The following is a 274,978-nucleotide window of genomic DNA, read 5'->3' as shown; positions in this document are numbered from 1 at the left end:
TTTAATCTTCTCCGAAACTTTATCACCCAAAAAGGTGAAATTGGGAATTTAAGTTTCTATATAAGTTTACATTTTTTCAAAGTTTGAAATATGGGAATCGGCACTTAGGCTTCTATTTATGAATCAGAGAAAGCCGTTATAGCGAATATTAAATTCATCACCCTCAGTCCTGGGTTTCAACCCAGGACTGAGTGTGATGTCCAGTTCGTATGGAAAGGTCGTCATTTTTGAAGTTTAAATTGGTGCTCAGGCTTCTGTTTATCAGTAAATGACCAACGATACGGTGTTTTCCGATTGAATATCGCATCAGCTAAACGGTCAGTATATACAACAAATAATATATTAAATTAAATTAACCGACACTTTTTTACTTTTAATTACTAATAAAAATATTTTTTAAACCATATTTAACGCAGTTAAAACCGCAAGGCGCATCTAATAATATTATTTTTTATTAATTACCAAACGCTTACGTAGCCAGGAACAAAGGTTTGTGAAACACCTCCTTTAAACACTGGTGCCACTTAGCCTCTAGACCTAGAGTATATTATGACTTTGTAGGATTCAGGTCAACAATAAAATAGAGCAATAGGAAAGATGTTAGTTATGGGCGAAAATGTTCATAAAGATTACGAAATATCAATATATTATACATTAAAAAAAGTAGTAAAAACATTAAATAATAATTGATGCGCATAAATGCATTATTACAATAGATCAATTGATGAAGTTCTTTTATAAATTTTCATTCGCCATTACCTTTTAGTTTTTTAAAGCATTAAATGAAAGAGGTAACTTTAGAAACAAAACATGATTAATAACTTTTACTTTTACTGACAGGCGTTTTATCATCTCTTTGACTAACGCTTTAAAAATGCTTAGTTGGAATCTGACTCAAATGCTTTACAATGGTCTATTTTGAGCACACTACGACTATTATAATACTTTTGAACATTAGTTATATATGTGCAAATTTGGAAGTAGAAAATGATGAAAATATAAAGCATAATGATGTTATAAAAAGTGCTGTAGAAATCGCTAATAAGAATTTTGAATACCGAATATCTACCGTGATAATATCACACGATGTAGAAGAATCAATTTTAAATCAATTCATTAAGTTCTATCGTGGAACAGTTACTTTGGAGAGGAATGATAAGGTACCAACGAAACAGGTAGTAATTTTAATCGAATCATATTTGTCGCTTATAAGAATACTCGGAAAATTGAAACCAGATCTAAAAGGGAAGACCATGCTCCACAGCGATGCGTATTACATAATAGTTGTTCTCTCCTATCCACATAGGCTACGGCGTATATATAGCCTTCTTTGGGGTTACTATGCTACTAATGTGGTAACTGTGGTCACTAATAAAGACAAACGAATAGCATTGTTTACTTATTACCCGTACAAAAATCATTTAAACTGCCAAAATTTGGAACCTACTCTCATTGGCTTTTGGGGCGACGGTGAAGTAATGGAAAAAGATTTATTTCCAGATAAGATGATTAACATGAACGGTTGTCCTCTTTACATATCAACCAATAAACTATATCATCCAGCAACAGAGCAGAAAATTCCTTTAGAAATAATTAAAAGAGCTATAATACGGTACCTCAGGGACATCATGAATTTCACGCCCATTCTTTCAAGCAGAGATTTTCTCAGCATCGACTCGGATGGAGCCAAGAATTGGTCTGAAACTTTAGATGACATCTTAACGGGTAGCGCTAATATCTCAACTTGTAGCATTGCACCTGGAATGGATAGAGTGGGCATATTAGACTACTCGGTACCATATTTTAGAATCAGTTTAGCATGGCTAGCACCGCCTCTAGCCCCAGGACCAATTTGGTGGCGTCTATTTTCACCATTAAACGGATATTTATGGCTCATACTTTTACTCGTTATACTCTTTGTTAAATCAATACCGTTCACTTTGAACTTTAAACGTATTAAGATGTTTTGCTTTAAGAATTTTAAACATGCGGATAAATTGCACGGTGTAGTTATAAGAATTTGGGCTGTTTTAATGGGTCAGCCAATTAGGGTTGAGCCGAAGCGTTTTAGAGATTTCTATATCCTGAGTCTTTGGATATGGTTTACATTTGTAGTAAGAAGTGCCTACCAAAGTGTCCTCATCGGAGCTCTGAAATCGGATGTTATAGTTGGTAATTTTATTGATTTGAAAGATGCTTGCAATAATGGATACAAGTTTGGAGGCAGAGCGGGCGTATTAGCTCATTTTGAACATGATACCTTTATACGTGAAAACTTTGAAGTTGTACCTGAGAGGGAGTTCGAAAATGTTTTCCAAGAAGTTTTAGGAGGCAAGAAAAAGTTCATTATTGCCCTGTCACTCGAATACGTAAAGGCGTATTGCATGTCTCAAGGGATAAATGAAAACGAATGTGGCTATATCCTTCCCGATTCTATCATGAAAATTCCCTTAGTAATATGGATGGGTAAAAATTCAGCTTTTATGAGGCCACTATCTCTGTGGCTCATACGTCTTTTGGAAAGTGGCTTGTTAGAAAAAGATACTGTAAAGATGTCTAGCAAAACTACCATGAAAGTACTCGAACCAAGTGCTTTGAATAATAAACAAGTATTTAGTTGCATTTTGTGTCTTTTACTTGGATATTTAGTATCAGGAATAGTATTCATATTTGAGATCATTAAATTTAAAAGTGATAAGACCGGTATATTGAAGGAGTCGAAGAAAATAATGGTTATAAAATATCAGAAACATAAAATACAATTTTCCAAATAAATTACAAAATATTAAATAAAAATAACTAGACGACGTATTTTATCATTAGTTATTTATCGACGTGTTTTCGACACCTGCACTTTACAATAATGAGAATGATAGTCTTTCTAAAACATTTCACATTCCTCGACAAATAGCTATATACTATAATAACTAATTTGATTATAATAAAAGGGTTACATGGATTTTTTTTTATTATTAAGAACTTAATCTCTGTGTAGTACTTGTGCGATTTGTGTTTAAAAATAAAAATGCACATTGCTACTACTAAAATTTTATTTGTAACTTATGCGAATAAAATTTGACTAGGTTTTGAGATCTAACGAAACAAAATATATTATTAGGTACTCCAATAACATTAACAGTTTATCTACTCCTAATTACATAGTTCTTTGTTAGTAAATAAGCACTAATAGCTATACTTTATTATACTATATAAAAAATAGATTTACATTTCAATATTATTCGTATCTGTTTTTTAAGTTATAATTTTATATTTAAAAGTCTGAAACGCATCTTACTGGCGATTCCTTTGTTGTAAATTTTAAATACAATTACAAAAATATTGTATATCTATTCGATTATTTAAATGTAATAATATCAAGGGTACAACAAATATCAAAATTAGTTTATCATTTCTATACCAAAATTTGTCTTACACTACTTTCCGTTATTTGTTACAAATGAAACAAAAAAATTATTTATTCCTCGCCGGTAATAAATTAACGAGTTTATCAGTCATAAAAATAAAAGGTTAGCCTTTTATTTAGGAAATATTATTTGTTGTAAAATGTTTTAAAATGATCACTAGAAGTTTCATTTGCAAGCAATAAACTTTTGATGTATTACAATTGCTTCAATAATGTTTAAAAATTTAAATAATTTACAAAATATAACGAGCTTTCAGCTTGAGAAAACATAAAAACATTTTAACATATTATAATAAGTATGTCTCATGCAATTGTAATACAGTGTATTATATAGATATGATATTCAAAAACAAATTTATTGTATGCATAAAATTTTCTCTAGCTTATGTGTTTAGCTCTAGTTGCATTTGAGAAATCACCTGTGTTTACAAACAAAACATCACATGAAAATTAGATTATATGTACAGAGTAGGTAAAAACAATAGGTTTACAATACTAAAACATATATACCTAAGCTACTTATAAAATAAATTGAATTAAAAAAATAAACAATCTTTTATTTAATACAAGTACGAAAATAAATAAAATGAAGTGTACTAGATTGATAGATTGCCTTTTACTAGCACCAATTGTTTGTGCGATATTTCAGCGCAATCGGTTCGGTAAAACTGGTTTAAATTTCAGCAGTGCGATCCTGTAATAATTGCTATCGTATATCACTCGTGTAACGTTGACAAGCGATGTACAGCGATTCGCCATTTTGATACGTGCATCATGTAAATTTTCTAATTATTGTAGTGAATATCGCATCCTGACATTTCACGCTCGAGTTCTGCGGTAAAGTTCGATATTTTTTTTACAGAATACGTCTACAGTTCGACACACACCAAAAGATACTATGTAGTAATAGATTAACTTCTGAAAAAAATAAGTTATAAACGTATTTATAGTTTCTCGTGTATTATTATTTTACTTATGAAATTCTTTCTACGGTTATCCACTTATTATTTCATAAAACTGGTAAGCTAATACTGAAATTGCGTGGTTATACACGTAAACGATATTTTCGCTGAATTTTTTTATCCTTTTTTATCTAAGCCGAAAGTTTAGTAATTTATATTTAATACACGTAAGCGAAAAAATGATGCGTTGATTTATTATTAAAATCTTTTACACTTACTGTTTTTTTTTACAAAAAAATATATTTGCTGTTACTAAATATCGCCAAATTAATATTATATATATATATGTTTGTATAATAAAATTATTTTATGAATATTACATTACATCATTTTTAATCGAATCTATATAATAATATTGATCATTATTCAATATTTAAGGAAAACATATATAAAAATTTCCAGATTTCAACATGACTTTTGCTATTCATATTTCAATTTTTTTTAATTAATATCACTAAAACTAAGAAAAACAAAATCGGTTGACAAACAGAGAAGACGAGAAATGAAACTGCCATCGTTGTCTTTGTGTAGTAATAACAGATTATGTAATAATAATTGATTGATTAACGAACATTTATTGATGTCGTCTCTACATTCCTTTACTCCATTAACGCTTATACGTAAACTAATTGAATATAATATCACGGTGTATCGATGTATTTTTATGAACAATCAATTATTTAATAGATTGCATTTTAATCAAATGCCTGAATCATCAAAAACAATATTTTTGTTTAAGCCTTTTTTCGTTATGGCGTCTCTACATTAACTATTAATGGTCTCTAGTCTATTAGATTGTAATTAGTGCAATATTCGTGTTCACAGACTGTAAATGTAAACTTTATCGCTGAGTCTAACTAACTAGCTCTCTTATATCAGATCACGAGCAATGTCGTTAGGTTTTTAATTAACGTAGCCTTAACGCGCATTGCAGAACGTCCTTGACTTTTTTTTAATCACAAATGAACTTGTTTAAATTAAACCATATTATCTTTTCTTTTTTAAGATTTACACAATGTCCGTGTACAGTGGATAACGATATACAGTTTTGTTTCTGAATGGTGAGGTCACATAGCAGGATGGCAATAGCATAAAATCTTTTTAAAATAATTTACAAATAGTAATAAACTTGTATCTAAATAAAAATAGCTTAAAACTATTTAGAGAAAGATGGTACTGCTATATTATTTTGGTAAGTATTTATAATGGTCAATAAATTTTCAGATATAAATTTATTAGTACAACATTTGACATTCGAATGAAATGGAAAATATCAATCTTAATTTGTTCCAATTTTTTCTACGATATTTTTACATATTAAGCAGCCAATGTTGGCGTATCGACTACCAAATACGGTGTGTGTAATATCGGTGCCTGAGGGAGCGTTGGGAATAGAATAGGGTACTGCGGTGGAGGTTGAGGCCCTTGAGCTACCAACCGAGCTTCCTGTTCAGAGCAATGTAGCAGCCAATGTGTCAACATTCGACCCCTTCCTTTGAGTTCGACCTCTCCCCGTCTCTCAACTACAAATGTTCCCCATTGGTCCAAGAGAATTCTCGTATTCTCGCTTAAATGAATTCGTAATGCTACAAACAAAGTAAAACGAATATGTTTATTATATTTACATATAAATATGTTTAGTATTTATTTTTTTAATTAAAAATACAATTGAGCACTCACGCTGGCCAGTGGACTCCATACGGCTGGCCGTGTTGACGGTGTCTCCGAACAGACAGTAGTGCGGCATCTTAACGCCCACGACGCCCGCGCACACCGGCCCCGAGTGCACGCCCACGCGCACCTCCACACGCACGCAGACAGTAATAAGACTTACACTTTTAAGGATTGATTGAGATAAAACGTTTTCCTTTTTTATTTAAGAAAAAATCGTCATTTATTGTAAAAAATCATGATTAGTATTAAAAATATTTTCCAGCTTCAAAGTATAATTAACATTTAATAACTATGCTCAAAATATAATCACTAAATAAACAGCACACCATGATAATGAAATAATAATTCTCAAGATTATTTAAAAACGACGATACCAAATTGATTTAAGAAAAATTAAATTGAAAAATAACCTTTATAGTTCAAAATATTATAACTGGGGATTGCAATCCGGAAAAACGGATCCGGTAATCCGGCGGATCCGGCATCATTATACGTCTACCAGTTCCGGTACCAATATACCGGATCCGGGGACCGGATCCGGTGTTAGAAATATTGGCAAAATGATAGAACTTTGCATGAGTAGACACTTTAAATGCGCTTAATTGTTAAACTCTTTAATATAGGCTTGATTCAATTACATCGTTAATGTACTGCAGAACATACTATCAACGCTGCTTAAAAAACTTCAGTTTTGATACTGAACTGATATTATTGGCATGAGCAAGAGTCATGGTCAATGTAGGTAAGCTTATGAATTGTTATGAACAACTGTGCTGCGCACATTAGCTATGATTAGCATTGGTCGATATTTTATATAAAAATAATGAAGAGAAGGCAGATGACCGCCTGGCAACAACGCCAACAACATCAAATGAATCAGATACAGATGACGAAGACACAACGAATGATGATGAACAAGGAGTTACAGTTACAATAACTGATCCTCGTCATCCTTATCTTTCTAAGGCAGAAGTAATTCTTAGTTACAATGAGTTTCTTCAATAAGTGCGAAAAACGGTAAAGCTTTTGAAAAGATTGTCTACTAAAAACGATATGTAACTGCAAACGTATGTGACAGGCAGGTCAAAGAATAACGCCTTACTTTGGATTACCGCTGAAAACCTAATAATTTATTTTTTACCGTAAGTTGTTGAAACTATTTTTTTATTATTTATAATACAAACTCATTACTGTAGTAATTATGCCACTCATTAGACAGATTTATCAAATAGTATTTAACTGAACCGATCCGAGGATCGATGGGAATCCGGTCGAATCCGGCCGGACTGAAAATCACGCCGGATTGCAATCCCTAATTATAGCATAATAGAGACTTAATTTAGCAGCAAATTAAAATCCATAAATCTTTACCTCCAACCGATGCGCCGGTCGATGTCTTACTACAAAAGTGCGCACAGCCTCTACAACTGCCAACGCCATCAAACAAATTTCCCTTGCATGCAAATCCCCATTTCTTTCTGGTAGACCAGATACCACCATGTATGCGTCACCAATTGTTTCCACCTTAATCAAAACGTTTTGTCAAATATTGCACAATGTAACTGAATTAATCGGCCGCGACGGATTCGGTTCAACAAGAGCATTAGAGCTACTACAGGTTACTAAATATAATGCAAGAAATACCTTGTAAACATCATAAAAACCGATGATCCTATCGAAGGTGCTGTAAAGGTCATTCAGCAGATCGACGACCTGCATGGGCGTGGAGGCGGCGCAGAGTTCAGTGAAGCCGACGATGTCACTGAAATACACCGTCACACTTTCGAAGCTCTCGGGCTGCACCACCTCGCCCGCCATCAACTGTTGCGCCACCGGCCTATACGAGTATACCGGTATACAAGAAAAAAAGTGTTTACGACAGTTTTTAAAATAAGATTGACTCTAAAATATTGCAAAAAAAAGATTTAAGCTTAAATTAATTTAAAAATAAAATAATAATATAGTTTAAAATTATATTATATCAAACACAGTACATATTAAAATGAGTATTGGGCAACCTCTTTTAATAACAATTGCTTATGTACTAACAATACAGTATAGATTTTTTTTAATTGTCATTATCGTTGATACGGAAAATATACTGCGATTTGTAAATTTTGATAAAACCGACTAAGTTAGTCATAGGAGAAAAATCAACGAGGTATAACTGCGGTGAAAAATTAAAAAAAGTTAGGGATAAAAAACTGCGTTTTTATTTACGTTATATGTTAAGTTTGAAAGGAATCCGACAAAAACATTAGATTATATGTTACCTTGGCAGAACTTGATACAATAGTTCCTCTGATCGTTTCTTTTCCAAAGACAACTGTTCCGTTTTTTCTTCGACGAGCGATTCGAGATTGTTTGCGTACTGTTCCATACGTCGCAACAAGTCGTCCATCAAATTGTCGCAGTAGCCCCTAATAAGTATGATTTTAATTTATTTAAGCTGTAGAATTGCTACTGTGGAAGAACTCACTTCCAGTCACTTTCGTATCGAAATGTTTCGAATTACCTTTAAAATTATTTTTATAGTCAGTCTCGCATATCTTTACATTCTAACCTTCGTGACTGTGTTTTGTGTTTTCAAGTATGTTCTTACAGAATAGTTCTACAGATATATTTTGCAAATAATAATTAAATTATGCAAATATATTTAAATAAACATTATAGCTTGTTTTGGCAACATGGCTTATAGAATATACATTAGTTACTTTAACAAAGGCTTTTTGTATATTTGTATTTAAATGGAATAAATAATAAATTGTATAATTTTAAACGTCCCTTTTTGCATGTATAATATACAAAAATCTGATATTACGAATATTACGACTTCTAATTCGATTGATTTGTAACTTATTATCACATATTATCTAGGTTGAATGATATCTTAAAATAATCAGATCGATTAAAGATACTCGAAGAGGTATACTTATTATCATTAAAACACACCCTTATTTCCTTTATGGGTTTCACATACGGAATATATTGCTGATGTTATGTCTTCCAAGTACTAAGTTAATACTTATACGAAACAAAAGTAGTGTGGTGTAGCCTGACCCGACATCGCTGCTATGTTCATGTATATAGGAAAACATATATTACATACACGTATGTATATAGAGTCCACTAACTTAATATAGTTGGCGTTGATGGTGTCGAAGGAGGGTCGGTCGTCGGGCCCGTCGGCCCAGCAGCGCGCTGCCAGCTCCAGCAGCTCGGCCGCCGCGCCGCCCGCCGACCCCACTTCACCCACCACGACCGCCGGCCGGAACGGGGGCGACTCGTGCGCGCTCACGCGAGACACTATCTCTGACATGAGTAGCAATAGACATTACAAACATAATGTATAAGGTGACACGTTTGGGAAGCGGCTAAGTGTTGATCTATTGTCTTAATTATGAAATTTAATTTTTTTTAATTGTTGTCTAAATTCAACTCACAAGCAGAATAATTCTGGAAGAAAGTCACTTTAATTTGTATGTTGCGCTAATGTACATTTGACGTGTGTTTTTATCATTTTATGTTAAATGTGTACACTTAAGCTGTACCCAATATCTATGAAATAATATCTTCTATACAGTTGGCTTAACTGTTACATTAACCAATATGACTGAAATTTGGTCAAGAGGATGACATCATAGTAAAATTCCGTAAATGTCTATAGCCATTCCTCCTCTTATGGTTTTCAGCTTATTCCCCACGTTGCCTACTGCGGGATGTACATATGTACAAGTAGAAGGTTTAAAACCAATGCGTGCAGGTTTGCTCAATATATTTTTATTAGCAACGACATTCATTAGGAACTTATATCTTCTATACTTATAAAATAACATGTCCCGACTGACTGATTCATCATCGCCGAGCGTAAACTATTAAAGTTAGGGTGAAAACCATGAAATTTGGTGAGTAGGATCGTTTTATTCAGTAGACACCACTAAGGTAGGGGCGTCTGGATATTGTACCCCTAAGGTGGTGAAATAAGGGTTGCAAGTTTGTATGGAAGTCCGTCATTTTTTAAGTTATAAAAAAGTAAATTTATTTTTGGAATACTGGTTTAAAAAGAGTAGATACGTATTGAAGCGTTTCTGGATATTCTACCCTAAGGGGTAAAATACACACCAAAGTGGTATACAAAGAGGTCTTAAATTAACGTAATATTTTAAGTTAATCTGTAAATATATTCAACTTCAATGCGAGCAACGCCCTGGAAAACTGTAAGTCATTTATAATTTGTTTAATTTATTGTCCTTAGTTTCAGTGAAAGCGTTTTTATATTTAAAGATGTTTATAGATTTCATTATAAGATAATCAACATTGGATTACGTAACTTGGTTGACGTACCTTTGTTAGTCATAGAATCAGTGTAGTGGTGAAAGGGTCCAGCGCGTAGGACAATCTCCTCGAGAATGATACCGAAGCTGTAGACGTCGCCCTTCTGAGATGCGACAACACCAGGATACACACTACCCGCTACCAGCTCGGGCGCCGTCCAAAGCAACTCTAAATGTGATATAACACTTTGATGTGCTTATTTATTGAAACGTAAGTATCGTACAAATATTTCGTTTTACGATAAACAAACAAGTGATGACTAAAGCTCGAATCAATTTTTATATAAATTAAAAAGGCATACAGATGAAGTTATTGATTTAATTAAAACATCATTTTATTAAAATATTTAATTTAACATAAAGGAAATCTCTGTCACTATTAAAAAATAATCTGAGCCCACGATTTATTTGTATTTATATTAAATAATTTTTTAATTTTAGAAATACAATAGATTTGAATGCGTCGCAAACATTGGCTACATTATTTAAAACGAAGAAATGTAAAAATATAAATAATAAAGTTAAATAAAATACTAATTATTTATTTTACACGCAGTTTTTATGAATTGAGTTTGAGTTACAATATGAACTACGACGAGTCTACGAGTGCTACGAGGGCTACGAGAGCTACTACCCGATGCAATACCTTACGTCAAATTCAATTTCCGTTAAGTAAGTTTGAATAGTTCTTGAACTTTGTCACGGTTGTACTCGAAGGTGAAATATAGAAATATTAAACAAAATGTTATGATGCATGTTTAAAAGTTTTCTTGTACTAAATAATAATTATAATATTGTTATCGTGTAAGTTAACAGTAAGTGTCTAACAGTTTGACATCCTACGTCAGATAAAATGAACCGACATCATCACTGCGCCTCAAAGTATATAATAATATAAGCAAGTACATTTATTTATCATTTAACAAAGTTCAGACTTTTCCTTCATCTCACAGGATTCGTCATTCAGTAGCAATTTCACTATTTAGATCTTATGTTTCATCGTCAAGCTCATCTCATTATCATCATCATTAAATAAAAATAGGAACAAATAAATACATACTATAATAGTAGGCGTCGTCCTTGATCAAGTCGGTAGGGGTGCACAGCGTGTTAAGGCCATAGTCGGATATCTTGAGCACGAAGCGTCCATCGATGAGGCAGTTGGAGGATCGAAGCTTACCGTGCGCGCCCAACCCGCTGTGTAGGTAACACATTCCCTACGTGACAAATGACGAAGCACTTATCAAATCATAAAATTTCTAACGAGATTGTAAATGAAGAGGTATTCCACTACTAGTTATAGCTTACTTAATAAGTACTATTATAACTTCATAAAATAATTATTTTCATATAATTTAAGTAACGGTAAAAATCCACAAGGCATAAGCACGTAAAAATATATTATTTGTTACTGTAAGTAGGTAGGTCACAAGAAATAATCAGAACTATAATATATTTATAAACACCAAATTTAATAAAAACCTTAATAATTATCTTTCATTTGAAATACGTCTTTATATTGGGATTCCCGATTTGAAATTAAATTATGCTATCTGCACAATACAATTTGCTTGATAGTAGGGCTTTGTGGAAGCCCGTCTGGGTAGGTACAACCCACTCATCAGATATGCCGCCGACAAACAGCGATACATAGTATTTTAATGTTCCGGTTAGCAGAATGAGTAAGTCAGTGTAACTACAGGCACCAGGGACATTACATCTTAGTTCCAAAGGTTGCTGGCGCATTAGCGATGTAAATAATGGTTAATATATATATATTAACCATTCCGGTTGCGGAAATGACCACTTAACATCAGGTGGCCCATTTGCCAGTTCGCCTATTTATTACATAAAAAAATGCATTCACTTGTTTTCTTGCATAGTATTATTTTAAAAACGTAAAAAAGATCAAATTGATTTCTTTTTATTAAATAAAACGTAAACATTTTATATATAACCGATGACAATCTACCGTAAAAAATCATCAACAATTCACTAGATCGCAACGAACAAATGTGGTTTACGAATAAATCCAATCCGATATCATAAAAAACAATCTAAAACAAATCTGATGAATCCCAAGTCTGTTGTATAAAATATAGATACATGCTCATAGCGATGGTCGGATCAAACCGGATAACGGGAATTACGGCAAAGGTCACGGATGCGTCGGATTATAGAGATACTACGGAACTTTGCGGATCCCACTCTGACGACGACGTTTAGTTAGTAATAGTTCGTGTCTCGAAGTAAAATACAAGTATACTAAGTAGTAATAAGGAGTCTTCATTTTTTTTTATCAATTATTTACTTTATCGCTCCTTATATATAGTATTAAGTAAATTGATGTACAAAGCTAATAAATAATTAAAACAGACCAATCAGGTGTTATTTTTTAATTTATCTTTTAATGTTTGTAGGGGGCATACATAATAAGTACAGAGCAGATTTCAAATTCATTGAATTTTCAAGCAAAAGTTAAAACAATCAAATACAAATCCTGTCTGCCTGCCGGAAAATCATCGTATTTTATCATCTCTGTAATATTGTGTTGAATAATTTTATATAAAATTCCTTCCATTTTTTAAAATTCTTTCTTAAATTTCCAATGTCTGACTTTGCCCCCTTCTCCATCTGGAGCTTATTCCTCCAGGCTTATGACGGTGTGTGCAATGCGGGTTAGAGAATAAACATGTGGCAGATATTTTCCCTTATTGGCCATGAAAATTTAATGGAGCTTGACTTTACTTTGAATCCACAATTATCGTTTCAGATGTTCATGTTCTTACCACAGGGCTATCTTTGTTGTGTAATATGGCTTATTTATTAGTGATTTTTTATCAAAATATTTAAATGTATTCATAGGCAAAACTAATATAAAAAATAGCTCAGTAATATGATAGCTCAAAGCAAACTGACACTCAGTTGATTTGAATTCGATACTTAATTTTAAAACCGTTACTTACAATAACTAACGTTCTTAATTTAAAAATATATTCTGTCAACAATCAAATTGTATAAAACATGTTACTAAAATCAGCAATCCATTAATCCTATCTACGACAATATTATTACCGTATTATGTAATAAATTTTCACAAGATTAAACTTCGAGTTAGCAGTTAAACTTGCTCAGATTATAAGACAAAGTCATAAAATTTCACCCTTGGTTTATTGTTACAACAGACAGGCAAGTACGAGCCGTTCTTATCGGTGGACTGGCTATTTCATAGCTAGTTATGTTTGATATTGTGTTCGTTGTTTAACAATACTTGACGTGTTCGACGTTAATATATGAACTTGATTTATTCTGAGATTTTCAATTTATATGCGACTTTATTTCAATCTTTTGTAGGTAATGAATATGGAATAGTTTACTTTGTTAAGTACATCATTAATTTCATTTATTTTTTACAATTCATCAATAATTTAATCTCACAGGACTCGTCTTTAAAAAGATTATAATATATCCTAAAAGTATTTATTCAATATTCACGTTGAAAGTTGACTCAACCTACCATTCCATGACCGAAAGTGATTATCTTAACGTAGAAACAATAAAATAGACACTTAATTATTCACTTACTTGAACGATATCATGCACCAAAGAAGTCCTGAAGTTCCAATCCAATTGCAGTTCTTCATTAGCGAGAACATCTTTTAGAGAACCCTTTGGACAGTACTCCGTCAGGATGAAGACCAGAGGACAATCGACGCAAGCGCCGATGAAACGTGCAGTATTCTCATGAGAGACGTTACGGGCCTTGGTATAAAGAAGAAAAGGAATAACTATTCTGTTCATTTAATAATCTAATGTGGGTTAACCATTCGAGAAACTAAAGAACGTTATATGGGCTAAGTGTGTAAGGTACATACAATAAAGTGGGCTCTGATGCACACGTGGTTCGAATCTAATTTCGAATTTTCACTACTTAAATTATATACACATAGTATTTATATAAAATTAATAGTTTAAAATAGTCTAAAATTATTACTTGGTGAAAGGACTTTATGCTAGCCCGTCTGGGTAGGAACAAACAGCAGTACCCAGTATTGTTGTGCTCCGGTTTGAAGGGCGAGTGAGCCAGTTTAACTATAGACACAAGGGACATAACATCTTGGTTCCCAGGGTTAATGGCACATTGGCGATGTAGGGATTGTTTGATTTTTCTTATAGCGCCATTGTCTATAGGCGGTGGTAGTCACTTACTCGATCAGGTGGCCTATTTGCTCGTCCGTATATCATAAAAAAGATATATAATATATAGTAAATAATATGTAATTATTTTTCATATTTAAATAAAAAATTAACAAATAAGTAAGTTACTTGTTTGATCTCCCATAGTAGCTTTTTGTTCAAGTCCAGTTTTTTTCTATGAATTTTCTTAACTGCTACACGGTTTCCTTTGTAAAGACCGACTGTGAACGACGACAACGTTAGAGCCGGACCCACGCCCGTTGTTGAATTACTTCGAGTACTCCAGCCAAGAGATAACTAAAGGAAAAAATCCTTGTTTACATACATATTTTTGATTACCTTTTATCCAAATGTAAGAATGAATGAAAGTTAAATAATGTATTAATTATTACAATTAAGAGATTTTTTTAAAAAACCTATAAAAAACAAGTATTAGTATATATAATAGGAGTATTAGTACATTTGTTATACCTATTGTTAGTGGACAAGAAGTACTGAAGCGCCAAACTTTTGGGAAATTAAATTTATGAACTTAACTTTAAGCCTCTTTTATCACATGTACCATTTTGGCGCTTCAGTTTTTCTTGACTACCCACCCCCTTAAGTCTTCCTTTTTTTCCACTAACGATACAATTTCACATTTCGGAATGAACTAGATAAAGATGTAAATAAGTCAGTGTAATCAAAGCTATCTTCGATCCAGAGCTTGGTTTACATTGATTAAACGAGGACAAATAGTTTACGGTTCCTGTATTGTGATCGTGTCTATAAGTAAAGGTAACGCAGTCAGTATATATACTTGTATATGAAACATTAACATATTTTCCTGTATGTTTCTGCTAAGAAACACTTCAATAATTTTAACTATGTTATAATATTCTAGTAAATAAATTTAGTTCGCGTTCGAAAATATATCGATCAGATTTTAAGCCAATAAAATTATACATTATAAAATATACCTAACTTCAATTGTTGTTTGAGAATCACTCACATAATAGTGTTAAATGAAAAATAACTTTTCCCTTCGATTTATTGAAGCCTGTTGACTTTAATTGATACGTAAATGGAACCATGAATAATACAACATAACGCCAAACTGGAAAATGAAACAATTACGCTAGTTACTGAATACAATGATTACATAAAATTAATTAGCAATGTTTCGAAGGCTATTTGCGAGTGAAGTATAAAGGTATTTCATTATCAAAAGCTATTGTTATTTATTCTGGGTAGACAAATAAAAGTTAATTGATTTTGGATGTAACAAATGTAACAATTAAATTGTTACCAGAATAATAATTATCCTTGTACTTTTTCATTTCGTAATTACAAATTTGAATAAATATGTATATATAACTTATATCAATTTTATTAAACTTATAGGAACACTAAAAACGAGACAATGGAAGCGGAGCGTAAAACGTCCTGCGAGCCAATGACGTCGTCAAAGTTGGCTCGAATTTAACCAGATTGGCGCTGGATTGAGACTGTACAATAGGCCTAGGCTTGCGGAGACTTACAATAGCGGAGTTTGTACAATAGTAGGATAAAGAAACTTGGAAGATGATGACGATGATGATTTCTATGCAGCTTCACTTTATTCCCTAACACGAAAATGTTACGATACGGTGATCATACCGAGTACTAAATAATGCGCTCCGTAATCCATACAATATTCTGCAGTTGAACGTGTGTCTAACTGTGAGACTACTTCGAGTAAGGGAAATTAATTATCCAATTTTTGTTATTCCTAATGTTATATCTATTTTTTATTTTACAAAATTAAAATATTTATTTTGGATATTAATTTAGAAGTTATTTAAATTAAATATATTTAATTTTTTTTTTTTGTGTTGATTGAACAATTGCTATTAAAAAATACGATCTTTAAACCACAACTTAGAGCACAAGCCATATCAAAGAATATAGAACTACATACTATTATAATTAATATTACCTTAAGCACTTCGTTAATGCTGTGCAACGCAGGGCTTGAACCTAGACCTGTTCCGACTTCCACTAGTACTTCCTCGGGCCGAACTCGCCACGCCGTGTTGTTCAGCTCCGCGTCTATACGCACTTGCCTACCACATATCGGTAATTATTATAATTTTTTATCGAGCGTTCGATTGTAGATGACAGATTACAAATTATGAAGTTAAAAAAAAAACCTTTTAAAAACAAGATTAATTAAACATTGTGAGAAGGTCTCACAGCAACATTTATTAAATGTAGTTTTGACCGACAAAATTTAGTTAAAAGCCCTTCTGACATTGGACATTATTTTGGGTCGGTTTCTTTTATTTCTGCGTACCTAACTGTATCTAAATGTGTGTATTGTATATATGTTTATAAATACACGGACCAGGTCATGTATCATGTCAGGTCATTTGCGATATAACAAAGAAAAACAAACTCTGTCTTACCATTAGGCAAAAGCTATGTCTAGTTCTTGCTGTAACATATTATAAACAATACGCATAGAGTAAAAAGTAAGAGCAAGCTGTTATTTAATTAAATATTCCTCTGCTATTGAAAGGCTTCATTCCCTTTCAGGATACGGTTAGAAGCTTATATCACCACATTTCTTTAATACCATCATGAGGAAACCTGCCCTGTAGGTTTCCTCATGATGGTATACTTCACCGCGAAGCACGAAATAAATTATAAAAACAAATTAGGCAAAGGAAAATTTTATGATGTTTAATCACCTTTGAACGTTAAGATTCAAATTAATTGATACAATGTTTTTGTTAAAATTTAAGAGAAATAACAAGTAAAAAAAATAGCTGACTCTTTAGAAGGATTTCATATTTTTCTGTTCGAAAAATTTATTATTATTAACAAAAATTTTAAAGGAGATTTATATGTCAAAAGATTATTATGTATTCTATTTTTCGGGGAAGACAAACAAAGGTGATGCCGTCTAAAAGATTCTTAGATATCCAATTATATTAGAGCTTACTTTTCAGTAATACAAGTAACAAAATAATAATGAAAACGACAAATGAAATAATGTTTATTTGGTATATATATAGGTAATTATTTTTATTATTTTTACATATTAAACTTATTCACGTTTTCTTTAAATATGCGTAAGTTAAATATATAAAAACAATAGCGTGTAAATGTCTCTCTCCTTTTGAGGAGAAGCTTTGGAACTAAGTCCACCATGCGGCTCCAAAGCAAGTTCGTTCGGCATGTGAGCGATATGTATCCGACTCATGCTGATTTCTTTAAATTTTCCTTTACCACAGAGCTCGAGATAAACAAATATCGGTATTAATTCTTATTTTTAAAAACTGTATAGATTTATATTTTGTTCGAGAGCATTAATACATTTAAAGTTTAACTTATAAATAATGTTTATATAACTATTTTTTTTAAATTGCGATTATGTGTAATCTTGGTCAGGATTATATAGCTCTTGAACTATATATATGTCTTACCTATTAACTGAAACAATCTGTGAAATTTTGCCATATTAAATAAAAAAATAATTAAATTAAATATCATTCCGATAATTATTAAAAGTACCTATAATACTTTTTCCTTTATAAAATCAAAAAAATCTAAATCAAAATATGCTTTATACAAGTAGGCTTTAAGCACTTTTGAATCATCATTTAACAAACTATATTAAGTAAAGCTACCACCGGTTCGGAATGTAGATTCTACCGAGAAGAACCGGCAAGAAACTCAGTAGTTACTCTTTTTAAACATAAGCACAGACTATTGGTTAAAATATTTAATAAAATCTCTTGTTAGCTACACGATACTTACTTGTAGGCCACGCAAGCGGCTGTTACCGCGAGAGTCAAGAAAACGGCCAGGCCAATGAAGCAATATATCAAAACGGCCTGGGCCTCTGAGCAGCGTGAAAATGAGCGATAAATTACAATTTGCCGCGTCTGAACCACTCCACATAGCTACTTTTTACGCGTTATAAAATTTGGCGTAAAGTAAATTTACGTCAAAAATATTATATTATAAATTATACTTTCCTCTTTTTATACCAAAATGAAAATGTAATATGAATGAGATAGAGTTCCTTTGAATGTGCTTTATCATAATAAGCAGTAATTTTATAAATAATATAATATTTGTACATTTACCTCTACAGTTAAAGCTGTACCAAACTTTAAAACCGGATTCTGTTTTTTGATTGACAATTCAAATTTTATGTTAGTATAATAAAATGAGATACGCTCAGATAAAGAAAGAGGGAATTCCATCTCTAATCATCATCAAAAATTCAGTTCCCTATAAATTTGGAACCGTGAATTACTCCCAGGCTTCTCAAACATTTCTAGATGCTCACCACGATATCACGACCAGCAAATACTACACAACGATAATGTCAATAGTCTCACCGCCCTGACACACGGGGTCAGTCCCGAGGAACCCACACCGCGGCTTGTCTGGCGGCGGCGCACGGCGACCTCCCGGCCAATGAATGGCTTTCCCAGCTACCGGCTTATAGCTGCTGTTCAGACCGTGATAGAACGCGACAACCTTGGGATAAATGTAACACTAAATTGTGTAAGAGGTTGATAGATGTGTTCGATAAAATGACCACGAAGAAGTTGCAAATTATTTAAGTTCTTCTTCTATTAAAAAAATATATTATTAGTACTAAAAATATATTATTAGTAGTACTTAGGTTGATTTTTATCCAATCAATTAAAAACCAATCAAAGGCGTTATCTTGTCAAATGTCATAGTTGATGCTGGGTGGATAACGGCAGGAACTTTGGTTTGAGCATACAAAGAGGACCCAACTCATAAAGTGTAATAATATATTTTAATTGACAAAAGTTATTACAGTGTTTATTACGACTGACCTAATATCGATTCCTTTACTAGAGTACAGTATTTATTACATCGATACATATAAAATTTTTGTGTATTAACAATGGAAGAATCCCTAATGACTTGCTATTATTAATAACTAACGATGCTTACGTACATACGTCTATTACAACCACTAATGAATTAGATATGTAAATTTAATATGGATTTTCTTTGTAGAAAAAATAATGTATTTTTTAATTCCCGTGCGATTAATATCACTAAAGAGCAATAAATAATTAAAAAGAACACATATACATACCTCAAATTTTCCAGTAACAGGATCGAGATCCAGTATGGCGTAATCAGCATCCCTATCGCCTACAGCATCAATACGCACGTGACCTGTGATTCCTAAGCAAAATAAATAGTTTATATTAATTATATGTGTTTAAATCTTCACTTATATTAATAAATATGAGTGTTAATACATTTATCATTAAACAACGGATGTAAATCTTATTTGATTAAGACTAAATGTAAATGCTCAGACACATTCCGCAATATCTTAAGTATGACATAAATATATTTACCGTGAAAATCTCTGCCCCACATTCTACGTGTGATGTTCCTTCCGTCTCTGATGTTTCCACTCTCCGTCAGTGTTTCGTTCAACGCCATACCCAGCAAGTACACTCCGTCATAAAACGCGCCTATGAAGAAGTTCACCTGCTGACAGTATCATGTATAAAATACAATTGTACAGATTAGACAGTAATAGAAAGACAGTAGAGACAATAAATATACATTAAGTAAATTGCAACAGACTTTATATTCAAAAATATCGGCCTTACTTATAAACACTGTTTAGTAAGTGTTTACTTAAACTAATTTATCTCTTTCTGTAATTATTGTTTTGACATTTGAAAGAATATGATGTGTCGTGCTTTGTTTCAGTAATCACCACTGAAACAATATTTAACCAGTAATCTCGACCTTTTTATCTCCATCGCATTGACATGACATTAGCGAAATAATCTGTGCTTTCCCTGCACAAGTAACGATACAAAGAATTGCATAAAAATAAAACATTTTATTTATATTTATTAAATCTCGATATATTTGATATACAGACCTCTTCACCATCGGAAAAAGTATAGTTATAGTGCAGCTTAGCGCGCGCGCGCACCGTGTCCGCGAACTCATCGAATCGGTCGCCTGTAGGAAGTTTAAGCGACACGCGAAGCAGAGCTTCGTACGCTGCGCGCGCGGCCGCATCCCGTTCGTCGCCTGCTGCCCACCCAGTTTCTCCCCAATACCCGCCCTTATAAAGAAGCAGTTCAATTGATAAATAGCTCGAAAGCACAAACTTCGTCCAATTAATAGCAACATTTAACATCAACAAAAATGTCTAATTTTAAACTTGAGGGTAGACCAGACAGCATTTATCGATAAAATATTATGTTCAAATCAAACCATTTTATGCCGTAAAAAAAAACATAATTTTATGAAAAATATAGAGAAAGTATCACACCTGAAATATTTCAACGTCCAAAAAGGCCCAGTCTCCCCTCGTCATGCCCAGCGAATGAGCAGCCAGCAGGAACTCACGCACCAAAGAGCCACGGACACTCAGGATTACCACTATCAGTGGAAGAAATCCATTACATTCGAGAATATACACATGGCAGAATATTATTCGACAGAAACACCATTCTTTACGACATATTCTTTAACCGCTGAGCAAAATAATTTTACTAAACGGAAATTAAACACATGAAAATCGTAACGCGTTTAAATTAACCCATTTTCGGTTAACATAATACGTTCGGTACTCATTCGGTTCACTTTGTAAATCCTAAAAAAAGTATAAAAATATTTTCTTACATTGCATGTAGAACCTTCTTAAATAAAATTTAAGTCGTAGAAACATTTTGCATGAAACTGATGTAATATGATCTATGATTTCTAAAAATAAGAAATATACAAACTAATGGCGTAAGAATAACTAAATAAGAAACACGTTTGTTACGATTTATTAATAATTATATTATTATAATACGAACTGCCCATCCGATTTCGTACGGGTAAAATAAGGATTTAATCTTGTGGTATATTTCAATCAATGCAATCACACTGACATCAACAATTGAATTAATAAATGTAAGTGTTTGTAATTATTTATTTTATTTTAACTTGTCTACTTATTTAGGTCTGAGGACTTAAATATTATTTGTATAAATATTGATATTTATATAAGGCTGGGCTAGCTTAACGTTTTATTTATCTAATCATGTTAAATGCCTATTGAAAATGTTTTTCGTATAATTTTGACTTTTTATAAGAGTGTCTACTGAGAATAAAGTATATCTTGACTTTTTTCGATGCATTCTAGTATAAACAAAAATATTCAATACTACGTAAGTAAATAATGTAAGTACAACGTCAAATACGTACGCACGTTTTTAAATTAGAGCAGCACATTGAATTTAAGAATAATAATATAGCAAAATACTATAGATATTATTCGATTATATTAGATTTTTATATTAATTAATTATTTAAAAATATGTATAATATGTCCGTCTTATCCTATTATTTCGTTCGTTTTGAATTCTCAAATGTAATATGTTTAAGTAGATCGTAGCCGAAGGCTTGAATCCGGCCTAGCACCGCTTAATTTAACGAAACTAAGTTTTTCATTATAATGGACCACGCAAACAATTTGTAGCTTTGTCCCAATATTTACATTTACATTGGCTTAACGGTCGCATAATTTTGGTGATTTTAACTTTATCAGTTAAGATCATAGCAAGACCGAGATCCGAATGAAATAAAATAGCACAGACGGTAACACAGCCCAGGTAAACGCCATATTATTTGTAAGTGACGGTAGCAAGTCGTGCATAATTAACTTCTATGACCTTGCCAAAATATTGAATCCACTATTTACTGTCTCTTATATTAGAGCGTCCAATTGTGGCAAAGTGGCCAGAGTTGGTCACTAGAAAAGACATTGTCTTTCATAAAGACAATAGTATACTAAATGACTAATTGCTTAAGAAAAAATTTCGACAACTTGTATGAGAAGTTTTAATGTATCCACATTATAGCCCACCGACATTATACTTAGCAATTATTATTAAAAAAAAAAACACTTTTAATGTTAAAAATCCTTTCAATATTATAATATATAATAAGAGTTATTTTAAAATATAAGAATAATAGTTTTTTGAAATTTGGTAGATAACGCTATTAACTTTCCTTTTCTTGACCCGAAAACAAAAAATAAATCCAAATAAAACAAAAAATAACGGATGATACAATAGTTGGTCATACATATTTTATCTGAGATATACATATATTTCAAAATACTGCGTTTGTCATTAAATGCGATTAAAAAAAAAATGATAGCTTTTTTTAACTAGAATTAACTATAATTAACGATATAAACTAATCAAGTCTTCTTACCTCTTGCGTACATACTGACATCCTTAAGAAGCGCCTCGCAGGACTCCCTCTCATTTCCATCCAACTCCCTCACAGCCTTAAGCACGCCTTCTTTCCTTAAGCCCCACTCTAAACTCTTCCCTGTACCACATTAATAACAATAAACAAAATCCTTGCCTGCTGTAATACTTGTTTCTAAGAGACCAGAAACAAAGAAAGCCCTCGTTATATTGTCTCATTTGAACCCAATAAATATTAATACAGAAATGAGCAGCTTATAATAATTACTCCTATTATTAGTAGTCGCGACTTAGATTAACTTATTTGCCAATATATTTTAACCTGCTTGAGTGCTTAGTGCATACCAGTAAAATTACGGTCTAAAAGACAGCAATTAATAAACACAAAATAAAAAAGTACGATACATATTTTCTTTAATATTCGTAGGGCTAAATAGGTATTTTAGAGTCAGTTTAAAAGAGAAGATTAAGCAGAGAAGAGAAGATGGTTGAGCAAGTTATTTGCCTATATTTAAAAAGTCTATAAATGTATATTAACATTATACTTACCAACGGTTAGTGAAAATAAATCTGATTTATCAAGCAATAGAGCGACGTGAGTCCAGCCAAACCGCTCAAAAACGCTCGTGAAGACGCGCGGCAAGCGACATTGGCAATACGACATGCGAGTCAGAGTCGGGTACTTGCCCTTATCATTAAACAATGTTTGAGGCTGCAAATGTTAATCAGAAATAAATATTGGTAATAAATAAATTAAGATCTTTAAAGATTACGGCTGAGCATGGTGTTAATAATCATAATCTGTGAACTTATTTGACAGGACTATTGAAATTCTTCCTGCTTTTATCATTTAAGAAAGAAAAAGGATAGCAATATATTTCAGAATAGATGTGAAAGCATTGAATACTTACCCTGGTACCTTTGCGTAAGTTTCTAAGTCTGTGCATACGACTAACGACACTGGCTGGTGCTGCTAATTCTCCCTCAGATGGAGGCTAGAAAGATTAATGAATGTCAAAATATTCGCATTTTAAAATCACCGGGATTTGTTTCTGTATTTTAAGCTCAATTAGTAAAGATAATATTACCTAATTAGTTAAATCACTGTAATTTGTTTATGCTTTCAGAATGTATATGTGTGTAGGTAGTAATTGAATTTGCAATTTTCATAAAAAATACAATAAACCTACGTGAAATATGTCCTAAATGACGAAATTACGTGTAGCATAAATAAGACAATAACTTAATAGTGACAATAACACGGTAACTAGTCACTATCCCATAAACAACGGAAAATACATTAATGATATTTTTATTGGTGTTAAAGTTCAATTTTATCGTCGACTATTTGTTTTGGAATCACTTTAATCACTAAAACCGATATACTATTTGTTCCTAATACCTTAGAGAGGTGTTCTCCTGCCCCATTACATTTCAATCCAATCCCATTACCTGTCACCTCAATGCCAAGTTCGCGGACAACATTCCTGTCCTCGGTGGCTCTCACACTGATTTGTTTGTACCCTTGACCACAAGGGATTAGTAGAATCGAGTCGAAACGAGTAGGTAACTGAGGCCGAGAAAAAAAAATTCTCTGAAAAACTATTGAATCGTTTCGTTTAATATATTTTAGCTTCATTTGTTATGCTATAATATATTATTTATATACGGTGTGTTTATGTAACTGGGACAAAACATTTTAAAATATGGCAAATACAGGATAACTGTTAAGCATTTTTATACAAACAATTTAGTCATGCTAAATAGTTTGTAGTCAAGCCAGAGTTGTTCATAAAAGTAAACAAAATATTATGACAAACAGATATTAAAATAACTAATAAATGCTAAATGCTATTAACAGCCGATTTAATAACATTAAATATAAAATCTCTATAATCTTAAAATTTTAATTTTATCCAAATATGCAGTTAACAATAATCAATAGAAGGATTGAATATTTGGCAACAATACATATGTACATATATTTGAAACGATGGCAGATCTCAGTTTTGAGATTGCGTGTAAAAAGTACCATTGTATCGTGCTTGTTGGTCTATCAGTCGATTTTGACGACTTTTGAAAGTAGTCTGGATGTCTCCATCTCGAGATTTGTTAATTCTCAGCAATTAGTTCAATAGATTGAATAAGAAGATTGGTTCATCTCTAAGCGCAATTAAAATTTTGGATAGTAGACATAATATAAATTTCTATCAATAACGCAATTAAAGCAATACTAAATTTTACTTAAACAAATATACAAGATGCTTACTTATTTTTGTTTCGTTGGTACAATTATCCACGCGTCTTAAGTTACCGCTTGACCTTTACAAAACGTAGTTAAGTGATTAGTGAAAGCTGGAAGATTGAGCCTTATCAACTCAGGATTTAAACCACGGGGACCTATTTAAGTAGACTTTGGGGTTTCATTATACCTAACGATAAGAACATCTTTATTTAACGTAAGAACTTTTTTTAAAAGACCGCTCATCATTATGTCAGACAATTAGAGGTGATTACGTTAATTTGGAAGACAATCTCTCAAATCAGAACGTTTATAATTTGGAAAACGACTGAATTTATTTCAACAGAAATATAAAGGCACGTACTGCACGCGTATCTAACAAATATTATAATAGAGATATGATTTGTTTGTTTGTGAATTTGCAAAAGCTATTAATCCGATTGGTATGGAATTTAAATTTTGCTATAGTTTATATGGATATAGCCATAGATATGAACGATATATATATATTAAAATAGTTTATTGTGTCAACGTAAACGGATAAAAAAATTTTTGAACGCTTTCGAAGCGAATCCTGCAAAAATATAATAAAATACATGAAAACTTTCTATGAAAGATTTGTATATAGAGATAAGACAAATCTTTTGTAATGTTATTGTGGAGATTATGTCTGACATATTAAAATTTTATATTATTGATAAGACACTGTTAAATATGATAAAATAAATATATCTTATTATGCACAGGGATGACGTACGACTGCGTCATTAATATCATGAATCTATTCTCTTTGTCTGTATATAATTCTATTTAACATCGTTATACCGAAAATTTATTTTCACAGCCAACTTAAATAACATAGTTGAAAGGTGTCTGATTTTTTTATGTCATAGGTAGGCTTACTTGCAAATGGGCCACCTGATGATAAGTGGTCAATCCTGCATATAGACATTGGCACCATAAAATTAATTATTCCCTACATCGCTTATAACGATATACCCAGACGGACTCGTCCAATGTCATATTGATAGATCCTTATTATTTAGTTAAGGTACGTAAAATGTAAAACATACAAGTACTGATTTAATATAAAACCCACTTTTATATCTTCAATAAACAGTGTATGTTGAGCAACTTACAAAGTTTGTATAAAATTATACTATATATATATCGTTATCTTCACAACATCAACTAAGTCTCCATCCTTCATCCGATGATGACAAGATAGATTTGCAATTACTTATAGGATACTGATCGGCAATTTATGTCAATTGAAGGCTTAATAAATTAATCCTTCAAAGCTGATTGCTTTTATCGTTATTAATTAATAACATTTTCTTCGTTAACAATAATTATTTTTATATTTTTCCGGATTGTAATCTTCTACATACATTTATTCAAACGTATGCAGTAAGACCTACGTCTTTGTGTCATACATTTATTTCAGCATCTTGTAATATTTCAAGACCAAAAAAACATTGCGAGTTAATGTTTATGAAACGGATAAAGAAAATAATAAATAATACAATAGAAAAGACAAAGGAGTGGAATAATTAATTTTTCCAAATGTTGCTGAAACTACTAGACTAATTATGTGAAAGCTACATATATCCACGATTGTTGCTATTCAATAGTCGTTGTATTTGTGTATTCAACAGAAGGATATATATAATATAAAATCGGAAATAAAGGGCCCTATTTAAAATACATCATACATTACACACATATGACAATTATGAATCATGCACACGTGCTGCTTATGGCATTATACACAAGACTGTTTATATTGTAGAGTGCGCTGTACGCTGGTATTAAATATAACATTACTTGATCTCCCATTCCAGTAATGATGGGTGTGTTCCAGTAGGCAGCCAACCGGGCAACTGGCTCTAATGCGAATGCACAGGCGGGACCAACGAAGGCTATAACGTCGTCCTTAAAGTGCATGTCCGCAGCCAGACCAGGGGCGACCGCACCGGAACAAGACGGGTAGCTGGTAAGATTTTTTTTTACTTTAAATATGAAAAACGTTTTACTATAAGTATAAAATTGTTTTAATAAAAAGTAACGTAAAGTACAAAAAGAAGTTATTTGAATTTTTTATCTAACACTATTTTTTCATCAAACATTAACGGAAACGATAAATTTTTAACTGTTATTATTTCCCGGGAAACAAACAAACTAAAGATTGACTTATTATTTCAAACTAGTAGTATTCTAGTAGTATCTGGCTTGCAAGTTCTAATAATACGAAGAATCAGTGTTGTCTATACATTAATATTCATCACAATATTTTTAATGTCCGTATTTTAGTTCGCAAACAACGTGTTTTCAAATAATACGACATGTTTTAAACATAGAGCAAGTTCAACCGTGAGAGGAATAATAAGTGAAAATCTTTTATAGTGAACATTTTATAGTGTCATGGAGACTCAGGCTTTTATTAAAAATAATGTATTAAAAGCGATCTTTTCGCTCAGAAAACGATCTGCTCCAAAGAACCTTCGGATAACGGACATAAAATTATGTAAGTCCCCAAGTAAATAATTCATTTAATATTATGCAAAAGAATATGCCTGTACAGCCTATGTAGGCTGAAAAATTGAAGATCATCGTTTTGTAATGTAGAGGCGTACCAAGAAATTATTGTTCGGAATTTTGATTTGAAGGGTGGCGCTTCAATTTGCACCTTCATCTAATCGACCCATCATTTCAGAATTCCTTATTTTCAGCTCACCAAAACCAATAGGTATGGTCATTTATGGATTGAACAAACGTGCTCCGCCAAAAACTTACTTGAATATTGATGTATATACAACACGTTTCTTTACAATTAACTTTTAAATATACCTTAAATATACAAGTGCAGTACAAACGTTAATTAATTTCATCACTGTAACGGCACCGCTAAGTATGTATATACATACAACAGGTATATATACACATACCTGTATATACCTGTTCCGAGAGAACACGGTAAAGCTGTATAATGTATATGTATATGTTATTGATATTTGATTTAAACACATACAATGTTAAAAATATTTCCTAATCCAACAATTTTAAAGAAATTATATTTTACTCGCTTTGAGTATTTCTTAGTCTAGTAATCGATATTATTGATCATGAAAGGCTTAAGGCAGATTACACTGAAGTTCAAACGGATCAAGATGCAATCTCATGAAATAGCTAGAAACAAAACAAAATTTTAAGGTTTTCTGCAACAATTACTCTTAAATTTTATAATAAGTTTATCGTATTATTTATATAAAAGCTATAGATTGATATTTCTTTTTCATCATTAATCGAAAAACGTCTTCTACAATAATTGATTTAATATTTGATAGTAATACTCTACGCGTGGAAAAATAAGTGTCCATTAATTATATACAACATAATATAACTACTAAATAATCACATCTATATTCATTAATACATTAGATTATAATGTTCTGACTGACAAGAACCATCCAATTAACAAACACATAACTTACCTGCCCTGTACTTTTTGTAGTTCCACATTATGATGGGCCAGAAACTTCTCGTTAACTTTATCCAGAGCTAGGTCGACAGCCGGACCACAACGTTCCAAATCAAACGGCGAATCTAGTCTCGAGGCCATCAATACTCCTACTTTATACACTGTACGATCGGACAGACATAATGACAACATTTGTTGCATTAGTAACAGACGAGACAATTTTATAAAATGCATCTCTTTAATTTAATACGAATATACAAAACACGTTTCAACGTAGATATTTAAATAAGGCAATAAGTTTTAAATTAAATGTTATGTATGAAGTCAAAACGGTTCAGAGCGACATATTTGTAAACTTGCAGTTTGGCGCCTGAATGCTGAAATGGCGGAAGCGTGCGATTTCCTGAGAGACGAGTGATAAACTGACGCTGGTTTTTGATACAGCAACTTGTGAGAGTGACGCAACAGGTCGCGTTTCCCGCCATTCCCCTCCATTAACCCTTGATGAGAGATCATGAAATTAATGCTCTCGGACCCATTACAACTTGAATACGTTTTAAGCTTTGTCCCTCCATAAACAATTAGTTACAGATTATGTGAAATAATATGATCCCGGCGATTGAAAGATAATTTGGTAAAATACATTCATTAAAACTTAAAAATATATATATACTAAAACTTTTTAAACCTTGATTTAAACATAAATTTCAAATTTCGTTAGGAATGATAGATTAATAAAAAATAAAAACCACTCTTAAAAGGCTTTAAGGGTAAAGGGTTTTCATTATACATTTATTTTACATCTATGCCTACTATTTGAATGTAAAGTTTTTATAATTTGTATCTTATTAAATATTACAGAAGTCATCACACTTCTGTATTTTTGTACAAAAATGACAATAATCAGTTTTAGCAAGCCTTAATGAAAAAGAAGTTGTGTACAAAGTCGCGGACAGCTTGTAGTGTATTTATGTAATTTATATGTATACAGTATAAGCTGTAAGGTTAGCCACAAAGCTTCGAGATGCCGGCTGTCGTCATTAAATGCAAGTTTACGACCTGTATTGTTAGTGCGAAATATTATGAGGATAATGGCTGTTATAACTTCAACACAACATTGTGAATGCATTTTATATCAATATATTTTCAGAAAATAAACGTTATTATCTTTTATTACAACAGTAATCTATTATTACTCTCGTAGTAAAATCTTATCGTTAAAATGAAAAATGGAAGATCAACATATTAAAAAATAAAAATTATTTATTTGATATAAAACTATCTAAATATTAGTAAACGAGTTTTAATAATAGAGTATTATACATTTAACTCATAGTAATTGTTCAACTTGTTATAATAAATTATAAAGCCGCAGATCCCGAATTCCGGGGTTATTCTATCAATAAATGTATATTAGTCACTATTATATATAATAAAACTATTCTCCATTATATAAATGAATTTAACCGAGAATTTAACAATCAAGAAAACGCCAATTCTTATAAAGCGTTTGTTAGTCTTATTCTTTGTAATTTCAAATGATGTCGATGATAGGAATAAAGAAATTACAGTGTTATTTTCCCGTCATATACACAAAGATTAGTAGTAAGGGGGCTAACAGTAGGGCGGGCATCAAAACCCATTTTTTGCAATTTCAGACAAGCAACTGTCTCTGTTGACTAATGGTAAAACCACACTCATTATCACAATCATATTCAAATATAAAGAGATTTTGATTTCGAGAACATGCAATGAGTGGAATTGTGTCCATGATTTTTCGGTCACCCACATATTTCAATTATCGAATGTATATCAGGAACTAGTAGTACTATGTACTGTTGAGCGTATCAATCATTAAACACACACGTTTTTATAATTATACTACACACTTGTTCGATGTACCTACTTTTTGATTTTCCTGTCGCTTTCCTGCAATATGTGGTTTCGTTAAAAGGGAAATAAGTGTGTAACAGGAAACCGAAAATGCGCGCCCTATTTGATTTGGCCAATAAGAGCAACCGGTGCTAGAGTTGGCCGTCTAATCGTAGCAACCCATTTACTGCAGATATAATGTAAGTGTTGCTTATTACCAAGGTTCTCACCGTCAGATGTTACGTATCATATACGACTTACTATATAGCTAAATTGCTACTAGAAACCGTTACGATTCCGCACGCCACTAATTATATATTTTATTAAATAAAGTGATATTATTAGATAAAATACAATACGCCATACAATTTCCGACTTATCGTACATCCAAAAGGTTTTTCGAACGCGGTATTTCAAACTTGTAATATTTCCAAGCTTCCCAAATGGCAACAAATTACGAATTTGTTTTATTTGATTAATATTAAAAGATATTTAATTTTAAAACTAACTCCGTTACAAAAACTCTTTAAATATTCTTGTACTAAATTATCTGCACTGACATCCCATTGTACTATGCTAGTAACTAACACACATAAGCCATCAAAATGAATTTTATGAAAGATGAAAGAGAGACTTAACTTACTGGATTGACCACCACGGAAAATACGTGCCCCAATCAAACAACAACTTATATCCTTATGATTAGACTTTTTAGGTCAATACCACTTATGCGGTGCGGCATATGCGGCCGATGTTATCCGTAAGGGTGCAAATCCTCGAGGCCTGTCGAGTTGCCCTTGGTCTTTTAAGAAGGATAATTGCAAGAGCCAATCACGACGAATAGAACATAAACAAAAACAAATATTTTTTTTAATATTCAAGAATGATAGAAATAACAACAGGTATAAATTATTTTAAACATGACATTTATTCAACAAAACCTCTACACACTGCTTACATTTTCGCGTATTACTAATATTAAAAGGTACTATTTGGTGTTATAAATAATTACAAATAACAAAATAGGCATACTTATAAAGGTTATATAAGAAAAAATACAACGACTTTAACATCTAGACATTAAATTGAAGGTTAATTTCATTATTTAACGGTTGAATAATACAATACAATATAATAAAATCTCTATGAAATATAACTCAATAAGGAATACATTTATTTTTATAAATATCTCAAAGCGTAACTTTTAAATGCGCTTGTCTTTGCATTTGGTATCAATATACAAATAACAAAGTAAATGACATCAAAATTATAAGAATATTATACTATCATATATATATTACAAATCAGTCAAATTTGGTACAATTCTTCAAAAATATAAAAAAAAAATGTTACCTTCTTTATTTGGTCGTATCATATTTGTAATGTTTTATGAATTTAATATCCTATAAATACTTGCCGAATATAATTAATCCAACAACATAAGAAAATTATATTTAGTTTAGTCCTGAACTAAACTATTTATGTATACAGTATGGCCGATAAATGCAAATAAAACCATGAAAGCCGATTTCAGTTTCTCGGCCGATATCTCATCATAGATCCAAGTTGTCGCAGATAAAAGACATTTTTCAAGAAAAACTGATAAGGTAATATTAGTCGAATGTATGAATTTTAATTTTTAAGCCATCATTAACAACAATCTGCTTTCTCAATTCATTTGCATTTTTAAATATATACTGACTCGATGAAAAGGCTCATTGAGAAAGTACAGAGTTTGACGAAAAGTTAAAGAAATGTACCATAATTCTCTTGATTTACATGATTTATTAAACATTTCTTGTCTCTAAAGACTAGACTACACAACCGAATCCTAGAACATTGAAATACATATTACAAAAAAAATCCCACATATAGAAACGGATAAGTAAACGCAGTAAAAACATTCGCATGTAACGTTAACAGAAAAATGAGCATGTAACGTCAACACAAAAATTGCATTACGCGCACCTATAATGTTAAAACTTTAAGCATTTGAGTGGTAATTTCAGACAAGTATTTGTAATATAGCATTGCCAGAATAACCGAAACAATTTGAAACAAACCAGGACTAGCTGAGGTATAGCTAGCATATATTAATTAACTTCAATTATTACACCCGCATTTTGAATGTAATACTCTAAGCAGAAATGCTCCAATCAGTACCATGGTATAATGTAGTATTATCATCATCTAAAATGTATCTGTTATGATGAATGTTCGCGAATGTTTTACTGAGTACTCTCCGTATAAGGCATAAGAGAACAACTTAAGTCATTTATATTTAAGAAAATATGAAGCCGCCTTTTTATATACTTTATATAAGATTAGCTATTATTACATAATTGTATAAATTTAGGTTTATTTTATTAGGCATATAAATAGTTTTAGTTACATCTGTAAATTTATTTCATCATATCAATCTGGGTCCCTGAAAAAACTGTTTCAGATGATACATTAAATATGTTTTAAAAACTTTATGACGCATTTATTACCGTAAAGATATTTTGTTTATATATATATATATATATTATGAAAACAAAAAATAAATAGAATTCAAAAATCAAACGACAACTAATTAACATAATAATAATAATATTTTTATTTTAATAAGCAAGTTAATAAATTACTTGATTAACAAATACATTTTATTTTCAATACCGTACCATAAAAAAATACTGGTCTAGAGTGGGTTCCTTTTAAGGTAGGGCTCTATAAGTCATGAGATTAATCTACATTAAACATTTGTTTATTTTTTACAGAAAAGATTAAATTCCAGCAACAATAATCAAGTTCTTATCTGTCGTCATGTGCGAGTGTTATAAGATAAATAATTAAATCTACTTAAAAAACCTTTATTTAATATTTATTGGATGTTGTAAATAGAACCCATCTTTGAAAGTAACGCACTCCAAATATGAATACCATATATATCAAAATAATTCCCTTTTAAAATAACCACCATGATTTAATGTAATCTAGTAAATAACGAGGACTGTTCCATGTAAGGGTGACTTACTAATAATATAAACTAGTAAAAGAAATCTTAATGTAATACTGACAAATCCAGACAACATACAATAAACATGCTACTGATATTTATAGAAAACAAATATGTAATATTTTGTTTTTCTTTTGAATAATTCAAAAAGGTAGCGAAGATAATTGGTGCTATGCCATTTAATTGATAAGAATATTTATTAAAATCGGTAAAAAAGATTAATTGGTGGAAATACTATCTAGTTGATGAAAAAAAAAACAAGTTTTCAAAAAGAAAAAAAATTGTCTTTTTTTAAAACAGAAACTAGATTTTCTGAATGATACCAACTTTATACTAACTGTCATCATCATATGTACATACATGAGGGGTGTCCAATTTTGAGTAGCGCCTAAATTTTGACAGCTTTTAGCTTCGTTTAAAATTGTCCCAGGAAAGAGTAATTTAGTCTAAATGCGAAATCTAGAGACAAATCCTCGAGCGTAATATTATAGTATGATATCCCCCTATCGTCTAGGTAGTAATCTAACTTAAATCCACTTCAGCATAAACACTGCTCAACCAAACAGTGTATATGTACCCATAGATTTCTTTTACTAGTTTGGTCAGGTATAACAATATTCTACCTAAATTAATAATGACTAGATAAAACTATTGGTGAATTCTTCTAAACAATATTGTATAACGGATCTTTGTACTTGAATACAATTAATATCTGATTTATGGCATCATTCTATAAACTAAGGAGTATATATGTGTATACATTATAGACGAAAAAACAACATGTTGGTCGTTCAAAATGCTTTGATATATTATAAAATTGTATTTCATAATAAAAATTGATTGACCCTAAATAGATCACAACTAATTATCCAACATTAAATATAATCAAAAAAAAATATCAACAACCAATTCATATAGAGAAAGTTACCCTAATCAAAGGGGTTATATGGCTTCAAATGCCAGAAAGCTCATATTACTTAATAATAACATTACCTAATAATCTAGTTTGACACCTTGCTATTGAGGGAACTAATCCAACCGTATAGACTTTCATACCAAGAGCAGAAGATTGTTTGCTTTTCAATACTGCCCACAAACGATATTATACTGACATATTTAATTTGAGTGAGCTATTTGTATAGTCACTGTAAATTTTTATATGTCAAAAATGCAACAAGTCTTCTTCCCCTGGTGCAATCCACAAACATCCCATCTTCGCTTTAACAGCTACTCTAAAATTTGTGCGTATCATCCTATTTTTATAATAAAATATCAACGTCTGCTCACAACACTAAAATCACACACACGAAATAAATTAATTATCATATAAATATATTTTTCTTCACTTTACTCCTTATTGCTGTCTCCGTCGAGGAGATTATAATGACACAGTGGTCTTATATTTACTTAAATTGTACTTTAGGGTCAAATCTAAACAAATAAATAAAAACATTGCAATCATTACAACACTTATAAAATAAAGGTTTAAGACCAATTCTTACACTAGTGTGCCGTTTTAATTATTGATAATTTAATAATTTTCTGTCTTAAAATAAATGTTCCTAAACCAGTCTGGAAGGAATGGGGCATGAACTGGATACACTGGGCGGATTCTAATACGAACTACGATATATTAGTTTTATTCTTATTCATGAGAATAGAGGACGATATTGGTTTATCTTTTATAATAAACTTATTCAATTCCAGGGCGATTTAATACTATAATTTTAACATACATTTTTTTTTCGAATAGATTTTGCATAATCTGTTTTGAATTTAACAAAACTATCGTTAAGTCAAGCTTTATATATTTAATTTATACACCAAAAAAACCAATTCCTAATGTAGCCTTTAAATTGGTTTGATCATAAACAAAACTATTTTATTATGACATGAATGTTGCCAAGACTATTAATTCTACAAAATATTAACGATTAAACAAAGAAACTTTAAAATTTTATATTTCAAATAAATAAACTTTTACCGCAATATTTCCTCAATATTTTTCTTATAATATAGTGACGATGTAAACACTTCTCTACAGGGATTTGGGGTACAATACAACATTTAATAGCTACTCTGTTACTTAAATAACATTATAGTTCAAGTCAAATGAGCTGTCTAATATTAATCTATTCAAAAATGATTTGCATTCATTAAAAAAATATAATTTTATATTAGACTTTAAATACTGGCAACCCTGTTATTTTATTCAAATTAGATCAAGTTCAATAAACGGATAAAGGATATAAGTATATTCAATCGTGTTAATAATATCAGGAAACAAAGGCAATTGGTTTTCATATAACCAGCGGTTATGAGTCGGATCATTTGACTTGACAAAATGTAAATATTATCTAAACACTGAACTATCGAACTTCGATGACACAATACTACATTTTTAAATTATTGCTCTTTTGGGTTCCATTGCGGAAGACATCCATTACTTGAGGCCAGTTTTTAATAGGCATTATAATTCAATAATTTGAATATTGAATGTTAAATATTATTCACTACAGATTTCGAATATAGTCAAAGAAAACTATGTCGTTTAAGCAATAGAAGCGCAAAAATTACTACGCGCCTTCGCCGTTTATCTCACCTTTTAAGAGAAAACGTCATTTAGTCAGTTAAAGTGTACCAAACAATTTAAAATTTAAAAAAAAAACTGTAACTAAACATCATGTCATATTCATGAAGACTGAAGCAAACCGCAGAATACAAGTTAGACAAGTTGTGACGTAGTAAAGTATCTCAAAAACAAATTTAAGTACCGTCAACAGAACATATACCTACTATACTTAGATAGGCCTATACATTTTAATTGGTATAATAAAAATTTACATCCTATGACAACTAAAGGTTCTATTATATTTGTATATATTTATGGCTTAATCGAGGAACGTCGATTGAACAATTCAATAGTGTAAGACAGAGGTAGAATCACATCTTAGAATAAAATCTGGCACGTTTCATATCAATATTAAGCTTCTCAAGATTTTCGAAGTATGGAATAATTTAGTTAAGCTATAAACAAGATATATTAGTTAACCATAATAGAGAACGTGGCCACTAATCGATACAGACACGAGTAACTAATAACAAAAAGCATTTGAGGTAGTGGAAGATTAAACACCTGACCCTAAACTATCTATTTCGTCAGTTAAAGGTTTTCCGATCTCTCCCTACGGTATCCCCCGAATGAGTCTCGACCGTTTAAATACAACGACCCTCAGAATATAATTTATTTCTGACATATGTATAATTTAGCTCCACAATCGTTCGTCCGGTAGCTACGATTACGTTTTTTCATTATATCGGATCGTTTTTCGGTTTACGGCAGCTTTGTCCGCAGTAAATAAAAGGAGAGACCTATCTCGTCGCATCTCAGGGCGTGGCGTGTCGGCGTCGGCGCCGGAACACGAGCGCGAAGATGCTGCGCAGGCGCCGCCAGCGCCGCCGCCCGCGCCCGCCGCCCTCCAGCAGCGACGACTGCAAGGCACCACACGGTCAGAGCATCCCATCATACCATGCCGACGTACTTATAAATATTATCCTTACAAGTATTTATAATACTTACTATTTAAGATTAAATACTGATTTTTTTTTAATGATATACGTAGACGGATGAGAAAATAGGCCAGTTGATGGTAAGTGGTCACCACCGCTCATAGACAATGGCACTTTAAGAAATATTAACGATTCCTTACATCGACATTGCGCTGCCAACATTGGGATCTGAGATGTTATGTATGTCTGTTGTGCCTTTAGTTACACTGAGTGCCGCTGTTGCGATAAAATATCTGATGAGCGGGTGGTACCTTACAGACGGGCTTCCACAAAGCCCTACAAAGGAGTGGAAGGAAGTATTGGTTATTGTCTTTGTAAATATTTTATTCTATTTGCATTTTGTTATTAATTGGATCGAAAGATAGATAAACATTATAAATAATAATGTTAAAATATCATAAATACACTAGGCGAGCCGTAGATATCTACGGTAAATTGCAGTTTACTTTTACCGCGTTTTTTTAATTCTAAAAATTATTTTTTACCTGTCTCTGTCTCTCGAGGCGGCGTATTTCCCGGACAAGCCCGTGGAAGGCATCGTCCACGAAGTGACGGAGAGCTGCCGATGTCTCGTAGAATGGACAGCCCAGCTGCGTGGCCAGAGCTTGGCCTTCCTCTGTTGTTACCTTTGAAACAGGACAACATTAAGTAAATTTTTTTGCAGATACATAATACTATAATATCAAGAGATTTTTAGATAAACTTTCGAATAGCGAAAACCAAATTTCACAGATTGGCAAAGGTATTCCATTCGACTATCATTAAATTTTTGGCAATTCACAATATTCGTTTTTCTTGCAGAGCTGAGTGTATTTGTATAGTAATAACGTTTTTCTCGAATATCTAACATCTCCGCTTATTTTGCTAATGTATATAGATACATTCGTAGTATTGACACGCGCATAAGTAACAAAACCTTGTGTTCGTCACGTTTGAATACCATCAATTGAACAAGAATAAGTATTCCAATTCCAATTTTTTAACGAAATATTTCATCACTGTTAATTTTTTTTAATGATTTCAAATCTATTGAAATGCTTTTCTAGGAGTAAACTATTGACATAATATGATATGATAAGTAGGTTAAATACTTTAAACAATCTGAAAAGTAGATGCTGTAATTATGAGTACTAAATGAATATTCCAAGGTGAAGAGGCTATACATATGTAGATAAAAGAACCAGAATTAATACAACTTGTTACTATTAAATAATAAAAATACAAGCTGTTTAAAATACCTGCTCACTTCTCATAAAATAAAAAGGAAGAAGAATTAATTTGAATTTATAAAATTAATAGTCTATAACTAACGTGAAAATGATTCCGAGTTGATTGGTCAGTCGCATGCCAATAGACTTATTAGTTTTCACATGGTTAACAAAGATATATATCACATATATATGTAATAATAATAATTACTCAACAGGTCAATATTAAATGCTGGTAAAATTACTAAAATTGATAATGCACTCACTTGTCTAAACCTCGGCGCCAAGTCCAACTTGTTTCCCACCAACACGAGCGGCAGTCGCTCTGAAGGGCGAGCCTGAGCCAACAACCGTTTGTACTCGGCCGCGGCACGGAAGGACCGCCGGTCGGTCACTGAATAACAAAGCATGAAGCCTTCCCCGCACCGCATGTATTGTTCCCTCATCGCAGTGAATTCCACCTAGTAAATAAATGCAACTCTTCAAAAATTATACTTGCAAGCTATATCTCTTTAATTAAAAATAAGCAGACTAGCAAATTTGCCCCAAGATTGCAAGTGGTCACCGCCACCAATAGTTATTGGAACTGTAAGAAGTATTAACCATCCCTTACATCGCCAGCGTACCACCAACCTTGGAAACAATGATGTTATTGCCCTTATGCCTGTAGTTACACTATCTCTCTTCAAACAGAAACGCTATGATTTTTTTTATTTATTGTTTACTTTTGAATCGAAACAAGCATTTTCACTTTATTTAATATGCACCAATTAGTGTCGTAAGGCTCGTTTTACGTAGTATTGTGTTTCGAAACGACTAAGAGTATAACTTCAATTTCAATTTAAAACAAACTTAACGTTCTATTGCATTTTTGTGTAGTCCTGTTGATGGGTCCTGAAGATAGGGTTCCACTTCGAGTCAAACACGATAAGTAATCTCATAATACCAAAACACTTCAAGTACAGTAAAAGTACAAGGGCAACAACTTTGAAATGCAAAAATAAATTTATATTGAAATTATAAGCGGGTAACCTACTCGTAACTGCATACATTTGCAACCTACTCGCAACGTCTACAGGATACCTTTATTTTTCCATAAAATATGACAGCAGATGACGAAAGCTAAACAAATGCCAAACATACTGATAATGTTGTGAGTAAATTCAATCGGCATCAATGAGCGTCTATAGTGCTGTCAAGACGCATTATCTCATCGGGAAAGTGGCACCTAAATAGTGCGTATTTAAAAATGTAATATGCATTATTGTTGATTTTTGGTTTGTAGGATGAGTGAACCAGAGTAACTTCAGAAACAAGGGACATAAAATCTTTTTTTTTTTATGGCATTGGTTGGCGGACTAGCATATGGGCCACCTGATGGTAAGTGGTCACCACCGCCCATAGACAAAGGCGCTGTAAGAAATATTAACCATTCCTTACATCACCTATGCGCCACCAACCTTGGGAACTAAAATGTTATGTCCCTTGTGCCTGTGATTACACTGGCTCACTCACCCTTCTAACCGGAACACAACAATACAGTGTATTGTTATTTGGCGGTAGAATATCTGATGAGTGGGTGGTACCTACCCAGACGGGCTTGCACAAAGCCCTTAATCATAATCTCCCAAAGTTAGGTTATTATTCATTAGGTTATTCATTCACTAACCCAGGTTAGTGGACAATGTTGACAATGTGAGGGACATATTTTTTTTTAACAGAGCCATTGTCTAAAGGTAGTAGTAACCACTAACCATCACATGTGCCAGTATTTATAACTATACAAAACAAAATATTTCAATACCATTTATACTATAAACAATATAACTATAAACAATATCAAAACAAACACAGTTTAGGCTTTAAAAAATAATTTGCAAAGAATATAAATAATTAGTAGCAACATAAAACACCTTTATAAAACCTTATTCTTTTATTTAGAAAAAGAATATAGAAAAAAAATCTTTAACTTTTTTTATCTACTATGTAAAATTTGAAGTATACACTCTAGTGTACTAAACTGATTGTGCATAAAAATATATTTAAAAAATGTAGTATGTTTATGTCATTGACAAAATAGACTAAAGCTTCTATGTATGTAATATAAACAGAAAAAGGATTTCTTATTACAATATATACACACCTGCCCAGCTGTATCTAATATATCCAACAATGCAGGCTCGCCATCAATTACTGCCTGTTGCTGATATGAGTCCTCTGAAAAAATACAAATAGATATCATGAACAAACAAAGAGATGTTTAACCATGACATACATAACATGAAGTGAAACATCTCTTTTGTGAGTGTTAATATAATTATAAATATAAATTAAAAATATAAATATTATATATTTACAACATTTTTAGGATTCATAGCTAATTTATTGTTTAACTAGTGGATGTGGGCTGGATATCAAACACTAAACTGTATATAATTAGCATATAAAGGCAGCTAGTCCTGTTTATTTGCTTTTTAAGAAATTGTCAAAATTAGCTATACATACATAATGAGATAATTCATTTATATATATAAATATAATTAGTTATAAAAACAACATAAAACATATAACCAATATGTAAATGTTTTTTTAAATAATTAATTGTCTGATATAATAAGTAACTTTCTTAAAATAAATTGGACTAAAACTAGTGGAAAAATAGCCTCTTTTGTGTCTGGCATTTTTCAGCTCAAAAAATAAATAAGTGTGTATTTGTGTATTTTTTATTTAACACATTCTTATGAATTTATCATTAAGAGTTTTCATTGTTTTGCTCAAAAATGAAATATACATAAAATATTTCTTGAAATTAAAATAAACATTTGTTAAGTTTTCTTCCATATGACCACAAATATATTCCAGGTTACATCAAATAAATATAGGCTATAACTAGAAGCGGTACCTATTGTGGGATCGTGATAGTCCAGAAAACTGTGGCTAACAAATTGCAGTGTGACCGCGGACTTGCCCACCCCCCCGTCGCCTAGTACTACAATCTTGTAGACGCGGAGGCCACGCGACGTGCCTGCAGCCTCCGCCATACCACTGCATGCCTGCGCGACCGGGGGCCCAGGTGAGCCGCGCCCGCCGCGGTCACTCGCACCACTTGCTCCTCGCGCTCGCCATCCGCATAAACCGACCCCCAGCACTACCACGGTGCTGGTTTAATTAATAAATATCTTGTACTTCATGCCATATATCACATATTTTAGATATATATTATTTAAAAAAATACGCGAATATTATAAATCGACAGCTGATTGAAGGCAATTTCGATTGACAATTTGACATTTCAATTTTTTTATGCTGGGTGTTGACGAAACATGTACATGTAAAGTTTAAAAATGTCTATTTACGTATAAAATTAACTAACATTATCGAAACAAAGCAAATTAGTACTATATTAAATTAAAGATTCATTAAAATAAAATAATTATGATTTTATTTTCATTACTTATTTATGATTCGGTACCATCGAATGCGTTCATTTGATAGTTGCCTAGCTCCATGTAATTTCATGTTTGGCATCAGCTGTCAAATAATCTGATTCTATATAAATAAAAACAAAGATAAAGCAGTCAAGAACACAAAAATAAATTTAACAAATACAAAATAAAATATAATATGGCACATATTCAGTTAATTGATGAATTAGTTCGTGAATACTTACTCTTCAGAGGATTTACTACAGCTGTAAAAGCGTTCGATAACGACTTAAAATCAGATAAAGACAAGGGGTTCAGAGTTGATAAAATAGTAGAACAAATCATACATTATATAAATGTCTCAGACCTCGGAGGACTTAAAGAATACTGGTCACATTTAGACAGCCTAATATTCTCTAAGTTAGAAATTCATGTACAACCCGGTAAGTCCAAATAATTTAACTACATCATTTACATTTCTAGAAGCTGAGAGCTCCTACATAAATGACATTATACATATTAACAATCAATATTTTTCTAGCTGTCCGTAAGATAGAATACAGTTTATACAAGCTATATCTAGTAACTGCATCGCAAAATGCTGGAAGTGTCAGAAATGATAAAGTAGCAGAATTCCTTTCTAAAATGCTACCAGAACTGCAAGGTCAAAGTGAATGGAGAGATTGGTTCAGTAAGTATTTCATAAACTGTTAATGGGATATACTTTAGTAAAAGTAATATTTTTGGCTGTAAAAGTTCTACTGCTGGGCTAAGGCCTCCTCTACTTTTAGAGGAGAAGGTCAGGAGCTTATTCTACTAGGCTGCTCCAATGCGTTTTGGTGGATACTCGTGTGGCAGAGTGGCAGATTTTCATCAAAAAATATGCAGTTTTTCTCAAATTGAATATTCACATGTTCTAGCTACTGGGCCATCTTGGCTCATTAGTATTAATATGTATGAAATGCAAACTGTTTTATTAAAATATACTATAATTCTTTCAGTGTTACCTTATGTACAAAAACCTGAGGAGAATCCATCATTTAGCCTCTACTTTACAAGAACATGGCAAGACAGTGTACTGGTGTCTCTGCATAATTTACTGGCCACAGTTTTTCAATGTATGCCACAACCAACACTAACAAGTTATGAAAACGATGCAGCACTAGTGAAACGATTGCAAGACGAAATTGCTACATTAAAAGGCAAAGTTAGGAAAAGTTTTACTTTTACCCACTAAACCAATGTACACATCTGCAATGCACCACATATATAAGCCTTTTAATTTTATAAAAGCAAAATTAAAAAAAAGTATATGTGTCAGTTAGTCAAACAGCTTGTTTGTTGTCCTAATAATACAAATAAAAGCTTTCCTTTAAATAAAATTTACCATAATTTGTATAGAACAGAATTATAAAATTATTAATTTGATGTTTAATGTCCACAGTCACAACAATCAACTGAGAAGACATCACCAATTGGCCACCAATCTCGGCTTGCCCAATATTCTGAACGTCTTACTGGGCCTCTTCCATTAGTTGATGATTTCTCTGCAATACCTTCAGAACAATTTGAAGGAGGAATCAGAGAAGCACGAGGTTTAAGAGGGTTGTTACGACAAATGGGTGGTAGTCCCTTTATGGGCAGAAAACCTGGTAGATCTCAAAGTCAAAATTAAGGCGTCATTTATTATTATACTAATGTAACTTATAATAAAATAATAAAAAAACATCCTGAATAACTATATTTTGTTAAACCTATTATTTTTTCCCAAGTCTTTAGTTTCTACTTCATTAGTGTAATCCTATATTGTTAATTTTTATATATACATATTACTTTACATCACAATCTGCAATATTACTATCCTCAATTATGCTTATTTATTTCACCAGATTGATTTTTTAACCTTTTTTCAGTTCTAAGTATTTTTTATCTATGAAAGTAAGCGTTCGTACTTGTCAACCGGTGTTACATTACAGTCGGCATCGGGAGTAAATGTCAAACACTAAACACTGATTGCTTAGCCGGTTTAAGCTATCATTTTTGTCGTTTTACCTACTCTTAACTCTACAAATTAAATGGTATGGCAATAAGTAATAGTTCTTTTTTCCTATAATATTGATCATTAAACATTGAAAACGAACTATTTAAATATATTAAAGAAGAGCAGCTTTGTTATCCACGAGTAGAAATTGCCCTCCAAAATGTCGGGGTAAGTTTGCAAAATACTTGTTACAATAATAAAATAAATTTAGCGTATACGTATAACACATCAAAACTGCTGAAGTTTATACATTTTATTTTATCCTTAAAAAAGTGTTAGCATTATAAGTGATGGACCGCTTTGTTTTTGTTACGTCTTATCAAGTGCAATCATTTATCGAAATATTTTATTCCTTTCAGAAAAGCATATACAATGAAGGAAATGAAAACTATAGTAGAATATTTAACGGAGCACAAAGCCTTTGGTGAAATTAAAGGCAGGAAAATGTGGAAGGACTTAGCAGATTCAAAGGTATGTATTTATTTATTTTTACTACTTTTTAATTTATGAGCTATTCTGAATGTTTAGTGAATTATTGTTTGTGTATATCGCTTGCAGATTTGTTAAACATCTAAAATACTTCTTAAATTTATAAATATACTATATATAAAATGGTATTAGTATATTTATAAATTATATATGAAGGCACATACTTATCAAACATTTAAAAATTCAGTTATAATGATGCATATACAACTGAGAATTGAACTTAAAATATTAGAATTTCATATTGGTTTAAAGTTTTAGACTTTAAATATAATAAATGAAATGAAATATAATATGGTTTTATTTTTTTATTATTGGTTTTGTAGGTTACAAGTAGAACATGGCAAAGCTTAAAGGAGACATTTCTTAAAAGAATATTACCTGATATTCATAATCCTTACTACAAGTTATCTAACTATGAAATAGCAAGTTTTAAACAAGGGTGAGTTAACTTTTGATAGTGCGTTAAATGCAAATGGTTACTAATTTTATAATTATTCAAATAATTTAATGTTTACTTTTAGACATGATGTAGAAGCAAGACTAAACAACAAGCTTCAAATTAGATCAACTAGTCGAGATTCAACCACAGAAAGTATGTATCAACTTATTATATAAAAAAAATAAAATAAAATATACTGGATTTTATAAGATACAATCATTTTTAGGTGAAGGCATAATAAATGAAGAACCTGACAACGGTAAAGACAAGAATGAAACAAATACTGCAGGTGAGCTTCTTAAACAGTCAGAAACAGATATAAGGGCTTCCACAGAAACACTTGTACTAGATGATTGTTATGAGAATTCTGAAGATAAAGATCAATCTCCGAAAAAGTCTCTTAGAGAACTAATAACATATTCTGAACCCTTAACACCCATGTTACAAGCAGTTCTTGATGATTTTGCTACAGATGATGGTGAAGGATCAAATGATGAACCTAAAATGCAAATAGTTGAGATTCCAGACACAGAATTTAATGGTGACGAAGTTAAAGACACAACGGAGGTGTCTGCAGAAAATGTGGAATCCAACAATGCTTCGGAAGAAAAAAGTACTCATGAACCAGGCAAAACAATTAATGGGTCACCTCAAAAACCAGAATCAGAGGTTCCATTATCAAAGAATGACACTTTGAATGTAAAAGACAAAAATGAAGAAATCTCCATTGTACTAAGTGATGACGATAACACTACTAAAAGTAACAGAAACTCAACTGAAGTAAATCTTACTGATGTAAAGAAACCAAAAACCTCAATTGAAACTACGCAAAATTCTAACACAACAACTGATACTCTTTTACCTGATAATCAAGAAGGATTTAAAGAAAACTCTCAAACATTGCTATTAAAAATAAATAATAAAACAATAGATAAGAATAAAGATATAAAACGTGCTAAGAAAAGAGCTAACTCTCAAGAAAATCCATCTTCAGCCATTAGTAAAAAGAGACTGGAAAAAGACAAACTATCCATATCAGATACAGACACATTAATCAAAAACAAAAATAAACCATCAACTAGATCTAGCCCACTCACATTGAAACAAAAAATCCCTGAAGAAGTTGAGGAGCCAGTCTTAGTGGGAAATTCAAAAGGTGACCAAGTAATGGAAGATGCACCTCCACAAAAAGAACAAGATGACAAAAAGACTGAAAACTTAAAAGATAATGAAAATAATTCAGAAGAGCTTGAGAACCCATGTTTAAAAAGTGTAAGTTTGTATGCTGAACAATTTTCAAACTCCAAGTACACCGATTCTGAAACAAGTAATATTGAAGATAATACCAAAAATGATAAACAAAACAAAAAGGAAGAAGTCTCTGAAACTAAGAAGGACCAAAAGATAAAAGTTACAAACAATTTTGGTGTCAAATACACCAAAGCAAGTACTGATGTTAAGAAAACACCAGTCGAAGTAAAAAAACCAAATACTAATGCAGCAAAAGAGGTTGTGATACTAAAGTCTCATTCCGATTCCATTAGTGATAGTGGTAAGGAACAACAGAAAAAAGTTGTCGAGTCTTCAGTAAAACAAAATAGAGACAAAGCCTTGGCAAATATGTTTGGATTTTCAAGTGGTAAGTTTAAGCATGGCGATAAAATGTGATCTATAAATATTATGGGGCTTGCATGTTGCAAGGTTGTTCCTATTGGCATATTTATGTGGTTGTAATATGGTCATCTCTTTGAATATAATTAATATAAGAATTTTAAATAAGTAAATTTTATGGGAGATGGTAAAGATTATATAATGGCCTTTTTTGCTGAATAACCAAAGCACAATTTGTTCTGATGATCTTGATAATAAGGTTTTAAATTTATTGTTGTATGTTTAACATTACACTATTGTTGTAATAAATGAAACAAGGATCTTGAACTGAGTAAAATTCTTGTGTAATGATTTGATACAAAATTCCATATCGCTTTTCTTGGGTCACGCTCAATATGATTGTCCAAAGAAGTGCGAACTATCGGAAACGGGAAACACTTTTCTATTCTAATTTCTATCTATGCATGCATGAAGAAATGAAGAATTGACATATTTGAGGCTCGCTTTATTTATTTATTTATTTATTTACAATTCATCAAATTTTATAAATCCAAATTAGTGTTTGATAATTTTATATATCAACATTATAAGAAAAGAAACCCACACTACTTAAAATTGGAAGCTAAGTGCTATTGTAACTATTCGTCGCTCATGTCGTGTTATATTAAAAAAACTGTTTAGTATATTTAAAACTGTTTAGTACATTTTTACCTTTTAAAATTAATAACATTCAAATATAAAGCATTAGTAAAATAAAAAACGAACATGAAAAAAATAAGTAAAAGACAGTCATCAGCATCTAAATATTTTTAACTCAACCGGTTGGGTGGATTTAGAGTGACTGATCCATCACCAATGATTAAAAAACTTTATCTGTATTTAGTATTACACATATAAGAATCATAAATAAATTAATTTAATATTACATTAAAAATTTTAGAAAATATTAACACATCATTTGCACTTAATGGGCTTTAATTTAATAATTTATAAGACTAATATTTTTATTTATTGTCTTGTGGTGGTTTCTTATTTCTTTCTTTTAATATATATTACGTAACAAGTATCTTTACAGGTGGAGTAACTAGAAGTCGCAAAAGTAGTCACAAGTATAGGAAACAAACATCTCGTAAACAAAAACAGTAAGTTTAGAAAAATCTATTATTATACAATTAGGTACATTAAAATAGGCGGTGTTTCAGAACGTTCCTACTATTTTAGATATAATCACATTTGGAAACGTAAATGTGCCACCTGATGATAAATGGCCACTGGCATGATGAAAATTGCCCAGGGGTCCACTGAAAAAAATTAATCATTCCTTACATTGTTAATGCACCACCAATCTTGGGAACTGAGATGTTAATTTCGTTTTTGTCCCTGTAGTTACAATGTCTAACTTACCCTTGAAACCGGATCACAACAATACTTAGTATAGCTGATTGGTGGTAGTATATATATGATGTCCGGGTGGTACGTCCCCATAAAGCCATATCACCAAGTAAAGTTATTTTGAATAATGGTACTAAGTAAAAAAAGTAATTTAAAAATATGCCAATTTAACGAATTAATTATATCAATACAAATCCAATTCAGAGATTCTAGAGCTTTAACTATCAGATTTATTATTTGAGGTCTTATAATAATCAGGCTCACGATAAAAAATGGTAAAATCCATGGTAAATTTATTTCGACGATAAAATTAAATCCCTTTTACGAAATAACAGAGTTTTGTAATTTTAATAATTATTATAAAAATTACTTCTTCTAGCAATATCAGCTCTGACTCAACTGATTGGACTTCGGATACCGGATCGGAATACATTTCTCCACCGCGAGGTCGAAAGAATAGACAGACTCGGAAATATTTGTAAGTATTAAAAAATATTTAAAATAGTTCGAAAATCAATTTAAATTTTAAACTTAATTAGTTTTATTGAACACGAAATCATAATGTCGCCAGTAGGATACTAAAATATCTCAATGGCTAAATTGAAATTTATAGAAATAATATAGTCTTGGCAATAAATAATTGTTTTATTATCACTAAGTAGTTATTCAGTTTAATTACTAATAACACTTATATATTACTTAGAACCTCTATCATAGTCTTCTGGAATACTGACATATGACAATGAGGTTTAGATATAGACAAATTAACTATTTTTTTGCTGATTGTTATATTCTTATGAAGAATTACCCGTAAGCTTAGAAGCTTCAATTGAAAATATATAGCCTTAAAATACATTTCATAACTTGGGAACGAGAAAAGGGTTTTAAAATAATAAAATAAATCCTATTCTCAATTATAATATTAATGAAATCATATATTATTTATTACATTAAGAAGAGAACCTACTAGTAATTCAGTTGCTATTATTCATCAATATAGATTATTTTATTCATTTAATATTTACAATTTAAAAAGAGAATATTGTTTATTTAAATTTTATTTTATTTCTTATTTTTAAAAATTACAATATTTAAAAGCGTTTATTAAATACTTTTAATATCTTTAATAGTTTTAATAATAGAGATATCTCCTACTACTACCACCTACCTTATCATGAATTTTTTATTTTCTTAGAAAACCTAAATCAGCCCGAATATTGTCATTGGAGGAAGAAGGCGGTCTGTTCGTTATGTACGGCAAGAAAATATATCCAATTGTGAAGGACGGCAAAATAATTAAAAACTACGTCAACTTGGCACCAGACAGTAAGTCGAAAAATCTTAGCCGTAAGACTAATGCATCTTCGAATTATTAATCTACTTATTTTATTTTAATATTTTTTTGGTATTCCGTCCAACAATTCGATGATTATAATAATAAAACTACAAATAAATATCGATATAACATAGTTAAGAAATACTTTATAAAATAAAAACATTTATATTTGCATTTAATTTAGTATACATTGTACTTACTTGGTAAGTATTTGACAAATCCTGTCAATATACTTTCTTAAGGTCAGTGATCTCTAAGAATATTCAGTCGAAATATCCCCTGTGTTAACATGTACATCATGAAATAATGACTTAGACTGAAATAACCCAGGCAAACATGGCAATCACCAGTGAATTTTCACGATGACGATGAAGCAAAACACCATGAGGAAACTTGTGTGTCAGAACTTTGTCAGAATTTTGTGTGACACATGTATCTCTTCCAACCTGCATTGGAGCAGTATGTTTGAATAAGCTCTCTAAACGAGAGGAGGTCTTAGCCCAGAAGTTAGATATTTACAGGTTATTGTTACTTTAACAATACTGTAACCGATACAAAAACTGTATGTTTTTACAATTAAAACTAACATGTATTCTGTTTAATTTCAGATGATAATGAACGAGAAGAATCGTTTTGGAAATTAAAATATGTGGAGGAAAAGAAGAGAACTGCTGAATTAACAAAGTAAATAGTAACATTAATTTTCATTAGCAAACAACTAATATTGCATAGAAATAATTTAGTATTATTTAAAGTAAACCCTAAAACTGCGATTATTCTATTGAATAAGTTGATATAAACTATAGTATAAGCGTAAACAAGGTCCACGTCTTGCCATCAAATAGGTAATTTTCCTATCTGCATTACTAACAGGATCTCAATTATACAAAGTTTTCTATTCATATTTATGTTGATAAAACAGTTACTTTATTTTGTTGTTAATAGATGGCGTTAATAGTTCTTTAAACCGCGCTATAATCGCGCTATTGCTATTTTTTTTTTTTAATATATCGTCATTCAACATAGAAATTGAATTACATTTAGGATTTTTGAACAAGATCTTATAAATATGTTAAATTGAGAATAAGGGAAATTTATATTTTAGGTAATTTAATACCCATTTTAAAAGGCTGACGCCACAACAATCGGCACTATCACATGTATCCCCATACTGCGTTACATATTATAGGAATCCTAAAACAGCAGGAGCCTCGCTATTAATACATTTGAAGTATTTTATATTATGTTTTTTATTGTTATTACAGTCTTACATATTAATAAATAATCATAGCAAATATTTAAATAAATAAATCGTTAGCGGATCTAGTATGAAATTTAATTTAAAAATCCTTATAAAATGCTGCTCTTACAGCAGTAAAAAATAAATATTATAGTTTTAAAAGTTACAATAATTATAATAATCTGATAAGGTTTTGCTATATAGCATTATTTATTTTCAGATTGTTGAATCAAGTCAAGGAGCAAAATGAGCAAGAAGAAATTAGCAGACTTCCTGCACTGGCAACAACTTCCAGGTAAATAATTTGAAACTCGCATATTCATCAGACCGAAACGAAATGAGTAGTGTTTGACTTGCCTTAATGTAAGTTTTAAATAATGTAGAAATGACTAGAAATCACTTTAGGACTCTAAACTTAATTCTCATTTATCCTCCTTTATACATAACTGGGCTTTGCAGTATAATCAGTTACAGTTACCCATAATCATATGTTAACTAATAACTAACTAATTATTAGTGAGTTATTAGTAACTAATTATATTCATATGGCTTCATAAGGATATTTCAGTTATTTTCAATATTATTATATCAAAAGAGTTGTCCAGTCTAATTATAATCTCAGGAGTTCCTTCGTGATTTATTTCGGAGTAGGAATGTTAGTAACATATGTTTGTTTACATATATATAAAATAATGTAGATCATTTTGTTTTATTTTGCGACCTAAATAGAATTCAATTTTATAAACCCAAATAATTGCACAAGAGCTAGTGAAAAGATTAATAAATAATAAATGTTCCTTTTTTCAGAAATCAGTTCTGGGATGACAATCCGAAGAAAGTTAATGAAGTAGCCACAGGTAAAAAAAATTCGAATATCGCTCAAATACATTAATAATATTAATACTATTGCAAATTTATATATTGTCTGTTTAATGTTCACAGATAAAAAATTGCCCACTGATAAAGATGTTGCTGAGCCAATAGCTGTACATACACAAGGAGAGAAAACAGTTAAAATTAAGTTTACCAAAAACAATGAGGTATGATTTATTTATAAACGTTTTGAGTTACATTTTGTATAAATAGAAAGAAAAAAGAAAATAAACGAAAGTACTCGTATATATATTAATCATATATATATATACTTATTGTAGGAAGTGCAATTGGAGGGCCACTGGACACACGTCAACCCAGTCTTAGCGCAGGTGATGCAGCTGTTTCAGAAAGAACCAGAAATTATAATCAAGGAGACAACAAAAGTTAAAGAGCTACCAGCCACTGGGCCACAGCAGCTTAGTGGAAAATCGACACCTATACTTGAAATGATCGTCGACGAAGGTTTGTTGTATTATAATAAAATAAAAATTTATATAACACTGTTTTTGCTACTAGCTAACTAAATGTGTATAAAGTGACAAAATAATTACACCTATAGTGATTAATATTGATTTGAAGCGATGTCATTGGTCGAGTTTGTGTATAATCTATAATATTTAAAAAAAAATGGCGTTTTTAATGTTGGCGACAATGAAGTAAATATAAATAGTGAAGTGGAATACTGTTGCATTATATCTAAAGATATATAACCAGAGCTATGAGAAAATTGCAAAGAATATGTAAATGTAAGGTGTTTTTTATCTTTAATCATTCTATGATTTGAATAGTATATTCTATGAGTGTATAGGGCTACTGCTTAAAGTCACCATGTCATGTTTTGCTCTTATATCAACGAATCTTAATTATTTTACTTGGTAGAAGGTTAGTGTCACAAAATTTAAAGTCATAAATTCTCTAATCTTCAACAGTATATAACATCGCTTGCATAAAAATAATATCTTGTATAAATGTGAATCCCGTTTAAGTCATTCCATTTCTATATATTTTTTATTGATATCTAAGCATTCTTTATACTGATGATAAATTAAATTATAATTTAATTTATCGTAATATTTCTAATCTGGATGTAAGTAATTCATAAAATACAAGTTGATTGCTATTTTTATATAATTAATTTATAGAGGTACAAGAAAAGGTTGACCAAATAGAAGGTGAAATCTTTAAAGAAATAGAAGAGAGAGAAAAGGAAAAATCACCCACACCTAAACAAGAGATACAAAAAACGGAGAACAATATCACAAAAAGGTAAATTAAAACACTCTTTTTTACGTATATTTTAATATAAAACATTCTTTAGATAAAAAAAAATTGTACATTTTATTTTTCTAAGCCTTTTTTCGTTAAATCTACCGAATTAAATAATATTAACATTATAACAGTACTTTAAGATTACAAAAAAATATTAAATTACAGAAGAGGACGACCAAAAAAATCGCAAACTAGTGCTACTGAACAAAGCCCAGCAAAGAAACCAAGAGTTGAAGAAACTGAAGCTAAACCAGACGAAGTAGGCACTCCAACAGTACCAAATTCTGTTGCAACCAAAAAATCTACTAGGAATCCAAAGAAGATTTCAACAGGTTTTTCAATTTAAAATGTTACCTAAATAAATACTAGTTTTTTCTTATAATATTATAATACCGTATGTATTATAATATTATAAGAAAAAACTAGTATTAGTTATGTCCCCCCATGGTTAAGTTATTATCAACACATTTAATTAAGAATCGTTTGTAGTGCATAATATTGTATCATTGGCAATAATAATATTATAAATTCGAAAGTAACTCTTGTCTGTCTGTCTATCTATATATTATTTTACAACTTAACTACTGAACTGAATTTGATTAAATTTGATATGAAGCAGCCTGAACAAGGAAAGATATAGCTACTTTTTTGTGCCTAACACCTGACCACCGATCCCTAAAACGCGACCGAAACCGCTAGGGATAATATTCTTTAGATATGCCTTTTTATTATCTATAGAATTAAATGTCAAATAATAGACAAATGATATAAAACTTCAACCATAGTATATTTAAGTAGAATTTTCTATCAAACTATCTCTTTTCACAGATTCTACTGACGTAACTGAAGATAATTTTATTAAAACAAGACAAACTGCTAAAAAATCGTTAGTAGACACAACAAAGGATTCAGAGCCTCAAGACGAAGACGTTAGGTACAAGTTCCCATCACGTTCCCCAGCGACTAGAAAATCGTATTCCAACAACAGATCACAGAAAGTAACAAAAAATACAAGACAGAGAAAATCTAGCAGGTAGTGGATGTAACTTTAAATAAACTTAAGATTTGTAAAATTTGCAGGGAACCCGTTGACACACAAGTAAACAAAACTATTCATTATAACTTCCCATCATTTGAGCAAATGCAATTCCTTTAGATAAACAGTTTGACCTGGACTTATTAACATAATACTAAACCTTTTTAGAAGTACAATATGTTGTAAATATATTAAACTTTTTATTATATTTTAAACCCATATTGAGTGGTCCACTTTTTTATAATTACAAGATCAAAATTGTCTGTATATGTATATAATAAGATAAAAAATTAATAAGCTTGATACTTTGAGCTACCAATGACTCTGATTCAAAACATTAAAATCACGTTTTCACTTAAGTTGTCAATTATTTCATCAAGTTTTTTATGAAACTAAAATGTAATGACTATTTTAACTATTAATATAATGCATGAACACAAATAACTAATAAAACATACACTTTTAAATATATATATATAAACACAAGTTATAGTTTTTAATTAACATTAACAATTATATTTTTTATATAAATGAATTATTATGTTAACATATCTTTGTAAAATCATATATTTATATTATGTGTTATTTAATAGCTGAAAAACAATATATTTTTAAATAAATTTATTTTGTGAATAAAATAAAAACTTATATGTTAAGATGACCTCGGCTTAAGAAAATTCGTCTATTGTTTATTGAATTCTTTTTAGTCATTTCTACTTATAAAGTATAAATTGGTATCTCATTGTAGTCAAATATTAGGTTAAGATTAGTATTAGGACATTTACACTAATGAGAACTTATGTTTTAACTGATCTTATATCATGGAATTACATTACATTTGTCGTATCTTTCTTCTTATTATTAAAAGATAGTATTTTCGAAAAGAGGAATTTCAAAATTTTGTAATATTAATTTAAGCAGTAGTTAAAGGAGCTAGACAGATAAAAACGATTCCATTAAATAAATGGGAGCAGGTAATATAAATAAATATATAGATTTCATATTGTTTTTCATTTAACAGACACTAAATCGATTTTACTTTTTTTTTTTAATTAAATAGCAATTCAAAAGCATATCAGTGTTATATTTAATATTTAAATTTATTATTTTTTGATAAATCGGTCATAAAGATTTTATTCATTGAAAACACTCCCTTTTACATGTATTTGTGTTTTTGCACGAGTTCGTCTTGTAAACCTGCTTCCATTAGTGTTGCATGTCGCCGCATTTGCTGTTTTTGTTGCACTTTAGCTTCTGCATACATTTACATATTTGCATGTCATTGCTACAAGCTTTTATATTTCTTCCTACAGTTCGGTGAACTTCAAAATATATTCCTCGCCAGAGAACCTTTCCCTTAATTCTATAGAAAGCACGCAAGGTTATCAAGATTCGGACGACAGTCCCGTAAAGACATATCTAAAAAGAAAGAAACGAACGAGCTTCACATTAGCACCCTATAGAACTAGAAGTCAAAGTCGTTCTCAAAAAGTAAACCCTCCTTATTTGACCGATGACTTCACAAGCGAGTCGAGTAACTCTTACCAGGGACCTCCTCTACAGTCAATGGTAATTCAAAACTCGACTCTAAAATCGGATGTGTATAAATCAGATTCTTACCAACTACTGATGAATAACGTTACATTACGAAATAAAAGTTCTTCTCAACTTGAAAAAATCAATGAAGCGAGTCCGATCTCAGACGAATTACAATACATAAGCGATCAAATTTGTAAACAGATTTCCGATTTTGAAATCGACATGGAAGGCCAAGAAAAAGAAAATTTTCGACATACAAACACTGATAGTTCGAGCAATGTAACACTTCCAACTTCGCCAGTTTTGTCAATAGTGGAAAATATATCAATAAATAAATCTTTATTAAACAATTCACATGACTCTTTGCTTGAAAATAAGCGCCCGGAAAACGATCCAAACGAACATATAATGTTAAATGAGCTCATGGAAACAGACGGAGATGTAACTATGCCGCTGATGGACCGGGACTGTGGTGTTGAAGCGACCACGCAAAATGGTGTAGAATACCATTACAATTTAAATGTGCCTAAAACAACTGCAGCAGTGTCTGAATCGTTTCTCAATAAAATAAATACAGTTAACATTACAGATCCAACCTTGTCTGATTCCTTTCACTATAAACTAAGAGATTTAATTTTGGAAAGTGCTAAGAAAAATATGAAAGGCGACTATATTTTAATGGAAAATTGCAAAGATGTAGAGATGAAAGAAAATGTAGATACTAAAGTTAGTAAATCTAAAAAACGAAGCTCTACGCCTCGCAAACGCCAAAGCACACGTAAACTAAAATTAGCCAACACCGAACCCTGCATTGAAGAAGAGCACATGGAGACCTGTTCATACACAAGTCGGAAGTCATGCCCGCCTATGATCCAAGTCTCTGAAGATTTAGACATGGAACTTGAAAGGAATAATTCTGTTCAAAATACAGAACAACCTAGAGGGAGAAGGAAAAAAGATATCATAAAGGTAAAAATTTCAAAACCGAAACAGAAAAAGATATCAAAAGAAGTTGTAGAAAAGAATATTCAAAATAAACAGAATTCTATCCATACAGATAGTGGCATAAATGATGTTGAGTCAGGTGTATTTCTTAATACTTTTAATGAAAGCGTTGATCTTATACATAATCATTCCGAAACTTGTCTTAACGCCAATGAATGCTTAGGAGACAGCATTGAAATAATTAAGAATGCCACTAAGTCAATCATATCCTTGGATTCTGACTCCAATGATTTTGATGGAAACATCCCACAGTTCTTCGGCAATGTACCAGATAAAATGGCCTACGAGTTATTCTCCAGTGATGCTCAAGATGTGTCTGTACTTCAAAAAGGTAATCTTAATGTGTAGCAAAATAGTGTTGTTTTTTAACTTATTGAAACAAAAACATTTTTTATTATAATATCTCTTATATTTTTAGTAATCGGTGTACCGGAGTACAAAACCGCCGAAAGTGCTAGCGCCACCGTCTATCATACCCCTCTAGGAAGTCTGTCGCCTCCAGACAGTCTCATAACAGAAGACTTATCCGGTGAAATTCCCGAAAAGATAACGCGTAATACAAGATGGTATCTTCTTTCGGAAGATGAAATTTCTAATACTAATAACTTGGACATTAACCAAAACATAATGGCCCCTATAAGCTTCGGCGCCAACTTAAACCAAATATTTCCTATTACATGTGCCATTCCTGATCTATCCACTATTACAGAAATATCTAAAGAAAATGATGAAAATACAAGAAAATCCAGTAATGATATGGATACGAGAAATGATTTAGATTCACAGAGTTTGTTTAATTAGTCATATGTTATTTATTTGTTAATTGATTTATATTAATAATTATATATTCAGTAAATAATTTATGTGTTAATGTTTCCTTTGAAAGGCTTAAAAACAAATTATTCATATTCATAGCAATTTTTATATAATAAATTAATAATATACCCTGTACACAATTTGTTTCAATTATTTAAAAAATCATTCATATTTATAAGTCGATAACCCTATATATTCACTACAACTAATATTCATTAATTTGGGAAAGTATTCGTTCTTATTATGAACTGTTGAAAGTCGTAGCAGTTATGAAGTGAATAGCTTTTCAAAGGTTTATAGTCAAGTTTCAAAGGCATAAAGTGTGATATGTTAAATTAAAAATATTAAGATCACTCAAACTTTATTTACGGAACAAGCTAGCAACATTTAACAAATTAGGGCTTAGTGCTTACCTGAACCAACAATTTTATTTTATTAATCTTCTTTCATGTATTTAAAAATGAAGATTAATTGGGTTTCACATGTTTTAAGAACGAGTAAGGACAAGTCTTGGTATGACGTATAAAGATGTAAATGATACAAATAATTGTTTGGAATATTAATAATATTAGTCGTAGTAAATAAAATAAATAGTATATATTTTTTTAATTTAATGTGTCTTTTTTTACTGATATTGTTTACATCTTCACTTTCGTTCTATTATATTATTATCCGAACCTATATCATCCCTAATTACACATTGACATTTGAGAATTGACATTTAAAAATATAAACAACAATTTGCAATCAACAAAATACTAGGAATCAATATATTGTTTTGAGTCGACGTAGAATGTAGATATCAATTAGACGTGTGTAATGAACACATTACAAATATTGTTTTAGTTTTCTTTCATCATGACTTTTTCTACTTCTTCGTTGTTGTGAACTATGTATAAATTTTGCAATATGTGTACCTTCTTGCCCTTAAGGATTGCCTTAAAAGATTCTTTAATTTTAATCCTTTTAGTTATATTCAATACAATTCATGTAACAGACTTGGGTAAGTATCATATTTTATACTATTTTGTGGGTAACATGTTTAAAACTCTACTGTTAATAAAATAAGTAATTACTGTTTTACATCTGTAAAACGATAATTAACTAACTTCGTCATGTTTTAGCAAATAATGACATGGATATTCAAAGTAAACATAGCAAAACAAAAGAAGATGCAAATAATAAACTAGTAAATTTTAACAGTAATGATGAATATTTGAAAAGCTGCCCACTGGATCAAGATAATGCACCCGAGTGCTTGTCTCTCAACTACCCTTGCATTAATTGTAACAGAGATATTGACTGTGTCTATGGAAGTATATACAATTACACTTGTGTTGTAAAATCGAAGATTATATGTAATGTAAGTTTAAGTTAGATAAGTAAAATGTAAGATATATATATGAATATTCACCCTGATACTATAAGTCATATGTCTTCAAGAATAATTATTATATTATTGCAATTATCATATTTACTTCATCACTATGTATTCTAATGTCCAGTTTCTGGAAATTTGATCAATCAGTTTAAACTAATTTGAATTGAACCAAAATTATTATTTATGAGCTTTATGTAATGGGTAACCTATGCTTTGACTATTGAGTTAAATGAGTAAAAGATTTAGTCTGAATTTGAATGTATGTTTCAGAAACTAGACACAGGTAAACATGTTCATTTACATTGGTACAAAAATAAAACATTATTGTATTATTGTAAAAACAAAATCAAATGTAAATTTTATTCTCGCAGGGTTCTAAAACTTTCAATAGAACAGCAATGTGTCGCTTCTGCTATCAAACTGAGAAATGGGAACATCGATGTGAACAAAAAGCTAACTGCAATTCATTGGCTTCACCAACAAGGTTCTACTTGTAAGTGTTAAGTATGTCTCCTACACAAAAGTTGTGGAACAGAAATTATTTTAAATATTATGTATTATATAAAGCTTCACTCGGCAAGGGCTTGATTGTTAGGTGTTAGGTGTATAAAGTTCCCTATGGTATCCCTTGTAGTGCAAGACAACTTCATATCAAATTTCATTAAATTTAGCGGTTTGGCTGTGGCTGTCTGTGTGTTAGCAACAAACAGACAGACGGACAACCTGGGTGTAGGTTTAAGAGGCTCTATTGGTATTCACATCAATTCACACCTTCACTGTTCATTTTAATTAGGGAGGCTCCCTGCCTAATGAAATTTGGTAGTAACTTGTTATTACAGCTTCAGATACTCATTCTTACATAGAATTTGCGGCAGTTCCCGGCTGACCGAGATCTTTAAAAAAATTATAGTGAGATTTGGTTATATGCCTCTCCCTAACAATTCCATTTTTGGTTTGCTCCTTTATGAGGTCGTAATATTTATTCATTTTTAATATGTCTTTAGGTGTGTTCGTTTTCCACAGTACAGTAAGCTTAACATATAGTACTTATGTTAGATTTGAAAAGAGATAGATTTAGATTAGAAAATATGTCTAGTCTGTCTGGGATTTTATAGTGCCTTTCTTTTGTATCCATTAAAATAGTCTAGTCAGGTGCAGTATCTTTGATAAAGTTGTTTTATATATGTATATGTATGCCAATCTCTTTAGGCCTCTAGATGTATGATTTAAAATACTGTTTCATAATGGTGAGTAGAAGAATCAAGGAGCTACCTACTAAATGTATAAAGTATGTATTTATAGAAAAAATGCTTTCTTTAAAAATACTTAATTGCCATTTTGTTTTTTCTTTCCAGGACTAATTGCACTGTTTCTGATGATGTGTTGTGCTTAGGAAAACGAAGGTTTTTGAAGAAAGTTCGTTGTTCCTGGACATCGGGGACTAGATGGGGCACTGCTCTCATCCTTGCACTAACTCTTGGTGGATTTGGTGCAGATAGATTTTATCTTGGACACTGGCAAGAAGGAATTGGAAAACTCTTTAGTTTTGGAGGATTAGGAGTTTGGACTCTAGTAGATGCACTCCTTATTGGCATTCACCATCTTGGTCCAGCTGATGGATCTGTTTATATTTAATTTAGTAGGCTTAATTAGTAACTGTTTAATGGTGTTGTAATAAAATATTATATGTTTTGTTTATTGTTTTTTTATTTCAATAAATTATCGGTTCTATATTTCTAGGGTTTTATTTAAATTTGGGTTTTCATCCATGCTCAAATCTATGACATCTGTTGAAACGAAGTCTATCAATCTTAAGCAGATATACCAAATACCAATATCAGGGTCTTTTCTTTACTGTTGGTGCCAAGTTGCAATGGGATATATTAACGGATTTTCATTATTCATTATTCATTTTCGGTCAAAAAAATTAGGTTATTTACCGATGTTGATACGGCTCGCTTAGTATATTTCAGTTACTTTCAGAGTAATTCATAATGTCTTACGGTATTATGCTTTGGGGTAACGCAGCCGCTATCCGTATTATATTTGTGCTGCAGAAAAGGGCTATTCGCGCAATCTAAAACCTAGGAGTCAAAGAATCATTAAGGTATATATTTAAAGATATTAAGATATTGACTGTTGCTTCTCAATATATATTCTGAATTTTTTTTGTATGTACGGAAAAATATTAATGATTTTATGAGAAAATGTGATTTTCATAGCATTGGTACAAGGAACGAACACAAGCTTGTTACTCCTGTTACTCGACTGCATAGAGTCAGTAAATCTTTTGTGGGGCAATATATACGGCTCTACAACAGGAAACCCAACCCAAACCAAACCCAAACCCAAGAAAGCGTTCAAAGTGCTTCTATTGCCAAATTTAAAAAAATTGTTAAGGAACGCTTGTGTGCGAACGGTTACTATACAATTAGTGAGTTTATGATTGATAGAAAACTTGGGAATGAAACGATCGCCTCCTGGCTATTTGTATTCATATTCAATGTATGTATTTGATAAGATTGACAAAAAAAAGACCCGCTGAGTTTCTTTCGCCGGTTCTTCTCAGGTCAGGGTGTATTCTTTACAGAACTGGTGGTAGTGTTTAATTTGACTATCAATAAGTAAGTGCAATGGTTCTATATTGAATAAAGTAATTTGAGTTGGAGTTTTAAGTACCGGTAAAATACAGTAACGTTATCTTTGCGAGTGCGTAATAACGTTGGTTTAAAAATATAGTATGCATGGTTTTGCATGTGTATAACGTAATTATTTATTGTGCCATGCCATCTCTTTTACTCAATACTGTTTACACTTATTTTCAATCGAACCCAGTGTAAATCACAATGCGAGCATCTAAAATTTTATTGGCGACTAGTTGTAATTAGTTAGATAAGCTGTAAACTTTTTGACCGACTTCAAAAAAGGAGGCTATCAATTGGAACTGTATGTTTGCAATATTGTTGAAATTGCATAATATTCGTATATGTTAGTCTGTATGGGGCTTGAAAGCACGTGTGTTAAATTTTACAAGAGTGATTCTGCATGTATTTATATCTGGAACTTTAACTCGAATTACAATTAATCTTTTTGAAGTGAAACTTCTTTAAAATCGTTTTGGTTTGAAACTCGATGAAAAAATACGTCATGACAACGAGCCAAGCACATAAATAATTTTTTTTATAATATTTAACCGACTTCAAAGAGAAGGAGGTTATCAATTCGTCTGTATTTTTTATATATAATAAAAATCCTATATAACGAAGCCCAGTGGAAGCAGAGATTGCCTATTTAGAATGTGTGTATACTAACCGATGATTCCGAGTTCAATCCAGAAATATAAAACACTTAATATTTGACATACTTTTACAATGATACAACGCTGATATCATGACAAAAATGTTTTTTATTTCGCTCAGAGAAGAAAAAACCGCCTTCAAACAACACAAACTCAAAAGTCAAGTGAAATTTAAGATTTCATTTTTATAAGGACTTTTTAGTGTTTTATTCCCTCTCGTATCAAGCATTATCTTGAATGGTAGATGTGACTAAGGGAATCACTTTCAAACCAAAAAGACACTTAAGAACTGATAAGTACATTTTTATTTTAACTCAAACATTTTTGAATTAATTCCTGTTGAAATGTAATTAATATGAAATTTATATAAAACTAGCTGTGCCCGCGACTTCGTGCGCGTTTGTATTTCATAAAAAAAGCACGACTTTATTATTATTTTACATATAATTATAAAATAAGCTGCCTAAGTTACTCCTTATTACTTCAGCTATCTGTCAGTGAAAGTTCCGTCAAAATCGATTCAGCCGTTCCAGAGATTAGCCGGAGCAAACATTTACAAAAATTGTAAAAAATGTTATTTAGATATATGTTACGTGTAAACATACATATGCATTTAGTAAAACGCGGTTATTGTAATATTATAAACCGGCACTCCAATTTTATTACATGTTACTTCTTCAAGTAATTTTTTGGTAATTTTTACGGAATAATAAAATATGTCAATTAAATCTGAACAAATATGTACTAACATTACAAATTTAAAGTAATTCAAACATAATACATAAACCAAAGAGATCAGAGTTGACATCCAAGGAGTATGTATAATCTGAGATTACTAATCAACACATAATGATATTACGAATGTTAAGAATTGGCGATAAAAATGCATATCATCACAGCAGTCAGTCACGGGTCATTAGCTATTGAAGAGTACCGTACTCTATCTCCGAATATCTTCAACAGATCCGAATATATTATAAACTAAAACCTACATTGAAACACAAGTATTAAAATAACAAAAGCTCAAACGCATGTGATCAGTACTTTTCGAGGAAATCGCGAACGTACAAACATATGTAAACACGGGCCGAATACAGATCCTCTTTTTTGAAGTCAGTTAAAAATTTATTCATATCGATAAGTACAATTAGGGTTCAAGAGCAGAGTTCAACCTGCGTAGACCTATTCTTGTAATTAAATCCCACCTGGAAGATACCTACCCAGACGGATTGTTGTTATTTAAAATTAAAATCTGTTAATTATAAGTATCATGATATTTATCTATAATACGCCGCTGGTAGTTAATGTTTAGAAATGTCCTCGCACTTCACAGTTCACCACCATTTTCATCTCGAAATCCTCATTCGAGTTATCTAGTAGATCAATTGGATACCAGCTCATAAGTAGCGCGGATTCGAGAACGTTTTAAGTCCCTGACCAATACACAACTTTATAAATAAGATCTCAATATTATATTTAAAAAAATATGCAACATATATGTAGACTATGACCAACCTAAAACTATAAACTAAAATAATATCAAAGTTCCATATCAAACGGATGAGTAGTATTTGCGTGAGACCGAAAAGAACAAACAAAACATACCAATTTATAATAAAAGAATGAAATATTTCCATCATTGTTGATGATAAAAAATTAGTAAGTTCCCAATTATATGTATTTACTTAATTTATTTTTCTATTGATTGAAAAAAATAAACAATTATGATTTCTACGGAGAAAAAATCGATAGTCATTACTGTATCATTACCGAGACGCGATGGCGTAGTTAGAACGCATGCATCCTAACCGATGATTGGTGGTTCAAACTTCAAACCCAAGCAAGTACCGCTGATATTTTATGAGCTTAATTTGTTTTTATAATTTACCTCTTGCGCGACGGTGAAGAAAAACATCATGTCTAATTTTGCTAAATTTGTATACACCAACCTGCATCAGAGCAACATGGTGGTATAAGCTCTAAACCTTTGCCTCAATGGGAGAGGAGATCTGAGCCCAGCAGTGGGATATTTACAGACTATCACTCTTATATAATTAAATAATGACAGTAGACATATTATGCAAAAGTAGACATTATATGCAACTGCCAAGTGTAGGTAATTTGGTGAGGCCTTTTATATAAGCATTGTCTAAGCAATAATTACTCGGCATCAAGCCATGATCATTACCTCACCAGTCTTAACGCAGGGTACAAAAAACTCGAGTGCCGCGCTGGGCGCCTAACTGACAACGGTAGTCTTGTAAAATCGTTGAGGCGCCACAGGTCTCTTATTTTTTTAAAACGTTTTTCGGGGGCACTGTTAATCGCCAGAACACGTTTTTGCACCCGGGCGTTTGCTATGCTTATGAACGGGCTGTATACTACATAATCCTTTTTTTTTATTATTTCAAATAGCTAGGCAGCCTGGAAAATGGCCAACCTTATAAGTGGTCACCACTGCCCATAGACATTTTGCACTGTATGGCATATTAATACCTACTCGAAATGCGATGTTACGTCCTTTGTGCCTGCAGTTACACTAGCTTACTCATACTTCAAACTGAAACAAAAAAAACAAGTAAGTATTATGTTTGGCGGTAGTACTTAACCGAACGCGCTTCCACAAGGTCTTACCATCAAGTAAAATGTTCATTATTATAAAATAAATATTTTTATTGCATCAAAAAGTTCTCTATAACTTTATACGCTTAATTTTAACTGTTATGTGAATGTCAATCAAAATTGCTAGTAATTTCAGACACAATAGGTGCACAAAATTTCCAGTAGGTAACGGATTAAAATTCACTTAAGAAAATGTCTCACGCATTTTACGCAGATGCCTGGCAGAAATCAAAACGGCGTGATAGAGTTTGGTATCAGGAAAACCTGATGCCGGCATTATTAGCTGCAAAAGAGAGACGAGCGCGGGAAATCGATGCGTCAATTGCACTCGCAGAGGAACTACTGCGGGTACTGCCTAGTTTTGAATCATAATTAAGATTAAAAAAAAAGTATGTTTTCATTAAACTTTAAAACAAACAAGTAAATATATGAAAAACAGCAGCTAAAAACTTAAATTATTTGGTGGCATTTTCGTCAGTATATATTTATCTTAATTTTTTATATTGATATCATAGACTTTTGAGGAACCAGTAGCCAAACCGCAGCCTGTCCCTACACACGACATTATAGCATCAGAAGACGATAGTCTCATGAAACCGATAGAACCAGAAATACTAAATCTTTTATACGGTTGCACTGAAAAAGGCGCAGCTCAACAATATCTTAAAGCAAGAAATAAAAAATCTCCCGAAGACAAGTATGTATAATTTTATACGTATATATTAACAATTAAAATTATTAAGTAAAATAAAGCGTTTTTAAAATGGTTATGAAAGTTTTATCTAATCAGAATACGCGAATCTTCACCGAAGTAAACCCGAGTAACTAGTAAAGAATTGGAGCATAGATAAATAGAATTGAAGCATAGTGGTAGGAATAGCTACACAAAACTTCTCCTCAAAAAAAGACGTGCAAAGAGGAGGCCTTAGACCAGAAATGGGACATTGAGAGTCTGATGCTTTACTCAATGTCAGGATCATCTCAGCTTTAGGAAAAGGCCCTAATGTGAAAGCATTTGAATATGATGTTTCATCACACGTTATTTCAAACTACATATGTGTTAACTACTAGACATTCAGTACATATTACGCCTTAAATTTCTAATTATTTTATTTCTCTCATTTTCTTTTTCCAAACAAATGTCAACTCACTGTTAACAAGATCCCAATTCCAATATATTTTGACAACCGTTAAAACCCCGCTCTTCTCCTAGAATTCTCAACCACAGCTCACCGTATCACTCCGTCGACAACCTCTTTTCTGCTCAGCGTATAATGTCACCTTTACATAATATGTAATAAATTATCTAGCCTTTGTGTTATCGTGTAGCTACTCAATGTAACTTTAAAAAGCAATAATTTGTTACAATTTTATTCAACAGATTTTATTTTCGTTTAACGACCAACTGGGACTACGGCTGGCAGCAGAAACAATCACGGCTGAAGCCTCGTGACGTGAACCGAGGTCGCTGCGCTATACTACGAGACACGTTCTACCGTAAAAGCAACCTCGCACCCGACCCGCCACATTACTCTAGTCCGGCTGGCGGGGAATTTTCTATATGCAGTGAATACTCTTGTAACGCAAATTAATAATCATAATATAAAAACATAACGGGACTTGGGTAAATAATAAGGCAATATATAGCAAAAAACATATATTTTATAGTTTTATTATTTACAATAATTCAACTTTTATTTACATATTTAACAACAGCAAATGTACCCATTCGTTAAGGCCACATCACACTGTTTCAGGGAATTATTAAAATAAAAAATGTGTACAGATTATAGTCGTTTAATTTACAACACAATTGTCGCTACCACGCGACCACGAGGTGTAACGTGCCAATGGACGGATCCCAGTACAACGGAAGCAGTCATTCCCTATGCTACTATATAAAAATAATATTAGAATGGAAAGAAGTATTAACAGCTATTGTGACGAATCTAACATAAAGGCAGATCCATCCATTGAGACGTCAATAACGAATACTCAATTTATCAATACAACTAAAATTAATCAACCAGACACATTTTCAACAACATTCTCACCCTAACAAGTAACTAATAAAAATAATAAATATGAGACGTCTTTGTTCTTTCTCAAGTTCATATTTGACACATAGTATGTACAATAATTATACGCTATAAATCAGTCCATTGAATTTTGCAAAATCCACGTTTTCTTCCGATTGTTACAAATTGTGCAAAATGGGACACTATTTTGCTCTCCTCCTTCGTTTTTGTTGTTTATAAGAATATTATAATACAAGATCTCAACATGTTTCATTTACTATATATATATTATCGAAAAAATCTTTGAAAATAAATAAAGAACTAAAAATCGTTCCATTGCGTAATAAAATAAATCTAATAATAATTATAATTAAGAACCTAAATAAGATGCAATGAATTTTGATATCAATGAAAATTATATAAATTATACTACTAAACGTTATAACTCAGAACAATTGTCATCGACAGTAGAACCCTAGATTTTTGAACAAAATGATGTAGAATATATTTGTAAAACAAAAAGAATATTTCGTACAAGTTCAATTTTTCCTATGCTGTTTTGATATGATTTTTATTGTCACATAAATCAGTTGAAATCAAAAATTTAGCCCTAACAATAAATTTTAAACCAAATTTTACTATTATTTTAAATCAATCATTGCTGGTATCAATTTTAAGTGTTTTATTTTCTTGAAACGGTACACCTCCATTGACTAAACATTTATTATTATTATGACTATCATAATTCTGAGGATAAATTGTCATATAAAATTGCGAATCGAAGGTTGGGTACGATATTGATCTTTAATTTACACGTAAGTTGCAAACTGATGCTACAAAGTTACTTAACGTGTCATGTACACTTTAAATCATCCCGTTTGCTTCTTTTTAAGGCGGAACTTTGTTTCTGTATCTGTCTAAGCATCAGATCCATCGAGAGACGATTTTAGAAACAATAATAATTAGGCCTGTCCGACGACGCTGGTCACACATAGTAGAAATTATTTAAAATGATTTAAGTGCAAATTACAACAGATAATTTGATTTTCAAGTATAACGACTCTGCTATTATATATTTATGTATAGTAATTCGCATAGTCATATATTAGTTAAGTATTTAACCAAAATAAATCACATGTAGACATCCCGACATAGCATTCGCAGGAGAGCCGCACTACGTGGCGGGCGCGGCGCCGGGCGGCGGCGGCAGCGCGGGCGGCGGGCCGCTCGTCCAGTGCACGAGCGCGTGCTGCGGCAGCTGCGTCGCCTGGAAGTGGTCCTTCAGCAGCGCCTGCGAGAAGTTGCAGTGCATCTGGTACGCCTCGTTCTCGCGCTCCGTGTCGCCCGCTAGCCTGTACAAGTCTGTAATAAAAACAAAAAAATCATCTTAATATCGAATTCATATTTTAGGATGTGGTTGCTGTTTATTTGAGATAATTGAATAGATTTGTTAAGTCGTTAAGTCGTCGAATAGAATGTGGTCCAATAAAAACATTGGTTACCGAAATTTATATGATTACTTTCTAAGGTTATTTCTTACTGAGCAATTTAGACCTCTTTTTATATCTACAACACGTTAATGCTTTTACAAATACAAATTAATTTTACCTTTGAGGATAGCAGAAGCCCAAAGTTGTACGTGCACGTCGGGTATCTTGCTGGCGAGCTGCATGGCGGGCGTGACCATGTTCATGCTCTCTCGCGAGTTATTAATGGACAAAAAGATGTGCCCAAGCAGCACTAGCGAGCAAGAAGTCAGCCTGTTCAGGTCCTCCGCATTCGCCATTTTGAGTGTCTCTCTGAGGTAACGTCTGAAAAAAAAAATTAAATTATATTCACACTGATCTGTCTTCCTTGGCGGTATTTCAGTACGTAAGATTGACATCATTCAGTCATTTAATATATTTTATAAAGATTTAATTTGTTTTTACCAAAAGTTATTTTGTGGTTATTTATTGGAACTAAATTAAGTAATATTTTGATTAGGTTTTATTTTTAAAACTCAATTATCAATCATCAATACAATTATGTATATAAATATGGTATAATATTTTAATATTGATTATCTAACCTTATTTATTAAAATAGGCTTTTTGTTATAATATTTTTTTAGATAATCGACTTGAAATTTTAATTTTAGATGTTAATATTAACACCACTAACTTTGCTTCGTTATATCGCGCCTGAAAGAAGGCTTGCAGCCCTAGAACGTAGAACGAGGCAGCTCGCAGTCCGTGTGCGTACGCAGGTAACGCTTCAGGCCTCACCTACAAAAAGTTAAATACTATTAAGACTACTATATATGTAACAGAAAATTAAGATTATATATAAACATTTATCTGGCTCTATCAACAGACTCGTCGAAACAAAAGTATCAGTAACAATAAGGAATATTGCCAAAGATTCGTGAAATTTCAACAACTCTTGTTCAGTACTGGGGCTTTACCTGTTCCATTAATTGTGCTAAGTCGTTGTCTCTCCTTCCTCGTAAATATACAATGGCTAAGTTCAGTTTCGCGAACATCCATAAGTCCCTCTCTTGTGACATCTGTTTAAAGAAACAAACAATATAGAATTTTACATCATATTAAAAAAAAATTGACAAAATTAACTCTTATATATGGAAATGGATCGATTTTAATGTAACTTTACTTCTTTTGCAAATTTATCTTCCACTATTATTTTAGTTCCTTAATTTTATTTAGTTGGGCTAACAACTTCTCTTCTTATTGCGGAATATGAGCTTATTCCATATTACTGCTCTACCTACTCATGTATTTATGATTGCAGTGTTGCAGGTTTCATTCAACACATACCTCACAATGCTATCATCCCAAATTGGGCACAACAAAAATTGGTTGGTAATTTCCTAGGATTAACCTGTAATTTGCAGTAAAAACTGGACCAACTCTGCTCTAGTTTTACTTTCAAGTTCTAACCGTGTTTAAAATAGCATTTATCTTGACTATTTTCGAACTCATGCATAGTGAATGATTGTTATTCAGGTTAATTTTACTTTCTCCGCACATTATCAGAGTTTGACTTTAACATACGTGTATGGCTGTGTGGAACTGTGCTTCGGCGGCCTCCATGCAGTTCATTGACATGGCATATAGCCCTAGCAGGCAGTGCAGCTGCGGTGTGTGCGCCGCTGCCGTACTCGCTGTTAATATGTATTTTAACCTTGATTAGCTATATGTGACGGACTATTTTTTCTTACTTCAAATATATTATAAAGATTTTTAAAATAATGTACGCAAAAATTAAGGAAAATAGTTACATAATGAAAATGTAATGCGTGATACTTAAAGTATACTTAGAAATTTTAAAAATAATTAATTATTCATTAAGCTCGAGATTAGTCTCACTTTTAAAAATTTGTAAATTTTAATTTTATTTAAATTGTAACCTTAAATAAAAAAACAGCAAGACCAAGAGTCGACGCAAGACATACCGCTGGGCGCGGAGGACAAGAGGTGCGCGGCGCGCGCGATCTCATGCAGCGCGTGTGCCTTGCCGCCCGCCACGAGGCGGCACAGCGCCGCGTGCTCCAGCAGCGCCATGCGCAGGCGCCACGCCAGCACCGCGCCGCCGCGGGGCCCGCCGCTCAGCCCCACCGCGCCGCCTGCGTCACCGCCCTCCTCGCTCGCTAAAAGTAATAAAGATTAATATATTTTTAAGTTCCTCGAAATGGTATCAATAAGCCTTTGGAAAAATGGAAAGGCAGAGAATGGCCAAAAATGGATGGTCTGTGTGCTAATGGATATGGGATGTTAAAGAGGTGTTTGGGCGTGACAACTGACCAGAACGAGACCCCCAATTTGTATCTCTCACATTCGAATTCAGGATCTGTAATCGTGGCTGGACCAACAAGGAGTTTAAAATGTGATATGATAGACGTACAGGTAAGTTTGTCGATCTGCGCCAGTGCCTTTTCCGTGTACTTGTGCGCCTTATCCATGTAGCCGGCCTGCGCGGAGTGCATGACGGTGACGAGGTACACCAGCACGTAGAGCTGCTGCCGCGACAGCCACACGAACGACTCGCCCGCCGCGCTACCGCACACCGCTGCAGGCGAAACGTTTAACAATTAACTCATGAGCGTAATCTATCTATCGACTTTAAACAACACAATTGTCGTATTGATAGTCTATATTTATTTAATTCAGAAGAGAAATATATTCGAATGAAAGGAAGAGTATAGATAAACAGACTTTAGATTAACATATTCAAGTGGTTTGCTATATTGTGCACTAGAAAAAGTTCTTGATTAATATATCTTTATTTAAACTGTAACATTACTCTACTTTAATATAACTTACATCCAATTTTACTAACATACTTAATGTTCTTAAAAACAACTTCACTGACACTCAAAACGTAATTTTTTAACAAATCCACAATGAATTCAATAGATAATTTTATATCCCAGCCAGTGAAGTCATTTCAATTCACTGTCAAATATGTTTATTTATCCTTACTCCTCTTGCCATTGGAATCAACTACAGTTAAGTGTTGTTTGAATACAATTCAGTTTTAATATTATTTACCATCATCATCGGGCCACGTTGGTGCCATAATGGTCTGAATACTTTGCTGCAGTTGCTTCAGACATGGTTTTACACTTTTCACTTGTCCTGCCATCAAGTAATGACATACCTGTAATAAAAATGTATAATTCCTATGAAACAGATCATGGTTGTTATTCCTAATAAATTAATAAAACGTATTGAAATGGCCACAGGCTAACAGTTCAGCAGTTCATATGTTGAACAATTTTCCAACTATATAGTACTTTACTTTCTAGATAAAAATGTTGATTCCAACATAATCATTTAACAATAGAAAAATGATACATCATTCCTTTTAAAAATCTCCATACATATTATAATTAAAGAATTGAATAGCATATTTACCTGCAATACTAGGAAGAAAACTTTCAAATATTCCTTTTGGTGTGGACTACCAACCCATGTCTCAACGAGATGTCCAGCCTGATTAAGCAGTGGTAGAACTTCTTGTATTTTTTTGTCTATTAATAGTAACTGAAAAAAGAAAATATGCACTATTAATTATTTAGTATTTTCCTAATGCATAGTTAAATGTAGAACACCTTTGCATCAGGAATTATAATTAAACTATATAGTTTCATATATAATTCAAGAGCTGTTTGGTCTCTGCATGTTATACAGTTACTTTTCAAATGCTCTTGACTGTGACTATGATATAAAATATTTTGAAAAGGTGTGGAAGACGATGATGATGATCAATGGAGACCCATAGATGGAGCAGGTACATTTCACACAATTTCATAGATTGTAGTAAAAATATTTTCAAATTCAATTGGTTAATTCCATAAGAGTGTTTAAACAAAAAAACAAACTCTTCAGCTAAATATATCTAGCTAATTATATTGATTTAATTTAATACTAAATCTTTAAGCTCATGTTATGCAGAAATGTTTTGTGTACTTTAATTATATAGGAGAACAAATAATTATTTGTAACGTGACTTTGCTCACAGCTGTTGCACTTAATTTTTTTAATCATTTTATTTTTAAGCATACTTTTCATTAATAAGCAAAAAATATTCTAAGAACCGTTACAAAATACAGTTATATAAACATTGCATTATTAATATTATAAGAAATATTCATAGACAAATAAATCATTGCTTATCAAACATTACACTTTATGTCTCTTCTCAATATATATATTTTTATTGTGGCTATTATTTGTGCCCAAAGGGCACAGATTCATGTCATGAATAAACTATAAATATTGAGACAATAAGTGACATACAATTAATAAATAAATTGTTACATACCATAACCCTACTGAGCAAAAACAGTACTCGTGTATATGCAGCATTGGAAATCTGGGCATAGTCCACTCCCACACCAAGTAAACTGCTAGCCACTTCATATTCCCTTTCTGTTGCATGGATTTGCTGTAAATATCCTTCATATCAATACTGTTTGATAATGCATCTTAATTAACATAATATCTTTGGTCGAGAGCTTGAATATAATCTATGATATTCATTATGATTTGTGAAATATTGTTTTTTAACAATTAGTAGACTGTTATCAGAACTATGTAAGTAAAATTAAAGTGAATGTCCCGAGTTTAGTGGAATAGTGCTGTATTTTAAACAAAGATATATTAATCATGAACTGTAGTGTACAATATAGCTGATCTATCAGCCAAATATGTAATTTTTTTTTTATCTTCATTCCTTCGTCGATTGGAATAGACTATACATAGTTGTATTCCCATTATAAAATTCCAATAAATTTAAATTATATTACTGTACATAAATTCAAGTAAACTTTCCTATATGAATTAATTAGATAGTTTATTACGTGATAAATAATAAAATAATTTTAAAATATACATTAAATATTTGAAATTTAGTTTTAGATTTTTTAATTTTGAGCCAATTTCAGACCTGTGAAACAATAATATATGTTTTATTACTCACTGCTAATTGGAATATTAGTCTGCAGTGCCAATAAACACTGTGCTGTGATAGTTCGATTGCTTTTCGTAGGATAGGTTTGGAGTGTGTAGGTTGGCCCTGTTGCTCAAAGAGCTCGGCCAGCACACTCGCCGCTTCGAACTTAACATCGTCAAACCCATTGATAGTCTGAGATAAACACCACTGTAACAAAAACACTATATGACCCACTTCAACATCATTGTTTACATTCTATGGGAAACCTCTCTCGTCTATTACCAGCAAAAATTGATAAAACAACACATTATACACACTACAGCTTACACGTAACGCTTGAACCGTATCCACACTTATTCACATAGGCAACAAAATAACAAAAAAACTTACACTCTGTTCCAAATGCGATCTCGCCAAGTCGATGTTTTTAGTGTGTGTCAAAAGGATATTCCCGAGTTGTAAATGTGTTCTAGCTTCGACTCTCTGTGGTGGTTTGAAATTAAATACAGCTTGAAGGCACTGAATGCAACTTTTTATGTCAGGAGGATTTGATGTGCGGAAATGTTCCGCTAAACCAAGTAAAGAAATATACCAAGCGTCCTGCGTTGACGCCATTTTGACATTTCTGCTTGGACTCTTGGAGGGAGCAGTGTTGACAGTTGGTATTATTCCATAAAATAAAATTACAGATTAAAATTACAGACTTTAATTAATTGTTAAATTATATATTAATAACACTATGATTTTTAGATATAAATTTATAATATTTCACAATAGATTTATTAAAAAATCTAAAATTGAGTTTACTAATAATTAAAAAACTAGCCCGATACCGTAACTTTTCGTCGAAGGTGGGATTGTTGGGTCAAAAGAGACATCTTAGATCCTAAACATCAAATTAAACTTAAATAATAAAAGCGTGCAATAATAAGTACTATTAAATTTTGATCGTTGATTTATTACAATTGTTAATAAATTCTAATTTATACATTATGTTATATTTTAGTTTAAACATAGGCTTTCGTGCTTTGGTAGCTACAATATATATATATATATATATATATATATATAGGTACGACGGCTACGAATTTATTAGGACACAGACAACGTTAGTATGTGTTAATGCCACTTTATTCATTTATTTCTTATTTTATGGTAGTTCCTCGTGATACAACGAAAAGTGTTAGAAATCATTGAAATAAGGATATCTTAATGTACTTATAACAATTACTAATCTTTACTTTTAAAAAAATATTGTAGTAAACAAATCGCAAGCAAACTCTAGTATTAAATGTTAAAATCTCAATATTGTTATAGTCCATAGGTTATTTATTTCTTACTCAATATTTTATAAATAAGGAACATATATCCTGCTCAATCTTCACTTCTTGATTGCCTTCCTTGAATTGCTTTAAAACGTAACTGTTACTTGTTAAATAAATTATTATTCCTCATCTTATTTTTTGACTTCTTATGTATATTTTAATACCGCAAATGTATCCGATTTTTTAAACAATCTATCTATTTTTTATGACGTTTAACAAACATACGTCATAAAAAATAGATTATATTCTATGTAGCTAATATAAGTGTATTGTCTATGATTCTATTGAACTAAGTGATGCGATCGAATGTTTGTACTCGCTGCAAATGAATAAATCCAAAATAATCGCTTTAGACAATAGCTCAATCTTTTACATCCACAGAAATATATAAATTAAACAATCCTAAAGAAATAATAAATATCAAATTAAAAAATAACATCTAAAGTTTTAAATTTTAGGTTTTGTACCAGCGTTGCAGCACTATCGATAGTTTAACTATCGTTAGTTGACCTCGAAAACTATTCAGGATATCGATAGTTTAGGTTAAAAGTGATAGTATCGATACTATCGATACGTGACAATACTATCGATAGACTTTGATACTATCTCTAACACCTTAACTATCGATATGCAACAGTATTTTGTACATTGTTAACTAGACAACCAAATAAATATTTAAGGGTTTTATTATAATAAATATGTATTTTTTTCTTAGTCTTCCGACGAGGAAATTTAAAAGGATTTGATGCAATGGAAAGCATGATAAATGTTTCATTTGAATAGGAAATTTTCTATTTTTTCTTAATATCAATCTAATTATATTTCAAGGGATTAAATAAATTCTTCAGATAACTGACAGACTAGGTAATATCGATAGTTAAGTACAAGTAATAATATCAAGTCGAATCAATATCGAAGTATCGTCATGTGTCAATACTATCGATAGTATATTGAATTGAATACTTCAATATTTATAACAGAAACTATATAAAACAAACAATCCGAAATTACAATTATGCATAGTATCATAGTATAACCTACAAATTAGCCATACTTAATTTTATACTAAGAAATAAAAACAACCATTATCACTTTAAAATGTTTATTCATCAATAGTTAGTGCACCACTGTTGATGTCAGCAATGAGGTCATGAGGTGGTCTACCATCAATTGTGCATCCTACAGATTGGGCAGTACCAAGGATTTCCTTCACTGTACCAGAGAGGTATCGAGCCATTGATCTGTTTCTCATAACCTTTGCAATCCCAATTACATCTTCAAGTGTGATATTTCCATTGTGTTTAACTGTAAAAAATAATTACTATTGTAACAAATTTGTTAACTTATTACATCAACTTTATTTTAAAGATTAACATTAAAACAGCTTATTACAGAACCAACTACATAATAATAAAATATGTTTTTATTATTTTTTCATATCACAGAATAATTTAGTATACTAAATTGTATTACTGGGTCTACGTCTGTCTTTATTTCAACCAAATATAAAAAGTCAATCAACCAATAAAACAGTATTTTTTAATGATATATTTCACATTAATGTTTACTTACTGTTCTTTTGCTTCTTTCGATCACGTGGAGGTTCCTTAAGTGCTCTAATGATGAGAGCAGCTGCAGATGGTACCACAGAGATTTGGGCTTGTCTGTTTTGTACAATTAGCTGCACAGTGATCTTCAATCCCTTCCAGTCGCTAGTGGCCTTAGCAATGTCATCACCCACTTTTTTGGGAGACTGTAATTTACGTAGATAGGTTATTATTAGTATTGTTTGAAGCAAATCTATAACTCGAATAGTTCTTAAGATGATAATTAAAGAAATATATTGACCACATATTCAGTTTAATTTCAGATTTACTTTAAACACTTAAACTATCTTACATCATGGCATTCAGAAGCCTGGTCCGCGACTCCTTATTGTACATTCGGAGTAGCCGTGACAGGGAAAGTATCCTCAGGATGTCACCCGTGAAGGATACTATCCTGAGTCACGGGTTCCTTCCATCCGCCACCCGGAAGGACGCGCCTGGTAGGGAGGCACCCCCCAGGATCATTCGTCACAAAATATAAGTAACAATATATACAAATGCACATTTATAAAGACTGAAATCTACCAGTAATAGAAATAAATCTTAATCTATTATTGAATTACTATTGCAATGTAAGTATAAGGGGAAATTAGCGAAACAATATCGAGTATGCCGCTGACACAGCATGTTGGTTATGCTAAAACAAATGTAGTTTTATACTCACGAGACCCAAGGGACCGATTTTGGGAGCCAAAGACGATGTCGCTCCAACTTCACCACCGACACATCTCAAGTTGACTAAAACAAAATAAAATATTGATGAACATCACACAACGATACCACAACTTGGTTATCATGAAACATTTCACTTTCGATAGCTTACCGATTTTAATTTCGTTTGGATCGAACTTAGGAGGCATTGTGCTGTTTTAATGTAATATCACTTTATGATATTGTAATTAATCCAAAGAGATTCCTTTGGATTAAAACGAACTGTCTGAAAAACGTTCCGTAAACGTTGACAGCTCGATGAAAAAGAAATAGTTTCGTTGACAATTAAAAGCACAGATTACTATAATGTAGCTAACAAAAGATTAAACGTTTCAGTACACCCAATCGTTGGTACCTATTAAATTTTTGACTAAATTTTAAGATTATTGAAATTACATCAATAAAGACGACAAATATATAATTTTTTTTTACTTATAAAAGCCCCAACTTTCTTCTCCAACTTTTTTCAATCTTCTACTCGTTGGCAACAATTGAAATTCTCGGCTTTTTTTCACATATTTTAAACGTTTCGCTTGAATAACTCTGTTCATTGATGAAAACTGTATTAAAATTAAAATTGCATTGCGACGCTTAAAAGATCTAAGCGTACAGACGTTGGTAAATGACTTTATTTATATTATGTAGAGATTGCTAAGGTACCAGCGAGCATTACTGTGCAAACCATGTGCTGAAATTTTATTTAACTGTGATCTCGGTAAGCTATTAGAAATATTGAATTTAACAATGGTTTCATGCTTTAATTGAATACAATAAAATGACATTTTGCACACTAAAATAAGTTATGATTTCTAGCGCGTCTCACGGCAGGTTGCCGGAAAAATATTCAAATTCATTAAGTAATCTGTTCTTAAAGGTGAATCAACATTTCACTAAGGTTACTTTCACTCTCGAGAGAGGAAAAAAGTTTCTTTAAATTATTTCAATAGAAAATATCATAAAATAAATATTTTTTTGAACTCAGTCATAATCAAGTCAATTTATTTACTGTTTTATTTGTGAAATATAATTATATTAAAGAATTATTAAAAATTCTAAATATCTACCTCCAAGGCAAAGTTCGAGTTGGCAACATTATTTTTAGATAAAATCCATCTGTATTACTATTGTATACTCTATGATAAATTGTCACTGTCATATAATTTAATCTAATGATTGTCTTCTTTCGGCTTCGATAAATTTTCCAGAAAGAAGTAAGAATAAATCCTATTATTTTTAACATTAATAGTTAGAACCAGTGATTTAAATAATGGCTCACGATGAAATTCTCTTGAGATCGCATCTCTCAAACTACAAGTACCGAGATATTACATCACGAGAAGTGGTCAGTCTAATACAAGTATATCGAAGTTTGACATATCGCTTAGAAGGCTTTGTGTTTAATAATGGGGTAAGAAAAGAATTATTGAATCTTGAAGGCACAATACCTGTGAACTACAAAGGAGCCTTTTACAATATCCCTGTTTGCATTTGGTTAATGGACACTCATCCGAAAAATGCGCCTTTATGTTTTGTGAAACCAACAGCAGATATGTCGATTAAAATATCGAAATATATAGATAGTAATGGTAAAGTTTATTTACCTTACTTACACGAATGGAATTCTAATGGATCAACATTACTAATGCTTGTGCAGTGTATGATTAGTGCTTTTGGTGAAATACCACCAGTTTTTTCAAAACCAAGAAATGAATCTCGTCCACCGTATCCAGTTAACTCATTTATGCCTCTACCGTCTGGATTTCCCTACCCAACTGTTAGTCCACCTCAATTTGGAAATCCCTCAGCCACACCCTATCCCACAACATCGAATTTGCCATACCCAAACTTTGGTACACCTTATCCAGGTGCTGCTAATACTAATGGCGCACCTTTCTCTCCAGCAAATACTACGCCATACCCACCTACGACAGGTTATCCTGCAACAGATGTAGCGGGGGGAACTATCACAGAAGAACATATTAAAGCATCTTTGCTCTCAGCTGTTGAAGATAAATTAAGGAGGAGACTCAAAGAGCAATCACAACAGTCACAGGCTGAGCTTCAGACTCTACGTCGTACCCAAGAAGAGTTACGAGAAGGCAAGTCCAGATTAGAAGATATTATGACAAGATTACAGAGAGAGAGAGCTGAGCTGGATAAAAATGTAGCAATATTACAAGAAAAAGAGAAGGAACTTCAGTCAGCTGTAGAACATTTGGGGGAACAGGAAAGTGTAGATGTTGATGAAGCAGTTGTCACAACAGCACCGCTGTATTCCCAACTGTTAAATGCATTTGCCGAAGAAGCTACTCTTGAAGATGCTATTTACTATATGGGAGAAGCTTTACGCAAGGAAGTAATTGATTTAGATACATTCCTAAAACAAGTACGTACATTGGCTCGGCGACAGTTCACTTTAAGAGCCCTTATGCATAAGTGTAGACAAAAGGCACAACTTGCATGTTAGTGATGGTTTCATTTAAAGTTTGACCCATTATAAATGTTATCTATAGTGTAAATGATAAGCTTGCTTGTATCTCAAATGAAAAAGTTGTACAATATATATTACAAGCTGTGTTACATATAAATTGCAGTGTGTTATTGAAGCTACACAACATTTCTAATGAAATATGATATTTTGCTTATGAAAAAAGGTTGTGTAATTATAATTAACAGCCAGTAGACTTTTTACACATACACACTACATACACTAAACATTATCAATTTAAATATGTTCTATGTTTATATTTTTGTAATTATTGACTTTCTTTTTATCGCAACTTAATTTTTCCATCAAAATTTGTTTTTAAATGAAAGTTCGAATCTCTTGTAGCAAGCTAAATTAAATAAAAACCCATTTCCTGTTACTACATATAATAAATAAATTAAGGAGACTGAGTCATAAAGTTGTGTATAATAATAAAATGGGAAGCCATTTCAACATAATATATTATATTACATAGACCATGTGGTTGAAGATTTTTTCAAAATATAATCTTGAATAACTGTTATTTACCAGTTCTAACTGTAGTATGCTAGCTTTCATATAATTAGGTGATTAGTGTTTATGGGTATAAAAAAATTCATCATAAATATAAATAAAGTGTTTGTAATTGATATTGTAACTCATAATGTTAAATGTATTGGACAATAAAGTAAATTTGAAGATCTAGATATAATTTTTTACATTATTATTATGAGAACTCAATATCTGAGTTAAAATATAGTTACTATTATTTCATTGGTTTAATTTTCGTACTAGCACTAGGTCACTCAAAAAAAATGAATCATGTATGTTTCTTTATTTAATCATATATACTAACTAATACATAATATAGATGTGTTTTTTTTCATTTAAAATTATATTAATATATTATGTTATAATTATATTGTTCTAATGGAAATGTAAATCTATATTATAGATAGTATAAGATCAGTTTTCTGATATTGTATATGATACTACTGTCATGGAGTACATGTCTGATGAACACAGAAAACTGAAAAATTCACTATAATGATGTTTCATTATAGTGAAATGCATTCTTTCTGGCATCTAGGAACAGTTTCTTATGGACATTTTTTTAACTGACTTCAAGTTGCAATTAAAAACTTAGAAGTATATATCTAGTTTTCGCTACATACTGTAATGTACTTGAACTACTTATGTTTATTTTACTTTTAGTGTTTTTTTTAAGAATATTATAAATAGATGAATACATTTATATACATTGTCCTCTGTGATTGTATATTATACTCATTGTCACAATAAACTGTAAGTCATAAATTCTTCTTTTCTTTACACTAATTAAGCAATCTATAAGTTGTTTAAATTGGTTGTTTATTTTTGTCAGCAATATGACCTTTTATTAGAAATAATTGAATATGGAAAGTGCAGGAATAATAAAACATTTGAGCAGAGCCAAATTTATTAATAACGTTAAATCAGAATATTCATAATTAAAATAATCAAATGCAAACTTTAAGCTTAGCATATAATAAATTAAATGCGTAACGAAGCAGATTACTTTAAGATGTTGTATTTCACTTATTTTTTTCCCTTCTTAGCAGCGGCGGCAGCTTCTAGGTCTATGGGTGCCGGTTTGACAAATGGAATAATATCCTGGTACTGTTCTGGCATCCACGGTTTTAAAACTTCAGGTATCTATAATACAGTAAAAGGGATTTTTATTTAACAAAGAGTAAAAATAAAAATATATGCACATTATTAATTACTTTACTATTTCCTTTAGAGAATGTATTAATTGAGAAATACCTTGATTCCTTCTTCGCACTGGTGCACCTCGAGGATCGCGCAGATGACACGCGTGGTGGCACACATCGTCGCATTTAACATGTGGACATACTCTGTTGCTGCATTCATTTTTTTTGTCTGACCATATCTGATAAAAAGTTATAAACACTTAAATAATTAAAAAAACAGACAGTAATAGCTTAAGGTCACTCAGATATCTTGATACAAACCTTACCAGTAGGCGTCTTGCTTGATATTCAAGACAGTTGCTGCATGATACCAGCTCACGGAAAGCACCAGAACCCGGAAACCAGGCTTCCAAATCTAATTTTTTTGCAGCAGCATGATTAAGTGCACCAGACACTATATTGACGACACGATAAGGGATTCCCAAAACCTTGCAAAATTCTTCAGCATTATTTATCATTTCATCCATCATTTTCCATGATGCATTGTCATGAGGAGAAGTCAAAACAAACTGCTCCACCTAGAAATAATATTAAAATAAATGCCCCATTTAGATATTATTTAAGTAAATTGATAGAAATTTTTAAAACTATATTTTATTTTATTATTATACCTTTTCAAATTGATGTACTCTGAAAATGCCTCGAGTGTCTCGCCCATGTGAACCAACTTCTTGGCGAAAACATGTTGACAGACCTGCATACCTACATAAATAATTAAAACAATAAATTAGAGTTATCAAATTTTTGTTGTAAAAAATAACTAGTATATGTATATATTAATTCAATAATATAATGTGTATCAAAGTTTTACCTTATGGGTAAAGAAGATTCAGGTAGCCACTCATCTCTGTGGTATGCGGCTATGGGTTGCTCTGATGTGGCAATAAGATATTTCTCCTCAACAGCAACATCTCCTTTATTTTCAGAGCCTTTACCTACTACCTTGTAAAGTTCTTCATCAAACTGTGCTAATTGTGCAACTTCTTGCATCACCTATAAATTTAATAATTTGTATAATAAAAGATAACTGTTAATTTATTCTATACATACAAAAATAAAACATAATGAAACATTTTGTATTGTTCCAAAGTTTTAAATAAATAATAAATTACCTCTTTTCTCATAAAAAAGGGTGTGTATAAAGGTGTGTATCCTTGTTTTAAGAGTATCCTCAGAGAGAGCTGCACAAGAGCTTGCTCTAGAAACACTGCAGGCCCCTTGAGATAATAACCTCGTCCACCAGCTACTGCTGCACCCCTCTCACCATCCATACCTGAAATAAATTAATAAACTGAAATTACTAGAATGCCTTTTTAATTATTGATTATTATGTAAGTGTTTGAAATTTTTAAATTAAAAATATTATTAGGTATTTCTATCCAATAAAAGTAGTAATGGAATGGAAAGATTGTTTACATATTACTTTTAATCTTGCAATGGACTGATGCTCATGAAGCTTTTTCAGTCTGTATTAGTGATAGCATGGGTAACATGCAACCTATACATCTTTCAATTTTGTCTTTAATAATATGTACAGACAATAAGAAGTTGTAACATTGTTTCGCTACATTTATTATTACATTACTTCAGATATTGAGCAGTATGAGTATTCAAGCATGTACTGCAATGGTACTCAACATGCCTAAGTTATTGTATATAGTAGTTTATAAAATAACTTTTATTTACTTACCATCTATCATACAAATTAGATCCACATGAGAGTATTTTTGCCTCACAGCACAGTCTCCAAAGGTTCTCTCAATGGCATTGTGGTCTTCATCATCATCCACTGGGACTGACTCATGTAAATGGTTACCTACTTCTCTGAGAGCTGCCGAACGAGCCTTTTCTGCTACTACCAGAGCTTGCTCATTATTTTTTATAGCTTCATCTATGAGTACTCTAACCTAGAAGTTATTTGTGAAATTTAACATTTATAACTATTTTTTTTTCTCCTAATTTATATATATATATATCCTAGATGCATTGTCCATAGATCAAACATTAATAGTACATTCAGGTTATTCTCAAAAGTAAATTGCCACGAGCATATTATTAAGAAAGATAAAATTTGTCATATAATAAACTATTTTACTAGTCGTGTATTTATGGATGTTATAAATAAAAATATGAATTTGATACTTTAAATTGTCATTGTAAACAGTATTGAGATTATTTTAATTAATGTAGCTGCCAAAAATCTTGGGCTTAATAAGAACTTTTAATAACAAAAAAATATTTTTATACAAACCATATGGAAAAAAACAAATATTGAAACCAAAAAGAAATATTAAGTCTATATTTTTTTTGTATGAATGAATAGTATGTAAGAATGGATATTTAAAATATGAAACCTTTTTAATCTGGTTAACGGTGAGTGGCCTAAGCTGCTCGCCGGTTAGGTTTATTAGGTTATCTGACACTTCTTGAGGTACAGGTTCATCATCTGGACCAACCGGTTCCTTATTTTTCATCTTTTGACCTATTTCCTTACTGCACACATTTTTTAATTTGTTCAAGTTATCAGCATCGTGTCGCAGTTTACGCCATAAGGTATCCTGTTCAACAACAGTGTCTACTAAAGCAACGTCTTTATAACGTTTTCTTTGATTTTCGCGTATTTTATCAGGGTTTCCATCTTTGTCTGCACGAAATAAGTCTAAGTCAAGAACCATTGTGATATATAACGAAATGTGTGTACTTAAAGTAAGTTATTTATTACTCAAAAATACGGAATATAATAGAATGGTATGATGAAAGTTAGTGAAATAAAATGACAATACGACGAATGACGATCTGAATTGCTGACGGAGTGACAGATAAGTAATGAGTTTTTATGACAGGACAACTGCATGACGCAGTGAAAGGTACCGTTCAGAAATAATATTTTAAAATACTTAAAATAACTTTGTAAACAACATGTTACGATTGATATTTGTTTTCTAATTATAAAACGAAACTACTAACCGCATCATATTTTGTATTTTGGCAAAATACATTACAAAATTATAACAATTTTTTTGCGACAAAACCTTACATTATTATCTATTTAAATCCATTGATGACTATCATACAAATACATGATGGCATCTAAATTAAGTCAATCCTGTAGCAGTTGTATATAAGACGATGAATATTAACCAGCTAATTTAAACGATCATTTGGAATTTTATTAAAAAAGTTCTAAATAGATTTTTATTATGTGCAGTACTTAATAAAAATATTTATTATTAAGAGAAATATATATAATATTTATTTAAGTTATATACTATATATTTATATTTCATATTTAACGATAAGCTGCATATATTTTTATTAGATATAGATATAAGACATAAGTTCCATCCTGTAACTTATGTTTTCAAAAGCTAGCAACATCTAATCAAAATGTCAAATTCGCGATTGGTCGGCTAGATTTGAGCTAATATTTTTCATATTTTCCTGAATGTTTTGTATACTATGATAATCCTATCAGATACCAGATGAAATAGTAAATCTTCATCGTTCATCTAAAGACTGTAAGGAATCTTATATATTCGTAAAAACTAGTTTGCATAGTTAGTTTTAAATATTGTTTACACGTCTCCAATATCCTTTTCCAATCTATTTACAAAGGGGAGTATACTTGTTGTCGAAATCAAATTAATTGTTGTAACATATTTTGTTTTAATATATACTTCTAAAATTACGAAACATAAGGTGTAAACGAGCGAAAAGTTAATTTAAATTTTGCAATTACCTTCTTTATTATTCGGCCTTATCTGTATACCCCTTTCGAATGACATTATATGTAAATAATCTAATTTCCAGGTTTTTTATGATTTACAGGCAATGATAAGATGATTCCACTCAAAGACAACCAAGATGTGGCAGCTTTCCTTGTCACAAAACACTCTTGGAAAGGAAAGTACAAAAGAGTATTTTCCATTGGCACTCATGGGATCACAACATACAATCCAGATCGCTTGGAGGTGACAAATAAATGGCTGTACTCAGACGTGGTCACCATTGCTTCATCCAAGCATTCAAACTCTGTTGCAAACCATGACTTTACACTTGTCATGAAAAAGGACAAAAAAATTGATTCAATGAAGTTCTCTTCTGAACATAAATGTCTTATTTTAACAGAGGCTTTTAAATATAGACACTTGTTTTCAGAAAAGCCCAAAGACATTTTTGTAAGTATAATCTTCAATAAAACCTAAATAATACTATAAGTACAGAACCTTAACCTTAATATTATATTTGATCAATATTTTTAATCACTGATCATTGTTATAGAGGTATCAAGCGTACAAACACCATTGGAGTGGTACACGATTACCCATCGTGCTTGAAGTTGGCCCGTGCTCATTAGAACAGCTGGACCCATCAACGCACACACTTTTGGCTAGTTACCCCTACAGTGATATACAAGGCATTCTTCCTGTAAGAGACATACCGGGAGGATTCGTACTAGCTGTTGGAGGATATAGTCGTCTTCACTTATTTTCCAATACTATGGATCATCAAATTATTATTAATAAAATGCTGGAAATGGCTAGTTTAACAATGAGCATAAGCATAAAAGTACTTTCTGCAACCATTACAGTTGATGATTACCACAATCAAAGATTTGGCAAATACAGGTAAGATAAAACAATATCCAAGTACAAAGAGATAAAGAATTACATTTCACACTAATAAGTCTTGTTTAAAATTGTTCCAGTAATGTTGCCAACATTTGTGATATTTATAAACATTAATGGCATAAATAATTATTTATTTAATGAATATAGCTTCATTATTTAATTAATAACTAAAGGAAAGCAAACTTTCCCAAATTCATTATCAAGTATCAACTGCATTAGTGTTTAAGCAATTTATGTTTAATTAATGTGTCTCATTTTTCAAATCATGTTTTCCTTTATACCTAATTGTAATTATTAAAATGACCTTCAACATACTTTTTATCTGTTCTATTTAAAATCATCATATCATGTATGAAACAATTGTGTTAAATTATTATCATAGCATTGAACATAGGATTGGGATATGCAGTCATAAGAATGAGTCACTGTTTGTCTATCAATGATTACATTTAATATACTGTTTATTGTTTGATAATTATTTTTAAAGTAAAAGTAACAAAAAGTATGTTCTTTGTTGTATTTTATTAGATCATAAAAAAACATCAAAACTTTATAATTATTAGAACATAATTTTTATAGCATCAGTAATTAAAAATTATTATAATAATGTCTTCCATGCAAGATATTAAATGTACACAAGTCTATGTGTACTTTATTCCCTCATTCTTATAATCCAATTGGTCAGCAATACAAGACCAATAACTTTATATGCTTTTTGAGGCACGGGAATGTAATCATTACTAATTTTGAAATATCGGATTGATTTAGAGAATATCTTACACATAATACAAATGATTAACCTTAAAAACAAATGAATGTTATCTATCTGTATAAGGATAGCCAATATTATAATTGGAAAGTAATATCTGTTATTAAAGATTGGAATTAGTTATATATTTAAATCAAAATATCATACTATGTATAATATGGAATCATACTGCTATGTATGATTCCATGTTATATATAGTATGATATTTTCATATTATTAAATTTTCAGTGGTGATCAACACCAAACTTCATTAAGTGAGTTTATGGTCCACAAGGTGAATCCCGCTCGACATATGGAACCAATGCGTAGGACTCTTTGCCTTTCTGACACTTGCATTCTTGAAAGAGATCCGCAGACTTATTCTGTAAGTTGTTTAAAAAAACAAAAAGTATTTTTAAATAATCAAGTTTTTTAAGTATTGTCTTTCATGGATTATATTAATTGTTATTTATAAAATTGCAGGTTGTATGTTTGAGGCCGCTAAGCGACGTTTTTGCTTTAGTTCGTGATCCCGAGCACCCTCAAAAGTTCTCAATCGAATACTTAAATGGACAGACTCGGACATATTTGGCTGGAGAGCGGTTAGAGATGAAATGATTTATTTTTGTAATTTTAAAATTCTTAATATGAATAATAATCAGAACATAAAAGTATTTTAGATTTAATTGTTATCTAGGTACACTTAATACTGTAAAATGTGTACATATGTAATAGTTTGTAAAAATTTACACTCTTATTTATCATATGTCATATGTTACTTTTTCCCAGAATTTCTGGATAGAAATAGAATATGTTGATTTTTAATTCATATAATATCCTGTAATATTTTAATTAAACTAACCGACAATGTCACTCGTAAGGATTAAATTGGGCAAAAATAAAATTTTCAAATTGAGAAAGAAAAATAACAGAATCACAATAAGATCTTAATGCAGGGACGCGCTGCTGGCGTCGCTGGTGGACGGCGTGCGCTCTGCGGGCCAACGCGACGTGCACGTGCGCTCGGCACGCACGCCGCGCGGGTACCGTCTCGGCCCGCTGCACCACGCCGTGGACGAGGAGACGGAGGCCAACCATCTCAAGTGGGTTAAGCTCCTTACAATTCTTTTTCCTATTTCTCGATTTGATAATAGAAATTATTGTAAAAAATCTTATGTAAAGAGATTATATTATTTGACACCATATCTTTTTCAATAGTATTAACGTGATGATTTAGTGGGATATATTTTAATGAAATTAAAAAAGAAATTCGTTTTCTACAGGTTATTTCAAAATCCAGTGGCCATGTCAAGATCAGAAGTTATCGAACGATTTAATGCAAATGTTGGTTACAGCGGTCTCATATACTCGGTCAGCCAAGATGTAGGTTTTGTTAATATAATATTGCTGTTGCTTTATTTGTCATGCCTTCGCTAACTTTAAATAATCATAATTATATTAGACGTAGACATATATACATTAACATTTATGCCCATCTATTCCATTATGCTCTATTGACAGATTTTTTAATTTATTGCCAAGTTAGTTTATTTTTGTCATAATATATTATTTGACATTTCTAATTATCAGTGTTAATTTTTTTAATTAATAAATTTTCGATTGAGCATTTCTGAATTTAAATATTAATTTTTAAATGTATATTTTGAATGACTAATTTGCACGATTTATTGCTCCTTCATAGTCATTTTATTGGGCATGTTAATTTGATATTGTTGCCTTATAGGCTCGTCCCCTGTTGTGGCTGTTTCTTACGTGGGATCTTGTAAGTCCCTCACAATGTTATTTTTATCTGTCCCCTCGCCTATTTGCAATACATGAGCCAGCCTTAAACTAGACTCTGAAGATTATCATATTGTTATTAAATAATTAATACGAATATATTATGTTGCTATATGTACTTATATAAAAAAAGAAACTATATTTTATAAATTAACGATATCTTAATATTTATAAACAACTAATGTTAACCAATTTAATGTTATATTAAATCAAAAAGTTATGTTGAATCAAACAGGTATTGAATGCAAGAGTTAATAGTTTCTAAAGGATATTAAAAGTGCGAAAAAATATATAATTCAATATAGGTATCATATTTCATGTTATATAATAATAATCTTGATCTTTAAATAAAAATTTTACAGAATGAGAAGAGTAGTTAAGGCTGACTCTGTCATATACATCACACCTTGGGATAAACACTTCATATAGTATCACATTACTGACATGGGAATTTATGTTCGTTCTACAAATGTACAAAGCGATGTGAAATAGTCTTATTTATATACAGTAATAATTTTCGCGCTATCGAATCGATAAAAATCTTTTTTCTTCCATTTCGTTCATTACATTTAGTCATTGTTGCTTTGAATTTATCAAATATTTTTATTTAAGGACGCAATGTAAATAATGTAATGTAAATAAAATCTAAATGTTCATAAAAAATATTGTTTTTATGAGTGTTATTGACTGAGATATCTTAAGTTTATTTATTTAAATATCGAATTTCTAATGTTTATTTTCATCTCAAAGAAAATCAAAATGTATTAAAATACAAAACATTATAATAGTGAAGTCGATTTCCACAGCGACTGTTTGCGGAGAATAAGGAGAAGTTGATCACGGGAGCTCTGAGTGCTATCATGAGCAGCGGGCCCTCGGGCTCCAACCTGACGCTACGCGAGCTGGAGGCCCAGTTTCACGCGCTGCGGAGATTGTGCGCCAGCAAAGTTGGCTTCGCGGCCTTTACTGCACTACCCGGGTAAAGAAAAAGCATCAAGAGTGTAGCCAATTTAATTACCCCCTACTAAAACGAATCACACTTAGAGCTACTCCTGCGACTAAAATGCTCGGCGCCCTCCGCAGGTTCCGCGAGTGGATGGGCAGCGCCGTGGTGGGCGCGCTGCGGCGCGAGTGCGCGGCCTGCTCGCACGCGGCGCTGGACGCGCTGTGCGCGCTGCTGCAGCCCATGCACGCCGAGCCCGACCTGCGCCAGGAGCAGCTCAACAAGGCCAGCATGCTCGCCTCGCTGCCCTTCCTCGACGGCCTGCTGGCCATGTGGGCCGCGCACGTCGTCAGTATATTATGTCGTTTTTCTTGTGCTCTACCGGATCATACGAGTGGCTTATTATAGAACTGAAATATGAGCGTCTCGCTTCGTGAGATGAGAGCAGTGATTCGAGTTTCGTCAGATTATTTATGACGATCGCTTGCCTAGACGGCGGGCACCGGCGCGCTGGTGGTGGCGGCCATGTTGGACTTCCTGACTTTCGCGCTGTGCGTGCCCTACAGCGAGACCACAGACGGAAAACAGTTCGACCAGCTGCTCGAGATGGTGGCCGGTCGGGGACGCATGATCTTTAAACTTTTTGAGGTTATACATGTTTTAAAATTAACAACAAATTTTTACACGAACGGAACGCTCGACTTCAACAATTTATATTGCAAATGTCCGCAGCACCCGTCGGCGGCCGTCGTGAAGGGCGCGGGGCTGGTGGCGCGCGCGCTGGTGGAGGAGGGCGGCGGGGGGGTGGGCGCGCGCGTGCAGGCGCTGGCGCTGGCCGAGGCGGCGCTGCCCCGCCACCTGCTGCACGCGCTGTACGCGCCCGCGCGCCTGCAGCGCCGCCACCTGGCGCGCCACCTGGTGGCGCTGTGGCTGGTGGACCACGCGCCCGCCGCCGACCTCATGCGCCGCATCATGGTACGCTCCCACCTCTACCTGCGGTTATGGAGTCGGTATATTACCATTTTACCTGGATGAGACTAAAAAAAGTGAAATAATTACTACTGCATTTGATATCGATCGCGCCTATCGGAAACATTTTATATTAAAAAAGTTAACTCAATCGTTCGTGCTTAAGATTCGATCGCAAAGTTGAAATAGTAATTACCTTGGTGGTCCGTCAGCCGTCGGGTCTGCTGGCGTTCCTGGAGTGCAGCGAGGCGCCGCCGGCGGCCGCGCTGGAGGAGCAGCGCGTGGAGGAGCGCGACAACCTGCAGCTGGCGCAGGCCGCCGCCCGCCCGCGCGCGCCGCACTGGGAGGCGCTCGAGCGACAGGTCAAGTACGTCGAGAAGCACCTCGAGGTGAGCGGCTCCCGGCCTTGAGAACCAGCGTTATAGCCAAGTGGTCGATTTCGATCTATTCATCTGTTCCGTTCATAAATTATGGTTTTTTTGTTCAGGGTTAAAATTGTGTCAATTATATATCTGATAAAAATCTCTTTTTTAAAACATAAAAGTCTTTACTATGCCATATATTCAAGATTAACATTTTAAACAATTTTTAGGCATTTTGGAGATATTAATCTGCACTACTACAGCGATGGAATATTTTCTCCTCATAGCATTACGCATCGTTAGCAATGCAGCATTGGGCTCAGAGGACGCGAGGTACGGATCCGCGTAAGGAGATCCGTGATCGACCCGTAGTGCTGAGGAGGCGCAGGGAGCGAGTCAAGTCTACTGCGAATTGGCCGATGTTCTACTATCAATTTCATCGGGACCACGCGTTACCTAACCTCATATGGAATCACACCGTATGTATTATTCGTAATTTGATCTCGTAAATAGAATCTTAATTATGTATATCTGATTTTAACAGCAGGAGGAGTAAAGATAAAGAAACATCGTTGACCTTGAAAAACACCATTGCATAAGATCTAATAACCGGGGGGATTTGTCCTATATTTTCAATAAATATTCATCCAGAAATGTTTGTAGTGCATATTACACCAGAGCTATTAGCAATCAAAAATGGCGTTAAGATATGCAAATCTAAGGTTTGCATATCTTAACGCCTCTTGCCGTTGGAATACACTATAAATAAAATTATTTGTAAAAAGTATTTGGCATTCATAATAATCACACTACTGCAATAAAACGTTTGACCTATTTTAAAGGTAGGATGTAGTTTATTCCATAATACGTATTGAATAGTACTTTCTGGTGGTATCTGATGGAGTGGTATCTGCTGAATGTGCTCCAGACGCGCGAGGAGCTGCGCAGCGCGCTGGAGAACGAGCTGCGCGCCTTCGCCTCGGACCGCGAGGTGGCGGGCGGCACGCTCACCTCGTGGAACCACGCCGAGCTCGAGGTGCACTACCAGTGTCTGCAGAACGAGGTCAAGATCGGGGACTACTACCTGCGCATCCTGCTCGAGCAGCGGGACAACGACGACAGCCCCATTCGCAAGTCGTGAGTCATCATCAAACTCGTCGATGGACTTCTGAGATTTTATTTAAATTATTATTTATTTATTGTATAGTAAATATTTTTAGGCCACTTTTTGGTATGGAGTTTGGAGGCAAATGCGATTTTTTTATGTAGACATTACATTATGTAACTATTGATTTAATTATTATTGATATTTCCTGGAACTTTCTTACTGATAGTAGCATTCAATACATTTCTGTTGAAAAAATAGTCAAAAGTATTTATAAACGTTTTTACCTTTGAATATTTGGGATAACTTAAAGAATAAAAAAGTTTACTCGATTAGATCATATTTCTGTCTCATTGGGTCAATTTTCTAATTATTATTTTAGTGCATTCATCCCTATCCCCATATAAGATTCCCATCCAAACCCTTAGGTTCATGTCATTTATCATAAACCATGTGTTTCTACCTTCCAGATACGAGTTCTTTAACGACTTATATCATCGGTTTTTATCAACACCTAAAGTGGAGATGAAATGTATGTGTTTACAAGCAATGACAATAGTATATGGTCGTTATTATGAAGATATTGGTCCATTCGCTGACACCAAATACATTGTGCAAATGCTGGACAGGGTATGATTAAATTTACAATGGATTTAATAAAATTTACAATTTTTTTCAATCTTTTGTTTTTTTTTTATTACACTTTGTTTTTCAGACGTGCGACAGAATGGAGAGAGATAGACTTGTGCAGTTTTTGTCTAAATTGATTCTCCACAGAAAGAATGTCAGTGAGATATTGGAATGGAATGGCATAAGGTTAGAGATTTTTTTTTGTTAATAAGACTGCAAGGCTATTTTATCGCAGGTGTGAAAGATGCGTGACAGTTGTGGTTACAAGATTTTGTTTAAAAAAATCTTTCATATATGAAAAAAAAAGTTAAAATCATCAAACTAAGAGACATTAATTTATTTCACGAATAATATATAAAGCACAATGGTGATCAGTAAGACTTATATTTAATTTAATTTAGGATTCTAGTCGACCTGATGACGTTAGCACATTTGCATACGTCGCGTGCAATGGTGCCGACACAGACGAACGTCATCGAGGGGCCGGCGCAGACTGGAGACGGAGACCGCGAGTGGTACTACAACGTGGAGCAAGGCGACAAGGTGCAGCGAAAGGGTCCAGTCAGCTTCCAGCAGGTCCGTAGTCGACAATATCGCCCATCTACTGGCACTCGTTGATTATATTATTTATTTTATGATTTAAGTTTTACATTCGTTTCAAACTTCAATCCGTAGCTAAAGGAATCGTACAAGAGTGGGGAGATAAACAACAAAACGAAGTGCTGGGCCAACAGCATGGAGGGCTGGCGCGCGCTGGGCGGCGTGCCGCAGCTGCGCTGGAGCCTGGCGGCGCGCGGCGCGCCCGCGCTCACCGAGACCGAGCTGGCCGCCACCGTGCTCGACCTGCTCGTGGCCTGCGCGCGCTACTACCCCAGCAGGTGCGCCGCGCTGCGCCACTGTATAGATAGCCTACGAAGAAAAAACCGAGTCTTTCCGAACGTTCAATTAAAATTTACTGTTGCAGAGACGAAGAAGATGCAGTCATTAGACCGCTTCCTAGAGTGAAGAGACTGTTGTCGGAACCGGCTTGCCTGGCTCATGTCGTACAGTTGCTCCTAACTTTTGATCCTATACTCGTGGAAAAGGTACGTACCACACGAAAACTAAAGCATTATATTTGTAACAATCGCCAAATAAATGTTACGTTCTTTAATACTTTTTAGGTGGCGACACTATTGTATGAAGTGATGCAGGACAATCCCGAAATATCGAAGTTATATCTTACGGGTGTATTCTACTTTATGCTTTTATATACTGGTTCGAATTTATTGCCGATTGCGAGGTTTTTGCGGCTAACGCATATGAAACAAGCATTTCGTGCTGATCAGGTGAGTTGATTTTAATGCTGTATTATAAAAATTATATATATATTGTAAAAACTATAAATAGTGGGCGTATTTTTAAGCTGAAAACGTTCAACCCATATAGATAATATTTCGACAATAATTACAAAATATTTACACTGTTTTAATTTTAGTAAGTAGTAATAAATTTATTTATTGTATAAATTACTATATTAAAATATAATATTTCAGACAAGTTCCGACATAATGCAACGATCAATCTTAGGCCAGTTGCTACCGGAGGCCATGGTGTGCTACCTGGAGAATCATGGTGCCGAAAAGTTTGCCCAAATCTTCCTCGGCGAATGGGACACACCAGAGGCTATATGGAATTCTGAAATGAGGTTAATAAAGATATTTAAAAATATTTGATGAAAATATGATTCACCTCGTGACAGGATCATCATCATTCAAATATTCCAGGCGTATGCTGATAATGAAGGTGTCTGCGCACATCGGCGAGTTCACCCCGCGCCTGCGCGCGCACATCGCGGCGCGCTACCCCTACCTCGCCATCCCCGCCGTGCTCTACCCGCAGCTCCGCAACGAGCTGTTCTGCAACATGTTCTATCTGCGACACCTCTGCGATACGCAACGCTTCCCAGACTGGCCAATTCCCGACCCGGTGACTAGTTTTTTAACGGCTCACTGCTTCACATAATATAATGGTTATAGAGAAATTAGTTAAAAATTAGCGTTTAAAAGTGACAGAGAGAGAGAGAATGAGATAATATTTATTTAGAGTGCTGAATAATTCATACTTTTATTCATCATGTTCAGGTAGGTTTGCTGAAGGACGTGCTGGAGGCGTGGCGACGCGAGGTAGACAAGAAACCGGCCTCGATGACGGCAGAACAAGCCTTCGCGGCGCTCGGCCTCGAGCCCGGGCAGGACGAGGGTGCCGTGCGCAAGGCTTACTACCGGCTCGCGCAACAGTTCCATCCCGATAAGAACCCCGAAGGCAGAGTGAGTCGAGATCTTTACTCGCATATCTGTGATTGCAATCTATCGCTATTGTGATAGCCTAACATTATTTTTATTATAAATATTAAAATTTTGTTTCCCTCTAGGACCGTTTCGAGGCTGTGAATCAAGCGTACGAGTTCCTCTGCAGTAGGAACGTTTGGAGCGGTGACGGTCCCAACACAAATAACATTCTTCTCATACTACGCACTCAGACGATATTATTCCAAAGATATTCGGAAGGTAACAGAATTTCAGTTCAGGTGCTCGTCATCTCAGTGTTTCCCGTTGACTAAACGAGTGTTTCCCCGTAGTGCTGGCCCCGTACAAGTACGCGGGGTACGGCGCGCTGCTGCGCACGGCGCGTTTGGAGGCGGAGGCCGAGGCGCTGTTCGCGCGCGACACGGCGCTGCTGCCGGCCGCCTGCGAGCTGGCGCACGCCACGCTGGCCTGCTCCGCGCTCAACGCCGAGGAGCTCTGCAGGGAGCGCGGCCTCGAGGTACGCGGGCTGATTCAATATGAGCGGTCGTGCAAACATGTCGCACATTGTGTTATTGTCGTACAGTCAGAGTAAGAAAACCTTCGTCAGTTTTCAAATTGATTCCTTTATCGAGTCGTAAACTCTTAGTATATTTTGAAACTAAAGCGTTAAACAGAAAACTGCACATAAAATTAAACTAACATAGTATGATAACTGGGTTCAAAATAGTGTACATTGCGACGCAATATGTCATACGCAATCGGTAAAGCAGATTATCGCGCATACTGAGCACACGAAAATAGACCTTAAGGTGACGAACCTTTTCTTACCCCGGATGTACATAGAGGTTTGATAAGAAATAAGTGTATTTCTAACATTGTAATATGCATAACAATTGATTGAAATTGATACTAGTGATGTCGACATGGTTGTATAATATATACAAAATTGCTTTAACTAGCAATTGAACTTTAATATATGTATTATGGAGTAGTTTTGAATTAGAGCGCTGTGTTTCTCGTAGGTGCTGCAAGAGGCGCTGTCCCGTTGCGTGTCGGTGCTGGGCGGCAGCAAGGAGGGCAGCACGGCGGCCGCGGTGTGCATGCACTGCGCGCGCTGCTTCGCGGTCGCCGCGCGCTTCCCGTCGTGCCGCGAGGCCGCCGCGCAGCTGCCGCAGCTCTGTGCCGACATCGTCCCGTTGCTTCGCCGACCGGTGAGTGTGACATCGATGTGCGATTGAGTGTAAGATATATACGTTCAATTTTAGTAATTAATTAAATTACCTTTATTTTATTCTAGTAAGTGTTTTTCGATCGATGAATTCAAAATATAAATGATTACATCGCCAGGAGTTGGGCGAGACGGCGTGTGCTGGTGCAGAGGCGGTAGCGGCGCTAGCAGCGGACGCACAGTGCCGTGCTCGCTTCGCCCGAGCTCACGTGCTGCACGCACTGCTACCCGCCGTGTTGCGTTACGATTACACCTTGGCCGAGTCCGGCCTGCCTAACGAGGGTGACAACAAACAGGTTCCATGAATATTTTATAATTTACGAAGGGGTAAACCGCTTCGTTACCTAACGTGTTACAGCGCCAGTGTCTTTGGCTTTCCTTTCTCTTACGCATACGGCAGAGGTAGGCAGGTATCTCCTCTCTCACTCTAACCCACAGCGCTAGTCGCATTTCGGATAGACTTTTTTTAAGTTATCACTTCTGTTGGACGACGGAGGTGCACTATTCTTGTATGTATGTACCATATTTTAATATCCAATAATTCAACGACTATTCGTGGAATAGGTCAGCTCGCTTTGATTTTCAATACGAGCCGTAACCGTTTGCAGGAGGTGGCCAATCGCCTCGCGAAGCAGAGTGTGTCCGCGCTGGCGGCGCTGTACGGGCCGCACGCGGACGCGGGCGCGGAGGACGAGCGCGTGCGCACCGCGCTGCATGCTCTGCTCACCCCCTACCTGTGCGATAAGCTGGCGGGAGACGACACGCACGAGGTGAACTCATATTATGATGACATACAACAATTACCTCTTGCTCTATAACTGATATAATATTTTGTACGTTTATTTTATTTATTTAGTTCGTTTTGTTTTATATGAGTCGGTCATGTTTAAATATATTACATAATTATTATAAACCTTATGTACGTTTAAGGTTTCTAATTTTCTTACGAATATTAATTTCAGCTTCTCAAAACCCTGACATCGAACTGGCGAACACCGTACCTGGTGTGGGACAACAGCACGCGTGCCGAGCTGCAGGAGGCGCTGCGCGAGAAACCCGCTGGCGACGACGCCGCGCTGGTGCCGCCGCTGCAGTACTCAGCGCACGAGGGGCTGCTGGCTGTCGGCGGTGTCTATCTGCGGATATACGATGAGCTGCCCGACTACCCCATAGAGGTAAATATATAAGAATGGAGAGGGAGTACATCATCAGCAAGTCATAATCTGCTGCTGGCAATAGGCTGAGGCCTATATCCAGCAGTGGATTGTGATGGCAAATAATATATACACAAAAATTTAAATGCTCTCAAAGTTTATATCGTAATTATCTGTGTAATTTGTGGTGTTTTTGGCATTAACCATTGTATACGTTTAAGAAATTAATTCACCTCCGTTATATTAAAAAGAATTAATTTTGCAGAATCCACAACAGTTTGTCCTAGACTTATTGAAGTTCATTCAAGAGGAGACACATGCGGATATAACAGAAGAGAGAGCCGAGCACATCACATTGGCATTAAATGCTCTCGCCAATTGTATTATAAAAAATCCAGGTACCATCTTTTATTTTAAACGTGACCTCGTATTGTAATATTTAGTTTATTATTCTCTGTGTATATATATATAGCTGGTAGTGAGATAGATTTCTATAACGAAACATCGGCTTCGGCAGGCGTGGAGATCCAGTGCATTGGCCAGTTCGGTCTGATATTCGGGCTGATGTCGGCGCGAGCGCTGCCGGCGGCGTCGCAGGCGGCCGTGCAGGTGGCGGCGGCGGCGGCGCGCAGCCGCGAGTGCGTGGACGAGGTGGCGGCCGGCGCGCTGCTGGGGCACCTGCTGCCGCTGCTGGCGCCGCCGCCGCGACCCGACGCGCTCTCCGCGCTGTCCGCGCTGCTGTCCGCTACGCCGCTCGTGCGGGAGGCGCTCGCCAAAGGTGACTTCCGACCGCCGACCGCCGACCGCAGTCGAGAATCTATTTTGAAATATAAATAACGCATATATGTAATGTATTTGATCGATTGCAGGTGCTGTGATTTACTTATTAGATTTATTCTGCAACTGTAATATACCGGAAATGAGGGAGATGGCCGTCGAACTGTTGGCGCGTATGATGGCCGACAAGCTTCACGGACCTAAGGTACGCGAGTGTCGAGGGCTATATTCCATCGTCGTCCGCTCCTCGCCGAATACTCGTAGAGTACAAACGCTCGCGTTTCAGGTGCGGCTGACGATCTGCCGCTACGTGCCGAGCGTGTTCGCGGAGGCGATGCGCGAGGCGGGCGCGGCGGCGGCGCTGCACGCCTTCGACGCCAGCCACGAGCACCCCGAGCTGGTGTGGGGCGACGAGCTGCGCCAGCGCGTGCGCGCGCACCTCGCGCAGCTGCGGGACCGGTTACGATACTTTCCTTTTGTAACAGATATTTGCTTCAGTTTGTATAGTGGAGACGTCTTGGAGACATATACGAATGAAATACTGGTTAATAATAAAGTTGCTAGTTGAAGAGGATATAGTTTGGGACTTGGAATTAATATTGTTACTAATTTTGTTCCTTAGACATTACACGAATCAAATCCGGGACCCGTCGGCTTTGTTCGAGGAGCGCGAAGTGACGGAGCACAACGAGGACGCGTGGGCGCCGCCCGGCGAGGTTGTAGTGGGAGGCGTCTACCTCAAGCTGTTCCTGCAGAATCCAACCTGGAGTCTGCGCAGTCCCAAGCGATTTTTACAGGAGTTGGTCACAGAGACACTGTCGTCGCTCAATAAGGACTCGTCGGAGGTAAGCTCGATGAAGTATCGACGAAATTTAGATCGATTTAAAATTTCAATTAAATAGCACATATATAAAGTGGAGTTCTCAACTGTCACGTGCACATACACAACAATACATTTCCGATGTGGCTCGCCAGGGCAGTCGCGGCGACACGTGCGCGCGCGCCCTGGCGGCGCTGCTGCGCGCGCGGCCCGCGCTGTGCGACGCGTGCGCGCAGCTGGGCGAGCTGCCACGCCTGGCTCGCCTGCTGCCCGTGTGTCCGCGCCACGCCGTGCCCGTGCTCGGCGCGCTCGCGCACACGCAGGTATGCTCTCCGAAGTACGACTACGGCTTACAAATCTTTTAAATGTGGAAAGTATATCATGTTTCTTTTAAGCTCCAGAGCTCTCTTGGTTCAGATAATATGATACCATAAACTGCTTTAATACATAAGACTGATTTAGACATTAAACAGGTATAGTACAAATAATAAAATAATATTTTTTTGTGAAGGCTTGTGTCATGGCGCTCGGCCAAACTGACGTCATGATCGGACTCAAAACTGCGGTCAAGACGTGTCGAGAAGTGGTCGGCGGCGCCTGCGACGCGTTAGCTGCTATATTCAATAGCACAGTCAATACCGACAAGCTTGTGCTGCAGGTATGTTTTATACTGCTTGATTATTAATATTATAACATAACCTCAATATGTTCCACTCGTAGTGTAAACAGAGGAGGAGTCTCTCCGTAGTAATGTAGTAACGAAGTAATGTTTTGCGCAGGCGCTGGAGTGCGAGCTGGTGGGCGAGTTGCTGGCGGTGTTGGAGGCTCGCTCGCTGGAGGGCAGCGCGGCAGCGCGCGTGGTGGGCGCGCTCAAGGCCATGAGCCGCGCGGGCGTGCACGCCGAGCGCGTGCGGGCGCAGCTGGCGCGCTCGCCCGTGTGGGACCAGTATTCTGCCCAGCGTCACGACCTTTTCATATCTGCACCGCAGCACCACTCTATTGCCGGTCGGTCGCTTTCTTCCCTAGATTAAAACGTGGAATTGTTTTGAAGGCAATCATTTGTATCTTCTGTCCCTAATGTTTTTGATTTAACATCTGTGATTGCCATTACTCAAACACGTTTTGGATTTTAATACGCTTTTTGTAACTTACACAGTCATATACTATGATCTAAATTGATTAAGAGTTTTTTTGTTCTCGTGCAGCGGCCCCGCAGAGCGCCGGTTACCTGTCGGCGCCGCCGTCCGTGCCGCCTACGCAGCCGCCGCCGCTGGACTGACCGTCGCCGCAACCTCTCGCCCACACCACTTGATCCTCGCCCTCACCACTAAATATGAATTTTATGTGTTATAAAGATCCGCTGTTAACGGCAACGATAAATATAATTCGTTCTTAATCATGTTTGGTTATGATATTTAAAAAATATGAAGCGTACCCTTTATGTATTGATTTCCTATTAGGACACTTTTTGGTTCTGTCAAATAAAATAAAATAATGCTTCCTCCTTAAATAAGTGTTAACATAAAATTCGTTAAATAAATGTAACAAATTCCAAGAAAAAAAACTATTTTTAGTGCAATAAAAAAGGCAAATTAGTGAAAATGAAAGGCAAACATAACATTATGAACTGCCAAGACGCGATTAATAAATAAAATATTTTAAATTATATAAAAATTATAAATACTAGAACACTTGAATTTTAAAACATAATTGATTTTTAGAAGAAATATTGTGTCTGCAAGTTTTATAGATATTACATATATGTCGTTGCCTCTGTTTTAATATTATTATAATACGCATCGATGAAAAAAAAATCATAAATGGATACAATTATATTACTTTTTTATTATCATAATATAAAAATTACGTTGATTGAAATGTACTTATACTTACTCCAATCACAAAAAAAAAAAAAAACAAAGTGTATATTATATAGATGTTAATAAAAAACATTGTTTGAATCTAATCCTTACTCTTATGTTTTCAAATGATCTCTTTCAAATAATTCTTTATATAAACTTTTCATTCCTGCTTTTTTATAATTTGCAAAGTGTAATTAAATATAAGTTCGAAGCGTGGTTTATGAATATGTATACGTCATAAGTCACGAGGCTAGTTGAGAAACGGGGAAATGATTTTTGAGTGGGTTTCGGTGTATACTAGTTATTTTTGAATAGATTGGGATTGCATATTTTTTTTGACGACATTACCGTTATACAGAACGACAAAATTAAATTTATTAGTCAGAGATTTTTATTAAAATAATTTAATGTTAATTGTACAACGTGCTGTGCATTTGTTTGTTTGTCCTTGATAGTCTTGCCAGAATCTTGGATTTATATACATTATTTAGCCTTAAAATTTAACTATATAATTTATTAGGTTTCTTACATATTTTTTGTAACTCATTCAATTAATATACATGCCTCATACATTTAAATAAATGTAAAGTAAATAACGAGAGAAATAATAGATATATTATAACTTAAATAATTTAAGTCAAGTGATTGTGTTGCTGAATCTTGTATAATGTTATATTGTATTGTATGAAAATTTGATATCTTGTACGAATCTTAGTGTGATATTACTGTATTAAATTGTAACTTTAATGTTAGTCATATCATAGCGTTAAGAAACGAACGATATAATATTTACGAATTACGTTTACATGATTTTTTTTTATGTGAAATAGAACTTGTATAAAAATTTCTTCTTATAATATGATGACGCTACATATTTCGGTGCCGGTGTTTTGTTTTATATTTCTTTACAAATATTGGTTCGAAGGAATTTAAAACAATCTTTAAGAAAACTCAACAAATCATTTTTTTTCTCTATATCTCTTAAACAATTTGAAATAACATGTCATTTGACTGATGTGGTTAAAAGTCAAGGGACAAGTGAGTTACTTTAATTCGATTTTTTATTAGGAGACGAGATAATTTTAAATTATGAATGCATTGGTCGTTTGTTTGAAACATATACCGACATTCATATATATAAATAAAAAAAAGTATTTAAATAAATAACATTAAGAATTGTGTAAACGTATCAAGCGATTTTTAATTTGCTCAGGTCTCGAGTACGTCCTAATTATGTTAATATGAAAGAAACGGACTGTCATTTGCTATCGTGTGTACCCAGTTTTATAAACTTAATTTTCAGCTTTTTAATGATGTAATTTATGACTAGGAGGTTCTTAAGCATCAAGGTGATTATGACATCACATTAATAGCTAAGATAAAATGTAAATCATTAAAGTTATATTGTATAATGTCAGTACTTTGTTGGCATGTTAGATAGCATATTTTAAAGTAAACCTGGGCGCACATGTGGTAATAAAAGGAGTGAACTGCGATGGCAACACGTGTTGAGAAGAATATGAATGTTTAATATTTTTATATTTAGCAGTAAGCTATACATGTGTAATGTAAAGTAATATATTGAATTGATATTAACTGACTTGTTTTTTGTTTTTTTAATTATATTCTCAAATTTGTTTACACACTTATAGTTTCATAGAGAGAACTATGCTGAAGATAATACAAGTGTGTGGGCATATGCCTATAATTTCGCCCTCAATACCCAATATTCATAGTTTTGAAGGTATGCCAATTCGCCACGGCTAGAGTCACAGTTATATTCTCTATTCCTTTCACTTTCATAATCCAATGGCTGAGACAATCTATCAAGACCGTAAAGTACAGGATCAACCCCTTAGTACTGCAACCTGTTGTGGTACTACATGCATGCGTGATTTATGGGAAATTTATGGGGCATTAACGTTTTATAATATATACATCATAAAATAATGTATATAAAAAACGATACTTATATTGTTTTCTTCAAAAACATTTGAGAGTTGAGACACACTTAGACTTTTTATTTTTTGTAAGCATAATGGGTACTGCGCAACCATAGATTGAAAAAATGTAACACTGGGTCAGCAATTCTGCTAATACTCATAATTAATTTTATAAGAACACTGTTGGTCATCGAACGCACCGTCTCTGTTCTCAATAGCATTATGACTAGCATAAATTAATTGTAACAGAAGTATAGTGCCAATAAACTCTCGAAACTTAAGAACGTGTATTCCTATAACATAATATACATACATTTTTAGGGAACAAAATCATACAACTTTTTGGTCCTTCGAGCCGGATTTAAAAAATATTCAAAATAATTTAATAGCCGTCCGTAGCTTTTATCACATCATTTTTATTACATCATTTTTATTACAAAGTCTTTTCTAATATGTTGAATTGATCGATTTTTATAAATGGCATTCAATTTATTATAGATAATCATCTTAATTAATGTTAATCTCTTTAAATACAGATTAAACTTTTAATTAAAAAGGTAAATGCTTAATGCGCGGCCGTGGTTGAAATATATAGAATAATGATAGTACTATAATGTAGCTGATTTTTGTAGACATTTTTGGGACCTACAAATCTCTATAATAAAGATCTATTTGTGTGTGTTATGATTTTAGATACTTAAATACGTTAAAAATTGAGCTAAATATGCTGTTCCATATCAATCGGATTTGTAGATTGCGTGACTGGAAAAACAAAACCCCAAAAATAAATATATACTATTAGTAGGAGACTGTGCGACCGTGACGTTGATTGATGTGTAGCAAAAATATACTATTGGTATTCATACTTGAGCAGCATTAATAAGAAGTTTAAACTTAAATTTACAGCGACTTTGCTTATAAAATGTTTATGTTTGCTTATAAATTTCCAACGCACTTTTAACACATTAAAATGACATTATATCAAATAATTTTCTTAGAAGTATTTTAGTGATGAACATTTATTTCCATTTAAAATAATATTTTATACAATAGGTATGTTTTGTAAACAAAATTTAAGTTTACACTTGTATTACTAGAGATCATAGGAAAAAAAATATAGCGATGGCAAGACCTACGTGGTTTTATTACTATATAATATTATAAGCTTAAGTTAAAACATATTATATACAATTTAAAGCTAAAGCTAATAATAATAATTGACAACACTTATGTTAGTCACCTTACTTAGTTTTTTTTGGGCAACAAATGTCGAAACCTTAAATATCGCCACTAATTTTAAAAATATATAAATTTTAATTAACAAATCGCTGTAGAGTTAGTGGCATTACTTACGGATCATTATTTTTAAAGTTAATACTAATTTTGTTTTTTTAAACATGATTTGCAAATGTAAGTAAGTATAAAATATACATAAATAAAATACTTAAATCCCAATAGGCTTAAGTTGCAATATACAATGATTTATACAAATAGCACCCTTTTACTACACAGAAAAGAGATAAAATGACATGCAATGATCCTTGTAATTTTATTATATATTTCTGGTGCCAAACATTGTTTTCAAGAGCAGAGAACAAGTCCGGCCTTAGCAGCGGCGGCGGGCTGGTCGGTGTAGTGGTTGGTAGAGGCAGCGAGCGGTCGTTCGTAGCTTTTGGCTCGTTTTCTCTTACCCCTGTAATAACTATTATCATTATAATTGAATTGCATTCAAAGATTTACAACTCTTAACGTCATCATAGTGTCGAGTGTCTATACTCGAAATGTCTAAACAAAATATCTTCTATATATGTTCATTACTTAAATAATTAATTATTCTCGTTTAGTAAATTGAATGTAATACGTTCTTTCTGTAAATGTAGGCTATTTCTATAACTAATAAAAAATATTGTTAAAATGTTCACCTAATAAGCATACGTATGTATCGGTGAGGCCTCACGTGCGTCTCGGGGAGGTCGACGGGCAGCACCAGCGACAGGTAGTGGTCGGCGCATGCGTACAACATCTCGTCCAGTTTTTCATGCAACTCGCTAAAAGTGGGCCGAGAGCGAGGTCGTTCTTTCCAACAGGAAAGCATCAAATTGTACCTAGAATTTAGAAATTAGAATTAAGGATTTATATGTTCATCTATCTTTAATTATTTGAAAGGCAAGACGAGTGGAATAAGTGATTCATATACCATAAGGCGTTTTTAAACATAAATTATTCCTCAATACAGATTAAAAAATAACATCTTAATCAAATATCGGTTTCACACGTTATGTCCCTCTAGTCTATTACACTAGCTCGCTCAATAATCAAATCTGAAAATAACTATACAAAGTAACGTAATGTGCAATCTCTACCTTTATTTACATACATAATAAATATAAATATAAAAAAAATATTACAAATTGCTATTAGAGGTAATATGTCCTAACAGTCGCATCGTGCACTCACAGATCGGGCGCGCAGTGCGGCGGGCGCGGCATGCGGTAGCCGGCCGCGAGCAGGCGCGGCAGGCGCGCGGCGCCCACGCCTGCGTACGGCGCGCCGCCCACCGTCACCACCTCCCACAGCACCACGCCAAACGACCATCTGCATAGACGTAGCATTTTTAAAACTAACATATTTTCTCTAGACAATTTCAGTCGTGAAGAGTAAGTCGTAGTCACTGCGTCTAGGTGATAAATATAGTTATAGATTTGTATAATGTATATGATAGGATCGGCCGACAGGCGCGGCAAGATCTGCTGTTTACTGGGGAAACCCTTCGTGACTTTCAATCTACTAGAGTTACGGCGTGGATAAGAGGAGTATGTCGTTGATGGATTGGCGATTGAAAAATGATTCAAGAAGATGCGATTGTAATTACGTTGCGCCGTGTGTTTTCCGTATTTTTTACATATAAATATTACTATTGGGTATATTAAACTGATGTATATGGCTTTTATCTTGCCACGATCGATCGGCTGGACTCTGATATATTAAAAGAATCGGTTTTTCGAAAGACGATTATAGCGTGTTAAAGGCTATCATAATATACAAGTAGACTTACTGATTGAATGTCGAAGCCATAATTATTATTATTACAACATTTATAAATAATATTAATTATTTTCATATAAAAGACTTCAACGCGCACTAAATAAATCATATTGAATAAAATACAAGTTTACTTACACATCACTTTGTGTGGTATATATTCGATGAGTCAAAGACTCAAGTGCCATCCATTTGACGGGCATCTTTCCATTACCTTCTTGCTTGTATTGGTTTTCTTGGTACACATCCCGAGAAAGACCGAAATCCGCAATTTTTAACGTCCTGTCTGCCGTCACTAAAACGTTTCTAGCTGCTAAGTCTCTATGGACCACACGATTCGAAGCTAGAAACTCCATGCCCATTGCAATTTGTCTACTAAATGAAAGAAGGTCTCGATAAGTGAGTTCAGTGTCACAAGCTCCTTCAAGGTCATACAGACGATTTGATACAAATTTCGTATCAGTGGACTTGTTTTTGAAGAAATAGTTGCGATCGTTTATTCCTACTTTGCTATTGTTATAGTATTTTAAATTCCGTCGAGATATCATCATTTCCCACGAACATCTGTAAGTAAAATTAGCGTAGTTTGAATCTGAGTAAGTCTTTAACATTGTAATGCTATCATGCTTAAAGGTATCGAGCTTTTACGAGTAAATAAGTTAGTCGTATAACTGTAAACAGTTTTCAAGCTTTTCTTCACACGAAGCTAGATAAAAACGCCAGAAGATATTATAAGTAAAATAATTTTCATATCGTTACGATTTTATTTATACATTTTTGTATTATTATCACTATTAAGTTATTGTCCCGAACATAGCTTTCTGAGATAAATGTCTTAATTAGATTTAGAGATAAACAATTTTATTTTAAAATTTAGACATAAAAAATGTTATTGCTTTTTACTAATTGATATATTCCTAACATTTACAATGTCTTCTAACCTGAGGTATGAGAGAAGGTCTCCTCGGCTGCAGTATTCGGCCACAATGAGTGGCCTGCGCCCGCTGCAGCAGCCGATCAGACTCACTACATGCGGATGGGCACCCACGCTCTTCATCAGCTCCATCTCCGCACGGAACGAGCGGATTTCGTCCACAGATGGAAAGCCTAATCGATACAAAGTATGTCTTTTATCGGTGGAACTTCACTTTGATATATTTTTTTATATCAATGAGAATTGATATACATAGATCATCGTTTGCTACATACATACTTGGCTTACCTTTAAGCATTTTAACAGCAACATCTTTGTTGCAAGGTGCAAACGTGCCTCTCCGTACCACCCCGAAGGCACCCTCTCCTATAACCTCGTGCAGCAGCAGGCGCTCAGGGCGCACTTCCCACTGGTCTTCGGTCCCTGGCTCAGAGTTCACGATGTCTATGTCTCCTTCTTGAGCTATTTTCTCGAAGTCCTGTTAAGATTCAAATTGTGTGTTGAGTTTCACTTTGTGAACACGTGTAGAAAATAACGTGTATATTTCAGAATTGACTTTTTACTAAAACAGTGTATGTTACCCTATCGTAAATACGGGATTGGATAGCTAGCAGGCGACGGCGCCAATAGACCACAACGAACAACAGCGCAGCCAATACCAGCAGTGAGGAAGACCAGGCTGCTCCAAACAGCAGAGTCACTGAACTCGATGTTTGCTCCAACACTGTAAGATGTACACATTACTACAGTTAAAGGATCGATGCCGACGATTAATATAAAGAAAATATTATATATTATTGGCTCTTGCACGTTATGTTTGCCTCGACAGCAGCCTGTTAACTTATATAAATATTATTCCACTGAAGCTATATGATTAATAAATTATATTCTAAAGATAAAATATTTTTCTATTTGATATTTACTTACAGGAGAAAGCAGCTTACAGAGCTTAGGAACAACAGAATGAGTAGCAAAAGTCTTAAAATGAATTTTGAAGGTAACAAGATAACAATAAAACAAGTATACGCACCTACTGAAACAGCAAACGAAAGGCAAAGAAATAAAAAACGTATCATTATTATTATTATTATTTACTTACAAGGGAAAAAATCGTGTCGACTAGTCCGTGCCGCGCCGCTGGCGGAGAGCGCGGCCACTGACACGTTGTACAGACCCGCACCGCGTACTCGCTGGAACTGCACCTCCGTCACGTTCTGTGCATAGACATGATGAATTAGTTCATCTAATTTCTTAAAGTAACCGGTGAGGTTTTAGTACGAACACTTTGTGTGTGTGACCACTATCGTCAATGCGCAGTAAATATTATAGCATTTAAGTGTATGCGCTGCATTGTTTGTGTTCCTTCCCTCTAATAATTCTTTGAAATAACAATCCGACACTACGGTATACAGTACAGAGGCAGTTTTCCGTGCTTTCCGTACACAGCTTATAGATTGGCTCAACCTCGAAGTTGAATCCTCGTGGAAGAATTTTGGAATCTGCAGCCTTGTATTTAGCCACTAGACCAACGAGTCAGTTCATATGTATATCCATGAAACATGAGTTCATCTTCAATGGATACTAAAATGCGTGTCTCTATTTATTTATAAAGAAATAATCACGAAAAAAGTCTAACCCCTGAAACTGAAAAATTTCGCACAGAATCATTCGTCCGCAGCGTTATATTGTAGAGCATCGGTGCTCGTCGCGGTCGAGCCCAGCGCACTCGTACTATCCATAGGTCATCATTCTCATACTTAAAAGGATGTAATGTTACATTTTTGGGTATATCAGGCACTGAAAAGAATAATGTCAATTATTTACTTACAATCTATAATAACAAGCATTAAGGTACATCAGTAACCGTCATTCACGTTTATTGATAAAGCGAAGAAGAAGAAAGTTTGAAACATAAAGTTATATTCTTGTCATAAAATATAAAACAAATACAATATTCATCAAAGTCTAGAGAGAACAAGCCAACCTTTTTTATTTAACCTATTGTGAAAAGGTTTAGAAAAAGTACTGGCTATTAACATTATACATACATGTTATAGTCATTAAAAGCTAAATTATATCTTGGTCGCTGAGTGCCAAAGAGAAGATAATCACCAATATCGGGGTTTACCGTACCTAAAATGTACAGAATACTTAATATATTTCGATACATACTCGTATTTTTTGTAAAACAGTAATAGTTGTGATTATTGGTACCGATTTCACATCGGTGTATAACGTGAAACGACATCTTTGGTGATTCAGGTAAGACTGGGTGTGAAATTGCGGACGCAGTTGATTAATAGCTAATTTGTTAATTATGGGCCCGATACAGAATAATCTGAGATATCATTGAGAAAGATGACGACACTCTACCAATAATATTAATAAACAAAAATAGTCAATTATTTAGTAAGCGTTAAGCACAAAGAGACAGTCCCAGATTATAATGCGCTAGTCGAAAGGAAGACCAGATGCAACCAAAGAAAAAGAGAAGATGACATGAATCTGCATACTGTCAAATATATATGTTTATACAAAACAATATACTTCTTTGGCTTCTGTTTGGACGCCTGAATATAAAAATGACGAATTTTCATTTAAATTTACATATACCATTTAATACCTTTCTTACTATAAGGAATTCCTGTGTGAAATTTCATCTTGCGGGAACCGTCGGTTTAGGCATAGCGTTGTATGACAGTCATTTTACTCGACTCGGTCATGTCTTATCGTAAATACTGAGATTCTGTACTAGAATCCCATAGACAATTTTCACGTTTATCAGTTCACGTATTCTTAAGGCAATTATTAGTGTAATGTATTTTTAACTTTTCTCCGCCATCGTGCTTAAAATAAAGGCCATTATTGCCGTAATGGCAAGGAATGCAACATGAAAATTGATCGAGATCAATAATATTCAAATAAATAAGGTAATAAATGTTTTATTTAAATAACTGTGTTTAATAGTGTGATTTAATATATCCTTACGAGGAGCACATTGAGGAAACTTTTCGCAGGCTGGTGTTCGGTAAGTTTGAACTGTGGTTCCGTATTTCCCAGTCACTCGGATTGTACAACTATCGTCGAGAGGCAAATCGTCTATTGAAGTTTTACGTTCTTGGTACGGCTGCAGACAATTAAAAATTAAAATAAATATTTATAAAAAAAACTACTAGTTATATTATATTACATTACATTTTTCTATTTATTTAATTACTTTAGATATCATATAATCTTAAATAAAGTTTTGGATCAAAACCGAGCAAGAATCGCAAAATTGTCATGTGCTTAATTTTTGTTTATCGTGACGTCTCGTGTTCATAAATATCATTAGGTAACCTGTATGTGTCCTTTGAATAATCTGTGTTGGATACACAGCCCACCTTGGAGCAGTAGAGTGGAATTAGATTTAAACTTCTCTTTATAACCATAAGTTTTAAAAGCAGTGGAAAATTAGTACTGTTACTTTAGTATTTTTCCGAACGGTAAGCTTTGAACTTACTTTTATCTTTATCTGAAACAGATTTCCTTGTGTTTTCTTGTTGCAGGAATTTAAGACATCAAAACATGAATCTGAAGCTGTAATCATTATAGAATAATATATTATAATTGTTATTTAAATTTTATATTGATGATAAAATAGTAAATTTAACCAAATTTATCCGATCATCCTCAAATACTAACAAAAGAGAAACCATTCATGTGATGGTAGGAATTAATTAAACAAATTAAGTATTATTTTTAAAATCTTAACTTACTGTCTGTTGTGTTCCAAGAAAAATTTGCTTTCAAGAAATATTCACTCTTCCCATTTTTTGTTAAAAATTCAGAGAAACGTATTTCAATGTCATATGATTTGTTTTGTATATTTCTCTTGATGATTTCCCAGGACTTCACTTCTGGACCTCTTTTCCATAGAGATGGCACACCGACTTCGTTTAAAGTAGTCATCCAAAAGCTACTATTACCGGAGGGTGTGAAAATTCTACCATACCTTTCGTTCGGTTCTATAAGTATATAATTAATCTGAAATAAAGTCTTAATAATATAGTTATTACATATATCTATAGTAATACATTTTTATTTTCTTTTCTTTATTAATAAATAGCACTTGTGTGAAGTCGGGGTAGTATATACTTGAATTGAATAGAAGTAACGTATTGGCTGAATGTTATTCAGGCCGCTAGTTGATTGGCGCCGATTTAGTGAAACGACTAGGCTGTGAATTGAAAGGCTAATAAAAGTTAAGATAGCTGGCTGCAACATATGCAGTATAAATTAAAGTACAGAATTAAGAATAATATTAAATACAAAAACGAATTAAGCGATTTCATTTAACGATAAAAAAACTTACGATTTCTGTATTTTTTTTGTCATTGATCAATATTATCAATTGCATGAACTTTGAGGGCGTCACTGCGATGTCTATTTTAATTTCTGATTGACATTTTACACTTATCGCTTGGGTTTCGTTTGAATTTCTCCCCTCACCTTCAACAACAAACAAAATGAGTATAAAAATCTTTATTTGAAAACTTGCTATAGTCGGCGGTTTCAGATGCAATATATGTACCTATACGCATATTTCGTGAAATTTAAGAGCAGCTACAGTTTCACTGATTTGTTGCCATTTATAGTTCCAGCTCCGCTCTGTAGCTTGTTGCTCAAGCTTAATTATTTAGTAAAAAAAAACAAATCGGTTTCTTAGTTCCCGATATTAGTTTGACCGACGTCAATTATATCATCTTATTTTTTAAATATAATTATTTACCGTTAACAGAATATTTTTTTCGTTATCATTTCGGTCTTAAATATAGTTGAATACTTACTCATAAAATTTGTATGACACGCGTTACGTTTTATTTGCGTCTGAAACAATAAGATACAAAAAAAAATTAAGTATTGAAAATAATAATTCTATTATTTTCAAAATTATACATTAAACAACATAGGATTTTTATAAAGTTTATATTATACTTTTGTATTGAAATAGAATAACTTTTAGAATATTTAATTTTTTTTGGAATACAGTATAATGTTTAAACATTCAAAATTGGATTGCAGTAGAATGTTATTACTTCTGAAACGGAATTATCAAAACCGTAGACGTTTATAACGGAAGGTTACGGCTTTGATCGTGAAAGATTGACTCATTGATAAGCTTAGTAGTTGTTTGTCAACATATATACTGAAATACCCATTTGGAGGTTACCCTTTTCCGCTGTCGTACTACTATGAAATTCTTAATTTTATTATTTGATAAATATTATAAGATGTCACATAGCGTAACCAACACTGTTTCTCGATATATTACGTTCAAAATAGAGGTTTCGAAAAGAAAAACAGACAGTAAACAGAAATAATTTTGTAATATTATACATACATACATATTTGTCGCGTATATAAATCAAATATTTTAACTGTCTTTATCTCGCCGGGTGATAAAAGAATGATCTTCAAGTCCAATGGTAATACAAATCATATGGTTTTACTCGTTATTAATTTTATTAATCTAATTTTATGTTCACTCTTGATTATATCTATCTAATTTTCACCGCCTATCAACTAACAAAATTGGATACATAAATTGAAATAAAATCTGAAAGCATAAAAGTAGCATACAACAACAAGTCTGCGCGTGCGCACCGTCACGGCGCGAATAGCGCAAGCCGCAAGCATTACAATGCGCAGCGTAGCATGTTGCGTACTTCGTCCGAGTGTCGGTGAGGTCTCGAATATATATATGAAATGTGTCTCGTAGCGTTGATTAGTGTACGCTGCGTGAGCGTGTGAAACAAACACAAGCAACACTGTCGTCAGTTTCGTATTTATTCGTATTCGTATATACATATGTATTTGGTAGCTTTAATTTTGGTACGTTCGAAGAGATACTAAATATAATATACATTTTCCTTTTTTAAATATAATGTGGTTTATATTAAGTACATACCTTTAATTTATATTATATACATACCAGACGTCTGGTTTTTCTCTTATTTGTTACTTCTGGGATCTATCATTTCTTACTCAAAATGAGTGTCTCAATAGTCTGTTCTGTCCGTGACAGAGCTCATTATTATTAAGCTAATTTTAATTACACATTGAATATAAATAATAACTACCCCTCTGTAGCGGATATAAGATTAAGTTGATAATTTAACAAAATAGCCATTTAATATAAATTAATAATAAAGATTAATTAAACTAATATTGTTGGTATTGTTGGTCAATATTATGTAACGTGTTTCATATTGATTAAGGATTATTTTCGTATCGGCTGAACTCACTATATCTGCGCGGAGAGTACTAATAAAAGTTTGTATAAGATAGGAGGGATTACGATCAACTATTAATATCACCTGTTTGATACATAAGTACAGTATTAGTTTTCAGATTTCACACGATTATTAGGTTGACTTACCTATATATGCAAAAAAAAAATTAAACATATCTAAAAATAAGATCGATATTTCGGATCGATATTTGTTTTCAATTTAAATGTGGAAATGAATCGTTTTATTATTAGATTAATATTTATTGATTCGCATACGTGTAGTTAATGTAACAATTTTAAGATTCATATAATTGATTTGTAAATTATGGGCTTGGTGTAAACTTATAAAATTATAACTGTACATAATCTATTTTTCCTTTTTTGAACTACACAGTTTAATTAAGACTAGGCTTTGTGCAAGCCCGTCTGGGTAGGTATCACACACTCATCAGATATTCTACCATTAACAAAGGTAGTCAGTATTGGCTATGTAGGAATGGTTAATATTTCTTATAGTGCCATCGTCTATGGGTGGTGACATAAAAAATACAATGTTGGGCATCGTTTTAATTAAGCTGTTTATAAGTAATTTTTATTCAGATAGTATAATGAAAGGAACTTGGAGTAATTTTAACATTGTAGATTTGCTTTAGAAGTCGCTCATTTAAAGCATTTTTATCGCAAGCATTATTGCAACCATCATTTTTTCTGATGGGACTACTATACAGGTCCGGCCGGAGCAGAAATTCCAAAGCTATTGCTTTTTTCAGACAATTATTTTGTACAGAAATAATTTATAAATTGTATTTAATTCAATTTTGTTCTGGCTCGTGCTCTTGGAATTATAATAACTAAATAGATTACCAGATACTGATACCAAGTCTACTATTACTTTTAACGCAAAAGTTTGTGAGTCCTGCGATCACGCATAAATTACGTCACAGACCATCTACTATCAGGTGGCCCATTTGTCCGTCGCCTACATGACATAAAAAAAACTATGATGTGTGACGACAAAGCTTGAGAAATGACGTTGGACAAAGACTAATATCCCATTGGAACAAATTTTAGGTCCACTCCATATAATATTATAGAAAGATTATAAAATAATTAATAATATAAAAAAGCCTATGCGATTTAAAAATTTACACATTATAATAGAATTGCTTTATTAAATAAATATCATATTGTGTGATTTTACACCTTTGTATACTCACCGAGTCGAAAAATAAATCACTGCACACAGCTTCCGTAAGGTCTTTTATCTGGTTAAATGAAGCTGGAAGATCCTTAAGTAGCAATTCTTCGCCAATAGTCGACCAAACGTTCTTACACAATATTAAAAATAAAATAAATCCGTTCTTCATTTTAAAAAATATTGTTTATCAAATTAAAATTTATCATAATTGTAGAAAAGCTATTTAATAGCAATGAAGAAAACGCCTGGTGAGCCAAAAGTTTAATAAGAATTATTGAAATTCAAAGTTAATAATGCTTCAGTAACTTTCGGTTCAGTTATAATAGGCACACGTGAGAGTTCGAATCGCGCACACTCCGATTGACTACGTTCTGAACTGGGGCGTTGTGGACCGTCGCCGAACTTACGGGCGGGCGCCTTCCACCACTCGCAACTTTTTTAAAACAATCACTAAAAACTCATTCAGCCCGGTGATTGATTGGTTCAAATATATTTATTACCTATTACTCAATACTTTATCACGTTACGCTATACATTTGATAACAGAAGTGAGCAATAAGTAGTAATGCGTAATTTTACGCGTAAACAGATTGCAACCGACGTTACTATATTGTTGTGCAAAAGTTACCTTTTGACCTAAGTATGTTATGAATAATTTGGAAAAGTATAAAAGCATTGCAATATATACTGAACAATCAGAAGAAAACGGTATTTTACATAGAACAACCGTGTTGAACAAACTACTTCTAATCTAACTTTCATATTGGAATATCGTATAATTTCAGAATTTACATAAATATGGTGTGTTTATATTCTGCAATAGATATTGAAAAAAAAAAATCCTACTTTTTGACTGCTATTTTTTTTGTTTAAAATAATATAAAAGTGTTCAACTTTTTCAAATATGAATTAATAATAACTACTGTATAAATCTTGACCTTATGTTAATAAAGTCTATACTTTTTCAAATAATAAATATATATATTTTAATTACCCTAAAGGAAAATTGTGGTTCGGAGCGTTTTCTAACCGAACGTTGCAAAAACACAAATACCTACACAAAAACTTATTTTAAAAAAGATAGATCGACTGCAATAACAATTTGTAATATAAAGTGCACAATATATTTTTATTATAATAAAAAAATAAGTGTTTCAACTGATTTGTCATATATCGTAATATATCATAATTTATTGGCATGTTAATAAAATAAACTTTGCAAATATGATCTAATTTTTTGCTGTGTACTTACTTTTAGTCGTCTCACTAAGACATATTCCAAGCACGAGCGTCATTCATTCAAACTAATAGACAAAGACAGTTTAACGTGGAGGGGCGCGCCTTTGTAAATGAATAATATATATTTTATAAATAATGAATATATTTTAAAACATTTTCTATAAATAAAAATAGCATGCAACACTTTGCTCTTTAGATGTTTAGTTCTAGTTATCATACATCGTGTATTAATTTGATTATTGTATAGCGTTACATTAAAAACTAAGGACCCATCCTGGTTTCGCACATTTGCAATTCATTAATAAAGAAAATGAGAAGTGCGCTTCGCAAGGAAATATTATGTAAGTATGTTTATTTTATTACGTTTATTTATTTATTAGTTTATATCAGTATGTATAAATGAGGAATATCAATAATCATTATTGTTGTGAAACATAGACCAAAATCTGTCCACGGCTTATAGATTCAAATTAGGATAATTTTACCTGGCAAGGTCAAGATGTTATAGATATAGCCAGTTATGCGACCACCCGTTTCGCAGCGAATGATTTTTTTCGTTGCACATCGTTAGAAAACGATGATATCTTCTAAAGTATTCAGTCGAACGTTATTGTGATATAAAAACAATCAAACTTTAAACAATTTTAATCTTTGTCAAATGCCTAAGCTAAGAACAATATATATAAATAATATGGATTAATTATGAATTGGAGAAAATTTTCAAGTAAATTGTCATAATGTAAGTATTTCCTAAGGTTTTGCCAGCACTTGCCATATAAGCGTACAAAAAAACTTTTTTGACAAAACACCGACATTTTTCAGCCATTTTGTACAAAATATTTATTATATTCAGAAATTATATATATAAACCTAAAGAGTTAAGTAAGTTTACCGCTCTTTCTATGAGTGAAAAAGTTTTTAGTTTTGACGAAGTTAGTGGTGATAGAGGGAGAAACAAAAAGTGACTTTGTTTTATACTATTTATAGATATAGATATATATTGAGATAAAAGTTTTAGCCATTATAAAGACAGAATGTCCAATATTAAATTTAAATTTATATTTAAAAAAAAAAAAGCATTTCGATGATTTTTTGATTTATTATTATTTTATGACTTTTTTAACACACCAGTTATAGAGGCACACAATAGTAAGTATTTTACATTTTCAAAAAATAATTTTGTTGAGACTAGAATGTATCACTTTTTCAAATATCTGTCTCTGATTTATATTTATAATTTCGAACGGTAAATGATCAAACAATTCTCTTGAGGATTTATTCAGCACAACGTAACGGTTGTCCTCTTTATTTTAAACCTTATTTTATCTCAATTAGATGATTTGCATACATTTTACAAGAGCGTACGTAACCGAATTCAATTTTCTGAATGTTACTTATTTTTCATTTTTTAAATATGTATAAAATAAAAATTTTTTAGTTTTACTTTTTTTTGCATTGCTTAAATTTTATTAGAATTAGATTCAAATAGAACATAAGAGTAACGAAATGATATACCTACTACTTGAATGTGAATTCGACTGAACGTATGGGGCCAAAATTATTCAGAAAACAATTATTTTGAAATTGTAATGTAAAGCCGGGCACGGTCGAGCTCGAAAATATTTTTCGATGTCGTTCAAATTATAGACCTAAACATATTTTAGACATGCCTTGACGAATTAAAAAAATACATTTTGACGGTATATTTTTTCTTTCTAGCATTAAGCTTGTTGTATGCTATAAAAATTAATAGTAATAGTTGTAAAGTTTATATTTATAGCCGCATTCATTTGTCTATAAAAATACTTCATGGCGTGTCAAACTATTTATTCTCCAGGTGGTTTTTATAGCTTTTAGTAAATATCACCTAGAAAAACACTATAAATAATATGGTGTAGGTCCGCATATTCTACTACTCGGGACAGACATTTATACAACACATTAGGCACGCTCGATTCATTTCCCAGTCAAAATCGATCGAACATGAATTATTTATTGAGTTGGAACGAGGCACTGAAAGAATGATACGACCGTCAGAATAAATGCTGTAAAAAATAACACTACCTGGCCTCTAAAGTCACCTACTTGTTGCACCTGCAGGTTTACATTCCGTTATTAGACATTCGTAAATATGGCGATATAGCTATATTTTTTTGTCTTAGTTTCAAATAATCTCATATTAAAAAAATAACCTACAATATTACATATAAAAAAGGTTTTTTAGAGATTTATTCTGCCCAATTTCATATCGAAAATAATCTTAACATTTATTCAGATATATTCATATATTATAATCACACTAAACCTCTTTGTTGTGTATTAAAACACTTAATATATATTTAATATTAAAATTCAGGCTTCTGGCAGAGCCATATATAACAAACACATATATAGCTCTCTGGCCTAGGTACTGTCAAAGAGAGAGAATATAGATGCTATTCTCTCATAAATACCAAAGACAATTATTACTTACAAGTTGTCGCCCGCGGTTTCTCTGGCGTTTTAGGGATTGGTTGTCATGTGCTAGGCAAAAAAAGTAGCCTATGTCCTTCTTTTCAGTTCAAATTTGCTTCATACAAATTCAAATTTTGTCAAATTCGGTTCATTGGTTTGGCAGTGAATGAGCAGACAGATAGAGGTATTTTCACATTTATACTATTATAGTATATATAGAATATAGTATAGAATTATAGAATTAGTCATTCTTAACATTATGTAATACGATTATTGTATGATAAAAATATGAAGAGTTATATTCGATCTGGATGTTCTATCTCAATCTATCATATAAATGTATGATAACGAAGTCCGTCAATGAATAATCAGTTTTTTTTTTGCATTTCTAGGAACCATTTACTACCCTTCAAGTGACTTTTAAGTGATGTTATCCGAGCGATAACCTTCTAAACGACTAACCAATTCGTCATTCAAATAATAGCAATCAAAATAATTTTTTAATATGCATTTTATGTTCTTTAGAAATCCACAATATATAGAATAGGCAAGAATTATTAAATCCGATGAAGAAAAATGTTAACTTATCTTTAATTCGAAATACTATGATGGCCGAAAAATAGGGAAGGTTACGTAAATTTTATTAGCAATATTTATTTATTTATTTTTTAATAGGACAACCAACATTAGATATAAAATTACATCAAAATAAAAAAAAATACATTTCAAAATTATCTAAGAAAAAGTTCATATCTCATACACTATCATATTGTACAATATGTATTAAAAGTATAAATTAAATATAATATAAGCATTAATTAAAGATAGGAGTGTAATACATTTTTTTAACAATTATATAACTAATAAAACCAATTAAATATACGATAATATTAGAAATGAGCACAAATAAAATTCTTTATTTTTCGATTGAACTGAGGGCGAGTATCCGTTGTTATATTTTATAAACAAAACTTGCCTTGAACCCATCCGATGGGATATCCAATCAGGAACATTATTCAACAGCTCACCGAATGTTCTTAAGTATTAGAGGTTTTGGTGTATGCAGCAAAAAAAAAATGTCTGAAATTAATTAACCAAAAGATTCCATTAAATTTCAGTCCAGACTTGAGAGTCAATTGATCATTGATTTATAAAAACTGCAACTAAAACTTACTAAAATACCAAACCCAAAAGAAGTTTATTATCCTCAAAAATAATAACCTGAACACCGATTTTCATATTTGAAACATTGAAGAAAGGCGAACTTCTATACAAACTCATCCCTAATTTTATCCGTATACAATTTATACAGCGTATTTGTAAATATTGATTATGAGTTATGTCCCATTTACACACAATCAGACGCGTAAACACCGATTTCTATATTTGTAACTTTCAAAAATGACGAACTTTCATCCCATATTACACCCTCGTAGATGACGATTTATTAGAGAAGCTTTAACAATTGACCTCAACTGATTAACAAAAGTCAAGTCGGAACAATTAATAAAAAAAAAAACAAAATTGATCTATATTGGAAGGAACTGTAAGCATCCTACTGATTTAAATAATTTATTTAAACTAACTTTCACGTACAGGACATACTTGTACGTCTTTAAGAAAACTGCATTTGTGTCTCTACTTGGAATATTTTATGGAAAATTTACGCAATACTTTAAGCAGTTTTACTCTAAACTCATACAGTTATGTAATTTGTACTTTCCGTCATTTTACGTCTGGAAATCGACTTTTTATTTGCTTTTTTAATTATGTTGCTTTTAATTTTTGATTATACCCGTTTTGTTTTATTAATATATGTATATCGAAGATTGTTTATCGGTGTCTATACCGCCGATTGTAAATCGATTACAAAGAAAATATTCTACCCGTCAAAGTAAAATATTGGTAGAGGTACCAAACAAATATTTCTTCATTTGTTAATTTTATATATAATCGATATTTTTTCTTATATATCAATTTTAATGAATGTACTTATTTTTATTTAATCCTTTCTTAAAGGCAGAAAACTGAAGAGTCCGCACCTGTTCTTTCACATTTGAGCAAAAGCAAGGCAAAGCAAAAAACTGTATAAACACATGTAAACACACACTTCAGAAGTAACTGACTAGGTATCGTAAATATTTAAATATAGACTTAATACATATATTTTTTAATATATTTTCACATATTTATTTTAATTTAACTAATTAATATATATTTAATCAACTAATGTATTTATATCATCGTCTACTAATTTCACAAAGTAAGACCCTTTATCATAACGCGTCTTGTGATGAATAAAAAGATAGAACATAAATATTACCTATTATACAAAAAAAATCTTATAATGCTTTATCAATTTCCAATTACAGGAAAAAAATTCATTCATAAAATCAGAACGAATAACGTCACTTCTTTTCTTGTCAATTTGCCTGCGCCATATTAAATGTATTTTTACTGCTATAATATTTTCCGCGTTTTGTACTTTCCGCTTATAAATATTCCGTGTACTTACGAGTACACCATATATAATGTACTAAATATTGGCTTTAAATTCAGTTCTAGATCTGACACAATAAATATACATATGTACTTATATGATATTATTTATTCATCAAACCGCATTACAGCAGCGTTGTGAAATAATTTTCAAACCATCTCAAGGAAATGAGACCTAGCTCTATTCTTAAGTATTTCTCTTCACAGATTTACAGAAAAATATCACAATTTATACCGCATTGGTAATCTATTCCTGAAATGATTGCATGAGATATTTTAAATAAGAAGACGATAAGGACCTAACATACGGAAATATTTGTCCTCTCAATTATAAAAGGACATTAGCTTTTGAAATACTCAGTCTAAAAACGCAATAAGGTCGAAAACCTTTGAACAATTTCCGTGTCATACACATTCACACTATGTTTTTTTTGTTATATATTTATTTTTTGCCAGAGGGCACCGATCGATTTCGTCAGCTACCTGGGCATTTGATATAACCTTCACTCGTATTTCATTAGCAAAGGCCGGTCAATAACCTATGAAGATTAAGATGTCGAATATTAGTCTCGACATTTATTTCATCATAAAATTCTATTAACTTATGACGTAAAAGGACTATAATTATAATTAGTGGCATACCTAAGCTCTTAATCATATTCGTATTTTTCGCACCCGCCTTTTAATAAATGGTACCGAATTCCCACGTATGACATAATGACACCAAGAAATAGTCTCCCTGTTCTAAATCAATTTATTTGATTATTTTCATATAAATAACAATCGTACATTACGCTGTCGCTCTCACAACTCAGGACTAACCTGGAAATTCTGTTTTGATTCTATAATACAGTAAAGAGTAATTTATGTGATTAACCCTATCTACTTAATGGGTTTAATTTTATTCTGTAAAATGATGGATGAAAAAATTAGGTACCTAAAGATATTTTCATTTTGATTATTTCGTATCTATTCTAATAGGATATAAACAAAAATTTTAACATACAACTTAAAATATCCGTCTCTATTTTTTATTATCGTTATATAAATAATTTCATAAATCAAAGAAACAAATTTCCGGCTGTTGTTGTTGTTTCGAACGAACATATCACGCAGTAACCTTAAACTATCCGCGTGGATAAATAAGTGATCAAAATAAAGATTCTAATCCATCATTTGACATGCAAGAATTAATTGTAAATAGTTTGGCGCCTAAATTCCGCGCAAAAAAGCCTTCGACCGACCGTGACTGTTACGCAAAAAATTTAAGAGGTGGATTCGATCGCGGCGCGCCATTTTCGTTTACAAGTACTTCCAAATTTAATAAACCAGCAGATATCATCATCTTCTATGTAGAATGTCGATGATAAGTTCTGATATGCGCTAAAATTTATATATTAATTAATTTTGATATTAATAAAGGTCAAATATTTAAACAGAAAATCTCATACGTGTTATATATATTTATAGTATACAATAATATTAAATAATTACCTACCTATTTTATTTTTATACATTTAGGATGAATCTTAGGAATAACTTGTTAATTCAAGAATAAATCGACGATCAATATATTTGTATCGTCTTTACGTTATCGTACTTTTACATTAAAGAGAATAATTACAATGCAAAAAAGACTATTTCCAATATGACATTAAATAAACAAATATTTTTAGTAAACACTTTATTTTTTTTTAAGATCAGCTCAGAAGCTATCAATTTTTGGCGATTTATACTTATTATCTTCGTCGAGCAGCCCGCAAGCTATCTGGCGATCGCGTTCTTTGCGTAGAGCCTATGAAAATATTTTTTTTTCCATTTGTTAATATGTTTAGATATATTAAATAGAAATGCCGTACTTAATAAATATGCATATCTTTAGTTAATTTTTATTGTAGTTAGTAAATAATACATTATTATCAAAAAATATATCCCCCTCTTTTTAGACCGTGATTGCGTAGTATTATAATCGTGGATAATAACTGAAGCTTGCTACTTACAGCAGCTTAAATATTATTCCTTTTAGTAAACAGCTCGACGTTTAAATCAACATCGTAATGAAACCTGCATAGGCAAAATATATTATGAGAAACATTTGTCCACACACGACAACCAATCCTCATTTTACAGGATAAGCCTTTACTCAGCAGTGGAATATTTATGGACTGTCCCCTTATCTTATTGTACTTAATGTTTTTTTTTTTGTGAACCTGCTCTTGCTCCACTTTTTTATTATTAACTGGGCCTGATATAATTTAAATAGCAAAATTTTGTTAACAGATAATTTCTATATCTACCTGTGTATAATAGTGTTATTTTATGAGATAAGAACATAAATACTTAGTATATCACAACTAGCTGTGTCCGCGACTTCTGAATTTAAGTTATCTGTACGATACAGCGTGACTTTATTTTTATATATTATTCTAAAATAACAGTTAAAAGCCTAAGTTACTCCTTATTACATCAGCTATCTGCCAATGAAAGTCCCGTTAACATCGGTCCAGGCGCTCCAGAGATTGGCAGGAACAAACAGACAGACAAACAAAAATTGAAAAAATGTTATTTTGGTATATGTACCGTGTATATGTATGTATATGTGCATCTGTATTTATATAAAAAACGGTTATTTTAGTATTATAAACAGACATTACCACGAACCGCATGAACTGTTTTGTTTTGGCTTGACACTCTTTGAAATCCTCAATATATGTGTAACATTTCCTGGGTCCACGGTCAAAGCCGTAAGCTTCTATGCAGTCCATCATGTCCATCTCTTGAGTAGCACATTTACCTAGCAACTGATGATTCAACATACCGCCGGTTATGTCTGTAAAAATCGTTCGTAAAAATGGTGACACTTGATCACCCATATTTTAAGACCTAAATCTTAAGAATTTTAAAGCAATAATAGTTAATGTGTATCTTTTTGCAGTTACTTTGACTTTTGTTATTTATTTATTTTTTAAATTGTCAAAGTAGTTTTTATTTGTCATATTGGTACTCTACAGTAGTTAAAATTTTTGGGCATTGTGCATCATACGATCGTGCTGTCTGTGTGATCATATAGGTATTCTAAAAATACAAACTTTAGGTTACACTATATACTGATTGTGACTATAGCCATCCGACATACTAACATACTAACGTCGCATTCTAGCGTAGAATTTTAGCGTAGTCAAATATAATAGGAACTGGAATTAATCAATGACAATTACATTTAGAAACAGACATTTTTAAAACAGTATTTGTTTATTAATTATTTATTTAGAAAATTTACGTATTTAATAATAACAATAAAATAATCGAAAATGAATTACTGGGCGAACACTAGTGTCCGTTAAACGCTGCTCTTAAATTGCTTTATATCAATGTTTTGATATTTCATAAGTCATCAGGGGGAAAAATCATCTTGAGTTTATCTGCATATGAAGGATAAAAATCTACCACAATTGAATCCACTTATCCACTATGGCAGATTTTAGGTATAATTTATTCCAATAAAAGTAGGAAAAAACCTTAGATTTACGTATTTTATGCGATTTGCTAATAACTCAGCAAATATTGCGTGCTACTAAGAGTTTATGATTAATATATCTTTATTTATAATACAACACTATTACATTTAACTACTTATTTATACTTTAATTTTGCTTTAAAATTCCGATAACAGTTTCGTCCACGTTCAAAACGCCATTTTTTCCTAAATCCATAGGGAATATCATATTAATCAAGCTCTCGACCAAAGATAACGCGTCACTTTGCTGTTAAATGTTGTTTATTTACCTTTTTCCTTTTATGGTTGAAATAGAGTATAGGCTCCAAACTCTCTCAAGTTCTTCTCAATAGTGAGACCTAAGCGCAGCCATGGCCCGCGGGACATTTAGTGACTGTTGCTTCTTTGTACAATTTGTTTATATGGAAAGTGACATTAGAAGGAAGAATATTATTTGAATAATTGTTATAATTAAATAATATATATTCTTTCAGAAATAATATTTAAATTTACACACAAGATGGTGAAATTATAATTAATGTAATTTTAAAAAAAATAAACTTTTTTTTTTAGTTGTTAAAATAGTGTAACTTATGCGCGACTGAACCTTCAGTTTCAACAAAACGGATCGAAGTATTTGCCAAAGTAAGCGAAGAAATAGAACAAACTGTTACGATTGCGCTAGAGGACCATGTAAGAGATGTAGCGTGGGGCCGTAAAACGAGCCCGTACGCTTATTTGATTATTTAATGAAAGTAGTTGTCATTATAAATTTCTTGAGAAGGCAAAAATATTTTAAAGTAAATATCATTTAATGTGACAGTCACCATAAACATAATTTTATTCACTTAAGCCAATCTTGAACTAAACTTCCTAGAGTTTCTGCCTTGGCTGAAGATTGTAGCAATAGTCAAACAGCTTCGGCTTTGGTCAGAAATCATGATAATGAAGTAATAAGTAACATCAATTAACAAGGATGAGTAAAGAGTCTTGGCTACAAATCACATAATAGTAAGCACATAATTAATTGCCTATTATCATGAAATTTAATATTATAACTAAATAAAAAATAAGGTAATTGATAAATCCTATATTGTTTTTTTATTTATGATACACATAATTATATCTACACAATCGCAACATGGTTTAGAAACTGTCAACCCTTGGGCTTAAGAATTTTTCATCTCCTTTAAGTTTTCCTTCAGCAATCTGTCTCTCTCTTTCTTTTCTTATAGCCTGAAAATATAACAAAAACTTCTTTAGAAAAAACAATACTACAATCTTATTTTATTCATAGAAGAATCATTTTAATTTTTTGTACAATGTAGTTTATAACAATAAGGAAAAGAATATGTCATATCATTTAAATACTTCAAATAAATTATTGTTAAGTAACAAAACTCTAACCACAAATCTCTTAAATTGTTTAGTTTTTGTTTGGCATTCATGGAAGTCATCAAATAGCTCCCCACATTTGACCCGTCCACGGTCAAGGCCATAAGCTTCAAGGCAGTCCATGTAGCGCATCTCCTGTTTCTGACAATTGCCTAACATCTGATGCGATACCATGCCACCAGTGATATCCGTAAACGGAGAACGAAAGTATGGTGAAATCGACATTCTCCACCTGAAATAGAGAACAAATTTGGAGTAAAAAAAATGTGTCTTTCTATTCATGTATATTTATTTATTAATCCAAGAAGAGTGAAATAAAAAAGATGTAATTCCACATACTTCAAGTCCTTACTTTTTTGGTAAACAACTGGAACCAAAAAGGCCAGTCTATTCAAACTCTCATCTAATCAGTCAACTGATGGCAATCTGATATGACTAAAGCAGTGTTCCTGGGTACAGGAGTGTAACACTGACTGATGTCTTACGTGTTGCTAAGAATTTAGTGAACAACAGATTCAATACTTTATACCGACCCGTAATTTTAGCCTAAGACATCGAGATCTGCAACTGTATAAACTAGTAACTAAACCTACAATTCCAGCAAGCAAAATACATTACATTAATAATAATCATATTTATTCACGTGTTCTGTACTATCCTCTTTTGTTTTCGTTTTATTAATAATTGTACAACATAAAATCAAAACAAATTTAAAGAAGGTTAAGGAATTACGTAAAGAAATTATAACAGAATAGTGAAATTAGTCTTTATTGTCTATTTAAAATCCAGTCTCTTCACAATAGTTGGGACAAAATATTTAAACTATTACCTTTTAATTAAACACTGCTGTTAAAATTTTAGTTATGCAGTGATTTTTGTAAAAAACAAATGAAATTCTAATTAAATTGGTATTTATTTCGAGACTGAATCTGAAATAATGGGTAGGGTTGCAAAGAGCAAAAAATCAAAAGTCAAAACAATTATCATAGATTACTAGAAAAGTCATTAAAAAGTCATCGTCAGTAACATTTAATCATTTTTTTTTTGTTATTAACAAATAAGGAATATTAATTGTTTCATCATTTTTCTTCCGTCTTTCACTCTTTTCCATAAAACTTACTTCTCTCAACTAGTCTAGTTGAAAATGACTAATTAATGTGTGAGAGATGAGCCATCCTATAGATGTACGAGTATCTGCAAAAATAAGGTATAATAATCAGAATTCTTTAAATGCAAAAAAAATAAATGAAAATAATAAAAGCCAGAATAAGAAAATAAAAAATTGATGAAAATATTTCTATCAATTTTTCACAATGGAAAATATTTCTATCAATTTTTCACAATCGTAACAAAGAATTTATTAAATTCTTTGTTGCGGTAAAAAATTAATACACAGAATAACAAAATGTATTAACTATTTAAATGACAAAACGGTTAATATGATATTTCAATTTGTTACAACTGTGTGTATATAATCAAAATGTAATCCAATTTATTTTGATTATTTTATTATTGGATATTCACTCTCTATAATAATCTAATTATAAATTTACATTTGCATTTTTTACCCATTTTGAACCAATAATAATAGTTTTATTTATACCTTCAAAAGTGTTATTTTGAAATTCCAGTTAGAGACTTAATTTTTTTATTTTTGCCTCGATCTTCTACGTTACTGAATATTGATAAATTGCAAAATTTATATTTTATCAGTGATGTAATTGTAAAAAAAGGTATTACATTTGTTTTATTAATCAAAACCTATTTATCTATACTAATATTATACATGCGAAAGTAACTCTATCTGTCTGTCTGTCTCTGGCTCTTTAACGGCGAAACGATTAAACCGAATTTGATGAAACGAGGCAACCTTGAATTCTAAGAATATTTTTTATGCCTAACATCCGAAAACCGATAACATAGAACTCTGTGCATAAAATAATAATAGATAAGGTAACTAAGATCTCTTGAGTATGGTTAATAAAGACGCGTGAAAAGTAGATTTTTTATATTTGGGATCGACTTGATATGTTTCGAATTTTGAAGTCGATTTATTATTTCTGGAAGTCATCTTTTTAATTATTTGTAATATAAGATTTACTAAGTATTTTAAAATCTTATTAAGTAACACACTGAAGAATTGTTTCTATATTTTTTATAAAATGCACTCAAATATTAAAAATGTTTTACATTAACACGGCGCGGCGTGATATAGTGCAATCTTATTGTTTTAACTCTAGGTATTGAAAGGAAGAAAAAAGTCGATTAATGAAAAGGTTACAAACAATATTACCATTGGTTATTAAGTACTTATTGTAAAAAGAGGAATAAAAATCGATTATTTTCAGTAAAATAACGATTGTTAACAAGTCAGATTCGCACTCGAGACTCTTGAATCGACTTTCACTTTTCTATCTTACTCTTCACTTGGGTCTTATCATCTAACATGTTTCGCTGTTGTATATAATCTATAGTCTATACTCAATACTCATCGCTCTTTATGTATTTATGATCAAATAAATTTAAAATAAGTTCTGTGTTATTAATTGTCGGTGATTGTATAGTATTAATTTAACAATTAACATTAATATTTGTTAACTTTTGTCTGGTTGTTTGTTTCAACGATTGACGACGAATTACGATCAACACAGTCAACAATAATATAATATACAAATATACACAAGGTATAATAAAAAATATATTATATTTGTATTTTAAGCATGGCCAGATACAATAATGAAAACGATAGTGATAAAATAGATCCTTCAACCGTAGCATCTGAGCTAAAATCAAATATTAAACAAGTAAGTATTTTTTCAAAATTTTATTTTGTATGAATTAATTAAAATTAAATTATTATTAATTCTGATATCCCGATTAGGACATTATCAAAGAACTGTTACATGGTTCATTTCAAGATAATAAAACTAAACTGGGAAATGAAGCTCTGACCCTGGTAGTGGAAATAGCAAAGTGTCTTGTTACCGAGACTTGCCTGAGAGCTTCAAGTGAAGCTTTGCGTGATGGGAGTGACAAAGTTGATTTTGAACATGTTGAAAAGTGCCTACCACAACTGGTAAGAAAAAAAGATGTCCCAATAATTTGTCTATTTAACTACAATGTTTTATTAACATGTTGAATGTGAAAGGTATATTTTTGTAATCCTCACTATGCTACGTTTATACGCTTGTGTTTTTCTTAATAAACGATTTATTTAATTTACTATATAAATCAAAAGCCATGACTTCTACAACATAATCAGTATGTTCGGATTCTGTGTAATTTTTGATTAAAAAATTGAAACAAGAAAGACAAATGAAAAATTTGAAGAAACAGTTTAGGGATTGACATTCAACATGTTAACTAGATTTTATTGTACCTTTCGGACTTACAGACTTCTTATCCTACCAGTACAAGCAAGACAGTGCATAAAAAATTTTCTTAAAAGAAACTTTTTGGGTCACTTTTAACCACTTAGAATATGTACTGCTTCTTATCCACAGTTTTATTTATATTTTAAAAAGAAAATATACTTGTGTATGAAGGTATTTGTATATTGGCATTCCTTTAAAATACTTTTATTATTTCAGATGTTGGATTTCCCATAGTTTCCCATATGATAGGAGATTTCGTCAATTTTAGAGAAGCAATTGGTGCTCAGAGTACTTATCTTATATTTTTATGGTGTGTTACACGAGAATATTAACACATTAAGAAAAAATCTGTCAAAAATTTATTAACTAAATGAAAAATTGATCTTAATAATTTGCAATGCACCTGTCGAGCATTTTAAATAAATCTCATATTTTTGTAGCAAAACAATCTCATATTTTTGTTGTCATTAAACAATTTTAAAATTAGTTTCAATGAAATTTTATTTTGTATAATAATAATAAAATGTATTATTTTATTTTGTTAATGTGTAACCATTAAGTGTCAAAAATTATAGTTATATTTCCAAAATATAAAATGTATTTTATTTTATTCTTATTTTGTTTTTTTTGTATTATTCTTAGTCTTACTTTGAATATTAGTATGAGCAACACAAATTATTGTTTCACATAAAACAGTTTTCCCTCAGGGTGTTCAACTGATGTGCTATTGAAAAATCAACTGATTTTTTACAAATTTTATTATACAAATGTTTCAGTGTCTGCTCTGTAACATTCAGAGATCTGTACAAGTTCTTATTCACACAACAAATAAGGATATTGTCTTATCATAAAAAAGTTTCACATCAATCCCAGACTACTGATTAAGTAATAAATATTGTAGTTATTAATAATAAGCAATTAAGTTTGCACATATGAGACATCTTAATTATAAAATTACAATAAATATAGTTTTTAACAGTGATTCAGTCCATCAGGATATCCACAGCATATCCATTTCTTAAACTCTTCGAATTACTAATAAGTTGTGATAATTTAATGAAGTCTTTGAAAACTTAAAAAGTTCATAGATTGCCTTAAAAATAGTTACAATCTTATGACAATCAGATATAGTTATAAATTAAATTGCCATATTATGACAAAAAAAAGCACTCAACAGTGATGAAGTGTTTAGAATATTGTCGGCTAAGGCGGTTATTCTCAAGGAGACTCCAACTGTGCACAACAACTAAACCCTCGGTATCATAGTCAGTGCCAAGCGTTTTTATATTCAGACTGACAGCATTTGAACCTGGATCCTTGTGATCTGCACCATATTAAGTCAGTCACTAGACCAACGAGAAATTTCACAGTAATATTATGACGGTGTCTTAAGTTGAGAAAATAGAACAAATCCCTGTAATTGTAAATTAATATGCACATTATAACATTTTTTTATAAACAAAATTATTTTTGGGGCAATATAATTTAACTATGTGGTAATGGGAAGTGCAGTTTTTGTAAAAATAAACAAAACAATTGAGTCAATATACATCATAAGTCTAGATACATCCAAATCACATTTACATAAATACATTGTTGTATTATATATACTAATGAATCTATCTGATTAGTCATACAGGTTCCTCAAAGAATAATATTATATTTAAAAAAAAAACACACTTAAATGGCATATAATTAAGATCATATTATTAACGAATTATCAAAAATATGTTAACTTAAACATTTTAGATACCAGTAACACTTTTTATATAATATATTTTGACTATTATTTATTAAAGAGATGTTTTGATCATAATTTTTCTGTAACAATTAATTGCTACGTCGCTCTATATGAAACCTACTAATTAGTAACTATTATTGTCTACATCTACAAGCTGTATTTTACAGCACGAGATTTGGAACCACTGAGATACAGTTGTATTTATAAAAAAATATTTATAGGCGGATGTACAATATAACTGCCAATATTTATAATGTATAAGACTTCTAAGAATGCTTTATAAAAATAGTACATTTTGCGTTTTAATATATTTAGTACTGCATTTCAAGGGTACTTAATGTAATGATAGTATCTTCATACAATGACAGGTTTATGCCATTTAATATTTTGTGTATTCAGTATGCCAGCATATTCAGATCTAAAGGATGAAGTTTATAATTGCGTTTCTAGTGTGTAATTTATAAATGACATTTTAAAGATTTATTCTCTGATTGATTTTTAAAACTGTAAACCAATTATAACAGTACCTGCTAAACAAATATATTGTATTACAGTTCAGTATAACTAGTATAAAGACTATAAAAACCAAAATTTGTGAAAAATTATAAAATAAAAAGTTAGGTAATTTTATATATATTTACAGTTCATTTAAGTTTTTCGAGATGGTCCATTGTTGTATACTTTAGTACAAGTAGTTCTAACCCATCCTCAGTCCGTGTTACTATAAAGACAGGGACATTATTTTTTAAATGTTAAACATAAAATAGAACCAATGCCTAGATAACACTGTGAATAAAAATAAGTAATATTTACAATACTGATCCAATTGTAGAGTTAACTAATTAACCACTACTAGCAGTAAAAATTTCCAAGGCATCTATTTTCTAGAGTCTTGTAAACAGTGTGTAAAAATTCACAGCCACATCAAGAGATGCAAAAGGGAATGCAGCCTGTGGGAACACACTTTGATATTAAGTATGCAACATCATCACACACTTGTAAAGTCAAACATTCTGACTATATTTAAGGTAATAAACAAATTACATACTACATTTAACTCTAATTAGTAGAGGCAGAAACACAGCACCAGGAAAACTACCCCTTACTCTAGAATAAGTCCATATCATCATTGCACATAACTTCTAAGAAATCATCATCTTCATATTCCTGTATGTTACGTGTCAATGTCCGATCAGGTAGGGGTGACCGTGGTCGTGATGGGGATGGTGGTTGTTCCGTGTGCGAATGTGCGTCAGTGTCGCTAGAGCCCTCACGTGCGTCTGTCGCCGGCGATGGTGGTGGATTGGAACCGTGTTCAGATTGTACTGTTGCTTCACCCCGTGAAAGTAATGAGGGTAATTCTGAATCTACAATTAATTTTATTGTTATATTATAATACATATACAAATTAATGAAAAGTGGGGATATGGAAAAATACTATATCAACTGGTAAAATAATGACACATTCATCATTAATTATCTATTCTGACCATGTTAGTTAAGTTTAATCTTATATATGTATAATAAAATATTTCCAGATGGTAGTTGAAAACGATTTTTATTGTAGGGACATATATTTATTTATATAGTAAAAGAGCTAGGTGTACCTGTAAGACTTTGTTTTAACTGTTCCATAACTTTTTGACGACTCTTGGCACGTGTTTTTTTAATCTTTCGAGCTGTTTCTTTCCGTTCTTCATTAAATATTTGATTTATCATACTTTGGGAGATATCATCATCACGTTTTAATAAAAAGAAATAAATACCACCAGGGGTTCGCCTTCTTGTACCATTCTGTAAAACATTTATTCACATTATTTTAAATGGGTATTATCATAGTTTTAACTAGTATATTTGGGAAAATAATGCTGTCATGTTTATGCTATTAATAAAAAAAAACATTATTTGTTACTTCAATTTATCACTGATTACTTTTCATGCCTGGATTAATTGAATAAATGAAAAACAAGTAACTAATAAAATTAAGTATATATTATTATAATTGAAATAATTTGATTTTTAAAAACATCAAAGGTATTTATATTATAATAAATGGTTTGTGACTAATAGCAATAAAAAAGGCCAAATAAAGAATATTATGAAATATTACAATATTATTCCATTACCTTTAAAATTTAAATGTACACTTACCATTACAAGCATTCCACCATCTGCCTCTATTCTCTGTGTTTCTTTGTATATTTCTATAGCTTTACTGACACCAATCACCTGCACAATCCTACCTAAAAAAATTTATTAAAAGTAAATTTTTCACTTTTTCCATTACTTTAACATAACATTTATTTATATAAACCAAGCAAATTCTTAGAAATATTTATATAGATTCATAGAGCTAAATGAAGAATATAAGTATATAAGTTCTATTAAAATTACTTAACTTTATCAGACCCTTGGGAAGTAAATTAATCTTATAATTAATTAATTAAATTTTGCATATCTTACCCACTAAGTCTTTCTTTTCTTCTAACAACTTCTCAGCAATTTCATTGGCTATTTGTTCTGTAGGGTGATCGGCTGTGACAAGTAAATCTGGTAAAATTCTTGGTTTTTGTTTCTCTTCTAATGGCAGCTCACTGTTTACTCTTTTACCTAACCTTAGTTTTACATTAGATCTATCTGAAATACTTCTTTTATTTGTGGACTGATCTTTATTCCTGTATTCATTGCTGTTTGTAAATACCTTTTTATTAGAAATATAGTCATCATTTAATCTGTACTTAATTGTGTAATCATAAGATTCAACACCATATCTACTTTTCTTTGTTACACCACAGGTGACCATATCCTCTGTAAGAAGATCTTCCTGGAATACAATATTTAGATGACAAACAATAGTAATTTCATAACTTTATTATTTATTCATTTATGTATTGTTAGCACTGTCAAATTGACAAATTTATATTTACTTAAGTAGGATTACACTACACTATGTATTATCAAAATATTTAGCTTTAATGTTTCATACTGACATCTCCATCAGACTTGACTTTATTGATTGATTTTAAAATGTTTGGTTTAATAATAATGATCACAAAAAACTATTGAACTATGAACTTGTTTACCTGTAATGCTTTACACCAAATATTATATTTGTCCTTTTTGCCAGTGGGAGTTTGTGGTTGCGGGCGTCGAGGTCTTAGTTTAGTCCGTTTTGGCCGTCGACGGGGTTCTTCGTCAGAATCCGAACCTGTTGACTCCTGAACAGACTCCTCATCACTTTGTTCATCCTGAATCTGCATATTCACTAGAGAAGGCGGGTTGAAGGCTTCAGGTCGTGCCAAGGGGATGTATGTACCCTCTTCCACGTCAGAATCTTCTAACTATGATAAAAGATACAACAATGATAGAATAAGTCTCATAAGATTTCATCGCTTATATACGAGACCTGACAAATAGATTCAAAGTAGATATCAGACTGATTTAAGTAATTTTTTAACTGATTAAAAATTGCCAAGTTACACAATGATTAAGAAAAATGTATTTTTAAAACAAGTTGTCCAAAAATTACAGTCTAAAAGGTATTATCATACCTCGCCATCTTCAAGTTCATGGGACACCTCGACATCCAATTCTCCTTCTGTGGTAGACATCATAATTGGTATGTATATTCGAATTTGAATAGTAATTGCACATGAAAGTGTTTTACAAAATGCAATAATTCCGCCTTAGATTTCTGTCGCTGGCTTTTTGAGCTGTCATTTACAGGAATAGACAATAAATGTACTCATTGTCAAATTAAAAATATTCTAAGTTTGTAGGGTTTCTTTTGTAATAGATAACAAGAGGGTTGGCCAATATATATAAAAAAGTATTTAAATATATTTTTTTTTACTGAATAAAAGGTAAGCATATTTTCAGGCACAAGGTACTAAGAATCTTAATGTTCATGGTTGGCGATGTGCGATATGGATATACTTTTATTCATAACGTATTAATGTATGTTTAATGGTAACTTTTAATATAGACTTTTAGTTGAGGAGGAAAATCCAATTTTTTTACTAAATAAATTTTGTTAACAGCGGATAGCGCATTTGAGCATAGATTCCAATTTGTTTTTTTTTTAAATAAAATAAAATATTTTTAGTCGCACATTGAGGCATAGTTGGCAAAAATTTGACTTAGCAAATAAAGTTATTATCCCTTGAGAGCGGTCCGAAAAGCATATTTCAAAAACATGCAAATAGAATTAATTTTAAAATTTCTAATTTTTTTTTTACGTTGACACAATAATGATTTGTGACTTTGTGTCATTTAATGACTTGTTACAATCTCAGAAGTTTACATATTTAGCTACATTTTTAGCTGTTTATAAATAACACCATTAAGAATAATTAAAATTTCAAAATATTCTTTTACAATAAGACATATAGTATAGAAGATTTTTTTACAAAAATTGTATTTACACTGACAATGTAAAATATTATTTTATTTTAATACATATTATAATTATTAAGAAAAATTGATCGTGACTATTACAGCATTCATGTAAATCTCATTTTAATACTTAAATATATTTAAATTAAACTGTATTTACATTAAAATATTTACACAGGGCCGCATTTGAAGCAATTAGTAAAGTCACCTTACAACCACACAATCGAGTTTCTTTAATTGACGTCAGATACACTCGACTACCTCTCAATAGACCTTCTTTGGATGGCTTTGATCCTACCCAGCATAGGGAACCTAAGCAACCCATCAAGTATATTTTTCTTTTTATTTTAAATATTTAAACAAAATGCCTCGTTCATCTTGTAGCTTGTTTTAAGGCTACAAATTTGAAATTTAGGGTGATGTCCCGAGTCGGGACTATACAAAATTTTGAATTTTTTAATAGCAGTCAAATAAAAGGAGTATGTGATTGATACATTTTTGTGCCTCAGAAAGCACAAAGCCCTAGGTCTTGCCCACTCTGATCCAGTCCGTTTACCGTCCTATTCGACTATGAGAGACAACTCATGAAAAATAAAAATATTTTTACTTATACTTTAAATATTTCTACATATTTAATAATGAATATGGTACATAATGTACTCGTATCAATTCGAATTTCTACTTATTTAAATAATAATTAAGTAAAACTTGCCTAGTGCATAATCTCTATACCAGGTTAGACTGATTTGTAGCAAAATAATATGATTAAGTATATTTTTCAGATTGAATATGGCATACTTCAATCTTATACGAACAGTATTTGGTGCTGGGACCTTAGGATTACCGTTAGCGGTCAGCCAGACTGGTATAATACTTGGACCTATTATGACTGTGACTTTGGGCCTTCTTATTTTACACATGCATTTGACTTTGGCAAGTATTATTTTACATTGTTATTATTAACGTCCGATTACCTATTATTCTAAATCATTTATGTTGTATGTTACGCATTTATATTATTTCCGACTTCAATAAAGGAAGGCACCCATTTTTGTATGTGAACGATTTTTCAGAAAATTGTTACTAATTTTTGTAGTTATCATCGGGGTAATTTATATACTATTATAATGGAAGTTGAAGTATATAAAGTTTTATTTAAAAAAATTAAACTAATTTTAACATTCTATATTTATATAAACTATATCTTGTGTTTTTCAATTACTCTTTTGCTCTAGTTGTGGTGTTTAAATGAAATAAGTCGGCAGCTGAAGATTCCTCACATATCATACAGATATGGATTTCGTTTAGCTCTACTGCATGGGCCGTCAATTTTTCATGGAATTGGATATCGTGGCCCGTGAGTATATATATTTATATATACCTTTCGCGATTCTTTTTTTTACAATACTGGATAAGTTGATTAAAAATATTCTAATGAAAATAAGCGGTAATTGTATAATAAAAATAATATTACAAAATTTAGTGTCGTTTGTCACGAGATGAGGATCAACCGCTGTACGAATATGTGCTTTCTGATACGACTAAGCGTAACACTGCCCACTTCCTTATTGCAGGCTCCCACTGAAAATTGCTTAGTAAAAAACTTAGCATTTTTTATGGGCTTTCGGATCAGGCTGCCTGCACGTGTTATATAAGTTCAAAGTATTCTTCTAATTTCACAGAACCATAATCGCTACATTTATGATATTAAGCCAGCTCGGAATATGCACGGTTTTCGTTATATTTACCACAGACAGCTTGAGAGATGTAAGTGTATTTTCTTTGCTGCATCTTTTGATTCACACTTCGTTAAACGTTCGAACAAGGTCAGTGTGCAATATGCAGTGGCTAAACCACAGGGGAGCAAAATATCTATAGGATAACGAAATATGTAATAATTATACCATAAATAACATTAAAAGGGTCGCAAATGCAATATTATCAGGTTTTAACTTCAGAGTTTCAAAATTTACACCTGAAAAAGGGTCTTAAGTCTTAACAACAGATAGACAGACGAAGTGATCTTAAAAGGGTTCCTTTTTTTCTTTAGAGGTACCGGACCCTAAAATAGAGTAGAAAAGAGTAATATAATTTATTTGAGTTATTAAATATTATAAGCATTCGAGATTCGATAATATTTTTGATAATTCTTATGTTTACGGCAGGTTTATATTTAATAGATGTAAAAATATATATTCTGTTATTAGATAATGGACTGGCAGACTTCTAGACCAGCGATCGCTGCGTTACTGGTTCCTTACCTTTTACTCGAGTATTTCATGAAGTCCCTAAAGATCGTTAGTTATATTTCCATGCTCGGTAATTTCTTAATAACATATAATTCTTAGTTAGTATTATAATTTTTATTTATTGGAACTTTATAAATTTAACTTATAATTACTAAATGTTTATCTTAACTTTGAACTTTTAAAAGATATTTTTAGAAACTCCATCAATAGAAAGCTATGAATATATAAAAACTATTTTTTTTTATCAATTTTTGTGGCATTTACAAAACAACTAGTTTTTTTTAAGGAATTGTTATATATTGTTGTAGGTAATTTTTTGAATCTCATCGGCTTAATCTTGGTTGTATATCACACTTTCTTGGAGCCACATGGAGTGCTGATCTACGCTACCACAGATGTCGTTGCTCTATACTTTGTAATCGGCACTTGTTTATTTAATTTCAGTGCTATCGGTGTGGTAAAAACCTATTCAATATTTAAGATTGTTTACTTAGTGGTACTAGATGTAAAAATGTGTAATGTTTATTTATTTTAATAATATTAAATTCATATTTGTTTACTAGGTATTATCCCTCGACAAAGCCTTAAAAAATCCTCAAGTTCTTACAAAGCCGAACGGTGTAATTTGCGTCAGTATGCTAACAACTACGATAATTCTTACCCTATTCGGTGTCTTGGGGTATTGGTCTTTCGGTACTATGGAAGAAAATGTTTTAAGATCGTTACCATTCGATGATGAGTATGTAAAAATATTAATTTATTAACTAATGAGAAGGCACCGATTTGATAGGCCCCAGGCCTGTAGCAGATGCCGTTCCCTTCTCCCTGTAAATCATTAAAATTAATGATGTGAATTTTTTAATATTTATTTGTGTGTTCATTGTTGGGACAACTACTAAAAAAAATCTTATCAACTAAGCTTTGCCGCCCCCTAAATTTTGCCACCCTAGGCCCGGGCCTAGTCGGCCTATAGGGAAACGTGCTCCTGTCAATAAGTTTAGAAATATATAGATTTCATTACTTTGTTTTTAAGACTCCACTGGAGATGAGATGAATTATAAGCAGTTGAGAAACTTAGTGGTGATTGCCCAAATATGAACCTGCAATCGTTGTTTAAAATTAACGTCTTTTAAACACAATTTCTCTTTTAATAAATAAGTAAGCCTTCTACGTCAAAATATACATAAGTATATGTGCTAACTTTCGCGGTGATGGGTCAAGCGGTGAAGAGGTCTATTAATATCAAACAGATATAACAACATCGATTTCTATATATCAATTATATATGTTTCAACTTTCAAATAAATTACTATTTCAGTTCAGCAATGTTGGCGATAGGATTATACTTAATCGCAGTCGCTTTTGCCTATCCCATACAGTGTTACCCAGCGATTCAGATTATAATAGAAGTAATCAAAAATAGGAATATGCACTATGTGCCTTCGGACAGCACGCTGAAGACAATTGAATGTGTCGCAAGACCAGCTTTTGTTTTGACTTCTTGTCAGTATATTTCATAGTTTTTAGTATATTATACAGTATGTATATATTAATAATATCGATTAGCGATAAATGTATTGCTTTCAACTTGTTTATATAATATTAATAATAATATTATATGTATAATTTGCGGCATTTTTAAAGTTTAACTCGAAAAATATCGCACGATAATGATGTGAGAATAAGTTACTGAAAATCAAATTAATAACAATTTAAACCTCGCCATTTTTATTATGGACTTGAAAACAAACAAGTTCTTTTATGCGATCATCGTTAAAGGAAAATTTATTCCAGTCGATAATTCCGACTTCAAATGTCCTAGTATAATCTTGAAATTTGTATAAATACGTATATTGTATATATAATGTCTGAAATTTTATGTTTATAGTTCATAATCAGTAGTATCAGGCTAATCGTAACATAAATACGAATCTAGACACGCGGTAGCGTGTCAGCCAAGTACAAGTAATGGCGAGCAGCACCGTGTGTAATATTACACGAACCATTTGGAGCCACTTTTGACCTCCTCATGACTCAAAAACTATTTGACATAAACGTGTCAAAATTGGCTCATATATTGATCTCCATCTCCAACGGTTATTTAGATATTAACGTCTAAAAATCGTATAAATTTAGCCGTCTATTTGTTACCTCATCGCAAACTAACAAATTATATAGGCTTATAAATTACGTGACCAACGGAAAAACTAATTTGACGCGGATGTAACTGTGGGGTGGTTACCTAGCTAGCCTATTTATGGTTTTGATAGCCTCACCAGAACGATAAGCTCTTTAAACTTCAATTATACGCCTTTGTTCGACTCGCGGCGCAAGCCCGTCTGAGAAGGTAGGTAGGTACATCATGATACATAACTTTTTCTACCGCTAAACGGCACTACCTATGTATATATTTTTGTGTTGTTTTCCGGTTTGAAGAGTGAATGAGACTGTGTAATTATACTAAATACTAATATTATAAAGATATAAAATTTTTGCTTTTTATATAAAATATGTAATGTTTTATTATATTATATACACAATATTTTACATTAAATTGATTTTACTAGTATATTATTCCTAAGTGTTGTAGGGTATTAATATTATTTATTAATAAATGGTACAGCTACTGCGTCGTTAGCAAAAGTATAAAAAAAAATCATACTAATATTACATAGTAATAACAATTAAATATGTTTACAGTTTTCGTCTGTTACTTGGTGCCGATTCAAGGTGCATTCGTTGCGTTCGTCGGAAACTTATGTACTACTCTTATCGCCCTGGTTTTCCCAGCTCTAATGGAGTTATGTATTTTGTACCCAAATGGATACGGAAAGTACAACTTATTTTTGATAAAAGACCTAATAATTGTTATATTCGGTCTCTCGTCTTGGTTAATTGGAGTCGCGTTGTGTGGTTACCTAATTTATGTACGAGTGCTGTCTTTATATTCGCTTAATAATAATATGGATTATTAATAGTTTTAGTTGTGATGTATCTGATTATTACCAAATAAAAATCTTAGATATGACTTATTGACTTTTATTATGTAGTATGAATAGCGATACAAAGTACTCAATCATGTACCTATAGCCTATTGCAATGGAAGTAAGGTCAGGAGAAGAAAGAAAAACAAATCTTAGATTTACGTATTTCATGCGATTTGCTAATAACTCAGCTATATTGTGCACTACTTTTTAACAGTTTATGATTAATATATCTTTATTTATATTACAACACTATTACACCTTATTTTTTACTTCCATCGCGTCAATTTGCTGTCAAATGTTGCTTATTTGGTTTTTTACCTGTTATGGTTGAAATAGAATATATACTAATATACGATTATGAATGGACTGCGCATGGGTGTAATCGATAAAGGAGAGCTGGTGGGAGCGTATTGACCAGAAAGATACACACTGATTATAGACAACCAATACACAGGCTAACAATTAATAAGGATTTTTACACTCTCCCCTATAAAACGTCATTGAGATTAAAGAACGATACACACTATCAGGGACTTCTATGTAGTCATTTTGAATATCTACAATATTTTAATTTAAATCTTCACTATGTTTTCTGTTTTCATAAATTAAAATAATAACTCAATACAGCGTTTTTACCATTCCAAGTAGGGTTGCAGAGGATTTCTCTTTCGCTTCCTCATAATGCGGAAGTTCCGCAATATTTTGTGTTCCTCAACCGTTACAGCATCCTCATAAATAAAAATTAAAAAAAACCTCTTCCGTTATCGCTTCCTCAAAATTTAAGAGGAATTTATAAGGAATTTTATATAAAATTAACCTCCCTATAATTATTTTCGATTATAAGTATTCAATTACTCTATTTTGATTAATAACATCCGACTTAAGTTATTAATAAAAAATAAAAACTGCTTATAATATACTATAAATAATTTCAATTCCTAAAATAAATTGTAACATTCACTCATCTTTTTTGTGTGCTTGTGTTGTGTACTGTGTGTATGTGTGTGTTGTGTATGTCACTCGTCCATAACTGCTGGACCGATTTTGATGATTCTTTATTGTGTGTGTTTGAGATTAGTTTAATTATTTTTGTGTATGTATGTACCTAGTTATGTACAGACAGGACAACGGCTTTTCGGTTGGTTCCGGTAGTATTTATAATTTCCTATCATCCTCTTCCTAATCCGCTTCCTCGTCCGCATCCTCTTTCTTGAAAAATATCCTCTTCCTCATAATCACTTCCTCTACAACCCTAATTCTAAGCTATGTGGCTTATATAACTGTGACTTGTGGCTTTTATAAAAAAAAATCGACATCAACAGCTTTAGGTACTTTTGCCTGTTATGATTTCAGACTTATTTATATAAACATGTCCCATTTAAAAATATAAATTCATCAGTTATATTTACATATAAACATGTTCTAATGTGAATACTATGCCTAATGATTAAATTACTGATAAGTACTGACCGCATAGTGGCTGACTCTTTTTCGTGTTAGTTGTCAATTTCGTTAATCATTAGGCTTAAACACAGATTATTTCGTCAAAGTATATTCTATACTTATTCTATGATAAAATGCTATTACTGTCATTAAATGTCATACATACATTACAAAATATTAAAAGATTTAAAATACAAAAAATATGGAATGACGAATGAAGGACAGCTTAATCATTCAAAAGTATTTTTAAAATGCCAAACAAGATTATAACTATTTTAATAATAAATGTCATAACTCTTACTAGCACATTCAAAGCGTAAATATATTTTAGAAACTATATCTTAAATATATTTACTGACTTTTTAAAATACTACCTACTGTTTTATCTTACAGGCAACAGCTCCCGTTGTGGACTTGGGAATGTATCGACGAAAAATGTGTACCCGCAAAAGCAATACACGTTGAAAAACTGCAGTCACTAGTAACTTGTAACATGATATGTACACCTTTGCATTTCTGGCCGATACCCACAGGAGTGGTAACTCTGTCCACCAAAGCCGTGCCGGTACGTGCTAACTTCTTTCGCTTAAAAATATTATCCTTTCCTTCAGAAATCGTGAGAGAATATTGCACCAGATCATTCGAGCTATTTTCGCAAGATTTACGTAAAATGGAAAATAGTACGGGAGTCACTGAAGCGTGGCACACGGTTGAAATTCGAGTTGCGATCAATGGAAGTGGCAGTGGTAATCCGAGGATGCTTTTTAACACCGACGAAAGCTATCGATTACAACTGTATCCAAAAAGGCTATCTGATAGATATCTTATTGTAAACATTAGTTCGAATTCCTTCTGTGGAGCACGCCACGCTTTAGAAACACTATCACAACTAATTTGGTTAGATCCGTATAAAGGTTGTTTGTTAATGTTTAATGCTGCGGAGATAGAGGACAGTCCGAGATTTTCTTACCGTGGATTCATGTTAGACACGGTACGAAATTATTTCCCTGTAAATGAAATCATTCGAACCTTGGACGTTATGTCTGCTTCTAAGCTTAATACTTTTCATTGGCATGCTATGGACGCGGAAGGGTTATCTATAAAATTTAACAGTTTAACCCAATTAGTTCAAAACGAATGGTATACACATGGCGCGATGTACAACCCAGAAGAGGTGCGTGCAATAGTGAAATATGCACACATACGTGGTATAAGGGTTTTATTAGAAGTTGATTTTTTTGCATTTATGTGCGACGCATGGCTCTGGGGAGAAACGAGTTGCAATGGATTAACACAATATACTGATGCGGATCTTTCTAGCGCATACAACAGCGAATCTATGTGCAGTCAAAATACTACACACGATTTACATATCTACAATACTATTACAAAAATATACAATGAAATCATTCAACTTACTGGCGAAGATGAAATTTTTCATCTCGGCGGTAACGACATCTCCGAACATTGTTGGTTGGAATGTTTAAATTCAACCAAAACGACCGACTCGAGACTACAAATCACTCGAAACATTTTACAACATCTAGAAGAAGTAAATAAAAAAATACCGAATTTGACAGTTTTATGGTCAACGCATTTATCGGATCGTATAAAAGTAGATTTAAAATCATATGTACATAGGCTAGGTATTCAAATTCGTAATGTTCCTTGGACACAAAAACACATAACCGGAATGCGAACTATACTATCCCATGAAGACGCATGGGATCTAAACAGTGGCTATGGAGATTGGCATGCCGATTCTGGTGGTGCACCTTTTAACTCATGGCAACGAGTATATGAACATCGACCATGGTCTTCGAAAAGCATGACGTGCTTGGAAGGGGGAGAAGCTACATTGTGGTCGTCGACGGTAGGTGCGGGTGGATTAGAAGCACGAGTATGGCAGCGAGTGGCAGCGCTTGGTGAGCGGTTATGGTCCGATCACGCAGAGGGTGTCACACAACTTGTGCAAGCCCGATTTGACGTTCATCGATCTCGTCTCCGCGTTCGTGGTATTCAAATTGCACCTTTGTGGTCTATGTGGTGCACTCAAAATACATTTACCTGTTAATATTAAATGAATATATATAGTCTATTTTAGAGGTTATCAATGTATATTTAATAATATTATGAGTGTAACTTTGTGCAATATAGTAATCGGGTAGACCTCCTGGTTTATAAAATATAAAATAACGAAATATTTACATTATATTAAATACTTATTGTATTTACCAACACATTTTAATTAAGACCGTAAGTTATGTTCGTGAAGATTTTATCGTTCTTAATTGATTTGAGAACAATTAATGATATTTATGGTATTTGTAATTGTTTAGTAATTTTTTTAGACTTGTCAAACTTAATAAACAACTGCTTCAGATATCTTTTTCTTTCAGCAGTTTATTTTAAAAAAATAATGGCACACTAGACGAATATTTTTGTTTGGGAAGCACATAGATGAGCCAATGAGCAATATCCCTTGGCAATGCAAGAAGTATACACCTTACACGAAAATGCGCTTCTAAGAGCCCGCCTCGCCTGTCTTTTATAACTTACTTAAAAATAATAAAACATTGGTTAGCAACAACTTGATTGTTTAAAATATTATAAAGCGACATGTTCCAGTATAAATTTACTTACTTTATTCTAGTAGAAGTAAGTAAAAACCAGTAAATGTCCCATTTCGGGGCAAAGGCCTTCTATGATATAAAGCTATGCCAGATTCTCATCTGCCTTATGTAGGTATCCTAACTATGTTTCCTTCACCGCAGACCACGAGGTGAATTATATATACAATTTAAGCACATGAAAATTAAATGATACTCGGCCAGCTTGAACTCAGAATGATCGGTTAAGATCCCAGTTTTTTTAACCACTGGGCCAATCCGGCTCTATTAGACGTACATAAATACATTTATTGAGGTACTTATTTAATATTTAATAATAACTTTATATATGTTTGTATTGATTAAAGAAACTAAGCTAGTCTTTTTATCATTATTAGGGTTAGAAATTTTTCAAACAAATAAAAATGGAAAACTTTTCGTAGAAAAGTTCTGTATTAAGAAGTTAAGTATTTTTTGGTCTACAAAAAGATTTATGTTTTAAATTCACCTGTTACTGTCGAAATAATTATTAGACATAGCACAGCCCTATTCATTAGGAAACGGTAGTGACGAAAATATAGAAACATCCGTTTCCGGTATTATAATAAACGTTCAGAAATGCTTTAGTTAATTAATAATATAATGCGTGATGGAAAATGGGTAATATCTTTTTTATTACTTCACCTAAAATAACATGTATATATTGTTCAGCTAAAAATACATATCTTAACAGAAAACAAAACGTTTTTCATAAAACTGACACTGTATCCATGTTACATTTAATTCTTTAAATTCTTGAACGAAACGTTCGGATACTTAAACTGACGTGTTTCATAAATCGGATAGTTTATTTACATATTTGAAATTTTTTTGAAGATTTCTAAACTGGTGTCGATCTCGTGCTCTCTTAGTAATAATATATTATTTGTCACCCTTAAAATAAAATATCATGAACTTAAATTGGTTTTAATGTGTATTACAAGTGTTTTAATTGGTATTTTAATAAATAAAAAAGTTTTTTCCCAAAAAGGGCTAAGTGACGAAAGACAAATTACATAGGATGTAATGAAACATTTTGGAGAGGAAAAAAATTGGGAGTGAGAAATAGTGTGGTTATGTCTTCATGACTGATTTTGGCCCCAGTAGCTATTTTTATGGAGGTTATAACTAACCAACTAATAAATAAAAATTATAGTATACAAACGCAAACACAGATTACACTATCTATATGATCATTCCGATAATTCTCACAACATTTCTATAATTTAATATGATCAGATGGAGGCAAGGAGATTCAAGTAGAAACAAAGGCTTTACCATAATCACTTGACTGGCGGCCGTGGTACTGTAGAGCACTACTTGTAACTTGGACTGCTTCTGAGAGTTATTTTACCGAAAAACCCAATTACACACTTTAATTGACCTGGGATTTGCATTTCGAGATTTTTAGCGTTATAGGCTTAGTCTAGTTAATAGATCAAGAAGGTGGTCAAGTCAGAGTGGTACCAGACGTAGGAATATATTATGTTATAAGATTCGGATTTAATTATTCATACTGATATATATCCTAATTTTCATGCTCTCTAAGTATGTATAAACGCACTTTTGAATAAAATTAAGAATAGTAAATAAAACTTATATGTTCAACCCTAGTTAAAAGGATAAGGAAATGACATCACCGGCCCGTTGTTTATGGTAATTTTCTTCTGCGTAATATTGAAATTAATTTGAGAAAACCATTTAGTACAATTAATGAAGTATTTTTTCTTTAATAAGTCGTCGATTTAAAGCTTATTTTTGATTAGTTTATCACTATACATACTCTGTATACACCTGAATTTTATTTGAACGATAAACGGTTCCTTTTGATTATTATGGCGAATGTCGAAAAAAAAATGTGTCTATGCCCAACCAATGTGGCTGCCGCAGACTGACCAACAAGCGTCAAGTTATGGCGTTTTGTGAAAGACATTCGTAAATAGTTTATATATGTGTTATTAAATATCAGTGTAACTTTTTTAACTTAAATTTAATATGAATAGATATTACGATTACGGTAACGCAATATCATGGTGAGTAACGTTGAATATTTTGACTGACATCCATATTGGTTTAAATATTGTATACGTTTTAACTCAAAAACACAATTAGGATTTGTTTGTGTTTAATAGTAAACCATGCTTTAATTTTGAAAGATCGTCATAATTTACAGTAATAAAGTGAGGTTTATTTTATTATACACCGGCTTAATAGAACGTGGTTGAGAACCACTCTTCATCTGTTTTAGAACATTAAATATTATTTTACTCGTTCAAAAAAAAAAAAATATTCTATAGTTCTAAAGTAATTAGAAATTGTTAACTTGAGTTAAAATCATTATACCTACTTCAGGCTTTTTACTTCACTGTAAAGCTAGCAACTTGGCGTGCTTATTAAGACATTACTCTATTTCGCTAAGCTGATATTAATATCATTACATGTTTAGAAAAAAAGAGCAGGCATATTTAAACATTATTATTTTTTAAATATGTATATGAGAATTATTTTTTATTGATAAAATATAAATTTTATAGCTTAAAATATTAATGGCAGTTATAAAGGTAATTAAAACAATTAGATTAATATTCCGTGATCAGAATATGATGGCTTACATATCCATCACAACAAGAAAATAAACAACAAAACCACAAGTAATAATTATTTTAATAAAAATGTATACATACTTAATAACATGAGAAAAACAATGTATACAAATGCTCATTTATACCATCTATATTAATATTGATTTAAATAAAAGTAGTTACTAATATCTTATATATTTTTTATAGAACTATCGACTAACTATGGACAAAGCCTAAACAAATAATTTGTTTTAATAAAATATGTGCTCATATATTTGTAGTAATTATAAGATTGCTAATGAAGCAGTTAGTTGTTATGTATGGTATTTTTTCATATGAACTACCCTATTATTACAAAAATATAAAATTTATTATTGTCTTTATTTTTTGTATTTTTTATAATAGAGGTGGTCCTGCCCCGGTAGATTTGATAAAATTTGAATTTAAGGTTTTATAATTTGTTCAATGCAACATCTGGAAAATTTCCTTGACAGGACTTCAACTTATTTCTCTTACTACCCAGCTCCTGTCGTCCCAGTACTTTTCTAATTTTGTCAAAATCTAAATTCTTTAATAAAACTTTTCTCCCTAGCAATCTTCCACAGCTGCAGTGGAATAATTGATCTCTAAAATAAATAATGGGACCGCCAGCATTGTTTCAAATTAAACCTTCGTTTTGGATCTCGTGGTTTGCCTAGTACAAAGCTGTAAGACATGTTTTAACCATTGTAGACTAAATGGGTAACTATTCAATTGCAGATTGATCTGTAGCTCCCCCCCCGTCCCGTTGAACTCCAGTCATGGTAAGAGAAATAAGGAGAGTCCTTTTTCGGTGTACAAGAAATTTTCCAGAGAATCTCAATAGGTTGAAAGCGATTTTATAGTGATTTCTGTCCATTTTTGGACTCCTAATTTCAGTTGACATGAGACACTCGGTCGTCAACAATGGTTAAAACACGATCTTCAGCGAGGGTAGTCAATGCTGCCCAGAGTGAGCCCGCCGCAAATGGAAACTCTTCCGAAATTAGTTCGCGAGTAAAAGCCTATGAGAACAGGCAACGTTCGCAAAAGACCACCACAACTAGGCAAGTGTCACGTCCTCCCGCGTTTTCTCGCAGCTGTGTCAGCATGACCCTAATGAGTTAGCAGTCTTTCTTATATTAGGCGATGACGAATTGCACTAGACATTTTGTTTTAGTATCATTATTTTAATAAACATTATTGTTTTAAAATATCATATAAATTGTATGTAATCCATGATAAAATCAATGCTACCAAGATAAAATGTCAAAGCTTTGCGTAAGTACCACCAGCGAATTAGCAACTGAAGTAACCAGGGCTTCTCAGTAACAGTAAATCTATTAATGTCACCATCAGTGACATGTTTTGTTGAAATATCGTAATCGTAGTTATGAAATTTAAAGAAGCTTCTGGTTATAATTTAATGTTAAAATAATGTTAATCATTGTGATCAAATGGTCGAAGGACTCCTGGTATGTGATGTTGTATGTTTGCTAGACCTTAGAATACACTCGGAGTGTCATCTGTTTATGTATGCATGATGATAAGCTTGCGGTGTTGGTGATCGGTATAAATGTTGTGATACAATATTGGTTTAACATTTTCTACATTTATAAGATGCATGTGTGACAATAAAAAAACCACGTCTTTAAATTATTTGAGATAAAGATACTGAGCAAGTGATAAATGTAGTTTTATTAATGTGCGAATTCTTGAATATTTATAATGTATCATTTCATCACTCATATGAAATCGTTTTTTAGACATATTCATGAATTTACTTTTAATCATTAGGAACAGTCAGGCGCTATCGTCTGGAGGGCCCGGAAGCGGCAATCAGGGCAAAGATCCGCTGGCACCGGCTATCCCGGGCTCTCGTACAATGTATCAGCATCCCGCAGTCACCGGGTACAACCCGCAGGATTCACGGTCACAGTCAATGCCAGTAACGGTGAGTGTCTCGAGTTCTTTATTTGGGGTACTGAGTAGCTATGGTGGCTTATAATACAGTACCAATGAAGTCCTTGATACGCTTATTTTGAAGCGTCGTGCTTATCGATGAAGGAAAACATCGTAAATCGTCACCATCCACCAACCCGCATTGGTGTACCAATGCGGGTTGGAGATAGGATGCGTGGTCGAATAAGTACTAAAACTCCTCATAAAATCCTTCTCTTAAAAATTGTATACCTAGTCATAGAAGCAAACAAAATACAACTAATACTTTAACATTAAATGAGCAATATATCCATAGCCTCTAACATTACGACTACATCACGCAATAGCCCCTTGATTTATATGGTAAAATATCATATCAGCCTGACCGATTACGGCAAACACGACTAATCTCAAAAGTGACCAACACCGACATATAATAGTGCACAAGTGTGTGAGCAACCCAAGTGCACTCTATTCCCTCACTGTCATAATACAATAAATCCGACAATAAACCGCAGCAGCTTTAAGGGCTTTCCAAGGCATGGGATTGTATACGTTTTCAGTCTCCGGTTTGATACTGAGAATTTTTCGACAATGAAGTCTAAAATCTTTCTATCAGTTCGAGAGTATACAAACATGATAAATAGCCCAATCGGATCATTAATATTAGCAAAGACGGTGATGAGCTAAATTGTTATTGCTAATGCGACATTAACCATAGCACCTCAGCTCTACTACCATTGAAGAATGATGAGAATGCTCTTTGAAGAGAAGGCTTTGGAGCTTATTTCAACGTGCTCCAATGCGAGTTGGTGGATGCACATGGGCTAGAATTTCAATGAAATTGTATGCAGATTTCCTGACGATGCACGACATGAATTATAAACACAAATTAAGCATGCTTGCCTGGGTTAGGACCAGCAATCATCCGTTAAGAGGCACGCGTTCTAACCACTGGGCAATTTTGACTGTGTGGCGTTAAAATAACTGATGAGTGGGTTCGAATAAAGCCCTAGCACCAGTAACATAGATAAGGAACAGTTAAAACTTGTACACGGCGCAGGCTCGTCAGAACCCGATATATGCGAGCAGCATGTACCACGGGTACAGCAGCGCCGGCGGGGCTACGCTGGCGCCCATGCCGTCCCCCTCGCCTACCGCGCCGCTGCCGCCCTTCCCCGTGCATCCAGATGTCAAGTTTAAGAAGTGAGTGTAAATGAATATCGAATCATACTCCAGACCAGGCTATTGGCAGCAAATAGTGAACAACTTGTAATTTTTTTAGGAATATATTTTAAATTTATAGTTTTTCCTTATTTTAATTCAGACCCAATATAATAAAACTGGGAAGTTAGCTCGTTTACTAACTGTAGATAATTGCATTGTTGTGTCAAAGATCATTAAAATATTCTTGATGCTATAATACAATACAATTAATGCCATGCTTGTCATATTCTAAGAAATAAATTTTCAAAAGCTATTGGCCTTCCATCCATTACCTGATCTCATCACCAGGTTACCATTTTATGATGTACTGGCGGAGTTAATGAAACCTTCAACGATGATGCCGATGCAGGCAGGTCGTATGCAAGAAGGCACCTTCATATTCCACCTCACACCTCAGCAAGCCACAGAGATCGCGTCAGGGAAAGACATTGTTGGAACTAGTAATAAGCTCGATTATGTTATACAGGTAAACAAAAGGCAAGCTTGAGTCTAACTGCTTTTTATAAAAAGACAACATTATTTATAAATACATAATACATTTTAGTGTAATATTTGCAAATAAACCAATACTAAAATAATATTTGTTTGCTTAGAATGCATGACACTAATATCATAATAATACTAAATTCTCTTAAATCTTTTATGTGTATTTTTTTAAATAATTATATATTCTTTCAGATAAACCATTTTTTTTTTGTAAATGCATTATCTATATTAACTTACAAATAAAAATATTATAAAATAATATGAGGTATGCTAATGCTTAATTGAGTCATATAAAATAAAACAAAAACCAAGGCAGTACATAATATGTATGGAACAAAATATAAAATTGTTACTTGCCAAACTCTAAAAATTTGCCAAACTATTTTAGAAATCTACCTCTGATGACAACTTATAATTACAATGAATGTCTATTTTCAATGAAAAAATAGTTTTACCTTGTGATTATGAATATCTTATTTTGTTACAGGCTCAGTTACGATTTTGTCTGCTAGAAACTTCCTGTGAACAAGAAGACTACTTCCCACCTAGTGTTAATGTTAAAGTTAATAATAAGATGTGTCCCTTACCAGTAAGTATAAGAACTTATTTGTTAAATATTCAAAGTAACATAAACAATTCTCACAAACAATACTTTTTACAGAATCCAATACCGACAAACAAGCCAACCCCGGAGCCAAAACGACCACCACGACCGGTTAACATCTCATCACTAGTGAAACTATCTCCTACAGTAGCAAATACAATACACGTGACATGGGCTGCAGACTTTACGCGAGCGTACGTGCTTAGCGTGTTCATGGTCAGGAAACTGTCGTCTGCAGAGTTGCTACAGAGGTTGAAGAACAAAGGCACTAAGAATCCTGACTACACACGTTCCTTGAGTAAGTTCAGCTAAACTTCATTTGTAAGCACAAGTACTTCAATGTATGCATAGCATAATAAAATATTTACTATGAAACATTAAATAACACTCATATTTTCTTCACCAGTTAAAGAAAAATTATCAGAAGATTATGACAGTGAAATAGCAACCACATCACTCAGAGTGTCACTTATGTGTCCTTTGGGCAAGATGCGTATGTCATGTCCGTGTCGGCCGGGTAACTGCCCACACTTGCAGTGCTTCGATGCCTCACTGTTCCTACAGATGAATGAGAGGAAACCCACATGGCTGTGTCCCGTGTGTGATAGGCCAGCACCTTATGACTCTTTGGTGGTTGATGGGTAAGTCAATGGAAATCCTATTCATATTTCTTACAATTTTGTATTTCTCTCAACTGTAACTTTCATATAATGTAAAGTTCAGACACATTAAGATAAATGGCTAATCAATAATATAACTAAAAATATTTTTTGCATTAATTGAAAGATGTTTGAATACATTATGGACAGTTAGTTAAAATGCTAAATCTTTACCAGATATTTCCAAGAAGTACTAACATCGTCACGGCTAGCGAGCGAGTGCAACGAGATTCAGTTGCACGCGGACGGCAACTGGTCCGCGCACGTCCCGCCTGCCAGGGCGCCGCAACCCGTACAACCCACTACCGAACCTGTTACCCTCATATCTGATGATCTCGGTAACTAAAACATTTAAAGTCCTATTAATACAGTCGGATCAAGTTAAACTTTATTTTTCTACTACTATACATATACAAATAGTAAAGTTACTTATGTGAATCTGAATCAATGTATTATTCTTCAATTCAATTGCTCATATTTAAATTGAATTGTTGTAGAAGTAATACCAGTAGATGGTAGTAACAATGGAGCCAAAAGAGCCGCGGTTGGGGAAGGAAGAACACCTAAAACCGCCGAAGTACTAGTGGATCTCACTTCAGACTCAGATGATGAATTACCACTCAAAAGAAAATTGCCACAGCCAAAGCTATCTCCATCCTCTTTGGAAGCTACGATAAAAACTGATGATGCATACACAACATCTAGTGGTAAGCTTCAGATATATTTTTAATATTAATTATAATGATTTCCTATCTGAAACAGTAATAATTGTTCATACCAAATATTATTACTATTTTTCTTGTTTATACACATGTTTATCTTTACCAAAGGTGGGGTCAATTCTGGGCAAGCAGCTATGAGTTAAACTTTTTCTTACTCAGTAATAAATAATAGTAAAAACCCATTTTTAATAACAAGTTTTTATAATTATAGTATAGAAATTTTCGTTTCTCGGCACTTAACTATTGGCGATCCTTTGTTTGGAGCTTCAACTCTTTTGAAACTAAACAAACTTTGCAAGTTAAATAAAAGCTTGTAAAAAACATGCTTATTTTTGATTAAATTGTAAATATATCATCTATCGTCGCCAACTTGGTCTGGTTGATTTACTTGTTACGTTGTTATGTAATTATTATTAATTATGTTCATATTATTATATTCTTATGTAATTATTGTTTTAGCCGAAGCAGTTTCGTCAAGTGGGTACAGATCGCCTAGTGGCGGTGCAGTAATATCTCTGGACAGTCCTTCTCCTCCCGCGCCCGCGTCTCCGCAGAACGCGCACTCTCACGTGAGCGTCTCACACAGCGCGCAAGCTCACCTCACGCACGACGCATCGTCACCGCGATCTACCGTCTCGAATGATCATTGTAAGTAAAAAAAATGAATGTGAAAATGTAAGAATTAATAGTCCAATAGCCTGTTTCAATCGAAGAAGGAATATATATATAAACAAATCTTATATTCAATTCAATATATGTTTCAATGTATTTATTAAGGATACGACATAATTCCCCTTAATTAAACTTGTGTTTTAAACTTTTTAATGAATGATATGTTGTAGTGTTCTAATTCTATTTTCGTTTTAGGTACAAGTAATAACACTGAAGATAATGACGCCACCCCATCACACTGGGCACCCTATGCCGAATCAGACAGGGACAGCCATGATACGTATCGAAGGTAAACAACTTAAAACTATTACTCTCTTTTAATGGGGATTTCTTTTTTAGAATAATGCAAGTTCTGTTTATCAAAAATATTCACAACTGAATACAACAGAGATTAAGCAAATTGTAGTATCCACCATATTTTGTTGGTAAATTACAATCAATACCTGAAACCTTTCTTGGATTTCTATGTAAGGAGCCTATTCCAAACATAGAAATCGTAATAAAACTAAACACATTACGTTCAAGGTAATAATTCCTATCAAACTATCCATTATCTATCAATATGTAGCAAACCTAACACAAGGGTGACAATTGTTTGTTTTGTTTTTCTTTTACTTCTTTTTTTGTTTATTGTAGCTATGAAAAATATTGATTTTTACTGAATTTGTTATTGGTTGTCAGGTACTGACTGAGGGAGAAGAGTGGTCGACCATCCTACGCCAGCGGCCATTCTTCTGAAGATGAACAGGAGCACTCCTATGCAGAAGTACCACTTTTGCCTACCTAAACAGCCACGCGAGCGTCAGCGCAACAAGCAAACGGTTGCAGTGATATGATAAAGTGAACACTTATTGGAGACACTAGACACTCACCGAGAGCGTTTGACGAAACTTGGAATGAACGAAATGAAAGGTGTTTCAGAATCTATTGCACATTCCTTTTTCAAGTGCATTGATAAAGAAAATTAATGTAACAGTAAAGCTGTTGAATCAAATATCGACTGTCAAAACAAATGATTATGTGTTGTAGAGATAAAATCTTGTGAATTTCTATATACTACTACAATTATTGTGTGTTATGAGTAATATCTGTCTTTTGTTCTGTCGTAGTAGTAAACTTTAAAATGTCATATGATATTATTGTTGTATAAAAATGACAGCAGGTGTATGTTATATGAAAAGATTGTGGTGTTTTTTTTGTTGTTTTTCTCCTTATGAAATGTACAAAGAACTATTTATGCATTTAATTACATAGAGTTGCATACCAATAGCAATGATGTACAATATTGGACATTTAAAAACAAATCCAGATATAAGTGACCCTTGTATTTATATCTGAATAATGCAACTTTAGCAATCCTTCCGTAATAATTGTTGAATGAATATTTTTCTTATAGATCTTTCCACACAAAATTAAATATGAATTACAGTATATGTTTCGCATTTTAGTAAATGTGTACTATTATTGAATCTACTTTGTCTCTTTTTCTACTAAGTGTCAAGATCCTCAGAGAAGCAGTTTCTTAGCTTTAATAAATCATCCAATAAAAATAGTTGTTCTAATTTATTTATTTTAAGAAATAGGATAATTTTTATAATTGTATTATAATAATCGTCTGTGAGGTAATTTCACTGCATAGCGATCACATTTCCAAAATATAAACGCTAAAAAATAAGATAATGTAGAATAACAATAAATGTAAATATCAAGACTGTTTTTTTTTCCTTTATACCTTACTACTGATTAGATGCCTGGATCTTTTAATGCAAGTTTCTTGACAGAATAGATCCTATATAATTCTGATATTTATTTTTCTATGTTATATCTAGAAATGTTCATTACTTCACCATTATTGAAATACATCATATTTTCAAGAATTGTTTTATAGCCTCATCGTCGATAATGTCCTGTATGTTTTTGTTTACATTACTTCGAAAACAGCAGGAATGACACCTCAATGTTGGTAGTGGATTTTCGTTGAATAATCGACTCCACTCAAAATTGCAGTTAACCCCATGTGTCACCCCCATTATAACTTTAGTTTTGAAGTTGATAGAAAATATATGAATTAATTGTTGACTTCTACATCTCGTTCATATAACATAGTATTTTTACGATTTAAAAATATTTTTCCTTAACATTTTCTATGATACCATCAATCGACTTGACTGTCAAATAAATTATGCGTAAAAATTAAAATATTAAAAAGCTAATTCTTTGCCTACTAATGACACAATTATAACAAGAATTAACAATTCGCAACAACGGTTAGGTCAATGAACTTAATTGTGCGCGTAATTGTTGGATACTGTATTATGGACTCCTTCTCCTTTATCGATATAATACTACACTCATTATCACAAGACCGCGGATAAATCTGCGATAGCATTGACAAGCGACGCCACTGGTCGTAATTAGTATGCGCCCTTCTCACATTTTTGTGCTGAGCCAAAGAATCTTTTATCCTTTTTCAACATTGTACACAACGTATAGGGTATCTCATTCGCTCTCATGTCAAACAGGGCCTCGCGGCCGGGGGACACGTAGCGTTCCTCGCATTAGGTGAGTTCCGCGATCGTCCGCCGACTCGATGCGGCGCTGACGTGCGATACGCTAAACTTGTGTTCCACCGTGAAATCACCAGTGTTATTTGTTTATACCTACTATGGATTTGATTACATGGCCCCAAGGATTGACTGTCGATAGTGAGGTGTACTGTACGTGTTTATGTGAAGTTTGAAGCGACTAATATAGTGAAACGGGTCGGCCGTGTTCATTTATGTGTTGAATGGTGATTAAAAGTAAATTACTTTGCTTTTACGGTGTAGAGGGTCGGTGGGTGCGTATTGATCGCATATCGAAACAAAGCCGAGGATTGTTTTGGCGGTATGGAAGAGACCGGTGCAGCTTGAGGTGAGCGCTCTTTGTATAATGGTGTGTAGTAAATGGATCCGACTCTAAGGAATCATGTAAACGTCGCACGCAACCGGTGCATGTGGGGATTAGGGGAGGGCGGGGAGGCATCGCTCCGCACTTCAAAAGCTTTTATGGATTTCAGTTCAGTTATACCTTTAATGTTGTGTTTTATCTCATCCTTGTTATGCAAGTTGATATTAGTATATAGCGGCGTGCTGCGAGCATCGGCATCGTCTAATAGCTTCATATTGAAAGTGAGTAATGCCTTTCCTAATGGGATAATGGCTCTGGTGGCCGCCGCGCTCGAAATATATATAAAGCGGTCGAATCGGACCGTGTCAACAAGCAGTGGGCTGTTTGCCTTCCCATTTAGACGACAAGGGAGCCGATAAGGCAAAGCCTGTGAGCCGACACACAAATGGCTCACATTCATTTAATTCTGACACTCGTTTGTATCACGTTTTGAAAGCTATAATATACTTCACTATAATGTAACTTGCTTTTTTTTATTATCATATCATTTATTAATTTACATAAATTTGTTACCATAGCAAAATTTATAATTAGAATCGGTGCATTGAGTTCTAGTTGCAAACATTTTCCTCTCATATCTGCAGTCCTATAATATCCTATCTTTGTTCTATATGATAATTAAAACATTTTGGCTAGAATGTCACCTTTAATTGATCAAAAACGATATTCCATACACAGCAAAGTTCGATATTCCATTTAAAGAATCAAGTATGATCGCAATAAGAATATTAGAGGGGACATCGCTACTAATTTCTCCACCGCCTACGTAATGCGACACTTATTACGCTTTATGCCGCGCTGTAATAGATACCTTATTAATTTTACGAGCTTATTTGAATAATCATTAACTTCATAATGGATATAGTCGCCGCTCCATTGCTAGAATGCAAGCCAACCGCGCCGACGGTAGATTTTATTCAAAGGGAAACGGAAAAACTTCATTATATAAATTAACAAAAGAAACAGAAACGACTATTGGCTTGGCACTTGTTTCTTTTACTTTTATGCTTGTATAATAAACCGGTGAAATTTAAAAGGCATTCTGATTAATCATTATAATTAACAAGCTCCAATCTTTTATCGATACATAAAACTTCATCGTCATTTAAAAAAAAATAACTAAACAGCTGTTGATTAGGGTTAATGTCGTCATTATAAAACTCTTCTGGTCTGTTGCCTGTTTTGCTTCAATAGCTTAAGGGGCTTACAGAGCGATAAGTACCTACAGAAATTCTTTAGGAAGACCGGTCACTTATAAAGGCTAATAGAAACCCTTCATATGACACTTATGATTCTGGAAATATAATATGCATGGGGTTTAATATCTTTGTTGTTTATCAGGACCCTCAGTAAAAAAGATATAAGTTTCTGATTCCATGATAAATTGATTGACAAAACTGTTAGTTAGAGAAATATGTGTGTAAAAATTATAATGTATCGAACCAAGTCAGCTAGGAAAAATAAATACTTAGTTCTCCGTATCAACTCGCTCGCGTGTACAAGTAAACGCTAAATGCAAATATAAGTTATATTTTATTAAGTCCGCTTCACGCGGAACCACCAGGGAGAACAACTAAAAAGTATAAAAGAAAAACAGAGTAAGTGCAATACTTACAAGCACAACGGACGTCTTAAATTCCGAGGTTGGCGGCGCGTTGACAGTATAAGGAATGGTTTATTCTTTTTACAGTGCTAATGTCTATGAGCGGAGGTAACCACTTACCATCAAGTGAGACATTAATTTGTTCGTCTGCCTTCCTGTTAATAAATACGTGATTGATATACATTACACTACAAATATCCACTGATGTGGCTCCACAACGAACACACAAGATTCTTCTATCGAATTAAACAGAAGACCAGTTTTTTTTAATTTTTACTTGAATAGTAATAAACATGTTCTAAATCTTTATTTGAAGCTGTCTGGAGGCGATCGTCTCATTCCTGAAGTGTCTTATAATCAAACGTCAAACATATTTACTGTGAACTTAAGGTTACAAACTCTCGTCAAAGGTGATTATCTAAAAAGACGATAGTTATATAATAACATGTATCTGAAAACCGTATGTAATAAGATTATTCTTGTTTTTAGAGTTGGCAGTACGTCACAATTTCTAGAAAAAACTGTTCTGATTTTACGCGCATACATTAAAGTATCACCTATATCAGCATACTTATAGTGGCTAGCGACGGACAATATCGCTACTTCATATATAAAGTATGGTATATTTATTAGTAAATGTGTCATTTGAGCCGTTATGTCATCGAATACAGAATTAAAAACAAATTGCAATGTGGTATGCACTTATTCTTTACGAACAAATATCATTGGCTTCAGATCTAGATCAGTTAAATATTTTTGGTATCGTCAAGATATGAAGTTGTTGCCAAGTTTATTGCATTGATTTTCATCTTAAACGAAATTTCGAGTTTTTTTTTTAATATAAAAATAATAATAAAACATTCGCCATGTTTAGCGTTTTTGTGTCAAAATGGATTATGACATCAATGTCACGTAGACTAGCGATCATCTCTTGAGTGCATACACACTGACAGACAATATTTCAAACGTGTTTCTGACCTCCGTACGTGTTATTTTACAACGATTAATCTTTTGTAAACATATATCATATACGCAGACGCGATCTTATTACAGATTTATTAAAAATAGTTCGTAATTACAAAATCATGCGGTGTCCGTATCGGTTAATGAACATGACGTGATCGACATGCTTTTAAAAACTACATTATAATTTTCAGTTTTTTATAAAAAAAATATAATAGCAATTGTCACAGGATTAATTAGTTTTTTGAAATAATATATTTCATATAATATATTGACAGAGTTCAAAATTCGTAGTTCATAATATTTTCTTCTATATCAATTTATTTAATTAGAAAATCCAAAAAAAATTAACAATTGTTATAATATATAAAACACGGTTATAGATTACATACAGTAGTAAGTATATTAAGTACAGATTAAATGGAATTGCTCACCATTCAGTGAGTCTTTAAACGTCGCTTTGAAGTTATTATATATATTAGATATTTAGTTTCATATAACTATCTCATGAGACGTACCTATTCCTTTTTAAAGTTTTAAACAAAAAACTGTGTCTACTTTAATGCATAAATTTATCCATATAAAATAAAAATGTTAAAATCATCAATCATTTCAGCTGCAATCAAAGATAAGTAAAATTGTCAGTAAAAGAAACTCGAGAATATTATAAGATAACTCTCAACACCGTACCGAATCTTCAGAAAACATTAAGGCGTCGTTCCTAAAAAGATTTATTCGTCGAGGGCGTCGAGGATCTTAAACATGGCTGTCGAATTCAATGGCTCTTGTAATTGATAAGAAGATTACCTACGGCTTGTTGAAATACATATAAGTCTTAAGACAAAAATGTACGATAAACACTTGAATCGTTTCTATGAATGTACATTACGCAAGATAACGGGAAATAAAGAAAACATAATGCTCTATGGATGGAGTCATAACAAGATGTTACTCTCGTTACATTTATATTGCCTCAAAAGTACAATATAACTAAAATTTATAGACGCATGAATTTATTTTATGAATAGCGTAAGACTAAATTATCGTGCAATAAATTTTTCACAGATTATTCTATTCTAAACAAAAATTTGGATTAATGTGTTATGCAACTACATACTATAATATTTGTCTCTGGTTAAATGGTTACACTTATAAATTGTTTTAAGATTATAATTAGTTAGATCGCATTTTATATATGTTAGGAAAACTTGTACATGTTGCTATAATATATTTATGACATTCTGATATTAAAGTGAACTGGCAGATAACAAATGGTATGAATAGCACTTTATCTAATGCTATTATCGATAAACAAGTATCATTAAATAGTAACGTTCGTAGTTTATTTGTGTTAAATGAAAGAAATGTTTCTTTAAAGATTATAATGATAACGTTACTGAATCAAAAAAAATATATAATCATTAGGTAAAAATATAACCACAAGTAGGTATTAGAACCAGAGATGAAAACCATAATAGAATACAAAAAATATTGTCAATAGGTAACAAAAAAATGCTTTAAAGTTATTGCTTAATTATGTATCAAGTGAATGGACACCTTTAGGCAAGCGCGCTTAAACTTAGGCTGTATCATCACTTTTCATCAGGTGTGATAACAGTGAAGCGCTAGCTTATATATTTAAAAAAATGTATCGATCAATTAGAAACGATATTATCTGTATTCGAAAACTACTAGTAAATTTTACTTGTACTTCAAAGCTTGTTTATTAACGAAGTTGTTAAAAAATAATTAACCAACTTATTTTATAGTAATCAAACTTATATTAATACATTAGAACTATCTATCCGTACTTATTAAGAATGAGTAAAAATCTACATATTATTATATTTGAATATAAATATTTGTCATACAACCGCGACACAAATTCCTTTGCCATAAAAAATCATAATTTATGACCATCTCAAATACTTGTCAGTAACATTGCATGAATAAAATATAAAAAAATATATCTTAATATAGGATAATGTTAATTTGACAAATCGTTTATATTATGTTCGCAAATGTAATGGCAAGACAAGTCGGGGAACCGGATTCTGCATACAGCCATATTCAACAGACAAGCTGTTGTGCTGACCGTCCACTAACAAATATTCAAAGTAAAAATCGAAACGCGTTCTCTTTTCAAATATTAGCGCAATTAGGTATGTTCTGTTAATCGGGGATACCGCGTGAATGTTTTCATACAAGGTTAATTATATATGATTTTGTTCTTGCTATATATAAAAATTTTCTTATAATTATTATTAGATTAGATTAGAAATGTACTTTTTTCATATTAAACTGTTTTTGACGATAACGAATCTCGACTTTTAGATCATTTTTAATGTACATCGTCGGTGAGGCTCAGGCTTGGCACGGTTCGAACATTATTATACAAAATATTTTTTGTATAATAATATTCAAAATATTTTTTATTCTATTATCATTGTGACCATGTAATTATGTATTTTCGGAAAATACTTATACAAAGTCATGACATTACGTCTTGCTTTCGCCTATACTAATCCCTTTATTTCCTCTATCTCAGTAATTTAAATTTATATTGACTTAACGTAAATCCCAATGTATGTTAATTTATAACGAGCACAGTAAGTAAGTAATAAGGTGTCGACGTCCAGGTTTCCGCTGGACCGTAAGCCTTAGCCGTGCCTAATGTCTGATTATGATAGCAATCACTCGAGGCGTTCGCCTGCATTTAAAGTATGAAATTGATTAAGTATTGCTATGCCAGTACCCGCGACTAGAACCCGCCTCGGGCGCCACTTGAACTTTCTACACGTCTGGTGATTCGTGTGCTTTAATATGAAAATACAAACGAAGCGTAGATTATAATTAATTGAGTTATTGTTTATTACTTTGAGAGTAAAAAAATATAATAACTTCGATTGTACAAAAAATTTTTGCTACTGAATACAACTACCTACTATTTACCTATAGTGAACTATTATTATCTTAATGCGTTTACTTTATGCGAACTTTTTACAAGACTAACATGTGATTAGAGATGGCTATGATAATGTTGCCTTATGGCACACTAGACAGCTAAATGCAATATGATGTCAATTAACGGTAATGGTTAGGCAAGAGAGAAACATTACAACGTGTCAGTGCATCGAGTGATGACACGATGGCTTCAATCCCTTCGCATTTGTTAAAGTTTTTTCGTTGCACGCCGCGGGGGGCGCTGCGGGCGGGCTCGAAACCGATACGCTGGCTTTGTGCACAAACGATTGCTATTCCCTGCATGGAATGGGTTATTGACGTTACTGCGCACTTATTGCCGGGCATCTTATCGATACAACGAACGCCTTGTCATGTCTTTATTCGATTCAATAGTTTTAAATGTTTATTGAAGTGTTTATAAATTGATGATTTTATAGCTTGATAATAATATGAGTAATTTATTCAAATATGGAATACGATTTATCGAGTTCATCAAATAATTCGTTTATTATACCTGTTCACTACTGCAATATATGTATTATATATAACAGAAGTAAATAAAATATCCTTTCAAATTATTTCAGCATTATACATTGATTTGAAAGATATTAAATATTGAAACGATTCATACAAACCTTGTTACGGACCTTATTAAGATTTAATCACGGTATTGTAAAAAAACGTTAATTTCTTGTACTACGCCGTTATCTGTTCGCCTGACAGTCCACGAGCAACCGCCTGCTCGATCAGCAGCACTCTATTAAAATCACACTTGATTAGATCTCGGCGCGGTTTAATTGAACACTCCACCCGCGGTATGCGCGCCTGGTACACTCGGTGCTCCGGCCGCCAACCGCCGAGCGAGGGCGTTCTGTTCTCTTACAAAACCGTTTTTCTTTTTGCTCTCAGTCCGTCCGATTCCTTTTTGAATTCTTTCTTTTGTCTCTTTTGTTGAAGTTTTCATATCCTTCTGTTTTCCGGGTGGATTAATTTTAATTTCGATTCAAAGACTTTTTCATTATTTTCTTTTTGCAAAGCTTTTGTGTTGTTTATTAAGTTTCTCTTGACATTGAAATGTTTTAGTCGGTGGGAGGTATACAAGCGCAATAGATGGAATATTTATCCGAGGGGTCGCGGGATCACGCCGCCGCCCACTGGCAATTTGCCGTCTGCCCGCGGCGCGCCGCATTGAATACTCGACTCCAAGACGTGTTCTCCAACTAAACGCTATGCTAATGTAATGGGGCTCCATTTAATCACAGCCCACGGGTAACTTCAAATTTTCAATGAGACGTTCGTGCTAGCGTTATTACTACACAGCGTTCCAAAAGTGTCTTCAATGAAATGGACGATTAATTTATAATTTTAGTTCAAATTAAGTTGTATTTATTATTTATTGTCTGTTCTATCAACACTAATTAATAGGATGATTACTACAGCTATATTTAGTGTTCAAGTTTGTTAGTTGTTATTATTATTGTCGTCTATTTGTTGTCATTATTAATAATAACCGATTTAACTTAAAATTTTGATGTATAAGTATTATAGACGACCTTGTATATTCGTCTGGTTATTTCAGATTTTGTATGGATGTCCATAGTCTAAAAGCAGTATTCTAATTATTTATATAAATATTTTTTAAATGTAGATCAACAATAAGAATATCTGTGTCCGAAACATGATACTACTATAAATATTTATTAAAAAACTGAAAAGGAATTACCTTTTATATATTTTTGTAAATTTTATTTACAGATTACGCTAAATTTATCGTAACAATATTTAAGTTATCGTGTTGGTATTTTTTATCGGTAAATATTTAAAATACATATTTGAAAATTGTATTTGACCTCGTTAATATTGTATACCTACATTTTGTCCATCATTAAATAAACAATACGTAACCAAAAATTCTGTATCCTTAGTGGAATCCATGAGTCAAGATAATAAATCGTTTTTGTTTTTTCCCCAAAATACTTACCTGGTCAAATAACAATAAAACTTCTGAGAAGGTATTTCGTAAACTCTTGCCTATTTCTCGTTATTCGTTATTAGTGATTCAACATTTTCAGTTTTAAAACGCTTTAATTTAATTAAAATTATGCAAATCGATTTAGATTAGTTACATGTTTCCGAATGTTATTTGTCAAAAGCAATTTATCGTTTGGATATTCGAGTTGGTCAATCACGACCGTGCGGTACATTTCGCTTGACATCCATCAGTCGAATCTTGTTTATGTCGATCCATTTATGCAATGTCTCGACTCGCATGTTTAACACTCAATTCACGTCTGTTTCACAAGCAGGTTTGTCTTTTCGCTCCACGGAACCGGTATCCGACGAGCATGTGTGGAGTAGGTAGCCGTCTCGTAAATCACTGTTCGCGGTAATGCGTAGATAAGAGTTCTCTCATTTGTTTCCCTATCTCTAACTTTCTCAGGCGCATTAGCAGCCTGACGACCCTGACATAACGCATTCAAGCGACTCGTTGAATCTTATAAGTTTCGGCAGTGGCACTTTGTTCTCACCACAAAAGGCAATCATTATCTTTGCTTGAATAAAGCTGTAAGGGACGTCGTAAATAACTGCTTTTGTAATGATTTTGTATCACTGTACTCATTTGACATTTAAGTGTTATACAAATTTAAATGTAGAACATTAAACTCTAAATGTAATTACCGTTTTGTTTGAAACATATATTTTAGACATTGTGTATATATAATTATTATATTTTTGAGATGATGTTTTTTAATAAACGTATAATTAATATATTTGTAGCTCACCAACAACTAAATTAGTTAAGTTAACAATTGGAGTTTGATTTCAATCTGATTATTATAATTTAGATTCCAGCGGATTCACAATGAAATTATTCAAGCAATAAAGATTACTAATAGTTTCAATAGAAGCGACATTGCCCCAGGCCGCACGCCATCTCGCTTGATTAAGGCCAATTACAGCGTTCACGGGATTACCGTCGCCATTCTCGAACAACCCTTCCATTTAAAGCGAAGCCCTGTTTCATTACCATACGAATTGTCGTCTTTACCAAAATTTAAATATTAAATGTTTTACGAATTTTACGTATTATTCTTGTCGATGACGTTAATATTTATGCACACCTAAAACATCTTTATTGGTATTGTCAATTTTCTACTACACGACCTAAAATTAAATTTCAGGGTAAACGAAATTTTAAATTCATTTTTCAAAACTACGATTAATTTATATCACTAATGGTTATGAAGTAATGCTACAAATGTTTCGTGTGTAATATAAGTAGTACGTACAAGTACCTATCTGAGTCCATTTGAAAACCTGCACAGCGAGGGCTTAGGGCTCGATCGGACCGATAATACGCCCACTTATCGCATACAATGCGGATATAAATCGACTACGACCCGATCATTTCGAGACCGATATAGAAACTAAAAACATTTGTGAAGAATAATACATAGAACAAATAAACCCGTTGCTTCTCCAAACAAATAGAAAATATTGTATTGTTCAAACGACTGTGACACTAACACGAGCTCTAAAAGAAAGTTTTAACTTCAAATGTGTGTTGTAATTTGTGATTCGTTTTAGAACTTTGTGTCGTGACTTTAACCCGTCAACACTTTTTTCCGTGTAGCGTATTAAACTTTCACATTGATTTATTTAAATATGAAAACTAGAAATAAAAAAAAATAGACATGCTGATATAATTAATCTATAAAACCGGTTGTTAAACTTTTAATAAACTTACATTTACATCATTCTGAATCCAAACACCTATTCTTAACATTGGCATACTAGACGTGCCTTCGTAATAAAATATGCTTAAAGTGACTTTGACTTGAACAAAAATATTTTCCATTCCATAAGAAGTCTGGCTGCTCAATCGGTAATATGCATTCCTCGATCATATAGAAAATAATCAATCGAACGTTTCGATCAGAGGGACCAGGGAAGCATGAGTACGTAGGAGCGAGACGGTGAGAAGGTCGGTAGAACCAGTTTGGCGGGACGCCGCAAGGTGCCGGCGGCCAGGTTAAGTTCAGTGTATTAGCATCATCGCCCGCCCTTTCATGTCTGCTTATCTTCGGTCTAGGCGATTTAAATGAGCCTATTCAATTGTACAACGTGAGCCTCAGGCGTGTTTGGTACATGTTGACTTGAAACGCGACGTACTCATTAGTACTTTGGTTCACGGTACTGAGCAAACTAGTTTATGTTGTAAATTAAACATCATTTAATTATTATTTCTTCCATTACTTTGTTTTAATTACTTAGTAGATAAACGAAAGGCGCGAGGTATTAGTTATTATTTCTATTTTATTTTATACTGTATTTAAATAAACAACGAATCGAATACAAGAGTTGATAATTAAAATAAGAAATTGATTTGACAGCCGTGGCCTGTGACATGTCGCAAGTGACGCAACACACAAACGGCACTTCACATATCGCTTAACAAGATAATAACGGTTCTCCGAGACATAAAACTGACTGTGTACTCTTATTGATTGAAGCCACCGGCGACGAATTGCGCCGGCAACGTTTCCATCTATTATTTTGCCATCGAATTGTAATATTCAAACAGTTCGTCACATCTATAATTTATATTATTTACCTCGAATCTTAAACCAATATATTTTATGAATGTCTTAGGTAAGTTTTATAATTATATTATTAGAAGAAAATTAAAATCACATCTTACATATAAAAATCATCTTCCATGATTACATAATACGAACATACAAATTAAGCCACACTAATATTTGAACAATGAATTTAAAAAATATATAAAATTACGAACGCATAGTTTAAGGAAATCAAATATTTAATCAGTTATGTTACTTTGTAATTTAATTAATACGTTGACCTCAAGAGAGAGGTCAAGATAATCATATTTTATCTTATTCATATTATTTATACTTTGCCTACTAGCGTTCACACATAAACTAGCAATGTAAGATAAAATAGGTAATATTACTTACGACTTACGTTAGTATTTCGAGAAATGCTTAACTTATCAAATTACATGAATTTGTGGTAGATTACCTATAAATAGTTTTTAAGCTATTTCTAAATAAAATTATCATTAATTCAGGACTTATTTTAATTCAAGTTTTCTTTATCTAACAAATTATACATCTTGATATTTAATGACATATTTAAGGTTTCGAGTACATTGGCCATAATTCTTTTTTTACAATTATAGAGATAAAATTGCACTTGTATGTGTTTGTTATAATATAATATTTGGTACGTTCGATAAATTCATAATAATATATAATAATAATAATAAGTTATTGGCGAGAAAACCAAATGTTATAAAAAGAAGCTCATTTATATATTAGGTTACTAAATAAGTATGCCTATCATTAATTATATATAAATATTAACTATGAAGTCCATTTGCATATGGGCTTGGCACTTTACAATGAGTGAAACTTATATTTGATTAAAATGTAAGAGTTATATTACTTAATTATTTACTAAAAAGATAGTGCTTAATTTCGCACCTTCCTTTGTATATATGAGAGGTCTGACTGATTATTATTAATCTTATATTCGTTTTCTTAATTTTTATCAAGTGTTTTCGTCCTATTTTTATATGTCTTTGTTTTAAGTTCACTAGAACAGATATGTATATGTGTTAAGATAAATGTGATGAGCGGAAAACACTCAAATGTAATGCATAAATCAACGATTTCGTCCAGTCAAGTTTCAATATGTTCAGTAAATAATGACAAATAAAGATGATGATCTTATACGGGTTTATGATGAGAAAATGCTTAATAAGCATAAATATTCACCTTATTACATTTTTTAAGTTTATGATGATAAATATATTATTGGTGTCGCCTGCGCCTTCGCTGGCTTTTTAGGAGTTTGTAGGTCGTCAGATGCTGTGATAAAAAAGTAGTTTACGTCTTTCCTCGGGGAGCTTTTTTAATATGGAGTTCGGTCCAGTGCTTGGCCGTGAAAGAACAACAGACAAAGTTGCCTTAGCATTTATAATACTAGTATGGATTAGTATTTATGAGTCGTACCTAATATTAGAACATTTGTTATCCTATTTATTTATATTTAATTTTTATGAGATCCGAATGTTATTCTACGTATTTATCATAAAAATAGGGGAAAAAAATGATATAATTCAAACTGTCGATTTTCATGCTTAAAATATTTTAATAAATGTGCGAATTTTTTGTTGTAAATATGTAAGTGATTTCTTATATTATTAGGGACATATTATATCTAGATTTACGTATTTTGTCAATTCATTAATTGTACATTTCACGATACAGAAATAACGTAAGTGATGGATCATTTTATATTAGTTAATGGTAATATCATTAGATATTCAGTTACCTAATCTTAGGAAGTATAAAAGCAATATCTAATCAATTGTTTAATATTCAATCTGGATACACAATGGATGGGTTTAATACGAGCAAAGCTGTTCACTGAACCACATCGCCAAAGGAACGCGTAGGCCTTTGTGTCTGAAATTCCACCGGCATATTCCACTAATATTACGTGCCATCCTTCTTTACCGACACCGCGGCAAAATCTCTACTGAGATTAAATGTTTATTACCACTTAAGTAAATTAAACACAAGACAAAGCGTTCCTTCGATTAATCAAGATTCGTGTGACGTTATTTAACTTATTGTTATCGCTCCATCCGATTTCCCCGATAACAATTGTCACCCGAACGGGAACCGCAAAGTCGGACCTGAAACGATATCCTTTGTTTAATTTACTGGGACAAAATCTGGAAGCGATGGTAGCTACGGTTTCCATAACAACACGCGCATGGTGGTTGGCCCCCCGGCTCCCTCGGTCCTCGGTACCGCGTCCCTCCGGCCCCCCGCGCTTTATCGATCCCAGCGCCCCCTCTCCCCGCGCGCCACTCCAAATCAAATTACACGAGCAGAGCAAGCGGCTGGCGGCTGCCGGCACACTACGCGCCAACCGCGCACCCCTCGCCGACTCAATCAACTTTGTATTGGCGTAATAGTATTTTAATTCTATTGCCGCTTTTGACTGCAGCCCCGTAATAGCTTGTTTGCAAATTAGTTACATGTAACAATGTTGGCAGCGTTCGGAATCTACGTTTGCGCACTCATCGTGCTCCAATGTATGACGAACTAATTACGGCCTCGATTTAAATTAAATGAGTCTACTCGACCAATTACGCCTCATGTATTACACGTGATCAGAAAATGAATACGAGTTGTCGACAACTCGAAAATAGGCACTATTTCATAAGCGTGTATATTTCTAACGTTTGTGGGAAAACTTTTACTCGCAACTGACACAGAAAGTAAACGTCAGAAGTAAATTGTTACATAATTCTCGTTCCAGTCTCTAAATTTGATTTTAGTTTGAGCTTTAAAAATATTATATTTGTTTTCGAGATCAATTTAGTGAATTCGAGCTATCCTAAGCACTGACGGGGCGTATTTTTATCATAAATGGAAAAGACGCGGCAGATTTAAAGCAAATTTTCTCAGAACACGGCTGGCTTTCAACTGCTGCATTATTATACGAGTACATTAAAGTGGAACGTTTAAACTGTAAGGAAGATAATGTCTTACTTGAACAATAGCCACCTATCTTATTATCCGCTTGATTATTCAGTCTTAAACAGAAAAGTTAGTTTTACATCAATTTTATAAATGTATCTCAAGTTATTTATATTTTCAATATATATTTTAAAAAGTCATATTCATATTCTAAATCCGAATATTGAGATATTACTTTGAATTAATCGAAAATATTATGCCAATAACTAAATTATATGTGATTTAATTACTATTGTGTTCGAAATACAATCAAATTTAATCACTCATTCAGGTATTTATTTTGTATTAAAATAATACCGTAATTGATACTCGTGGTATACAATAAGTGCGCGGTGCGACATACGCTATACAAAAGTAACATATTCAGTTATTATTAATTTATAGGGATTGGCAATAAAATCGATTATCGTATCATTCGTATCGTAATACTCGCGAAGGGACGACAGCCGCTCGGGGACATTTTAATGAGGGAATGCCGTGATGCCGATGCCGCCGAGCTACGGGGCATTTGTCTCCCTCCGAATAATGGAAAAACGCCGAATGGATATTTATCAAAACTGCTGGAGCTCCTTGTTGACTCGTTTTATCTGTGATCTCCGCGATTGCTAAACGACAATAAAACGAAGCGATTCACAAAACAAGTTACGATAACAACTGAATCAAAATTTATAAAGAATTATTTATATAAAATACAGTTACCATTATCAAATTCACTTCGTATATATTTTTCTTAATAAATTCGTGTGTTTGTTTTATGGTTTAGGCAAATTTGTCTCTAAATGATCTTTGCGTGCTGCGTGATTACGATGAGAATATTACTGGATGAAAGCCAACAATGCTTAGAGTAGTTTAGACAAATCTACAATCATTAAAATAATAGTATTATTTATTAATTGAGATTTCCGTGACTAATATTATAAATTAATGATACAAATTTCAAAATAACTAACATGAACTACGACTTCTATACTATAAATCTTAACAAACTTAATTTTGTCATGCGAGTAAACTCAAATGTAAGTGACGTTGGATTTTCGCCAAATGTTACTTTGTTTCCAACTTTTCGGGCATAAATTACGATCTAACTGAAACATACTTTTCTCATCTTTATAAATTTTTGAAATTGTATCGTTTCAAGAGTTAATAATTAATTAGCAGCTATCAGTAATACAGCAGGAACACGTGCAGCGACTGCGGAGAATTTGAGATTAGCGAAGCGATACCGAATGACCTCAAAGGGTCGTGACTCGTGGGGCGAAACGGCCCGGTTAGATGCCGGCATGGACCGTCACTATACATGTACATACACATCTAACTATCGTCGCTAATAAACACCTACGAAGCTACGCACGTACAAAGCCACTTCGTGCGGACACAAATTGCTTTTGTTCGAACGTCGAATGTGCTGTGATAGAACTCGCTGCAATTATTTCCTTCTTATTGCGGTTGACGTGTGATGGATTCATAATAGTTGGCTCAGTGGAATAATATTAATCGTTCTATTCGTTCTATTAATCGGTTTTGAATGTACCTAACGGAAATACATTTACGAATATAATTTTTAAATATTTCAACATTTTACTCGATGTCTTTAACAATAAAGTTAATATATCTTGTTAGTCAAACCACAGAATAACTTCAATCAAGCTGACAAACAACATAAATCTATTGAATGTAATCGAGGATTGAATAAACAAGCAATTTACGGTGAAACCCCCACTCAAATGTTTTATGATTAATCTCCCGTCGCTCTGAGCTCCTGAATATCTGATAAAATAACATGCGCTCTTTGTACAGTTGACTATCTAATCTCTTGAAATAGTAAAGTGGCAAGATTGAGAATATATTAAAATAGTGCTTTTATTTTATTTGTGTCTTGGACAAGATAAAAAAAAAAACATATTTTATGTTGGGTTTATTTTATCTGTGCGCCGCCATCGCATCTATTAACTCGATACCAGGCGAACATAAATATAAAGAGAACAATTTGGCTAAATGATGTCGTTTGTAGCGGAGTTTTGATACGCGTGGGTGCACTCGATGTTAATTTAAACTAGTTTATCAAAATGATCTCCGGAGGGCGATCGATACACTAGTAGTGTCTACTGTATTTATTTTATCTTATTACGATTCATCTGCACGTTTCTTAGGTTTTTAAGTATTCTGAACATTTGATATACTGAATGACATCATGTTTACTTAGTTAACATGTTTAGAATTTATTCCATTTGTTTAGTTAGGTTATTGGAAACTAAAACGAGACTCATACAGTATTGCTATAAATTCAGTGTGAGCGAGGGTTTATTTATTCATAAAATATATATTACGGTTAAATTAACTATTTAGGACTGGAATTTTATCTTGAGTAGAAACTTCGAAGTAAAAAATCGGTTAGACTACATAAATTCATCAACTTAACATCAGAGTAATGTAAATTGCGTTTTCTTTGTAGTCTTATTGACCATTAGGTATTTTTTTTATTTGTAATGTTTGGCGAGGGTAATATATATTGTCGTTATTCAATGTCTTAAAAGCTTAGAGTGAAATTAGAGACACATGACTATAACTTCTGAATGAACTCTGCTTATGATGACATGGAAGTGTCATAACGATTACAGATTTTATTATTTTTGTCATGTAAGTTACTTTAGGTAAGATTAAGTCTTATTTAGACTTAAATAGTCTATCTTTTATAATCTTTTGATTACAAAATTCGGAATTTAATCTAGAGACAACTAATGAGTCATTTACGAGGTTTTTACGACATTATTAAACATTCTTTATTGTTCTATTTAGCCTTAAAATGCACAGCAAACAAAACGATACGATATAAACACATCATCCTATTATAAAACCATCACGAATACTTCTTACCAACGGTTTTATTACTTGTTTCCAATTCCGTTTGAAGAGCATCAAATAAACGCATAGTATCAAAAGAAAGATCAAAAGTATTTCAAATAAGAAAGTATAAAGGCACCAAGGGTTGTGTATTTTTACGGAGTTTACAAAATGCTCAGATGCGGATAGGGAAAGGAAATATTGTAATGTAACATGAATATGAAATTCGGTTATTACGTTTTCATAATGGGAATCGTGTTGTAGCAACGAAGTTCCTAAAGTAAATCACGCCGATGCTTAACGAGACATTGTTTTATTTCTTTGATGTTACGAGAATTTTAATTATAACGAAACATTAGCTTTTTGTCGTGTCATCGACCGCGGAGATTTTAAGAAAATGTATTTGTTTTTTCAGTGCCCCGCGTTTCCTTCATTTCAATAACATTTGTCTTGGTGTGGTAGTTAGAAAAATATCTTGAATCCCTTATTATTACACCTCATCATCACATTAGAAGATCTCTCCAAAACTTTCGATGCCTTATAGGTTTTTAGATGAGATTTGATTTTTAGGCATTTTTTTAACACTGAATTATCCTTTGTATCTTTGATTCACATTCTAAAGACGACGCGCCATTCTTTAACTAATCACCAAGTAAAAATATTTATAGGTATTGCGTATGTGTGACGGAAATAATGCAAAATATTAGTAAGTTATTCGATCTTTGCGTAAATAAAGTTTAAAATAAAGGAAGCATTTTATAAAACAATCACTATCACGCAAACGATCTTATTGAACGTATCCGAGCCCACTTACTGAGTGCTATTACATCTTACAACGCACCCTACCTCTTTTTCATCTTATTCGTTTAATATCATCAAAATTACCGATCCGAATTACTTTGCTTAACGTACAGTTTGTATTTACATTACATGTTTTAATTTCCTTTTTCATTAATTTTAGCCGCCCATAGACAAAGGCGCTGTAAGAAATATTAACCATTCCTTACATCAGCTATGCGCCACCAACCTTGGGAACTAAGATGTTATGTCCCTTGTGCCTGTGATTACACTGGCTTACTCACCCTTCTAACCGGAACACAACAATACAGTGTACTGTTATTTGGCGGTAGAATATCTGATGATGGGTACCTACCCAGACGGGCTTGCACAAAGCCCTACCATGTGAAATCTAATTAATTTCCGAGACAGAAAAGCTATTTTCTCTTGACTACATTGATATAAACATATATAATAAAATTATACAGTAATATCGCCTATGTAATGCCACAAACAAGCGATTTTTTTATTCTAACAGAAAATATTTAATGAAAATCTTTTCCATAATAAAAAGTAATTTAGTTTTTTAAAAATGGAATATATATTTTATGATAAACATAGAAAATAATAATTATGCGGCAAACAGCAGTTATAAAGTATGGTGGTTTCACATGAGTATTCAACGTCAGCAAAATACCGTAACTTGTGAGCGAGGGGAAAACAGGGTAGCATAAACATACAGCAGGTGACACTTCATAATAACATGTAATTATTTTTTTACTCCTGACTATGGACAGTTGTTTCAAAGCTTTTTAAACGAATTGACTGCTATTAACTTTCGCTCCTTTGTTGACGATTCGCGTTAAAACTGTAATTAACAAAAACTACTAAAGGACATTAATTATTATTGTCATTTATTAATATCATCATGAATTATATAGTATTAAAATCTCAAATCGTTGCCACAATCGTGTTGAAATAATACGCGACTTTAAAATTTCATTGCATCATAAACTAAAACAAAATAGAAAGACCCAATGTTATACGCTTTATTTATTTTGACAAGGAAACGTTTAAGGCGATACTGTTTTATAACATTATTCAGAGCAAATGCTTCTATTAAACCAGTAACGAAATAATTTTACGAGGAGCTTAAAACGTTTTCAAACAACAAATAGTGTCGTTTTATATGTAAGTTTCAATGAAGCGAGATCAAGGGGTCGCAGAAAGCTGTTCATTGTATTGTAGAATTCGTTTGGGGCGTTAATAATATTCGTCACACGCCTCAATCGACCAAACTGTTACTTTAGTCGTTTTACAGCAGTTTTTTTTTATGTAAGCATGAAACGACAGAAATTAAATTTCATCACATATAACAATATTTAATGAAATCGTTGAAGGAAATGATTATTGTTTTATATTTTGGAATATACAGGTTAATTTTTTTTTAAATAAATCAAATAACATGTTATGTTATTTATTAAATGCTTATCAGACGATATATTACGTAACGTTATTTCTGTAACAGATAAAATAATGATCACACGTCTTGTTCTTGCCCCAAAACTAAGAGGGAGAATAAACGTAAGCACGCACAAAGGAAACATTAATAAATAACGTCAACAAATATACCAGCTGTGGTGGTTATATTAGTTACATATCGAGTAAAGCAACCTTAGTCAACGTGTAAATTTATGCAACAATCTCATCGAAGCAGCTTCGGGATCACGGTGTCGGCGATAACGCGAAATTGACACCAGGACATCAATCACTTTAGAGTGAGTGGGCCGATCGAGTGGAGTGTCGCGTTGCAGTTGTGGTTATCGGCTACAAATTGCTGTCACTCCGATGATTAACTATGCAACACTTGCATAGTAAAAATGCCAAATGTCATCGATTCCTTGCCACATGAAAGTAAATACTTACTAAGCATTTGACTCGACGAACTATCTCACGATCCAATGAAAAAGCGACGTAACAACACAATGCGTATGTACCCGTAACATTATATTTACTGTAGCCGCCATACAATAGCCAACGGTAAATGTAAATACAAGCGAAAGTGTTATTTAAAGGAAAGAATATAAAATAATAATTCGCTTGAAACAGAAATACGTACTTTCAAAAATGAATTACGTTACAAGTATTAGGATTCTGTTCATATTTGAAGCGTTTGCACGGTTTGCGATGTGATACGCGTCTTTTTCATATTAAATTGAAAACTTTCTATGTACCAACTATTTCTGAAGTACGTTATAGCTTTTACGAAGAAAATATACCTTTTGTATGAAGTTTGAATTACTCTTACAATATTTGTTTAATATTCTGAATAATAATGATAATAATTAATGAATGTGTGTTGATTTTAAATCATATCTTAAATAGATACAATGATATTGTGATATTCCACTTGAATAACACGATACTTTATCTTTCGTTTCACGGATAATGCTTTAGTTTCTCTTATTCGGATTCTTCGTATCTCATAACAAAGAGCCGACCACAGTCATCGTAACAAAAGAATATAAGAAATACCTCCCTTGCAATACGAATCGGATCGAGTACGGATGTATCGGAAAAATATTCTTTGCTTCTCAAAAATCTGAGTACATAGTTAAAATTTCTCGTATTTTATCAAAAGGAATGGCAAATATGTAAGCGTATAAATATATTGTTTTGCAATAAAATACGGGAACGTTTAACAGTAACATTAATACACACATACATATGTATTAATTTCAACAGGTTTTATTTTATTCCGCTTTTATTGTACAATAATTTGCATTTCTTATTTATGTCAATAATTATAACCTCCAATATGTTTTGTATAAGTGTAATTTACATAAAGGGCTTATTAAGATGTATGTAAACACAATACCGTTTCACTATCTAATATGTCAAGTTTTATACAAAAGACCCGAACATTTTATTGAGTTAGTTATAATTCTATCATTCGAATAGTTCGTCAACCGAAACAAAAGAGTACTTGCACATCGTTTTTGTTTCGTTGGTAAATACAAAGTTAAATACAAATAAAGAGGTTTTGTGCAAGAAATACTTTATATCGTAAATTATATTATTTTTGTACTAACATTAAGTGGTTAAATATATACGAATAAGAATTAAAAATAGTTACTGTATAAATCTTGACCGCGTATTTGTTTTTTTGTACTGTACTTTTGGTACATTGTGTTTATGTATATAAATAAATTCAAATTATAATAGCACATGTATGTTGTTGTCTAACGGATTACTATTTGTTACTTTTGCTCATTATTAGCATTATGTATGTACGTTTTCCTTCTAAATATAATTATAAATGCACAAACATGAATTATTCAGCAATTTAACTAATAAAGCCGAGTTAGCACAGTGCATAGAACACGTGTAGCTTAACCGAGAATCGCGAATTCACATTCGGACGATCAACACATTTTTAAGATGATACTATATTTCAAAAATGATGGTCTTATAGAAGTCATACATTCAAACATACATACATATATACATACAGTAAAGGGATTGTTACAACTCATGCTCCGGTAATATCGTTTTAACCAATTAAGCGCTTCGTAATTATACGTTTGTTTAAAGAATGTATTATACAAATAAACTTTACGAGTCAGGCGTTTAAACATAACTTTTTATTATCTCACATGTTTCCTTGGACGCACGCACACATAGAAATAAAAAAGTTATTATCGCCGCCTACCGCGCGCTCATGAACTGGCATGTGGTCTCCATTCGAGCCCAATTACTTAAACATTTATAATTATCAATCGAGCGCGTCCCTAGTCCATATAACATAGCGTTATGAATAAATGTGCCTCAATCAGAACGGTGTAACTGCAGTAACATTTTGTTATCCCTTCATGCATAAATGTTTGTGTAATAATTTTGGAAGCCATGTTCCCGCTCAGTCCCCTTTCCCCTTGCCTGCTGCCCGCGCCTCCTCGCCATGTTGCACACGCTTGACGCGGTTCGGACTTCTCTTTCTATCTTTAGTTTTACGAACCGACGGATCCGTAGTGGCGTTTATATTGCACATACGTAATGATATTCATATTTATTTAATTAACACTTTTGTTGTCTATTTCATTTAACTCGAATTAGTAAAATTCTAACACTACGACGACGGGCTCTAAATATTTAAATTGGCATCATCGCGCCCACTCATCGAGGACACTCGAAAGAAACACAACAAACTGCTAGATGGACATTATTTGCGTGTAATTTTACACTTTACACTTCCACTTAGTGATGCGTGAAATGATTGTTGCCGCGGGGAGCATCGAGCAACGCTGCTCGGATTCCGCTTTGCCGCTCGCTCGGATCCGCTAACGCCTTACGCCGTCGCCACTCGCCAGTACTCGAGAAGCGTGCATTCGTGACGCGCGTTTGTTGTCGCTCGCTCAATCGCGCCCTACGCTTGTGTGACGAATAACTATGTGTTCCGGTGTGCTGATCCATTTTGTTTCTTCGTAGGTGTGTCGAGCCGTGCTGTCTGGTGCAACGATCGTTCGCATGGTGTTGATGTGATGGTGCATTAGATGGTGCCACTTCAGCAGTGATAGTGTTAACTATAGTGCTATTTTAGTGCTGAATGGATTGTGTCTGTTTGGGATTGCCATCGCCAGTCATCGATAGATCCAGTTGGGAACGGTGAGAAACATTATATTATTATTAAGTTACGATATCGATAATAGAAGTTTATATTAAGTGTCACGCAACTATTTATTCATATTATTTATCTTTGGCTCCGTTCTTGTTTAATTTATTCTAATTGTGTACTCGTGCTTGCAAATTGCTTTATATTATACGTTTATTCTTAAACTGAATGTCTAAGAAAATACTAATTTGTTTACCATAAACATATTTCATCCGATAAAAGTATATAATAATGTTTGTTTCTAAAGAAAATGATTTATCGCATTTTAAAGACCACACACGACGTCCAATGAATACCTAAGCAATTTTGCATAGCCGATTTACAATGACAGCAGTTGCATACGAGTATAATTTAAGTCTTCAGTTGCAAATGCGTACTCATATTGCAATTACGTATTATAAAAATGCCAACCAATAACAGGCGGAACTTTATCACCACTATTTTATATCTACGTAGTGACGTTTGACTTAGAAAAACAATTTAAGTCTGTCTGGAGAACAAATAGCGAAACTCAATCTGTTTGTTTTCCACACTACAGCACCCATTTTCTTTAGTCTCTGAACATAAGCTGGGGATGAGAAAGACAGCAATAAAATGAAATACGTGTGAAAAGGACGAAAGAGCTAAATATTTTTAAGCTCCGGCTTGTTCGAGGCGGGTTATGTATAAAATTTATATTTGAAAACTGGTACTGCAGAGGCGGTTATTAAGATATTACTATAATTACAGTGAAAAATGCTGTCATTTATAGCTTTTGAACTAATGATGATGAAACATAGCAGACTATTAGAATATTCCACTCGTACATGATAAAAATAATTTCTGGATACCATATCGTTGCAGACACGCTCAACGAAGTGTCATTAGGGGGCCTTTTTCTGAATTTATAGCACCCTAACAAATAAACCACACAAGGAAAGTGCACATGTTGTTCTATTTAAATATATACACGAAGAAAACATTTAAATAGGTATGAAAAATGATTATACATCACTGTAGGTGAATGTAATAATAACCCCAGTTCCCAAGGGTGGATAGGTCCAATTAAGGGTAAACGCCGCCTAATAAACGCGATAGCCTAAATAGGGTCGTAATATCAAACCGGATAATCGTAATACCTCGAGTATGTAATAACAAATAATGTACTAACAAAGTATATTACAGGTGATAAGTTTGAGCCCAACAACCAAGAAAATGCTATAAACCTTTATTTTAAAATTAGATTTTGTACCACGTGTGAAGCAACGGCATAAAACTAGTTACTGGTATTTTATCAGTTCAATAATGTAATCACAACGAAATACAAAAAATTAATATAAGCAAACATTTTTATTTACCCATTTATATGAGCTAACGATATTAAAAGGATCTTTTTGTTAACAAAGCTTTGAGCGTCCTTTGTTTATTTTGTAACATCAAGAGGGTCAGAATCCATTACGGTTTTGTAAAGAGGCAACCTTTAGTTTATTGAACGAAATTACAGGGCGAAATGGTACTTGACTGTAAATCCCTTGACAATTCCTTTGAAGAATTCGGTAGTTGTTTCATATTTTATTGAAAATATAATCATATTTTTGTATACATATAACATTTGAAACATAGATTTTTATAGCAATTTTAGCTATTGCCTAGGTTTTATAGAACATTCTGGAATTAAAGAAAATAAAAATTAATGATGTTAAAGTTATCCCATTGACCGACAAAGGATCTTTCCTGTCGAAGGTAAATAGCATTTCTGCTATAAAAAAATGCCGGATATATTTAAATACTTAGAAATTGATTGCAAGGGATTATTATTTGCTTATGACTGACTTTTTTATCATAATCTGATTTTGAATTCATTAACAAAAAATCGTTCGCAATTTTAGTAATCCAATAAAAAATTCAATATTGACAAACAAATATTTAAGAATAGATTTATATATGTAAATTATTTATAATTTGCGTTTTTCGGAATTAATTATTCTCGAGAGTCGAGTCAATATGCAACCTCATGCTTCTGATAAATAAAAAAAATACACGAATAAAAAAGTAATGATTGCAGCCGGCATACCAATTACTCAATGTACTTACATTAATTTAAACGTTATCCAAGAACGGATACATCGATATTATGTTAATTAAATTATAGCCAAGAAGGGTAATGCTATGTTTGTATAAATGTACATATGAGAATCTGAATGGCTTTAAATTTTAACGAAAGGCGTAGAACTGACTAATTCCAAGTAACAAGTGTCGTTGATAATTGCAGTCGTGATATATGAAATATGGCCGATGGTAAATTGTAAGAAATTGACTTCAAAGCGTTTTAAATATATTTTTTGTTGATAAACTATCGTTTATAAAATTCCTAAGCCCGTTTATTATAATTTCTTATGTTGTTTTTTATATTGCTGTTTTTGTTAAGCTCATAATGTAACGCCTACACGAAGTTTGAGGTGTAACAAAACTTAGCCTCTGAGATATGAATGAATAATAATATAAATGAAAAACTACGACTCATATAGTTGTCGACAGATTAACGTTGTAAATGATTTCTATTATGATTTATTAACCAATTTACACGTCATCGAATTACGGACGATTTGTCACCATTTCATTATAATAACCATCTATCAAGAGTCAGTGACATATTGCGACCCGAGCGTTAGTGGTAATCGCTTTCACTTTTATATAGAAAAGTACCCATAAAAGTTATGTTAGACAGTTACACAGGTTATGCAAATATATATTTAAAGGAGTTGATTTATTATCCTAATTATCTTAACGAAGATACGCTTATAAATAAATCTCCTAAAGAGTTCTGGCGATGTTATGAAACTAAAACTTTTCCTTTGAAATTCGTGAAACGTTATTTATAATAAGAAAAGAAAACCTTTTGTTTTGTTTTATGGAATAATCTCAGCTTTTAATGCTACCAGGCACACATAAAAAGACAGAGTAGTTCATGGTAATCAACGATTTGGGTTGCGGTTTATTTAGAACTCAACGTAACTATAACCCCGAGTGATTACTAATACCTTACCGCTGATGTTAGAAAATCAAAAACATTATTCATTCGACTTACTGTACAAGTTTGGATTGGTTTGTATAAGTTTGGAAGGAATATTAACTCCAACTTATTAAGGATATCCTTCTGAATGATAATCGAAATTTACAAATTGCAATTTAAAATTTAGTGTCATAAATATTCAATAGAATCTCAGGTTTCTATTAAAGAATCCCGAGAATATTAAATACCATTTTAGTATTTCTTTTTAGAGATCGTCTTACAGGCAAATTGATTTAAGTATATACATATATATGCAAGGATCTCTTGTGTATATTTGTGATATTTTTTCCTTTATTCGCTTACGATCTTATTCTCTAAGCACGATTGTTAATTATTATTTGAATCAACAAATCTCATACAAGAGTTCCTGATGACGTAACGTTTAGTGATTGTAGATCGTTATTTATTATCAAATTAATGATATCTTGGCATTCTATATTTTATCAATTTGCTTTTATTAATATTTCATTGTTCATTGTATTGTAATATAACATATGTTGCAAAAACAGTTGATCTTATAATAAATGCCTATAATTGAATTCAATAAATATTGATACTATATTATACAAATAAATCTAAGAAGGTCATTAGTCTAGACTTCAGACTAATGGATAGAGCACATACTTTAATTGGTCGTGGTACCAAATCCGGCTAAGCAATATTAAATGTTATTTGTTTTTAAAAATTGTGAAGGAAAAAATAAGGAAAAGTATACGTATAATTCAAAACTGTAGAAGAATACTAAGATATATAATATATATCCGTCTTCCTATATAGTATAATCATATTATGCCAATCCCCAATGATAAACTACGCATCTGTTTCCCTAACGCTAAGGAAGGAAAATCCTTAGTCCATCAGTCGGTCATCAGCGTGGTTTTTTGTAATATCATTATAATAATATCTTTACATAAAGATGTATCTAAGGGGATTATATAAATTATTTAAACATATAGATTTATTATCGCCTTATTGCAGAATTGTAAAAATATATTTAAGTACGTATTTATTGATAAAAACTAAATCTAAGTTTATTGATGTCATACAATTCGATAATTTTTACCTTTTTTTTTTTAAATATCAAGTAAAGGTATGATTGCCGATGAGCCAAAAAGCTTATAAAAAATATGGCGTGTGTTTAGACGATATCACAAAGGTGCTATATGAAGTTTATACTCTTTGTCTTGGTTTAATTAAATCATCGATAAACATTTTAAATAAATAAATAAGTTACCATAAAAGTGTCAAGATAAGCGTCTTTTGACATATATTTTGAAAAAAATAATCAGCTTAGAGAAACAATTTCAGTACAAAATATATCGCACAACTTGAATGTCTTATGTTAGACAATGAAGTATATAATTCAAGGTGATATCAAACTTGCCGAAATGTAACCTTAACCGCAGATTGTAATAACTTCTACGCCGACAATCACCACAGATTTTTCATGTAAATAATTTGTGTTAACAATTCATCTAGTTCAATCAAATCAACGTGGATAGCTCTAAACCTTCCTACACTGTAGAGGTCTTAGCCCAGCAGTAGGACATTTACAGGCTATCGAAGTTCAGAAAAATATTGTTCGTTCTAATGGTAAAATAAATGTACCCGGCCGAGGTAAATCGAAGTATTAAATAGACGGTATCTATTATGTTGATACTGGTCTTAAGGTCTTATTTGAGGATCCGTTTCATAAGTATTTTCGGCATCAATTTACTTTCACCTTCATCACTGAAAAATATAACCTTCAAACCGTCTAGTCTCTCACAAAAGTTTTATTTGCGAGAAATTTGTACGACGACATGATTTTTATTTAAAAATTCAGACGTGATGTCAGTCAAAGTGTTTGACTAGTTTGCCCAAATTGTTAGAAAAAATATGTTTTGTAATATATGTTGTATAATAGTCATAGGGAAAATCCCAAAACTTATTTAGTAAGTATTTTTAATTCTTTGTTGAGTAAGGATATACGAACAATTTAAAAAAAAGGGTTTTGGTTGTTGTTGTTGTTTAATAATGCATTTTGTAAATAATCTTCTTAATAATTTCATAATAAATTATATATGGAATAAATTACAGTTGATAAAAGTTAGACGAAAAGAAAGACTTTATAAGTATATTTTTAAGAGAAAATTAAAGGGGTAAGCATTATTATTTAACGCTGCCAAAAATATAAGTTATAACTACAAGAATTTTAATAACACATAAAGATCATCAAAATGTCTACAGAGAAGTCCACCGTATTATCATCAAAGAAAATAGCGTAGTGGTTTTATTACGGTACGAACAAATAGATCGTTGGACGCCTTAATCTCATATATTTATTTATATATAACTTTTTTTAAATATACCATCAGTAAAACACCAATTCCACCCGTGAGAAGGCATTACGGTTTGTTAGTCGCTGTATTGCAACATTTATATTCGTTTTTTAAATATTTTCATATCCATATTAATTTATTAAACATTACACATAACATATCGAAACCGATTTATCAATTCTACCGGAAAACAATTGCACGTTTTAATTTCACGCACATTTGTATCCTTTCGAGTGTAATTTATTAGCGATTCGTTAATTATAAAACAATTAGCACGATATACAGAAAGGTTTAATATACGTAATATCGGTTATCGTCAAAGTATTTAATACTATAATGTAACGTCATTACCCTACCTCATTACTGCTACATTTAAACGCCCACGGCACAATTTTGTCGGCGACAGCCAGAACAGATTGTAATGGAAATGGCATCAAGTATTTATAGTCGGATAATCATTAGAGCGACAAAATCTGATGGAAATAGTGTTGCCTGCTTAAAATTATTCAAATATTTATTTTAACTCGTAATTTAATATTCTGATGTTATTAGTTAAATTGTAAGTACTTAAATTATTGTTTTTAGCCGGTATTATTAGTTGGTATTCTGTTGTCGGTAGTAACTAGTAACGTCATTATACGAACGTAAGATAATCATCCAACGTCCATTATCGCTCACATTGCAGATTAGCTCGCGGCTAGATTGACTTTTTAGATGTAATTTACTTGATGGATTTTTTTAAAGCTATTAATAGAGCGCTATAAATGTTCAATAAATGTCAATAGCTGTGAAATCAGAATTAACTATTTCACTGTAAATATTTATGTCAGTGGTTACGTATTAATTTCGTGTTTCATAGTATCGTTCAATTAATTAAATGCCAAGCGACGTCTCCTAATTATAAACTTGTTTTAAAAATAATAATATGGATATAAATATGTGTATATTAATTACCATTGATAGATAGATGAGAAAAATTGCTATTTAATCGCTTTTGTAATTATTCTTTGGATCATTTAGAACGGTTATTCTTAAATATATTTTAATATGAAATACTCAAAATAAATGAAATTATAAACATAGCCTTAACTTATCGACCTAGACCTATTCATTCATACGGCTTAAGCAATATCTCAGTATCCCGAAGTAGGCGCATTTCGTTTCCGCGTCCCAAGCAATTTTTCTCGTATAAAGTGCAGGGGCCGAGTTCGATGCTCGGGCAAAGCGCCAAGTAGCGCGGCTTGCCCGTAAATCACTAGTACCAGGCTCGCAGCGCGTCGAGGAGCCTCCAATCAGCCGGCCTATTGACAAACATACGGCCCGGGAATAATGGTTTTTCCCGCGATTTATCCGCGGCTCTTTCTTTGAATTTTGCATTCAATCCAGCGTTATTTAAGCGAGCTGTTGTCAGTGATGAATTATGGCTAAATATTCGGTTTTATACGCCATTTGAGGACGTAGGATTTGAATTAAAGAATAATTTTGTGAGAATTGTGGCTCCGACTGGATCATTATTTTGACGGTAAGAATGGGGATGTTTTTATATATTCCTTATCGACCTTCTTGTTTTAAGTTATTTTGAATTATAGATATGAAACCTACTCGAAATAAATAAAGAAAGAATGTCCCATATCATATTTAGGTATTTAGTATTATTTAAGTATCTGTCATGTAAGTTTTATGTAGTATGAGAGATTGAAGACCTCAGATTATAAAACGTAAGGCTGATGATAGAGCGCGCGGAACATTATAGTTCCCATAAATTAATGGTAGTGCGAAACGAAGAGCCTTTTTGGGTAATACGTCAAAAGTGCTGTTACTTCGCACTATATATTTATTGATTAGGCACACATAACTTATAACAGTCAGTAAATGCAATATAACATCATACAAAAATAAGGTTAGACTAGAATTCACAATGCGTGTACAGACCGATAATACCGAGAATATCTTCGCTTTTGTTTTTGTATTCGCTTTTTTTGTTTCACTATTATGTTTCTTGTACTTCATCTGCTTTTTGTTTTATAATATATTTTATACACATAAACTATTCTAAAAATAGATATTTTTTTAATATTTTTTGTACAGTACATTACAATTCACATTATTAGAGTGAGCTGAAATAAAAACAATTCCTAAATCTTTAAACCTTGAATTTAATGAATTTTTATTAATCGCACGTTATGACTCTTATTGTTACTAGATAATTACGTGCTCGATTAAAAAAGTTAAAAAAAATTAAGTACACGCTACACACCGAGTTATCTGTTACCCCATAATTAGTTTGAGCATTAATACGATAAAAAAATAATATACGGTTGTTATTTATAGAGTGTAACTATCGATATTTTTTATAATTGTATGTTTTGGATTAAAATGTATACATATGTGGAACGTATTAACGTAGGGTTTATAACAGAACGTAATTAGAGCGGTGCGTCGATGCGTGTCAGGGTTGCCCACTACTAAATGCTATTTTATTGTTCCTCAACTATAGTCAATCAATAATTATGTATATTTAAAATGTACTTTGCTAAATTCTAATAACTAAAATGTCACGTTAAAATGTAAGTAATTTTTTTAATTTTTCAAAATGTAAAATGGTTACGTAGTAGGTAAGCAGATTATTTCTCTGAATGTTATATTATAAACAAGAATATAAACGGAATACAATTTTATGTTAATTTCGTGTTTTACTATAATGTTTTAAATTTATTAGGCTTAAACCAAATATATATTTATAACCTCAGTAGACAATCATAAATAAAACACATGCAAACTTATGACGCACTCAAATTTACTTTAGAACTGTAAACTAATTAACAAGCTTACGAATAATTATTGAACATTTAATGATGTGTTTTAATCTATTTCACAATAAAGTAGTCTTGAACATTATTATAATATTAAGGTTATGCTAAAAACGTGTTTAAAGTATCAAAAATCTGTATTAAGATGTTAAGTCAAAATATTTATATTTTTTGTTCGTCTTGGCACAATTTGTATTTTTGTGTCGTAGATGAGGTCACTTTAGTCGATGGCTTTACAAATCATCTAATGTCTGATTTATTGACGTCATTAGCGCACCCACATCAGATATATCGTCTTTAATAACTATGGTCATTCATTTTGTATGATTAAATTCGAATATCGTAGCAATACGCATATAAAGTGAGTTTATTTGTTTGTTTTTGTCGTGCTGATTGCCGATAAAACACACTTTGTTTGAGACACATCAATTTGTTAATAATACGACTTTTATAGCATTTCAATATAAAATGTAAATGACATTCTTTGAAAAAGGTTTTTGTTTACAATATTAACCTTTAACCAAAAATTAGTTTATTTCACTTAAAACTTTCAAAATTAAACTAGGACCAGCTTACATTTGGGTAGCTTCCCTTATTCTAGTCCGTAGTAGTGTCTCTTCTATCTAGTAATTTTTCTGTCTACCGCTACACCGCTAGTTATTTTTGTAAAAGATAAAATAGATCAGAGGGTTATATATGTATAATAAATATTTTCTTTGACAATTCAATGGTATTTAATGGTATTTTAATTAGTAAATATTCATCCCATTTATTGGGGATTAAAGTACATGCAAGAAAAACATTTGGCAGATATTTTTGGTCAGCCGCCTACCTGACGCCGTTCTTCCTCAGGAATGTTATTGCTTGTGGGTTTAACTTTTTAAAATCCGAGTTGTTGAAGCGATTAGTCATATTGATATATGCGCTAAACACAAATTATTCCTAGTCGGCTCTACGCTCTTGACACCTAAGGGTTCAAAGGGTGTCTACTGTTACTACATTTACTCTACTCGTAATCTGCTAGACTGAAACCACACAGTAGGTGTAGACATATGTTTTTTTTTAATGTTAAAAACTTATAAATTCCGTTATATGAAAACAAACATTTATCAAAGCATACTTAGTTTTAACATCAATTAATGGCTCGTGAATGAATATGCTAATTATGTTAAAACCTGATTTATGATTTGTTTGTTTGCTGAACTGTCAATGTATTTGTTTAATGAAGTATTAGATAAATTCAACTGTTAAAATATGTACGCGTTAATACATCAATTTAAATAAATATATATACAGCCTTGAAAACTGAAAAGCCACGTTTATATAATCATAGTAATTATTGTCAGGAGCGGAAATCGAACCCAACATAATGACACAGACGCTAACTATTACTATACGGCGCCATATAACACCAGTTTAATGGGCCATTTTAATTTTAAAAATGTGACGGGAAAGTCTACTTAATAATTCTTTTTGTACTTTTCTTAATCAGTTTTACATATTGAAGCAATTACTTATTACCGCCGTGTTTAATACAAAACATGTTCTAAGAAACTCATGTTAATGTCAAGCGACTTGTAACTTGTTAGTGCGCTCACGTTCCGACTCGATTAATTACTTAATTGCGTTCAGTAGTTCTTGTTTAAAAGATACACCGACAGACCACTTAATCTGACAAGAGGTTCTTATATTTTCAATATATTAATTTAACTAACTGGGTTGGGTACAGAGATCGCTGTCTTTTTATTGAACATTTATTTTTAATATATTATTGAAATTGGTGAGTTAGTAACGAATGGGAATGCTAAACTTTTTTCAAAGACTTTTGGTCTAAGAGTCGGTAAACCATTTAATAAGTAGATTTTAATAAGTATTACATAAAAAAGTTATTATGTATTGTATGACACAAACAGATAAAAGGTACCTTATCTTTTCTGCCGACAAATTAAAGTCAAAGAACATAGTGATTGTTATCGTTTAATTAAAAAAGATAGACAAAGTTCTTTACATTCTAAAATATGAAATGTTTTTTCCAGACGTAAAATTCATTAAAAACGGAAAGAACTATCTTTTATTTCTTTTCATTTTGTTTTTAAACTTAAAATGAGGGATATGAAAATCCAATGGAGTGTTCGGATAAGTCTATGAATGTACCAGGCAAACATAAGCGCTCAAGTAATAAAAAAGTTACGAGGAGTTATCAAAAGGGTGCAGTAAAGCTGGCTTGGGCGACGCTATAAACTATGCGCTCGGTATAATCTCAACTCCCTGTTGCACTTTTACTTTAAGATCTATCAGGTTTCGAAACATTATTTATTAAGAATGTTCATAAAAATGGATCTCGTTTTGATTTAAATTTAAAAAATTAAATGCATATGTAATGATTATTTAAAAATAAATATACAGAAACTAATATTAGGTTTAAACAAGTGTTAACTTCTGTTAAACTTTTTTGGTACACGGTATTAATTCTTATCAAATAAATAATATATTAACTTTTAAATAAAATAAGGCAGTTTCATTTAACAAATTGGACTAGAGAAGGTTTTAAGAGTTATGACAAATTATTATAAAACATATCACTATCTATTATATATGTATTAGGCTCGAAATTTCAAAATATTTGATTTAAAATCCATTATTGAAACGGTGTCACGTGATACTCTATTTTTTCCCGTGTGAAGCGAAGACGCATAACTAAACGCTTTTATTGTTATAAAACTACTTATTATATTGTCTTGTCAAAACTGTATGTTATGATGATACTTAATATGTGTGTATATATGATGAGATAGTATATAAGTTTATAGATTTAATAACATATTATCTTATTCCGCAAATAAACTGAGTCGCGTGCAACTAAACTGTTTAATGAAACAATGAATTAAATAAAATAATGATAATTATAATCCTTGTCGCTTATATGAATATATATTCACATTTATACATGTGTACAATAACGTGTATGTGTGTACGTACGCACGCTTTGTTTAGTTCACGTATATTCTAGGGTTTATTCTACGCTATGAGTTAAAGCGGGCTTATCTACGAGGTTTTATGAGTATTTTACGATTATTGCCTCTTCGAATTGGTTATAACCTCTTAAGATATGAAATTTCTATAAAGGAATAATTTAAAATGGATATGTTCATTTCGGTCTTTATAGCCTTGCTTTAATTTTTATAGTGTAAGTCTTCAAGATATCACGTATTTAAACGTCAATTATACAAGTTATAATCCAATTTCACAGATCATTAGATTTTCTTTATAGGTATATCTATACATATAAACATTTTTTTTATGAATCTACTATTAGAATTTTTAGTTTATTTTATGGTCACCTTTGTTGAGATTTTATGTAAAGTTTTCGTTATCTGTCGTAGGGCTACAATGGTGTGTGCGTGTGCGGGGCTGCGGGGGGCGGGCGCGGGCAGCCGGCGCGCATGGCGGCGCCAATGAGGGAGGGCGCGCCGGCCGGCGGAGCTCGCCCCGCGCCCCACGCGCACCCCGCCAACTTCGAGTACGATGACAACGAGTGGGACATCGGCATCGGCGACCTCATCATAGACCTCGATGCCGACATAGAGAAGACCGACGAGGCGGGCGGCATGGCGGCGCGCGCCGAACCGGACGCGCAGCGCACCGCGCTCAAGATGAAGATCAAGCGCACCAAGCCCGGCACGAAGAGCTCCGAGGCGAAGCACGAGATCGTCAAGTCTAACGAAATGAACGGCGAACCGAAACCGCCCACTGCGACCGCCGCGCCGCCCGCCGCCGCCAAGCGCGGCTCAGGCGGGCATCGACGCGACAAAGCACGAGACAAGCATCATCATCCGCACCCGCCGCACGATGTTAATGGCGTGGCGCGGGTGCCACCGCCGCCAAACGCGCCCGGTCCACCCACGGTGCCACCGCCTGGGGCACTCCCCACTGTGGCACCGGCGACTCATGCGCCACACGCGCCACATGCGCCACATTCTGCTCCTACGCAACCTAAACCCGATCCCCGACCAGCCGCGCCGCGATTAGACGCTAAACCCACTGCGCCGACCGCTCCCGCGCCGATAGCGCCCGCGCCAGCGCCATCGCCGGCCCCTGCGCCTGCACCCCAACAGTCCACTAAGCCTGAACCGGACGACTCGAGGCAAGAACACAACTCACAGCCTCCAGCTAAGAAACAAAAAACTGAATCAAAGGTATTTGCAATTACATATATAATTCTAGATTACGTAGTTAAAATTATTATTCAAAGGAAACATTATTCCAACTACAGGCATTTAAAAAAAAAATTAAGTAACATAATCATATATGCTTTGCACTTGGTATATGAAATTATCTGCCATTTTATTCTAGTTATAACTTATGACTTATTTCATACATAGCAACTCTTTTCATCTCACATAACAAACGTTTGTTCATCGCTTGTATGTATTGGTGTTTGTATTTAAATTTCATTACGGTACCCTAAAATATTAAGGAACAAAACACTGTCAAAAATTAGCCTAACATCAACATCAGCAATTACACAAGTTAACTCGTTATCAAAACGCCAAAGTCGCCGATAGTGAGTCAACAAATCTATTTAGGACGGTTCCGGGGAGTGGCCGTAATTGCCAGTTTCGTAAATAAATATTTACACTAAGCTTTCAGGGCGTAGGTACAACATTTATGCATCGGCGGAAAACATTAACAATATTTTAATACCCTTTTTTGCTTTTATATAATCAACAAAAATATTTAATTTATTTGTATATATGATTAAGATCTCGTGTCTAAAATGGGCGTTCAATTAATAATAAGGTTCATAACAAAACAGAGCAATTTTGTAATAACTTGCCCTTATTGAAATATCTTAAGTCATAGTTTTATATACAAATATATCTCTCTAAAGCTTTATCGTACTGTTTGAGCCTTAAAAGATCGAATGAAATAAGGAATACTATATTCAGAAGGCAAACCGCAGGTATATAAAAACAAGTCTTGGCTATCGATCCGCTATGCTCTTATCGAAGGCGATAAAGTCAAAAATAATATATCTATTTGATACGATGCGGTCGCCGTTTGAAATAGTGATGTATCAAAAATCCTTGATCTACATAGAGCGCGCGACGCGCCCGGTCGTCAATCGTGACTCAGTTGTATCAATGAGTCGATTATCAATTACAATAATCGCTAATTGTCCGATTGCTCTTATCGGGCATGTATCTGATTGTTTCGGAGTGTATTTAATTGGCGGGCTTAGGGGTGTTTGCGAGGTTGATTGAGTGCAAACGGCGGGGTGTAATCCACGCTGTCGCCCGCCGCAGCGGTTCATTAAATCACTCCTGCCTCCCTCCACCGTACCTCTCCCTCTTTACAAATTAATGCGATTGTGGCCAGTGCTACTTATCTCCTAATTTATATTGCTATACTAGTAACGCTCTAATTTGCGCTGCTTACTTGATGTTTCGTAATTGATGTTGATATCAAGTAGTCCAAAGGTTACCTTTATCTTTACTGTAGTGTTTTTAAACCATTATAAAGACTATATTTATTAAGGCATCAAAGGCTTCTTTAACTCCAAGAAACGTGAAATATAAAGGAATGTGGAATTTTTAAACAGTTTCGTATTCCTTTTTACTGTACGAGTATGAGAATGTCATTATGTCATTACAGAATATGCGGTAGGTAATATTATTATTATGCTGAAACCATGCACCTGCTTACAGAATCACCTTGTAATGCATACATCATTAATCAAAAACGTGACATGGCGTTGTTGCACCAGCTTCGTTTGAATCGCAACACTTACGAACTCATCACGCTTAACCGCATCAAATTACGCCAGCGACAGCTCAGCAGCTGCTTGAGCAATGAGATATTATTGTAACCGCTATATTTTATGACAAAGTAAATTGCTTCACTGTGCCTCTAGATATAGACGCAGAGAAGGGAATGTCTCCCTTTGGTTCCTCGAGGGGAACGCGATGAGTGAACACGTCGCAGTCCCCCGAATTCCTTTCATTAATCACTGTCAAGGGTTCTAAAAATTTTCCAAAGTGCTCGCGGAATCAATTTAACGTTCGCCCTCTAACCGGAAAACTTTATGAGCAAAGTGCGATAATTAAAGACGGTATCAATTTAAAATTCTTCTCTCTAACCCGGCCATTGACTCTGACATTGTGCTTCACTTGTTTCCTTTCCTATCTATCTGTGTCAATGCCTTTTTGTAATCACTTGTGTCAACTGTTACGAAGTTGGCTCAACTTGTTTGTGAGGAATCTTCGTTATAAAATTTCATATTAAAACATATTCATATCACTGAATAAATTGTACTTTTGTTTGTCTACGAAAATAATTTCAAATTATTTTTACACAAAAAAGTATTTATTTCATAATAAAATGTACTTTACTCTAGTAATAAATACCACAAAAGTAAAACGTATAAATAATTTATCGTACCTACACAGTGAGCCGAATCACATTTATAATTCTTTTAAATATAGATTGATATTTAAGTGATATTCTACCTTATAAATCTAGAATTTTAACATGTAATAAAACAGTTTTATATCAAAGTTATTAAAATTAAAACGCTGCATTCGACACGAATTGATCGTATACAATACAATAAATGGTTTGGTATGCGAATAGATAATATATGTATTATAAATATCACTCCAGTCCACCTTTATCAAAGCGATCGACATGACTTCTTTTTATCGCCAACATATTCGTGACGAGTTTATTTTTAGATTATGTATAATTCATACCGGTGCGGCGTCGTCTTTTTATAACATCAAAAATAATTTAAATTTTCATAAATACGATTAGAAAAACACGATGTCTATCATCTCTGAGTTAATTTCAAATGAGGTTAATATCACTACCTCGCTCGATTATACGGATCGCTCTGAATACATTTACATGCTAATCATCGCTTGATCAGTGTGCTATCTGAAACGACTTCTAACTGGTTACCGAGTTGGTGTGCATTATATTATTACGTTGGAAGCTCGTCCTCTAATAACCGGCAACTCATGAGATACAAAAAAACAGTTTTATTGACATCGTTACCTTTTATATTAGAAAATTTATTAATTACACATTCTATTTTATTTCGGCAAATAAATTTCACGCTTAGATACACATCGCATCACAGTGCATTTTGTTTAATTAATCGGGAACGATCAGTGATTCAAACAGCATTATGTACTTTAGCGTATTACACATATTATTTTAGTTGGCGTGTAATAGGCGACATGTTATTTGTGCAAGCCAACACAACGCCAGCATGAGTGATAAATTCTGATGAATTTTTCGCTTCAACGACTTTATTTATATCCCACAACCGACGTATCGCGTTACCTGCCTCGGGCGTATCATCATTCATTTCACAAAAACGTTATTGCGCCGGCCAAAAGCCTGCGATCTCTGATGCGAATTAAAATTTTAATATCGAATTCTCTGTGTAATTGATTGATGCGATAAAATAAATCGCCTCTCGGGACAAGCCCCGTAGATAGAGCTGCGGAGCGAATCGTTACAGTCATTACAGTCATTCGCAATAATTATATTTGTCTTAAACGAGTGCCGATGTTCTATTAAAAAACGATGTAAATGTTCTTTGGTAGTAGTAAATTAAAGAGGTTCTGTTTTACCTCATATGTAGTAAAAGTATAAATATAAGTATAAATACAGTACCTATGTTTAAGCGGTCATTTCTACGAGGAGTTCATAAAGCTTAAGGAGATAGCGGAAGAAGCCAGCTGTCGACTCGACTACTGTGCGGGTAATTATTATTGGCATAATTAGGATGTGAGGCAGGGCAAAGCCCGCGGCGTCGACAGCCGGTGCTCTAACAAACGCCATTATTATTTCCGTTTCGCATTATACCTCTGCGGTTTGTTAGCTACTCGTTTATTATGTCATGAACAATTGAAATGATAATAAATTCACTACCACACTGCAAATTGATTTGAAATTAATTGCGTCGACTGTAGCCAAGTAACTCCTTTCGCGTCGTAACATCGATGCTATTGTACAGTTACCTGTTTAACTGTTCGTGATTATGCAAGTGCATAGGTGTTAGTGTTCCTTTCAAGACTTGTAACATTTAAAATTTTACTTTCCTAATAATTTAATTATTATTATCAACGGTTATTATAGTCTTGAGCCAGTAACTCGTTTATGTATTCGGAATTTAAGCTTTTTATAATCTCTTCTTAGTAATTCGCTACATTTGTGATAAAAAATAACAAATTCTCAGTTGTCATAAAACCATTTAAGTTGCACGGTGTTGGATCGTCAAACTATATCGGGATGTAAGTTGATACGGCTTATAAATGGTCGACAGAGTTGGTCGACGAGTTTGCGGTTTGCTTGGAGGATGCAGTAATCCCCAGCTGGCGTATACCTGGCCGTCTCTTTGTTCGAGTGGAAAGTTTTGCCGAGAGCAGATTTGTCGCGGTAAACGCTCAGCAAATATATAAACACCAATGTTATTACTAGTTAACGCTTTCAGAACTTCTGCTCTAGCTTCGACTTCGAACGAACAGTTTAATTTGCGAAACTTCTAAGCTGTATAATAGCTGTAATCGCTTTGCAGTTGAAGAACATTTATAACGTACCCTAGTACGTTATTTAATTAATATTTTACATTATAAAGTTACATGTGGTAACGCTATAAATTAATGTAACGCTATAAATAATTAACAAACGATGTTATTTGAGTTGGTGAGCATTTAAATAATAATGTATTTGTGTAATGAATTAGTTAAATAAATGGTACATGTTGCGTTGTAAGTACAAGGACAACATCAACAAATCGTTTGGACGACTAGTCTGCAGACTAATAAAACCTTCACAGATGCAGCGCAGGGGAGCCAGGGATCAAAAGCCGATTTTTTGTTAGCTTTTTTTCGTATAAGCCGCTATTTTGCCCTCTTTTGTGCCCGTGTTGTTTACTAATGGGTTCTGTTGGGTTCGACTTAAGATAATAACTTTAGTTTTTTCTCGCCCATGTGTCGAGTCAGGCGAGTTTTTGCCGCCGGAAATGCGAGAATGCTGTTCGGTCGGATTAAAATTTATTTGTTGATCTTTCGGCTTAATCTGTTAACGTACCAGCATCGCATCGCATGTGCGCGTTGTTGTTTTTTTCTATAAAAGCCAGTGGGTAACCGCTCTTTTAATTCACTCCCGTTAACACCGATGAGTTTGTTTATAAATTGGCTTTACTGACTTTAATTACGTACTGGAAGTGCCATCACCCAATGCAATTTTTCATCGCCAGCAATATCCACGACCATAATCGTTATCGCCGCTTAATCAATCACCGCTCTCGTTTAATTCCCCAATATCCTGCGGTCCAACTAACAATTACATGTGAGGGTCCCGTATCGGCGACGTCCAGGTCCGTGGCAATAACATAAATTGTCACGGCCGGTCGGAAGAGCCCCTCGCTCCTATACGACTCTGCGCTCCCGGTGCCCGGCTCCCCCTCGATGTGCTTCGATTGCTGTCGACTCTACAATCGATATTCAATCTCTTTGACGCTATATTCTCCCTACTTTTTTACTTTGTGTCGGCGTTTAAGGAAGATAAAAGGGAAAGGAACAATTTCAGTCGCATCTTGATCGATTTCTCGCTACAAACCAATTCAAATCACTGCTTTATAAATGTTATTATTGTTTTAACACACACACACACACACACACACACACAAATACATTTTGGCTCTTTGAACATAAACACGAATGTATATTTAACGTATAAATTGGGTGACCGCATCAGCTATAATCCCATATTTGATTACACGTTAGTTTTAATTAAACATAACAATTCTTTTTCTATTTTAAAGAATAATATAATTAATCCATTTATATGTTTAATTAATATATAATATTCAGTTTATTTTCCAAAAGTATTTATCGAATAAAAGTGTTTTAGCTATATTTTATAACTAAACTGGGGATTATTCAATGTAATCTAATTATGGCATTCTTGATGTAATTAACAGAACGAGGACACGACAAGTAGATATCAGTAGCGAGCATTGCGAGCCGGACCCACGTCATTTATCTGAAGTTATAATTGAAAGCTTGGCATCTCGGGTCTAAGAGCCGGGTGTATCGCGTTATTAGGCGCGCATACGTAATTTGTTTGTTAAAGACGGCAGCACGCAGTTATACCCGCTGTGAATAATTTAAATTCATCCCCTCATCCTCAGGGTGGCGGCCCCCCGTATCGATTCTGAGCGGCAAGCGTCTGTATGCCGCAACGTATGTATGCTGTTCATATTACGGGCACTTTCGGCTCTACTCTGTTCCCCTGGTACTACGGAGCACAGATTCTCGGTTCGTTGCTCGGCGCGACGCGACGCAAAACGCTCTCTCTCCAACTGCTATTATGACAAAGCATAAAATATGAACTAAAATTAGGTTAGAACAACTTAGGTACGCCATAAATAAATATCAATTTTCTCAATTGATACAAGTTGGACGAGTTTATTTATTAATAGTTGAAACGAAAAAGTATTATTTATAATTACGAAAATACTATTTTAAACGAGAATTTAACAATTTTATAAATAAGTATTTAATGACTACATCAACTTATTATATTATCAGTAAACAGATTTTGTAATATTCGACGGCAAACATTAAAAACCGTATCATCAAATAAATTATTCATGAACTTCGCCTACTTGCTTTTGTAATGCAAATTTCATTTTGATTTCAATAATTGCATTCCAAACACGTAATAATATCGTTATAAAAACTCTTACGAGTTTATTTTATCTACATATGCGATGTTATAACAACCCTAGTATTCGTTCAGCGGAGTACCTTCGAATTTATTTGATATTTTATTGTGTGAGCGAACGTGGGTAAATGTTTGGGTATGGCGACGTATTTTTGAGATACATGACAATGGATTTAAAGCTGTTCGTTTGAATTTATCTTTTAACGGGTAATGGTTTCACCGCTTCGGATGACAAGGGCTTTAGGAACAAATATATTCATTGCGTTTCGGCGTCTGCTTTTATACCTACAAACTTGTGTAATCTGTAATTGAGATACGTAACAGGATGCAACTGATTCTGTGTTTATTATTATTATTGAATATTTATATTTATAAAAATAAGCTCATATTCTTTTTATTGATTGTTCGGAGGTTTATTGACATTGTTACATTCAAATTATAATAAATAATTTCAAAACACTTAATTCCATTTTATTATCGTTATCTGAAAACAAAATAATTGCAATTCCTGTTCTAACTTTGTTTGCAATAAACAAACTGAAGCCAACATATATCAGAAATGTTATTCCACTGAAAACCCGTTAATCTGCCGCTAATTCAGTTTGTTTACCGTAATATTTTGATGCTTCGCCCACGCAACAGTCGACGTCTATTTCCGACGCGATAGTTCGAACTAAACGACTGGCCTGAGGACCACTTTATTTAAACTACACTAAATACATATAATATATGTTGTACTAATTTGATAACTCAATTATTCGAACCTTGAATACCTATTAAAAATAATTACATTTTTATTTTTACTAGATGTAGACGAAAATATTGGTCTTGTATTTAAAATTAACGGATGCATCCGCAACCCTGTAACTATAATTACTAATTGTAATATAATATTAATTTTGTGATATTTATACAATATATCGTTGGTATGTCAATGAACAAAAATACTCTAGAAATAAAACGGTAGGAAATTAAATCAGAATATAAATGTGTAGGTACGTGTACTTTATATTAAGAAAATAGCTGAAATAATACGAATATCACTTGAACGACGATATTCATAGGAACTAGGTTATTGGCAATAAAAATATCTTTGAAAGTTTGATTCATGTTACATTTTTCATTTTCGATACGATGTTTTATGCTTCACCGGCAGCGCCCGTCAGTTACATTGCTTATATAGAAAATATTTTATGACGAAAATTTCAATATGTCGCGTGACTTACTATAATTTGACTTTGCACGAAACTAAATAATACATGTACTTAATGTATTACTGGTAAGTTATAATTAATTGGAATACGCACAGAAATCAACATATTTTTGTTTAAACAGTAGCATTTATTTATTTAACACTTACTAAATACAAATAATTAGATTAAAAGAACTAAATATAAAATGCTCATTTTGAATTATTTTTTATCTATTTATTTGCGAATTGGTAAATACATTCTTATAATACGGATTCAAAAACATTCTTAATACTTACAAGCGTCAATAGCGCAATGGTTTACGGGTCGTCAAGCGATGTAGAAAGTCGCACAATCGATCCTGACCCCTTGGGCTATTGTCCTCTCCACTCTTAACATAAGTGACAAGCTTAAAAGCAGTAGTAAATGAAAATGTTATATTAATTACTTTGGGATATTGCTACTAATCTTTAAAAAAAAAAAAGAAAACCACAACAAGTATGACATATTAAATATAATAACAATGAAAAATAATAAACGAATTAATATTAAATGATAGCTATTAAAATTTATCACAGAACAGAAACAAAGTTTTAAAACTACTAAATATAACTTCAAAACGACTCCATTAAATATTTCACATCGCTACGTCAAAAGCGGAATATTTATTACAGTACCGAACCTCGAAACCAATTCGGATATCTCGTGATGAATTGCGTAGTGTAATGTGTGGCTAAATCCAAGCACTCATTCATCTGACACGTTGCCAATGCTCGTAAGCACCTACTAATTATTATTTAATCTGTTTCTGAGACAGCTGACTCATTCGTTTCTTTTTTTTAATAAGATAATAAGTTCTTATTTTATCTCAATCCTTTCTTTTTTTAAATTACTGCTTTAATGATAAGCTGGAGGTTTTATTACCGCAGCTGTTAATTGAATTTTCATGCAGCGGACACAACTCGCATGGACTGTGTGGCGCATTATGTAAAAAAAAAAACGTAAATAAATTCTCCGTTAAACCTATAAACGTTATACTTTACATTTGAAACACGTTAAACTAATTAAGGTAGGTGAATAATTGTATTTCGTATTGTATCATTTACAACAAAATTTTCGAACGATACGGATTGTATTGTTGAAGTGACAAAATAATGTTACAACAAATAGTTTATATTCAATTCTAAATGTCCTCGTCGCTTCACATCGTGTCTTCATTTCGTGTGTGGAAATAAACTGTAGTTTATTTTTATCAGTATGCAGTGCTAAATGTGACGGGTTATCTGATAAATGCTTAAAATAAAACACCTCGGCGGGTATGTCTTAGCAAACCGTCTTAATTGTGAATTCATATTGCAACCCAAGAATTAAAAATCATTTTTATAAATGTTATTATATGAATATTTTTATATTTCTTAATTTTTATATTACCTAATAAGTTATTTGAACTCTCGGTTAGTTGAATTAGGCAAGGAAACGTATGTACATCTGTTTAGACATGAAACCCGGTCTTCAAAGGTAACTAATTAAATCCGTTTATATATTTTAATTAAAATTACATTTTAAATTTTATTACTCACTGTGTTAATGGAACCTTTTTAAAAATATTAGATACATTTTATTAATTGAATTTTCTTGAAATAAGTCAAGTTTAAAACAAAGGAGTAAAATAAAAGAATGTGTTGATTTTGAAAGAATGAAACAGATGAATCCAAGCACACACGCAGTTAAAATATAAAATAACAAAGAGAAGCTCAGAGCGTTGAGTAACAAAAGAACACTGCTCGTTGCATTTTCCAACGTAAAATGCAAGTTTATTTTTCCCAAACTCTTTCATTTTGTATGACTCGTGTCGGAATGCAACATATTATTTCAAATTCTTCTCTGTGTCCTATTTTACTTTGTAGTTTCCATACGGTTAACACTCGACTATGCAACTTATATTTTATTGTTGTACTTTATAAATTTTTGTTCAGAAGGAATTATAGAAGTAACTTTATTTAAATATACGGTTTTTATTAAATTTATAGTATTCATAGGGTTTATTTATTATATCCGATAACGATTTTATTTCTTTATTGAGTATAATTATTTCGAGAAAAAATCGACACAATGACTTCTTCATTCCTTGTTGTGTAACGCTGTAGAAACTATTGTTAAAGTATCAGGGCAGCAGGAAAGCGAGAAGCGGGGCCGGTCGCAAATGAAGCGGAATTCGCGGCGGGAATAATTTCCTCGGGGCGCAGCCAGCGGGCGACAACGAATTGAATAAAGTTTCGTACCGCGATAATTGCCACCAGGGCCCCATGAACTCGGAGCTCGTCTATAATGAGACGGCTTCTTTAATGAAAATACCGAGTGCATGCTTCACAACTCGTTCAGTACAAGTTGGCATTGGGAGCGAGATCTCGGTCTCGATTGGTTTTGTGTTTTTTATCGGCAGAACGGAACAAGATTGATAAATTACTCGAGGTCTCGAGGCTATTATGACAAAATAAAACAATGAAGTATATTTACACAAGAATTTTCTTGTTAATTCGATATAAAGGATTGTTTTACACCGTACTTTTTTAAACCTGTTGGTTGATGTTTATTATTTGTAACTTTTTTTCATATCTTTTGATTACAATAATCACTTTTAATTCGACAGAACTTTTATTTAACTAATTAAACAGTTCAGTTTAGCAGCGTTAATATACATAATATAATAATATTGGTAGGTATTTAATTAAAAGAAAAGTTTACAATTTCATAACACGAGTCAGATACGACGGAAAATTCTGTAATAAACATGTGACATTTATTACAATTTATTATTAAAGTAGCGCGTCATACATGAAGTGAATAATTTAACTGATTGGCTTAAAGATATGTATAGGTAATAAAGTATCATCAAGATGAGGCAAGTGCACTCATGCACGGTATATCGCGTGTTATAAGCATGCCTTTAAAAGGATCAGACATCTGGACATATGTTTGAACAGAGAATCGCTAAGGGGAAAATAAAACGTTGCATATAAATATACAATTAAAAAAAAAGTTCATTTATTTATGATTGAAAACTCTTTGAAATAACCTCTAAGAGCTATAAAGATAAAAATATTTAATGGACGGTGCGATATCGTAAATCTTAAACGTAAACATTTTAATGATATTTAATTTTATCGATAATTTAAAACTCTGTCAGTTTTGATTATTTAAAACAAAGATGGCTACCTTAGCGGAATCATAAAAACATTTAATTTAATAACGGACAGATTGCACGAAGAAAAACTTTTAAGTTATTGATACTGTTATAATATACATATCTATTTGTATTGATTTTAGCTTGAAACCTTTTTAATTATTCCAATAGACATAAAGAATGTTATTTTATGTCGTTGCGCCTGTAGTTACACTGGCTCACCACCATTCGATACCGAAAACAAAAATACTCAGCATTGCAGTTTGGCGGTAGAAAAGCTGATGGCTTGCACAAAGCCCTACCACCAATATATCATTTAAGCTAGGTACAATTTCCATACATTAAAACCACCAACCATTACGGGTAATTCATTTTTTAACACGGCTCAATTAATAGAAATTATTTAACAAAATCAATCATCATCATATTAAAATATAGATTAAATCAAGTAGGCTCTTGTGATCACTTTCTAAGTATAATTATACGAGAATAACACGTAACGATAAATAATCAATACAAACAAAAATCTACTACTGGTTCGGAAATTTCTTTAATGCGAATGGTAATTATTGTTAATTTTAAATTATCAAACTACTTAATCAAAGAGGACTCTACTGCTATCGTATTAAAGATCATTATACGTAGTTCGTGTGTAGGTACGGTAAGGCTCAGTGGCGAGAAACGCGGTCAAGTGTGTTGATCTTGTTTGTCTTGTTAACATGACTACATAGCTCGAGTACTTATTATAATAATGGCTTACTTAAGGTTTCACTCAACAGCCTTTGTTATAAATATTTCTTCGTAATGTATTCGAGGTTCTCTTTTAAGTTGTTATAAAAAGATTAGTTATTTATATTCGGCTTAGATTTTTTTATGAATTCGTGCCTTATTTTCTTTTTTTAAATAATATTATTTTTGAAAAGGCATGAGTTTAGACGTTAATTATTGTAGCTAAAGCATTAAAATCTTTTTGCTTATTTAAAATGTATTTTCAAATCTAAATAAAGATTTAAATCATACATGTTATACGAACTATTTATAATATAATTAAATATAAAATATAGGTTAATTGTTTATGGCTTAAATTACAGAGTTAAACTTTTTATTTATGTAATTGACCTTTCCAGCGAAACAGTAAAAAAGAAAACCTTATCAATTAAATATTAAAAACGTATTCGTATTGATAAAACAACAAAGCGTCACCGTACAAAGACTGCTGAGAAATAAACGCGCATATTTCTTGTAAAGCATAATTAGTGGGAAAAAAATATATCGACACGGTTAATTAAAGACGATATTTGTAATACTCGGGAACAAAAAGTAAATTGTTTATCTCGTGAGCAAAAAAGCGGTGATACCTATTAGGGGTAAAAAAATGGACGCTCATTGACACCTGGCATAACAAGAATCAAGTCGGAATAAACATGACTGTAAATATATTTTAAAAATGTAATATGGCCGTTCCGTTTTTTTAATATAAATAATAGCGCTTTTGGTAACTTTACATGACCATCTTGTGTTAAAGTATTTATTTTTTTTTCCATGTATCTTTATTTAAAAAACTAGCGTTTCGGCCCGGGTTCACACGGGTGCAATTCGTTAATAAAGAAAATGATATTATTACATATATAAATATGATTATATACATGAAAGCACGTTTGGCAACGTAAAAGTAAGGTAATGTAGCTTTCAATCAGTTAATTTTTTTTTTCTCCTACAAACAAACAAACAAATTTACCTCTTTATAATAGCATTATTCATTGTACACTGTAAGTATAAGTAAGTATCGATCATTACAACTTCATTTCCACCTGTCTAGGAGATGTTTTGTACCTCATTTTACAACGGTACTCAAGTGCGAATTGTTGGGTACAATGTTCTAAACACGAGAAGCAATAAACGCACACATGAATCTATTCATGTCTAATTTGAGCTTCACGTATATATTATATGTTAAAACCCCTGGTGGGTTTTAACATATAATATACTACCTACAATAAATATAGTCATATCTACATCGTTGGTCCAAACGGCATTTAAAACAAAAAAAATAAGTAAATTTTAATTTAAGTTGCAAAGCGAACGATCAACTTGTATATCTGTAATTACACTTCGGTATCTCATTACGTCTTATCAGATTTTTTAATAGATTATTTTATAGAGCCCCGAGGATAATTATTTCTTTTTAAAACCATTTTTTTTTTTAATTATATAGATGTTATCGGATACCGTTTAAGAGATGCTAATTATTGCTAATACTTTTTATTTCATGTGATACAAATAATCATGTAAAGGAATTCAATTATAGAGTCTTTAACTTGACTTTTCGTAAAAAAAAACAACAATGAAAATATTTAATACTTATTAAAAATTGTAATTAGGTGTAATTTTTTTAGTTTTATTTTTTTATTTTTAAAAGAATGACAAGCGCTTTGTCTCACTTGATGTTAAGTAATCACCTTGTATGACCTCTTTGTTTACAATTGAAGAACTTGGTATGCAATATTTTGACATCTCATATTTGTTTCGTGAAGTAACTAATAAAAGTATTTTTGATGCCATATCCAACTCTTATTTCCTTTATACAAAGAAGTTATGTGTTTTTCTAAAACTTGATATAAAAAGTCAAAATTTTGTGACCAGTTTCTTCGACTCTTTTCGTCGTAATCATATTTTTGGTCATGTTATAGTAATACTAATAGTTACTTAGAAATGTTATGAGTAATATGCTTGACTTTGTAGGTGTTATTTAAAAAACAAGGTAATTTTTATAAAGGGATTAAGATACGTGCTTACAAAAACCCCGAGTGAAGCGGTAGAAAAGAATCGAGACATTACCAAGTTATATAATTAACTATAGATTAATAATCTGATTATTAATAATTATAATAATAAATATTTTTCTAGACACACCACAGTCCGGTAATTTTGAATCCGTCCTTCGGATAAGACGTTACAAAGGCGACCTGTCCGATTAAATGCCGGACACTTGGTAACCCTCACTGTAAATGCATTAATGTCATATAAAATACTTGTACGTTTACGGCGTACGTGACAAATGACAATTATTCCACACATTGCCATTGAAAAATGGTGTTAAATTATTTTTCTTGTCACGATAAATATCTGTAAATAAGAGACAAGACGACAACTGTTCTTAATAATATTAATGACATTTATTATAGGCATGCGTTATGATGCGGTTGTACAGCATAAATAAAAGCGATTGAGACTGATTCTTCTATACGAAATTTCGACCAATTACATATTTAAATATATATAATACATATTTAAATAATTACATATTTAAGTATATCAATGAACGTTCTATTGAAGTTTGAGACGATTGTTTCTAATGACATCAGAGTGCCCACAAATAAGCAGAATTTAGCTTATGGATGATAATTTATTTTGAATAATTTATAAAACATTGTAGTAGTTTGATAAATATGTTCCAATATTAATATTCCAAATTGTTGTGCAAATATAAATTACATATTGTAGTTCAAGAAATAATATTACGACCTAGTAATTATAATGGATATTATTATGCAAATAATACGATTGATGACGCCACGAGAAACATGGGGGAATCACGCTATTGAACATCGCCCTCGCTCCGTTGAGCATTGAGAAACGTGACAGATCAGCGAATAGTAAAACAATTTATATTGAGAATATATTTATGTCATTAATAAAATAGTAAAATTTGTTTAAAAATTATATATTTTGTTCTATTAAAAATATAAAATTACAAAGTAGTTCTTATAGTTAGGTTACAAAGGCATTTAAGTACTTTGTTATATGTTATTGACAAATCACAAAAAACTACCGAGTCATTTAGAGACGTGATTTACTTTTTTGATATTTTATTATGAACAGATTTCATCCGTCGCAAGCATTTAAACAATGTAGGCGAGCGTAGGCCATTATATCGTAAATCATTGTTGACGCGCCGCAGTAATTGGCTCGCCAACCGCTGCCCGACTGCCCGTCTCTCTCGATTGCCTCTCTATTGATGCTACCCTAGTCCCACAGTTTCGACACCACCGAATCACACACTTTCAGATTGATTGCTTTAATTTGCCCGCTTGCACTAAGCAAACATGTCTGTCATCGTCATTTAATTTGGGACGGAAAATTTATGAGCAAATATTTCAAGTATGTAATTATAAATAATACAAATACAGTAGAGTATTATTATTTGCAAATACGGTACATTTGCTGCATGGCGTTGATCCCATAAGATTATATATTGTTATTAGCTTGGTTCGTATCCTCTTCAATTAAAATTATAATAAATTTATGTCTAAACGTCAAACAAATAATAAAAACATTTTATATGAAAAAATGTAAGATAAGTTTTAAAAAGAATATGTCAGTATCATAATTCATTTGAGAAATTAAATTGTTTTACGAAAAAGTTGGCCAGTGAAATTGTTTAAAACACGAAAATAAAACAGTGAATCAGTCAACGCTCCCATTGCTCGTTACTCCGGTAATAGTTTCGAATGCAGTGTTCCGTGAAAAATCTTTGTTATACTAAAATAACTATTTTTATTTTTTATTTTTTATATAGTTAGAGGAACAAGAATATCACAATATTTTACTTGCTTATAATATATGGGACATGTTCTAACACGATAACAATACGAAAACCATTTATCTTCACGCAGTAACACTAATTCTTCAATTCTAATAATACTAGACCTTCAAAAGTTAATTAAAAGATGAAAATATCATTCTTTAAGTGAATAAATACTTTGATTTTAATTATACACAAACTATTAAAAACACAGAGGCTAGTTCGACAAGTTTGAAGAACAACTAAACATCGCGGCTAAGTGTTCCCAAGTTTTTTTAGTTCTTTTGAATTGTACCATCGCGTGAATTATTGGCACTCATAAAGACATTTGCGAGTGGTTGGGGGAATCGGGTGACAAAAGGAGTGCACAAACGACGGTCCATTTGTCGGCGAGCGCGTTTTATTTTCAGTGCTTTGAGCCCGTATTATCCATGAACATTTCGTGACGGGATTTCGCATTCTGTTATTTATTTTTATTCCCTTTCTGTCGTATTAAAAAAACCCTCAATAATATGAATAGGTTAATTATGAGAATGCGGACGTCACGCTGGGATTTATTCTTTTGTTTTATGTGTGGTTTTCTTTTTACGTTGTGCGGAATCAAATTTGCATACCAGTATTACTAAAGTTTGGACTTTGAACAAAATTGATAGCTAATCAAAAAGTCGTGTCTCGAAAGTTTTACATTCCGACTACGGCTTCGTCGAACAAATGGGATCCTCTGTCTGTATAGCGAGCTCTGCGTTTTAGATTGTTCACGGTCGAAAACACGAATACAGAGCCAGGTTCACTTCAAATACAGCGAAATCGATTTTAGCTATGTCAGTTTTCAGTTGAATTCACTATGTACAAATAAATCCGAGTGAATCGCGTGCACGTGTAAGCATCGGTTATTTGATTCCACTTCTGACATGACTTGTAAAATATAGATAGAATGTTACTTTTAATCCGATCCGTTTTCGATCTCTTTGTTTTTTCCTGTATATTTTATATTTCAACGCTTTAATTTTAGAAAAATAAGGTATGGTTTTATAACAGTATATTTTGTCTTTTGCAGGTAAGAACGAAATGACTGTTCTCTGTGTGGGTGAGTGTTTTGTTCCCTTTGCGGTGGGGCGACATGTGTGAACTTTATTACGGCGGATTTTATTGTTGAAAGCGTCGAGCTCCTTAATGATCTCTATATCACTAATGTCGAGCATTAGAGCGACCGTTACGTTACACTCACTTTTTAACTCAGCCTCGGCATGTTGACTCTTTCTTATCACGCTAAAGACTGAGCTGTCTGCTCTATTATATTCACTAAACATATTTTCTCTTTGTACATTTTTTTTGCAGATATAAGATAATATTTAGCATCTTTTAATTACATATGTGAAGATATATGTTTTAGCTGCCTTTAGGTTTTTGTGCATTTTGATCTTCAGAAAAGTTATTAAAACGGTTAGGTTTTTAATGGCTATCTATTCTTATAAATAAACGCAGAAACTAAAATGTCACTTGCAACTAGATTTTTTTTAATATTGCTAAAGTTCATAAATCAAAAGGTTAATTTAGTTACACACGTATATATACATAATATTTAAGTACACACAAGATATATTTCGCCAGATTTTAATCCAAAGTTTAATTAAATTATTATTTACGAGCCAACAGCCATCGCAGAACCAAAGATCACAGTATGAATAATTAATTTTCTCTGAAATTTGATCCAATAATTATTAGACGGATAGGGACGGACGGATATCTCAATTCTTAACATTAAAAATGAAAATATATTTACAATAAAGGTAGAACAAAGGACGAGAGGAAACAGTTGTTTTTTAATAAAACGACCAATGATAATAAAATATTTAATATCAAATATGTATTATATTTTTATTACCGATAAAATATATTTTATCTCGATGTGAACTTGAACTCGTTACTGTTAACTCATTGATTGGTCGGTTTTTGTTAGAGATTTCCAATTAAAAGTCCATTATTATTTTTATTATATCCATTTATATTTTAGTTGTCTAAATAAACAACTTGATATTTCTCTTTCGGCGATTTCCAATTACGCCGGAGATAAAAGCAACAATATAATACAAATCAAGACAAAAAAATAGAAGGTCGTTTTATAAAAACGATAAAAGATCTCCATCAGAAGATCGAAATAAATAATCTCTGGGAAAATCTGCGATCCCAGTGTCGAACGTGAGATGATAAACCGAAAGTACTCTGTTGATGTTTGATTGATTCATTTTAGTGTAGATAAAGTCACGTTGTAGCTTTAGTGGTGTACATTTTATTGTACCAACGATATAAAGAGGGAACGACGACACGTCGACGTATTCCCTCCTAATGATGCCGTATTTATTGCCTGGGTTTTAAATAACGACGCAGACGAATGAATTATATTTTCTTTCGCCGATAAATCTCACAATATTATTCTAATATCGTAAGCTTCATTCATAAAAATTAATATTAACACGCCACACTGAATCGTAATTTATCAGAGCCAATATTATTTTCTTGAAGATAGAGTTTGTTCAATATAATTTAAGATAATAATATTCATAGATTATTTTATCCGACGATTTGTTGAAATATATTTCATTCGGAGTTGAAACGTATTCATTTTAAATGAGACTTTAATTTTAAAGCAATACAGTTGAATGTCATTTGCCTTGATAGTCGTTATTATAATTTTATTGTCTGTTTAAAAAGCTTAACAACAGATAACAGTATAAAAATCGTGATTGCATTCGGTACTTTGGACACAGAAAAGTCATCAGCATTTAACATTATTTCATAAGTATGATTAAAGTATGGCAACCCAAAAAACTATTATTCGATGGATAAATTGTATTTTTAGTAATACCAGAATTTGATTGCTTTTATCAAATAATGTAGACATTTCCTTTATTTTAAGAAAGAAAAAAACAATTGAAGAAGACCAGACAAATAATAACAATAGAACAGGATGTGTGCCGGTTGTACACGGGTAAAAAGCGGAGGCAGACCCGCTGGGAAGGCCATTTGATCTTGCCAACTGTCTTATACAAACTTGCAATAAGCACCTTAACGCTCAAGACATAAAGACTAAACATTAAATAAAGCAATACCGGATGGTAGGACTCATCGCATAACGTAGTTTGTAGTAGAATTATAGCCTTTATTAGAGCTATCATAAGGGCTAAATATGTGTGGGATCTATAGATGTTACCAGGAAATTGCTAGGAGATCGCGGGACGCTAACCACTCTTTGATTACATGCTCGTGACACTAACTACCGACTTGGAGCTGTGGGAATATTTAGCGGACTACTGATTTAAGGCATAAACTGTTTAATTGATTTGACACAGTGTATTTTAATATTAAAAATGAAGTAACTGCGATTTAATTTTAGAACGTAAAACGTAATGTCACACAGCGAGTACAAAATGTTTAGGAAGTCATGTAAAACGAGCACACGGCTTATAAAAATATAACATTAATTTGTAACACTTCACCATTTCAAATCAATAAAACGATAAGAGAATTGCGATAAATTATCTTGAATGAAACATTACCAACGACAATTAATATAATCCTAGAGATAAAATCAAGTGTATATTTAGTAACATAGTTATCTCCTGATATGATCTGAGGTCTGAGTGCCTCGGTCTCTTTTACGTAATTGCCCTGTAAATTTATAGTCTCTCCTAATGATTGATGTAATATATAAATCTAAAAGCTTTATTCTTTCGTGGATCGTTCTTAAAATAAAAGTAAAGTAATATTCTTAGTGCGATTATATTTTCGGCCACAGAGTGAGTGGGCAAGTATTTCTATAGGCGATTATAACTGTTATTTATTAAACGCTCGTACATTTTTATTTCACTCGAATCTGTTATTTGGTTTTAAAAGTATTAATCATTTAGTATACTGTTTGTGTAAATGTTTAACAGAATTTTCTAAAACTCTTTGAGATTTATTTGTGGAAAGATAGCGTAAACACATTACAGCGCTATTAAACGTAGTGTTAAAATTTAAAGAGGATGTATCATAGAAAAGTACACAAATTTTATGAAGCCTCGTAGTAAAACTACAATGTACCAACAAAGCAAAAGCGTTTATAATACTGGTTTAAAATTTTAATACGGCAATTTGCCAGCAACGGTCTGCTTGGAGTTGCAACACAGACGGTTTGTGGTGTAATTCACTTTGTTATTCGCTACCGTTTGTTTTCAATGACGTTATCTAACGATTACTTTTTTAAATATTTGATGTTTGCAATGGCTCAGTTATCGAATTGAAATTACTTTATTACTTTTAGTTTACCATTTTTTAAAACCAAATCATGAACGGCTTAATTCGGAAATTTTTGCTCAATTCGAAAAATAAATGAAGTAGAGTACTTTTTTTTAGATTTTTATAAACGCCCCAAAAGTTCCACACAGTACCAGGACTGCATACGTTGAAAGAAATTCCTTAGGCGTACTATTTTTTTTTTTCATGAAATTGAACCCTATACAGTTCGGCTTTTTACGTAATTGCTAAGAATATAATGTTTTAATTACATAATGAATGCGGGGCCGGCACATGGCTCGCGGCGTCCAAATGTGCCACTAATTGCCAGCCCTACTTCTGACTAATCACCCACTACCCGTAATTAATAGCTCGGTCTATTTTTGATTACCATAAAATATGTGTAACGTTACAAGTGCCATGTTTTACTTCATTTAATGAATGCCACTCGTTTACCTTTCATCTACGTGTAATTGAGGCTTTTACAGAATTTTTCGCTTTGAAAATATAACCAAAGTTTTAAAATGAATGAACTGTACAAAATAATAAAACGTATAATGCGAAAGGTTTTCTTATTTTATGTCAGTTACTCCACGGCGTGCAACGTTTTAAAAATGCTCTTTGTGTGACCAGATCTCTCGAAGTATTCCTTAAGTGTTTTCGTCTCTCATCTACCAGACTTGATATTTTTAATCAGATTTGTAGTTCGAAGCTTCGTTTCTGAGTAAATTATATTAGCAAAATTTTCTTAAATCTCGCAACCGTTTCTGGCTGAAACTTTGTCTTTTCTTTGCCAAATTAATAAAAGTTTTAATTGAATTCTAACGGAAAGCAATTTTCGTCGGGTGTCAAGTTGAATAATCTGTTGTCTTTGATAACTGAACGATAATTCGTTATACGATACGGCGATATAACAATGTTATCAAACTTAAATTACATTTATTGAAATTATTGTCTTCTTCGATAAGATACAGATAATAATATGACAAAGATATATTTGCTTGTTTTATTACATTAAACATTAAGTAATATTTAGAAATATAATTTACAACCCAGATAATAGTGTATATTATTAGTACATTAAAATAAATGAATGCGAGTTTTAGTACACAGATATGCCGTTACGAAAAGGAACCCCGACTTGAAGTTCTAGTCACGTGTCTACAATTGTTCCGCTCGTATGTCAGGGATTGTCTAATGGCTAATGCCTTTCGAGCTCAGTCAGCTCCCGTCATTCCTTTCATTCTTATGTATCTCATCCTTCGTTCAAAGTATTGATAAATTGTTACAATAAGCGAAAAGCTACAAGTTCGAGTCACGTGCTGATGATACCTTAGTTCGTGTTGCGATTTATAGATCTAGCGATACGTTTTAAAGGATTTGGTATTCGCATATGTTGTACGTTTTATGTTTAAATAAATTGTTCCATCGATTCCATTAAAAAAAAACATCTATTGTCTTTGTCTTTTTTCGTTATTCTATTAGCTTGTTGAGTTATTTCGCCGTGAAAATGTTGTAGATTTTCTTCGAAGTCTAATATTATTATTGTACCATTATACTAATAATACATAATATTATTAGTATACATGAAAATAATAAATTATATATCTCTTCACTTAACTTATATAAGTTCGATATTCTTAGTTAAGTAAAAGTTATCTAGCCGTATTCACAATCCTCAGCACGGTCGCGAGGGTGTCGGTAAATCAGAATTACGTATTCTTTGCGCCCTTCGATTTACGACCGGGTTCTCCTCACCCACGTATTTCCTTCGCATTGTGAGCCCACACATCCGCTCTCATCAAATTGGCTCAACAGTACTCTTATTCAAGTTTTACGAACCATTCGGTCCCGAAACGTATTCTAGGCTTCTGTCGCAAATAGATGTTTCAATCGACACATAATATATTCATAATATATCAGATTTCGGACACCTCCGACGTGTATTTCGAGCTGCGTCTCAAATATGACATAAATATACGACTCGTGTTTGACATAGAGCCAATTGTCAACGATCGATCATTGAAACTTGAATTGCAACATTTATAAGGATCTAGGAATACACTCGCTTTATTTACCCGGCGGAGATTTATTTCCTCCAGCGTCACCTCTCGGCTCTTTGAAGTCGTTGGATGGAAAAATAAATTCGTGCTAAGCTCCCGTCTTTTAATTAAAACGTTGTTGAAACTTTATTATTATACCAAAATGTCTTTGAATTACTCTCGGAGAATTTCTTTGCGCGAATGATGTTTATCTGGAAAATTAAACGGAAATTATGTAATGGCTGGCTACATTTAGAATTATATTTTATGATGGTCGTAACGCGGTTTTTATTGTTTTATGGTAGAAATGTATGTTGCGTTATTAGCTTATTGTTGAATACAGAGAAACATAACGACATCGTACATCATAAGGAACACTGTAAAAGTTAATAATTATCTGAATACTATAAAAGCAATCATTGGTATTTGAAGTCTATTTTGAATCTAAATATGTATATTAATAATTCAATAATTTATTTACTATTTGTACGAGATCATATGTTGCGTCCGTTGTCATTGTATCAAAGAAAGTTGCGGAGGCTCGTGTGATCTGTGCCTAATCCTATGGACGTGGATAACAACGTTAACAATGTGATAAAGCCGCACGGCGCACGTCGCACTCTCTCGCAATAACTATAAACTATCAACCGCAAACGTCTGCCATCTTGTAGCTGGAGTCGATGAAATATCCACCTCTCACTCACTCCCCCTAGGGAGTTGTGCGCTGTCTCCCTTCTAACATAACTTTTGCAGACGAGCGTCCACCACGCAAAGTAGAAATCCTTCAGAACTGTGTTTTTATAGTTGTAAAATTACTGTTAGTAAAAATACCTTGAATTAATTAAAGCCTATATTAAACATTACACATTATACGGTTATCTTTATGTATTCCTTTCATGACTTTACAGGAAAATTAGATACTATGTTCTAAATATATTTCCACTAAAAATAATATGGGTCAAATTACCAGCGCGAAACATTTTCATTTTGAGACGTAATATTTAATAACAAGTTTATTAAAATAAACCGCCCGTCTACGCCAATACACAGGCTGAATACCTACTCAGCTTTGTATTCTCCTGGTATTGGAGTTTAAATTACACGAATTAATCCAGGCGGGTACTTCGCGTCCCGAGGGATGAATGTGCTTACTGGCTATATTTCGCGTTGTATTTTTCTACGAAACTGATTTTTTTGTAACTTCTTAAGTATCGTTTAACAAAGAGACTGTATGACTGAAATAACAATATGCTCAACCGAGCATAAACGCCATTATTGAACACATGTTTTCTGTTTATTTTACTATTGGAAGAATGACGTTAACGTTCCTTAGACTATTGTAGTTTGTGAGTTTCTCCTTTGTATTGTATTCCTCGTGTTTTACGAGATGACTGATGACATCTCTCAAACCATAATTTATTTGAAAATATTACTAACTACGTTTTCAAAATATGTTATTTAGTATTATGAGTTCAATATAAAATTCAACAATTAATAATTATTTTTTAAAAACTCATTGTTAATTCAATATAAATGTGTAAATTTGTATGCAGTCTCGTCTAATAAAATGTTAGCGATCCGACGTTTAAATAATTAGTATGGCGATCACAAAGCACTTTCTCAATGGCGCGGTGTATCATGAATTATTGATGCGGGCTAGTGGGAGGCGAGGATCGACTGCGCACCATTTTATCGTCACAATTTATTCTTTTTTTCTACCACTTCTTAGACAATCGAGTACAACTCTTTGACATAACATATTTGATGTAGCAAAACCATAACACAAATATTTAATTTAATTAGTGGAAAACAGTAACTAACGTCTACTTACTTTTATTTTTATATAATCATGAAAATTGACGATTTAAAAGCGATTGTAAAAAATACAAGAAATTCTACGTTCTATATAACATGTTCTGTTTTATATGTCATGGATGTTAAAGTAAGCTTAATAATTCAGTGAATGACAGTTTGTTATTAATAAAGGCATTCAATGAAAATGTTTATTACAAAAAATTGGAAAGGCGATACATAAATTTTAATTGAACAACGCTTCTCTCATTCGACCGCCGGTAGTGGAATGACAAGTATTTATTAAGATTTTAAAGTGCGCAACGAGGGTTGCCGACTCTCCGGCTCTCCGGCTCTCCGGTTCTCCGGTTGACGAGTTCTCAAACTGTTAATCAATTACACACACCGTTGGTCCGCGCGCTTTTTCCGCCGCGTAATGGATACCGCAACACAAGTATTGGTAATGAGTGCGGTATGTACACGAGTCGCTCGGGCTCACGCACGAATGCCTCGCCAAGTGCGGGGCTAAGCTACGCTCTGCTCGTGTGCACTCGTCTGTTTTTTTATTCGTGCATGTGTGGCTTTATGCTCCCCCGGCGCGACCGCGTCGCGTGTGGAAGCTGCCATTTTTCGAGACGAGAGCTCAGCTTGCGTGCTCGGCACCGTTTTTTTCGCCCTCTTTGTTTTATTGTTTTCGTTTGCTGCACAAAATGAGCGGCATCGTTATTGTTTATTCTGCTCTTTTTGTCTAACGATTTTTAAATGTCGCTAATATTGAACACTAAATAGAACGGATACAGACATCTCAGATTCGAATTATGTTTTTGTTACTCATCTATAAATGTCGTAATTTGTATAATTAAAGATTCGATCGGGCATCGATTTTATATCTCTAAACGTATATAAATGACGATATTCAGCCATCGGCGGGTCTCAAATTTGCATAAGGACGCAGAATTTAACTCGTCGGCCCAAATAAAGACGGAAAGTAATTTACATATGCAAATCTTGTGTCGTTCTCATGCAAATACCTACTTGCTTTATTACAAACGGCTTAATGATACTTACACAGCTTCTAAGTGCCCTCGGGTGTTCTGCCTATTCGCTATTTGTCCTTTAATAACGCACAAATGAGACTTTGTTTAATCTCCATCACGTCTCATACAAATACAATCGTTAGGTTCTGAAATAGACGATTTAAGTTTCACAATCTATTAATATAAATATGTTTTTAAACGTTTTTACTCTTATCATGATTTTTGCAGTCACCGAATGGATAATTAATCGTTTATTGAAACAATTTGGCAATAAAACCAAATAAATACCCAATATGAAACTGACCACAAACACTTCATTAACATAAATTAAATACATTTTCCACACAAATGCCAAATAAAATTGATACTTATCACCGATCTTTAACACTAATTAGTTCCGTTCGTGTTCGAAACAGGTTTAATTCAATTCGTAAAATGAATATTCTACGTACAATATTATATCCAACAATAGTATTTGCTTGTAGAGCTTTAAAATACGGCCATAATAAAATTTGTTGCTTTATTTATTAACCATATTGGAATAATTTAAATGCTGAAATATAAATATTATTATTTGATACAGCATTCCGAATTGAAATTTAGAACCGACATACAAGGCCTCGTATTATTAATATTAGCTGTATTAATAATTCATAGGCAATATGTAAGCCATTATTGCTTACGAAATAATTTAATTCATACATATTTCAATCAGGCATTTACAATAAGAGCCAGGCAAGCATTTTGAAAAGTGGAGTCGCATGTAGTACCCGTTTTATGGCGTGGCAACCCTACCTATATGTATGTACTTGACCCGCTTACACCGGTCGCGCATGTACTGACAGCTTTCTTAACGTTTTCATAGGAATATACAAACGACACCTTACCATTTATGATCTCCTGGTACTTGTGACATAATATCTTCTTTCTTATAATTATTTATTAAATAAGGATATTTTGGAATGGGAAAAAATCTTTTCTTTTACAAAAAAGTAAATGTCGTTTTGTTTCTTTCTAATAATTGAAAATCCTTTCTTTTATTATAATCGATATCTCCCTCCTGGGTACATATTCTTATAATAAAGTACCTCTGAAATAGTGCTTCATAACTCCAAAATTCACTAACAAACATCCGAGTATTGAAGAAAACATTGTTTATACTTTACATTGAAAACATACCTTATTTTTGAAAATTGTCATCTACCTTAGTACAAAACTTTTGTACATATTTCTAATTTAAATTGTATACTTAACAAAACCCATTAGAATTCGTTATTGATTAATGCCTCTTATTTATAGCTGTCTTTATTAGATATTTCATCGTGCTATTAAAGCATTCGTTAACGTCACTAACATGGCTTGTCGTATTATTTATACCGTAAATTAATACATCACCTCTCGATTGCAACTTGTTTGATAGCTCCTTAATGCCACACAGACGTACAGATATAAGATGTTTATCTTACTTATAATGATTTTATATGGCGTTAATGGCTTGACCTTTTGTAGATAAGTTAGTGTAAAATTAAGGGTATCGGACTTCTGATTTATTTATTTATTATCATATAAGAATCAGAATCTACGAGTACGTAGGAACAATTTGGATGCTGAATTCGATTATAAAATTTAACTAAAACCATTTAAAAATTAACTCACAAAAATTACAAAATATATAGTGACAAATTAAATTATTTTTTTGTAAATAATCAAGATATTGTAATCTTAATTAAAATTAAAAGGTGATTATGTATATGTGATAGCTGAGTAATCACCAATTAATTAATAATTTCACTAGAAACATTTTACGTCACGACTTTGTGTCCTACATATTAAATAGGTATCAAAAATGTAAGACTTAACTTCTTGCTTATTGTTACTTAGTGCTTTGTGAAAATTATTTGCTAAATTACAAATCTTTCGAATATGTTTCTCGTTTATTTTGTGTTTTAATAAAAGACACAAAAAGTCAATATGCAAGCTAAGTCCGGTGTCGCAGTGATAACATCTCGTACAAATAGCGCTATTAACCTTAACACCACACGACATGCGATAGGGAGACCAGATTGTCAGCTGTATTTTGGGATAGAACATTTATTTGTGCACACACACTAGAATTGTATTGGACATAAAAGCTTTGAAAACCGAATATAGATACAATAGTGATGTTATATTTAAAGTATTTTTCAAACGATGACCACACCTTGTTATAAAACGATTTTAAAGTATTTATTTTCTAACTTACAAGTGTGAAAGTTATTTTTTTTTACTAATTTTTAACACGATCTTAATTGTTACTTTATAATCCATTAATTATATCCTGTTGCAATAAATATCATTAAATTTCTTATATATGTAGGTTAGTTATTAAATATTCATATCATAATATCCCTCTTATGATAGTATATTTGGCGACCCTATTTCACGGCATTAAAATTTCTATCTCTTTCTTTCACATGCCAGCCAGATATTTCATCTCGCTTGCTTTAGGTATTGTGAAGCGAGTTTAAAGTAAGGTTGCAAGCATCTTCTGTAATGAAGCGACAGATAATGTAAAAATCTTTATCTCATACTTGATATGCTTGCTTTTAAAAAGTAAAACCTGTTTTAACGAACACGTGTTTGCCATTAGAAACGCTATTTTTAATTTCCAATAACTTCGAGATTATTTATTTTTAACAAAGATAAATTTACTAAGAGCAAACACTTTTATAATATAATTCCTTTCCGTACATATTTTATATGATGTATTTAAACTCGATGCAAAAATTACCGAACCAGTTAAACCAGATATGATTCATGAGACATTCATCTTTAATTAATCGATAACTCGATCTCAGTCTGACAACCTTATATCGATTATTTATTAATTAATATAATTCGTAATATAATAAGCTTAATCGCTTGCTACCAGTTATTATAGCGAAGTTAATTGATTAATCAAAAAATAAAACAAACAAACTACATTTTATTTATTACTGCTTTGTTTGTTTGGGTTGTGATTGTATTTATATTTTTCGAAATCGATATTTCATGTTGAACCTTTATATAATGTATGTTTTTTGTTATTAATTATGAAATATATTTTTCCTAGAAAAAAATGTCTAAGTTAATCGACATACAGCTTCTTGGCTTGTATTATTGTTCCCGTGGTGCCGTTCTCTTTGATTATTGTCTGCGATAACCTATATGGTTGTTCGCCACAGATAAGCTATGAGATGATTGAAAATAATAAAATAATCGATTTTCTTAGCCGTGGATGATCCGCGCCGTGGCTTAGTTATATCCATGGGAAATATATTAGTTATAATAATTGTGCACCGTAACTTGAATTTTATAATCAATACTTCTTGTAAACATTGATTATCAAATTAATGTAACTATTTAAATGTATATTTAAGCGTCTCATATTAAAGTAACTTGGTAAATGCAATATGTATATAATAAAAAATGCAATTAAGTATTTAAGAATTTAAAAGCCGTGTACCTTTTTTTTCTATTTGCTAAATAAGGTATAGACACCTATAAACCTCGTTAGAACAATTTGAATAACCTCACTTGTAATCAACAGATAGTATTATTAAGATAAACATTTTGAACACAATATTATAAAATATTGTAGAATATAGCAATATACAGTTTTTAAATACCGTTTATATGAAAACTGGGTCAAATCTGTGAAAAAAAATACTAGTTTGAATAAAACAATAGTCGAAATTTAGTTCTGTAGTATGTTCTTCTCTCCAATGTACAATATTGAGTGAAACACGCTGTCTTAATTAACGTTATAATACATTATGTATTATAACGCTCATAGAATATGATATGTTGATAAGCAATTTAAATTATCTCAATTATCTCAACTATGTCTCTGTGATCACAGACATCAAAGCGTGCTTTCAATTTAATTACCATAATGATTGGTCTCTGTCCAACCGCCATTGATATCGATAATGGTCTTGCTTCAATCACACGGATACATCCTGCATTCTTCAGCCGCCTTTACTGCTAACAAAATAAAGACTATACAAGCGGACTATTACAAATCGGAATGTGATACACTGTACATAATAATAACACTGATCGACAATCGACATTATCTATTCTAACAGAAGTCATAGGTGAAGCATGACTAAACCATTGAATTTGTAACTACAATACAATAGAATTAATACAATCGATTTTCTTTAGGCGGAAGATTAAAGAGCTTTCTAGTTTCTAACTCAAGATCTCATTTATTTTTAATGAGCAACGCAGATCGACCCTCGTTGTTTCTATTCTCGTTTATTATAACCAGCAACGTCACGAGTATTACGTAAGCAGTTGCAAGCGGAGGGTGGGTTAATTTGTTTTGCTGCAGTGCTCTGAAAATATTTCGAAACACTACTACGTATAACGTCGTCTGTACTCCATCGAATTGAACTTGTCATGACGCTTTCTTTCCACGAGCTACGACCATAATTTAATTTTCTTCACCAGGGCAACATGAACCAACCGAGTTCATTTCATAACCTATAATGCGCTCTTTCCCTTCCCGTCTTATTGTGTATGAGAAACTAGGATGGGTAGATTCTGAGTATATAAAATTTGTCCTCATCGAAACTTCACCTCTACACCGTTTGAGATAGATGTAATATTCGGTTGAATGCGAAGTTGTCTTCCGCTCAAACGGCGCACAACATAACACTCGGAGAAGTTTTCTGCTTCATTTATTAGCGCAATGTCGACTTGGAGCCAATAAAGAGGCGAGCTCTCGCCACCCTCTCCAGACGATTTATGAGTGAAACTCAGTTTCACAGTTTTAATTCCACTAACAGCTCTCCCCTAATTTGAATGTTAATTTTTAACAATTAGGCAGTTTGCTATGAATTGTCACCGATTTCGACGGATTTGTTCGTCAAACAATCCGAAAAAGGTTGACGTGATAAAATTTTACGATCGGGCGGCGATGTATAAATTGTGGCTAATGAATGCTGGTAATAAATCGTTCGGGCCTTTTTCACGACCCTAATTTAGGTACTACTAATAACTTGTACCAGCTTTGATTCTTATAGATACAGCATTTAAGTACATATGTACATGAAAAATTATATTTGTTCGAACTCGATAAAGTTTTTGAGTATAGTTTTATTGATCGTCAGTTGTTTGTGTGAAATAGAAATATAGTTAACATTATACAATTTAAAATTTACTTTACTTTTCTTAGAAGAATAGACGAGCATTATAGCATATTATAGCAGACATCTTCTCGGTAAAGTTTTAATTGAATAATTAAGTAAGTTAAAATAAATCAAGTCTTTCTATTTAAAAATTTGTATTTAATAGTTTGTGTTTTTTTAATCTTCATATGATATATAATTGGGTACTTTTATATGAATATATTTAAACATATTTCATCTAAATATGAAAATTACGTAATTAACAGCAAATTTATTTCAATAATTTTAACGTATAGCAAATATTTAACGATGACGTATACGAACAATGTCTTATCCTCTCGTATAAAATCGAAGTAAATTAATAATAAATGGAATTTCTTAGCGGACGTGTCGACCGGCTACCATTTAGCTTCTACTATAAAATTTAATTGATATTGAACGGTGCTTGTTATACATTAAAAACACTGATTGATTTTATGATAGGTTTATAAAGAAACGATAAATGTATGATGAGTCGAGGATATAACCGAATCAATTAGTTTATTTCAACAGAATACGATCTAAAATTGAATATAAAATTTCAATTCGATACACTACAAAAATAACATATATCGCAATATGTGCTAACTAGCTTTTATGAATTGTTATGCCTCCTTAGTGGTTTATAACCTACAAGGCTGCTGACCCCGAGGTACTGGTTCGAACCCCGGCAGAAAACCTCTCTCTGTCTTAACTCATTCCGATCAGGTCGGATTTGTTGGATCCATTGGACTAATGGAGTGGGGAAATTACAATTGTGCCTGCGTACACACGTGTAGACATATATTAGATATAAACTTATAATAATGTAATTCCATTTAATAGGTTGAAATATTTATTGCTTTGCATCAAACATTTTATATATAAATTTATTATTGAATTATAATCAACACTTAAATTACTAAGTATAGTCATTATTATTTAATTATTTGATTTTCATATTTACATACATCGCCATGAATTATTTTAATGATATTTTTGTCTTTTCAGGTAAGTCAATAAAATCGTAAGATATTTAATGAACTGGAATGACGTCACGATCTAAGAAAATCAAGTGTACGGTAGCTTGGAAAATATGGTAAGATGACTATGTGTATTATCAAAAAAGGATACATTACAAAACAAGATCCTTGAAAAAAAGATTGTAGTTATATATATATGTATATTCAAAAAAAAAACTAAACTCCGTTATATAGGTCAGTTCAAAATGAAACTTAATGTACCAAAGCACACGCCTTTCGATTCACACGTTGGCGAATTTGCAAGCGGAATATAATTGCTTTTAAAATGTTATATATACTTACATTATTTATGTATCAACTTTATTATATCTATAAATACATCGTTATCTATATCGAAAATACTGTAATTATATTTTAATGGAAACATAATTGGATAGTCGTTATAACGCAGTTGGATTTAATTGCAAGTTCATTTAGGTCTGTCACTATTAATTGCATTGCCGCCGTGTGTTTCCATTAAAGTTTATTTTTTTGATAAAGGCGTTGATAAATTCAGTATAAAAATATTATCAACAAACTTTTCGATATGTTATTATGAAAACATCACTACTATTGAATAAAGTTACGTTACACAATGTCTCAAAACAAAAATTAACATATAATAAAATCTATGATAAACATATATTGATTGATAATAAAAATATTAATTATTTGCCATAAAGCCTGTTAAGTTTCCTTAAAGAAGTATTTTCATTAATATAAATTTGCTTTAGTATATTCCGACTTAAATATCCACAGATTACAAATCAAATTATGCTGAGTATTTATTTAACAAATCTTCAACAACAAACACATTATGTCCGTATAATTTTTACATTAAATAAATTGTATATACGCGTTGTAATAAGAAACCAATTTATTAATTCAACAAAAAATTATAAAACTAAGTTTACTACTAACAAACTTAATAACACGTAATAAATTTAGTACATATAGGATTAATATTAAATATAACTAGATAGGTTAATGACATCACAAATGAAATATTTAATAATAAGAAAGGTTGCGGTTCGACGCGTTGGTAAAAGCAGACGTAGGTAGCAACAGTAGCGAACACGAAAATCCCTGGCACCATTTTATTTATCCGAGGGGAGATTTCCTCCTTTGATCTCCCTGCATTTTCTTACCCTAGCCTTTAATTATTTCGCCTTTGAACCTCCCCAGCGCGTAGTGAATTTTAAGAGGACGCCGTGAAATGGACTCTTAATTACTACAGACCGTTCTATTTGTAATAATTAATAAGTTTTGCGTTCAGTAAGATACATCTTTGACTTTTTAAATTATTCATGAGTTTAATATCGATGACAGATTTAAAAGTTTATTTATTTATGATAGAATATTTTTATACACAAGATGAAGTTACACGTACATTCAATGTAGAAAAGAAGCATTACATTTACTTATGGATATTAATAACCACCACTAATCGTTTATTTTTTAAATGTTTATAATGTTATAACATTTTATTGCACTTATTTATTATATAATACATGCATGTCTGATAGTTACGATTGCTCTGATAAAACTGTACAGATAGAAACGCGTACGTGAGAATTTTGCAGGAATATGAGCTCCATGAAGCTATGGGGTACAAAGATAATATATTTTATTCACAACGGGGATTATTTTTATCTGACGTTTAATATGTAGCTGTTGCTTTAATCAAAAAACATCGTTGTATTTTAAATTATCGGATACTGAAACGTCTATTAACAGGTTCTCTGTCCAAATAGACACAATATTTAAACAATAAGCATGAATCATTATGTCGTACAAAGGAAGGGAAAAAGGTCAAACTGCTTTTAAAATTTTGTTTGTAATTGAACTGTAGAAACAGTATCAAAATTTTATCAAAGTGTTAATTTAACTTCTTTAACGTGAAAGAATTATTAACTCGAGCTGTATAAGATATTGAAAAGAAGTCTTAAACGTAAAGTGTAGCAACAAACCTCGATAGTAGCCTAGCATCGTAAAATAAACATTAAATAGCAAACATTGTAAATCGCGTGTCGTCAGCGCCACGTTGCCGCATAAAAAAAACAATATTATTTAGTTTCCGCCCCAACTCCGAGCTGTATTACAATATCATTCGGGTTATAAACGGAATCATATTTCCATAAAGTGCCAGCCAATTTAGACCCTTATGATCCTCGTTGTCCGCGCCCTCGGAAACATAACTATCATTTCTTGTTACCTTAGCCGTTATTTCGTTTTGCTTTTGCTCATTGAATTTGACAGTTGCGTACTCTTTTATTGCTTTACTAATCATTCTTAAATAGCGAATTTTTAAATAAAATTAAAAGCACGATATCAAATTAATTAAAAATGATAATTTTAATTTGCTTGATAATAATATTAAATCATACGAACCGAGTAGTAGACCACGAAAAAAAGTAAAATTTATTATCAAATATCTATTTTTTCATTTCATTGCCGTATAAAGATAATGAGCCCACGCTATTTTAAGGTATTCGTGTTTCGAGATCATTAATATTTTTTAAAAGCCGTATTTATGCCCGTGGGTACGAGGCCGAAAGACTATTATTTTATTGAGGAAGTTGGCTCAGGTCGCTCGTTAAACGCCGACTGCGGCGATCAAGTTAATCCATTACCATTTTATACTGTCGTAAAGGTTTCACGACTCCCGTCAACTGTTTCAACTTTATTTGCTATTATTATAATATAAATAATAATATTATTTGTCAATTCGTTCTCCAAGTAGTTACATATAAATTGTAAAACTTTGAACTTTGTGCTTTTATTATTTATATAACAAAATAGAATAATTTAAAAAGAGGATCATCATCTGTTTTCTTTTTATAAAAATTACAACAAAAGAACTGTCCAAATAAAGTACCAGGAGAGCAGTATCGCGTAGAGGGTTCGAGGAAGTTTGCGTGCGAATTATCCGGTAACAAGGCGGGAGGGCGCGGTAATCCTGTTATCGGCTAGATATCCGCACTAAAGCCTGCGGTACGGAGAAACCGCAACTTTTAGAGCTACACTAAAAGCCAACTTTAGTCGGACTACACTTTAATTGTTGTTTCTTTACCAAAAGAGATTAACTCGTGATAATGTTTTCAATGTGATCTTAATATTATACTTGCAAAATATTCTTGCGTGATAGCAATAGTGTTAGAAATTATAATATAATGATCTAGGTATACAACGCTTTTATACATGGCATCTGCCTAGAAAGTAAGTAAAATATAATATTTAACCGCATCTTTCTTTTATAATTCGTAGCGTCAGCATCTAATACACGTAGACGAATCATATTTGTAGCGTTGTCGGAATACAGGCAATTTGTTTTCCTTGGTAAAATAGCAGAACAAAGAAAAAGCTCGGAAAACCTTGTTAACTTTTTAAAACATTCGTTGGCTCTCATGCATAATTCAGTATCTCTGACGGCGGTAGGTATACAATACACGAGTACAGCCGCGCCTGTATCCGTATAAATAGTGCAGTCGCCCTACATGTCCACTGTCCGCAATCCATGATTCCATTCTACGGAGGAACATCGGCCGGCTACCCTCCTCACAATTGACATTTCGCCAAAGAGTCCAACCCTTTGTTATTCGGATGAAATGTGAATTTCAATGAAAACGAGGTTAAAATTGCTCAGGCCCGGCGTAGCCGTAAAAAAAAAGATTTCATTACGAGCCATTGTTGTGTTACGATTTTCACGGTCCATTTTCTTTTCAAGAATTGTTAAAGCGGAAAGGTTACGGTTTAATATTTGTATTAGGCACGGTACTGCGTCTCGAGGAGCTCTTTGAATACTTTATTGCGAGAGTAATTAACTCAAAGTGCTGTTCTTGTGTTTTTCGCTTGCTTTTACGCAATTAAAAATAATTTGAAATAATAGCCTGAGCGCAAAGACGCGCGAGACGCGAGATGAATAACTTTAGAGTTTTGTGTCTCGAGTTAGCATCTTGTTTCATTAACGCGCTCGGCTGTCTCGAGAAATATTTATATGACTCCGGATCATGAATATTCACATTACGGCTGATATTTCGCGGAGCAAATTTTATAACTTGAACGACTACTTTATTTATTTTCTGCTTAACTTATTTATTTACGCATCTTGCAAACGTCGACATTCATCTCGACCGTATAAAGAACATTTGTAATAATCCGCCTCTATCTTACCAGAGCTGGGAGAAAAATCGAGTTTCGATATTGAGTTCGTAAAGAGGTTCAAAAGGAGAATAAATAACACGTTGTCGGAGGGGTCACGGATGCCGCGTCCACTCGTGCTGGAACGAGGGTGATTTAAACGGGCAATCGGTGTTCGCATCGCTGTTTATATTTGTATTGTAGGGGAAAGAAGCTTATAAAATATTAGTTTAACGATTTAACAGTAATTTAGTGAATTAAATTGTTTTTTAAAATAACAACATTTTGTTTGTATATTATTGTTTGTTTTAGTAGAAAATCTGTTGCTATTTTTCAAATTAAAAGGCTGCGGAAAGCGAATAAAAACGAAACCCGGTCCAAAGATATGAATCAGATTCGAAATTCTCTCCGAACTGAATTAAGCTACAGCGCTAAAAATTACCACATTTTTGGAACGGGATTGTATCGTCGGTACGCGCCATCTTGAAGCCGTAATGATATTAAATTGTCTCTGAGTTTTTGTTGATTTTTATTTGCTTATAATAAAATATTTTATAAGATCATGTTGATAGTTGTTTTTATATTATCTTATTAATTAATATTTTAATTTTATTTTATTATACAGTTTTATCAATTAATTTTATACCGAACAATAACTTGAGTGTTTTTGAAATGTACAGATTTTCTAGTTTTAAACATCTTGTTCGTAACCTGCGTTGTTTATAGATTTTTGAAATTCTAATTTACATACCGTAATTTCAAAACGACGAACTTCTTTCTCTGCTTAATTTATATCAGAATCGAATTATCTATACCTCCTACTTAAATTATGAAGATCTTATAAACTTTCATCCCAATATTACCCATTTAAGTGACGGATTTTCAAAAAAAAGTCTTAGTTAAACATCGATTTCTATAAATTTATTCATTATAAGCATCAAAAATGGCAAACTCCTATGCAAACTTTCATCACCAAATTTATCTTAGGTTAACTATCGCTTAAGAGCCGAGATGGCCCAGTGGTTAGAACGCGTGCATCTTAACCGATGATTTCGGGTTCAAACCCAGGCAGGCACCACTGAAATTTCATGTGCTTAATTTGTGTTTATAATTCATCTCGTGCTCGGCGGTGAAGGAAAACATCGTGAGGAAATCTGCATGTGTCTAATTTCAACGAAATTCAGCCACATGTGTATTCCGCCAACCCGCATTGGAGCAGCGTGGTGGAATATGCTCCAAACCTTCTCCTCAAAGGGAGAGGAGGCCTTTATCCCAGCAGTGGGACATTTACGGGCTGCTTATGTTTATGTTTATGTTTAACTATCGCTTAAATCTTTAACAGAAGCCTAAATATTAATTTCCATATTTTTTCTATCAATTCATCAAGTCTTACTTTAATTCTGAAATTAGTTAAATTAAACATACGTTATTCGTTCGCGTTCCTTTTGGTAGTTTTTCGAACAATTCTATCACAAAGCTTGTGAACTTCGTTACGAGCTAGTTAAAATGCAAATTGCAATTTCGGGCCTCAGCTTGGATATTGACCTATCAATCAGGATGTTTTATAAGCAGGGGAGAGTGATCAACACTTTAAAAAAAGACCCTAAGTTGGTTATCGCTGTGCTATGAAACTTTAGTTATCCTTCAACTCGATATAGATAATCAAAGAGAATGATAAAAAAACGACCTTTAGCAATATAATACGTTAAAAAAAAATCCTTTGTCAAAAATAACCTTCCCATTAGAGGAGACGCTTCACAGCTGTGGCTGTAGGATTGGTACCTATCGAAAAATCTACCTGAGTTTTTTTCTCACTTTATTTATCAACACGTATCTCTTAATATTGAGCAACTTCATCAGTATTTTTTATTAAAAAGCCAGCGATTTCCCGACTTCGTACAGTAAAAATTCATACCAACACTTTAATTTCCTGTTTTTAAAGATATAGTTAGGGAATACACTTTCTTAACGGATACCTACGTTATAAAATTAACCTATTTTCCGAATTTCAGCTTTCTAGGCTCTATAGTTTCGGTTGTGCGGGATAGTCAATAAGGACAAACGATGATGTAATATGTAGATTGCTTATTTAAATGCTAAAAGTATAGCATATCATTCCGATCACGTATCATTATCACGCTGTTTTTTTTTTTTTTGTAAAGACACGAAATCTTTTTATATTTATCTAAGGTCATATTTAAATTTCTTTTTTTTTAATTCCATTATTTTAATAGTTTAAAAATTAAAACCAGTAATTAAATATAGAACGTCCATTCTATTGATATAAACATATGTCCTACGTCGAGGTCTTTTTCCGATAAATGCGGAAAACATAAACACACCTAAAACATTTAAACCACTTGACCGCGAAACAAATTACATTTATATGCATTGGTAACAATTTTGGTATAAATTAACCGAAAGAGTCGAATATTGGTTAAGTTACTATTTTATTTTGAATAAACTAAGCATATATTTTATTTACGTTTTATTCATAATTCGAAACATACAACATTTAAATCAATTTTATATCAATAAGGCTTATATTATTAAGAGAACGTACTCGTGAAAATACAGCTAACAATTTCAATAAGTATATTTGTTATTGCGAAGACGCTTAAGTATACTTCGTAGAACAAAATACACAAAGCTAATATAATTAGTCTCAAAATGTATAACATTTTGAAATTCAAATGTTTACATTGAGTTAAGTTTCAAGCAAATATGTATACATAATTTAATTTAGCAATGACATGATACAAATAGAAAGCGTGGATTTTAAGCTAAGGTTGCGAGTTCAAGTCTAGAGAGAACGGACACTTGGTATTCAAAATCATTGCGAAGTTTAAAATCTATTTTTTTGCATTGTTAGATTACTAGTAGTCAACTTGCGACGAAGCGTGATGGCTTTAGCTCGCAGTTCTAAGTCCGTATTTTTTTACGTGCTGTAGTGATTTTGCTGGGTGCTCAATAGAAAAGTCGATGAGTGGTGTTCGAGTTCGATGAGTGAGTAAGCCAAGGGTTGACCTCATCTATCATAATTATTAATAAATAAATATGACAATGTTAAAACGAGCATCGCTAGTATTTGCTTTTGTTTTATTTTTGAAGAAGAGATGTTGACATTTATGTACATTAATCTTTTGTTATTATTATTATATTTATTCGAAAATAAACTAAATAAGTAAGTATTTTATCCAATTATACTTTATTATAACACTATCGATATTGATGTTCTCCATAAAATAAATGTTTTATTTCTACTCAATAAACATATGTTACTAAACGTTTTAAACAATATTAGTGTAATAAATAATAATACTATCTTAAACAATGATAAATTAATAACAACTTATTTTAGATAAACAACGATAATAGCTTTTATTTATAAACTATAAAGACATTTAGTATACTATTAAACGGCGTTTAAATGTTAATATATTTTAAATAATTCGAATTGCTTTCATTATATTATTCATAAGACATGAACGAGCAAACTGACATCATAATATATTAAAAAAGAAGTTAATATAATAAATTATTTTACTCACCCTCCTTGACCATGTGTATAAATTTTTATTGCATTAATAAAACTAATTTTCAATGTTGCAAGTATCAAATAACGCGCAGTCTGCCTTGCTTTTAAACCTCCTTTGAATGAAAACTTTTTCTTTTGTAAGAAACTGGTTGTAAAGGAGTTTATGGTAGACATCGCCGCCATTTTAACGTCGCACTAGACTTTTGTTACTTAGCGTTTAGTCAGAATAAAGAAATGTAATTTTTACTTAAGAAAGTTGACATATTTAATGGAATATTACTCGGGGCGAGTACACATTTTTTTCTCCAAATATATTATACATATTACATGGAAATCCGTTATACGTTTTTGAAAAGAGCAAATGATAATTTGGTATATGGAATAGACTTTGTTTTAATACATCTGATGTGTATAACTATAAAAGGTAAAAAATTATGTCATGTTATTCATTCAATACATTTCATTTGCAGAAGTATAAAAACAGCAATGCCATTCTTAGCCCGTGGAAGCTTTTATTATAACGTCTTTTATTAGAACTTCCTCTTTGAATAAGTCTTTGTCAGGCGGCTCGTGTTTATTAAAAATATTTCCCTCGGAATTTCATTTTGCTTATATAATTTTATATTAATATCTGCGATTGCAAGCTTTCCGAGATATTCGTTTTACATTTGATAAAACATTGTTATAAATAATTATATCTGTTATGCTTCTATTATAAAGTATAATGCTGACATTTCATAGTCGAATTATTCATTTACAATAAAATGGATAACTAATTTTGCCAATGAAAATATGCTGCAACAATAGCTACATAGCTATATATATTTGTGAATTATGAATGTGTACACATAAAAATAGTCATATATTTTTTAGTTTTTATTATTCAAAACTAGCCACCCGGCCCGGTTTCGCACGACTGCAGTTTATTAATATAGTTTTGCAAATAAACTATAGAGTTTTACTAATAAAACAGATATATAAAAGTAGAATATGGGGGGAACCTTACCTTAGAAGATAAACACGTCGTGCTATCGTGGACTTTTCTGTAAATCTTTTTAAGACCTACAATTTTCTATTAGGTTACATTGTTCTGATGTATCGCTTTATGATTAAGCCACCGTTAAACAAGTAAGCGCGAGAAAAGATTATTGGATAAAATACTTTTGTGCAATATATTTACTAAATTATGTATACAAACCTTCCTCGTTTATCGCTCTTTCTATTAGTTAACACCACATCAAAATCTGTTTAGTAATTTAATATAGTTGAGAAACAGCTAAGGGTAAAAGCGACTTTTCATGTCTACTCGTTATAGATAGAGGCATAGATTAAAACTAATTTTGTGGTAAAACTTACAAAACTCGTACATTAAAAAAGAAATTAGAATTATCAAACAATGAAAAATAAATATTAAAGTTTTAAAACCTTAAAGGATTAATTATAAAATTGAATGTTACGCTATAGTTATTTTTAATTACCAGAGCATCAGTCGATGGAGTGAGGTTTTATTTTAATTAATATTGCCGAGTCTCCGACGAGGGTGCGATTGTTTTCAATGTTATTATGCCTTTCAACTCGTTAAAATTATACGATAACTGAATGTTTGTGATTAATTAGAGTTATATTAATTTTATCTACTTAAATCACTTATTTCGTACAAATAAGCACTCACAAATTTGATATATTATGTTGCTGTTACGTATCATTAAAAACGATTTTAATGGAATGTCTTTAAATATTATGTAATTCTAATTTTTATACATATATTATTATATTAAAAGTATCTACTTTTACGTTCATAGAGTTTACGTTAGCGTGGCAGATCGTTATGATTGTATGTACGTTTTTTATAATATAGTCATCTTTATCTGATCCAAGTATCATTCCGACCGTGAAGTTTAGTTTTTATTGCAACTCAAGTGAGCGATAATTACAACTACTATTTTTATAACATGAAAGGAAAATATTATGAGAAAGAAGCTTCAACTTGAAATGTATAAAAATTGCGTTTAAATCTAAATTTAGAAGTCTATTATGACATTACAGGCTGGGCATCATGATATCGTCCCATGACAACAATCACGGGACAATCTTATCTGAAAGACATGGTTTAGAACTTATTCCATAACTCTGTTTCAGTATAGAGTAGTGGTTTCCTCACAACACAAACGATAAATAAAAAAAAATTAATGATTGAATTGTATTTCTTTTGATTTGTTTAAAAATTATTCGCAAGATTTACATAAAAACACTATCTAAAAGTAAATAAAAAGAATACATATAAAATAATAATTATATTATATACTAATCAAAAATAATATAATCGACTAGGAAATAATAAATCAGAAGGAGATCGAAATCATTTGAGCTAAAGCACAATATCATGATAAATTGTTCCATACTTATAGGTAAAGGGGACTTGCTATCGCGATACTTAATAACACGGACTAGAAATATGTAGTTAACGTCATCATAATATTAAGTGTTATTCATCATTATATTATATCATTTATAATATAATGTCGGTAAATTATTCATTTCCTAACAACTAGAATCATCACCTTATACACATTTGATATGATAAATTAAAATTGGAATCCTGAAATTACATGTCATCAAATAAAAACTCAAACACATTTCAAATAATGGAAAGATAAACCAAAGGCACGGACAAAGCGTCTGTGGAGAATTGAAAAATTAAACAATAATAAAAAACACAAAAGCTTTCAATTAGATATAATTTTGCTTTAAACAATTATAAATCATTTTTTTTATTAAAATATGAAATTTATTAATTGGCGTATCTAAAACAACATTGCAAAGAAAACGTGGCTCTCGAGAGTTATAAATAAAATGAGAAAAATAGCATTTAGACCAATTACGCAAAGCTTTCTTTCAATTAATTCCTTATCTTGTTCGTTTACATTTTGATTTAATTTTTTGTCGAGGTTCAATGTGATACAGCTTGTTCTGTAATTTAATTTTTAAACTTAACTTTATGTACGACCATTTTAAGATAAAAATTTTAACATGTACATTTTTACATAATTATACAAAAAATATGTTTGACGTATTATTCAAATCTCAGTGTATTTGAATAATATATACAATTATTAAAATATAAAAACGCTAGTCTTATAAGTAAATAAAAAACATAAATGACTTCGAATGTATAAGTTTATTTCATTTGTGAGCTAGAAGAATTATTGTCTCTACACACATTCATGACTAAATTTATATAGCACTCGGTAAGTTGTGTATAAACAAGACGTTTTAGATTCCACCCCGGTATTTATTACCCTTGGCATGCCACGTTGCTCGCTCACCGTAAACGTTAGTCTTAATCGTGTCATTCCCTTAAATTATTGTAATGACAAATGCTATAACGTTCTTCAATTCGGTCGCTGCTAGACATCGCATTCAGAAGCAACGGTTGCCAAATGTGTATCGTAATCTACAAGAAATTTGTCGTCGTTCGCGGCAACGCGTAAATCGGGCTCGCATTTTAGCGACATGTTGTGACTCAGGTCTTCGGAGGAGCCATTGTCTCGAGTCAGTAAACATGTAGGTGTCGGTTGCTGCGCTCTCCTTTTGCGGTGTGATGCGATGGAGACTACAAATTAGTTGCTGCGTCGCACTTCACAGTGAGATCTTCAAACGACTCCCTTCGGCGTCTTAATCGAAGTCTGCTCGCTCATTACATTCCGCCCCGGGATGCCCCTTTGTTCCCGTCGCCTGAATTGATTTACTATGTATTGTCTTCCGACACCGCCGCGACTGCATCTCTTATTTGCGTCCGATACGCTAGCGCACGCTCGAGCTATATTGAAATGTTAATGTGAATTGAAATTTTTTTCGAGTTCCCGTCGTAAAGTTCGTTTGGCGAGATAAAGCGGCAGCTGGCGACCCTTGTTTGCAGTCGACTCCAAGCGAGCATTGACGTTCATAACTGTGCGACCCCTCTAGTTGTGCCGTCTAGCGTACAATGCCTCCCCTCGACTTATAACGGCGAGGCGCTCATAAAGGACTAATGGCGACATGGCGTGTCGAAATATTAATATGCGGTTTAACTGTACAAATAAACAGAGTATTGTCTCGTAACGGACACCGAGTGGGCGTAAGACGATCGCACATTTGTCTTCGTCTAACAATGCAACGCTTACGCTATTTATATTCGACGCGTGGGTATGAGATAATCGTCTATTTGCTGTTATCGCTTAAGATGCTTAGACATGCGATTACATTCCGACGATACGATACCAATGAAGCAAATACTTGATATAATGGTATAGGATATAGGATAAGGTCGCTTTACGAGCCGTTTCGCAATAATTAATGTTACAGTCCGATTAACACTGTACAGCATAGTTAAAGTTTGGATATCCAGCTGTTAAAATAGACATTATTTGCGGCTAATGTACCGAGTGGTGGGCAGTGAGTATGTTTTTATGAAGCTTTATTCGAAACGTTAGCAAGTTTAGTTGAATTCAGCTGCCGGTCGCATGGGGAGATATCATTCACTCGTGCAGTCTAGACGCTCGCGTTGTTGTACAATAATTGCCAAAATGACAGCCAACTGCTCTTTATTCGTGTTATTTATTGTGCATTATCTGATTCAAATATAATAATCTCTTAAAGTATAATATATTAACTACAATTGTAAATGAATTCACACTGTTCATAACCTTACAAATGTATCTGTGATTATCAGTGATTATTGTATTTGCTTAATAATTGGGTGTTCATGTATAAACATAATCATATATATATATATATATTTAATCTATGATGAAAGATCAGACTCGTTCGACACAAACACTTGTTTGTGTTTGCCAATGTTTCAATCAATCCGAAGTCGAACATGATACAGTTACGTCATGTCTCAAATATTAAGTCCAAATTATAAGCTGTTGCCAATTTTTATCACGCTCGATCTCTCTTACACTTATCGTACATATTTTAGATAAAATATGTTTAAATAAACATTTGGTACGATCACTTTATATAAGGCATATAAAAGCATTGCTTATCCTCTCGCCAATATTAGTTGTTACCGAAACGTGAAAAGATTATAAGTTCTCGCAATTCACATAAAATTTTGTTATTTTTCCGATAGTACATTTGCGAGTCGACATCTCTACGGATTCACTGTGGGGATGCTCGACTCCATAATTTGCGATGCCATTAACCGTGTGCGTGAGAGAGACGGGGCGATATTGCTCTGCTATTCGCATATCGGCCGCTGAATGTAAATGGCTTCATTTTATTATGTTCCACACCGTAAACGCTCTTTGCATTTATGCAATCCTAGTAAGTACCGCGGGCGATTGTCGTTTCTATTGACCAAGAAAGAAGAAAAAAATAATCTTAAGGATTTTCAATTAAAATACTTTTTTTTTCTATGATATAGTTGTAAATTACTCACTAATTCTATTTTTAAAAAGATCATTAATTAAATAATAATAATTTATAAGTTAATCGACAATATTGAAAGTTAACAATCGCTTCTTCTTAGAGATCTTATGTTTTATAAATAATGTTTTTGAATAGACAGACATTTTTTTAACAGTCGCGTAATTAGGATCGATCGGGACCCATAGATCCATTGGAACTAACAAAATCTTAATCGTATTATATATAATGAATAATGATATAATTACATAAGTAAAAAATATTTTGAATTTTCTTAAAAGTAAAAATTTTGTTCCATAGGAGACTGCAGAAGTATGCGTCGGTACATCGGTGGGAACTATCACCGAGCCGGACTGCCTGGGGCCCTGCGAGCCTGGTACCTCGGTCACGCTGGAGGGCATCGTGTGGCACGAAACGGAAGGTGGTGAGTTGTTACTAGCGCACGAACCCAACGCACCGTAGCGCCTCACTTCACACCTCCAGCACGCTTATGCACGCCTGGTACTTGTACCCGCTTAGCGATCCACGCATACCCCTTACTTACCTTTAAAAATATTCTTGTTATTTTTGTCAGCAGATTCTAGAAAATAATAAAAAAAAATTGGCTAATATTTTTTATCCGAGTATCGAAACTAATTAATATTCAACCAGTTAGGCCATAATTTACAAAAATAAGCTGAGCCTAATTGATACTAATACTATGTATATATACAGTACTATTCGATAAAAAAAATATACTACAATTACAATTAGTACCTCTATTATAACCATAATACGGTATCAAATTTATTGCATTTATGTATGTTACTTAAGGTACAAAACCATTTCATTAATAGGTATTATTAAATCATTGTAATCACATATAACTCGTGTCTCTAATTAAACTCTTATTAATTTATGTATAAAGACGTTTTATTCAAGAATATGCAATGAATAAATATTAGCAGAAACAATTGTTAAGATTATTAATTAATAAGTCACACAGTGTTAAACACGAAAAGGATACATTCAAAGAAGAGATAAAAAAATAATCATCGGCATGAAAAAAAACACCTAATTAAAACAGTTTGTTTGAAGTAATTTTAGCGAACCATGGGTTTTTTAACGCCAATCCGTCATGTAATGTGTAAAACAGTGGCGTCAGGGCTCCGTGTAATTACAGAGCTAACCGGGTGCGATACTATCCGCTTAATTGAAAGAAATAAGTTCAAGTATGGCTTAAATTGTAGATTGTTTTTAAAGTTTCTGCGAAATATATTTTATCTCTGTTTTATAAATTGTTACCATTAGAGATTAAGGTTTAATTTTTTTATTTACGTTTTCAAAAATAAATTATCGTAAATATTCATTCAAAAAGGAAAGAATTTTTTTGGTCAGAACAATTTTTTTGACGATCATTAGCAACCAATCTTATGAACAAACTAGTCTAAAACCCGATGCCGGTATGCCATTGGTAATATTAGACAGAAACCATACGTTCCATAAGAAATTTCTATTAGAATTTCATCCTGTTAAGCCCACCGATTTAGACTGTTTTGTATATCGTATTTGTCAGTTATAAAATGCCTTTTAATATTTAGTTCAGTAGAAGATAGGAAACATTTAAACATATATTTTTGTTCGTGTTCTTATAACACCTTTTTTTTACCAAGTATCTATATTTATAGTTTAATTTTTTATATAACTTCTAATTATTAATAAAATCGCTTAAAAAATACATATATAATTTATTATTATATAATTAACATTCACATTTTTGTACGAAACAAAAAAATATTCAGTTTTTTTATATGTATTATATGCTTGTTTATCAACAATAGTGTTGATGTTTTTATTGCTTACTATAGCTACCAGTCCTCTACAACGTCACACTGGTTTATATAAATATATATTTTTTTAAATTAATGAGATACAATCAAACACATATGAATGATAATAATAGAAGCACTATAAACGGGCTAAACGATTTCTGTGCTCCTCTGTGCTATAATGTATCTCAACGAAAGCCAGTACAACCAGCAACCAACACTCGTCTTTTGTACAATTGACTACAAATTTAATAAATAATATTAATATGAAGTTGTCAGTTATTGACATAAAATATGATAGATAGATATATCTACGAAAATTAGGCAAAAATATCTATATTTTTTTTTACAAACAACCAAATAACTACCATACTTATTATGTGACTTACCTATTTTAGTACATAACTTATCTGATCGATACATAATCAATCATCGATAAGTCACAGTTAACATGTTTATGTTTTAAAACATGAGAACGAAACGAATTGATAGTAAATTTATAATAAAATATCCACGATAATATAGGTTATGTTACATTCCATTCATCTATTATACGATGAGTTATTTCTCATCCCGCTAATATACATCCATGATACACAACCGTCGATCACTAGAAAAAACACACTGTTAATACATATCACGCGGGAGTACAATTTTGATACGTCTACGAATACAATAGAGACCACTTTGCCGTGAATTATTAAAATCAATTAAATCTTATTCTCCTTGTTGTATATTATGCTATTAGAAACACAATACATCTCCCTCAGCGTTACGAATAATTATTATAAAACTCTACAATAAATCAACATCTGCCCGGCACTTCCAAATTTATCCACTTGGACGGAGGGGAAATTCACGCCCTTCCAGCTTATTTATTTTGGGTTAATACCAGAGGGGCTTAGGGAAATTAAATACTGAAGACTTACGTTTCGTGGAACTGCCTTCATATTTTACCTGAAAGCGTTTTACTCGTTATATATACGTATTTATTTTGATTAGTCAGCTTATTGTCTCTAAAATTTATTTTCAGTTTAAAAATGGATTCATTGTTTTCTTTAATTAAAATATTAATTGGTAGAATAGAGTAACTACTGATTTTCTCGTCGGCTCTCCTCGTTAGAATCTAAATTCTTAATCGGCGGTAGCTTTTAATTTAATTACATTTGATACTGTATCACGACAATTCAAAACTGCTATGGGTCTACTTAAAAATGGAATATTTTGATTTGATTTATTTCCATCTATTCAAACAATTCGCCATATTGTGCCTTTTTTTAATATACTTAAATATATATTTTATATTAATGACCGGTTTTCTGTGGTATTTTTAATTACCAATATTTAGTTAAATAACGCACCAATAAACTATACTGTAATTCTTACTTAGATTCCACTGGGTAAAATGAGTTGTTAATTTTAAAGCAATGGTCGTTTGTATGTGTAATTTTGTTTTAAAATATAACATGAATGATGAATTGTATAATTGAAAAATGAATTTAAAAATAATTAAGCTTCGTATGTAGTTGATTTTCTCTTAATGTAATCATAATAAATAACCAATTAGTTTTTATAGACTACAATATTTATAAAAAAAAGCATAAAATCAAAGATATTTACAAAAATCGTTTTAATATTAAAGCCTGAATTATGAATTCGTAGAATGATACAATTAAAATATATGGTGACAGATAAAAGAGTTGTTTTTGTTATCATATGACTTTATATCAGCGGCGTAAAGTGGGTCCGGACGGTAATTTTAATTAACTCCGTCGACAAGCTTTTAAGAGCACAAAGTTTGCTTTGCGTTGAATGGGTGTAAACGAATGCTTGGAGCGTTGTTTGTATGTGTGAGAACAATGGCTGCGGTCAGGTCTGATTAGAGCCGCCGCCCACAGGAGAAACAACGGTGAATAAACTTATCTTAAATTTGTTCGGTCCAACCGACATCGACTCGTGAGAATATTTTGTTCCATCCTGAGAAAAACAAACTTTACGTACGTTTATTGGTTTCATGTAAAAATATAAGTCGGTAAAACGAAAATAAAAGTTTATTTACTCAAAACAATCTGTCTTATTTATATTGTACATATAAAATATTAATATTTTTGTTTGAATAACATCTTAGTTTCGTTGATATTATTCAATGTTTATAACATACTCAGCAGATGTATGTTCATTATTTTATTTCGGAGCCGAATTATACGGAATTATGGAAGAAATATACAAATTTTATTCTATAAACTTAATAAATTAAAAATGAATGTATATTATTCAACGATTACACGGATATCAAAGAAAAGACGAAGTGGAAAAACGTGCTTGCACGACCGAGAGCTCGACAACCATTAGTCAGTTGATTACGGCCCGGGGTAATTAGCAACCTAAATGAACCTATTTCAGCGCTCTGCTCTCCTGGTATGGCCACAGCGATCTCAATCAGGATACATTAGTTAGTAGACGGCGCTTTGTGCGAATGAATGGCTAGGTCAAAAAAAAAATGAATAAAATTATTTAAATAGTAAACGCTTGACTAAAAATGATTTAACAATTATTTTACATATATACGTTATTATACTAAATTTTTAATTTGCGGTTTAGTAAAAACAGTGTCTTATAACGTCTTTAATAGTCAACATTAAAAATGTGTTTTGTGATTAAAAACAGAGTCGTCTCATGTAAAATGTTTGAGCAATGTGGCATATTGTATCTAGTTAGTTAAATGCTCAAGAATAATGATATAATAATAACTTTAGTCCGCAGAGGCCTATATCCATTAGTGACAAGCGTACAAAATCGAAGTGGACACACGCAAACAAAAAGGCCGGACGTCTAATTTAACTTTTCCGTGACCGGTCGCCCATATTAACCATTTACAAGCTAAATCCACCCCTAAATAATAAAAGTGAGGCGCGCTCGACAATTTCCTGAGTTTGGAATCTCCATCTGCCCACTTTTTAATATTCCTGCTATCCTGGTACTTACCCTCTTCGAAAGTTTAGTTTCTTTTTAAAATAACAAGAAGTAAAATAAAGTCAATACAGTCGGTCTCCGTAATGATGAAAGTTTGGGGAGACAATATTTCTGTTTAAGTACATTTAATAAAACAAACCAAGAAACTTTAATGTTATTTAAAGTAATATTATATTGTTATGAATAACGTAAATTAGCGTAGTTAGTCCTTTATTCGATCGATAAGTATACAAAGAAGAATTTTGGAGGAATATCCCAAAGCGTTGTGTAATTTTACCGCAATGCGTATCTATACAAAAAACATTTTTTTTTGCTATCATAGTTATACCGAAAATACATATAAAGCAACGTAAAAAACGTTATTTTTATTCACAATGATTCACTCTATCGACTGGTATATTAAAATCTTTTTGTTCCTAAAATATAATAAAAAATATGTTTTTCACAGATCAAGATACATTTTGTTTATGAAGATCTTGTTAAATATTTGTATGACTTGTGCAATCAAATTACTAATTGCTATCAAATTAAATGAAGGCAGTATAATATAGTCATAGCAATTTATTTAATATTTTTGTAACTAACCCAAAATATATATTGTAAGAAAGGGGTGGTCGTCATGATAAAAGCATATATCAGCCAACCTAGGAGAGTAGGAAATAATGTTTGAAAGTGTGCAAAAGAAAAATAGAGTATATCATTTATAAACATCAAAACAAACATAATTTCAAAATCATAACAAGTCTTATTTATTTTATTTTAAACAATAGAGTTTTTACGTGTATTTCTAAAAAAATAACTATCATATGCAATTCAATTGTTTTGAATTTAATTTGCGTACGTCCAATTAAAATTTTACAAAGTATTAATATTTCATTTGTTTGTTGCCTGGAAACACAAACATGCAAGCACATCAAAAACAAAGCCAATCAAAACAATAAAAGATACACCGCGGGCACGTACAGCACGTCCGTGGACTTATATTTAAGAAAATAAACTTTGTGTATTAATAAAAACGTATTTATATAACTTTTATATGTATTCAAGCATTAATTTGGCTCACAGATCACGTGAATTTTAACAAACAAATTTAAGCTAAATTACGTCTATAAGTCATGTTGAGATCGGTAGGGAGGGTAAACACCCCGAGTAAACCGACCGGTGTTAAAGCGGTGAGGTGGAATATCCTCCAAACCTCCTCAAAAGTAGAGGAGGCCTGAGCAAACTCAGCAGTTGGGACATTAACAGAATGTCACTTTACTAATAAACAAGTTTTCTTTTTTTGACCCTTATTTACTGCCGGTATCGATATACAAGTTTCACTTTTATAACTACCCGAATAATAGTTTTGTGTACTTCTAGAATAACATATAGAGAAGATTAAACATCTATTAACCTAATATATATTTATATACAAACGTCTCATTCACAAAACTTGATACTATTTATCGTTAAATCGTGCTGACAATTTAATTCATCTATCTTCGTGGCCATTGATTCACTTAGTACAATAACTCGCTCTTATAATGCTAATGGCTTATAGAGAAATGCTTTATGTGTCCATTGTTTTGAGGAACAATAAATGTTGAAAGAGAATTATTGAGACATCGCATGAGCCGGCTACCGAGCGACCTCATCTGTTTATTATTCCTCTGATTTATACCATACGTCATGGTAATGTTGTGTCGTGTTTATGTCTAGATGTTTGTTTGATTTTACAATTACTCTAATCCTTAGTGAATGTTTTTAATAAACTCTGTTTTTAGTAGAATGTAGTTTAATATCTTAGTTATACTTAACCTCTTTTCAATATATGTAAAGATTTATTTTTATAACACGTGTGGAAAAATAGCTCGACTGGGGATTAAAAAGGGACTGCCGGCTACCCTTATTTTCATCGCAATTTGTTTATTCTACACTCGAATAAGTTTTGCGGACAAATGGATTAACACGCTCACTAAGTACGGGCTCGCTGAATAAAAAACGTTATAGTCGTTTATATAAAACGTAAAAACAGCATATAAACTGGTGGAAAGTTTTATACGAGCCGTGGAGAACGGGATTAAATTGATTAATTAAATTTGCATAAGTTAGCACGCAAGCGTGATAAGCGAGGGTGGTTTAGGGTAACGCGAGCGTTTCTAAATATGCGGCTAAAGTCACGTTCCTGGAGCGCCGGGTACGCCGCACGCCGCGCGCCGCACGCCGCACGCCCCTCGCCCCTCTCACTCTATGCAAATCAGCGCCCTCGTGACAAATTGGATCGCTTCGCCAATAACTCAACTGCATCCATTTTGCCCTTGTCGACCCCAATTTGAATTCAAAAGTTTCGACACTAATAATAATCTGTTCATGTTAGTGTTACCTTAATGCATTTTGTTTTTACAGGTGTGTTAGTCGTGAATGTAACGTGGCGAGGGAAGACTTACGTCGGAACTCTATTAGACTGCACCCGACATGATTGGGCGCCACCGAGGTTAGTAATTAGTAGCATCGATCATCCGATAATATTAACTGAATTTACATATGTTATATAACTTTAAAATATCGAATAAACAGTATATAACGTCATTTTAGAATTATTTGATAGGTTTAAATGAATATACGAACAGACAATGATTAATTAATATGTATTTTCCAGATTTTGCGATTCCCCAACCGAGGAGTTGGATGCTCGGACGCCTAAAGGGCGAGCTAAACGCGGTCGAGGTGCCGCACCCACTGACATGACAAACTTTACCGAGACTCGGTCCTCTGTACATAGTAAGCTGCGAAATGGCGGAGCTAAAGGTCGACGAGCGCTACCTTCTCCAACTCCATTTACGCCTCCTAGACCGGACTCCAAAAGAAAACGCAACTCTGATGCGGAAGAACGTCCTCCTACTCCTAAAACAAAACGCCCACCTCCTACTCCGTCGTCACCTCCACCAGACCCAGTTTTACTGGAATGTCCAGAGCCCAACTGCTCGAAGAAGTACAAGCATGCGAACGGCTTGAAGTACCACCGATCGCATGCGCATGGATCGCCAGATGAGGATGATAAAGACGGCTCTAGTTCTGAATTAGAGGAACCGACAGTGGAGCCGGCGTCACCGGCACGGCCACCTTCAGAACCCGCAACGCCCGCCACTCCAATTAAGTCCCCTACTCCTACAAAATCACCCGAAGAAAAAAGTGATAAGTCACCTGAAAAATCTCCGGAGAAAACAGATGCAGTAGAGTCCCCGCCGCAACCTCGATTCGAAGAATTCGCGACGACTCCGGAGCCGCAGCCGCAAGCAGAACGTCCTCCTACTCCTCCCGCACCCGCCACCCCTCCACCCGAATCTCTCCCCACATTACAGCCGACGACACAGCTGACACAATTCAAGGTACGAAATTTCATTTGAATATTCATGTGCTATTAAGAATGAACAATATTGTAATAAACATAACTCATTTAAATATATTTCTAACAGAATACTGTTAGTGTTTTATTATTTTGTGCTTGAACAATTAGTACGACCATACATTAATGATTCAATTGTATGTGATTGATATTTTGAAAAAAAAACACACACAAGCTAAATTTTTCTCGAGAAGGGTTGTTAGGTGGTCGGCCGTAAAATCCATTTGCATGCAACTTTCACACTGCACCGATCTCATAAATGAGATAATTTAGTGTGACGTTCCATTAAAGATTAAATGAATATCGCATTTTATTATTAATTTGCTAAACTAATACTTTACGATACATTTCAGGTTAAGCCTCGTTCAGCATTAATGCCATCGGAAGAGCGAAAATCGACGGAGTCTCCACCTGACGAGTCGCCAGGCAAGCGACGCGCGAGACGGTCCCCTACACCAGGAGTTCGTTCCCCGGCCTACTCTGACATATCCGATGACGCGGCTCCGACAGAGGGCGCCGCTGATGCTGACGCCGGTCATCGACCTTTCCCAGTGTATCATCAGGTAAAATAGTAATCCATATCATAGTTGTTACCATAAGTCTTAATATTTAAAATTTACTCACAACTGAAAGCTGTTACTGAAACTTACCCTTTTCTATGAATAGTTGTCACATATAGCGTGACAACTATCACTAATTTTATGTACGTACAATTGCTCAAATATTTAAAAAAAATCTACATAGAAGTTATAATCACATTTAATAATGATTTAACAAATTAGAGAACGATTTTTTTGTACTATAATAGATAAATATATACATATATATACAGTCTTAAAGTACAAATTAACTGAAACATTTTAGCTTTCATTGAATAATAGGATCATAAATGATCTTTATTTAATTACTTTTCAAAATATGTTAAAAATAAATATAATTTTATTTTATATTTAATGAAATGTCAATAATTTAATAGATACTTACCTAGACCAAAAATAACGCAAAAATTATCATAATTATACTTATATTACCAGAAATAAATTTATTTTTATACAAATGTAATGAGCTAGGTTAACGAAATAAATACTTTTGTCAATACAGTATTATGGTCAGCCGCCATACTTGCCGCCCGCGCATCCAGCCAGTGCCCCTCCGCCCAGCGATAAAGGCAAGGAAGACCTTTCCAAAGGAGACCCGAAGACTGACCTCAAGGTAATTTTGAAAACTTACAATCCAAGATTTGTTACCCAAAGATTTTGTTTACATATTCGTTAATCATTATAAAATGATATATTTAAATTTTCTAGGACGGAAAACCAGAAGGTGGCCCTCAGAAAGTCCTTCCACCTCACTTCTACCCCTACAACTACGTTCCAAATTTTCCCTACAACGTGGAATCGGGACCCCCACCTGGGGCACCCGTAGATGACAAATCCAAGGAGTCAGATCGTTCCAAAACTACTCCAAGTCCTTTAGATAAGAGTAAACAGTCCAGATCCGCGGATGGCAAGGATCCATCTAGACCGAATGAAAATCATCAGATCTTAAAGGAGAGTATAGAGATGAAAGCACAGATGGGACCCTACGCCTTCCAGAGACCACCGCACGCCAGAGAAGAGGAATTAAGAAGGTTGGTTTCCTTTCTACAGTTATTTATCTATAAACATTAATGTGTTATGTCATATTTAACAAATGTACTTTGCGTATTTATGCCTTGTCTTAAATATTATAATAAATATATGATCGCTATGTGTAGATAGAAATAGTGTAAAGAAATATAAAATTAGATGATTTATTATGACTTTGGATATTACAGATATTATATGAGCCTCGAACAGCGTCGCAAAGAAGGCGGTGATGGGAAGCAGGTAGGGGGCCCGCCGGGAGCGTCAGGGGGGGGCGGAGGTCCACGTCCACAACCCGCGCATAAGCCCAAGGACAAAGACGACAAGCCCAAAGAGGAAGTTAAGGTATGGATGGAGGTGGAACCACGAGTATATTTTTAGTGATAGATTCACTAGTGCGCAAAATATGTCGATAATGCTTTCGTTCATTCACCATAATTATACTTTCAGGTTAAGCAGGAGGGTCAGAAGCCGACGACCGAGACTCAGGGTCCGCCGCCACCGCCGACCTCGCAGTACTACCTGCCGCCGTACATGCAGCCGCCGCACTACGGCGCCCTGCCCTTCGACCCCGTGTACCGGGCGCCGCTGAGCCCCATGCTGGTGGGCGGCTTCGGCGGCGGCTGGACCGTGCCGCGCTACCACGCGCCCGAGGACCTGTCGCGCCCGGGCGCGCCCGCCAAGCTGGAGCTGCTGCCGCCCGGCCACGGCGCGCAGTACGCGTACGGGCCGCACGGCGCGCACGGCCCGCACTCCGCGCCGCACAAGATCCACGAGCTGCAGGAGCACGCCAAGTCGCCGCAGGGCAAGCCGCCGCGCCCCGAGCCGCCCAAGGAGTCGCCGCGCTCGCCGCCGCCGCAGCGCCACGTGCACACGCACCACCACACGCACGTGGGGCTCGGCTACCCGCTGTACCCGCCGCCCTACCCTGGTGCGTTACCTATGCTACTTAACACGGTCTCCTCATTGTTTACACATAATTTCAGGTTCTTTTGCTTCTGTATATCAATTTGTGTGTTATTACTCATACAATACCATTACTATTTTCTATATTCCGATCGATATGTAACCATTTGTATACAAACCCAATTCCATTTTTCTCGAATACATCTTTCTCACGCCCCGACCCGACCCCATGCGATCCCGGTCGCTGCTAATGTTGACGTGTCATTGGTTGCAGGGGCGCGATAGCATTCGGCTGAAAAGCGGCCGAGCCCCGCACAAGTGTAACGTTCCCCAATAGAAAGATGTCATTCGGGATATTGAAAGTTACTAACAGAGAGAGACTTTAATAGAAGATTATGTGTTCCAGCGGCAGCCGTTCTGGCGAGTACCCAAGCGGTCGTCAACTCGTTTCCGACTCCGCCCAAATGAGTAACCGCAAACGATAAGTGCAGAAGCGGCCTCTAACGTTTCGTCGACTCCGAGCGGCGAGTCGACCAAAAATAGACCCGAGTGAGAATATCGACGTTTCGATCGATCGAAAATCGACAATGGATACTATAACCGGATGTGACAAACTGTGACTCTAGTGAGATTATTGAAGACTATAATAAACTGTGAACTGAAAAGTGAATCGATTTTATCTCTATGCCTGTAGCCATAATTAAACACTGTGATCTCGCATTACCCACAAATGTGTATGTGACGTGCGCTTTGAATGTTATAGAATGTGAACTAATAGTTACCTGAGTTTTAGTTGAAGTGTGTTGTGGTTTCGAGGACTCCATTGTGGTTGTTGTGAACGTGTAAATGTTGGAGGGACATTGGATATTGGACTTTAACGGTCTCCACATTGAAATGTTTTTGTTTTGTAATTAACTAGTGAAAGCACAAACTAGTTCTGTACATATTAGCGATATCTGTAAATTACATGACTATTATTAGTGTCCAGTATGTTGATCGATATTGTAATATAAAAAATCGAATTCTCTCTTTGTCCTGGGCATTGTACTGATGATTGAAGCCCCGTAAAATTATATCTTGAATACAGTGTACTAAGATCTTTATTTATGAAAGAGCATTCCAACAAAACAAAATCGACCGTATCTAGTTGTAAACGTAAGATAATTCGATATTTAGTTTAAGTAATATAGTGTAAGTTTAAAGGCATCAATGTGATCAACATAACATGAGTCGTAGCGTGCACAAATCGTAATCAGTCTCGGTACTAGCGAGAAGCGACTATTTATAATGTAGAGAGCATTCTATAGAATTGTGGAGTGTTTTGAATATCGCTGTGCGTATGTATGTCTGGCTTTTAAGATAAATATTATTAAAAAAAAAATCTCATAGTCCGATATTCACAAATACAAGGGATTAGCGTTTCCATAACTTTCTGTACTGCACTGTTAGTTAAAAGCTGTATTTTGATTAATGTAACTTAATTTTTGTGTTATCGTAATATTTGGTAGGACAAGAATGTATTGATTTTAACAAAGAATAGTCTTCCAGTCGAACGTCTTAATGCGGCTGCTGTCCTGTATTGTGTTTGCATTTCAATGTTTCCTATCTATAACAGATTAAACCGATCGTTGTTCTAGTGTCAGCACATTAAGTGTAAATGTATTTTAAGTAATTATCCGAGTGTATTTTTAGTCGAATGAAAGAGGCACGTCGATTGATCGCATTTCAACATAAGTAGTGGACCTCTGTAACACATAGATGACAAATATTATATGTAGTGACTCTGTATTGTTTAAAGAGGTTAGTCAATGTACGCGTGTACCTGTTTCAGAAATTAAAACTGAGATTTGTATAAATTGTGGGGCCTAAGTGTTTTCATTTAGTAAATAAAATTCTATGAAGAATTTTAAACATCGATTTTAAGATTTATCGTTTAGTGTTTCTCAATGAAACTTTGTTTGGTTTTTTTTTTCCAAAACTTCAGTTGAGCCTAAAATGATATTTTCATAATAATTTAAACTCCTTGCAATATACAGAAATTGTATAATTAAACATTTTAACTTGAGATATAATTAGAAAGATTAATGTACAAAATACCCAAGGGCATTATTGGTAATAGAATATAAATTTCTGGATTAAAGTTTATTAGTTTTGAAAGACGAAGATTATTTGAGCATGTTTCATTAATATTCGAATTCGAACTTCTATTTTTATAAGAAACTGCAGCAAACATTGTTTAGGTTTTGCTAAAAGATAAAAGTGAATGTTTATTTTGTATGTACATAATAACAAAAGCACGCTAAATGTTTTTTTGTATAGCGCTAGTGCGTTGATAGACTGAAAATTATTTTATATCAATCGACGCGAAGTCGCGGCTCATTACGCTTTCATTATTTTGTATCGTACCAGTGACTTGGTATGCAACACATTGTTGTATTATAATGTATCGATATATTATTTGTGTATTTTTTCGATGTAAGTAAAGCCAACTTTGATTTCTTAGAAAAGAATTCGAGACGTTGAAAAAAGGAATAATAAAGATAAATTATTTCTTAATAATGTTTTATTTCCTTAGCCCCTAAATAAACATACATTATATAAAAAATGTTATAATTATGCATAATGTAAATTGACTAGGAACAATATTGTTAGTAGGTTAAAATTTCAAAGTTAGAATACATCAATTTTATTTATAAGAGAGACATTAAAAGTGTACAAATTACAGGTAATTTTGAGATCTTAAATCAATAACTTAGGGAATAATTTAATTTAGAACATACGTGGTAACATAATAAAATACGAAAATCATTATTAGTACGTAAAGGTAATACATTAAATTAAAAAAAATACTGATTGAAATCGTACCTAAGATTAGTACAAATTTTATAAGAAAACTCAATGTAAAAATACAATATTATGAATACAGTCATAGTAATCTTTGGCTACTATTCGTTAGCATATAAAGGTACAAAACAATAGGTTTGGCAAGATTGTTAATGGTACAAAAGGTTACACTTAAATAAGGTTTCCATGAACGGAATACTTGTTGATGTGAATCTATTGAGTATCGGCGCGCACGGCATGACGCTCTCTCCCCGTGAGAACCGTCATGCTCCGTCTGAACCCGCTCTCCCCGATAGTGCGTATACTATATACTACATAGTTATATCTATTAATACAACAACAAGAAAAATATTTTTTTATTTTATTAACAAAACTTATGTTTTTATTAAGTTTTTCTCTAATTTTAGATTTTTTTAATAACAATCAATCTCGATGTTTCACATCGGCAAGCGTTCCGTGTTGGCTACATTTTTTAAATAGTTATTAAAGTTTTATAACAGAGTGTATTGTAGTTGCGTGCAAAACATTTCGCCAATGTCGAGTTTAATGGAGAATTTAGCAGTAAACCGTTAGGATTTTATGAAACTAACGTACATTAATGTTTAGAGTTTTAGTAAGCGTCAGGAGAATTTATCGTTCGATATAATAATTACTGTTATTATAAGGTCTGTAATATATATGCTTGCCGTGGCTTATATATTACTATAATGTTACGTCTTAGTAATTTATTTTTATTTATAATATAATACATTCGAAAATAAAAACATTCGAAAATATTCCGTCACTTATACGTAACTGATAGATTTTCTCACATGGGTTGCATAACCCTAAAGGATTGGAAATTGAAAATGTATATACATTTATTTAGTATTTACATCATTTAAAACACCACAGTATCAGTTTTAAGGCACAGTATATATGTGGCCAAAAACGTGTGGTCGAAGTTCGACCACATCCGATACCTTCATATACATTGAGATATGCGTTTCACTGTTTATTTACGAATGCATACCCTGCTTATAGTTTTTGGTCTATTCAGGTTTTAGTCTATTAGACAGCTAAACATATTTATAAATAATTATTAAAAGTAAAAAATTAAATATCAGTCTATATATCGTCAGGTCTCAGTTGCCTTTCGCCTTCGCAAAGAAATATAAGCATGGCTTTATATAAGAGATATAAGCCTAGCATGCGGCGTTCCCTGTGCGGCCATGAAGACGCGACGCCATAATAGTTGCCAGTTTTTAAATTTTTCAAATTTGGAAGTCCAATGACATCAATCATGGCGGCTTCGTACGTGTACGCTTCGGCGGGAATAACGTTTTGGAATACGTGTAGACATATAACCCCCACTTTGTCGGACCATATGTCGAGGATATGTTGAACTTTTTTATCACCCGACTGTTTGAAATTTTTCTTCCAAAGAATGAGCGCCTGATATAAGTGAGAATACGGTCTTGAGCGTTTACCTGAAGAAAAAAAACAATATTAGTATTTTAAATGCTTATGGTCAAGGCTGAACTCTCTTTGGCGATGGAATTTCCGGGTTCAATAACCGCTCGTGACTTATTTGTTTAGGCCATTCAAATAATTTTCGTGCTGTGTTTTTTCCGTACCGGCCATTGCAAGCATAAATGTCAAAATGGCATAACAACTGATTGCAAATATTTTGAAACGATTTTATTGGTTTGGGCCTTACATTCCTCAAAATGCATGCTTAGTAATGGTCACCATCGTGGACATTTACGCCGTAAAATTTTTTTATCATTCCTCACATCTCCAATGCGAAACCAACCCTGGGAACTATGTTATTATGTCCCTTGCCTTTGTAGTTACACTGGCCCACTCACGCTTCAAACCGAACCGCTGGGTACATACCAACATCTCATCGATATATGATGAGAGGGTGGTACATACTCAGTCGGGCTTGCACAAAGCTACCGCCAAGTGAATAAAACATACAAAATTTTATATCTAAAATACAAATTATATAATAACACTGATTAACATACCTTTTCCAACATAAAAGATTGAATTTATGAAAGTATTCCAGGACGAGTAAGGGTTTTGTCTCCCAGCTTTGGCAGGCAGGTTGGCTGTCACTCTCGGGTCAAGGAGTAGGTATGTAAATGATGTTTTCGCGTTGCCTTCCCGCCATTTTTTGTCTAGTTTCGAGAAATCCGATCTCGCTATGTTTTCAAGTTCGATGTATGGGGATAGATTTTGTATCCAGTCGTCACTTCGGAGTGATTTTTCCAGTTCCACGCTATATGCTTAAAATTTAAGGATTTATTATTTATAAATTAATATATTATAAAAAGATATATAATATATATAAAAGTTTTGAAGCAAAACTTAATATGGAGAATAACTCTGAATAGTTTAAAGCATTACTTTTGTAAATTATTTTGGTTGATATAACTCGAGAGAATTTGTCCAGGATCATAATAAAAATAAATTATATATATATAATATATACCTATACACAAAATCCTAAAAAATACAATGTCAATTCTGACACTGCTATCTACCAAAATGATTACAAACTCTTTGTTCATTCTCATAAAAAATTTTTTGTTCTCAAATTATAAATAGTTAATACAAGGTGTTAATGTAATCATTTTCAACCTATGTATTAAAGTAAAAATAAAATTAGCTTGACAGCTATTAATTTTCTGGTAGATTTTTTTAAAAACAAACCTTTTTTTAGTAAAATTGTGCAATATAAATTTAATAGATATTTATGGGGAAAGTTTATCACAATTCCAAAACAATATAAGTTTTTTTTTACATATTTCACGTAATTAATTTAAAAAATTAAAAAGATTAACAATTAAATAAATAAATAGTAATTAACATTGCGAGCATTAACTATAATTACCTAACCGGATGTTGGTTTAGATTCTATTCTTTCATTCGGACATGTTAAAATCAGTCCAATAAATTAAATATAGTAACTTGTTTTACAAGATACTATATTAGGAATGTTGGGTTCATAACAACATGAAAATATTTTAATACTTACTTTTATTATCACGTTGGACAACAATAGGGTTCTTTTTTAAAGCTTGAAGTTTTTTCAAGTACAACATCTTAGTGTTTTCTTGTATTGGGCCTGGGTTAAAACCTAAACGGACAAGTTCAGCCCTCAGTGTGTTGTTATCATACTCCATTGAGGAAGGAAGAGACGAGGCCACGGATAGAGTTGTCTGATCTGGTGTTTCGGCTGTTTCTTCAACAGGAAGTCTAAAATAAATATTATATATAATTAAAAAGTATTACTTTCAAAATAAACACTTTAAATAAAGGATGGTTCGAAATCCAAAATGATTGCTATTCTTTTGTTTTTATTGAAATGTAACTTTTAAACTTTACATTTACAATAAGGTAATATAATAATAAACCAAGGGTAAGTATCCAGAAATACATAACATGTACTCACACAACAGATGTAATCAGTAACCGCCTTTCAATAAGTACTACGTCTTCTTCCTTATCTTCGTATTTATATTCCTCTTGCACATTAGCTAATACTATACTCCCAGAGAAGTTGCTACTAACACCGCTGCTCGCTGATGATCTCCTGGTATTTGTGCCTAATTTAACATCCTCACCGCAGACATCACTACACGAAGACAGCCATTCATTTGTTTTATTCTGTGCCACGGCCAAAACCCTATCTAAATTAACCTGCGATTCGTCAGTCGATTGACTTTGTGTGTGAGATAGCTTAATTAAGTCATTAGTGGTCGAATTATTTGAGTGATTCTTGCATTTCTTTAAACTCGTCTTGTTATTGTAATTCTTGTGGATAATGCTATTTGGTGAGCCCGGTAGAGAGAAATTCTCGTACACACTTCCACGTCGTATGACATCATTTGTACAATGGCATGATAATCTGGTTTTATCAATTGTTTGTTCTATCGCTCGTATACCACTTATTTCTACACTCCTTTTCGATAAACAAGTCTTAAAAGTGTTTGAAGTCTCGTCTAAATTGTTATTTGTATCGTCGAAGGTTTGTCTGAAATTTGGGTTTCGCCAAGGCTCTGATTCGTTTTCGAGAAGAAATGTCTCCCCAAGTATTGTCGGGTAGAGTTTGTTAATAACTAAACTATTCTGGTCACACCAATCTCGTATCATCTCGGATTTTCTGCTAACTGTTGCGTTGTTCAATTTGTTTTCGTCAACTGGTTCATATTCAGCAACCATTTGGTCTGTAGTCACTCGTATTCGCTCTGGAAATAATGTTTACAGTATTAAAGTAAATTATTAAATTGTGTATTATAAATATTAGGAAACAGTCAGACGGTAGTAGTTTCAATATTATAGCTTTCTATGTAACGTTTTCTTTAAACCGATATTTTTTAACGTCGTTAATTTCAAAACCAGCTAAAAACAAAAGAAATATTATTGACTTCCGCAAGGAATAACATTGTAACTCAGTTTTATGCAATTTTGAGTTATAATCAAAGTACACATTTTTTTTTAAATTAATTCCTTGGCGTATGGATTTTAGCAGTGGAAAAAAATTGTAAGTAAGAGATCACCTGTCGTTATTCATACACGTCATTACTAATATCACAAAAAAATATAAAATATAACAAACATACTTTTGTTCTTGGAAATTAATATATATCTCTTATTAAATAAGCTTGCATTGTAATTATGGGTAGAAGAAGTATCATTTAGTCTGAATTGACATATACTAAGGTTATGTGTATTTAGTTAGGTCATCAACTCACTCAGGGTGGCGTCGTTTTAATAGTCAATAAGGATCAAGGGGTATTTTTGATTAAAAAGCTGGAACGCGATCTCCGATACGATATTTTATTGATGTGGAAATATTTTGAGTCCCGGGAAAAGACATTATTAGGGCTATTTATTCTAATTCATCCTTGAAGGGAGTTAAATGGTATGCTATATGGTTATTGGTTAGGTTAGGTTTTTGGTTTTAATATGATAAACAAACAGGTAGGTATCGATTGTTTAATCTCTATTATATAACAATTTTAGGCAATTGTATAATCATTTTGCACGAAAATTTTACTTTATATTATTTTTTAATTTAGCAACTGAGGCAGTTACTCTATGCAGTTGAGCAATAGAAGTAATAAGTTTCTTCAAGCATGCACAACATAAGAAAATATGAATTGAGAATAAACGGTTACGTTTAAAATTATGCTTTAATGACACTTCAGCTCTAAGTTATACGACGGGAGGTGCGAGAGCATAGACTGAGAGAAGAGTGCGTGCCCGTATTTGCGAACACATGTGCATATCTCCTGCGCAGCTGTCTCCGTTAAGAATACCCAACATGACCTAAATAGATCAGAAAATCATCACCATCATGTTGTTTATCTATAATAATATGTGTACTTATGTCATAAATGTGAAAGTGTAACTATACAAGGGACACACGATCTTAGTTCCCATGTTTGGTGATGTATTGCGATGTAAATAATGATTAAATTTCTTATGGGTAGTGGTGACCACTTACCATCATGTGGCATTTAGCCGTCAGCTTATTACTATAAAAAAACATTATTTTTGATAAAAAATCATTGAAATGTAAAAAATTACTGTTTAGTTATAATTATGATCAAATCAAGTCAAAAAATTATAAAGCTGTATTATGGACCTATGCAGTCGCATAATACTCGATAATACTGATTTATCGACTGCTACATTTATCAATCCGCAACAAATATTTGATAGCAAAAGTTCTATGCTCTAACCGTAATAGCCCACTGGCCGATTTCGGTCAAGCCTACTACTAAACTAAGAGACACAGTAGTTACACAGTAGTGTAAGGCATATAATTGTAGTGCACAAGTGTGTGCACTATTCCCTTAATGAATTCTCAAAATCCGATACGACGGCAATCCGGATCCGTTCTGACACGACCGGACAGGTGTCCGGCGCACGATCAATGATTTTCCGTGCTTTACGAAGCATAATAGAAATCGTTGATAACGTACGTCATACAACATACATATGTCCAATTTCTTACTAATAAAATAAATAAATAAAACTCAAAATTAATATTATTTCATTGGTATGTAATAAACACAGCAACATACGCCTTTGTATACCTTTGTATACCTAGCGATTTATTATATATATTCTGCAAATAAATAGTCGTATTTTCCTCGTTATTTGATATTTGTTTTTTTATAGGTTTGTTGTTAATTAATTTTTACATTTAATTAGGTCGTAAAAAATCTACATATTAATGGGTCATTGTACATTGTTTTTTCATTTTCTAAATAAACACTCATATAAATTAATTCGGTTGTTGGTTAGCTGTGTAATTTAATAAATTCGCGTAGCGTATACGATTCGATGTACCAAGGAAACATAAAATCAAAGAATATACATATAGAGTAGATTTAAAAGCCAAATGTATTATATTTAAAGTTTAAAAATCTTTTTAATAAGAACTTTGCGCTTCCATGTTAATATATTATTAAAAGATATTTAACCCTACGGAACCGTAGCATTTTATCTGAATTAATTTATACGGGCCGGCTAGCCCGTCAGCACATTAAAGTCATGGTAACATGATTTTATTGCTATTTCTAAGAAAATGTCGGCCCCATGTCAAATAAAATGTTGAAAAGATAAACTTGATCACTTTAGGTTGTTTTTTTATTATCTTTACATGGAATAGATCATTCAATTATAATGAACATATTCAATGAGTTAAATTAAAATAAAATACTCATCGATACCCAAGTTTACGTACTCAATCAGTTATTAGTTAATTACAAATATTACGATACACATGATAGTAATATACTAGCCTGTATAGAGCTAGTACCTTTTTTACGGCACAATGTATACGGTTATACATAGGGGTTCAGAAAGCGTTCAAACGTTAGTAAGTTCATAATTATGGCAAACTTCGGGTATTTAAAAACGAATGCGTCTTGGCTATTTCCTTATCATATTGTAAAGAATTAAATTCTACAAAAAAATCACTGAATTTTTTCGCCTGTTCTCAGAATAGAGTATTAATTTTATCGAACCGGAGCGGCGAGCTTTTATTTGACTAACAAAAACTAATGACTCTAAATGTAGTAGAATCATTGTTTTACGTGTGTCTAAGTGACGATTTCTAATTAAAAATAATTGAATCGATTGATTAAAACAATAACGATATATATATACAAAAACATAAATAGTTAAAGATGTTGCGGCAGATGCTGAAGTTAATGGCAGTCGTAAGAAAACCTGCTCGTCATATGCATGGAGCCGGTGCAGCTTGCGACGGCAGCTGCTTGTAATATTAAGATTGAGATCATGGCGAAAAAGGTTAATTTACTTAAATTCAATAAGACAACACCCACACGTTATACATCGTTTCGAATACGGCTAATTTATATAATTAAGAAATTCCTATTCACTGATAACCTATTTAAGTTTTACATTTTATTATATTATGTTTTATAAGAATAAATAAAAGATAAATTCAATAAATATTACCTTTTTAAATTTAGAGTCATTAAAAAAATAATTATTTGAAAGCAGTTTTTGTTTTTTTTTTTTGTTATTATTGTCAATGGAATTAGAAAGCAGTTTTTTTAATCGAGATTTTTTAATACGAAGATCTATAACTTCCGGCTGCTAATGTTTACTTCGGAAAAGTATAATCGTAATGTAGGCGGATACTAGCAATAAAGTTAACTATTATCCTCCCACGGATTGACCTGCGTCAGTTTTAAAGTAACCTTTACTATATATCACCTCCCACAGTTATTACGCAAAATATATTTTATAGTTAAAATATTCAAACATTATTAATTATTTTTCTATATTTAAAACTTTAATATGACATAGTTTATTTAATTTGCATCAATTTTGGCTACATTTAAAAAAAAGATCTTATTTTATACCGAACCAAAAAATATGTTCCATTAAAGATCTTTTGATATCTTGTGATGAGATGAGAATTATCTAGATGATAAAAAGAGTACAGTTCGTATTTGTTGATTTATATGCCGGATGATTAGTAATGCAATTGTATTAAATAAAATTAAATAGTCAGAAAAGAGTAACTGAGTTTATTGCTGGTTCTTCTTCATAGAATCTACATCAGAACCAATAGTTGCTTAAGTTTTATTGAAGTTGCAAAAAGACTCGCAAAAGTCTACATGAACAATGTATGTTGTGATATGATTTGATTCTACATCATGTAATTTTTCCTTACATCTTATATTACTTGTATTTTTTACTATATATATGGCTGCAAGCTACAATTGCGATTGATGAAAAAAAGTAAATTTTAACCAAAGATAAGATATACACCGGGCAAGCACCTCCAAATTTTCGTTTACTAATTCCTGTTTATAATTCAGCACATATTCTATATATGTATCCACATCCTTTCCTCATAAGGAGACTAGGATTGACCGCAACAATGGGACAGTTTTGTTACTGTATTTTATTTTTAAATATTTGTACAAAATTTATAACACCTTATACATTACAAGCTACATGCTGTACTTCCATTTTTAATGTTAAATAATAATAAAATATATTTATGATTTCATTTTATATCATCTAACAATAAAACCTTTACTAAAAGAGTGGATTTTTTTTTAAATCATATACATATAATTTAAAATTCAGTTTTGTCCAAGCTTTCCTATTAACAATCGATGAAACTGGTTATTATACCTTACACATTCTCTTATTAATGCATTCATTTTCCTGTTGCACAATATTTAATGAAATCTTAAAGCAATGTGAATTATGTAATGTTATGTAATTCAATAATAAATTTATATAACTTACCTAAATCGAGAGTATATGCACATTGGGATCCAATGGAGTCATCGCTTAGGTCTACAACATTGTGGAGATAGTCATAGACTTCCCATTGCTGTTCTCTCACAGCATAGTCGAACGCTGAGATACCATCCAAATCACACCTGGATGGGTCACCTCCACAACCCAAAAGCAGCTTTAAATTGTCAACTTTACCCCATATTGCAGCAATGTGAACAGGTGTTACGCCATCATCATTGCTAAAATTATTTCATAACATTAAAAAAAATTGTCTTAGGATTTGTATTATATATTTATTTATTTCATATTATTTACATCATATTTAATATTTATTGGAAAATACAAACGTTTGATTCAATCATTAAAAATAAAAATGTAGATAGTTTTGAAATATTATTTACCTCAAGTTTGGATCTCCACCATGCTTTAAAATAATTTCTGTGCATTCTCTGGACTTATCTAGGTGTTCTATACCAACAGCTAAATGTAACACTCCAATGCCTTTACATGGCAAAATCAAATTTAAATCTACAGAATTATCATTTAAAAAACGTTCCACTGATCTGAAAATGTACAGGAACAATATTAAAAAAAATCCAAAAATATCACTTATATTATATTTCATTATTTTTAATTAAAACTGATAAATACCCTGAATCTCCACTTTGAATTAAGTCGTATAGTTTAAACAACTCTCTATACGTGGTACCCATGATTTTCGCAAATGGAAACTAAATTAAAAGTCTGCGAGCTCGCGACTTGTATGTCTTCATTTCCTGCGGGATTTCCTGTCGCGCTATCACTTTTATTTTTAGATTACGAAATCCAATGTCATTTATAATCTCTAATTGTTATGATATCTGATAAAATAAATTAATAACATAAAAATAACCGAATAACACTGTGCTCACATTTTCGTTTGTTTTTTTCTGTAACTTTTTAAATTAACGTCAGTCACGCGAGACGATTCTTTGTTTATGTTTGTAAGTTCACTGCGTTCCATTTCATGCAAATCTAGTTGTTGTTTTCTTGTTTGTAACAAGAATGATTAAAAATAAAAACTGTAGTTTATAGCATTACATTAGTGTAATTATTTTAGTATATTATCTCAATATACTATATATGTTTTTAAAAGATTTATTTTCAAATATTATACTACAATAATAATTTCGCCTCACGTACAACTGGACCGTAGAACTGAGCACTGTTTAGCAATAAGTTTCAAATTTAACAGAACTCTCAACTTGGGGTCGGGATTGCTTAACTGACTTTGTCTACGGAACTTTTGACGAAATTCAATGCAGAGGTATTTTATTCAGTGAAGAAGCAATTTATTGTTGTGTGGGAGGAACGGTATGTATGTAGAAAGTGTTTAAGTGGCTAATCAAGCATCATCTGCGAGGTTAGTGAACTAAATCCTATTCTTTGAGCGATTTGTATTTAGCCCTTAGCAAGTTTTATTAAGGAAAATTCAAAACTTACTTTTACCGTCCTTTCATATTATCATTTATCATTGACCCATTGAGCAATAATTCTATATTAGGCATTTTATTTAATTTTAATTATAAACACACAAATATTCTGTTATAATATACTAGTACTTTAAGAAGCAGCAGGTACGTATTTTAACGCTTTAACTAAATAAACAGGGTTTCCCAGTGCTAGTGAATTTACGAATACCGGAGTTTCTTATAAAATAAAAATTAAACATAGAATCAGAAACAAACTATAATAAATTAATGGTAATTCAAATGTTGTTATACTTATTTATCAATTTATAAAAATTCTATTAATTTTTATAAATTGATAAATAAGTAATGTTGAGTGATATTAAATGAATGAAGTATAAATAAACAAAAATATTATATTGAATTATTCTGGAACGTCACTAGTGTATCCAGGAACGCATTCACAATTTCACATTAATTTTACACGCGACAATGACAAGCATCGTCATGTTTTGAAAAAAAAAATATGCAGTCAAATTTCATATTATATAAAACAAACTTATTATTGGTCAAGTAGCATTACGCCCATTGTATACAATTTCTTTATATATTTATGAGAGAAACCTGCTATATTATTGTTATAGCTTACATAAAATTTTACAAATTTAGTTTATTCATCAGGATATCGATAACTATATTTTACAATGTTAAGCCAAACAAAACCTAAAGGTTGTTGGCGCTGAAATTACGCCGCACTAAACCAAGCGTGGCGGTTGAGGGTTAAATAGCGCGCATTAATAAGGAGTATATCGATTGACGAGGCGAATCGGAACTCTAGCGTGTAGTTGTGTACATTCGCATTGCCACTACTAGGGTCTTAGTTCGTTGCTACGTTCGGCCAACTGTTACCAGTGTTGCCGTTCTAATTAATTAATTAGAAAAAAATAATTTTTAATGCGATTAATTTCATCGCTTTTTCCAAGCGCGCATTAATAAGGAGTATATCGATTGACGAGGCGAATCGGAACTCTAGCGTGTAGTTGTGTACATTCGCATTGCCACTACTAGGGTCTTAGTTCGTTGCTACGTTCGGCCAACTGTTACCAGTGTTGCCGTTCTAATTAATTAATTAGAAAAAAATAATTTTTAATGCGATTAATTTCATCGCTTTTTCCAAGAATGACATTACTTACTCAAAATTTTTTCACTTGTTAAATATACACTATTTAATATACTTTATTTGGGTTGGGTATATATGGAAACATTTAAAGTCTGAATTTGAATATAACATTTTAATACATTATTATTTAAGATTATTAATCAGTCATTAGCTTAAGAAAATCTTCATTTAGTTCAACATAGATGTCGCTACAGACGTCGACCACAAAGTCTACAAGGGATGGGTATGTGTGGGACTCGCCTTCGCTGAAAGCGCTGTTAAACCCACTAAAAAACCAGCGGTACACAAACTACGTCTTTTCGGGGGACGTCGTGGGGTCGTACCGTGACTGGAGTGGACTTGGAGTATTAAAAAATACCCTCAGATATAGCATCGCTACTGCTGCATAAGAGGTTTAATGTGCTCAAGATGTAGAAAAGCGATAATTCTTGTAATATTATACTTTCCTTACTCTTTTGATGTTATAAATAGATAATTATTTTTACCAAATACAATTAGAGGGATCAATCGTAGTACGATAATAAATATTAAAATTTGGAAAAAAGAAATAAATATATATATAATAAAATCTCAAAGTTACGAAAAACTATATAAATATTTATATATAACTATAACTACACTATTTTATTTATTTTTTTCTACATCAGCGGTTTGCGCAAATTACTGTTTTCAAGTTTTTCACTTGATTGACGGAAGAAGTTTTTGGAATATTTTGAAGTTTTTTAAGTTTCTATAACATAAGGTAAAATTTGAAAAGTACAGAATTGATTTCCATTAAATCATCTTTAAAATAATATGCAAACTATGTTTATTTCGTATACTAACTACTAACAAGGGTATAATAAATAATAATAATCAAAAAGGTCATGGATATTTTTTATAATTCTTGCCTCTGGCCAGATTCCTATAAACAAAATGGCGCTGATGTAATTGAACCCTTAACAGTTTAAGGGTTCAATTACATCATAGAATCTGACACCTCAACATTGCAGCGGCGTTTGCACTGTTGGCGTGGATTGATGTGAAGCTAGTTAATTTGGGTTCTACGTTTCATAATTCGACACAGTACCGTGATACACGCTTTTTAATTTTTTTTTTTTTTATTAATGTAACTAAAATAATTACCAAAATAACACATGTTCGTTTTTTTCTCATTAATTGCAAGTTTGTTTTTTATTTTCGACGCATAGCTAATTTTTCACGGCAGTCTTTTTGGGTGAATGAAAATGAAAACTTATCATTCCAGGGGTTAAATATAATACTGTTAACACAAATAAAATAAACTTAATTAGTATACTTAGGTACCATTTCATGGAACAAGCTGATGTATTTTTTCCTATTTTTATGCTTAAATTAAATATACTTCCTACGTTATTAGGTCGTCTTCGTCCACTTCCTCTTTCTTTCCTAAAAAATAATTAAATCTAATCTTGTAAGATGCGCTCATGACTCTAAGTACAATGCTGATTTTATTGAAGAAATATTAATACGGAGACAAACTGGTAACCCTAATGATCTTTCGCAAATAGAGTTAACTAAAATAATTATTAACACACGTCACCACGGTCACTGTATTAAAGTAATAACAATGCATTTACACACCAATTAATGTAATACATTTTAAGTAATAGCAATATAATAAAAATCTCAATACATAATCGATAATACTTTAATAACATAAATCGATTATTTATGTAATTATAACCGCACATGCTTTTTCGCATATCTAGATAGTAACGGAAGCTAAAGGAAGGACAACCAAATTTTCCTAACTTTGTTTTCTGAGCAGGAACTGCACGGTGAGTAAATTTAGTAAGACCAATAAAGAAATCGATTCCTCCCTCTCGTTGATACTGGTCACTGTTCGATCTACAAAAATCACTTCGTTTGATATGTTTCTGCATTTATGTTTTATAGCTTATATTATTTTGACTTCGCTTCAAATTTTAAAACTAAAAATAAACAAATAAAAAATAGTATGTCGCAAAAGTACTCTTTAGCAGATCAATATTTAAATTTGGAATTTGAAATTAACGAAATAAACATTAACGAAAGAAAGAAACTGAAGTTAGTTGTTTTTATAGCTGAGTCTAAGCTTCGAAAATGAGTCTCGAATCTCTTGACGATTAAGCTATTGCTATTCTAGCCCGATATGGTTTCAGCTAAATTGTATAAATTACAAACTAGAGATAGCAGTACATAAAGAAAATGATAAAGCGATACTGAATTATACATATAACTTGAGAAATTAAAGATTATTTGAACCTTAAGTAAGACGCATATACAGGTAAAAGCAAGACGGGAGAAACATCGTATATATTCTTGCCATAATTTCTTAAAGTGACAACCAAATTGATTGATTGAGATCTGCCAAAACAACACTACTATGAATAATATACCTTTAATAACAAATTACAAAAGACGATGGAAAAGTTTTCTATAGTATATGTGTTACTGTAAAAGCTCGAACTAAGGTAAATCTTAAGATTTTCCAGTAAAACCTAAGATTTACCAACATGAGTTGGTCAATTTAAGTATTTATTATATAGGGATAACTATTTCGGACTTTTACCATTCCAACCTAACCTAACCTAACATGTAAATTATTTACCATAGTTAGAGCCTTTATAGTAACATATGTATACCAAAACTACAATTTCTAAAAGATCTTTAGTATGCTTGTGTATGACGACGTTCGTCGTTTATTGATTCTCAATAATTTAAATTATTATTAAGTATTAACTTTGACATCGAGTGGTATGTTTTTATGAATATATTATTTAGACAAAAATAGACATTCTGTATTTTATTAAGGAATGTTTTAATGACGAAACATATTTCTATAAAGTTTATATTTAAATTTATTATATGAGAAAAATCATGTTTTGCTTCTCTGAAATTTTGAGCACATTTTATAAAAACTTTGTAGAAAATCACACGTCACAACTTACTTATACAAACAAATGAAAATCCATAAGGCAGACTATAAGATAACTTAAGCCAACCTTTGAGATATCGAGAGGAGAATTATTCACGAATGGTACCTCAAGTATAGGTGAACTGCATGACCAAAAGTTATAGTACAATAAATAATTATGTGGGTATTTAAGTGTTGCTATCATTGGCATTATGGTATTTTACAATTTACATAGATGCCGATAGAATCAAAGATCCTTATGAGTCTGTAATTGAATAATTTGCAGCTTACTATAAATCTTGTTTAGGCGTTTTTAGTTAAACAATGCTGTGTCTTCTTTTTATGAATGTAAAATCATTAAAGACAGAAAGAGAGAAATCGGTGTTAAACGAAACATTCACTAAACAACATGTTAGTAAGGGTGTATATTATTAAACATTTACTTTGCAACAAATTTTCAATTCCCGACAAATTTATTACCGCGATGTTGGTTAAAATACTCATGTATTTACGATAGCATAAGTAATGAGATAGTTTAAATAGTCGCCTGCTGAGCTAGTGTCAAAGCATTCTCATGTTATCGCTGCCAGCTGATTATAGAACCATTATATATGAGGACTGTTTGGAAACTACCTACTAATTACTTAGTGTTCAGCAGAATGTACACTTATTATTTTTTATAATATATGTATTAACAATCACCAAAAAGTTTTTATATCATACTTCATACTATTATCAAAGAGGTAAGATTTGTTTGTGTTTTTTTTTTCGGTTTCACACTAAAGTTATTAACCCGATTGATATGGAAGTTTTACATAATTTTATTTAATGTAATTAGCAAAGTATAACACGCACAAAAAGCTTTGTATGAAAATTATTAGGTCTTCAAAATGTCAAGAGTATGTAACTTATATATGTATTACACTAGCGCTTCGCACTTCGCACTTCGCACGGGTGCAATGTTCTATAATACTAAATATACTATAGAATGTCTTACAACGTTAACAGTTTTAAATCTCTAATATAATGGAAAATATTCATTCCTGTTGATGAATGAATATTTTCCAATATTTTTAAGGCACTTAATTGGATAAAGATTAATGCTGTATTTCCTAAAATCGCTTCGAAAATAAGCCATTATTTCTCGTAAAAAGTAAAAGATAAAAAATGGTTATTGTGGGTTATCCCTAAGAGATAGATTTACCTTATAGATAAATCACAGGAAAAAAACAATAAAAAAAAGGGAAAAGTGCTATACACACTTTAGTTTATTTTAATTGCCACAGAGTATTAATCCTTATCGAAATAAATAACGTTATAATTTTAATCGTTTTATGTACATAGATAAATATTGTTGTCAACATTTTGTAATTTGAACCGGTACTCTTAGAAATACTACGATATATTTAAATAGATTAGCACAATACGGGCGAATAGATCGGTTGGTGAATTCCTATATATCATTAGTTAGTTTACTAATATTACGGTGCACTAATCCTTATATTATAACCCGTATTATGGTAAATACATGTTCTATTATTGTAATTTATAATATCTTTACAGATGGGGGTGTTAAACTTGGCCGTTTTTCTCGGACTATTTCCGTTTAATTTGGCGCTTGACAATGGTTTAGCGTTGACCCCGCCGATGGGTTGGCTAACTTGGCAGAGGTTCAGATGTATAACGGATTGTGAAAAATATCCGAATGAATGCATAAGGTAATTTTATTTGGCTTCTTGCAATCCGTTTTAACGAATAATTATTATAAAAAAGTTCATGCGACCTATGAACGGAATGTTTTCGTCATTATTCACAAACGTAAATTGTTATTATATTTTTGTAGGCGTTTGAGTTTTGTTAAGATTTTCAGATATTTTGGAGCCTAATAATATAAATGAAATTATATTAGGGATATTTTTCTCTTATATGTCAAACAATATAAGATCTGTTGTCAAATATTGAACTATACAGTGTACATAACTATTAAACTTATTGATTATCTGATTTTAAATACTATTTATAGTGAAAATCTGATAAAGCGTACCGCAGATCGAATGGTAGACGAAGGCTTTCTAAAGGCAGGCTACAACTACGTAGGTATTGATGATTGCTGGTTGGAGAAAGAGCGTGACGCTCAAGGTCATCTAGTGCCAGACAGGAAACGCTTCCCCAACGGCATGAAGGCTATCGCTGATTATGTACGTAATTATAATATTCATCATTATCTCTAAAATTTAACGTCGGTTAAAATGTTATATAGTTACTTTGAAACATTAGAGCCTTCTCCTATGTATACCATCGTTTAACGCGTCTAATTTTGTCTTGTCTGTACTTTTTATATCGATTTATCGTTGGTCTGGTTGCACACATCGACGCGTCCATCTACTAAAATACTGCCAGTATTTAATACATTTATTTAAATATTAGTACCTATATTAAAAACAAAAAAAAATATTTTTATAATGACCAGTAATTCTGACGTTAACATGCCAGCATACCAGCCATTTATATTTTTCGCATTTTAAGCCTTTACACAAACATTTAGTACCGTAACAATTAACCTACATTTTAACTAGATTAAAATGCAAAAAATAAAAAAAAGTTTACATATTTTTTTCCCAACATTATAACGCATTTTTTTGCATATAAAATGCAATGCACAAAGAAGCCACTAGCGCTCTCTTTTGTTATAATTATGGACAAATTGTCATAACGCTGCCATTTGGTACCCCAACAAGAATGTGACTTAATAATGTCCAATGCCATTGAAAGTGTCAGACAGTTTTATAATTTTTGTGATTCTGAAAACTCGCAAAACCGTTGGTCCTGCGCCTGAAATATATCCTGTCATATCATATTGCCCCATAACGTCCCAGCAGATTGCAGTGAGGGAATAGAAAGGACACATGTGTTAGTGCTCAGACTTGTGCGTGCAATAAATATCTGTGCATTTGGCATCATGAACGCTTTTAGCAAAATATAACAAATTATATCGGGTTAAACCACGCGAGACTTATATGTGGCTTGGTTTTATGTCGCTCTGTGACACGCGTACAGAATTTTTTTATTTAATATTTATACATGCTTAGAAAAGTTAAATATCACAGTCACAATAACAGTTGTTTTTTTTTTGAATATGTGACGTTTCTGATACATAACTTTTTTTTTATGGCATTGGTTGGCGGACGAGCATATGGGCCACCTGATGGTAAGTGGTCACCACCGCCCATAGACAAAGGCGCTGTAAGAAATATTAACCATTCCTTACATCACCTATGCGCCACCAACCTTGGGAACTAAGATTTTATATCCCTTGTGCCTGTGATTACACTGGCTTACTCACCCTTCTAACCGGAACACAACAATACAGAGTACTGTTATTTGGCGGTAGAATATCTGATGAGTGGGTGGTACCTACGCAGACGGGCTTGCACAAAGCCCTACCACCTGCAAAACTAATATCTGTTAAGTGTACTGCACAAGATCTAATTTTTATTTACATTGTAGATATGTATGATATTTAAGTGTTTAATCTATTTTTAATGATTATCTCTGATGAATTTAAACGTATTACATAAAGTATTTTTTCCAGCTTCATGACAGAGGCTTTAAATTTGCACTATACCAGGATTATGGTACTAAAACTTGTATGGGCTACCCTGGCGTTTTAGGACACGAGGCGAGAGACATACAATCTTTTGTGAATTGGGATGTCGACTATATCAAATTGGACGGATGTTACGTAGATAAAGCGAAAATGGACGAAGGCATGTTTAATTGAAATAAGTTGAATAATCTTTTATTAAACATATTATTCTTAAATTGAATACTGGCTGGTTAGCAATATGTCAAATTAGCAAAAGTAATTTGTCTATGGGAAAATGTTTTTGATTAGTACAAGATATATAATAGTTGTCCCGAAGTCTATGGTCTATGTAAGAGTAGGTTCCATGCCAAAAAACTCTGTTATAGTAATTACATATAAGTATAGTAAATAATACTTAGAAATAAATAATAACAGATAAGTGATAGCTATACAGTATACATATATATGTATATGATAAAAAGGCGTAGAGTTAATATATTTTGATTTTCAGACAGAATAGTCGTAAATGTAATTGTATTTAATTAACATAACTTTTTAATATAATGGAATTAAGTAAATGCCGATTTTCTTGTTGGTTCTTCTTGGTAGATTTTACATACCGAAACGCTGGAAGCTTATATTTGATATAATCCTGGTAAATGAAGATTCAAATCTGGTTACACACATCCTTATGTACTTATACTTGAAAAAAGGATTTTTTTATTTCAGTAAGTTTTTTTTGCAGGTTACCCTTATTTTGGTAAACTATTGAACGATTCCGGGCGACCAATTGTTTACTCATGCAGTTGGCCTGCCTATCAAGATAACGTAAGTTAAAGTAAATATTTGTATTAGTCTAGTCATATTGATAAACAACATGTGCTAGAAATACCTATTTATGCAGTTGCATTAATATTTCAAATAAATACGTATTCTGTAATTGTATCCTATTTCATAAAAATAAGTTTAATCGTTTTCCGAACGTTATTCCATTTGTTTTTGGATCGAGGTAAGATTTTCAAGAAACAATATGTATATTTAAATGTAAATGGGAATTTTTTGGCAATTTGATTTTATTCCGACCTTAGAATTAAATAATTAAGTAGGGTTAATAAAGTTAGACAAAAAATAAATAAATATTAAACAATTAACAATTATCATAATCATATCATAATCTTTCTCAAATATTAGACTCATTAGGTATTTAGCTGTGCCTTCACTTTTACCGTTTTGTCGCGGCTTAGAATTACTCGAGCTTAAATAAATAAAAACTAGAAAGAACGCTACATACGACTACTAATTACTCAAGGTATGAATTTTTAAAAACGCCAATGCATACAGGTCTTTATAAATAAACAGAAGCTCAAATATATAATTTTTATATTTATAATTATATATACTTATAAGTATATCATTATATATAAAAGAAAATATAACACCTACAAACTTAAAAACTAGCAGGTAGGTTCCTTATAGGGTGTAGACGTATACGAGGTCTGTTCAAAAGAAAAGGTGAATTTTGAATTTTCTCGGGCAGTGTACACTCGATCATCTTTTTTTTCTTTTTATTATGTTGGTACACATATGTTTCTTATATGTTGACATTATCAGCCATTTTGGATTAGTGGTTTGTTTTTGACAACTGAAAACGTTAGTAGCGTTTTTGTGTGTTCTTCGATTTCTTAATTTTGAAAAAAAAATGGATCAAAGAATCTGTATTAAATTTTGCGTTAAAAACGGAATAAAGTGCTCCAACGCACTTAAAATGTTGACTGTGGCATTTGGCGAGTCTACTTTGTCTCAAAAAAGTGTTTATAAGTGGTACAACCGTTGGATCGTTGTTGAAAGACGTCAACAACGATCCAGATTTGCTCAAAAGGATCATAGCTGGTGACGAAACGTGGGTGTATGGTTATGACGTCGAAACCAAGGCCCAATCATCCCAATGGAAGCGACCAGAAGAACCAAGACCGAAAAAAGCACGTCAAGTTCGTTCAAATGTGAAGGTTTTGCTCACTGTTTTCTTTGATTACAATGGCGTGGTGCATCATGAGTTCTTGCCAACAGGTCGTACAGTTAATAAGGAGTACCACAAGGAAGTTATGCAACGTTTACGTAAAGCAATTCGGCTCAAACGATCGGAATTATGGAAAAAGAAATCATGGATTCTGCATCACGACCAATGCACCAGCTCACACTTCATTGCTTGTTCGTGATTATTTGGCCAAAAACAATACCATAATCATGCCTCAACCACCTTATTCACTAGATTTGGCTCCCTGCGACTTTTTTCTATTCCCAAAACTGAAGAGAACAATGAAAGGAAAGCGTTTTGCTACTATTGATGAGACAAAGTCGGAATCGAAGAACGAGCTAATGGCCATACCGAAAAACGCATTTCAGAAGTGCTTCGAGGATTGGAAGAAGCGCTGGCATAAGTGCTGTATATCTGAGGGGGATTACTTTGAAGGGGACAAAATGGATATTGATGAATAAATAAATACTTTTCAAAAAAAATCAAAATTCACCTTTCCTTTTGAACAAACCTCGTATGTGTATGTGTTTTATCGCGCGGGTAAAGCCGCAGAATCAGCTAGTATTATGTATGTCACCGTAAGATTACAAACATCGTTAGATTACAATCTATCTCGTCAGATTGTAATCTAACGGTTTTTGTAATCTTATGGTGACATATACATATATACGAACAATTAAAGTTTCATTTTATTGTTCATCTAAGATTAATTTTCGAAAATCATTCTAAAATTTGCGTTTGACAATTTTTTTTTAAATTTAAAATGCAATCACTTATCAATTTCTTCGACTGCAATAATGTTTCAAAAATGGAATATTTTATTGTTTCAGCCGCACTACGCGTCTATCGCCAAACATTGCAACTTGTGGCGTAATTGGGATGATATCCAGGATTCGTGGAGTTCACTCAGTACTATTATGACGTGGTTTGGTGATCATCAAGACGAATTTACCAAATATGCTGGGCCTGGACGTTGGAACGATCCTGATATGGTAAGGCTGTTTATAGGTACATGAAATCCAAAATTAGCTCATAGTTGCTTTTTAAGAGGGGCAGATTTTATTTCCTACCCCAGAACTATGGAAATTTGCTGTCCCAAGTGTGTGAAACTTTTAATAATCGATCCATATCGGTAATTTGTTTAGATAATAATAATAATTGCGAATAAGTTAATAATATTATACACGATAGTCAAATCTCGTAAAGTAATAGTCGACGTTGACTATAATAATTATATCACTACAGACGATAATTTACCAGTAGGATGAGTAGAATTGAGTCTTGGGCAAATTGAGGAACATTTTTTTATTATTTGTAGCTAAGATAGCACGAGCATGAAACAAAACTTCTGCCTGAAGTTGGAAATCCCGTATTACAGAATGAAGTATTAAATTCGCCTTAGCGATGATTTTTCCTCCTTACGTTTAATTTTAAGCAAAAATATCAAATTCACAAGTCACGTTAATAGTCGTACATTTAATGCAATCGAAGCCCTACTACTTATATAATAATATTGTGTAGATACTAAAACCTACGAAACGCGCTATAGTCATATTTTGGTATAAGTTTAATGTATATTGATTTAATGATCTTTTCAATTAGGCATTACAAAAATCGTACTTATTTATTAATATAAGATACCTAAAGGTTTCTAAGTGCAATTTCAACGAAAGTTACGGCAGTATAAAAATATTGTCTATACTTGGACAATGTTATGTGTGTAACAGTACATTTTCGCCACTGAGTACTTAAAAATCCACGTGTCCAAATATCGTAACACCGTAAGTCAGTTTCGAAAATTAAACGAGTGAGATACGAAGTGATTTCTCTTCTCACAGAATAGAAGTGCATTACGTCATTGTAAAAAATAAATTGTAATGTTCGAAGTCTTTATTATAAATTTAATTTAATCTAATATACATAAATATATTAGATATTAATTATCTGTTGAATCATATTCAAAAAACGAATGCCATGTCCCGGGAAGGAGATATTAGGTAAACTTAAAAACTTCGCAAAGTCAATAAATGTTTTAAGTTTACCTTTACTCATCGTGTTTGTACAACGATTGTCGCTGTTCGTTTCAAATAGAACTAGTTATTTTTTCGTAATTGAGTGCAATACATAGAGTTTATCAATCCTGTTTTGTTAAACTGTATGTATTTTGTTTTCAAATCTTGTTTAACGTAAACGTAAAGTAACGTAATGTTGATTTGAATGAGATTATATTATCTATGATTTATTATCTATCTCACTTGAGTTCAAAGTCGAAATTTTCAGCCACTTATCGAAAGTATAGTTTTTATCATTATTTGAATATATATAATAATCCGTCTTCTTCTTTCCAATGAAAAATTACAAATGATGGAAAGAGAAAAAATGTTGTAAAACCTGCAATACACTTCTTATTAGCATGGCAGTGTATGTGAAATATGTATTATAAATAGATGACAATCCCAAATTTATAAAACAAAACTAGCAGTGCCATAGGATTTGAAAAAAAAACATTATTTTAACGTAAAATTAATTCATTAGAAAAAAAAAATATTTATATAATGTAAAGGTTACAGGTATTCATCATTCAACACGAATTTTTTGGTAAGAACAAACTCGAAATTGCAGTGCGATTCTGTTCGAAATCCCTTCGTTTCTCACTCGTGAAATATTGACAACCGACTTACAGTGATACGCTATTTTGATACTTGTATCCTATAATTTTCTTAATTATTATAGTCAATATCGTATATCACATTCTGACATTTCAAGTTCGTGTACTGCGGTTAGTTTCGAGTTTCTTGTTACCTAATAGCCTAACCGACCACAAAAAACGTGACATGTCACAAAGTGATAAGTGATATTGACTATAATATAATTATAACCTTTGAAGGATACGCGCATCAAAATAAAGTCCGTCTTTTAATTGTTTTACATAATTGATTCTTAATTTAAGAATACTTTTCTCTAGATTAATTTACAACACAAGCGACTTTGTTTTATACTATATAGATACTATACCCAGGACCGGTTCTACCATATGGCTTTTTAGGTTTCAGCTCCGGGCCCCGTGTATTTAAAGGGGTCCCAGCTAAGCCAAGTCAAAGTCAAAAATAGATGATAGTACGAAAGAATCCATAAATTTATTAAATTAAACAGATCGTATGGTTTAACCCAGTCAATTAATTTAATTCAAGTTTACGTTCAGATATGTTTTAGTTGGGCCCCTAAGTAGTGTTAGTCCAGGGCCCTTAAACTTCGGTCCGGTTGACTATACCTATAGCATAGTGCTATACTATGTATAAATATATTTATACGATTTTTGAAACTTAAATATTTTTCCGTCTCTACTATCGCAGTTGCAATCAATTTTGAATTAAAATTGTTTTTTATTTCAGCTGTTAATAGGTAACTTCGGTCTGTCGTTGGACCAAGCAAAGGTCCAGATGGCGGTGTGGTCAATATTAGCGGCTCCGTTGCTAATGAGCGTAGATTTGGACACTATCCGACCGGAGTTCAAGGAAGTGCTCCTCAATCGAGATATAATTGATATTGATCAAGATTCGTTCGGTCGGCAGGGGTCGCGTGTGTGGAATAAGTCTAAATGTGATGTAAGAGAAATCAATTTCATCATTCCAATTTTAATTATTATATCTTATTAAAGTGTAGTTTTAATTTTTCCTGAAGGGAAATGAGAAATTAACAATTTAATACAAATAATTGTAGTTTCATTATACGCATAAACATGTTTATGATTTTCTTTGTGTTTGTACGTTCAAATGTGTTTATATTATCTGTGTAAATTAGTCATGTATGTGACAGCTATAAATATTGATTTATTATTTTATTGTGTAGGATAAGACAGCTAATGATCTGCTCATAATATTATGTAATTTTAATGACGCCTTGAGCCTCGATAAACTTCATTTTATCAATATAACAAATTTTTAAAATAACATCTTCTCTGTAAATATGTATATTCCAATGGGAGGAGGAGTAAAGATTAACATATCCAATATATTCAATTTGATTTGCTAATTACACTCTTATATAACACACAACAAACAATTGAATGTATCTTTATTTATAGTATAACACAATTCCACTAAAATACTCGTATCCACTATAATTCAAGGTCAATTTTTTTATCTTTACTACTTTTGCCTTTGAAATCGGCAGTAAGTGCAGATAATTTGGGTTATATCTAATAAAATGTTTTTATTTAAAGATTTGGAGGAGGAAGCTGTCAGATGGATCTTACGCATTGGCCTTTGTGAACAGACGCGATGACGGGGCGCCGTATTCTATTAAAGTATCATTTGATTCTATGAAAATTCCAAACCAGGCGTATGAAGTTAAAGTTAGTATCAATAGTCACTATTTATTGTAAGAGGGGTACCTCGTTAGTTTAGTGGCTAGACATAGGGCTGCAGTCCCAAGGTCTTAAATTGGTTCTGCGCATAATAAGAATGAGGGAAAAGAGAGCGCACCTGTGTTTGCTCACACATTAGTGCACAGTAAAATGTCCTGCGTAGTTGGCCAGTCGCCTTTTTTCTGGCCTTTATGAAACTTATAAATCGATTTTGTGATACAATAGTAAAATAATGTGTAGTAAACTATGACAGGATTGAATTAAAAAGTGTTTAATGTTGAAAATAGGTTGGCAGACTGGCAAAATTGTTGCCTGATAGTCCATCAGTCCTTATGGACATTGCGATTTGTACAAAGCCCCTACTATCAAGCAAAAATGCGATATCGGCTAAATTTCAATGTCAAATTTGGGGACAAAAATGTTTTGCATGTAACATCTGTTAAATATTATAAGTATTTTATCTGTGGCGTAGCTTCCATAGGCTAGGCCGGTGCCACCCATCCGTCATATATTCTACTAATGTTCCAGTTTGAAGAGTGAGTTATCCAGTGTAACTACAGGTACAAGGGACATAATAACTTAGTTCCCAAGTTTTGGCATATTGGGCGGTGATGACTGACCATCAGATGGTATTTCATAAAAATAAAAGAATATAAACCGTGGGGGCAAAGGCATTCCCACCCCATGGTACCCCATTCTCACTTAACTGTAGGAAAGGAATAGAAATGAATAAATATGTTGTAACTATAATGCATGTTTAATCGAGATATATGTTATTGATTCGCATTTTTTTAATATATATTACTATGTAATATCATCATAAGAGCGGGTCGCAGTTCACACAGAAATCAATAGCATAGACATACTGCAAAATATATATGCAAGTATTATAAACATAGAACATAACAAATAAAAGTGCGTGCGACTCAAAATACGTCGAAAATATTGAATTTCGCTGTCATCGCGCGTAAGTAATTTTCACTTCATAAAACAAAACCAAAGCACTAAGTCAGTCCAATCGCTAAAACATGGTAATCGTTATCGATTACGTTCGAAACCGGGAAATCACCGCTCAGTTATCATGTGCTTAATTTGTGATAATTTATCTCGTGCTCGTCTGTAAAGGAAAACATTGTAAAGAAACATGCATGTGTAGAATTTTACTGAATTTGTGACATATCTATAAACATGAAACCGTATTGGAGCAACCGTATATCTATAACCTATATATATATAACCGGATAACCGTATCGAATAATATATTATATCTCTAAATATCTTCTCAAAAGAGAACTTTTCTTATATCATTATATTAAAAAACGTTCTTATATATAATGATTACCTAATCGGACAAATACTAAACGCTCATTGGTCGCCTATAGCGTCATTGACTGCCATCGACCAATGAATATTCGGGTGAAGGCAAATTAATTAAACTGACGTTGAAACTACATAGAATATAGTATAATAGGCTCATATAATTAATGTCGGTTTTCTAGGATCTCTATAAAGAGGAAAAGGAACGCTCTTTTGGACCTGAAGGCGAATTTGAAACAAGAGTAAACCCGTCAGGTAAACTATTTATACAAATACTTACTTTTCAAATTTATAATCATTTTATAAGTTGTTATGAAGTACATCATCGTCTTTATAATATTTAAATAAACGTGTCTAAAGTTTGTCATTTAAACGGTCCAATATTATTGGATAATTGTTAACATAAAATTATAACATATCATCGTAATATTATGCTTTCTCGTTTACCTTTTATTCGAGATCGCAGTTGTTTTTATAGATTTATAAACAAAGAAATAAAGTCATCCCTACACCCCGTCACCATTCCCAATGCTTTAGAACTAACAAACCTACCAATGTCGATTTCCCGAAACCATAGCCTATTGATTTTATTAAATGTTGATTTGTGCATTTAACACATCATTCTATCACGCTTTCAAATGGGGTGGTGAATTTATAATAATTTGAAAATACTATACAGCCTTAAAAATACGAGTTAATAATTTAACTTAATTGTTTATTGAGAGTATCCGAACGATATCAAAATTATAATCTTTATTATTTCAGGTGTGAAGTTTTATAAGTTCATCCCGAAGAAATCTAACGAGATCAACAGGACGACGTGAGATATGATAAAGATAAAATGTAGTTCTATTTCTTGATAAAAGGAAATAAATATGATTTTACACACTGGTTAAAGTTATTTCATCATTTTGAATGAATGACGCTATCATTTAACAAATTTTGTTAAGTATTGCGTCATTCCTTTTTTTTAAATAGTTACGGTAAGGGAATTTCTATACTATAAATAATATAATGATTTTCGTTATATATATATAAATAACTACTATGAGCTCAAAAAATTATCAAAATTAAAGCCTTAACTATGGACAAATAAGAATTTACAAAAGGTAATAATGTATAAATCATTACTGCTTGGAACGCTAGGAATGACTAGCAGCATTTCCCCGTTAAATCATAATTCCGATGCTCTGGGCAAAAAAATGAACCAGTCCTGTCACCAGTGGAGGCAATCAGGCGAGGTGTTATACTTTCAATGAAGCACTTTTTGCACTATTTCTCCAAGGTCCAAGTGTTTTAACAGCATATGGGATAAAAAAAATATTTGATAAAATTAATATACATATACTTAAATCAAGTAGGATCTTACGAGAACTTTACAATTATAATCATCAATTTACAAGTTTAAAGCTACCACCGGTTAGGTCCCAGAAAGGCTGTAGGTACTTATTAAGTTAGTGAAGTCGAAATCTTGGCGTTACAAGTTTATCTTTAAGTCTCGTGTTCATAAAAAATGGCACTTTTCACTGTGTCGATTAGAACTATCGATTTTGTTTTACGATATACGACGCTACCGAAGTCAAAATCAAAATACTCTTTATTCAAGTAGGTTAATAGAAGCAGTTTTGAATCGTCACGGTGTAACCACCGTTGAATTAAATTCAAAGCTATTACCGATTCGGAAAGTAGATTCTACCGAGAAGGATCGACAAGAAACTTTTTTTAGTCATATTTTACCAAAAACAAACCGAAAATAATCAGGTGGATTTGTTTTTGAAAAGTAACTACGGTTAAGCAACTAAAAAATACTAAACGAGTAATTGGTGATAGGGCTCTGTGCCAGCCCATCTGGGTAAGTACCAGTCAGATATTAAATTCAGAACTCTTCTGTTCCGGTTTAAAGGTTTAGCCAGTATAACTACAGTCAAAAGGGACATAAAATTTTAGATCCCATTGTTAGTGGTCCGCTGCCGAAGTAAGGAACAGTGCGCAGGAACTTGGCGAGGCGCACACCAACGCATGGCGCCCTGGTTAATTGCACCCCTGCTATCTAGATAAAAACGGGTCTGTACATCATCCTAATTAGTGTTCATCATGACAACTTTAAAGAGTTAATGTATCACCAGGAAACAATCACAGATATCATATAGAATCTTTTATATTTATCAAAAAGGGAAGTAGGTACACTAAATTGATTCTAGTCGAACGCCCATTTTTAAGACAGACTGCAAACTTAATCCAATTATAAAAACATGTTCGGTTCTCTGAGTCAGGTTTGTGCTTAACAATGCTACATTTGTGAACATTATTAAATAATTTAATCGCATATAACGTTGATGATTTTAGTGACGCCAGTAAGAAGTAAATAAAATAACTTTTAAAGACAGTTTCACCTTCCACGTCCAACTCGACTGCTAGCATTTGCTGTTTAAGCTTATCACAAACACTTACCATATTAACAATTATATCTCATATAGCCTTGATTTTATGCTAAGATTTTAAGATGTTATGCCTCATATATAGACGAATACGAAAAGCACGAGCTTTGAAAGTTTTGGGAATATTGTTAAAATTATTATTTAATAATAAATCGTAATAAAAGTCTATCATAAAAAGATGTTCAGTGGTTTAGTCGTAAGGATGAATTTGTAATATAAGTAAGTACTTACTCATAATTGTCCTAGTCGACAGCATCCTTATTAAAAATACTAAGAATCAAAACGGGAAAATATAAAATCTTATTTTATTATCCGATTCAATGATTATGATCCAAGAACTCGACGTACTTACTTATAATATATCATATTGGTCAGTGAGTAATCGTCTAAAAATGAGAGGTCAATGACCGTCTTACGATATACGACTACTTATGTATGTAACCGTATAAAATGATTAATGAATTTTAGCAACCACATAAACTACTAAAGTATTTCAAACGTTTTATAAATATCTATCAACCTATTGTAGGTGATATTATTGAAATCATCTTTGTGATTTTATTAAGTATCAAACTAACTGTCTGAGTCAAATAGCTAAATCATTAAAAAAAATAAACTATGTGGATATAAAAAAGATTTTGTGTTTAATTAATAGAAAATATGTCGAACTTATGTTTATAATTTAATTCGGAACTAGCTAGAAATAAGTAGGTCATTTCGGCCATGGCGTGATGACCGTTACACGGGCGAAAGTCGATGGCACGTAAAGGAATT

General features: G+C 32.5%; 20 protein-coding genes and 1 long non-coding RNA gene across 34 annotated transcripts; 12 read left to right on the top strand and 9 right to left on the bottom strand.

Annotated features, from left to right (window-relative positions):
- Positions 1-908: 908 nt before the first annotated feature.
- LOC125070658 (glutamate receptor ionotropic, NMDA 3A-like) lies at positions 909-5,616 on the top strand. Its single transcript, XM_047680606.1, has 2 exons — positions 909-2,732; positions 5,611-5,616. Exons 1-2 carry the CDS (start codon positions 909-911, stop codon positions 5,614-5,616), a joined length of 1,830 nt encoding a protein of 609 aa, XP_047536562.1.
- An 87-nt stretch (positions 5,617-5,703) lies between these two features.
- LOC125070657 (atrial natriuretic peptide receptor 1) lies at positions 5,704-28,767 on the bottom strand. The gene is given in 22 exon segments (XM_047680605.1): positions 5,704-5,972; positions 6,067-6,187; positions 7,432-7,584; positions 7,705-7,897; positions 8,334-8,480; positions 9,195-9,372; positions 10,405-10,563; positions 11,455-11,611; positions 13,980-14,156; positions 14,721-14,903; positions 16,558-16,675; positions 18,375-18,459; positions 18,965-19,106; positions 19,705-19,796; positions 19,976-20,111; positions 20,518-20,706; positions 20,917-21,026; positions 22,854-22,973; positions 23,402-23,564; positions 23,764-23,847; positions 26,922-27,087; positions 28,589-28,767. Coding segments are annotated over 22 exon segments (3,321 nt in total).
- A 5,135-nt stretch (positions 28,768-33,902) lies between these two features.
- LOC125070251 (GTP-binding protein Rit2) lies at positions 33,903-41,484 on the bottom strand. The gene is made up of 5 exons (XM_047680043.1): positions 41,126-41,484; positions 40,367-40,440; positions 38,490-38,684; positions 37,501-37,641; positions 33,903-36,937 (listed from the first exon to the last, which is right to left on the bottom strand). Exons 1-5 carry the CDS (start codon positions 41,262-41,264, stop codon positions 36,833-36,835), a joined length of 654 nt encoding a protein of 217 aa, XP_047535999.1. The 5' UTR covers positions 41,265-41,484; the 3' UTR covers positions 33,903-36,832.
- Positions 41,485-41,752: 268 nt separating this feature from the next.
- LOC125070248 (WD repeat-containing protein 91) lies at positions 41,753-43,378 on the top strand. The gene is made up of 4 exons (XM_047680041.1): positions 41,753-42,091; positions 42,190-42,339; positions 42,650-42,855; positions 43,093-43,378. The coding sequence occupies exons 1-4, from the start codon at positions 41,848-41,850 to the stop codon at positions 43,321-43,323; spliced, it is 831 nt and encodes a 276-aa protein (XP_047535997.1). The 5' UTR covers positions 41,753-41,847; the 3' UTR covers positions 43,324-43,378.
- A 234-nt stretch (positions 43,379-43,612) lies between these two features.
- On the top strand, positions 43,613-56,814 carry LOC125070230 (early endosome antigen 1-like). 2 transcript variants are annotated; one of them, XM_047680002.1, is made up of 19 exons: positions 43,613-43,857; positions 44,049-44,160; positions 44,502-44,617; positions 44,700-44,770; positions 44,844-44,906; positions 45,090-46,256; positions 47,304-47,370; positions 48,000-48,098; positions 48,816-48,946; positions 49,565-49,640; positions 50,417-50,491; positions 51,004-51,053; positions 51,139-51,236; positions 51,351-51,534; positions 52,215-52,338; positions 52,507-52,673; positions 53,170-53,374; positions 54,691-56,252; positions 56,340-56,814. In XM_047680002.1, exons 1-19 carry the CDS (start codon positions 43,850-43,852, stop codon positions 56,720-56,722), a joined length of 4,758 nt encoding a protein of 1,585 aa, XP_047535958.1. In that variant the 5' UTR covers positions 43,613-43,849; the 3' UTR covers positions 56,723-56,814. The 2 variants fall into 2 exon arrangements, with proteins under 2 accessions (XP_047535958.1, XP_047535957.1); XM_047680001.1 differs by having other exon boundaries at positions 43,614-43,857; positions 44,844-46,256.
- Positions 56,815-57,450: 636 nt separating this feature from the next.
- Positions 57,451-59,816, top strand: LOC125070250 (TM2 domain-containing protein almondex). Its single transcript, XM_047680042.1, has 4 exons — positions 57,451-57,740; positions 57,862-58,100; positions 58,490-58,611; positions 59,474-59,816. The coding sequence occupies exons 1-4, from the start codon at positions 57,629-57,631 to the stop codon at positions 59,751-59,753; spliced, it is 753 nt and encodes a 250-aa protein (XP_047535998.1). The 5' UTR covers positions 57,451-57,628; the 3' UTR covers positions 59,754-59,816.
- A 4,382-nt stretch (positions 59,817-64,198) lies between these two features.
- Positions 64,199-65,826, top strand: LOC125070255. Its single transcript, XM_047680048.1, has 3 exons — positions 64,199-64,386; positions 64,554-64,735; positions 65,420-65,826. The coding sequence occupies exons 1-3, from the start codon at positions 64,231-64,233 to the stop codon at positions 65,628-65,630; spliced, it is 549 nt and encodes a 182-aa protein (XP_047536004.1). The 5' UTR covers positions 64,199-64,230; the 3' UTR covers positions 65,631-65,826.
- A 643-nt stretch (positions 65,827-66,469) lies between these two features.
- Positions 66,470-73,154, bottom strand: LOC125070238 (MAU2 chromatid cohesion factor homolog). The gene is made up of 12 exons (XM_047680020.1): positions 72,903-73,154; positions 72,540-72,719; positions 71,883-72,005; positions 70,973-71,101; positions 70,607-70,715; positions 69,960-70,124; positions 69,511-69,705; positions 69,110-69,219; positions 68,503-68,604; positions 68,220-68,323; positions 67,665-67,867; positions 66,470-67,418 (listed from the first exon to the last, which is right to left on the bottom strand). The coding sequence occupies exons 1-12, from the start codon at positions 73,125-73,127 to the stop codon at positions 67,231-67,233; spliced, it is 1,833 nt and encodes a 610-aa protein (XP_047535976.1). The 5' UTR covers positions 73,128-73,154; the 3' UTR covers positions 66,470-67,230.
- A 1,768-nt stretch (positions 73,155-74,922) lies between these two features.
- Positions 74,923-76,433, bottom strand: LOC125070256 (60S ribosomal protein L12). The gene is made up of 4 exons (XM_047680049.1): positions 76,268-76,433; positions 76,109-76,182; positions 75,410-75,590; positions 74,923-75,142 (listed from the first exon to the last, which is right to left on the bottom strand). Exons 1-4 carry the CDS (start codon positions 76,302-76,304, stop codon positions 74,940-74,942), a joined length of 495 nt encoding a protein of 164 aa, XP_047536005.1. The 5' UTR covers positions 76,305-76,433; the 3' UTR covers positions 74,923-74,939.
- Positions 76,434-77,310: 877 nt separating this feature from the next.
- LOC125070245 (tumor susceptibility gene 101 protein) lies at positions 77,311-79,925 on the top strand. The gene has a single exon (XM_047680028.1). The coding sequence runs from the start codon at positions 77,423-77,425 to the stop codon at positions 78,620-78,622; it is 1,200 nt and encodes a 399-aa protein (XP_047535984.1). The 5' UTR covers positions 77,311-77,422; the 3' UTR covers positions 78,623-79,925.
- Positions 79,926-80,069: 144 nt separating this feature from the next.
- LOC125070239 (serine--tRNA ligase, cytoplasmic) lies at positions 80,070-83,184 on the bottom strand. Its single transcript, XM_047680021.1, has 8 exons — positions 82,731-83,184; positions 82,067-82,283; positions 81,489-81,649; positions 81,188-81,369; positions 80,988-81,078; positions 80,638-80,894; positions 80,429-80,555; positions 80,070-80,317 (listed from the first exon to the last, which is right to left on the bottom strand). Exons 1-8 carry the CDS (start codon positions 83,049-83,051, stop codon positions 80,201-80,203), a joined length of 1,473 nt encoding a protein of 490 aa, XP_047535977.1. The 5' UTR covers positions 83,052-83,184; the 3' UTR covers positions 80,070-80,200.
- A 577-nt stretch (positions 83,185-83,761) lies between these two features.
- LOC125070229 (dnaJ homolog subfamily C member 13) lies at positions 83,762-100,124 on the top strand. 3 transcript variants are annotated; one of them, XM_047679999.1, is made up of 38 exons: positions 83,762-83,894; positions 84,205-84,554; positions 84,658-85,004; positions 86,005-86,140; positions 86,239-86,357; positions 86,712-86,858; positions 87,039-87,138; positions 88,362-88,534; positions 88,639-88,846; positions 88,991-89,146; positions 89,231-89,473; positions 89,680-89,856; positions 90,117-90,308; positions 90,758-90,966; positions 91,405-91,564; positions 91,650-91,750; positions 91,966-92,140; positions 92,240-92,442; positions 92,529-92,649; positions 92,728-92,892; positions 93,100-93,251; positions 93,331-93,532; positions 93,688-93,873; positions 93,978-94,113; positions 94,185-94,369; positions 94,875-95,063; positions 95,200-95,376; positions 95,689-95,850; positions 96,043-96,255; positions 96,500-96,632; positions 96,752-97,012; positions 97,104-97,216; positions 97,298-97,470; positions 97,634-97,856; positions 97,987-98,154; positions 98,343-98,489; positions 98,611-98,836; positions 99,037-100,124. In XM_047679999.1, exons 2-38 carry the CDS (start codon positions 84,216-84,218, stop codon positions 99,108-99,110), a joined length of 6,591 nt encoding a protein of 2,196 aa, XP_047535955.1. In that variant the 5' UTR covers positions 83,762-83,894; positions 84,205-84,215; the 3' UTR covers positions 99,111-100,124. The 3 variants fall into 3 exon arrangements, with proteins under 3 accessions (XP_047535955.1, XP_047535954.1, XP_047535956.1); XM_047679998.1 differs by having other exon boundaries at positions 83,777-83,894; positions 84,187-84,554; XM_047680000.1 differs by lacking the exons at positions 83,762-83,894; positions 84,205-84,554; positions 84,658-85,004; ... (2 more) ...; positions 86,712-86,858; positions 87,039-87,138 and adding an exon at positions 87,507-87,538.
- A 2,643-nt stretch (positions 100,125-102,767) lies between these two features.
- On the bottom strand, positions 102,768-113,446 carry LOC125070234 (tyrosine-protein kinase receptor torso-like). Of its 2 annotated transcripts, none has more exons than XM_047680009.1 (15): positions 113,104-113,446; positions 110,442-110,481; positions 109,967-110,103; positions 109,371-109,638; positions 109,115-109,191; positions 108,601-108,739; positions 107,249-107,409; positions 106,712-106,826; positions 106,194-106,336; positions 105,901-106,090; positions 105,620-105,785; positions 104,817-105,242; positions 104,094-104,231; positions 103,559-103,741; positions 102,768-103,338 (listed from the first exon to the last, which is right to left on the bottom strand). In XM_047680009.1, exons 1-15 carry the CDS (start codon positions 113,251-113,253, stop codon positions 103,218-103,220), a joined length of 2,454 nt encoding a protein of 817 aa, XP_047535965.1. In that variant the 5' UTR covers positions 113,254-113,446; the 3' UTR covers positions 102,768-103,217. The 2 variants fall into 2 exon arrangements, with proteins under 2 accessions (XP_047535965.1, XP_047535967.1); XM_047680011.1 differs by having other exon boundaries at positions 102,768-103,329.
- Positions 113,447-123,847: 10,401 nt separating this feature from the next.
- LOC125070259 (NADH dehydrogenase [ubiquinone] iron-sulfur protein 5) lies at positions 123,848-125,123 on the bottom strand. The gene is made up of 3 exons (XM_047680052.1): positions 124,997-125,123; positions 124,180-124,399; positions 123,848-124,008 (listed from the first exon to the last, which is right to left on the bottom strand). The coding sequence occupies exons 2-3, from the start codon at positions 124,390-124,392 to the stop codon at positions 123,919-123,921; spliced, it is 303 nt and encodes a 100-aa protein (XP_047536008.1). The 5' UTR covers positions 124,393-124,399; positions 124,997-125,123; the 3' UTR covers positions 123,848-123,918.
- A 1,482-nt stretch (positions 125,124-126,605) lies between these two features.
- On the top strand, positions 126,606-128,125 carry LOC125070261 (centromere protein X-like). Its single transcript, XM_047680053.1, has 3 exons — positions 126,606-126,971; positions 127,049-127,243; positions 127,758-128,125. The coding sequence occupies exons 1-3, from the start codon at positions 126,888-126,890 to the stop codon at positions 127,773-127,775; spliced, it is 297 nt and encodes a 98-aa protein (XP_047536009.1). The 5' UTR covers positions 126,606-126,887; the 3' UTR covers positions 127,776-128,125.
- A 156-nt stretch (positions 128,126-128,281) lies between these two features.
- On the bottom strand, positions 128,282-133,001 carry LOC125070243 (phosphorylated adapter RNA export protein). Its single transcript, XM_047680027.1, has 6 exons — positions 132,834-133,001; positions 132,366-132,623; positions 131,746-132,106; positions 131,434-131,525; positions 130,890-131,076; positions 128,282-130,649 (listed from the first exon to the last, which is right to left on the bottom strand). Exons 1-6 carry the CDS (start codon positions 132,894-132,896, stop codon positions 130,390-130,392), a joined length of 1,221 nt encoding a protein of 406 aa, XP_047535983.1. The 5' UTR covers positions 132,897-133,001; the 3' UTR covers positions 128,282-130,389.
- Positions 133,002-136,506: 3,505 nt separating this feature from the next.
- Positions 136,507-138,722, top strand: LOC125070263. Its single transcript, XR_007119876.1, has 3 exons — positions 136,507-136,665; positions 137,245-137,429; positions 138,627-138,722. It is a non-coding gene; the product is annotated as an uncharacterized LOC125070263 (long non-coding RNA).
- A 6,144-nt stretch (positions 138,723-144,866) lies between these two features.
- On the top strand, positions 144,867-153,627 carry LOC125070237 (E3 SUMO-protein ligase PIAS3). Of its 5 annotated transcripts, none has more exons than XM_047680017.1 (13): positions 144,884-145,037; positions 146,505-146,671; positions 147,402-147,558; positions 148,618-148,751; positions 149,061-149,238; positions 149,746-149,847; positions 149,920-150,160; positions 150,269-150,503; positions 150,699-150,859; positions 151,019-151,228; positions 151,703-151,891; positions 152,111-152,204; positions 152,597-153,627. In XM_047680017.1, the coding sequence occupies exons 2-13, from the start codon at positions 146,532-146,534 to the stop codon at positions 152,601-152,603; spliced, it is 1,848 nt and encodes a 615-aa protein (XP_047535973.1). In that variant the 5' UTR covers positions 144,884-145,037; positions 146,505-146,531; the 3' UTR covers positions 152,604-153,627. The 5 variants fall into 5 exon arrangements, with proteins under 5 accessions (XP_047535974.1, XP_047535972.1, XP_047535973.1 ...); XM_047680014.1 differs by having other exon boundaries at positions 144,885-145,037; positions 148,609-148,751; XM_047680015.1 differs by lacking the exon at positions 144,884-145,037 and adding an exon at positions 146,063-146,389 and having other exon boundaries at positions 148,609-148,751.
- An 888-nt stretch (positions 153,628-154,515) lies between these two features.
- LOC125070232 (zinc finger protein 608-like) lies at positions 154,516-245,820 on the top strand. Of its 4 annotated transcripts, XM_047680006.1 has the most exons (12): positions 154,516-154,828; positions 176,081-176,257; positions 187,831-188,643; positions 232,881-233,004; positions 239,750-239,837; positions 240,003-240,732; positions 241,103-241,312; positions 241,851-241,961; positions 242,057-242,379; positions 242,566-242,719; positions 242,825-243,305; positions 243,687-245,820. In XM_047680006.1, the coding sequence occupies exons 3-12, from the start codon at positions 187,891-187,893 to the stop codon at positions 243,746-243,748; spliced, it is 3,036 nt and encodes a 1,011-aa protein (XP_047535962.1). In that variant the 5' UTR covers positions 154,516-154,828; positions 176,081-176,257; positions 187,831-187,890; the 3' UTR covers positions 243,749-245,820. The 4 variants fall into 4 exon arrangements, with proteins under 4 accessions (XP_047535962.1, XP_047535963.1, XP_047535961.1 ...); XM_047680007.1 differs by lacking the exon at positions 154,516-154,828 and having other exon boundaries at positions 175,977-176,257; positions 232,881-233,001; XM_047680005.1 differs by lacking the exon at positions 154,516-154,828 and having other exon boundaries at positions 175,977-176,257.
- Positions 245,821-247,034: 1,214 nt separating this feature from the next.
- LOC125070236 (ankyrin repeat and LEM domain-containing protein 1-like) lies at positions 247,035-255,853 on the bottom strand. Its single transcript, XM_047680013.1, has 7 exons — positions 255,569-255,853; positions 255,319-255,480; positions 254,924-255,156; positions 249,567-250,362; positions 249,150-249,370; positions 248,137-248,397; positions 247,035-247,593 (listed from the first exon to the last, which is right to left on the bottom strand). The coding sequence occupies exons 1-7, from the start codon at positions 255,628-255,630 to the stop codon at positions 247,232-247,234; spliced, it is 2,097 nt and encodes a 698-aa protein (XP_047535969.1). The 5' UTR covers positions 255,631-255,853; the 3' UTR covers positions 247,035-247,231.
- A 5,154-nt stretch (positions 255,854-261,007) lies between these two features.
- LOC125070242 (alpha-N-acetylgalactosaminidase-like) lies at positions 261,008-272,652 on the top strand. 3 transcript variants are annotated; one of them, XM_047680024.1, is made up of 10 exons: positions 261,008-261,205; positions 262,026-262,180; positions 262,486-262,660; positions 264,055-264,229; positions 264,794-264,876; positions 266,914-267,075; positions 269,476-269,688; positions 270,306-270,437; positions 271,949-272,021; positions 272,532-272,652. In XM_047680024.1, the coding sequence occupies exons 2-10, from the start codon at positions 262,026-262,028 to the stop codon at positions 272,588-272,590; spliced, it is 1,227 nt and encodes a 408-aa protein (XP_047535980.1). In that variant the 5' UTR covers positions 261,008-261,205; the 3' UTR covers positions 272,591-272,652. The 3 variants fall into 3 exon arrangements, with proteins under 3 accessions (XP_047535980.1, XP_047535981.1, XP_047535982.1); XM_047680025.1 differs by lacking the exon at positions 261,008-261,205 and adding an exon at positions 261,848-261,903; XM_047680026.1 differs by lacking the exon at positions 261,008-261,205 and adding an exon at positions 261,909-261,928.
- Positions 272,653-274,978: the final 2,326 nt, after the last annotated feature.

The sequence above is a fragment of the Vanessa atalanta genome, chromosome 17 (genome assembly GCF_905147765.1).
Source record: "Vanessa atalanta chromosome 17, ilVanAtal1.2, whole genome shotgun sequence".
Lineage (NCBI taxonomy): Eukaryota > Metazoa > Arthropoda > Insecta > Lepidoptera > Nymphalidae > Vanessa > Vanessa atalanta.
Note: the sequence above shows the minus strand (reverse complement) of the source record. Positions and strands in the feature narration are given on the sequence as shown.

Coding starts and splice junctions, on each gene's coding strand:
- LOC125070234 (XM_047680009.1), bottom strand. CDS start 113,253: ATGAAGAACGGATTTATTTTATTTTTAATATTGTGTAAGAACGTTTGG. Junction 106,337..106,711: donor TCGACACGATTTTTTCCCTT/GTAAGTAAATAA, acceptor TACATCTTACAG/TGTTGGAGCAAACATCGAGT. Junction 104,232..104,816: donor TATACCACACAAAGTGATGT/GTAAGTAAACTT, acceptor ACGTCTATGCAG/ATGGTCGTTTGGCGTGGTGC.
- LOC125070658 (XM_047680606.1), top strand. CDS start 909: ATGGTCTATTTTGAGCACACTACGACTATTATAATACTTTTGAACATT.
- LOC125070239 (XM_047680021.1), bottom strand. CDS start 83,051: ATGGTTCTTGACTTAGACTTATTTCGTGCAGACAAAGATGGAAACCCT. Junction 80,895..80,987: donor GAGTACATCAATTTGAAAAG/GTATAATAATAA, acceptor TATTATTTCTAG/GTGGAGCAGTTTGTTTTGAC. Junction 80,556..80,637: donor GCAAGACGCCTACTGGTAAG/GTTTGTATCAAG, acceptor ACTTTTTATCAG/ATATGGTCAGACAAAAAAAA.
- LOC125070256 (XM_047680049.1), bottom strand. CDS start 76,304: ATGCCTCCTAAGTTCGATCCAAACGAAATTAAAATCG. Junction 76,183..76,267: donor TCCAAACGAAATTAAAATCG/GTAAGCTATCGA, acceptor ATTTTGTTTTAG/TCAACTTGAGATGTGTCGGT. Junction 75,591..76,108: donor AAATCGGTCCCTTGGGTCTC/GTGAGTATAAAA, acceptor CGTAAATTACAG/TCTCCCAAAAAAGTGGGTGA.
- LOC125070251 (XM_047680043.1), bottom strand. CDS start 41,264: ATGGCGGAGGCTGCAGGCACGTCGCGTGGCCTCCGCGTCTACAAGATT. Junction 37,642..38,489: donor TGGCGCCGAGGTTTAGACAA/GTGAGTGCATTA, acceptor CCTGTTTCAAAG/GTAACAACAGAGGAAGGCCA. Junction 36,938..37,500: donor GCCTCGAGAGACAGAGACAG/GTAAAAAATAAT, acceptor GGTGCCTTGCAG/TCGTCGCTGCTGGAGGGCGG.
- LOC125070232 (XM_047680006.1), top strand. CDS start 187,891: ATGGCGGCGCCAATGAGGGAGGGCGCGCCGGCCGGCGGAGCTCGCCCC. Junction 188,644..232,880: donor AACAAAAAACTGAATCAAAG/GTATTTGCAATT, acceptor TTTGTTCCATAG/GAGACTGCAGAAGTATGCGT. Junction 242,380..242,565: donor AGAGAAGAGGAATTAAGAAG/GTTGGTTTCCTT, acceptor TGGATATTACAG/ATATTATATGAGCCTCGAAC.
- LOC125070248 (XM_047680041.1), top strand. CDS start 41,848: ATGGCACATATTCAGTTAATTGATGAATTAGTTCGTGAATACTTACTC. Junction 42,092..42,189: donor AGAAATTCATGTACAACCCG/GTAAGTCCAAAT, acceptor ATATTTTTCTAG/CTGTCCGTAAGATAGAATAC. Junction 42,856..43,092: donor TTGCTACATTAAAAGGCAAA/GTTAGGAAAAGT, acceptor TAATGTCCACAG/TCACAACAATCAACTGAGAA.
- LOC125070229 (XM_047679999.1), top strand. CDS start 84,216: ATGATTCCACTCAAAGACAACCAAGATGTGGCAGCTTTCCTTGTCACA. Junction 92,141..92,239: donor GTCCAGTCAGCTTCCAGCAG/GTCCGTAGTCGA, acceptor TTCAATCCGTAG/CTAAAGGAATCGTACAAGAG. Junction 98,155..98,342: donor GCGCGCTCGCGCACACGCAG/GTATGCTCTCCG, acceptor TTTTTTGTGAAG/GCTTGTGTCATGGCGCTCGG.
- LOC125070243 (XM_047680027.1), bottom strand. CDS start 132,896: ATGATGTCTACCACAGAAGGAGAATTGGATGTCGAGGTGTCCCATGAA. Junction 132,107..132,365: donor TTTGGTGTAAAGCATTACAG/GTAAACAAGTTC, acceptor ATTGTATTCCAG/GAAGATCTTCTTACAGAGGA. Junction 130,650..130,889: donor GTTAAAACAAAGTCTTACAG/GTACACCTAGCT, acceptor AATTAATTGTAG/ATTCAGAATTACCCTCATTA.
- LOC125070245 (XM_047680028.1), top strand. CDS start 77,423: ATGGCTCACGATGAAATTCTCTTGAGATCGCATCTCTCAAACTACAAG.
- LOC125070261 (XM_047680053.1), top strand. CDS start 126,888: ATGGCCAGATACAATAATGAAAACGATAGTGATAAAATAGATCCTTCA. Junction 126,972..127,048: donor TAAAATCAAATATTAAACAA/GTAAGTATTTTT, acceptor TATCCCGATTAG/GACATTATCAAAGAACTGTT.
- LOC125070250 (XM_047680042.1), top strand. CDS start 57,629: ATGTATAAATTTTGCAATATGTGTACCTTCTTGCCCTTAAGGATTGCC. Junction 57,741..57,861: donor AATTCATGTAACAGACTTGG/GTAAGTATCATA, acceptor GTCATGTTTTAG/CAAATAATGACATGGATATT. Junction 58,612..59,473: donor TCACCAACAAGGTTCTACTT/GTAAGTGTTAAG, acceptor TTTTCTTTCCAG/GACTAATTGCACTGTTTCTG.
- LOC125070238 (XM_047680020.1), bottom strand. CDS start 73,127: ATGGCGTCAACGCAGGACGCTTGGTATATTTCTTTACTTGGTTTAGCG. Junction 71,102..71,882: donor TTTTGCTCAGTAGGGTTATG/GTATGTAACAAT, acceptor TTCTTTTTTCAG/TTACTATTAATAGACAAAAA. Junction 70,125..70,606: donor AACGTGGCCCGATGATGATG/GTAAATAATATT, acceptor TTTCGCCTGCAG/CGGTGTGCGGTAGCGCGGCG.
- LOC125070259 (XM_047680052.1), bottom strand. CDS start 124,392: ATGTCGATTTCACCATACTTTCGTTCTCCGTTTACGGATATCACTGGT. Junction 124,009..124,179: donor AACAATTTAAGAGATTTGTG/GTTAGAGTTTTG, acceptor TTATATTTTCAG/GCTATAAGAAAAGAAAGAGA.
- LOC125070230 (XM_047680001.1), top strand. Junction 50,492..51,003: donor GCACTGGCAACAACTTCCAG/GTAAATAATTTG, acceptor TCCTTTTTTCAG/AAATCAGTTCTGGGATGACA. Junction 56,253..56,339: donor TGTGTCTGTACTTCAAAAAG/GTAATCTTAATG, acceptor TTATATTTTTAG/TAATCGGTGTACCGGAGTAC.
- LOC125070242 (XM_047680024.1), top strand. CDS start 262,026: ATGGGGGTGTTAAACTTGGCCGTTTTTCTCGGACTATTTCCGTTTAAT. Junction 267,076..269,475: donor GTTGGAACGATCCTGATATG/GTAAGGCTGTTT, acceptor TTTTTATTTCAG/CTGTTAATAGGTAACTTCGG. Junction 269,689..270,305: donor GGAATAAGTCTAAATGTGAT/GTAAGAGAAATC, acceptor TTTTATTTAAAG/ATTTGGAGGAGGAAGCTGTC.
- LOC125070237 (XM_047680014.1), top strand. CDS start 146,532: ATGGTTAAAACACGATCTTCAGCGAGGGTAGTCAATGCTGCCCAGAGT. Junction 149,239..149,745: donor AGCTCGATTATGTTATACAG/GTAAACAAAAGG, acceptor ATTTTGTTACAG/GCTCAGTTACGATTTTGTCT. Junction 149,848..149,919: donor ATAAGATGTGTCCCTTACCA/GTAAGTATAAGA, acceptor TACTTTTTACAG/AATCCAATACCGACAAACAA.
- LOC125070255 (XM_047680048.1), top strand. CDS start 64,231: ATGTCTCACGCATTTTACGCAGATGCCTGGCAGAAATCAAAACGGCGT. Junction 64,387..64,553: donor TCGCAGAGGAACTACTGCGG/GTACTGCCTAGT, acceptor TTGATATCATAG/ACTTTTGAGGAACCAGTAGC. Junction 64,736..65,419: donor AAAAAATCTCCCGAAGACAA/GTATGTATAATT, acceptor TTTATTCAACAG/ATTTTATTTTCGTTTAACGA.
- LOC125070236 (XM_047680013.1), bottom strand. CDS start 255,630: ATGGGTACCACGTATAGAGAGTTGTTTAAACTATACGACTTAATTCAA. Junction 255,481..255,568: donor ATTCAAAGTGGAGATTCAGG/GTATTTATCAGT, acceptor GTACATTTTCAG/ATCAGTGGAACGTTTTTTAA. Junction 249,371..249,566: donor TTACTGATTACATCTGTTGT/GTGAGTACATGT, acceptor TATTTATTTTAG/ACTTCCTGTTGAAGAAACAG.